Raw genomic sequence first — 288,358 nt, 5'->3', positions numbered from 1 at the left:
ACACCCAGCAGGGGGGCGGAGCCAGCGCCCAGGGAGCCGGGAGAGCGATCGATACCAGGCGTCCGGGGACGGTGGAAGGCCCATCGAGACTCTCCTCCTCCGGGGTCTGGTCGAGTGGCCACTTTACCACCTGGGAGGATCCTGGTGCCTCAATGTCTGGGCTTCGCTGGGGCCGGGCCCGGGATGGCTGCGGCCACGTGTTCGGGGCGTGAGGGTCCCAAGATGGAGTCGGGCCGGAAAGGGTGGCCTGGTCAGGGTGCCAGGCTGGCAGCGTTGGCGAGCAGGTTCTGCCGGGGTACCAGGGAGGGGGAGAGCTGTAGGTGGCCGGTGAGGCTGCTCGCGCCGAGGGTGCGTGAATGTGCGTGTCAGGGGGGTCGATAGTAAGTAAATGGAGGGCCTATGTCGTCCCGGGCCCTCCATGCGGACGGGGTCGGACCACGCCACGAGGCCGTGTCCAACAATTACGAAACCAGTGCCTTCTTCCAACAACAAGACATCATTTTGATCCAGGAGTCTTGGAAATTGCAATCAACCCCTGTCCAAGGTTTCAAAGAACATCAAATATATGCAGAAAGCCCCTCCATGCACGGCCATCCCCGTGGTGGGTTATCAACTTACGTAACCCACAAATACAACTGGGTATCAGAGGAGATGGAAGTGGGCCTGAAGTGGGCCCAAGTGACCAGAATCACCGAAGCCTCGTCATCAAGGATTGAACCCTGGAAAATGATAATATTTAACGTTTACATCCATCCTGATAAAACGGCACAAATAGAAAAACATGCAACGCTGTGGTCACTTATCAAGGCCATGCAAAGGACCTACCCGCAATACCCTCTGGTCCTCTCCGGGGACTTTAACAACGCCCTAATTGACCAAAACAAGGCAAAGGTGAAGATGACGGGAAATAGTAGTGGAAAAAAATTCGCATCCAGGTTAATCGAACATGGACTGGCTATCCTGAATGGCAACATAAAGGGGGATTTGCCAGCAGCTGTTACATACCTGAGCGGCAGGGTTCACTCAACAATTGACTACTCAATAGTAAGCAATGAGTTAATCACCAGAATCATATCATTTGGCATTGAAATACGAGCAGAAAGTGATCACTTCCCACAAATATTAACTTTGAATATTGCACCAATCATGGCGCCAACAACGACCCCCCTTCTGCACCATGCATCAAAGTTTAATCTGAGAAAACTAAAATGGCATGGAGAGGGGTTGGGCAACATTACTGACTCAGTTAAAGCCCATATGGCCAACCTAGGAATTCAAAAGAAGGAGGACCTAGTACCCAACTGGGAGCAAATGATTCAGGTCCTGCAGCAAAAGTTCCCAGCAAGGTCGGGGAACTACAGCAACCCCAACAACAAGAAGGAGCCTTGGTTCAACCTGGACTTAAGAGCGAAAAAAAGAAAGGTGGCCAAGGAGGTCCGAGCCCTCGCAAGTCAAAAAAAGTCGGGGTATGTGGCAAACAAATCTAATCTGAGGAGAGACAGGAACATCTACAGGAAGGCACTCAGGGCCGCAAAGTACTCATATAAAGAAACAATATGGAACAAACTGTTAATTGCGGGAAAACATCCTAACAGCCGGGTTTTTTGGGGTATCATAAACAAGCTTAACCAAGGGGCAAAACTCCAACAAGAAGCTGGGGTCGGAGCAGAAACCTGGATCAGACACGTGCAAAATCTATACAGCAACAAAGATACAGGTCATGTTAAAGATTTAGGGGCAGCGAAGGTTAACATGGAGCAACCAAAAGGAGTTATGAACAGGGAATTTAGGGAACCCGAGCAGGAACTTCCTCCGAAGGGGCCTACAGACCTAGTTGACCTAACCACCAAAAACGAATTGAGGTCAATAATTTCAAGATTAAAGTCCGAGGGTGCAGCAGGACCAAACGGGCTGCCGAATGCGATCTTCAAGTACGACCCGGACCTGTGGGCAGAGACCCGAACACCCCTGTTCAACCAAATTTACAACCGAGCAGAATTACCAGCCTCCTGGAAAGGAAGTATTATACACCCAATTTTTAAGCATGGCGATCACCGCAACCCCTCAAATTTTAGACTGATATCACTAATAGACGTAGAGGCCAAACTCTACGGCTCCTGCATCCTATCCAAATTACAAGCCTGGATATCAGAAATAAAGATTATGCCAAAATTCCAAACAGGATTCAGGCAAGGAATGGGAACAACAACCAACCTAACTTGCCTGTCTATCCTAACAGACCAAGCAATAGCAAAGGGCACCCGTTTGTATGCATGTTTCATAGACATCAAGTCCGCATTCGATCGGGTGAACAGAGAGCGCTTGTGGAGCAAATTAGAGAGCTGGGGGATGCCATACCAACTTTTAAGAGCCGTTAAAGCCCTACACCACTGTACTTGAGTAAGAGTGAAGCTGGGAAATGGTGGCAGTACAACCAGCAGCATCCAAACGCACCAAGGCCTAAAGCAAGGCTGCGTATTAGCCCCCACCCTTTTTAACATTTTTCTCTCCGACCTAACAAATGCGATCGAATCTGCAGATAGCCATCCACCATCATTGGCAAATAATCCAATACATTACCTACAATATGCGGATGATATTGTATTATTGAGCAAGACTCCAATCGGCTTACAAAGAGCCATCAATAAATTAACCTTGTATTTAGAACGGGAAAGCTTAGAACTCAACAAGGAGAAAACCAAAGGGGTCCGCCTAGTTGACCGGCAAAATCTAAAGTACAAATGGATGGCCCAAGGGGCACAAGTGAAAGAACAAGAGCACTATAAGTACTTGGGAATTACAATAACAAGAGGAGCAAACAACAAGGACCACAAAACAGCACTAAAAGCAAAAGCACAATCTTTAATCTTTGCGTATCGCTCCCTAAAAGAAAAAATGGATTGCCCTAACCATAACCATCTTTTAAAAGCGATGGCAGCGCAGATTATGCCTACTTTATCTTACGGCCTAGTCACGTGGTGTGGCAAGGAGGTGGAACTTTTAAATGATTTACAGATCAAAATTTACAAAGCGGTTTTCAACCTGCCAAAATCCGCCTCAGCCTCCCAAGTAAGGCTAGAATTTGGTTTGCAAAACCAGAAGTTCCGGAGCATGAGCGGTTTCGTGAAATTCTGTTGCAAACTTAGATCTGCAGATCCAGATACTTTGGACTGGCTAAGCTGGGAGGAAATTAAAAAACGCGGGGAATCTGAATCTGTGAACAATTGGGGAAAGTATCTGATACTCTGCGTGGAAAAGTTAGAACTGGAAGCCGTCTGGAAATCTGGGACCGATAAGGCAAGTCTAAAAAAAATGAGTTAACTCGGCAGCAAAATGGGAATCCTTTTTGGAAGACAAAGAGTTATTGTCAAAACGTCGGCATGCTTGGACCAACATGAACTCTTTTACAACCCCAAAAATAAACTCATATTTAACCTCCCACTTCAGTGCTCATCTAAAAAAGGCTAGATTATCGGATGGGGATGCATGTTACAAAGGATTTACTACCGGCGTGGAAAGCAACACACCAGACGACCCAATGTCGCCTTTCCGGGTATAAAAACGAAACCCTTGTCCACCTTTTCTGTATATGTCCGGCCCTGACAAGCCAGAGACGACTGTTATTGAAATCCATCTTCAATGTGTTAAACATTCGATCTTGCAGACACGCAGTCACAAGCTGGCTCGGAGGTACCTCCATAATTCTGGCATGCCGTGGAGTTAAATTCTTGGCAGAAGCAAGAAAACTTTTAGAACTAACAGAACAGGAGGACTCCCAGTTGGCGGGCAAAAAGGGTAATTCCAACCCTCGGATTTCATGAACGCTGCCACAAACAAAACAGAGGCCGAGAGACAATAATTTTAGCATTTTAATAATAAAATTGTACTGTTATTTATTATGTGAATTTTGTAACAATTTTAACAAATTATGCAAATAAAACCTTTTGACTTTGGCTTATGATTCCACTTATAAGCTTATTTGGGACATTCTATGATTGAAAAAATATCCCACATTGTAAATGTATTTTAGTGTCAATAACTCATCTATTAAACCTCAAATAAACGTGTATCTATTGGTTGCATTAAATAACGTTCTAAGCTGTAACTGGTCAGTGAAATACCAAACATACTAATAAAAATTGGTATGTTTTGCTCTTTCTAGCCACACCTCAAACTCCGCCCACTGACCCAAACCTCTGTTTCCCGCCGCACCCCCTGATACTTCCCCTACTTTTTTTCCCCCACTACGACCACTGGCTACATACAGTACATTTAATGGGAGAGTATCGGCACGACTCGAGAGCAAACAGGTACTCTAAACAGTGAGTACCTGCACTTCAGGCGCGCAACACCCATATAGTTGTAAATGAGGCTTTTGTTGTGTGGTCACCCCTTCTCACAGCCACTTTGTCCGTGGTTGGAAGAATTAGCCCCCCCCTCCCCCGAAATTTGGCTCTAGTTGCCCGCCTGCTGCACTTCTATATTTTCATTTAAAGCCCTGATGATAATAAACAAGAGTCCTGGATATAGTTCCTCGAAAACGTTATCTTGTTACGAAGCGCAAGGCACTGCAGCTGAAAGTAAGCACGTTCACAGCTGCAGCGTTTCCAGTTGTATAAACGTTATTGGTACTACAAGGTTTATTTCACATTTGTAAAGGGTAGCACACCTTTTTTAACCAAGCGTTACGAACTCAACTTTAAGAACATTATTGACTCACAATATTCACTTACGGCGTGCTCACTGAATCGTGCCAAGCCCAAAACAGCACGTGCTTAAGACATAACTACGAAACTTTTGGGGCTTCTCTTTGCCCCAAAAACAGCGGCGACAACCTTTTGCGCATTTGCTTTCAATGTTCTTTAGGTTCAAATTCATTATCATCCTTTATGGGTCAGTTTCACTTTCCAAACTCCATGTCCATTTAATGTTTACTTTCACCATGCAAGTTAAATTTTGCCAATTTCCAAAGTTTCTCATATTCCTGTCGGCTTTCCGAACCTTTTTCCAAGAATACGCACAAAAAGCACCATTCTTTTAAAAGCAGTTTATTGATGTCCAATGCATTTCGGACCTGCCAAGGGTCCTTCGTCAGGGAAAAAACTGCAATAATAACAAGAACAACCTATTAATCACATGTCCCACCTTTAGGCTAGCCTTAAAAACTTTGTGTTTCTTTTTTAAAAAACAAGCTTTTAAGGCTAGATGCCCAGCAATCGATGATATCCCTGAGCGCACCCGTGCCTGACGCCGGAAGGACAAGCGAACTTACTGCGGTGCAGCTCGAGCGAGCTCCCCATACGCATCGATCTGAGCGGGGATATAAGCGGCGGCTGTGATGATCTTCTGGGCTACTGTGGCCCGCGTGTGAGTACGATTCACCCTGCGCAGCCATTAGACCGCCCCAAAAGGAACCTAACATACGCCCGGAGCGTTTCCAAAATGGCGGGCGCAACTAAAGTTAATAGCGCTCTCAGTGTAAAACCGGCCATGAACTAAATTGAAACGCGATATGATATGCGGAACACCTATAATGCAATTGGCGGCACATTCAATCTAGCGACTGACACATAGAGGCTCTTCAAATCTTAAAACTTGATCGTAGCGCCGGGCATCTGAATTGTAAGGGCACAGAGCGGTGCTTAATGAAGGACTGGGGCTACGTGCATTCGCTCATCTGATTCGCGCTCCCGCCGGGGTTCGCCTACATCCAGGTCGTTATACCCAAGTTGAGGCATAAGTTTAAACAAGTTAATACCCAAGTCGAGGCAAAAGTTTAAACGCAGACGGCCTTTCTTCTGCACCGCGCACCATCATTAAGCTGTGATTAAGGAGGCCGGGGCAGAATGCATTTAAAATGGCGGCCACATGTCGTGTCGAGCAGATGATCGCATGGAGGGCAGTGTAATTAAGGTGCAACGGTAAGATGCCTGTTAAATACCTGGAAGATCTGATGACCAACATGTGTGACCACCTAACACAGGCCTGGCAGTAATAATGAGAGTTTGCGAATATAGTGTTTTCCACGCACATGTCGGCTTTGAAATGGCGGCACATGCTCTCAGCCTCAATCAGAAGCCTGCAGTCACGCACGGATATCCCAACAGTTCATGAAGTACAAGTAGAGTATTGAATGTTCTAACAAAGTCCTAGGTGCGTTTATTTGTTCTTGTGCAACGGTATAAGGATATGAGGGGCAAGTAGGCACAAAGTGAATCTTGAAGGAGGCAAACAGGGTTACGCAAGAGGTCACTTGCTTTAAACAGTGTTGTCTACGCTATGTGAGATATACACAAGCCCGCTTTTGAAGATACCCTGCACGACCAATCTACCCTGTGTGCAGTTAGCCTGCTTTCGTGAGTATACCCTTGTACTGGTGCTGGCGACCTATCGATCCTATCTCTTCAAGGACAGTACAAAAGCAGTAATGGCAGACAACAAAGATCTAGCGAAAAGTTTGAAAAGACTCAAATCTGATCAATCGAATACGAACTCACCTAGCAAAGGGAGGAAGGACAGCTCTGACCCAATCGAGATGATATTAAACAGACTGGATGAAGTAAGAGATCTGGCCAAGTCGACTAAAGAGGAGGTAGTGGCAATCAGACAAGATATCCGTGACACCAATGCGAGACTGGTGGAGGCAGAATCTAGGATCAGCAGACTTGAGGACATGGAGGTCAAGACCTGTGGCGCTCTTAAGCGCCTCTCCGTAGCCGCGGACCAGACGACGCGGAAACTTGCTGAGTTGGAAGATAGGAACCGAAGGGGGAACCTACGCATTTTTGGAATTCCGGAAGGCTCTGAAGATCAACTGGGTTCCTGTGTGACCTTCCTAGAATCCTGGTTTACCCAAGCTACCAACATGACCTTTCATCATCCACTGGAATTCGATAGGGCGCACAGAGTGCCGGGCAGGATCAACAAGAATCAAAAAGGCCCTAGACCCATTGTCTGCAAGCCACTACGCTACCAACATGTGGAACAGATTCTCGATTTCGTGCGGAAAAACAACCATATCCTCTGGAAGACTGCTAAAATATACATCTCACAGGACTATAGCAAAGAGACGGTGGATGTTAGGAAGGCATTTCTGGCGCTCCGCCCACAACTGAAAAAAAGGGGCTTCCAGTATGGCTTTATGGGTCCAGCAAAATATCGAGTGATCATCCAGGGTTCTCCACACATCTTCTCAGACCCCATGAAACCAACCGCATGTTAGATGGCCCTGAGGATTTAGACATGGATACTAACAACCCCGATGGCTTGTCAGACTCGGCTTCGGCCTCAGGCTACAAATGAGCATCCTCTGTTCAAGTATTGCAAAAGTGTTACTCTTTCTTATCGATGATGTCTATATGACTCTGCCGGATTCTGCTTAGTTTTATTACTATTTTGCTGCATTTACTGTTAAATACAATTATTATAGTGCTCCTAGGTCATGGAGATGCATCTATTACTGCTCACTTGCCTTCTGGTGTGCTCATTGTTATTCTGTACTCTCAAATGGTCCCACATATCCTATAATCTGTTGTTGTCATACAATAAGGACCACATGCTTTATTACAATTGTCATCTAGAAATTAGGAGGTTTGGTTTTAAGTTGTTACCTTCGCCATGTCTTTTCACAGGGTGGTAACGTTAGCTGTTTATGTTGTCAATCCTATACCAGGTTCTTGTGTCAGGACAGAACTATAGCATTCACACTTCTTTTGTCCTAGGGTTCCTTGCCTCGGAGCACAAGTGAATGGTTTCCAGAAAATAGTACGCATATACTGTTTTATTCAGCAATAGCCTATAGGACTGCTGTAATAGTTTCTTGTTCCAAATTAACATATTGGTGTATAAACACGGGGAGGGAACGTTGCAATTTCTCTCTAGTCACCGTGCCTACTATTTACAGTTGGGGTGGGGAGGGTGAGGGGATGAGGGGATTGTGGGGTGGGTTGTGTGTTTTGTGTAATATGCTTTTGTTTTTTCCTTCTTGCATGGTCCTCATTGTACCAATCCATGATATTCGGAAGAGCTATGGGCTCTGTTGCCATACGAGTTGGCTTTATAGGGCACAGGATGATGTCACTCATACAGGCTACTACTTGTATTCTATGAGTTACATAGTTGAGGATATGATTGTGATGTCTACTGATGACACATAATGCATTTAATACTCCGTTGGGGGTAGCTAATGTAGATAAACTGAAGATACTATCTCTGAATGTTACGGGTTTGAACCAACCGATCAAGAGGCAAAAGATTTTAGATTATGCACGGAGATTGAGAGGTGATATTGTCTTGTTTCAGGAGACTAAACTTGAGGCCAAACAGTTTTACCACCTGAGGAACAAGTTTTATAATGAAGTGTTGGGTGCGGATGCCTTGGGTAAAAAGATTGGCGTTCTGATATTCATAGCGAAGAAATCTAAGGTTGAGGTTCTATCATCCAGTACTGGTGGCGATGGGAGGTGGGTCACGGCCAGATTAAGTAGGGACAATACGGAGTTCTATGTCACGAACATTTATGCCCCTAACACTAGCTACCTCAAATTTTGGGAAGACCTGAATAAACAAATTGAAAACATTCCTGACTCGGCTGTTCATATATTAGCTGGGGACTTCAACCTCCCTATGGATGCAACATTAGATAGAGACTCCCGCTGTCCCTTCAAACCACATAAATCACATAAAGCGTTCCTCAACATATGCCAACGCTTTCACTTAGTGGATGCGTGGAGGCTACAAAATCCCACGGGTAGGGACTTTACTTTTTATTCCTCACCTCATGACTCATACTCCCGTATCGATTACATTCTCATATCACAGAACGGGGTCCCTAGAATAGAGTCCACATCCATAGAGCCACGAGTCGTATCCGACCACTCTTGCATCTCCCTATCCATTGCTAATGTTAAACCCTCCTCTCGACAAACGTCATGGCGCCTGAATGATGAAATCCTAAGTAAAGAGCAACACCGTACCGCTATACAATCTGCTATCTCTTCTTACCTGCAGGTTAACAAAGAAGGGGACACTTCGGACCTCATAAGGTGGGAGGCCCTGAAAAGCACCATAAGGGGAGTATGTATCAAAATTAGATCAGCAATGAACAAAGACTACAACGCGAAATTAGAAACCCTGGAGAGCGAAATTGTAATCCTAGAGAGAAAGCACCTGAAGGAAAGAGATGATATGTCTCTGCACGCCCTGGCTAATAAGAAATATGAGTACAACAAAATAGTCAGTGAAAGAGCGGGCGTTTGGTTAGATAAGAGAAGGAGATTCAAACTCTGCGAATCTAATAAAGCTGGTAAGAGTCTGGCATCGTATTTGAAGTTTAAGGTTCAGAAGAATACTATTAATGTAATTAAAGATGCATCAGGGGTCGCACACTCGGAACCGGACAAAATAACAGAGGTATTCAAGGAATTCTATGAAAACCTATATGCAAAAAATGAATCCGTAGAGGAGGGGAAGATTCAGAGTGACTTGGACAAATGCGATCTCCCAAAGCTCTCCACTGATGACCAAATTAATCTTAATGCTCCGATTAGTGCTCTTGAAATAGAACAAGCAATCAAAAATCTGAAGTCAGGGAAGGCTCCAGGACCGGATGGGTTTACGGCTAGATTTTACAAAACCTTTCCCTCTCTAATAGTTGAACCCCTACTACACCTATTCCAAGAAATAAATGACCTGGGTGAAGTCAGAGGTACTTTGTCAGAAGCCATCATTGCAGTACTCCCCAAAGATGGGAAGGACCCAACACTCCCGAAAAATTACAGACCTATCTCACTAATCAATATTGACTGTAAGATACTGGTTATGATACTCTCCGCTCGCCTCCAGAAAGTCCTTCCCCAGTTAAATCATCCATCTCAAGCAGGCTTCCTTAAAAATAGATTGTCCAGTGACAACACAAGGGTTCTGGCACATGTGTTAGAGAAAGCAAAGTTCCTAGGCACGCCAACTGCGGCAATAACATTGGATGCCGAAAAGGCCTTCGATAAGGTTGACTGGTCTTTCCTGAAAGCAGTCTTGCACAAATTTAACTTGGGTGACACATTCACAACATTGGTAATGTCTTTATACTGCTGTCCCTCAGCAAGAGTTAGGGCTGGTGGCTCCTTCTCCTCCGCCTTCTGCTTAAAGCAGGGTACAAGACAGGGATGCCCCTTGTCTCCCTCTCTGTTCTTATTGGCAATTGAGCCATTCCTATACCACATAAGGCACGACTCGAACATCGTAGGCATTCCATTTGGGGACTGCACCGTGAAACTGACAGCCTATGCGGACGATGTCCTTGTGATGTCGGAAAGAGCAGAGGAAGCCATACCCGCACTTATGACAGATATTGAGGAATTTTCCCGGGTTTCAGGCTACAAACTAAACAAAGATAAAACGGAAGCCAAACTTCTGAACAACATAGGTGACAAAGGCATCATTGGAGACTCCGGTCTAACGTCGCAACCAAAGTGTTTTAAGTATCTGGGATTGGACTTCGATAAAGATGAGATCTCAACCCTGAAAATAAATGAGGAACTAACCCTAAAAAAGATATCGACACTGTTGGAAGGGTGGTCTCCCAAATTCCTCTCCTGGTGGGGCAGAGCGGAGACGCTCAAAATGATGTCCACTCCGCTAGTAAACTATCTGGCAAGCATGCTCCCCATGACGTCTCGGACAACTTTGTTACTAAGGTGGATAAGCTGTTCGGTGGTTTCCTGTGGCGGGGTAAGAAAGCCAGGATATCATTAAAAAAAGCTGCAACTAGCAAAAGATAAAGGCGGCCTGGGTCTTCCTTCGTTCAGGAACTATCAGACAGCTTTCCTATGTAAACAGGGTGCTCAGTGGTTGATAAAATCCCCGTCCTACACTCCAGTATGGATTAATATTGAGGAATCACTTACTGATCATGTCCCTCTTGAAACCTTGCTCACCATGGACCTGTCACACCTACCTCATTCTAAATATACAATGTTAAATACTAGGCGAGCCTTGCTGAGACTCGATCAAACGCACAAAACAAACATGACATTTAAAACATCATCCTTCATGTCCTTATGGAAAAACCCCTATCTTAAGCATAATGGCAAAAGTCTCTATTGGGACACATGGTCCAAGAAGGGCATTAACATGGCAATGGATCTATATGACGGTAAAGAACCGCTCCCGTTCTCGATTTTACAAAGGAAATATGACCTCACTCCTATGGATTTCTACGAATTTCTAAAAATCAAGGCGATATTGACAGCTCGTAATTTCTCGCCCCACACACCGTGGCTAATAGCTCATCTTCCACGACTTATGTCTGCGGGACACTTCGTCTCTAAGATGTATTAACTGTTACTGCCCTTACCTAAGAAAGCCCACAGACAGGTAGAATTGAAATGGGAAGCTGAACCCAATCTTACCGGAATAGGGGTTGACTGGGAAGTGATACATAATACTGCTCTAGCCCACAAAGTGTCTCCCATCCTATTTCAGACAAAATATATGCTTATAAATAGGGCATTCTGGACCCCGGAAAAGCTTTTTAACCCCTTAAGTGCTGCCGTCGGCCAACGGTCGTCACGGGCACTACCTCCCCAGTGCTGCGTGCGACCGCTGGACGTCCAGTTCAGCACCGGATAATGGACAGCGCAGCACTGGGGAGGTATGTTTACGAAGCTCCCAAGTGGTTAAATGTAACCTAAGGGATACACCTACAGGTTGGAACTGTCATTCAGGCTCTGGTGACCTCGCACATATGCTATTCAATTGCCCTTCTCTAAAAATATATTGGGGGGAAATATTTGACTGCATTAACCACGTTTTTAAAATAAGACCTGCAAAGGAATTTGTTTATGTCATTCTGGGAGCGCTTGAGCCACTGTTACCATCTGATCAGGATCGCCAGCTTTTAGACTTAATGCTAACGCTTGCATGTAAAGTGATTCTATGCAAATGGAAGAATGCAGCAGAGGTAAACTTCAAAATCTGGCAGGAATGGCTTTCATTTCTGAGAGGTGCTAATAACCCGGCACTGCAAGAGTCTACATGGAGGCCTGCTAATAAGAAATTATGGAAATCATTGGATATATCTTCCTTTCACTATGATCCACCTTGAGATAATATGGGCTAACATGTACTCAGTACAGCTTTTGTTAGAGTGTGATCAAGGGTCAGGCCCTTTTGATGATTTAGATACAACATCTAAGTGCACCTGTAGCGATATCCCTAATGACTTCAGCCTCTGCTCCCATGCATTATGTATGTGTCTATATGTCGACTATGCAAGCAACAAGTGATTTTATTTTATTTAGATTTGTGTAATTGTTCCTTAATAACCTCATCGAATCATTTCTGTAACGGAAGACTTACTGTATTGTTCTTTATTTTTGTTTTCTACTTCAATAAAAATGATTTGAAATAAAAAAAAATTTAAAAAAAGTTCGTCATCAAGGCAACTGTGTTTGAGGTGCCCAGGCCTATTTTTGCCCCCCCCCCCCCCCCGTCCAGCACCTATCAACAAATAACTCTCATGGCAGGTCGGGACTTCACAGCATTCGTTCTTTTACAAAACTCGCATCACTTACCGGATTTGTTTCCGGTGCTGCAGGTAGGTGGTGGGTGTACTCGGTTTCAGCGTCCTGCAGATGTCTCCAGGTGCTCCAATACTGCCGCGGACATAGGTTACTTATGATTTTAGAGAGCGTAAACGGTTGAAGACAGCCGTCCAAATCCAGACGCTTTTCACTTTAATTTCACACAGGGGGTTTCTCTCTGCTTCGAAGGACAGCACAACACGCATCAGCCGGAGGAAGGGCGGGGCATTCCATGCAGTCTGCTCAGGCGGGGGGGTAGGCCGGTTTGCACCTGCTTTACTGGTTACCCCCTTCAAAATTCACGGTTCGCTGTATTCCAATTCGCACACCCCAGGTGTCCTTTATTAGGGGAGAATGGAGATGAAGGCAGGAGGGGTGATGCGTTATTCAAACATTCTGAGACAAAAGCGCTCCGCACTAAACTTCCTTCCCTCTGCCCTTCAAACCCCCCAGTCCTCCGGGTAGCGGTTCCCTGTTAAATACTTGGCACCTCTGTGTAAAAACTAAAGGGCTTATAAAACCCGAACCGGAAAGAGCTGGTTTCCACTGCCCTTCATACTTTAACTTTCCAAAATATTTCTAAATGTTCTGCATTATTATTTCAGAGTCTATTTTGAGCCAGAAAACAGGAAAACATTTATACGACTGGCACAGACACCACGCAGAGAAAATGCCCTGCGCCACTTAGGCATTGCTTCATCCAGACATTTCCCTAATTTCGATGGACTGGGCCAAATTTCAACACACAAGGCGCTATTTCATGTCCTGTGATCAATTAACCCCTTAGTTCATAGACCTCCTCGCCTTTTTTTGGCTATTTGGGGTGTATGTAACGTTTGCGCTTAAGTCCCTGTAGCTTTTTGTCCACAAGAGGCATCCACGCCAAATTTACATCCTTTTCTTCCAACATCCTGAAGGTTTTAAAGGAACCCTGGGTTTGTGGAGTCATTCCCCTGGAGGGGACCCAGAAATTAGCCGAAATACAGCAAGATTTGGGGTATTGTTTGTGGAAAAGTGCTGCAGAAGAAAGCGTCTGGTTTTTACCCTGCAAATGGCATCAACAAAGGATTTGTGGTGCAGAAATCACCATCTTCCCAGCTTTCATGGACAAGCACACTTTTGTGAGAAAACCAACATTTTCTACACAGTTTTTGGCATTTTACTGGGGCATGGGCTAATTTTACTATTTTATGTGCTTATAACCTCCTTCCAGTTAGTTGTAGAAATATGTGTGAAAGCAATGATGGATCCCAGAAGGCTATACATTTCTGAAAAGTAGACAGAATTCTGAATATAGCCTGGGGTCCTTTGTATAGAGCTTTCAAGGTTTTCCTATATAAACTAACAGTTGAAACAAACAATATTAAAATGGAGTTGAAAAAAATAGGAGTTTATGCCAATGTTTTCACCTCTAACTTCTTCTAAGTGTGACAGATGTTTGAAAGCAATATACCATTATGTCTGCTCCCTTCTGCTTCGGGTGATATGTAGGATTTGTAGGTTCACCAAGAACATGAGGTACCCAGAGCCAATAACTGAGCTGTGCCTTGCAATGGGTTTTCATTCAATTCATTTGGTAAAATATAAAGAGTGAAAACAAGGTATCAAAGACACCTATGTTTTTCCAAAATGGGAACAAAATATAGAGTTTAGAAGCAGTGGTAATTTGCACATCTCTGAAATTGTTGGTATGCATACTAGATGTGAATTTGAGGACATTTATCAAAGTGACTTTTTTTTTTTACAGATTCTCACATTTGGAAGGCAGAAATGCATAGGAAGTCAATGGGTAATAACACTTGTTCTAAAATTCTGTGTTCCCCTAAGTCTCCTGATAAAAATGGTACCCCACTTGTGTTGATAGGCCTAGTGCCTGCAACAGGAAACATCCCTAAACGCAACATGGACCTATCACATTTTTCTAGTGAAAACAAACCCTTTTTTCGCAATGTGCCTGACTGTGGATTTCGGACCATAGCTCAGCCGGCAACTAGGGAAATGTTGGACCCGGCCTCATGGCGTGGTCCTACCCCTCCCGCATGGCGGGCCCAGGACGATATCCGCCCTCCACCAGACCTCGGGCGGCCCCTTCGGCCCGATCATGCACGCCCCAACTCCACAGGGCCGGCTACCATCCCGGTCCACCAGCGCAGGCCTGACCCCAGCGTAGGCCCATCACGACCTCAGCACGAGGCCGTGCCCGACTCCATCTTGGACCCGCCACGTCACAACCACGTGGCCTCGGCCCCAGCCCAGGCCCCAGCGAAGCCCCGACATCGAGGCACCAAGATCCACCCAGGTGGTCGAGTAGCCACTCGACAGATCCCGGAGGAAGGGGAGTTTCGATGGGCCTCCAGCCGTCCCCGGACGCCTGGTATCGATCGCCTCCGGCCTCCCTGGGCGCTGGCTCCACCCCCCTGCTGGGTGTCTGGACACCATCATCCCGGCCCCTCTGACCCCCAGGCGCGAGGGTCCGGACTTCAAAGACCTCCAGACCTATATCTGGGGCAACCCTGGATTAAGACTTCAGTTGTATCCTGGACTGGAAGCCCTGCTGACGCTGTCACGGCCGACACCAGACGAACTCGTCCGTAACCCGACGACCTTCCGAGAGCCTGCTGGCGCTGCCGCGGCCTACCTTGCTGAACCATCTGAGAGCCTGCTGGCGCTGCCGCGGCCTACCTTGCTGAACCTTCCGAGAGCCTGCTGGCGCCGCCGCGGCCTACCTTGCTGAACCTTCAGAGAGCCTGCTGGCGCCGCCGCGGCCTACCTTGCTGAACCTTCCGAGAGCCTGCTGGCGCTGCCGCGGCCTATCTTGCTGAACCATCTGAGAGCCTGCTGGCGCTGCCGCGGCCTACCTTGCTGAACCTTCCGAGAGCCTGCTGGCGCTGCCGCGGCCTACTTCGCTGAACCACCTTGCAAGCCTGCTGGCGCTGCCGCGGCTCGAACCTCTCGGAACCCCCCAGCTCGAGGATTGAGAGCTGTGCGTAGGGTATCCCCTTCCTCCGCCCAGAGTAAGACTGTCCCGCTACCTTACCCCCCTTTAAGAGACTTTCCAGATCCCTCGATCTGCTTGTACATACTGCCAAGAACCAGCAACCGTTTATTCCCTATAAAAGCTTGAGAACTTAACTTCTTGTGTGGTGTCCCTCTGTAGTGTTGTGATTACTCTGCTGTACGATCCTAGGAGAGGACCCTCATTCAGGAGGCCTCTCAGCAACCGCTCGGCTACCCCTCGACGGAGAGGTGGACCTGGGGTGGTCAGTCAGACATCTTCTGCCTCCCCCGGGGACTCCTTTCTAACATTGGTGGCAAGCGCTGGGATCCGAGCCCACGCAGATCGTACAGAGAGTAATTCGCTGACTACCAAGAAAAAACCACTGCAACCATGAGCACAGAATTCCAGAAAGAGAAAATGAAAGACTACAGTCACAAGGAGCTAAAGCAATTCTGCAAGGACTTAGGCATCGCTACCACTGGCTTAAGTACTAAAGAAGATTTTAAATCGGCCCTGCAGGCCTGGGTGGACGCCGGCGAGGCGCCACCCCCGAGGGAAGATAACCCGGGCCCGAACGGAGGCACGGAGGCTGCGACGAACCCAGCGGGAGGGAGACCCGCGAACCCAGACACGGGCCTCTCCCACGAAGATGCCAGAGAACGAGAGAAGAACCGGCTCCACGAATTGGAGCTCGTTCGACTCAGGCAAGAATGAGAGATCCAACTGGCAGAAAGGAAGTTAGCCCTCGAGCAGCTACGGCTAGAAGGAGACCTAGAAGAAAGGCGAAGACAAAGAGACCTCGAGGAGAAGAAACTCCTGCTCGAGCACGAGCGCGGCCTCAAAGAAATGGAATTTAAAGCCAAGGCAAACGAGACTGATCGCTCCGGGGGGAAGACCTCACCCCCCCCGGGGGACACAAAGGTGCACATACCTAAGGATGTCGTCAAAGAGTACTATAAGAACGACGACATCCAACAGTGGTTCAAAGCCTACGAGGTCGCCATGACCGCCCATCGAGTACCCCTCAAGGACTGGGGCGCCGGCCTGTGGGGGAAGTTTATCAACGAAGGGAGAGACGCCCTGCTAGAGCTCCCCGACGCCGAGATGACCTCGTACGAGCACATGAAGACCGCCCTCCTCACTCGCTACGGACTCACCCCCGAGATGTACCGGCAGCGATTCCGAGACTGCAAAAAAATCCCCGGTACCACGTGGGTGGAGTACGTGAACTATTACAGCAGAGCCTTCGAGGGGTGGACTCGGGGCTGTCAGGTCACCACCTACCAGCAGTTGGTCGACCTCATTCTGTGGGAACATCTATCCAATAACTGCTTCATCGAACTCCGGCAACACCTCCTCGACAGCAAACTGACTGAGCCACGAAAACTCGCTGTCGAGGCGGATAGATGGGCGAGCACCCGAGTCGGCCGGGGTCCGACGGAAGACTCCGGCCGGGGATCTCCGGGAAACCACCGACCCCGAGGCGGCAGAGTAGGCCAGAGCCGGGGACGAGACGCCCCCCAGGGGTCATCCCCTGCCTCCACGTCGCCACCCTGGGGCCAGAGAGGGGGCCCCCCAGCCAGACCAGGGCCCCGGCCGAATGTTACGTGCCACAGATGCCAGCGACAGGGTCATTACGCGAATGACCCCCTCTGCCCGATGAATCAGCGACCCGGCACCACCGGGCCCCCAGCCCGCCAGATAATGGCCGCGGCCCTGGGTGAAGAAGGTAGTGAGGAAGAGGACAACGGCCCCGAGCAGGCCGAGTGGGAGCCCGCCGCCATGACCTTAGCCTGCCTGGGGACTCACGACCTAATCCCCCGAGGCCCGATCCCTGGCAACACCCAGAAGTACCGCCAGTGGGTCACCATCAATGGTCGCCGAACCGAAGCCCTCCGTGACACTGGAGCCAGCGTAACAGCAGTCCGCTGCCATTTGGTGACCTCCGAACAGATCCTTCCTAACGTCCTGTGCCCAGTCCGGTCCGCAGATAACTCGGAGACTTTGTGCCAGATGGCCCGCATCCCCTTCGAGTGGGGGGGAGTGTCGGGCATGCTAAAAGTGACTGTCCGCGACGATGCCCCCGTGGACTGCCTCCTTGGGAACGGCCTGGAAAGTTCCCCCTGGGCAGGCGTCGAAAGAAGAGAGCACCTAGGGATGCTAGGCCTTCCCGAGTGGGCCTGCGCGACCACCCGTTCCATGTCCGCCCGAGCCTCCACCCCAGCGGGGGAAGCTTCGACTGAAGAGCCGAAGTGGCCCGCACCGCCGCCACCCGTCATCCCCGAGGACCCTGGCCTGGAACACGGCTCCCAAGAGCCCGACCAAGAAAATCTCCCCGAACTCCAACACCTCCCCGAACTCGCGCAATGGCGCCAAGAAGGGGGTCCCACTCGCGAACAGTTCCGGCAGGAGCAGAAAACCTGCCCCTCCCTTGAGGGGGTCCGACAGCAAGCCGCTACTCAAGCCGCGGGAGACCCCGCGGGGTCCCACTGGGTCTATTGGGACAACGACCTTCTCTACAGTGAACAGAAGATTGCCGAACTAGGGGCCAGCCGGGTGCTGGTCGTGCCCCTCCGATTCAGAGACTTCCTCCTAAACTTAGCACATGATGTGCCCCTCGCCGGGCACCTGGGGCAGGACAAAACTTACAGCCGCCTGGTGACCCATTTCTACTGGCCGAAAATGCGGAACGATGTGCATAACCACTGCAGGACCTGCCCGACCTGTCAAGCCAGCGGAAAGAGCGGGGGGAAGGTGAAGGCCCCGCTCCAACCTTTTCCCGTGGTCACCACCCCCTTCGAGCGAGTGGGGATCGACATCGTGGGGCCCCTGGATCCTCGCACCTCGCAGGGGCACCGCTTCATCCTCGTCCTGGTGGATCATGCTACCCGCTATCCCGAGGCCATCCCCCTCCGAACCATCACGGCCCCCGTGGTGGGCCGAGCCCTCATGAGCATCTTCTCCCGAGTCGGCTTCCCTCGGGAAGTCGTGAGTGATCGGGGCTCCAACTTTATCTCGAAGCATATGCGGTCCCTCTGGCAGCAGTGCGGGGTCGCCTATAAGTTCACCACTCCGTATCATCCCCAAGGAAATGGGCTAGTCGAACGATTCAACAGGACACTGAAGGGGATGATCAAGGGCCTAGAGGAGCCCCTCCGGCGCAAATGGGATGTCCTACTGCCTTGCCTCCTGTTCGCCTACCGAGAGGTACCCCAGAAGTCCCTGGGGTTCAGCCCTTTCGAACTCTTGTACGGGCACCCGGTCCGAGGCCCCCTCAGCCTGGTCAAGGAAGGCTGGGAGACGGCAGCCCGAGATGCCCCACCTGATGTCTACCGGTACCTCCTGACCCTACGCAATCAGACTCGGAAGTTTCGGGAACTTGCCGAGGCCAACCTGGAGGCTAGTCAGGAGGAGATGAAACGCTGGTATGACCAGAACGCCTCGTCCATCGAATTCGAGCCGGGCCAGCAGGTCTGGGTCATGTCCCCGGTCGACCCTTGTGCCCTCCAGGACAAGTGGACGGGCCCTTCAAGGTGGTGGAGCGCAAGAGCCCCGTCACCTACTTGGTAGACATGGAGTCCCCCAGGAACCCCCTCCGGGTTCTACACGCTAACCGGCTCAAGCCGCACTTTGCACGCACTGAACTGAGTCTGCTGCTGGCGACCGATGACGGAGCTGAAGACGACTCCGAGCCACTACCAGATCTCCTCAGCACCACCGAGAAAGACGGCTCCATCGAAGGGGTCCGGCTCTCCTCTACCCTGACCCCAGAGCAGCAACAAGACTGTCGGAAGCTGCTGGGGCAGTTTGCGGATCTGTTTTCCCTCACTCCGGGGGTCACCCGGTGGTGTGTCCACGATGTGGACACCGGAGACAGCCCGCCCGTGAAACACCGAGCTTTTCGAGTACCCGACCGGGTTCGGGCCTGCATCCAAACAGAAGTGGCCAAGATGTTAGCTCTGGGGGTAGTCGAACCCTCCAACAGTCCCTGGGCCAGTCCCGTTGTCCTGGTCCCTAAAGCCGCCGCCCCCGGGACAGCGCCGGAGCTCCGGTTTTGTGTTGATTACCGGGGGCTGAATGCAGTCACCAGAACCGACGCCCATCCTATCCCCAGGGCAGATGAACTAATCGATCGCTTAGGAGCTGCCAAATTCCTCAGCACCTTCGATCTCATGGCGGGGTATTGGCAGATCGGCCTCACCCCGGGTGCACAAGAACGATCAGCCTTCTCGACCCCCGATGTCCACTATCACTTCAAGGTGATGCCCTTCGGCATGAAGAACGCACCAGCAACCTTCCAGAGACTCGTGAACCAGGTGCTGGCCGGACTAGAGGAGTACAGCGCTGCCTATCTCGATGACATTGCTGTGTACAGCCTTCACTGGGGTGAGCACCTGACCCACCTCTGGACGGTCCTGACGGCCCTTCGGCGGGCCGGACTCACCATCAAAGCCAGTAAATGCCAGATAGGCCAAGGGACTGTGACCTATCTGGGACACCAAGTGGGGAGCGGCCACGTGGCTCCCCTCCAACCAAAGATCGACGCCATACGGGACTGGGAGCCCCCAGTCACCCAGACCGCCGTCCGAGCCTTCCTGGGGCTCACTGGATATTATCGGCGGTTTATAAAAGACTACGGGAGCATTGTGGTGCCCCTGACCGAACTGACCTCCAAGAAGCTACCAAAGAGGGTGCACTGGACCCCTGCGTGCCAAACGGCCTTTGAGACTCTAAAGACTGCCATGTGCACCGCCCCTGTGCTCCGGGCCCCCGACTACAGCAGAGAGTTTGTAGTCCAGACCGACGCCTCGGAGCACGGCATCGGGGCCGTCCTGTCCCAAGTCAACCCCGAAGGAATCGACCAACCTGTGGCCTTCATCAGCCGACGCCTGCTGGCGAGAGAGCAACGCTGGAGCACCATCGAGAGGGAAGCCTTCGCCGTGGTGTGGGCCCTCAAGAAGCTCCGGCCCTACCTCTTCGGCACCCATTTCCGGGTCCAGACCGACCACCAGCCCCTGCGTTGGTTGATGCAGATGCGGGGAGAAAACCCGAAGCTGCTGCGCTGGTCCATCTCGCTGCAGGGAATGGATTTCACCATGGAGCATCGCCCCGGCAACGACCACGCCAATGCTGACGGCCTGTCCCGATTCTTCCGCCTTGGCGAGGAGAATCCCCAAGAAGATGGGTGACTCTCCCCTGCCTTCAGCTGGGGGGGACGCGTGTTGGACCCGGCCTCATGGCGTGGTCCTACCCCTCCCGCATGGCGGGCCCAGGACGATATCCGCCCTCCACCAGACCTCGGGCGGCCCCTTCGGCCCGATCATGCACGCCCCAACTCCACAGGGCTGGCTACCATCCCGGTCCACCAGCGCAGGCCTGACCCCAGCGTAGGCCCATCACGACCTCAGCACGAGGCCGTGCCCGACTCCATCTTGGACCCGCCACGTCACAACCACGTGGCCTCGGCCCCAGCCCAGGCCCCAGCGAAGCCCCGACATCGAGGCACCAAGATCCACCCAGGTGGTCGAGTAGCCACTCGACAGATCCCGGAGGAAGGGGAGTTTCGATGGGCCTCCAGCCGTCCCCGGACGCCTGGTATCGATCGCCTCCGGCCTCCCTGGGCGCTGGCTCCACCCCCCTGCTGGGTGTCTGGACACCATCATCCCGGCCCCTCTGACCCCCAGGCGCGAGGGTCCGGACTTCAAAGACCTCCAGACCTATATCTGGGGCAACCCTGGATTAAGACTTCAGTTGTATCCTGGACTGGAAGCCCTGCTGACGCTGTCACGGCCGACACCAGACGAACTCGTCCGTAACCCGACGACCTTCCGAGAGCCTGCTGGCGCTGCCGCGGCCTACCTTGCTGAACCATCTGAGAGCCTGCTGGCGCTGCCGCGGCCTACCTTGCTGAACCTTCCGAGAGCCTGCTGGCGCCGCCGCGGCCTACCTTGCTGAACCTTCCGAGAGCCTGCTGGCGCCGCCGCGGCCTACCTTGCTGAACCTTCCGAGAGCCTGCTGGCGCTGCCGCGGCCTATCTTGCTGAACCATCTGAGAGCCTGCTGGCGCTGCCGCGGCCTACCTTGCTGAACCTTCCGAGAGCCTGCTGGCGCTGCCGCGGCCTACTTCGCTGAACCACCTTGCAAGCCTGCTGGCGCTGCCGCGGCTCGAACATCTCGGAACCCCCCAGCTCGAGGATTGAGAGCTGTGCGTAGGGTATCCCCTTCCTCCGCCCAGAGTAAGACTGTCCCGCTACCTTACCCCCCTTTAAGAGACTTTCCAGATCCCTCGATCTGCTTGTACATACTGCCAAGAACCAGCAACCGTTTATTCCCTATAAAAACTTGAGAACTTAACTTCTTGTGTGGTGTCCCTCTGTAGTGTTGTGATTACTCTGCTGTACGATCCTAGGAGAGGACCCTCATTCAGGAGGCCTCTCAGCAACCGCTCGGCTACCCCTCGACGGAGAGGTGGACCTGGGGTGGTCAGTCAGACATCTTCTGCCTCCCCCGGGGACTCCTTTCTAACAGGAAACCTAGCCTACCTGTACATTTTCGAAAACTAGATATCCTGGGTAATCTAGGATGAGGTGATTTGTGTGTCTCTCACAAGGTTCTGTTACCCAGAATCCCTTGCAAACCTCAAACTTTGTCAAAAAAACAAATTTGCCTCACATTTCTGTGATGAAAAGTTCTGGAATCTGCGGGGAGCAACACATTTCCACACACCCAGCATTCCTCTAAGTCTCCCGATAAAAATGGTACCTGTGTGAGTAGGCCTAGTGCCTGCGACAGGAAACTGCCCAAAATACAACATGGGCACCTCACATTTTTCCAGTGTAAAGGTACCCTTTTTTTGCAATATGTCTAGCTGTGGATTTCGGGCCCTAGCTCAGCCGGCATCTAGGGAAACCTAGCAAATCTGTACATTTTTAAAAACTAGATATCCTGGGGAATCTAGAAAGGGGTCACTTGTGTGGCTCTCACCAGGTTCTGTTACCCAGAATCCCTTGCAAACCTCAAATTTTGTAAAACAAAACATGCTCCTACACACGCTACTAGGTACCATCTAACATGCCGTAACCACTACTACATACTCACATCACACTAATATAGCCCACCCTACTGGACGTATCTCCCTCATAACATGGAATTTACTGGGCCTTAATAACCCCCACAAGACACGCCAGGTCATAGCCTGTCTGGACAGACATCATATTCAAATAGCTCTCCTCTAGGAGACACACCTAGCAAAACAGACAGAGAATGCTGCCGGCACCCGATGGGAAATTGCTAGACTGGTCTCATTGTACTCCTCACACTCGAGCAGGTTCATAATAGTAATTAAATAAGAAGTCCCCTTTACCATTGCTCACACAGCGACGGATGACCAAGGCAGATATACTATTTTGGAGGGCAATATATGTGGCACGTTGGTCTCACTTTTAAACATGTATGTGCCGAACATTGATTACCCAGAATTCTACACATAACTTTGGAACAAACTACAATGCATGTCACCCTCGGCGATCCTATGGAGTGGGTATTTGAACATGTACCTTGACCGGTTACATGACCGTTTAGCACACACAGTTTGGCATGGGAGACAGTCTACTAAGATATTACTGAAGGTACAAAAGACTATAGTTTGGAAGACCTATGGCGGCTGCAAAATCCTTAAGGGCAGGAGGGTACCTGTATCTAGCAGTACACAATTTGTGGTCCCGGCTTGACTGCTGACTGAAGACCGGAGAGTAATGCGCCTGGATTTTAGCCATACTACATCTTGCCAGAAAACAGCCAAGTTAGACATATCAGTACCTGCACATGTTCCTAAACAATATGCATGGAAATGTAATGCACCTACACTATTAGACCAGGTATACAGAGAAAGCCTGTGGTTAGCTATTCTCCAATACTTTGAAAACAAGGGTGAGTGGCAGGGAGGTGAGGAGTGAATGCCAGGAGGGACAAGGGTGACTGTCAGGCCATGGGGGTGAAGGGTGAGTGCCAGAGAGGTGACGAGTGAGTGGCAGGGAGATGAGACGTAAGAGTCAGGAGTGTCAAGGGTGAGTGCCGAGAAGGGGAAGTATGAGTGCCAGGGGTGAGGGGTAGCTGCCAGGCAAGGGGGGTGAAGGGCTAGTGCCACCAAGGTGAAGGTTGAGTGCCAGGTCAGGGGGATGAAGGGTGAGGGCCAGGGTGATAAAGGTTGAGTGCCATGGAGGTGAGACGTAAGATTCAGGAGGGTCATGGGTGAGTTTCAGAGAGGGGAAGGGTGAGTGCAAGGGGTGAAGGGTAGCTGCCAGGCCAGGGTGATGAAGGGCTAGTGCCAAGGGGGCGAGTAGTGAATGCCAGGAGGGACATGGGTGAGTGTCAGGGAGGTGACAGTTGAGTGTCACGGAGAGTCCATACTGAGTGCCAAAGAGGGAGATGGGTGAGTGCCAGGTGCGAGGAGTGACTGGCAGGCCTGAGGGGGGAAGGATGAGTGCCAGGGAGGTGAGGGGTGAGTAACAGACTGCAAACAGTAGTGAGCTGGGGTCTAGAAGGAGGTGCGGAGATCATCACCAGGTGTGTGCCAGGCTGGGACGCACCAGTGCCAGGTCAAACTTGGATGGATGCAATAACCTCTGAAAGTCGGGTGCCAGATCACTCCTAACCTTAGTACAGGAGTGGGGTGAGCAGCAGAGAATAACATCTTAAAACAGGAAACTATTCAAAATCCTGAAAACTCCACTTTATGGTCTTGCAACCTTATGTGGAAAATAATTAGCAAATGAATGGGCTTCCGTAGCGGACTTGCAGCTTGTTACAGCAACTTATTGAGATAAAGTTTGCATTGCAAATAAGCCAAAGCTAACACAATTTGAATTAGTAACAGTAAGATTCGCAATGAACTAGAGACAAGTTAAAAAAGCACCCCAGAATTGAACCGAGGATACAGAATAATGAAATTGGGCAATTTTGGTCTCCTTTTCACAGCTGACAGCCAAAAAAACAGGGTGCTGTGGAGGACTCGGATTCTGGTGGAATCAGAATTTTTAAAAGAGTCAATTTTTCCTAAAACCTTTTTTTTTTAAACAACTCTTATGGACACACTAGCGTATAGTGCCATGCAAGTGCCACTGCCCTTCCTTCTCCTAAGACACAACCTCTGTGAAACAAACCGATTAGAATAACGGTTTGCTGTTTAAAACAAAGTGGGGCACAAATGCAGTTTAGTATTCTGTTTATTGCTTGAAGGAAGGATAAGAAACCTGGTTACCTTTGTCTGTACCACTGATATATATGTGGATCGGAGAAAATGCATGGAGTGGTATGGTTGACAGGAGACATGCAAGCTGCCTAAATATTGTAGAGATTGGATTGTCAAGCACTAGGTAACGAGTGAATGCTGAATAAAACTAGAAACACAAACACTTTCACGGTGAACGCGGCTGTGAAAGTGAAACTGATCGCGATCGTGTGAAAGTGAAATTGATCACGATCGCGCTACTTGGCTGAGAGGAAGCTGATAGGCAGTGAGTAGCCGGGGAGCGGGGTGTGTGGTGTGGTTGGCTGTGGTTGTGTGTGTGGTTGTGTGTGTGTGTTGTGGGTATGGTTGTGGTTGTGTGTGGTTAGGGATGTGTGTGTGTGGTTGTGTGTGTGGTTGTGTGTATGTGTGGCTGTGTGTGTGGTTGTGTGTTTGTGTGGTTGTGTGTGGTTGTGTGCATGGTTATGGTTGTATGTGTGGTTGTAGTTGTGTGTGTGTGTGGTTGTGTGTGTGTGTTGTGGGTGGGGTTGTGGGTATGGTTGTGGGTGTGGTTGGGTGTGGTTGTGTGTGTGGTTGTGTGTGTGGCTGTGTGTGTGGTTGTGTGTTTGGTTGTGTGTGTGGTTGGGTGTGGTTGGGTGAGTGGTTATGTGTGTGTAGTTGTGGGTGTGGTTGTGTGTGTAGTGTGGTTGTGTGTGTATGTGTGGTTGTATGTGTGTGTGGTTGTGTGGTTGTGGCTGTGTGTGTGTGTGTTTGTGTGTGTGGTTGTGTGGTGTGTGTGTGTGGTTGTGTGGTGTGTGTGTGGTTGTGTGGTGTGTGTGTGGTTGGGTGTGTGTGTGCATGTGTGTGGTTGTGTGTGTGGTCATGGTTGTGTGTGGGGTTGTGTTTGTGTGGTTGTGTGTGTGGTTGTAGTTGTGTGTGTGTGTGGTTGGGTGTGTGGTTGTGTGTGTGGTTGTAGGTGTGTGTGTGTGGTTGTATGTGTGTATGGTTGTGTGTGTTTGGTTGTGTGTGGTTGTGTGTATGGTTGTGTGTGTGTTTGGTTGTGTGTGTATGTGTGGTTGTGTGTGTTGTGGTTATGGTTGTGGGTATGGTTGTGGTTGTGTGTGTTTGTGGTTGTGTGTGTGGTTGTTTGTGGTTGTGTGTGGTTGTGATTGTGTTTGTGGTGTGTGTGGTTAGGGCTGTGTGTGGTTGTGTGTGTATGGTTGTGTGTGTGGTTGGTTGTGGGTGTGTGGTTGTGTGTGTGGTTGGGTGTGTGTGGTTGGGTGTGTGTGTGGTTGGTTGTGATTGTGTGTGTGGTGGTTGTGTGCGTGGTTGTGGTTGTGTGCGTAGATGTAGTGTGTGTGGTTGTGTGTGTTGTGGGTGTGGTTGTGGGTATGGTTGTGGGTGTGGTTGTGTGTGGTTGTTTGGGTGGTTGGGTGTGTTTGTGTGTGTAGGTGTGGTTGTGTGTGGTTGTGTGTGGTTGGTTGTGTGTGGTTTTGTGGTTGTGTGTGTGTGGTTGCGTATGGTTGTGTGTGTGTGTGTGGTTGTGTGTGTGGTTGTGTGTGTGTGTGGTTGTGGTTGCGTATGGTTGTGTGTGTGGTTGTGGTTGTGTGTGTGGTTGTGTGTGTGTGGTTGTGTGTGTTGTTGTGTGTGTGGTCGGTGTTGTGTGTGGGGTTGTGTGGGTGGTCATGGTTGTGTGTGTGGTTATGGTTGTGTGTATGGTTGTGTGTGTGTGGTTGTGTGTGTGGTTGTGTGTGTGTGGTTGTGTGTGCAGTTGTAGTTGTGTGTGTGTGGTTGTGTGCGTGATTGTAGTTGTGTGTGTGGTTGTGTGTGTGTGGTTGTGTGTGTAGATATAGTGTGTGTGTGGTTGTGTGTGTTGTGGTTGTGGGTATGGTTGTGGGTGTGGTTGTGGTTGTGTGTGTGGTTGTTTGGGTGGTTGGGTGTGGTTGTGTGTGTAGGTGTGGTGTGTGTGGTTGTGTTTTTTGTGTGTGTGATTGTGGTTGTGTGTGTGGTTGTGGTTGTGTGTGGTTGTGTGTGTGGTTGGTTGTGTGTGGTTTTGTGGTTGTGTGTGTGTGTGTGGTTGAGGTTGCGTATGGTTGTGTGTGTGTGTGGTTGTGTGTGTGGTTGTGTTTGTGTATGGTTGTGTGTGTGGTTGTGGTTGTGTGTGTGTGTGTGTGGTTGTGTGTGTGGTCGGTGTTGTGTGTGGGGTTGTGTGGGTGGTCATGTGTGTGGTTATGGTTGTGTGTATGGTTGTGTGTGTGTGGTGTGTGTGTGGTTGTGTGTGTAGTTGTAGTTGTGTGTATGTGGTTGCGTGTGTGATAGTAGTTGTGTGTGTGGTTGTGTGTGCGTATGTGGTTGTGTGTATGGTTGTGTGTGTGTGGTTGTGTGTGTGTGTGGTTGTGCTTGTGTGTAGTTGTATGTGCGTGGTTGTGGTGTGTGTGTGTGTGTGTGGTTGTGGCTGTGGCTGTGGTTGTGTAGATGGATGTGGTTGTTTGGGTGAATGTTTGTCTGGTTGTGGTTGTGTGTGTGGTTGTAGTTGTGTGTGTGGTTGTGTGTGTGTATGGTTGTGTGTGTGTGTAGTTGTGGGTGTGGTTGTGTACGTGGATGTGGTTGTGTGGGTGGTTGTATGTCTGGTTGTGGTTGTGTGTGTTGTTGGGTGGTTGTGTGTGTGGTTGTGTGTGTTGGTGTGGTTGTGTGTGTGGTGGTTGTGTGTGGTTGTATGTGTATTTGTGGTTATGGGTGTGGTTGTGTGGTTGTGTGTGTGGTTGGTTGTGTGTGGTTTGTGTGGTTGTGGGTGTGTGGCTGTGGTTGGGTGTGGTTGGGTGTGTGGTTGTGGGTATGGTTGTGGTTTGGGTGTGGTTGGGGTTGTGTGTGTGGTTGGGTGTGTGTGGGTGTGGTTGTGTAGGTGGATGTGTGGGTGGTTGTGTGTCTGATTGTGGTTGTGTGCGTGGTTGGGTGGCTGTGTGTGTGTGGTTGTGGTTGTGTGTGGTTATGGCTGTGTGTGTGTGGTTGTGTGTGTGTTTTTGTGTGGTTGTGTGTGTGTGTGGTTGGTTGTGTGTGCTTGTGTGTGGTTTGTGTGGTTGTGGGTGGGGTTGTGTGTGGTTGTGGTTGTGTGTGTGGTTGTGGTTGGTTGTGGGTGTGGTTGTGGGTGTGTTGGTTTGTGTGTGGGTGTGGTTGTGTGGGTGTGGCTGTGGTTGTGTGTGGTTGTGTGTGTGGCTGTGTGTCTGGTTGTGTGTGTGTGTGGATGTTGTGTGTGTGGGTGTTTGTGTGTGTGGTTGTGTGTGTGGTTGTGGGTGTAGTTGTGTGTGTGGGTGGGTGTGGTTGTAGGTATGTGTGTGGTTGTGGGTGTGGTTGTGTGTGGTTTTGTGTGGTTGTGTGTGGGGTTGTGTGTGTGTGTGTGGTTGTGTGGGGGGTTTTGTGTATATGTGGTTGTGTGTGGGGTTTTTTGTGTGGTTGTGGTTGTAGTCGTGTGTGTGGGTGTGGTTGTGTGGGTGGTTTTGGGTGTGGTTGTGTGTGTGGTTGTGTGTGTGGTTGTGTGTGTTTTTGTGTATGGTTTTGTGTGGTTGTGTGTAGGTGTGGTTGTGTGTGGTTGTGGGTGTGGTTGTGATTGTGATTGTGTGTGATTGTGTGGTTGTGTGTGTGGTTGGTTGTGGTTATGTGTGTGTTTTTTTGTGGTTGTGGGTATGTTTGTGGGTGTGTTTGTGGTCAAGTGTGTGGTGTGTGTGTGCGTGGTTGTATGTGTGGTTTTGTGTGGATGTGGTTGTAGGTGTGGATGTGGTTGTGTGTGTGGTTGTGGATGTGGTTGTGTGTGGTTGTGGGTGTGGTTGTGTGTGGCTGTGTGTGGTTGTGTGTGGTTTTGTGTGGTTGTGTGTGTGTGGCTGTGGGTGTGGATGTGGATGTGGGTGTGTGGTTGTGGGTGTGTGTGGGTGTGGTTGTGTGTGTGGGTTTGGTTGTGTTTGATTTTGTGTAGTTTGTGTGTGTGTGGGTGTGTGTGTGTGTGTGGTTGTATGGGTGTGGCTGTGTGTGTGGTTTTGTGTGGTTGTGTGTGGTTGTGTATGGTTGTGGTTGTGTGTGTGTGTGGTTGTGTGTGGTTGTGGTTGTGTGTGTGTGTTTGTGTGTGTGTGTGTGGTTGTGTGTGTCTGGTTGTGTCGCTCTATGTTGGCAATCAACTAAAGTATTAGCGAGGTTGCTGTTGTGATCTCCGCGCAGCTAGTGTGGATCGGAAGAGGAGGCATGGAAGCAAGAGAAAAGTGAGCGAGGAGGGAGGTCGGCGGAGGCAGGGAGCAAGCAAGAGGAAAGACAGATGGCACTGAAGGCTGGCGGTTCGCGCATGCACGCTCGCATGAACGCACGCGCTAGGCCAGCCAGCAGCACTACTTTCAAAACTCACCTACTAAATGTGTCTCCGACAGTGCATGCGCTGGCTCAGCGAGACCTAAAAACAAGGATACAGTAAGTCGGGTGGACACGCTTTGGGAAGCTTTTAAAGTAATCATACAAGGGAGAAGCATAAGCACTTAAGCTGAGATCCTTAAAGATATACACACACAATTACAAAAATAGAGAAAACACCACGGGCACTAGAATGCGACTATGAAACCATGCCCCAACCTGACACATTAGCCAGTATTAGGGAACAAATAACAAACTACAACGAGATGCCGGACAGAAAGCTACGCAGGTGACCCATGGCAAGAGCATATAGAGAGGGAGTCCATCCAGGCCATAGCTTGGCCACCCGATTAAAAATTGCCTGGGGACATAGCCATTCAGTTAAAATAACTCACCTGGGTGGAGGAGATGTGGTAATTTAGCAATGATTAGGTTAAGCATTAGCAGAAGACATCTTGTATTTAGAGACTATCTTGTCCGTTTTACGGAATCCATTTTGTATTTCTGTCGGCCATTTTGTTTGCCATGTGCTCTGTCCTACCTTCCTGTTAACTGCTCTTGAAATCTGCCTAGAGACGAGATATATTTATCCTCTTCTGCTTTGCACATGCTCAGTTGAGCATGCAGCTGTCTCCAACTTGTAACTGTCAAGATGTGTCCACCAGAATTAGCTAACTGTCAGCCCTTCCCACTTGTTGCTAGCACACTCTCTGTATGACCTTATATGTATTTGAAACCAACACTCTGTGCCTTGTACCGCCTTCATTTCAGCCCCTGTGTGGGTATAAAAGGACCAAGCTCCTTCCAGTCAGTGTGCTACCTCATACTCTACCAAAGGGTGTTGTGTGAATGTAGTTCCACCTCATGAGGTTTAATAAACCCTGTCTTTTCTATTTCAGTTTTGGTGCCAACTTCTTATTATTGGTCTAAGGATTCTAAGCAGAGAGGGGCGAATCCCTTGCACTAGTAGGCCTGGCTGAGAATTGCTACCACAAATTGGCGCTGCCGGCGACTCAGATGCCCGAAGGAGTGGTCGAGACGAAGGATTGGAATCTCGCTTTGGACGTGATCACTGCCGGAGGAGACCCGAGTCTTGGCAACCACGGCGTTTTCCCTTTCTTTCTGATCTGACCATCCAGGTGCCGTTGGTCCTCGACTGAGATCTCTTCTGTTGATTCGCTGTGCAGTGACCGTTTGGTCGATTTGAGAACTTGGCAGTAGGAACCTGGACACCATTTGATTGGTAAGGGCCTTTTTGCGGCACTTGCTGTAGGTTTTGATGCCTTTGACTGGTAAGGTAGTTTAGAAACACTTACTGTGGCATTTCTTTATGAAATTGGCCAAATAGTGAATTGTGTTCTATATATGTATATATATATAAATATGTGCTGCAACACATATAGGCAGGTAATGAGGAGATTTTTCTCTATTTAAGATTATTTGAGTGGCGCAACGTACGAAGAGTACCGTAAGCGCTACTTTTGATTATAATACTGCATATTTTGAAATATTTTTGGCATGCCTGTCTCCAGCACACTTTGTTAAATGTGTTGCTTTTGTAGTGGTACCAATTTGAGAATCGACGAAGCACAACCAGCCCCCCCGGAGGGGACACCTAATAGGGACATGTATATTAAGTATGGTATTTCGTCCATAATGTACAGCACATTGTGGAACAAATACACCCGTAAGGATCCTGAGTTGCATTGCGCTATGCATGGCTTATTTGATTTGCGAAAGATTCAGTATGTGGAGCAACGGATGTTCAAGCGAAAGGCTAGGCAAGACATGTTTGACTGTGTTCGAATGTGGGAGAAAGAAGTGCGTGAGCGAATGAAGCGTGAACAGGCCTTGATTGAAAAAGAACAGCGTAAAAGTGTGCATGCAAAAGCATTAGAAATGAAAAATAAAGAGATTAAAGAAAGGGAAGATAGGGAGAGTCAGTTACAGGTAAATGGCCAATACGCTATTCGTAGGCCTCTTCATCCTATTCTTATTAAACCCCAAGATGATTCTCTCTTATTAGATCGTTGTCCACCTCCGTATACTTTTCCCTCTGCTCCTGATGAGTCCGATGAGGACTCTCCTACAGAGCAGGATAAAGCCCGAGACACTCGCTCAATGTTAAATACAGAACGTTCCTCTCAGATTAGATCTGCGGCGCGTAAAGCCGATCGTAGTACTAATACTGCTTCTGAAATTCTAGATACTATTAAGAATTGGTCGGAAAGGGGACAAAAATATTTCACCGAGATATTTGTTGCAGAGGTTCTTGAGCGATTTAGGAAATATTTGGTGGAAGTAGAGCCAGATGATATAGCAGCTGATTGTAAGCAATTACGTGAAGGTTCTTTTGTCTTCTCCCAGGTGGCTGACATGATCAGACGCTTGGTTAAACTGCGTGATGAAGCAGTCCGTTAGCGGGAGGAGAAAAAGGCATCAGACGCAGCTGCACAAACATCTCGAATCAACATGGCACGAGCTCCGACGCTCGAAACAGATAAGAATGTTGTAAATGTGAAACCCATGCGGGAAGCCGCGCCTTTATATGTTCCTCCTAAAGGAACAGGTACAAGTGATGATAAGACTTCTGTCGACGCGAAAGGGTACTTTATTTATAATTGGGTTTACACTCCTTGGAATAGAGCAGATGTCATGGCTCTTAAAAATGCATTGCCTGATCCGCGAAAGAATCCGACAGCCTTTTATGAAGAAATTGAGCGTGCCATTAGTTCTTGTACTATGACCTTGTCTGACATTGATTTGTTTTTTGGATTAATATTACCGCCTGATATGTGGAGAACTGTGCGTAAAGTTGATGATCATGTGGTATTTGGGGCATTGTGGACAGATATAGAACAATTAGATAAAGATAGAGAACCTGCACAGAAACGGTGTTAGCTAATTTTAGATCTTCCAGCAGCTATCTTGGTTAAATTAAAGACGATTATTCCCCCTAAAAAGATAGATTGGACTATGTTAGCGTCTTGTAAGCAAAAGATAGATGAATCCGTTTCAGACTTCTTCACACGCTTTGAAGAAGCATTCCACGATTTTAGTGGTCAGTCATTGACAGATGACACGGGTAGGCATCTGTTTGTCGATAAATATGTCACAAACCTTTTGCCAGAAATAGCTAGTTGCCTAAAGGCGAGTGAAAGTTCATGGACTACCTCCTCTCCGGTTTCTCTCTTAACTATGGCTCAGTATTATGAACGACAAGAATTAGAAGCTAAAAGTAAGGAGGATAAAAAATCTAAAGAGTTAAAAACAAATGTTATGATGGCTCAGGCTTATGGCCCCCCATTTAGAGGTAATAATAGAGGTGGACGTGGATCTCATGGTTCGTTCTTTCCTCCCTATACTCGTCCGAATTTGTCTGTTGATCAGTGTGCGTATTGCAAGAAATTTGGACATTGGCTTTCTGACTGTCCAGTACTGCGTGCTCAGCAGGGTTCACGTGGTCGGGGACAAATGAGAAATCGTTCAGGATATTCAGGGCCTAGAGGAAACACAAATGATCGTGTTAGGTTTGATGTTAATACACGTGGACAAGAGGGGTCTAATACTTTTGGCAGACGGAACCAATATCGAATGTCCGACTATGAGCCGTCTGATTTGCAAGATTCTGCTTATGCATAGGATTGCCTAGAGTGGGGTAAGGAATCAGTTGAAGTTCCAGTAGATCAGAGGGGTCCTTATGTTACAGCACATGTTTTGGGTTCTACTGCTCAGTTTCTGGTTGATACGGGAGCTACTCGTAGTGCCTTGTCTAAACACTTGATTCCAAGGGCTCCCCTGTCTGGCTTAACTATTACATCGATAGGTTTCGATGGAACATCTCCCCTTAGCCCATTGTCACAGCCACTTGCACTTCATGTTGATAAGTTTACTGCTCCATGTCCATTTTTGCTTTCCCCAAATACACCAGACAATATTGTGGTTCTTGACATGCTCAAATATTTCAGGGCCACAATACGATGTTCTCCGGAAGGAGTACAGGTTATTTTAAATGACAACCACCCGATGATTGAGAGATCCTGTATTGTTAAAGAGGATATTGCACTAGCTTCACTCCCTAGTACTTTGTGGGCTACTCCAGACACCGATGTAGGACAAATGGTTATTCCACCAGTACATATTAGTGTCAAGGAGGGTGCTATACTGCCGAGATTGCCTCAGTATAAAATTTCTCGAGAAGGAGAAGAAGCACTTACACGTATTGTACAAGACCTGGTTGAAGTAAGGGGGGGGGTGGAAGAAGTTCCTTATAATGTCTGCAATAGTCTGATTCTTCCCATTTTGAAAAAAGATACTGACACTAAGATTTATAGATTTATCATTGATTTGAGAGAAGTCAACAAGATTGTAGTGCCACAGTACCCTGTAGTGTCTGACATAACGACATTGCTTACCCTGGTCCCTCCAACAGCAACTACTGTAGTAGATTTGAAGAACGCTTTCTTCTCGATTCCTATTCATCCTGATTGCCGATATTTGTTTGGTTTCACTTTGAATAACAGATCACACAGATTTTGTAGAGTTCCTTAAGAAGGGCTGTGCACTGACATCAGATTGCATTCAAGCCATTCTAGACACTCCAGTACCTTCCACACAGAAAGATGTCCGTGCATGTATTGGTTTAACTTCATTTTGTAGGCAATGGATATTGGGTTTTTCACACATTGTTAAACCTTTGCTAGCACTCTTGACTAAGAACACTCCGATTCCTCTTCCTTGGACAGATGAATGTCAAAATGCTTTTCGTCAGTTAAGACAAGCTCTTTGCTCAGCACCAGTGTTAGGCACACCAGATTACACGAAGGCCTTTACACTCTATGTACACGAGAAAGATGGATGTGCATTGTCAGTTTTAGTACAAACACACGGTGACAAGCAGCGTCCCTGTGCATATTTTTCTGAAGTTCTTGATCCTGTTGCTTGTGCGTTGCCTGGATGTTTTCGTTCAGTTGAAGCGACAGCTGTGTCTATACTTCAGAGCGAAGGGATAGTTTTGTCACACAAACTGTTGATGCTAGTACCCCATGCAGTAGATGCCCTTTTGAATCAGACCAAGACAGCATTTAAGTAGTGCTCGCCTGACAGGATACGAATTGACACTGTTAGCACCTCATATTACATTGAAGAGGTGTGCAACACTAAACCCAGCCACTTTGTTGCCATATCCTGCGACTCAGTCTCAATCAAAGGAGCCTCACAATTGTATATTCCTTACTGAGGAACAGACAAAGGGTCACATCGATTTGCAAGATACGCCCCTTTCAGATGTAGATGGGGAGCTGTGGGTGGATGGGTCCTGTTTAAAGTTACCAGATAGCACAACCTCAGCTGCATATGCAATCACCACACTCGAGACAGTAGTGGAAACAGCTCGTATACCACAGAAGTCGGCTCAAGCAGCTGAACTAATAGCTTTGACACGAGCGTGTGAGCTTAGTACTGACTTATGTGTGAACATTTACACAGATAGCCGCTATGTTTTTGGAGTGGTTCATGATTTTGGCCTACTCTGGGAGGAAAGAGGCTTTCTTACATCCCACATGATGCAGATAATGCATGGAGAATTAGTACATAATCTTTTGACTGCACTTACATATCCGAATAAAGTTGCCATTATGAAGTGTAGCGCACACAAGAAAATCATCGACAAAATTGGACAAGGCAATGCCTTCGCAGATCGTGTAGCCCGCGAAACTGCCATACAGCGAAGCACTACAACTATGTACGTAGTAAAATCACAAGATGAACGTTGGCATGATGCTAGAGAGGAAGTATTGGATATACAGAGATCTGCCTCTGTGGAAGAACTTGAGCAATGGTCTAAAGAAGGAATGTTAGATGATGAGGGTTGCTGGCGTAACAAAGAAATGGATAAATGGAAATTGCCTGCAGCCTATTTACAATCTATTGTTCAAATGGCACATGGGCTGGCACATGTTGGAGCTCTATCAATAACTAAATCGCTTACACAAGTCTGGGAGCATCCTGAAATTGCCAGCACAGCTAAAAGAATAGTACAGTCCTGTTGGATCTGTTGGCAGTACAATCCTGGAAAAGGGACACGAGCTCCTACAGGAGGGTTTGCTACACCAACCGCACCTTTTGAAGTTTTGAAGATGGATTACATCCAACTTGAACGCTGCAATAATCTAAAGTACGTCCTAGTGGTGGTATGTGCCTTCAGTAAATGGATAGAGGCATATCCTACAAAGGATAATATTGCTCTTACTACAGCAAAGGTGCTTCTGAAGGAATATTGTCCTAGGTATGGCGTTTGTAAAATTTTGTGGATTGACAACGGACCTCATTTTATTGGGCAAGTTGTTGAGTATGTCCTGAAAGGGTTAGGGATCAAACAGAAATTCCATACAGTCTTCCACCCGCAATCAGCAGGATTGGTGGAAAAGTATAACGCTACTTTAAAATTGAAACTTGCAAAAATACTGCCTTCCACATCCCTAAAGTGGCCAGATGCACTGCCTTTGGCACTGTTATCCATAGGATCTGTGTCACACCCACGATCAGGTCTTACACCGTATGAGGTGGTATTTGGGAGACCGATGAACATTTGGGAAGTTCCTAAGCCTCGCCCCATACATGATGTACCTTGTGTTCTGTTGAATGATTATTTGGCACAGTTAACCGACAGTTTGAGCTCTATTCATCAACAGGTTCGAGAAGCTCTTCCTGATAGATCTACAGGTGAGGCCCATGATCTCCGTCCCGGTGACTACGTGATGGTCAAGGTCTTCGACAGATCGAACAGCTTGGAGCCGAGGTGTCGAGGCCCGGAGCAGGTGCTGTTGGCTATAAGGACAGCAGTTTGAGTGACGAACAAAAAGAATTGGCTCCACACCACGCATTGCAAACGTGTATCGCCTGCCTTGGTGGAACCTGCTGTGCTGACCGACCATCGAGAAATTCTGGAGACAAAGAAAGGTCAAGCTATCTCACCTGACGAGTCTACGGAAGTCTTCCCGGACCACACGATTCCTGGAGCATCGCAATACAATTTGAGACCAAGAAAAGAATCTGCAGTGTTGAACGAGACTGTTTGAGCTACCGCCCTGGGTTTGTGAAACGGAGAGCCAATGAGGCAAGGGGGGGATCAGCCTTGCATTAGTGTAGTGATTCCCGTCTTGGCCCGTGGCGAAGAAATCAACGGCTACCCAAGGGAGAAGAGCTCCAACAATTGTTTTCAACAGGTTCTTAGAAAGATTGATCATCGCTGTCATTGAAATGACTAATAAGAGAATCATTTGTGCTGTAGGGTTTGTTGTTCCCCTGGTGGTTTTGGCAATAACCACTTGGTTTGTTGAGAAAGCAGTTCCTGCTCAACAGCTTTTGTTGCAACTACTCCAGCTCCACTGGCGCATCGTTACTATTCTCTTCCTTATCATGAGCAGAAACATCGACAATACTATCTGAATAACACATTCATCCAGATGTTGCATCATACCCATAATGCTACAAATACTACCAATTGTTGGGTATGTGGGATGATACCTGCACACCAGAAGAAAGGAGTAACACCTTTTATTCCTCTACTGTTTTCCCATAATGGTTCATGTCAAGCTTGGTATGCCCTTTTGTTTGCTTATGCAAAGCCTTCAGTAGGTGGAATCATTTTTCAATTAAATAAAGAATGTTACCAATATCAAAAATGGTTTTCCTCAAGCTAAAGGGACTAAAAGGGAATGGGATGAATACCAACCGGACAATATTTCGACACATATGTCTTCACAAATGTGAGGAATATGAAGAACATTGGACACTTTGTGATTTCTGTAACAAGAGCAAAAGCAGAGTTATGTTTTGGCAGTGTTGGGAGAATTCCCGTAGGATGAAGCGAATGCATTTCTGTACTGAACATTGAAGGTATGAATAATAGTAGTTTTACCTCGTCGCACAACACCTACTTTGTGTACGGTAATAAAGGATATTATCAATTACCTGTTGGATGGTCAGGGGTATGCTACATATCATTTATGTTACACCCTGTGTTTTTAGCACCTGCATCATATCATCTTGACCTGAAGTTGTACAATGATATTTCTAAGAATAGATACAAAAGAACAATAAGTACAGATGAGATCGACCAGACAGATACCACTTTGCAACAATATGTCGATTTCAATTTGGGTTTGTTCTTCTTTGTGGGTGCTGCATTGAATAGCAGAAAAATCAGATGATTGACTCGTGTTGTAGAAGCTGTCACCAATCAGACAGCCATGGCACTTGGGAACATTACAGAAGAACTGCAAATTGCAAGAATTGTAGCACTCCAAAATAGGATGGTGCTCGACGTGATTTTGGCTGATCGAGGTGGTGCATGCCGCATCATCGGTAGCAGTTGCTGCATCTTTATACCTGACCACTCACCTTCAATTTATGACGCAATCTCTAAGCTGCATAAGATTGCTGCAGATATTCATCTAGAGACTGGTACATGGACATTTTCAAACTGGATATGGACACTTTTTGTTACTTGGGGCTGGAAGCTACTGACTATTCTATGTATACTACTGGTGATACTATGTACATGCTGTACTTGTATACAATGTGGTCCCATGATTTGTTCCATGTGCCTCACTGCTTGTACACCGGCCAAAAGAAATATTGCAAAAGAACAACAAATGTTAAATAGTGAAGTTACTGAAATGATGAACATTAATATACAGGATGCAGATTTAGATTACCCCAGATAGACGAATGTCTTCAGCAAATGCTTAAAGGGTCGTCTGTGGTAATTTAGCAATGATTAGGTTAAGCATTAGCAGAAGACATCTTGTATTTAGAGACTATCTTGTCCGTTTTACGGAATCCATTTTGTATTTCTGTCGCCATTTTGTTTACCATGTGCTCTATCATACCTTCCTGTTAACTGCTCTTGAAATCTGCCTAGAGACAAGATATATTTATCCTCTTCTGCTTTGCACATGCTCAGTTGAGCATGAAGCTGTCTCCAAATTGTAACTGTCAAGATGTGTCCACCAGAATTAGCTAACTGTCAGCCCTTCCCACTTGTTGCTAGCACACTCTCTGTATGGCCTTATATGTATTTGAAACCAATACAATGTGCCTTGTACCGCCTTCATTTCAGTCCATGTGTGGGTATAAAAGGACCAAGCTCCTTCCAGTCAGTGTGCTACCTCATACTCTACTGAAGGGTGTTGTGTGAATGTAGTTCCACCTCATGAGGTTTAATAACCCTGTCTTTTCTATTCCAGTTTCTGTGCCAACTTCTTATTAATGGTCTAAGGACTCTAAGCAGAGAAGGGTGAATCCCTTGCACTAGTAGGCCTGGCTGAGGCTTGCTACCACAGAGACAGATATGATATGCCTTTTCTAGGAAAGTGGGTAAACCTGCCCCTGCTGTACTTATGAAAATATACCAAGCCAAATGCCTGAGTGTGGCCACTTATGAAGCGGGGGTATGGGGCTATGCCCCCGTCAATGAGCTCCAAGTTATTGAAAATGATTTCTTCAAATATGTACTAGCTCTCCCTCGCAGTGCCCCCAACTACGGTAGCCATGTTGAGCTCGGCTGGGACTATATCACTGATACCATCAGATACCAGCTGATCCTCCTCTGGCACCGTATTTGGACTAAGGAGCAATGTCTCCTTACTCGGTTGTTAATTACTGATTGCCTGACTCTGGCTCACTGGAAAAGGATCCCTTGGCTTTTGTATGTTTTTAATTTCCTGAATGATTTGAATTGCCCAGCGTTTTTCACAAACCCTGTCTCATTAACGTCTATCCCCAGAAAGTCTCTGAAGAACCTATGTGTCACCCATTTAAGAGCTTTACGTATGTCTTCTGAAATTGGTAAGCACACTAATACTCATTTAATGATGGTACAATCCTCTTTTGGTATGCAACCATATCTATCTTTTTATCTATCAAATTATGATAGATATGTTCTAGCCAGATTTCGCTTTGATAGCTTTTATCGTCTTGTGTCGTTCCCTGTGCCTCTAGACTGGTCCCGCGAACTATCCAGATGTCCCTGTGACGATTGTTCCATCCAGTCCACTTTGCACATAACATTATTTTGCAGCTTGTATGAGACCCCGCGTAAATGCTGGCTGGTTCCACTACTACGTCAGTTTGGGCTGAGAAGATGCAGACCTGCCCTTTTGGCATTACAGTTTTTAGACACTCCATATGTTGCCAAATCTATAGCCTGCTTCTTAGAGGCTTGTTTGAAAATTCGCTCTCTATCTGCTGTCTCTGCATCGTAAAATATCTTTGTTGACTGTGTGTATAAACTCTCACAGGGATCACATAGGTTCCAAATGTATAGACGATGTTAGGAAATACTAATTTTATACCTTTGTATATAGCAATTAATAAGTGCTTTTTTTTTCTCTCTTTTCTCTTTTAATTGTTGGAAAATTTTACTACAATGAACTTTTATGATTATAAATTCAATCGAAATAGAGTTTGATTTGATTTGATTTGATATGCCTGTGATTTTATCTGCTTTATCAGAGTTTTAAAAGAGCCCCTAATCAGCTCCCGTATTTGCCACAGAAACATAGTACCTAAATGATGTCTGCCTAGCATGGCTGTCCCTTGGACAGCGAGAATATCTGACACAACCAAGGGTGAAGGAGGTGCAGGAGGCTATTGGCACACTCCCCACTGACAAGGCACCAGTTCAGGATGGCCTAGCGGGTGAATTTTATGAAGAATTTGCAGACCTGCTCACACTCAACTTCCGCACGCAATTTGAACAAGCATATTCCAACCAGGTACTTCTCTCAACTCTTAATGAGGCCCTGATTGTTGCGCTGTTGAAACCTGATAAGCAGCCTGAATACTGTGAATCTTACCACCCACTTTCATTCATAAATACAGATGCCAAGATATTATCAAAAATATTAGCTGACAGGTTCCAGTCGTTGCTGACAAACTTAGTGCTCCCAGACCAATCGGGCTTTATCCCAACTCGCTCTACTATGTACAACCTGCACACATTATTTGTGCTGCTATACCAACTTTATACCAACATGGAGGCAGTGGCAGTATTGCTAGATGCTGCTAAAGCCTTCTATTTTATCGAGTGAATATACATGTTCTCAATTATGCAACAGATGGGAGTGCTCAAAGCTTTTCTGAAAGGGGTGCACCTATTGTACACCGAGCCAATGGCCAGAGTGCACATCAATAACACATCGTAACTGCTACCTATCCATCAAGACGCGCAACAGTGCTGCCCCCTGTCTTCAATTTTATTCACGCTTGCTCTGGAGCCTTTAGCATGCATGATCAACGGAAGACATGCAGCCTCTGCATTGAGATTCCGAATGAGACCGATTGGTATATCTCTCTATATGGATGATATGGTCCTATATGTCCACTCCACAACCTTACACTTAGCACCGTTACTCCGGGATTATATTAGATTTGACCGACATTCTGGATTGGGTATAAACTAGTCGAAATCGTTTGTGCTCCCCTGACTATGGCCAAGCGCCCGCATGCACTAGATTACCCATTAGAATGGAGCACAGACCCCGTCCAGTTCTTGGGATTCTGGATCAACTGAGACCCAGATTTGGTGGCCTGGAAGAACTATGGGAGATCAGTATCGCAGTTGGAGGAATAGGTAGCGGTATGGTCCAGAATGCCACTGACACTGGCCGAATGAGTGGCGATCATGAAGATGAATGAATGAATGAATGAAATAAATCTTATAACACGCTACTAAGCCCAAAGGCATCAAGTCGCCTACCATAAAAACAATCAAGATGACCAAGTAACCAACACTACGGATACGCCTTTGAGAATAGCCACGTTTTAAGAGCTTTCCGGAACTTCAGGACAGACAGTTGGGATTTAATTTCTAGGGGGAGGCTGTTCCACAGCTTGGGGGCTACCGTTGAAAAAGCCCTCCCACCCCATTTACTTCTTCGAACACGAGGCACCACCAGCAAGCTCTTAGTTGAGGAGCGGAGGTCTCTGCCCGGTGCGTAAGGAAGCAACAATTTCCTCACCCCACCAGCCCCCTTGCCAGAGAGTGCCCCATAGGTCAAGCAAAGAGTCTTGAAGGTGATCCTGGACTCAATAGGAAGCCAATGCAGGCTTTTCCTAGCAGCCGTGGCGGAAGAGAGTCTTGGGGCATCCAATACAAATTTAGCCGCCGCATTCTGGGCAGTCTGAATGCGCTGCACCAGGACTTTATTAACGCCGGCATACAGAGCGTTGCAATAATCAAGTCGCGAAGCGACAAGTGCAGCGACAACCTGCTTACGAGCCTGAGGGGACAGATAATGTTTAATTTTCCGAAGAGTTTTAATAATGCCCCAACAGGTAGCAACTGTCCTATTAACCTGCTGTGCCATTGAGAGAACAGGATCGATCATCACTCCCAAGTTCCTCGCAGAATCTGTTGGTGTGGGGCAGACTCCCAGCGAGGGGGGCCACCATTCGGCCGACCAGATGCTAGTGTTCCCGCCGAAGACCAGAATCTTGGTCTTCTCCCCATTCAACTGTGAATTGTAAATCATCCACTTAGAAACCGCCTCCATGCAGTTTCTAGAGTTAAAAATGGAAGAGTTCACCGAGTGAGAAAGGGACACCAAGATCTGGGTGTCGTCGGCGTAGGAGACTACCTCCATCCCAAACGATCTCACAAGCCTGGCAAGTGGGGCCACATAGATGTTGAACAGGGTCGGACTTAATGCCGACCCTTGTGGAACCCCACATTGCACAGGTGTGGGTGGAGATAGATATTCTCCCAGCTTGACCCTCTGCTCCCTCTGATCCAGGAAAGAGGCCAATAGACTCAAGGCCACGCCCTCTACCCCTATCTCCCTCAGACGAGATGTAAGAACCGAGGGAGACAGGGTATCGAAGGCGGCTGTCAGGTCTAATAGGACCAGAAGGGAGGTGTGGCCCTGATCGACCTCAGTGCGGATGTTGTTAAGCACTATCGTAAGGGCCGACTCCGTGCTGTGGCCTCTCCTGAAACCGTGCTGGGACTGATCTAGAAGACCCGAGGAATCCAGAAACGCCGCCAAATGCTGGTTTAGATGGGTCTCCAGCATTTTTGCTGGTGCTGGGAGCAAAGAGATGGGGCGAACGTTTTTAAGTACCTCAGGGTCTAATGTAGGCTTCTTAAGGAGGGGCTTAACCACAGCACTCTTCCACTGGGAGGGGAAAATACCATCCTTCATTGCCCTATTCATAATATTCAGAAGCGGAGGCAGCAGGGTATCTCTACAGTCCTTGAGAACTTTTAGAGGACAGGGGTCTAAAGGAGACTCTGACCTCATCTTGCTTAAAAGCAAGTCAAGTTCCTGCAGGGATAGCGGTGGAAACACAGACAGACTCACTGTAGTAGTCGGGGCATCAGCTTCAGGGGGAGAGAAGACCGAACTGGGAGGGGGGGGGGGGACATTGACGCCTTCTGTAATTCAAGGGCCGAGTAAATATCCACTATTTTCGTGTGAAAATATCCTGCGATTTTATCACAGAGGTCTTGTGAACACACTATGGGATCAGGCATCTGTAAACACAATGAATCAACCATCTTAAAGAGTTCTCTCGGGGAGGTGAGAGTGGTCGTTAAATGGGCGAAGTATTCTTGCTTCCCCTTAATAACCTCCGCCTTATACTCCTTAAGGAGAGATTTGTGCTTTTCCCTCTCTTGTGGGTTCCAGCTCGCCCGCCATAGCCTTTCCTGCTTCCTACACCCCTGCCTTAAGAGCCCTAAAGGCTCTGAAAACCACGGGGCTGATGGTCTCTTTCTGGCAGAGTATCGAAGAGTTACAGGAGCCAGCACATTTACTGCTGCCGTAATGGCATTCGTTAGCTCGGAAGCAGCAGTATCGACATCTTTGGCTGAATCAATAGCGGCTTTCTGAATTAGAGGGGAGAGGGAAAGGTTAGTAACCCTCCTGAAGTTTCTCCTAGGCTCCATTTTACTGGGACCAGTCAGCTTAAGGTTCCTAGGGAGAGCCTGAAGTTCCAGCGGAACGGCCAGATGTTCAGACCAGACCAATGGAATAGGTAGGTCCGTTTTTAAACACCCCATCCAAAATGTGACCCGCCTTGTGGGTGGGAGATTTAAACAGCTGCTGAAAGCCACAGGCAGACAAAGAGTCCAGAAGGGTAAGGGAGTCTCTGGAAACACGATTGTCCAAGTGAAAGTTTAAGTCGCCCAAAACCGTCAATTGGGCACTACCAAAGTAGGGTTCCAGGATATTAAGCAAGGACTGGCTGAAATCTGTTCTGGGACTCGGGGGTCTATAAATCAATATGCCCGTAAAAAGGGCAGCACAGGGGGAGTTTATTGAAAAATGAAGGGCTTGGAAGGAATCAGAGGGGCCAGACAGTGCAGAAGTGCGGCAAGTATGGGATGTCTTATAGAGGATCCCTAAACCACCTCCTCTAGGTCCTACTCTATCCAGCCTGGCTAGCGCATATCCTTCCGGAATAGCTGCCACCAGGTCAGGGCCAGAAGAGTCCGAAGCCCAGGTTTCAGTGATGAACACCCAGGCAGGCCTTCTTACCAATACGAAGTCGCTAAAGGCGATGTTGTTTTTCACCAGGGATCTTGCATTAATAAGGAAACCACTTTCATTCGTGGAGCTAGAAATAAGGGGCAGATATATAGGAGGGGAATGCTTAGAGGAATCCCCAGTCGGCGACTTACAATGGCTGGCAAAGCAGCCGCAGCCGGGGGAGTCTCGCAACACCTCCGGAGGGCAGGTAAAATGACACAATGACCAGGAAGGTTTATAAGCGCATATATTCTGATAGGAACATTTAAAGGTTACATGGGCAGCCGAACCAGGTCCACTTACCTTCCCGTGAGTCCCGTCCATTTGCCCGTCCTTAGCGCGGACGGGCGCAGACGGGCTGGACTCTGGTGTGACTCCGGCGTTACTACGGCACAAACACTGTGCGCAAACGCTGCACGCTTAAAGGGCCGCTTTAAATGCAGGTCTAGCCTGTCCTGATGACAGCTAGCCCGCAAACAAAAATGGCGCCGCCAGGCGTCCACTTGTACCCCCAAGATGGCCGCTACAATGAGAGCGTGAAGCTGGGGACCCGCCAAAGGCGGTGAATATGCCAATTATAGTGCGTGAGTGAGGGCGATTTAATTAAAAGCAGGGGAAAGTGGCAAACAAAATTTTAACAAAAAGACAAAACAGGTATTTTTTTAAAAAACGCTATCGCGCTTTAGCAAGAGGAGAGCCTAAAGCGCACTACCAGCACGCAAGCGTCGCAAGGGTTATCTTGTCTAAAGAGCCCGCCTTAAATGCAGGTCTAGCCTGTCCTGATGACAGCTAGCCCGCAAACAAAAATGGCGCCGCCAGGCGTCCACTTGTACCCCCAAGATGGCCGCTACAATGAGAGCGTGAAGCTCATGACCCGCCAAAGGCAGTGAATATGCCGATTATAGTGCGTGAGTGGGGGCGAATTTATTAAAAGCAGGGGAAAGTGCCAAACAAAATTTTAACAAAAAGACAAAACAGGTATTTTTTTAAAAACGCTATCGCGCTTTAGCAAGAGGAGAGCCTAAAGCGCACTACCAGCACGCAAGCGTCGCGAGGGTTATCTTGTCTAAAGAGCCCGCCTATACTGCCCGCCTTAAATGCAGGTCTAGCCTGTCCTGATGACAGCTAGCCCGCAAACAAAAATGGCGCCGCCAGGCGTCCACTTGTACCCCCAAGATGGCCGCTACAATGAGAGCGTGAAGCTGGGGACCCGCCAAAGGCGGTGAATATGCCAATTATAGTGCGTGAGTGAGGGCGATTTAATTAAAAGCAGGGGAAAGTGCCAAACAAAATTTTAACAAATAGACAAAACAGGTATTTTTTTTAAAACGCAATCGCGCTTTAGCAAGAGGAGAGCCTAAAGCGCACTACCAGCACGCAAGCGTCGTGAGGGTTATCTTGTCTAAAGAGCCCGCCTATACTGCCCGCCTTAAATGCAGGTCTAGCCTGTCCTGATGACAGCTAGCCCGCAAACAAAAACGGCGCCGCCAGGCGTCCACTTGTACCCCCAAGATGGCCGCTACAATGAGAGCGTGAAGCTGGGGACCCGCCAAAGGCGGTGAATATGCCAATTATAGTGCGTGAGTGAGGGCGATTTAATTAAAAGCAGGGGAAAGTGCCAAACAAAATTTTAACAAAAAGACAAAATAGGTATTTTTTTAAAAACGCAATCGCGCTTTAGCAAGAGAAGCGCCTAAAGCGCACTACCAGCCCGCAAGCGTCGTGAGGGTTATCTGGTCTAAAGAGCCCGCCTATACTGCCCGCCTTAAATGCAGGTCTAGCCTGTCCTGATGACAGCTAGCCCGCAAACAAAAATGGCGCCGCCAGGCGTCCACTTGTACCCCCAAGATGGCCGCTACAATGAGAGCGTGAAGCTGGGGACCCGCCAAAGGCGGTGAATATGCCAATTATAGTGCGTGAGTGAGGGCGATTTAATTAAAAGCAGGGAAAAGTGGCAAACAAAATTTTAACAAAAAGACAAAACAGGTATTTTTTTTAAAACGCTATCGCGCTTTAGCAAGAGGAGAGCCTTAAGCGCACTACCAGCACGCAAGCGTCGCGAGGGTTATCTTGCTAGATGATTGTACTCCCTCAGTTTCCCTACCTTTTTAATAATATTCTCATAGTGCTGACAATGTCCCTTTTTAAAGCAGTAAGCATGCACATAATAACGCTGGCTTGAGCAGGTAAGCAACCGAGAATTAGCTGGAACATCATGACACTTCCATACACACAGGGGAAATTCAGCCCACTAGATCTACACTTATACTACTTATGCGACAAAGAACAATTTTCACACCCCCATGCATACATGCTCCGTCTGGCAGTTTGAAGCAGATGACGCGCACCCCATGACACTTAGGGCCATATTACCACATTGGCGCAAGGACGTGGGTTGAACAGAAATCAATACTGTTCATTGGACCATGACGGCCTGGCCCACACTAGGACAGAGAGACCCAAAACTACCCCTATCAACCCCCGCTATTCCCCTGGGACACCATCCAGTCATCTTGGTGGCACAGGAAGTGATGCACTCTCTCTTTTCAAGACAGCGGGACTGGAGATGATGGGCGTTATATACCCTGAAGAGCAATTTCTCAGTCTCACAGACTTGACGATCACACAGCACGAAACATCACTCCTGGTATTTGCATACTATCGCCTCCGGACCAGTATTAAGGAAGTCTATCCCACAATCCCACGGCAACTTTCCACTCTCGCTGTCCTCCAGATCCTGCTCAGTAGCCCCTCGCGAAGACACCTAGTAGCTAGATTATATAATGCGGCTTTGGGAGACAGACTGCCTGCCCCAAACATGGCGTTAGACCGCTGGAACAATGCCACTGATACCCCTCTAACACAGAAAGACAGGGGATTCTGCAGCACTCCAATGGGGATACTTATGCCTAACTGCAACCTGTAAATAATTCACTTCAAATACCTACAGCAAATGTACCATACCTCTGTTAGACTTTTCAGAAATGGACTGCGGGGAAATGCACATTGCATGCGCTGCAGGGCACCACACGCAAACTTTATGCACCTAGCCAGGGCATGCACCCCTGTTCAGCAGTTCTGGACATACATGGTAAAATATCTGTCATCCATGACAATGGAGTCAGTGGACTGTAGTCCTTTGATGTGCTTGCCTGGCCTGGCCAAGAGTCTTCAACCCTTACATCGCAAATTTGTGGCAGTAGTCCTCTTACTAGCCAAGCAACGACTGGCCATACACTGGGGTAAGGGTTCTGCATCAAAACACAAACAATGGCTACTTAACAGGATCTATTATAAGGACCAGTTAGAAACCTTCGCCAAGGAATTGCCAAGGCCATCGAGACCCAAAGACATTTGTGGCCCACTTACAGTGCATTTACTTTCACACCCTGACATAGTCTAGCCTATTGTGTGATATGTCAATACCGCTAGATGATGAAGAAACAGGTATATCGACACTGATATGTTTATCAATGTATTACAAATGTAATGTGTGTGTTTTCTTTAATATGACTTTATATGACACCATCAAGGGCATATTGTTTGTATTATGTTTTATGTGCTGAAATTCTAAGAAAAAAGAAGAAAAAAGACCCTAAATAGTGATTGTAAAAGCCGTAACGTTCCGCGAGTGCAACTGCAAAAAACATTTTACCAACACGAACATGCCAGCCACACAGTTGGGATGGAAAAGTCCCTCACATGGAACCCCTATCCTGGGTGCTTCAGCTGTGGTGTTATCGTGAAACTTGGTAATGAATTTTTGGTCATAACCGAACACGGATTATGCATGTGTGCCAAGATCTAGGTCTCTCTCACAGATTATAGTGTGGTTAGACTGGGAGAGGCGTGCCGCGTGGCACCCTCATAGTGGTGGTGGGCTACCTCCCTTACCAGGAGCTGTGTAGCAAGAGCGCGGTGGTGGCAGCATACCATTGTTATAGTGAGCAATCAAACAATATGGGCAGAACGTCTGCCCATGACTGGTGCCACCACCCTGTTCAAACCTTACTGCCCCATGCAGTGGAGGCCAGATTCCATCAAATACCTGGGTATACACAGCGAGCTAAGATCCTGATGGAATGGTGAAGAAAACACATGCAGACCAGTTGTGAAACTGGCCACACAAGTAGAAACATGAAGTACCCTACCCATGCCAATGGATGATGACCTGACGGCTCTGGATGTATACATGTAATACTTAGCAGCCCAACTGCACAACACATTTTATTAGAATCATGTAACTACACTGTAATTATATAATGCTAGAATGTTGATAAATTGATGCTGGGGCAATTGGAACAGTACTGTGCACCAGACCTCAACAGCGGCTTGAAGAAATCCAAGATACTTGTAAGATACAGTATCACTCAGTTATTAACAATTGCTCCAGTTTGCTCCTTATTAATTCCTTCACTCAACAATCCATGCCTTACACCCTTGCAGGAAACAGGGACACTGCTCATAACGGAAAACCTGATGCTAATTAAATTGGGAGACTTATTTCCCTGGGGACTTGTGCATTCCTTTAGAAGTTGTTAAGAGCAAAGTAGGAAACTCACCACTGGACATACAGCTATTCTCACGCTAAGAAGGGAGGCACATGGCAGATGTAAAACATGGGCAACCACAATAATACCAAATGTTTGCCAGCTTTAGCACTGGTGGCACCCTGTGTGACAATGTTCGTTGGCGCTCCCAAATAACCACCTCCGGTACAGATTCCCTCACTTCCACCCTTTAACAGTGCCGCTCAAGTCTCCATAACCACTCTCTCTCAGATGCGTTTAATTAATTTTATAGCGCTGTTGCTACTCATACTAGTGTCGGGTGTTAGAGCACTTTACATCACACACACTACACAGAGACAATCAATCATAGGTGTGTAGATTAGTGTATAGGAAATGTTACATAAAACAGGACTACAAGGTACAGACGTCACGTCATCCATTCTGGTAGACAGTACAGTTTAATAGTGCTTGGTCTGGAGGAGCACAAACTCTGAATTTAAAATTTAACACCATGGTTGGGGGGTCTTTTTAATAATCAGAATTAATTTCTAACCAAAGGAACCCTTTTTCCAACATTAAGATAATGAAAGATGGGATAACATCACAAAGCTCTAATCTATGCCTTGCAGTTTTTATGCAGCTCTTTGGTGACAGTTAATAGCTCACTGTTCTATGTTAGAATTATAATTTATAAACTGCAAGTCACAAAAGGATCTCTCCGGAAAAAAACAGTGACCCATTGACCTATTTGAATTATATGCGCTTTGTGATCAGAATGGTACACGTTCTTTGCAGCAGGCATATTAACCCTCTACGCTACCTTACCACGAGTCAAAACATACACTAGACAAACCGCCGATCACACTCTAAGAAGAACATTAATAACCGGAGTTATCTTGACATTTATATTGTTGTCTTTTAATTTCTGGAGGCCACAAATTTGGCAGCAGGAGCTTTTAAACCACACAATACTTCCAAATACGATATCGCAACTGAAGTCTGCGCCCGGTGTGGTCACACCGCCCTAGAGCCCGCCCTGCTAACATCACAGAAAGCAAAATCTTGAAGAGAATAGTAGCCTACCTGTTTGCTGAAATTGTGCCATACTAAGATAGCCAAAGATAAACAATACTGCAAAAAAAATACTGGACCCAGCTTAGCAGATGAGATAGGTAAATGTTGCTTTAGAGTTTAGGCATATTGTATTGTATTGTATTGTAATTGCATTTATATAGCACCTACTACCCCTGATGAGGTGTCAACACACTTTTTCAGCAAGTAGCACACTATTTGGAAACCCATAAAGGATTAGTGGTGAATTTGTTAAGTGAAATATGAAAGTCATTTGAGTGGTGGATATGTTAGTCAGTTATTTGGATTGAGAAGGATAGAGGAGGGATAGAAGAAGAAAAAGGTTAGCATTTATAAAGCGCTTGCTACCCCTGATGAGGTGTTAAAGCACTTCTTTGGCGAGTAGCACACTACTTCGTAACCCATAAAGGATTAGTGGTGAATTAATATAGTGAAAATATGAAGTAATTTGAACGGTTAATATGTTAATCTGTTATTCGGATTGAGAAGGATAGGGGAGGGATAGAAGAGGGAAAAGGTTTGCATTTATTTGCGCCTGCTACCTCTGATGAGGCGTTGAAGGGCTTTTAGGAGAGTAGCACGCTACTCAAGAACTCAAACAGTATTAGTGGGACTTAATATAGGGAAATATGCAATTCATTTGAGTGGTGGGCATTTTAGTCTGTTATTTGGATTGAAAAGGAATAGTGGAGGGATAAAAGAGGGAAGTGTGTACGTTTTGTTTTTGGGGGGGGAGAGTTTATAGCCGTAGTAGGGGGTTTGGGATGAGTAAAGGGGATGCCATTTACCTGCTAACATAAATTGATACACTTAGAATACCTACACAGACCATACGTTACTCCACGACTTATGGCTAAACACAACAACACAATTAGATATCTGCTGTACATGCAGGAGAGAGGAAGTTGTTTTCTTAAACCGGAAGCCTCAGTGCTTGGAAATGGCTATTGGAGGATCGATATTAGGTGTAAGTAATATATACTTTAAATGTGATAACCGGTGGCCATCTACTTGACACCTCTTTATTAACCTTATTTGGCTATGTGGCAGCCGTGTCCAAGATGTGGTAACAATTTAAGTTGATGTCCTTCTTGCTGGCTATGAGAAAAGTGGGCATGCGCTGGATGATGGGGGTGCACTGACCACAAGTAATGACTGGATTCAAGACATGATTTATTGCACTCATGCATACTGCACCCAGATGCCAGATCCTGCAAATTTTGGGATCCACTAAAATCTTATCTGTTATCCTTGATGAAGAACGCGTTGAAGAAACAAACAATTGTGCAAACAGTACTGCAGATTTGTCGGGCAGCTCACCTGAAACTAACAACAAATGTGTGGCCAGAGGAACTGGACATACAATTCCCAGTGTTAATATGGTGACCCATAAACACAGCCAAAGCAAGGGTCTTCAAACTGGGGGGGGCTCCCTAGGGGTGCCTCAAGGGATTTCAGGGGGGGGGGGCACCAGGCACTAGCTAAAAGAAGCATTCTGCTGATAACAGTGCTTTGTTTTCAGCATAAAAAAATGAGCAGCAGTAAGCCCCTCTTAAATGGGCCTTCACCAACATATTTGTCCTTTATATCTTGGCTGGGAGAAGGTGTCAAAATGGAAGGGACTCCAAATATTCTTCAAACCCCCCACCGTCATTTCTGATAATCTCACCGTGGATATTTTTACACGTTAATAAGGCCTGCCTGACCAGAATAGTATGTTTGGCAATCTTGTATTTAATTGCATTTTTAAATGGTAACATAATTTAACTGCAATATTTAAATAAGTTTAGATATATTTAAACATTGTCAGCTTATTTAAATATTTGTAAAATATTTGGGTGGGGGATGATTTTCTTTCTCACTAGGGGGCCACAGCATTAAAAAGTGTGAATCCCACTAGCTAAGAGTGATAGAGGAAGGGTAAATGGAATGTTTATTCAAAGCGCTGAGTTAAAAGAAGCTCTTCAGCATTTAAGAGAAAAGATGTCTTTTCTGGAGGCTTGGACTTACCCAAATTACCATGGTAGTTGCCAGTTCTGAATCTCCTAGCACAAGAGATTTGTGCATGAGCGTAGGTGACTTTGAAGCCTTTGAGGGAAATGTACCTCCCCGTAAAAGAGAATTGTGGTGTGCATCATTTGAACAGGGTTCTCCCCCCAATGAGCTCTTTATCATTGAACCAAGTGATATTTCAACAGGTGGAGAGGAGGTTTGGGTTACCCAAGATAGGCCTGATTTCTGTCCAGGAAAGCCCTGAATTTAGTTTTCCTGGCATTGGTCATCTCCCGACTGGACTATGCCAACTCACTGTATGTACTAATACCAAAAGAGGGTATGGCTCTAATCAGTAAAGCTGAGCCCTATAAACTAAGCAACAAGAAGAATTGCCAATACTGATTCCTTATTCACAACCACAATATCTCAAAAGTGCATGGACAAAAAAACAATGCATCTAAGTGCTCTTTAGTAGCTTTTTATTCAAATGTACTTATTTATATTTCAAATGGCCACCGGAGCAGGAGCCTGCTAAGAGCTCCTGGTGCTTGGGATCCCTCTTGTTGGATCTATCCCTGTCAGCGCCCATCGCTCCGGGGAACCGAACTCATGAGAGTAACAGGATTGCAACCAGCATCTTTTAGTTCTTCCTACCTTATCCGGTGGATGGTTGGAGCCACCCGTCTCAGCCCGGGTCACCTGGAGACATCTCCACTCTCAACGGACGTCTGCTGACCATTGGTTCGGATGTCTCGAGCCTGCGGAGGGTCGGCGCTCTGAAGCTCACCCCCCCCCCGGCACCGGATTGTGGATCCCGTGAAGGGCTCTTGCCCCCGACGAGTCTCGTGCCCACGGTTGGTTGTTGAGCGATCTGAAGCTCACCCCCTCCCCCACCCCTGCATCGGAGCTGTGGGTCTGTTGAAGGGGTCCTGCGCCCGACGAGCCTCGAGCCTTCGGAGGGTCGGCGATTGAAGCTCACCCCCTCCCCCCTGCACCGGACCCCCTTCACCGGACCGGACTGTGGATACCTTGGAGAGCAAGGGGATACCCGTAGTTGGTGACAAGCGCCGGGTATTTGACCAACAAAGAAGAAAAACAGCAGCCACGGCGTGCGTTCCACCGAACCACGTAAAAACAAAAAAATGGCCGCCGCAGTGGAACGCAAACCTTCGGAGCTTGGAAACAACCTCCAATGACCCCGCGAGGAGTGCTTTTTACCGTGTAAGCTCGGCGTTGTAATTCTATGCGGTAAGCGGCTATCGGCGCACTGATGAAGACATAAATGTTACTTTGCTGAGAATAACTGTAGCATCAGATAGCGCAGGTCCTACAGCGAGCGTCCTCTCCTATTGGACTGGAGTTTTACTGTGCCGTATGTGACATCGTCTGCCAGGCAGGGGGTACAGCCACCAGCAAGCCTCATCCTATCGTTTTTGGTTTACAGCTTGAACATTAAATGCACGGCAGGAAAAGGGCTCTTTTCTAAAAAAAACAGGTCACGTGGTGGGGATCCCCTCGGCTACTTTATGTCCATGATTCAGCTCTGGAGTGCCTGAACTGCGGCGTGGGGATGCCTGCCTGCTGCACAGAACTATAGTCTGGCTCGTCATTATAGGGCTGGTACATCGTGTGGTTATCGACCTCAATGTTTGCTGTGATTACAAGGTATGCACTTTCGAACAGTAACCGCTGACTCTCATTGCATTCTTGTCCTCTTTACTGCCCAAAATGGCCGTGGCCATAAACCTGGAGCAATTAATCACCTTCATGGCCCCCAGATTTCCACGAGGCTGCGCAACATTTCGGCCAGGGTTCTCCAAGAACAGATAAGACTTTCTCCGCCCCTCTTAGCAGCTGGATTAACTCTACCTGCCTCAGATTAGAAAGGGAAACTAAACTGTAACTACAACAGACAGAGGACTTCCATTCTTGTCTCCCCTTCTCCTTCTTGGAGGCCATCTTAGACTAGCTAGTCTACCACTCTGCTGATACTATTATTACTAGTTTATCTTATCCCCACAGCACAGCACTACACCCACCCCCTACTTCCAACATGGAACCCATGGGAAAACACACTTATAAAATAAATTACCCCACCGGGCTCACCAAAAAAACGCAAAACAGTTTAAGCACAACTTGAAGTCCCACCCTGAAACCCCCTTTGTAGACACCTACTTCTCCCCCAACAATGGAACGAAGAGCACAGATATCATCCTATACACTACACGCAGAGCACAATGGAGAAAAGCACTCCTTACCCTACTCACCGTCTCGACCACTAGGAAAACTGCCTATGGTGTAACACTCTCAATCACACCATCACAACGCTATCCTGCTAGAGCAACCATCACCATCTACAACAACGGCACCATCTTAATTCAATCCACAGACAGAAACCTAGACCTATTTGACATCCTGTTCCCCACCTTCAAAGAATACCTCTCTAAACCTCAGAGCCCACGCCCTCCAGCCTTCACTCCCAACACCCTGGACTCATCAGCACCTCCTAACACTAACACTCACCCACTCCCTCCCCCCATTACTCTACTCTATCACCCTCCGTCTACAGACACCTCACACCCTTCAACCTTAGAAGCCGAACCCGCCTCCTCTTGCGTCCCACACACCGCCACAGCCTCGTCCCCTCCCCCACATATCCCGCCAATCACACCTCCGACTAGCCTCTCAGAACACCCCCCCTCCCCTAACTGCACCCAATGCAACATGATTCGCGCTCTTCCCATATCCCCCCTACACTTTGCACTCCCGTCCCGCCCCGCACACCAATCTTCTCAGAACACCCCTCCTCCCCCAACTGCACCCCACACAACATGACGCTCTCTCCTCCTATCTCCCCCCTCACACTTGGCCCTCCCGCCACCCCTAGCCTTCACCCCTCCCTCAACCTCTCACCCCCCATTCTCACTCCCCACTATCCCACCTCCACCCCCGCAACCCCCAGCCTCCACACCTCCCCCACTTACCCTTCCCCTCTTAGCACTGTTGCCCTGCCCAATAACGCCAACACCCACCCTAACACCAACCCTCTCTCTAACTTTTCCAACCCCTTCCCCAGCACCGCCTCTCCACCCAGTCTCCCCCCCCCTCCAGTAACCTATACTCCTGTTCACCGCCAGTACCCTTCCCCAACTCCGTACCCAACACCAAGCTGGACATGATTATGTCCACCCTCCTCCAATTGAAAGAAGAACTACACACCGTCAAAGAGTTGCTCATCACACACCTCAGACACCCCCCCACCACCACCAGGATCATACCTAACAACACTCTCCCCTCACATCCTACTCGCCTTACCACACAACAACTTACTAACAACACTCTCCCCTCACTTCCTACTCGCCTTACCACACAACACGCCCCACTCCGGACCTCTATCCCCTCCCGCAATACCACCAATCGCCCCAGACGCACTACCAATACGCTCTCAGACCATGACATACACACCCTTCTCCACTCTTACGTCTCGGCTCCCCAAAATCGCTTAGCCTCCAACCACCTGTCCATCCCAACGATTCTCTCTAACCCCCTCAGGCACCACACGCATAACACCAGAGGCTCCGTCCCCAACAACCTCACAAATGTACCCCTCACTATAACACCTTCCTCCACCCTCTGCGCCCCCAGACTCAAATGCATACTTCTCAATTGCAGATCGGCCCAAAGGCATTCCGCGGGGGTCGCCGATCTCATCATGTCTCTGGAACCGGATCTAGCCATTCTGACTGAAACATGGTTGTCTGATTCTTCTACACCTATCATGGATATCCTAGTCCCCCCCAACTACAGTATCAGTAGACTTGACAGGTCCAAAAAGACAGGCGGTGGAATTGCATTTATTTATAGAAGCAACCTCTCAGTTATTAAAGCGTCCGTACCCTCTCTTACCTCTTGTGAATACCTCTGCCTTGATGTCATCAGCGAAAGCAAACTGGTATGCTCACTACACATCATATACCACCCACCTGGGGACAAGCTCTCCTTCTCCCAACAACTCATGGACTTAATCTCAACCAACTCAGGACGGCAAAACACCCAAATTTTCCTTGGCGACTACAATCTCCATTGGAATGATCGCTGTGACACAGTGGTGAATAGCCTCAAAAATGTCCTCGACGCCCTTGATCTCACCCAAATATGCAATAGCCCGACCCATGAGAAAGGCTCTATCCTTGACCTCATCATTTCCAAAGAGGACTCTATTCAACTTGAGTCAATCCAACCTTGTGACTGGTCAGATCATCATATTGTCTCCTTCGTCATCAATGAAAAAGTTAAATTTAACCCAGCTCAACCCTCAAAGCCCAAAGTTTGGAAAAGAGACATGAAGAAACTCAACCCAAACTCCTTACCGCCTAACAGCTGTAATCTCTTACTTCCTCCGTCCGGTGTTACGGACGTTCAACTGCTGACTGACCATTATTTCAATGCTATGTCCACAATAATCGATGAGGCTGCACCCATGCAACTGAAAAGAGTCGCGTCCAAGATCTCCAACCCATGGTATGACGGGAGCCTCAATGAAGATAGACGGGCCATGCGAATGGCAGAGCGCACCTGGAGATCAGCCCCCTCTGCACTGCACCTAAAAACTCTGAAAAAACTGAGAAACGCCTACTTCAGGAAAATAAAACGCTCAAAGAGAGATTTCTTCAGCCTCCAGCTCGCCCAAGCAAAACCGCCCAAGAAAACTGTTTGAGCTAATCAGAACACAATCCAAAGAACAACCCCAGACACTCAACACCAGGGGCGCTACACCTTCCTGTGAAGACTTCTCTGCTTTCTTTAACCAAAAAACAGACAACATAAGAAGCGATCTCCTCAATGACGCTATCCTTTACTCCAACCCCCATCACACAGCACCGTCTGAACCAAAGAACAATGCTACATGGTCATCCTTTGGCACCTACTCCGAAGAAGAAATTGGCAGACTGCTCAGCACCCTGAAACCATCCAATCACCTCTCTGACCCCCTTCCTGCTAACGCTCTAAAAGTCTTTACCCCGTCGCTCCTCCCACTTTGGACTAAGATCATCAATAGCTCTCTTCAACAAGGATTCATCCCTAACGCCCTCAAAGTCGGACAAGTCACACCGTTACTAAAAAAAACAACAGCAGATCCCACTGATCTAAACAATTACCGTCCTATTACAAATATTCCCACGCTCGCTAAACTGTTGGAAAAATGCGTACAGCTACAACTGGCTAAGCACATAAATAATTTTGATCTCCTCAACCCTCATCAATCAGGCTTCCGAGCAGGGCACAGTACCGAAACTGCTATGACTCACATAGTTGACGACGCCCTCCAAATCCTAGACCAAAATGATACCTGCCTCCTCATCCTTCTTGATCTCTCTTCAGCATTCGACACAGTTAAACATGAGAACCTACTCGAACTATTAAACACAAGAATGGATATATCTGGGACTGTTCTCAAGTGGTTCACTTCCTTTCTACACAACCGGTCTCAGCGATTCAAAAGGAACAACCTGATGTCCTCCTCGTTACCTGTATCGTTAGGTGTCCCTCAAGGTTCCTCCCTCTCCCCTACACTGTTCAACTTAGTCATGGAACCTCTCACTACTCTGTTACAAGCATCCAATGTTCACTTTCACATGTATGCCGACGACACCCAACTTTATCTCAAAATACAATCCCCCAAGGACATCTTGCTTCTGAACTCCACGATCAGAAACACCCAATCCTGGCTGGCAGAGAATCACCTCAAACTCAATGCGATGAAGACTGAGTTCCTCCTGATCTCACCGCCCGCAAAAATCTCTACCGCTCAAACTTGGCTCAAGCACCTAACGGCTCTCAATGTACAACCTACCATCGTTGACTCAGCAAAATCTTTAGGCATAACACTTGACGCCAATCTCAACATGCAGCAGCACATCAGCAAGGCAACCAAAGGAGCGAACTTCCAAATCAATACCTTGAGAAAACTCAAACCCTTCCTTCCAGCCAAAGACTTTCAAACTGCAGTACAATCTATAGTCATCCCGCACATAGAATACGGCAGCATCGCCCTCTGTGGGCTCCCCCTAACCACAACGGCACCCCTAAGAGCGTCCCTTAACGCTGCAGCAAGACTCATCACTGGCTCAAAAAAACACTTGCATATCTCCCCGGACTTTAAATCCCTGAACTGGCTGCCTTTTGAAGCCAGAATACATCTGAAAATCGCCTGCATGACACACAAGGCTATACACACGAACTCACCCGCCTACCTCTCTCAAAAGCTGACAATTACGGGCGGCTCTAGAACTACTAGAAGCACAAACAATCTTCTGCTGAAGCCTCGAAGATTTCGGAAGGTAAAAACCTATAAACGCTCCTTCTCAGGAATGGCGCCCAGGATCTGGAACTCACTCCCTCCTGAAACCAGGCTCATCTCCTCCAACAAACTTTTTAAGAAAGAAGTAAAAGCGATCTTCATGGCGAAATACACATGAGCTATTATTCTGTACCTCCAGGACTCCGCGTTGTACTACCTTCCTGATCCCTTGGTCTATTTGTATTACTTGTATTATCGACTCACTTGACTGTATACGTTCCCTCTCTGCATATCTTATTTTATATTATTGACGTGCCTATCTGACTTTGCACCCTTTACCTACACCACCTCAAATATTACCTACTGTTATACTACTGATTCTCCTGTGTGACTATGCACCCTGTACTCTCCTACCTCAACTATGCCTACCTCTATGCTATTTACAAAAGTAGTTTAAGCACGCTTAAACAAGTATATGCTCCCTCTTTATGTATTTTCATATTATTGGCATACCTGTTTGACTATGCACCGTGTACCTCTATGCTATTTACAAAAGTAGTTTAAGCACGCTTAAACAAGTATATGCTCCCTCTTTATGTACTTTCATATTATTGGCGTACCTGTTTGACTATGCACCGTGTACCTACACTACCTCAACTATGACCTACCTCTTATTTTGACCTACCTATGTAACTATGCATATCGTACCTAACTACCTCAACTATTACCTACTATTATGCTATCACCCCATGTCCTTGTAAAGCGCTCTGATATCTGCAAAGATCTTGTTCGCGCTATATAAAACTTTGAAATAAATAAATAAATAAATTTTATATTACATTCTGTACAAACAATGGGGATGGACACAAACAATGGTGAAAAGAATTAGATGCACTTAGATGCATTGTTTTTTTGTCCATTCATTTTTAAGAAATTGTGGTTGTGAATAAGGAATCAGTATTGGCAATTCTTCTTGTTGCTTAACTCACTGTATGTAGGCATCCCGGCTTACCAACTCAGACGCCTTTGGCGTGTCCAGAATCAGGCTCCTACACTGATTTTTCACCAACCTAAATGGCTTCACGTTAGGCCATTGATGAAAAGCTCCCAGTGGTCAAGCGTTGTGTACTGGGATGTACTATTTTCAAAGCTCTTCACGGCAACAGCCCAGCCTTAATCTCCTCTAAGATTCTATGGTATGCCCCCTCTCGTAATCTGCAATCCTCCCACCTGAATCTGTTAGTCACTCCTACTGTTAAACTGAAGAAACATGGTGGCTCCAGATTGACAACTTTAGCCCCCCAGTTCTGGAATTCGCTCCCCGTGGAGATAAGGTCTGTTACCTACTCTGCATTATTCAGGAAACAGCTGAAGACCTGGTTGTTTTTACAGGCATACGATAACTAGGTTACTTTCCCTCTGCTGCTACCTTACTCACTACCCCAGCGCCAAGAAACCGTACGGTGAACATGCGCTTAACAAATGTTTTTAACATAACATGAGATATGGCAAAATTAAAACAGGACTACTCCGCCACACAGCTTGTTTACCTTGATGGAGAGAAACCCCAAAAAGAGCCAGGTGTGGAAGGGAGAACATGTTGGCAGCTAACTCTACAGAACCCTCTCTTGCTCTGATTTGTTTCTATACTAAATAACTGCAGGTCGAAGCTCGGAGCGAAAGCCGTCGGGCTACGTTAGCTTCAAAAGAATTGCAGGATGTGGTGAGAAAAATGAACAAGACATGCTAAGACATCGCAGACAAGATAACAATGGTGGAAGGGCGGACTGAGAGCCTCGAGACCGAGGTTAGCACCCTGACGGCGGTGGTCGGGAGGGGAGTATGTTTTTTAAGGTGTACATTAATCAGGCTTGGCCTGATTGCTCATTTTGTGGTGAAGGAGGGGGAGGAAGGAGGGGAGGGTTGGTTTGGTGGGGCTTTGGGTGGTGGGGAAGTGGGTTTCAAAAGTTGGTGGGTTATGGAGATGAAGAATTGGATGTTACAGGGTGATAGATTCAGATACCTGTCCTTTATCTAGTGTACAGTACAAAGGGTGCATGCAAGGCCTTGAATTTAGGATGACTTGATGGTTGGGAAGGGAAAGCTTTGGATAGCTATGATAAATATTTGCAGGCCTAACAATGCAAAAAAGACAAGAGTTTCATTAGGGCTTCAAATGTTATATGCGTATAGTATCGGTTTGCAAGAAACTCACATAAAAGGGGCAACGAAGGATGTATTAAATTCAATTGGGTATAGATTGATCGGGGCAGCTTTCAATGTGCGCATACCATTGGGGTCGCAATTTTGGCTCAAAATGCTGGTGTACATTATAAACAAACGCGGGTGGACAAGTATGCCAGACGGGTAATTATGAATGCCAGTCCTCTACTGGATCCAGATTTACATTATGTTCAGTGTATGGATGTATACTAGACGATCCAGGTGTTTTTGACTGGCTTTCTAATGAGCTAGCACACTGGCCCCTGCCAATTATATTGTGTAGGGATATAAATATTAATCTACCCGGTAACTGGTTTATGGAAGAACATCAAACATACACAGGACGGAAACCTAAAGTATATCAATCACTGAAGAGTTTATGTCAGGATCATGGTTTGGTTGATATATGGCATAGTAAGAGATCTACTGAACGTGGGTATACATATTACTCAGTACCTCATCAATCACATGCCCATCTAGACTATGTCTATGTGTCACACGCTTTAATACAGGACAGCAGAATTGAACGCTACCCTCTGTTTTTGTCAGATCATAACCCTCTAGTGCTAGAGATTCATGGAGACGGGTTTAAAAGGCAGATGGTCTCCTAGAGCTTTGAACAGGCCCTGCTAGTAAAGGAGGAATATTGCAAACATATGTACAATTGGATTCCTGTGTTTTTGAAGGAGAATGTAGGGAGTGTGACAATAGGGGTGGCCTGGGACACTATGAAGGCGTGTGAACGGGGAGAGATGCTACAGTTTTCGCTGAACCGGGGGAAGAAAGAAAAGCGGATATTGCAGGACCGGCAGAATATTCTGGTTTTGGCAGAGGAAAAATTGGTAACAGCTGTACGGCAGGGGAGAGAGGTGGTGGAGCCTCAATTGGATGTAGCAGTGGCAAGGGCAGCCATAGCTGAAATATTCACAAAAAGAGCAGCGAATAAACGGTGTGGTGGGAAAGAGTTTACGAGTATAGTGAACAAATAGGACACCATCTAGCTATGAGAACAAGACAGAAAGACATGCATAATGAAGTGCGGGCAATTGAAGACCGAATTTACAGGTTGAGTTCACACCCTGCCGAGATTAGGGTCTCCTTTCAAAATTATTATCAATCCCTGTATAGGGAAGGTACTAAAGGGGAGGTCAATCTGGTACTTGAGTATCTAAATGCATTACCTCTGAATCAATTATCTAGAGAAGAACAAGAGTTTTTAGAGGGATCGTCAGGTGGGAAGAGATTCTGCTCGCCTGACTAGTTTCCCAGCGGGGAAGGCTGCTGGGGCTGATTCTATTCCCACTGAATTTATGGAGTATTTTTGGGGCAACTTAAGAAATGTATCATGACCTTTTTTAAGCAAATACATAGTGAAGCGACTCGTCCAGGCTCCTGGTCCTCTGCCGAAATGATTGTATTTCCCAAGAAGCACAAACCAATACTGAAACTTGGGGCCAGATGTACAACCCCATTTTGCATGCTCAAACGGGTTTGCGACCCGTTTGCGCATGCAAAATGTGAATGGGCTATGTACAATTCCTAAATAGCGAGTCGTAATTTATTTGCGACTCGCTATTTAGGAATTACGAGTCGTTATTAGGAAGGGGTGTTCCCTTCCTAATAGCAACTGCAACCCCATGTATGAATGTTTTGAGACCACAAATGCGGTCGCAAAACACTCGCAAATTACGGCCCCCTTCAAGAGGGTGGTAATGCAGTCGCAAATTGGAAGGGGTACCCAAGGTACCCCTTCCACTTTGTGACTCTCTCTAATAATATTTTTTAAGGGCAGGCAGTGGTCCCAGGGACCACAACCGGCCCTTAAAAAATGAAACGAAAACGTTTAATTTTTATTTTTTAAATGATCCCGTTTAAGGAAAACGGGCTGCATTAAAAAAAAAAAATAGTTTATTGAAAGGCAATCGCAGACATGGAGGTCTGCTAAGCCCAGCAGGCAACCATCCCTGGGAGGGCCAGCCATTCCCAATGGGGTCGCAAATTGCGACAGGCTCATTAATATTCATGAGCCTAGCAATTTGCGACCCCATTGGGAATCGCAAACAGTATTAAACACACTGTTGAACATGGCAAATAGCGCCTAGCAAATTGCAAATGTGATGCAATTTGTGAGGCACTATTTGTCAGGTTGTACATCTGGCCCTTGGTTCCTACCACCCAAATACTTTAATTAATGGAGATTCGAAAATCTATTCTAAAATTTTAGCCACAGGTAATTCATAGGATAGTCTCTAATCAGCAACACAGGTTTATTCCCAGGAGAGGCACAACAGACAATACCAGAATTTCTCTCTTTGATGCGGCACAAGTAACAGGGGACCCTATTGCTTTGATTCTGCTGGATGCAGAGATGCTTTATACAGGGACTCCTGGCACTATCTTTGGGCCACAATGCAAAGAATGGGTATTGGACCAGATTATATCCAGGCAGTTAAGGCTCTGTATTATAATCCTGTTGCCAGTGTATTTGTAACCGGAGAACTGACAGAACAATTTAAGATCTCAAAGGGGACGCAGCAAGGCTGTCCTTGTTCCCACTTTTATTTTCAATATACATTGATCTGTTTATAAGGAGATTCGAAAATAACATAGCAATTCACCTGGTTCAAATGCAAGGATATGATACCACGACCCTGGCCTATGCCGACGATATTGCTCTCTTAACTTGTAATCCGTCTGTGGCTCTCAAGCTAGTTGAAGATGAAGCCTTAAGGTATGGGAATATCTCTAGATACTCCTTAAACAAAAATAATACGCAAATTGTCATTAATGACACAATGCGGTTTATCTGGGTGTTAGAATTACAGCTAGCATAGATGAAATTATTAAAAAAAATCTTGACCCTTTCATTGGGAAGAATAAAAAATAGCTCTGTAGATTAAATAACTTACATCTCTCCATGGTGGGTAGATGTAATATAGTTAAGGTGATTTTTCCCTCCAAATACTGTATTTATTAAGAGCTATTCCCTTACTTTTCTAACCAATGGCAGAAGTAACTTGATGATGGATTTTAACAGGTTTTATGGGCCTATTCAAGACCTAGAAGATCACTTAGATTGATCTTCCCCCCAAAAGATATGGGTGGGTGGGCCTTGCCTAACCTTAAGTTATATTATTGTGCCATTACTCTGCGGTATTGTACTATTTTATTACAGGAACAGCCTAGTGGAGAGGCAGAGAATTGCATTCCTTCTCCCTTTGAACTTTTTATTGGTGAGGAGGCATGGGGCTGCCTTTGGCGACAGCTTGACTTTAGCTACTACAAAAGAGTGTGTTCTAATACTCTTTTAGGCGCATTTAAGGTTTGAGCATCAGTTTGTAGATTGATGAGAATATGTAGATTGAATTTCTACATGCCCATCCCGAATAATAAGAATTTACCAGAGATTTTTAGGGATCAATACAAGCTAACCTGGTTTAACGCCGGGCTGAATAGAGATGGGGTATTTTTTTCCTCAACCGATATCGTTTCATTTGATTAACTTAAATCTGAGTTTGACATTAGTCAAAAGGAATTCTTTAAATATCTCCAAATAATAGATTTCCTGCAAATCAAGGGGGTAGGACCAGCAGGTTTTTTTAAAAACAGAACTAGTAGCGAGACTGATGGGTTAGAATAAATCCCAAATTGGGACAATATACCATCTTTTGAATACTGCAATGAAAGATGATCTAGAAAAATAGTCCCTAAAATTGGTCTATATCTAAAATTGCAATAAATTTTTTTAAGGAAAAATATGATGCGTCCATGTTGTGTTTTGACCTGTTTCCTGTTGCGAGCGCTAGGTCTGCCCACACAAGTGACGTACTGTTTTTCTCAGAAGACATGTCGGATCACAGAATAGTAGAACATTACCAATTGAATTTTGCTGCATTTGTGCCTTACAAATGTAAGCTAGTGTGTAAGAAAGAAGACATTTTGAAAAATACAGTCTAATTATCTGCTAGTATGGGTACCCACAAATTCAGAGATGTACAAATAACCACTCCTAAACTCGATATCTTGGTTAGATCCCGCAGTTACGGGGTTAATGAGGTAGGCTGTATTGCAACCCACTACGAATCGCTATTTTGAGAACCAACCTATTAACACAAAGGTTGGTTCTCAAAATGGCAACGGGCATATTGCGACCACTTTTAACAAGTCAATTTTTGTACATTCCAGTTAAGGAATTGCAAATTGTGAATCCTTATTTGTCGCAATTTAAAATTCCTTAAATTGAATCTTTGTACATGAGGGCTTACATATCTGGCACTTTACACTTATAAAGAAATAGCTCAATAGAAAATACATTTATATATTGTGAGGTCTACACTCTCCATATTCTGGTCATACAATATTAAGGAATAACAATAGATAAAAATTGAGATTACGTTTTTGCTAATATATATGTGTTCTATAATATATGCATTTGTGGATGTGCATATCACCTTTGTGAAAACAGAACACAGGACTATTTTGCACATTACTTGGGCACATGCCTGCTTGAGATTTAGCACGTGCAAATAAACATTTATTTTGGGAGTCAGCCTTAAAAGGATTTGTTTTCACAGTCTGGTAGGCCCTCTGGAACACAAGACTTTTAATGATGGTTTTCTACTAAGCTACTGGTTCAAGACGAATCTCATAATTATAAGATGAGCTGGTTAAAATGAATATGCATGCTTGTCCAAGCTTAGACTAATTCAGTTCAAATATTTCCATAGGGTATGATACCATGAAAAATTGGGCAAAACCCAAAGCCCAGACTGGCTACAATGCAATACAATCCTAGGTATATTATATCATACTACATGTGGATGCCCAAAAACCCATGATTTATGGAAGCAAATACACATTAGAGAGGTTTGTTCTAGACCCAAAGGTCTCAGTAATAAGCATAATCCAGGGATGGACCCAGCAGGGCACATACTGATAGGGATAGACGTTTTAATTGCAAAAAGAGATATAGCGTGTCACTGGCCAGATAGGTAAGTTCCTATACCCAGTGAATGGACCAGAGATGTGGGTTATTATAAGTAGAGATAATACGTTAAAAACACACACAATGACTTGGGGATCCTGTTGGAAATATTCCCAGTTGTCATGATTTGAGCTAGTTTGCAAGTATGTCATACTGAAGTAGTTGACAATGTTCTGTATGCAATCAGATCAAAATTCTGAGCAAACCAGAGAGCAATAATTATGTCAAATTTCTTTATGATGATAATACTGATATTGTTCTTTTGATAAATGTAATACAAAGAACGGTTTAGAATAAAATAAAAAACAAATAAAATGAATATATGTGAAGTAAACTTTAATATTAAGTACTAAAACATGTGACAAAACCATGAACAGACTGGGTACACAAATTAAAGACCCAAACAGTAAAATGCTTTTTTTATGTGGCGTTGCTGCTTACTGGTTCGATGGCCAGCATTTGAATAGATACATGTGAAATGCAGTCTTTCACCATCAATCAAGACATTCTAGAAATAAATATTATTCTTCAGAAAAAGGTGATGAGCTCCAACAACCTGGAAAGTTATTTCCCAAAGTGCAAACTACCAAAAGTAAGTGCTCATTTCTAAATGGGGCAATGTTTATATAAGCATGCTAGCAGAGCACTGACCTTCATTCAGATAATTCCTCTGTAGCTTCTTAATAGGAAAAACAATCAAAATATAGGTTGCTATAAAGGGATCAAAATCAGCAATTAAAAAAATACTTTTTACTTGTCAAAGCAACATCATGTTGTGGCAGGATGCTTACCAGCAAGCCGTGTTGGGCTTTTCACTGCCTGAATTAAGGGCGGCCTTTTCCTGAAGTCACAATGCCAACACACAGAAATACTTGGTAGACAAATGACTTCATGAAGATGCCACCTACTCAGGAGAAAAAAGCCAAAGACGTAAAAAAACTTCTCACTGAGTGTAGCCTTCAAAGGATTGAAGAAATCACAGTATCAAGAATGCAACAATTGACAAAAATGGCAAACAGAGGGAGCACAGAAACACATCCTTCACCAAGGCAAAAGTCCTTATTTAGCAAGTGAACTGGAAAAGGAAATTACATCAAACATCACATGGCAGGAAACATATTGGATTGAAAAAATCAGAAAGGATCAAGGAAGGAATAGACATGATGGAAAAAACTGAAAAGAGAATGGACTGAACTTGATGCGAGATAACTTTAAAAGGCAGCTACAAACCCTCAGGCGGGTAATTGCCATTTTAGAGCTGGAGGAACAAGAAACAGCACTCAGGAGCTCATGAGGGAAGGCATTCCAAGGTGAGTAAGACGCACAGCCTGCAGCTGCAGGCTTTTTGCTGTGTTCTCGGATGTGCAGTTGTTACACATCAAACAAAACCACTGTCAGAACACACATATTAAGATTTTTCAGAAGAGGATACAAATAGAATTTATCATCTTTACATTGCATTACAAATTCATACTCCAATGTCTTTGAGCACATTCCAATGTTGATAACTACCTCAACAGATATCACAAGCTGGAGATGATTATTATGTGCAGTTATGATATTTCCAACCACTTCAAAATATTGCACTCTTCTTCTGAAGTAGGATTCTATTTTGACTCTCAATGCATTAAACATTTGACTTATTTTATTGGAGAATATTTCAGTGATAGGAACAAGCTCCTCACAGTTTGAAACACTGGTGGTTATTAGAATTCATAATGTTCAATATCGGTCCTTTTCTGATGCTGTAGATTACTTAGTATCTCATTTTTTCTGTGATCCGAGGAACATCTTCTCTGAATGTAATTTGGCTTCCTGAATATAGACGGATAGTGGTAAGCTGAAGGACAATAGGGGAAACTATTTGTGGAAGAGTGGTATTTAACCATGTGGCCAGATACCCTACTGTTGATATTTGGCACCGTTTATTGATATTACTTACATTGTTTAAAACATTTTGTATAACAAAAGCTGAATCTATGTTTTTGTGAGAAGTTGTTTTTTTGGTTCCAAACCATCAACTTCTAAATCATTGTAGTACATTTCTATCAGTACATATTAGATAATAATCTCCGCAAACACTCTGCTGCCATCTGTTAGATTTGTATATGTGAGATCCACATGCTTGAAAAATACTTTAGCAAACAGAGTCCTCCACATTTTCAAGTACATTATCATCTACTGTGGGAAAAGCTGTTTCTTCAAGAATCCTTACAAGGATAACCTCCATTTCTTTTAGATATGATTCTACATAATTTAATCATTGTAACACCACTGCACAGCATTTATCTTCACTTTTTCTATTATCCATGTCATACGTCGGAACAGTAGTCATCATTCTACATATAAGTCTGCAAAGAGTCTTTTCCAGGAATGAAGCAGAAAAAAAGCTACTAGATGAATAATTTTCAAAGAGTGTTTCCTCTTCTAATTCTGCTTCAGAAATGTCCGCAAAATTTAGACTACCCTAACAAGAGGATAAGGAGTCATAGGACTCTAGTGGTGTATAAATCATTTGCAAGATAATGAAGATTGTAAGGTTGCACACTAAACCTGAATTTTCTTTCTTAGATTCATTTTGTAAGGTAGCTAGATCCCCATATTCAAACATATATTCCTATAAATTCATAACACTGGTTTTTGGAAACGTTTCTTTATTGAATTTGCATAGGGGTTATGTAAGCTATCTATTTTTTTTTACTTCTTTTCTTTTTGTAATTTTGCTAGTAATTTGTCTCCATCGACACTCCATTTGAAATTTTAGAGGTGCTAGGCAATGAAGGAAATATAGTATTTGTAACTTAATTTATTTCCACTTCAAGAAATGTTTGTCTCTCATGAGTTAAGTTTGTCAGCAGAATCCACATCACAGTCTGTATTCCTCTTATTCTGAGTGGTTGAACTGTTACTAGAGTCATTACCACAGTCTGGGTCATGTATGTCATTATCAAAAGTAGCCTTTGATTATTATTCTGTGTTAAATCATCATTTGTCTCGTACTTGCTCAGTACTAATCCTCCATTTTGCAATCTATACATGGTTAGCGTAACAGTTAATAAATCAACCCCTACTGACAGCCCTCCCCCGTCCATTCTGTGCAAAATATTGAATTGCTTCGGTTGCAGTAGGTGTGTTGCTTATCATTGTTTTAGTAAGTGAGCAATTCAAATAAACCATATTATTTTATGTTAAGCTCTTTTCTGGTAAGCTCAAATCATCGACTTAGACCCTTGCTTTGTTTCCTTTGATCAAGGTTGTTGCATTCCTCTTTTCTATTTCCCAATGTTTGTTGCTTTCTGCCATGTAATATGCCCTGTGAGCTTGTCCTTCCCTATGTCTATAAACAATACTGCTTTGTTAGTGGTATTTGTATTTCTTAAATTGCAGGAAGCAAAGCATTCAGGCGATGATTTCTCTAATGAAGTTAAATCCAACGATTTGGTAATATAAGCAGATGCAGTTAGTTTTGTTTCCTTTTCATGCTGGGAAAGCACATCCTTAACTGACTTTTTATAAGCTTTTCAAGGTCTTCAAGTGTGGACGTGGTTATATTTCACACAGTCTGAATGCTTGTAATGGACTGGGTAGGGGGTGATCTGAGTGAAGACTCAGCTTTTAGTGATTAGCTTTGCACCAAAGTGTTCTGTTTGCAATAAGAATTATGGTGTCTTTGTTTAGCAAGCTTTAAAAATTTAATAAGTTCTCGGCATTGCAGGACTGAAGCTCATTGCAAGACTGAAGATCTAGTGAGGAAACCGGTCTCTCTATATTTTATAGCAATTGCTCTAAATGTTTTGTTACCAAACCTTCTGAAAATTAACTTATCAGATTCTTACGGGATCCAGATAGTTCTAGCTCATTTTCTACAGTATTACAGGATAGTCCTTGAGGCATCATTTTATACTTAGATGAGGTGAGATGGATGGATGGATGCAGTGTGGAGATAGTTTCGAGCTTCATTTAATAAATAACATCATATGTGAAATAACGTCAATTGTCACTTTAATCATACTATTGGCAACGTTTTTGTTAGAACCATCAATGCAATTTGATAGTAAATTATTGGAAACTGAACTTTTAATATTGCTAAACGAGGATCCACCAGTAAACAAAATAATATCTGTAGACTGTTTTTCACCAGAGTCTTTGAATTGAGATGCAGGTTAGGTAGCTAAGCCCAAATCAGTTGAAAGTGTTTGGAATTTTTCAAAGAACAAAACCGTAAGACTTTTGATTCCTTTTCATTTTTTTCTTCTAAAGCATGTGGATTAACAGGGAACATGTTGTTTCTCTGGGAGACGTACTGTTTTTGGGTCAGCACCCCTCTCAGTAACCTGTTTTGACCGTCTCCCCTTGAGCTCCTTCATAATCTCATCAATAAGGGAAATATCTGGATGGTAATGTGCAATGTTCACAAACACGTTAACTGCATGTTCTAAATTATTGTGAAAATTAGATATAGAACTGTTCACTCTTGTTCTGTCTGCTGCTTCGCCATCCACTGTATGAAAGCCAAAGCTCCACAATAAAGAGTCAGGGATAGTTTCTGCCACTTCACTTGCTTTTAGTGGAGAAGTATTTGGATGGCTAATATTATCATTAGTAATGATGGGCATACTTTAGTTGTTAGTTAAATAATGACTTTCCACCATAGATGTCTTATCTGGGATATTTCATACAGGGTTTTCTTTGGGAAAACCAAGCAGTAGTTCAGGCGACGATGTGTCACCTACGTTTCTATTTAATGAATATTTATGCATTTCCAGCTTCCATATGCATACCTGGCTTAGACGGCATCTGCATTATAACTTATACTACTTTCTCATTTATATCTTTCATATAATTTTCCATTCCAGATATGTCGATGGCTTGAGCTGTATCAATTCTATTAGACTCAAGGCTTTCAGTAGGTATTTGCTCATCATCAACTGCCTTCTGACCATAAACTTTGAATTTTGGCGCAACATTTTTAATACAGTGTACTTTTTTGCTTTCAGCAAAGTTTACGATTCCGCCCTCTAATACTCTCTGTATTGGCAGTGCAAGCATCGATAATATTATTTTTGGAGTGGTAAATATACTCCTATAGGACTTCAGCTAGGCTGAAGGTTGGTGACTGATGTTTACAGCTTGAATATTCTTTTTAAATGTCAGAGAATCTCATTGGGTCTTTGTATCAAAATGAATTATTCAGTTAATCCATTTTCAAATGTGTTGGATATAACTGTGTGTAAGGCTTTAGTTTAGGCACCAAGGAACTCAATGTTGCACATAAATAATTACATCTGGGTAAATTAACCAGATCCAATGGTTTAGAATGTTGGTCAGAATAGAAGCCACTTCAGTTTTCATAATGCATACTTTTTCCAAGGATGCAAATTAATTCAGTTGCTGCAGTGGTTTATGGTACAAAATCTATCTGGAGTTCTCTCTCTCTCTCTGTCGCCTTCAATAAATCATTTAACATACAACTCTGGGACTGATATGGAAACATAGATATGTTCCACAGGTTTTTTTAATTGTTTGCTTTGAACAAAACTAGGTAAAACTGGTAACTGTTTACTACTGTTTATTTGAATGCTATTTTTTATTTCTCTGGTGGAGCGGAATCTGCCTGGTATTGGCTTTTGCCACTTGATAATGGGTCTTCTTGTTCCAACATATTGTTATGAAGAGCAGGAATGTCATATTCATACGTGTAGGTGCCGGTCACTTAGGCTTTGATGAAACAATTAGTTATAATCTTGAAGCTACAAGCACGTTGAATTTATCAAGAACCTGTTGAAGCAGTTCCCCTGCTGCTGAAATTGCTTGTATTTTTTTGCTCTGGAAATAACAGCTTGTCAATAATGCAAAGGCATTAGCAATGTAGCACAGCCTAACGGGAATAAATTCACTATTACTTTCAAGGCTTTGTGCAAAAGATTTCATTGCCTACATTTCTAACACAATCACAGAGTATACTTTTTGTAGAATATTTTGAACAGTTATTTCCGCCATACATCTAATTTCTGATTTTGCATCATGGCCTATGATTGTAACACACAATACAATGTTGAGATTTGAGCAGGGTGTAGTAGAGAACTATTGCTCGTAACCGGAAACAAAATAGGGGAGTGAAAAAGGCCAATGTCCCAAACCAGTAATTATTATTTTGATAAGCTCAAATAAAACTTCTATCATGTTTGTACTGCAATTTTAAAATTTGAATTATTTAAATTATTTTAAAAAACATATTTTGACATTTCTTCTCAGCTTTTTGTGCTACGTTACTTAGCAAATTTTCAGCAGATATCCTGTGTTGCATTGTTTAGCCCTGATTGTTCGGCAACATCAAGATCCAACTGTTCACTCATATGGTGAGCTTTTTGTAAATGTTTTTTGTTGACATACTTCAAACATGGCTTTTGAGTTGTTACTTTACACTATGGTGTAAACATTGTGTCATAAGCTTCAATGGTGCAGTTCACATTGACTAAATCAGTACTTTGAATTGCTGATGTTTTTGCTGAAGAGTTTGTGTTTGAATTGCTGATGTTTTTGCTGAAGAGTTTGTGTTTTGTCCTTTTTTCTGTTGTGGTCATCATAGATCACAAGAGCCGGAACTAAAATACCAATAATGGCAGATGTCATCCAAGCAACTATTTTATTCCATATAATGTGGGGATCTGTTTCTGTTAGAAAAAAAAGCAAGAAAAGCAAAAATGAGTTATTTGTAAACGATGAAAGCGAACTGTCAATATTATGTAAAGATGACTGTCAATGAAGGAGAACTTAACAATAATTTGACAGGTTGGATGAACTATGACAATTTATGTAGTATAGATATGAGTAACCTGTGACAGCAAAAGGCATACATATTACTTTTTTTCCCAATATTTGACAGTTCACTTCTGATGGTGAGCATGTCTGGTAGACATTCTATTGGGTACTTTATTCACATTTGTTTGCCTTCCCAATCAACAATATCACACTGAAGCACTTTAAGTTTTTGGCCAATGTGTATCAAGTCAAGTCAAGTTAAAATTTGTATAGCGCACTACTCACCCAGAGGCTCTCAAGGCGCTTGAGGGAGGGGGAGTATGCTATTTGTCGAATATCCAGGTCTTGAGTTGTTTTCTGAAGGAGAGGTGGTTATGTGTGAGGCGGAGGTGGGTGCGGAGAGAATTCCAGGTTTTGGCTGCTAAGTAAGAGAAAGATCTTCCTCCCATGGTGGATCTTCGGGATCGCTGCGAGGGCTTGGTTGGACGATCGTAGTTGGCGGGTGGGGGTGTAGAAGGTCAGGCGCGTGTTGAGGTATTTGGGTCCTAGGTCGTAGAGGGCTAAGTGGGTGAGGAGACGGAACGTTATTCTCTTGTTGACGGGGAGCCAGTGGAGGTCTCTCAGGTGACCGGATATGTGATTGTGGCGGGGGATGTCTAGGATGAGTCTGGCGGAGGCGTTCTGAATGCGTTGGAGTTTTTTCTGTAGTTTGGCTGTGGTTCCGGCATAGAGGGTGTTACCGTAGTCTAGTCGGCTTGTGACAAGTGCTTGGGTGACCGTCTTTCTTGTTTCGGTGGGGATCCAGCGGAAGATCTTTTTGAGCATACGTAAGATGTTAAAACATGAAGATGAGATGGCGTTGACTTGTCTGGTCATCGAGAGGGAGGAGTCTAGGATGAAGCCCAGGTTACGTGCGTGGTCAGTAGGTTTGGGTGCGCTGCCCAAGGCTGGTGGCCACCACGAGTCGTCCCACGCAGAGGGGGATGATCCTAGGATGAGGACTTCCGTCTTGTCTGAATTCAGTTTTAAGCGACTGTTCTTCATCCACTCGGCTACATCTTCCTTCCCTTCGCGTAGGTTGTTTTTGGCGGTGTTTGGGTCTTTGGTGAGGGAGAGGATCAGCTGGGTGTCGTCGGCGTAGGAGATGATGTTGAGGTTGTGTTGGCGCGCGATGGATGCGAGGGGGCTCATGTAGACGTTGAAGAGGGTGGGGCTGAGTGAAGATCCTTGTGGTACGCCGCAGATGACTTCAGTGGCCTCTGATCTGAACGGGGGGAGAAGGACTCTCTGGGTTCTTCCGGAGAGGAACGAGATGATCCAATCCAATGCTTTTCCTTTTATCCCGACGTTGCTGAGGCGTTGGATGAGGGTGCTATGACAGACCGCGTCGAAGGCTGCGGAGAGGTCCAGTAGGATGAGGGCAGCTGTTTCTCCGTTGTCAAGTAGTGTTCGAATGTCATCTGTGGCTGCGATGAGGGCGGTCTCGGTGCTGTGTTTGGCTCGGAAGCCGGACTGTGATGGGTCGAGGGAACCGTTTGATTCGGGGAAGGTGGCGAGCTGACTGTTGACGGTTTTCTCAATGACTTTGGCAGGGAATGGGAGGAGCGAAATGGGGCGGTAGTTCTTAAGTTCGGTGGGGTCTGCTGTGGGTTTCTTCAGGAGGGCGCTGAGTTCAGCATGTTTCCAACTTTCTAGGAAGGTGGCGGTGTTGAGGGAGCAGTTGATGACATCTCGGAGATAGGGTGCAATGATGGAGTCGGTTTTGTTGAAGATGTAGTGGGGGCATGGGTCGGTTGGCGATCCGGATTGGATGGAGTTCATTAAGCGGATGGTGTCATCAGTGCTGATTGGGTTCCAGGCGTAAAGGTTGGTGGTGGGGGGTTCGGAGGTGGGAGTGGACTGGTTGCTAAAGCTGTTATGTATGTCCGCGATTTTGCTATGGAAGAACGAGGCTAGAGAGTCGCAGAGGTCTTGGGAGGGGGTGATGTCGTTGGTGCCGGCTGTGGGGTTGGTACATTCTTTGACGATGTTGAAGAGTTCCTTGCTGTTGTGGGCGTTGTTGTCGAGTCGATCTTTAAATGCTGATTTCTTGGTGGATCGGATCAGCTGGTGGTGTTTGCGGGTGGCGTTCTTGAGGGCGGTCATGTTGTCTGAGGTTGGGTTTTTTCGCCAGGCTTTCTCGAGGGTGCGGCAGGTCTTTTTGGATTTTTTAAGGTCGTCATTGAACCAGGGGGCTTTTTTGCTCCCTGGCTTGTTTTGATGGTTTTTCAGGGGAGCTAACTTGTCGGCGCTGTGGGTGATCCATTGTGTGAGGTTGATGGCTGCTTGATTTGGGTCCAATGATTTGGCGGGAGGGTTTTGGTATAACGATGTGGCGAGCTGGTCGTGGTAATTTTGTTCCAGTTTCTACGGGGGATTTGTTGTGACTGGTGGTAGGTCGTGGTTTTTCTGTAGTTGAAATGGACACATCTGTGGTCCGTCCAATGAAGTTCTATGGCGTGATTGAAGGAGATGTGCTTGCTGGAGGAGAAGATTGGGTCGAGCGTGTGTCCGGCGTGGTGGGTGGGGGTGTCTACCAGTTGTTTGAGTCCTAGATTGGCGAGGTTGTCCAGAAGGGTGGTGGTGTTGCTGTCGTTGTTCTTTTCCAGGTGGAAGTTGAGGTCTCCTAGTAGAATGTAGTCCTTGGAGGGGAGGGCGTGTGAGCTGATGAAGTCGGTGATGTCTTCGCTGAATTGTGTGCGGGGGCCAGGTGGTCTGTAGATGAGGGTGCCTCTGAGTGTGGTCTTATTGTCGGTGTGAATCTGGAAGTGAAGGTATTCGGCGGTTTCGAGGTTGTCGTTGGAACTGGTCGTGATGCGGATGGTGTTCTTATGGACGATGGCGATGCCTCCTCCTGTTTGATTGATGCGGTCTTTTCGGACGATTTTGTAGCCGTCCGGGATGGCTATGTCGGGCGCTGATGAGGCGTTCATCCAGGTTTCTGTAAGGAAGGCGACGTCCGGCGCTGTGGTATCTAGTAGGTTCCATAGTTCAGTGGCGTGTTTGTGTACCGAGCGGGTGTTGAGTAGGATGCACTTAAGGTGGTTAGTATCGGAGCTCTGTTTGGCGTTTGTGGATTTGGTGTTGGTCTTGATGCAGTCGAACTTGCAGGATTGGCAGGAGAAAGGTCCATGGGTGTTCCTGGGGAGGCTTGGTGGCAGTTTGGGAGACGGCCGGAATTGAGTGCTGAGAGGGTAGCAGTGTCGTACGTAATGCGGGTGGAGTGGATTTTGCAGGGACCAGGGGGTCTGGCGCTGGGCGCGGTCCAGGCACGGACGGGCGTAGACGGGCTTACCTTTGGCGCGCCTTCGGCGCGCCCGCTGCGCGTATGTTGCTCCGACATAAGAGGATAGTGGAGGGGGGCGGAGCGAGGGAGGAGCAGCTGGGAGGCGGGAGCGGGGTGGAGAGCCGGGCTGGGAGGCACAACAACAAAAATGGCTGCAGAACCAAAAGCGAAACAGGACGAGATTGGGGCACAATCTTAATTATCGCTATGAAATGGGCAGTGGCGCCGGCACAATCAGGCACAAATAATTTGAGCAGGTAATGTGAGCAATGCACAATTGAATATTGATTAATGAGCAGTCTAGCAATATAGCGCTACGATATTAATTAATGAGCAGTCTAGCAGTAGAGCGCTACGATATTAATTAATGAGCAGTCTAGCAGTATAGCGCTACAATATCAATATAATCAGGCACAAATATTTTCAGTAAGCAATGCGAGCAATGCGCAATTGATTAATAGGCAATGAGCAGTCTGGCAGTATAGCGCTACAATACCAATTTTTGAGCAGGGAGCAGCGTGAGGAGCGGCCGCTTCTGAGCAAGTCAGGACGGTCATGCAAATTATCCATCATAATTACCACTGTCATTGTAGCCCTTAGCTGCTCTATTATAGACTCATAAGATATCTTGGCTGCTGGAAAGAAAACTAGACATTCTTTTGCAGGTGGTCGAGGAACTTCCTTAAAAAGAACTATTATTAGAAGCTTGAATATAAAAGGACACGCACTTCTCTTTTGTGCAGTCTATTAAAAAGATAAAACACCTGAATCCAATCTATCTATATACATGTTCTTGTACACTGGAAAGCTGTTGACAAAGGTTAATTGGTCATCTTTAAGCTACGTATTGGTGTATTTGGGTGGTAAATTGATCCTTAAAAGGAGAAATTGTTTCACAGACATTGTTAGCATGAGGAAAAGGCCAAACTATTGAAGTAATACTATCACAAAATGTGCTGTATTACGGAGCACATTTGTCTTTTTTTGCAGCATAATTTAGTCTACCCTGTCACATAATTTGGTCCTCCCCTGCCGCATAATTCCCATGGCCCTGCAAAGAATTGACCAACAAAGTGTGACACTTCTATTCCATCACCATGATCTTCTCTTTCGCTCTGCAGGTCTATCTCTACTGTGTGGCTAAACTAAATGGAGGTTGAGTAACACTGCATAGCTGTACTCTCTTAGATTTGGCATACTGCACAGCTTGGCTACTTTGAACCTGACGCACAATGCACTGCTGGGCTACCTTAAGGCTGAGGCACAATGCACAGCTGCAGTGCCTGGGCAAAGGCACACTGCACAACTAGGGTACCTGAAGTCCAAGGCAAACTACACAGCTGAGTTACCTGAAGGCTGAGGCACACTGCACAACTGAGCTACCAGAAGGTGAAGTCTGAGGCACAATGCACAGCTGGGCTACCTGAAGGCTAATACACACAGCACCTTGTTGACTGCTCCAGATGTTAAAAGGAGAACCACTCCTCCCCACTCTCTGTCCTTCTCCACTCCAAAAAAAGATTGCTGAATGCTACTCACATCTATGTTCTGTCTGTGAGGGGGCCGCTGCCTCTCCATACCACTGACTCTGCCCACCAGAGGCAGGCAATGTCCTGTCTGGCCCAAGGGACCTGCACGGATCAGCCTGTCCCAGAGAGGGCCAGGAGATTAAGGCTACCAATGTGTGATGTCACAGAGGATAAGGATGCTGGCAATCCCAAACATTCGAGCCAGCTGCCGTGTAGCATCATCTCAGTCAGAAGGCATGCCTCATTGTGGGAAATGGCTGGAGCAGTGCCAGCTGCTGACCTTCCCTAATGTCATAGCGGAGGCGGCAAGCACTCTTTTAGGTTACACACAGCTCCTTTGTGGTGTCATCTCAGGTGGGAAGCAGACTTCATCATGGAGACTACAGCGAAACCCTACATCCTATGTAAACAATGGCTAACAATGGCTATTAAGAGTTCCATGGACCCTGATGCAACTGAAGCCTCGTCTAATGAAATTACTTGGTAGGTGGTTCTATAGGGTATTGGCGCTCCTGGGCAATAAGCAGGTAAGTATACTATAGTACTGAGTGTGGATTGCGGGGCATACGGGTAGGGAGAGCCACCCTCCTCCCCAACGTGTGGATATAACGGGTAAAACCGAACAACAGTCCCCTGCACACTCTAACAGAGTATCAATTATATCAATAACAGTGTGACAGAAGCTTGAGTCTTTGCTGGAATATGCGCCTCAGTTTATTCACAACACCCTTAGCCAACACGTGTTTTGTCGCGCTTACGGTTGTGCGCAGTGACTTCTTCAGGGCTAAGAAACAAACAATAGTACAGAATTGGGAATGAAAGGTATGCAACAATTGTATGCAACATTTGGATCCAATGACAGTATCCCATTGTGACAGACTAACTTTCAAGGTTTAGCTTGTGTTGCCTACTCAAGCATGTGTAAACTCATGCTGTCGTAAATGTGTCACTTCGGTTGTTTAGTGATAAACTAGTGTATTTTAAGAAAAATTATAATACTCTTAGATAAAATAAACTTGTCCGGAGTTAAGGCATGCTTGTTCCTTGTGAGTCCAGTTGTGATATATGAACCCTAAACAGTCAACAGTGACTTTGCCCAAGTGAATTTAACATAACGACACCCCCTTAATTGTTGCCAAGTACCCGAAGGTATGAAATAAAAAACAAAATCCCTATAATCAATGTGTGAAGATCCTAGGGAAAAAGGGATGGGCAAAAAAGAAAAAAAAATTATGCTTAGTATAGAAGCCCTGTAAAAGCAAGCTTATTGTGCTACGGTGACCAAATCTGACCGGGAAACCAACCTTAAACCTGGTTGTGTTTCCATCCCGAATGGGAATCAGTAGGGTCCAATGTCAGACACACAGTACAAATCTTGTGTCCAGAAATAATCCCTCCTATTCACAGTATATGTATCCTGGATGTGTTTCCCAATGAGGAGTCCCTGAGGATAGGTAAATAAAGAAGAACGGCCTAATTACATATAAGAATACACCTAAAGAATGGGGTAGTTGGAGGAGAGCTGGATTTGGGGCTCTAAAGGCAGTGATTGGAGCGACTCGATTCTTTTCTGGGGCAAGTACTCTGATGACTGCCTCCTAATTTGGACAGGCTGCACTGAGAGGCTGACGGAATTTGTAACATACCTTAGCATGTGCAGGGGACTGTTGTTCACATTTTTTAATCTAGTAATGGAAACCCTTCTGAAACGTTGGATCACATATTTTTTTCCAAAATGAATGCGTTCCGCCTTCCTGTTTCTGTCTGGTCCTTTTGGTAGCAATAGAACATCCCTTCGTACACCTAGTGAAAGCAGCAGCATAATCAGAAAGTAAACAGATCTGGAAGATGCCTGTAGGATGCACCCTTTGGCCCAGATTCTTAAAGGTGTCTTGCAACGCACCTCAGCACCCAAAGAGGCTGTGCTGTGTTGCATGACAGGATAACGCCTTATTCACAGAGATATGGTTCACTTCCCCACCTCTGCCTAGCACCAGATGCTAAACCTTTGTGAATCTTGGCCTCTGTCTTTCTCTCTCCCCATTACAGGAAATAGGAGGCGGCACAGGGTCTACAGTGGGACAAGGGGTCACCTATGTACTACTACTGGAGGTCAGTGGTCCTTGATGTCACTTTCACTAACCCAGGTAACATGCAGTGTTTTGTGCACCACACTTGTAGCACACGCAAAGATACATTTGGGGATGTTAACACCATATATAGACAGATTCTTACCTTTCAAAGTAATACTACACTAACCAATGGGTGAAATGCGGTAAAGCAAATTTTAAACACTGTCAGGAGATGCATAGTACTCGTAGTTTAACACAATTTACAATATTTCATCCAATTGAACCAGAAAGATGTCTTTGCTAAGTCAGCAGGATATAATGAAAATGGCTTAGAACCACTATTATACAAATTTAAAGCAGCCACTGAATTGTACAAATGTACTATATTTGTTTTGCTCTATGTGAGCAGCTGTAGGTAATACCCGGATAGGTCTTTTCCAATAAATGAGTTAAGTGTGTGCTGTGGTTAGCATCTTCCTCACAAGAGGAGTGTTTGAAATTAATTGTGGTTTTCGTGTATACAATTTCTCTTTCCTGAATATTGACAAATTTAGAAGGACGCCTTGATTTTAAAAACACATGCAATAATTTCATATTTCAGAATACTAATTTGCCACTAATCCTTTAGGGCTTCCAGAGTAGCTTGCTACTCGCCGAAAAAGCGCTTCAACCCCTCATCAGGGGGAGCAAGCACTATATAAATGCAATCTTTTTTCCCTCTTCTATCTCGCCACTCTCCTTCTCAATCCAAATAGCTGACAAACATATCCAAAACTCATATTACTTTCATATTTCACTATACTAATTCACCACTAATCCTTCATGGGTTCTGGAGTAGCGCGCTACTCGCCGAAAAAAGTGCTTAAACACCCTATTAGGGGTACCAAGCGATATATAAATGCAAACCTTTGTTTTCACTCTTCTATCCCTCCACTATCCTTCTCAATACAAATAACTGACTAACATATCCACCACTCAAATTACTTCCATATTTAACTATACTAATTCACCACTAATCCTTTTGTTGGTTCCAGACTAGCGTGCTACCTGCCGAAAAGCGCTTCTACGCCTGGTCAGGGGTGGTAAGGGATATATAAATGCAAATACAACACAATACTGTAAAATTTTATTTTGTAACTACTCTTTTGTAAACTGCTTGACTACAATAGTAAATATTCTTATATTAAGCGCTAGGATACCCCGTTCGGTGTTGTTCGTACTATATAAACCTCGAAACAAAAAAAATAAAGATTAAACCTCTAGTTTCTTGCGGTCAAGTAGGTCTTCTTTCTTCTAGCACTGTGTGGTGGTTATAATGCCGCGGTCGCTTTGCCCCCTTATAGATAGCTTTAGTTTAGCCACGCCCCTCATACGGAGCAGTGTCTTAGCATTGCACAGGCATGGAAACCTGATGTAACAGAATCGCCACATCTCGCTATAAGGGCTTTAGAGAAAATTATTTTGTTGTAATTGTTTTATTTGTAAAAGTTATTACGTTTTACTATTTGATCTTCCAGTGTGTACGCGTCGCATTGAAGTCTTTTAAACATTTATTTTGTAGACTACTGTCATCGTTTAGAGGTGCGGCTTGTTTTGGATTCAATTGCCACTTAGTTTGAGATTCCTGAGATGGGACACTTCTATTCTACAGGTAGTAGTACTTTGTAGCTCTCCAAATAATTTCCTACAGTAGTCCTTTTTTTTAGTATTTTCTTTTTAAGGGAATCGAGTTTTATTCTGAGATGGAACACTTCTATTCTTCGGGTAGCACTCTGTTGATCTCCAATTAACTCCTGCAGTAGTTAGAGTAGTGGCTCCGTCATAGCGCAAGCGTTAACGGTTGTGTTTGAATCGGGGACAGGCAGCGCGCGCCCGCCTGGCAGGCCAGTTACTATGCAGTCTCCCTCATCAGAGGTGTTGAAAGAGTTTGAAGAGTTAGTCGCTGCTCCTCTCACTCATTCCAGCACCCTATTTCTTCAGGAGGATGGCAGCCCTATGCATTTTTACGTTCCACCGGGGCCCTGGAAGCGGCTGCTCTCCCCACTCATCGAGCACGGGGGAGGGTTGTTGTGCCGGATGCGGCAGCCGAGGGCACTGCTCCTGGCACCGCCCGGAGAAGGCTTCAAGGGCGGGCCTGACGCCTACATCTCCGCTCGCTTCGTGGCGGAGTGTGTGCGGGCCGGAGAGCTTCTAGACCCTGACGCCTTCCGCTTGGTCCCCGAGGAGCTCACCACACGACCGTGCTGCTCTCACGAGCTAGTCCCGGGCCGCCTCAACGGCCGCAGCTCCTTCACTCGCGCCGAGGACTTGGCCATCCTCATGTACATTCGTGACTATGTTCCTGTCGGTGCCTCTGTCACGGGCACAACGGTCTGGAAGGAGATGAGCCTTGTGCAGCTCACCAGACACTCCTGGCAGGCCATGAAGAGCCGCTATCTCAAGAAACTTCGAGGCCGCGAGAGCGAATACCAACTGCAGGCCCGCACTGTCATTCCCACCCTGGTGTACCCGCACTGTAGCCTATGCCGTGACACCCGAGGTTTTAGCACTACCGCCGGGGGCCAAGAAGAAGAGGAGGACAGCGTGGAACGGGAGGCAAGCGGGGATAGAGACATTCAAGAGGACAGCAGCACACTTGCAGGGAACAACCCAGACGAGCCCTTGGAACAAGATGGGCTTGCTACGCAGGGCGACAACGCAGGTTCCATTCAGGGTGCTTTTGCTCCTCCTTTGAGCAGTACAAAGGTTTCATCTACTGAGGGTGCTCTAGTTCTCAATGCAAGTAACCAACCTGCCGGATTGGAGATTAGCGAAGTTGCCGAAAACGCCGACCGAGATACCGCCCCATCTCTCATAAGCAACCATAATGATAAACGTATTGTTGACAGTGACCGAGGGAGACAGGTTGCCACTGGAGGTTCTCTGGAGGATCGCAAAAAGGAGCTTAGGGTAAATACGTCTAGTGATCATGCCAGTAACTCGCCAGAAGTTGACATGCCTAAAGGCATTGTTTCAACGTCTCTTGGCTTCCCTGAACCCAACCCTCCAAGTGTCAGAAAGCTCGATAACTTGGGACATTTAAAAGCTGCCCAGTGTAACCTTGAATCGCAGAGTCTTATAATCCAGCAAGCAGGTTACGAAATTGACTTGTCAGCTGAAACCGAAGATGAGCGTAGAAGTGTTGACCTACATGAGAAATGTAACGAGGTATCTGCTGCTGTAGCCACTAGTAGTCCTCTCAAGAAGGATGTGGTGATGTGTATCAAAGGCTCATCTGGAGAGAAGCCTCAGAAAGAGCAGGGTTCAGGGGGAAAGAACAGTGTTCAACATCTCAATACTCCTTGCAAAGACCAGAGTGGGGAGATTAGGACCAAGTTTCCCCTAAAAGAACGTCTGCTGGAAGGGCACCATGCACAGATTACCAAGCCTCCACTGGATGAGACCCCATTGGAAGAGCGAGAATTGGAGAGTAGTGACAAGGCGCCACAGCACAAGATGGATCACAGAGACCAAAATGCCGGGAATGGTATCAAGAGATCTCGAGATGAGGCTACGCATAAAGATCAGGATGCAGGTAAGATTCTCATTGGGAGAGAAACCCATCTAAGGTACAGGATTCTGGAAACTGAATCAATCGCCCCTAGATTGAGGCTGTACAAACAGGAGCATAATTCAAGGGTCATTGGTAAATTTTCCTAAATTGAGGATCCACCGACCGAAATAGAGAACCATTGAAATGAGATGCGTAACAGCGTATCTTGAAGAAGAAGCGTTTATTTCCAGTAAGTGCTCCACCCACAACACAGAGCGTCCTCCCAGTCAGATGATCGAACGGCAACTGACTGATGCCATTCGAACCACTTCCGTGGACACTTCATGCTTGAGCGACATTCAAATGAATACAACAATGCACATCTAAAGCATCGCTTTCGGGCCGCGCAATGTATAAGCATTAAACATAGCATTAGACATTATACCAACATTACAACACCTGCCCCCTTACAGAAAACAACAAGCATTGGCATAGCCAATAGGTCTCGCCTTAGGGACCTTATAAGTATTTAGCCATGCAACAGTTGATGTTGTTGCACCAAGGATATTGTGCTGGATAAGGTCCCAAAGGCCAGACCTATTGACTATGCCAATGCTTGTTGTTTTTATTCACTTACAAGCTCTTAAAGAGACTCAGCAAATTATCTGCTGTGCCTCTGTGCTTTTCGGATCCCTCATAAGTTATCATGAGCACATCTCAGAAAAACTGCGTGGTCCGTGATGTACACCAAACTAACTGCCTCCCATTGTATAATATGGATTGTGGCAATGTAGTATAGAATCACTCCCCATCCCCCAAATTAGGAAGTCAAATATAGCAAAATTCGGGCAGCAACAAGTCCTTTAGGCTCAGGGCGCGGTGGCACTACTCCTGCAGCACTAAGGGGAGGTATGTACCAAGTAGGTGTTGCAGTATCTCAAAGGGGTTTACTTTCACCCAGCTTTGATTTTTAGCTAACACCACTAAGCTATCTTTATAGTGGAAAAGCGAAACTGCAAGTCCTAGTATGCTTCAGGTTTTGGGATTAAAAATAGCCCTGGTGACAGGGGGCCAGTACCCAGATATGCCACAGATGCTTCTAAAAACATTCTGCACACCATGAGTGCCATTAACCACGCTACAGTGATGCCACCAACCCAAGCTCTGTTTCTCCAACAATCGAATGACACAAAGTTGGTAATCAGCTCATCCCAGTCTATCCGCTGGGTGCATGATGGGACTTTAGACCCAGTACTTCGATGGTAACGTGGAACAGCATGCCCTGCAATAGGAGTAAGTTCACCAAAAACATAACATGATACAGTCAGCAACATAACCAAACTGTAATTCCTGTATAAAAAAAAACTGTTTTAAAGAAACATAGCCGATAAGTGGCCCCACACCAACAGCACTTTACATGCTGGGATTTTCAGTCCAATAACAAAGTCACAAATGAAACTGCAGGTCCTAGAATTACACTTCCTTGAAGTAAGGAGCTATAGCTGGATGAACGTGTCACACATGGAAGGGGACCACGACGCAGTCAGGTCTAGCTACCCGACGGGAATTCACTGCTCTGACCACACAGAAAGGAGCGCTGTGAACACTGAACAAGTGCGCGCGAAAGATGGCCCCTGCGTGTGTCGCAAACGCCCGAGCCGACTACAAAGTGAAAGTGACCGCGAATGTAAATAAGCGCGCACGTTGGCCCGCGCTGTGTTTAATGCCTATGAATGACTAATGCTGGAACTCCTTCAAGCAGCTGCTGTTTTCAAGCACACTCGTGCTGGCCTCTGCCTTGCGGGAGCGAGCAGCAGCCAATTAGCACGCACGTCGCTCCCGCAAGGTGGATGCCACCTCAAGCACGAGTGTGCTTGAAAAGGAGCAGACCGATGGCTAAAGGCCCTCCTAGTGCAGCGCGCGCTGCATAGGCGAGACCTAAAAAGGAATGTTACATAGTAAAGAACATAAATGGCATTAACAAAGTGTGAATTTTAATATCTAATAAAATCCTCAAACCTTTTTGGTGTCTTAATGACACGTCCCCTGGACGAGCTATTAATGCTCGCATTAACGTCCGCCTGGATTGGGAAGCTAGCATCGATCTGAGGTGGGGGAAACGTTTTGAGGTGGTGTATGTTGAGCAGGAGATTTTGCGGATCTAACCGGTTCGAACCAAAGCCCCCAATCAAGATCATCCTCAATCTTTTTCCGTCTATGATACATTATCTCGGCTTGTTTAGGGGATACTTTAACAAGTTGTCTTTAGTTCCACCACCCCTTTTTTCCTACAAAAGCAGCTCCATGACTGTCCTTGTATACCTTTTTGGGCATCAACATTTTTGACACTCCCTTCTTAACTTTTACCGGTTTCTTAATCGGAACCCAATCTCCAACCATGACGTCCTCACCATTCAAGCGTCATTTCTTATCAAAATGTTCCTTCATATTAGTCTGTTTGACGTACACTCTATCAGACACATCCTTAAAGTTAATTTTGTCCCCGCCAGGCATCTCCTTCAACTATGATGGGAGCAGAAGAATATGTGCTTCTCTGCCCGCAACAAAGTAAAAGGGGATGTTCCCGTAGTACAGTGGGGAGACGTGTTATAATTCCAAATGTTTTGATCGATAAACTCTCTCACATCCAACTTGGATGCTAATGCTGTCTGGATCCCTTCCTTCACCACTTTATTCCCTCTACTAGGCCGTTTGATGTGGGAGAGTATAACGCCACTTTTAGATTGTTTTGTATCTAATTTACTCATGAATTTACGAATCTTCTCAGAAACAAAATGCGTGCCGTTATCTGTAACAATAACTTTTGGGGCCCCTTCCAACGCAAATATCTTGTTCAAAAATGATATGGTGGACTCAGTATCAAGGGGACTCGACAAAACCATGATACATCCACTTAGAAAAAGAATCCACAGCTAGGATGACATATTTAATATTTTGGTTATGTATAGAATATGGACCTGAACAATCAAAACCTATTTTTTCCCATGGGGTATTAGGGAACTTTGTTGGGTGTAAAGAGTTCTTCAATGTCCGCCAATGTTTATTGGAAAGAAGACATTCAGGACACTTGTCGATTTGTATTTTTAACTTGGGAAGGCCACCAGTAATGTTGTTCAATCTTCATCCCAGTATAAGTAGATCCCAGATGCCCAAGATGTGCATTGTTAATGATTGAAGAGCGTAAACCAGTGGGAGGCACAAATCTCTCACCCCGTCGTACAATATTGTTTTGATAGACAATTCGTCCGACACCTGTGCAAAATCACGCAAATCACCATTCAAACATCTATTTTCAGGCAAGCCGTGGGTTGTATACTCAATTACCTTCTGTAAGACCGAATCACTCTCACAAGCTGTCTTCCAACCATCCTCGGACAACACAGAATCATACTCTTGTACCGCGTCCACCACAGCTACGCATTCAATGTCCTCCACTAGAGTATCGTCCTTGTGCATAAGCAATCTGGATAAACAGTCTGCACTGAAATGTTTCCTGCCGTGTATGCGTCTAATCACAAAATTATATTCTTGGAGTTTTGACACTAGTCTCATAAGTCTGGCAGACATGTTTTTGTTTACCTTATTAAATGAAGGTGTTGTAATGTTGGTATAATGTCTAATGCTATGTTTAATGGTTATATATCGCGCAGCCAGTGCACAATGCTTTTGATGTGCATTGTTGTATTCATTAGAATGTGGTTCCCAACACGGAGCGCAGTCCCAGTCAGATGATCGAATGGCAAATGACTGATGCCTTTCGAACCCTTTCCAGTGGACACTTCATGCGTGAGCCATATTCAAATGAATACAACAATGCACATCTAAAGCATCGCGCGCTGGCCGCGTGATGTATAAGCATTACACATAGCATTAGACATTATACCAACATTACAACCATGCCAGGGGTTCTGAATGTGAACATTCGCAAAGTAATGAAGAGAGCCATCACAAGCTGCCTGGAGGTGAGCAAGTCTTAGCTTCTAGATTGGGATGCAAATAGTTACACAATGTATCTGTATGAAACTTAGAATAAAGTATAAAATGTAGATAGGGAGTTAGGCTGCCTTTGGCTGAGACGTCGTCTATAGACCCACACAACTTCAAAGCATGTCTGGACATGCCCCCTATAAGGAAAATACAAGACTTAAATGGAGGTAACAGTAATACGAGCTTCCAGGCTGAGAACCATTATATAGGCAGTTATGCAGGCAAGAGGTACTAGCCATCTCAGAGTGAGCCCTGTAGGGAACAGTGCCAAGCCACCAGATGTTGAGACCCCACATAAGGAGCAGCATGTTGGGAATGTTGCCAAGCTTTCTTTTGCTGATACCCCTGGTAAAAGAATAGAATGCAGGAGATGGTAACCCAGGATCCTGGACTTGAGATGCCATGTGAAGAGTAGAGTCTAGGAAATGATACCCATACTGTGACACTACATAAAAACGAATTGATTAAAAACTACAAAAAAATGCAGGGAAAAAGTACAGGATGTATCTTAATGAAATCCTACACGAAGAAAATATAGTAAATGGTACTAAAAGTTCCTACGTTAAAGCTCCTCATAAGGTGTAGAATTTGGGTTTTGTTATGAAGTGCTTTTAAGATAGGACATGTTCAGTCAATCAGGGAATTTTTAGAGTGCCCTACTCACTTGTAAGGGTCTCAAGATGCTGAGGGGAAGGGTTTCGGGCAGCCCCGAGGTCATCTAAAAAACCAGGTCTTGAGGTATTTTCTGAAAGCTTGCAGTGTATGGCTTCATCTGATGTTTGAGGTGGAGTTCGTTCCAGGTCTTGGCCGCGATGTGGGAGAAGGATCTGCCCCCCCCCTTCTGGCTCTGGATGCGGGGGATTTCGGGCAGGGCTACGTCGGCCGAGCAGGGGTTTCTCTTGGGGCCGTGGAAGGAGATTCTTTTGTTGAGGTATTGGGGTCCGGTGTTGTGGAGGGCTTTGTAGGCATGTGTGAGAAGCTTGAAGGTCACTCTCCTTTCAACGGGGAGCCAGTGGAGGTCTCGGAGGTGCTGGGTGATGTGGTCATGTCGTGGGATGCTAGGACAAGTCTGGCTGCAGCGTGCTGGACAGTCTGGAGTTTGTGGAGGAGAGATTTATTGATTTCGGCATTGAGAGCGTGTCCTTAGTCCCTTCTGCTGGTGATGAGAGCGTCGGCTACGGTTTTCCTGGATTCAGGGGGCACCCATTTGAAGGTCTTGTTAAAAAGAAGAAAAAAAGCACAAAGACTGGAGCCGTAACCGGGCCACACTAGATCCAAACTTTTTGAATATTCCTTGGAACACATTTCCCCCAACTTAGGTAAGACGTTCATGATGTAGTGTTATGAGACTATGAATCAGTTAGGTGGCAGCCTAGACAATGTCATGCCATTTAACACTTACGATTTTATGTCTGGGTTTGAGTACTTTTTTTGGTGCTGGAGTCAATTCAATGGGACAACAAAAGGCATGTGTTCTAAAAATCGATTATATGCACTAAACAGTGCCATTCATGTTGGTGACAACTGTTTGTTTCCATACACTTGGTGATTACTGTGGTTGCAGCTATCTTTCTGAAAATAGTGCCTAGCTTTTGGAAGTTGTCTGTTTACTAATTCTGGACATGGGATGTCTTTTCTCAGAATCTCCATTTCACCCCTGGACCCCCCAATAAACAAGCCAATATGGCGTGAGTGTGGGATAAGAAAATAGTGGTGTCAGCTGAGTTGACTTTACTTGGTGACCGTCTGTTGCAGATGTTGGCTTTGCTGGCATGTTTGGATTTTCCTAGCATTTGATAAGCTTTATTGGCTGATGCACATCCCTTTAATAAAAATTATATATATATATATATATACACACATATTATGAATTTGAGACTTGAAGCTAAAATTGGTCTGTCATAATGGTTTATGGATAGTAGAAGTATCTGTTTATAGGAGGGAATATTAATTAGAGTACTTCATGAAATAGCAAGCAAGTTGAGAATTTTTTAAAGGAAAACCTTATGAAAAGCTGGTATTTGGGCCAAAAGGAAGGTATAATCTGATGTCTACTTTTTCACCCAAGTGGGTGTGAACATCTGCTTATTTCGACTGTTTCAGTTTCATACGTCTTTATTTCGGTAAAATTCACCATAAAAGACATCACAAAAATACAATTAATACGTTAAAAGAAGAAAACACAATACATAAATTACATAATACAAGATCACATCATAAACCATGTTTTAGATGGAAATTATTTGGTTGTAATTAACCAAAGGATTTGTTTAAAAAACTCTAATTAAATTTTATCAAGAAGACGTACGTCATACAGTGATAACACATAAAAGCTAACAAATGAGGAAAACTTTTATCCAACCTGTGGGAAAGAATATCTTAATTAATTATAGTGTACTTTTCACAAGTTAAGGTCAAAGCAAACAGCAATTAATAGGGGTTCCAAGACTTGGGACTGTAAAACAATAGTTCATGTCAGATATAACTCGGAAGGCTGGGGCCGCTCCATACACAATGTCCTCTACCCGTTTACATATTGCACCCTGCCTTTGGACTAGGTGAGGGAATGTGCGGCGTTCTGGGGTAAAAATCATGCAAATCACATACGGAGATTGGGCCATTTCCCACTTGGGGTGCATAGAGACGCACGTACGGGACGATGTGTCTTTGCCTAAATCTAACGAGTACTAGGTCGCCAGCAATATTTGTTGGGAGGGAACCCAGCCAACCCACCCTTCTAACACTCATTATTGTGCCCTCGAGGTTCAGTGGCAAAGGTCTGTTTTTTGTCAGCCAAAATTTAACTTTGTTCAGCAGGTCGTGTTGTCTCTCGGTTTTTCCCGGAGTAAGAACTGGTACTCCTGCTAGGACACACACAAAAGGAGCTGCCTCCGGTGGGAGTTCCATAGGGAAAACTCTGTTACTCTGTGGTCTACGGGCAACACGTTGCGGAAGAACGGGTTTGAAAGAGGTTTTGAGAGCTGTTGGGGCTGGTGCGTTAGGGGCTATTGTTATGTAATGGAACCCTTTTATCTTGCATGACTGGCTATGGGTCTTTGGGAGGAGGAGATGAATGGGAACTATTTGATGTTACAGAACATTTGTTGGCTAGCAAGTTAAACTTGATAGTTTCCTCCATTTCAGTCAGCCTGTCCCCTAGTGCGTTTATTTTTTCCATTAATGGAGAAATAATAGAACTGGCCAGTTGTTCAATAAGGGATAATAAACCCGGTTGTATGGGAGATGTTAAACCGACTAAATTCTTGATGGCCTCAAGAGTCGTGGCAGAGTTACTAGCTGGAACTATGGGGCTTAAGCACAATTTTTGGATTTTTGATTGGTTCCCGATGTTATTAACCCCATTACAATTCCTATTAGCGGATGAGAACTGGGTAAATGGAGACCGTTGGATGTTTTCAGTATTGACTTTTATGGGTAATGGGAGGGGTTGCAAGGGGCTACTAATTTCAGGCAATGCACAGAAGCTTTCAGCAGGAAGCGGTGATTCCACTACAGTATGAGAGGTTTTACACAAGTTGTTTAACTCATCTAACCACGAGAAAGTTGTGCTATCTATATTATCCCCCTTGTTAGTCATAGTGTGGTTTGGGTGTAACAATATAAGTGTCAGCATATCATACGTATCAGTAGTGAAGATGTCCTTGAGGTAGGGCAATGTCAAAGGATAGAAAACAAACAAGCATTGGCATGGCCAATAGGTCTCGCATTTGGGACCTTATAAGTATTTAGTTATGCAGCACAATATCCCTGGTGCAACAACATCAACTGTTGCGTTGCTAAACACTTATAAGGTCCCAGACACGAGACCTATTGGCTATGCTAATGAGTGGCGTTGCGTGTGTGAGTGGCGTTGCGTGTGTGAGTGGCGTTGCGTGTGTGAGTGGCGTTGCGTGTGTGAGTGGCGTTGCGTGGATGAGTTGCGTTGCGTGTGTGAGTGGTGTTTGGGTGAGTGGCGTTGCGTGGGTGAGTGTGGTGTTGCGTGGATGATAGCGGGCTTGCGTGGGTGTGAGTGGCGTTGCGTGTCTGTAAGTGTTGCTGTGTGGGTGAAAGTGGCACAGAGCCTTTAATGTGGCCACTTACTGATTAGCATTATTAAAATCTGCATGAAAATGTATTTTATTATTACTATTTATTCCTTGCCAAGCACTCATCACTGATCTGGACATAAGTTGTTGGCATAAGGCTTCAGTTTCATGGTTGACTGCGAAATGCATTTCCTTAAAAAAACAATTGAATATTTGAATTGACAGACTTGAGATGCGTGTTGCGCCTTTAAGTACAAAACATTTTACAGTGTAGAGCAAATAGCGCTTTGAACAAGGATTAAAACAGTTAAAAATGTATGGAGGAGTCTTTCATCTTTGCCACTTTATTACGAAGGGGAGAAAGAAGAAAAGAAGCAGCAAGCAGGAAGGGGGTTCGGGCACGAACAGGCGCTCTCGGAAAGCATCTGACTTTTGAACTCTGTCTTTGCCTGCACAGCAAATGTGATGAGATAAGATGAAGAGATGAGCAGGAAACAAAGAAAACGAGCCAAGACAATTGAGGGAAACTGTTTGTAAACTAAAGATTCCATGTATCCGTGAATTCTAAAGTAAATGCCAACAGCTAGGTGCGTTTTGTTAGAAAAGCCCAAAAATATATATATTCCTAATACAGACAACTAGAAAATCGAGAGAAACGTTGTGTGTGTAAACTAAACATGCCATCAGCTCACAAAGCCAACAAGAGCGGCCGGGAAACACAAGTACGGCCGGCCACATAATTAGGGGAGGAGAAGCCGCACAGCACACGCTGGGAGAAGCCCTTTGATGTGCTGTGCGGCCGCGATGCGCGCTCTGTGCTGGGGGAGGGGGGAGGGCCATTAGCCTGAACTCGCGGCAAGATCAAACGAAGGGTGGGAGGGACATTGAGGAACAGATGGCCATGAAAGTGTATGGGCCAAAAGCGCGTGCCTGTGGCCACGTGCACTCGAAGAAAACGCCACGAAAAAAAGCGGTGGTTTCACGATCAGTTCGAGCACTTGAATTCTCGCCATTTCCCATTCCTTCGGAATGGTAAAGGCGAGACCTAAAAATAAATCAAGTGTCTTTCGTTACCTCCTCCCAACAGAGAACCAAGAAAGTTGGCCCCGTCCCGTTCTCCTCGTGCCGCTGAGGGCCACAGAGGGCCCGCTCTTTGCCCGGGCTTAGCCCGGCGTGACCTGCGCGGCAAGGAATCAGGCGTGGTTATATGCGCCTCCTGGCGCGCGCTGAAGGGTCGTCCTGGGAAAAGGGATCCTGGGCGAAGTAGTCCCCAGCGGGGCCGGCGGAGCCAAGCCCGGCCGGACACCCGCAGGTAGTCAGAGGTAGGATGCGGGAGGGGGGGCGGAGCAAAGCCCAGCCACGACGGCGGCAGCGAGGGAGTCACCAGCACACTTCTCTCCCCGAGCCCCAGCCACAGGTCACGAGGCTCCAAACAGCGTTTCCCACCAGGCTCCCCACCAGGCGTGGTTATATGCGCCTCCTGGCGCTCGGTGAAGGGTCGTCCTGGGAAAAGGGATCTTGGGCGATGTAGTCCCCAGCGGGGCCGGCGGAGCCAAGCCCGGCCGGACACCCGCAGGTAGTCAGAGGTAGGATGCGGGAGGGGGGGGCGGAGCAAAGCCCAGCCGTGACGGCGGCAGCGAGGGAGTCACCAGCACACTTCTCTCCCCTAGCCCCAGCCACAGGTCATGAGGCTCCAAACAGCGTTTTCGACTATACTGTGGATGTAGCCTTGCAAAGTATCTCACATCTTTTGTTAGACTAAAGCCTTTTAAGTCAGCTTACAAATCCTCCGCAAGGACTGAAGATTCTCACATGCATAAGCAGAGTGTGTCCTTTCTGACCCATTTTGACCTGGGATGAACTGTCTTTATTTGTCCAGGGTTTTCTCTCAGCAAGACCATTATGGAGATCAAGGTTGGGAGTGAGCCAAAAGAGCAAAAGAGGTTGTCCTGTTCCATACAGTGATCATTTGGGATTTGAGAGATGGTTTTGACTAGCAGGTTTGTTACATGGGTTGATTAATCTGACTTGGGATAGAGTGTGGATTGGGCACAATGGAGGAACTTAATTTCTTTGTTGGCAAGGTTTGAGGGCTTTAGAGAATTTGAAGCTGGAGATGTACAAGTGACCATGAAAACAAAGTCTCACATCTTGCTCAAAATTTGACTGACCCACAATACCATGTATCCTCTACATCATATGTATGAGTCAAGGACTTCAGCCAAATATAGTAGCACGCCAACCGCTGCCTCCAGCTGATAATATTCGTGTCTAACAATGGTCCCCATGCAGACTCTTAAGAAGCAGGCACCAATGAAATTACCAGGTGACCCATCCAGTGCCTGCTGTTTTGGTAATCATTAGGCATGTAGAATTCCTGTCACCCAACGACATTGGGGTCACGAACAACTGGTTTTCGTGTTTATTTTGGCGACTTGGCAAATAAGCCCAACCCACTGCAAAACAAACCCTTAGACTTGCAGTAACACAATATGTATCCTTGAAATAGGAGTGCTGCAACTAAGGATCAATGTGTATATGATTCTTTCTTACAAAGGCCTTTGGTCCTAAGCTGTGCGCTCTAATGAAATGCTGTGAGCGCAGCTTGCATTCCTGACAGGGATTCAAGTATAAACACATGCATATATTCGCTGACATTTTTTTTAAAAACTGTTTTTATTAACACAAAGGTGGCCAGTATTCGATGACATATATATTACATGAAATGAAGGTACATTTTGTCACAAGTTACATATGTTCGCTGAATTGATCAATTTGAAGCTACTTATAAAGCAAACAAAAGGGCTCATGTTGCCGCTTTGCAGATGTGACATTTAGACACAAAACATGTCTCCTTAAAAAGGAGTCATATCCCTGGCGAGCCACCGCAGGAAACTATTGAATGGCATTGCTAGTATGATTATCCACAGAAAGAAACAAATGAAGAGAACCATGCCAGGAATTCTGAAAGTGAAAACTTGCAAAGTAATGAATGGAACCATATCCATATGCCTATAGGTGATGGATATGGCTTATTGATTGAGATGTAAATAGTTCCAGAGTGTGTCAGTATGAAACTCTGCATTAAGAATAAAATGTAGATAGGGTGTTAGGCTGCCTTTTGGATGAGACGTCTTGTATAGAACCGAACAACTCCAAAGCATGCTGGGGTATACCCCTGTAAGGAAAAAACAAGATTTAAATGGAAGTAATAGGAACTTCCAGGCTGAGAGCCATGATATAGGCAGTTATGCAGGCAAGAGAGACTAGACATCTCAGAATGAGCCCTGTAGGGAACAGAATATTGGGAACGGTGCTAAGCCACCAGACGTTGACACCCCACATAAAGAGCAGTATGTAGGGAATGTCGCCAGGCTTTCGCTTGATGATACCCAATTTAAAAGAATGGAATGCAGGCTTCATGCATACTCAAAGTAGCTGCTGTTTCATTACAACACAAACCTCGCTCTCCCTATTAACGGAACATAAGGCTACAAACAAAAACATCTGAAGACTAAAAATTTGCCACACGGGAGTGATGCATGTTTACAGCTGTGCCTTCTTTCAAAAACTGAAACTCAGCAGAGGGAGTTATCGATAACCACTGGCAAAACAATCTCCAGGTGCATGTGGAAGTGGATACCACCTTGGAATTAAGGCAAGGAAAGCTTGTGGAACCTAATCGCATTGCAAACAAGCATTTGCAATGCAATAGGTCTCGCATTAGGTAAGTTTGAGCTATTGCTATTGTAAATTACATTTTTTTTTAAATTTATATGTTGGTTTTGAAAATTGCGAAATTAATAGCTTTGTCATTTACAATGCCAATAGTTTTCACTTTCGCAAATGTGACACCTATAGCATTTGTAATGCAATGTGTTGTATTTACGTGACTTAGATGTATTGATATTACAAATAACAATGGCTTTTACTTTTTTTAATCATTAATACTTAAATAAAAGTTATTGTAATTTATAATGGCAATAGCTTAAACTTTTGTAAATAACTTTTGTGAAGATTATGTTCAGTTTGGACTGTTGGAGTACACGAGGGAGGGGAAATGAGGGAGGGTGCGGGGTGGGTAAAACAATTGACAGTATGAGGTGAAAGTTAAAAGTTGTGCATGGGGTTGTGCACTTTTGTATAATGGTGCACGGATAGGAGCACTGTTGTGTGCACAGTGATATCCTGCTATATCCCATATCTGTGCTGAATTTGTCCCTGCTGCTGCTGAGTGTGCCCCGTTCCGAGTCGACGAAGCCATGACCCGGGGGTTGGGGCGCCCCCACCGTAAAAAGGAGGCAGTCGGGGCGAAAGCTCGCATCGTTGGGAAAAAGAGGGGTGGCTTTGAGGGGGCGGGGAGGTCGTCAGGGTCCCTGTGAGGCGGGAGAGCCGGGAACAGCTGGGAAGTGCTGCAGCTCTATATAACAAGTTCTATCATTGTGAACAGCAGGAGAAGGTGATTGCGGGATAGAAGACCAAGCTGCTGTGGGGGTTCGGAAAAGAAATAAATTGCTTTGCGAATGTGAAAAATGAAAATAAAAGCGCTTCAAGTGAATGCTAGCTTAGCATGGCTTCTGCTTATTGTAACATTTATTAACAAAACCACAAGCACCAAGAGCAGCTAAAGCATAGAGAGCAGCTTTCCCAATTAAGGAGAAAAACGAATTAGTCTATTTTACATGTTTATCCTCATAAAACATAACTCGTTAGTTTTCATAAAACTGGCACGACTGTAATGCGGCTAAATGAACAGTTTTTGGGCTAATGATGAGCTGCACCAACCCCACGGTTTTAAGGGTACTCCCCAGATATTTGTTTTGTTTTTTATATCACATCAATAACAAATATAAAAGTTAAATACCGATCAGTGTCTCACTTTGAGAAGGGTTGGAGCTTTTTGCTTAGTTACGTTGTTAATGTCTAGATGCGTATGCGGCTTTAACGCATTTAAATACCGAATCCCTAGATGTACTTTAAAAACACCTAATGAAGGTTTCCAGCAAACTAACAAGCGAAAACATATGGAGCTTGTTAGGTGTTGCCTGATGTGTGCCGATTGCATACAGGATTACACAAGTATAGGGAGGCAATAGCTAGGAGATAATTAAACCAACTAGCACTTTACGGAGGGAAAGGTAAGCATATAGCCTGCGGACACCCTTGATCCCAAAATCACTGCGGTGAACTTAAGGAATGCAAATGAAAGGCACGGCATGGGGCGGGAAGGGCAACAAAGCAGTTTCAGAAAGAAGGGGAGTTATGGTAAGAGAGATCGCGAGGGCTGGGGCAGAGTCATGATGATCGCTTGTAGCCATTTTCATTAATGAAATAGCAAATTAAATGCGATTCCATTGAACCGTCGAATAAAGCTTTCTGCAAGCAATGTTCTGAATTCACATGGTGGTGTGACGCGACGGAGCACATCGCACTTCACCTTTCACTATTCTGCTGGGATGGTAGAATAAACAGCGGCCTCTGTGCCCATTTGTCATTCAGCTTATGTCTGCCTTTTTTTTGTTTGTTTACACTATGAGCACAATGGGAACTATAGTCCTCCTAACATCATTTATACGTGCTTTCTACCTCTGAATGTACAGACAGAGTGGGGCTCTGTGAATAAGCTTTGTGAATATTGCTAAGATACTGTTCTTGGTTTAGTATTATTCTCCACAATGATACCACACTTTGGCAGTAACTTTGAACAAGACAAAATTCTCATGCTATCACATGTAGGGAAAACCACAACAGAGAAATGTGGCCTATGGGCAGCTGCGCAGTGAAGGAAACAAAAAAAAAAAGGAGGAATGCTAGCATTTGGGGAAAGCACATAGCAGGGGATGAATAGAAAAAGCAAGCAGGAGGAAAATATAGAAAGAGGATCGGCTGATAGAGGTAAAAAATAAACGCGGCCGCGAAAAGGTAAAAAATAAACGCTGCCGCGAAATGAAAGCCTTTGATGCAGCAGCGGGCGGAGCGGATCCCTTTGAAGTGAAGCTGCTGGCGGCACCATGCTGGGGAAGCAACAGATGGCTGGTTTTGATGTGGTGATGCCAGGCAGGCAGGCGGATAGAAGCGCGTGCATGGGACACATGCACTTCTGGAAATCCGCATTTTTTGAGAGCTTAGTTTAGCTCTTAGTTTAGCCCCAATAGTCTCGTCCTATCCATTCCTTGCGGAATGGGTTAGGCGAGACCTAAAAAAGAAGAGGGTTCTATCTAGAAGAAGAGTTAGCTTAGGTGGCGATAATTAGGAAAATTATTTTGCTGAAGCAGCACTTCCTTCAGAGGCCAAGGAGATCTGGCTCTAGAGATGTGAATTCTAGAGAGAAATCCCACCTTAGCATTGGAAATGGAATTTAGAATGCAGCTAACATGAAGTGATTGGAGTGTCTTAATTTTGAACACAGTGAAGTGGATTATAGCTTTGGCTGGAGCAGATTGAAAGTATCTGGAAGCCTTAACCGCATGCGTGCGGGCGGAATTCCGCCCGTACGCTGGGTTTTTAAAAAGCGCACTTTACGTGACGAGCTGGGCTCGTCATGAGCGTGCGAGGAGGCTACGCCATGACGAGCCCAGCTCGTCATGAGCGTCGAAGGGGTTAAGGACTGAAATTGGGATTGAGTCAAAACTCTAAATCTAATTTATGTGTGGGAACCTAAAAATTACTGCCACTCCTGAGCAATTCTTAAGCTTTTTTTTTCAGAGTTTGTAGTTTTTCAGTGTTTCCATATAACCTGAAACCAACTTTATATCTTTTTTTTCACCACATTGAATGCATATCAAATTGATAGGCTGAAGTTCCAAAAACATGGAGGATGTGCTGTGCCCAACCTTTGCACTTTCCATCCTCCTTCGGTGAGAATATGTGTAAAGCATAGTTGGGACTGCTGCTAAGCATTTGTAGAGTGGCACATGGGCCAGTCTGGCAGGGTAGGACAAGGAGTCCAGTTCTGCAGAACGCATGTATCATCAGAGTAGGCAACAGCTATGCACTGCTTGAAGAGAGTTGGTGTAGAGGTTTGAAGGAGACTAGAGTGCCTACAACATACAAGATGCTTGGATTTATGTCCATGTCCCCATAAGACAAGCAAATAAACTCACAGTACATAAAGATATTGCATGGAAATGCCTTTTTTGATAGTCACCTCCAAGTTTTTTGACTAATGCTGCTGCTTTTTGATTCTGAGGGTGCACTATGGCCTGCTAAGCAGACCTTAGTGCCCTGACCCTAAAAGTGTATGTCAAATTGGCTGTACCCAGTTGGAAATGTCTAACTTACCTGTAAGTCTCTAGTAAATGGTACCCAGGGTATCTAAGTTAGAGGGGTACCCCAGGGCTTGCAGCACTGATTGTGCGACCCTGGAGGTCCTCCAAGTAAAATGAGTCCCCCAGTCTGTCACTGCAGACTAGTAGAGCAGTCCTCAATTACTAGCCCAACTTTGCCATTGAAAGCAATGGCAAAGCCACCTCCCCCATGTACATGTGTGTAATTCGCCCCTCTAGCTGACCTACTGGGTCCTAAAGGCAGGGTACAACATATGACACAGGCAGGAAATGTACTTTACATGTTCTGGCAGCAAATCACGCAAAACTGCAGTTTTTACTGTGGGAATACTTGGTCGCCCATTTGATGAGTACAAGGTTACATGCTGACTGTGCTAACTCCATAATAGTACGACCAAACAAGGCTCTCTCAAGGTATCAGACAACTCTTTGCATTAAGCCCGGCATTTATCCCAAGTCAAAATTAATATAACTTGTTGCAGTGTGCAGCTCTAGCGATGCTGACACTTTGTTGCCCTTAAAACTCTTGTGCTTTCCAGGGCACACATGGAGCCTGCTCCACGAGACAGCTTTACGCCCTCCTGTGCTAACAACTCTAAGGATGGAGAACAATGAGGGATTGCAGGCTAGGGAGGTGTTGCCCTTCTTCTCCAGGAAGCCACTCGGGTGTTAGCAACCGAAAGCAGGCTTCAAAGGTGCGTGTGTGGCTCTTTACCTGTGAATTGTAGATATTTAAGTGCGTTATTCCGAATTTAAAAAGACATATTTGTATATCGGGAAAATTGAAAAGCAATCGTCTCTGGAAGTTTCTTTGCAGTATGTCTATATTTTTATAAGTGTTATAAATGCAAAGTATGACAAAAATGAAAAAAACTAATTTTTACTAAAAATGAAATAAAATGAAAAACAATTCACACTTTGTGTAGATTTTGTTGGTATATGCCCTGTGTTTTAGAGTAAACTCCAGCAAGAAATGTATTTATAGGTCAAGAGGGAGCTTTTTTCATTTGCTTAGTGTCCTTTTCCCCTCTACTCCCTGACCTGAAAGTAAAATCTGAGGGGGTCCCCTTTTTTTCACTATTCAAAGGTGAAGCCACCTTTGAAGGGTAGATGTGTAGCAACAGAGGGAGGACTGCCCCATTGTTGAAGTAGACAGGCTGGCACGGGACGCAGAGAGGGCAAACCAGTTGCCAAATCAGGTTTACCCATGAGCATATAGCCCTGATGTAGCTACACCCTGGGGGTGGGCTAGAGAGGTCTGCACAGAGAGAAAGGGGGGTCTCACCATCTTGGGAGTGGGAAAATAGTGCATCTTGGGATAAACAGATGTCACACTCCACATGAAGTGGTCACCAGGTGGGAATGAACCTGGGAGTCCATTGGCTACCAACTACATCCTGCCATGAGGATACTTTGGAGTATAAAGAGGGCACCCAGACCTCGGATCTCAACCTACTTGGAAGAAGGACTGCCCTGACGCTGCACCTGGTGGCTAGCAAAGGAAGGGACTCTGCCTGCTGTATCCTGCTCGAGGAAAAGTTGTCTGGAGAACCCAGTCAAGTCAAGAGATTTGAAAGGGCCAGCTGACTGGTCTCCTGTTTGCAGCACAGGTTCACAACAACTGAAGAACCCTGCGGGGGCAAGTTGGTAGCCCAAAGTCTTCAAGCCACTACCACCACCCCATGCTGCATTAAGGACCGAGACTCGAAGCACAGAGTTGCACCCAAGTTTGCTGAGCCCGGGAGTGCTGTTGGAGAGTTGCTGGAACCATCAGAAGGCAAGTTGTCGACCCAGGAAGGATTAGCCTGTGACTGCAACATCGGATGACTGGTAGTCCAGTAGTGACTGGACTTTGGCCAGACCAGGGAACTCTTTGTGGGACGTTGATCCTGCACTTAGGACTCCCTCACCAGCTTCATGGTCTAGGAATCCCTGCAGGAAGACCCATATCACCTGCATCCTGCCACAGCAACATTAGAGCAACCTTCATCCCTTGCAACAAGGCCACTCCATAGGAATCCATTGCAACGTGGATGAAGTACCTGGAACTGCTGATGGACTACTTCCTCTGCAAAGGTAGCTGTTCTTGAGGACATTGCTGGTCCCCTGACTAGCTCTCTGTTGGAATTGGTGTCATCAAGAACTTTTAACCGATCGCATTGACACTTACATTTTTTCTTTGAGGAAGTTTCTAAGTGTCTGATTTGTTGACTTTGCCAAGGCTTGTTCATGGTTGAGTGACATTGCTCTGATTTATTATTGCTTGTAAAATCTATATCTTTGAAACCCTCCGTTGGAACTTTTTTGTTCTAGTGTCTAAAAACATATAAAAATAGACTATTTTTATAAATTGGAGTCGGATTCTTTGAGTGCTGTTTCAATTTCTTCTTCAATTGTTTTGGTGCTGTTTAAATACTTAACACTTGTTCCTTTGTGTAAGCCTTGCTGTTCAGTGTCACAGCTACTCGGGGTTAAGATACAGACGAAACCTACTGGACCTAAAGGGACTGGTAAGTGTATTACACGGTGAGGTCCCAAAACCACACCATATATACACCCGATTTTCTCACAGATATACATATATATCAGCAAAGACCTACCTTCTGCCGCAAGACTCAGCCAAAGGGTAACTAGAAGATGACTGCTGGAAATCTCCTTGCATCACTACAGAGAAGGAGGACTTGTGTCTAATCGGGCTTGACCGGCAGAGGTAAGAGCGGTAGGGTGGGGTCAAAGGGACAGACGACGGGATAGGTAAAATAAATAAAACCACTTACCTTGCGTTCACCGCATCGCCGAGTTGGCGAGTGCAAAGTAAGTGGTTTTATTTATTTTATTTTACCTATCTTGTTGACTGCCCCACCGTTCTTACCTGTGCCGGTCGTGCCTATTTCTAATGCGCCTGCATGCGCTTAGGCCCTTGAATGAAAGTCACTTTGATCAGATGATGTCTCTTCTGGGACTGTTGTTCTGGAGATACCTACTCAGAGGCCAACCTTTAAATGAAAACCATTAGAGAGAAGATTTGACACAAATAAAAGTACTGTTAGGTTGCTACAATAAATAATTAAACCCATAAAATATTTATTTTTAGATGTGTTTAATAAAGAGACATTTAAGAAAAAAGAGTTAAAGATGCCTTAGAGTAGAATGTCAGTAGTTTGTGTCAGGGGTTGGCTAGTTTGAGTGTTGGGGTAAGAGTAATTAATGTTTGCTATTATAGCTCACTTTTGAGTTGCTTATAAGGTTAGTTAGGATCGGTACAAGAGATGGAGGATGAAATTCACTGTTATCTTAAGGAATTGCTTGTAGTGAATTTCAAAGTCCATATCTTATTTTTTTTATTTTATATATTTTTATTGAGTGAGATAAAGAAAAACAATTTCTCTCTCCCTCGCACATTTTTAAATATACCCCGTGCCCATACCCCCCTTCACCCTTCCCACTATTGTCCAAACAAATTCAATGTAGGTTTTATTATACAACTATGATTTTCTTACTCATACAATACCATTGAGTATAGATAAAATACATTTCCATTATAATACAAAATCTTTAAGCACATTTCCTCTCATGATTCAATTCAATTATGACACAGTTTATAGCAGCAACTTCAAAGTGCAGTTAAGGCTAGTGACCTTTAAATCCCTACTTACAATAACTTAGCCATCAACCATCCATAAAGTGCATATGTGCATAGCATTGTTTACTCTTTTAACAGCATATTAAGAAAGTGCAACGTTTTTAAAGTGCATGTGTGAGATCACTATAACATTAGACATTACGAAAGTAGTTCTCACTGCTACCATGCAAAGCAATAGAAACTGTTCTCACAGCATGTATATAATTACCCTTCAAGTTGACAAAATATCGCCAAATTTCTGTCCCTTTCTTTTTGACCATACCCCCTCCGCTTATATACATCTTTCTCAAGATTGTACGTACTCAGCAGGCAGGCTAATCACTGATGGAATGCGGGGTGCTGGGGATCCAGCCATGCTGAGGCTATATATATTCTGTATACTGCCATTGCGATGCAAATAAAAGCCCTCCTTACTTTTCAGATTAGTTCTACCAAGCATAAATAACGGGGGTTACGTTCCCTTGTAGTAACAATGTTTTCTTCAAGAATTCTTCTATTTCTGTAATGAGCGGACCAAGCTCGCTACAAGTGGCAAACATAAACATTAAATCTGCCTGATATGCCGCACACCGCGGACGCACCCCTTTCCCGTCCCCCCTTGGCAATCCGATACGGAGTGTAGTATAACTCGAAGCAAGTTTTTATAAAACTGTGCTTGGAGGGTCGCAGGCATTAAGATCAATAAGGTGCTTAAAAAGGCGTTTTGAAAATCTGCATCTGTAATGCCTAGCATCTCCTACCACTTGGTTGAGCATTTTCTCAAATCGTTTTGTTATATTTGTTCAGCAGCTCATATAACAACCCGATCCTAGGTACAACAGGTTGCATTATTCTGTCCACTAATTCACAGCTCTCAAAATTCTCCTTCCCTCCTCCCTTCCTCTGCAAAAAGTCTTCAACCTGTCGATATTAAAAAGATTCTCTATTGGTTATTTCAAATTTCGCTCTCAGTTCTTCAAATGACATTAATCCACATGAGGAGAAAAGGCAGCCTGTATTCGTTACACCTGCCTTTATCCAATGATCAAAATAACAATCAATAAAAATAGCAGATGCGTCTTTGTTTTTGTAAAAAGGCGTGTAATAATTTATTTTCCCAAGTCCTATCAAGCACCGTACAGAGGACCATACTTTAAAAGCCCTAAGCAGTGTTTTAAAGCACACCTTTTTATAGTATCCATAATCAAGTTAACGCCATAGACATCCTCTTACATCATGGCCAAAATCATGTTCAGAGGGGGAGCTATAGCTGACTAGTCCCATCCCAGGATCCACATTCATAAATGCTGCATATTTCACTATGGAGGCCGCCCACCAGTATAATGTAAGATTCAGTAAGGCCAAGCCGCCACGCTCCCTGGGTAGGGACAAGTATTTAATCGATCTTCTTGATATTGAGTACGCCCAGGTAAACTGTGCAAATATGCTTTCAAACGTTTTAAACCAGGAATTTGTAAAGAAAAGTGGGATTGCTCTTAAAAATACAACATTTTGGGAAAAAATACCATCTTGACTAAGTTCACTCTACCTATCAATGTGATGTGCAGGTTATCCATTTTTTTTAGCACTTTATTCATTTCTGCAGCACAAGGTTCTCAATTATCCTTTACTACCTCATCGATTTTAGCAGTTATCACAACCCCCAGATATGTTGTGTTTTTAACTATACTGTTATCCACAATCGATACAAAATGGTTAGTGACTATATGTGTTTTATCCCTATTCAGTGCATATCCTGCCAAATCTCTGGGCCTCCATTTCAATTGCTCTCATCGCCTTCTCAGGGTGTGACATAGCTAGCGCAATATCGTCGGCATAAGCCGACACCTTGTCTGCCTACTCCGACTTAAATAATGGGGGAATGTCTGCAGCCAGCTCTAAACCTTTCAAAAAAGGATCTATATACAACAGCGGTGAGCAGGGTCACCCTTGCCATGTACCTCTCATTATTTTAAAAGTTTCCATCTGTTTCCCATTTGCAAGTACTCTGGCCTCGGGTTCTTTATACAGGGCTTTCACTGCACCAATTAACTGATCCCTCTATCCCTTTCCAGTGCATAGAGGCCCATAGAAAGTGCTAGGGGAGAACCTATCAAAAGCTTTTTCAGCATCTAAGAAAATTGCGGCCATAGGATCTCCTGACACTTGCCTCACATCAAACGGCGTAATAATCTTTCTAATGTGTTCTATGGTGTCTCTGCCCTAGATAAAGCCATGTTGGCTTGGGGAAACGACTTTGTGTATAACCAGTGACAGACGAGAGGCAAAGGTTTTAGAATAGATTTTCACATCCCCTTTTATAGGGGTTATTGGACGATAGGATCCCAGTTCCTCACTAGGTTTTCTTTGGAAAGACAATATTCGCCATACCCCATGATGTTGGTGGATTCATACCCTCTGCAGTCTGTAAAAACATAGTCGTCATAACTTCATTCAGCTGTCCCTGAAAAACCTTGAAAATTCTGTAGGGATCAGTTCAGGTCCGGTCGCCTTCCCCTATGGTAAACTAAACAAGGCTACAGCAATCTCATTCAGCTCAATGGTTCTAGCTGGGCCCTCTCTTCTACTGATAGACACCCAGCTGCTTGCTCCAGATATTTCGCTAATCGTTCTTCCATCTGACTCTACCCCTCTCCAATTCTCTGTGTATAGAGCCCGATAAAATTAGCAAAACGCTGCTCAAATTTCATTAGAATTCAACACTAGTCCTAACGGAGGGTCCCTCACTTCTTTAATTTCACTCCGTGTGATTTCTTGCCTTGTCCTAACTGAGAGTAGATGGCCAACCCTTTCACTGCACTCATACATATCCTCCCGGTGAACTGTCGCTTTGTCAATGGCCTTCTTCAGTGGTTTCTCCCCTATTGCTGCTTTAGTAACTGCTACCTCTATATGAGCATCCTCGGCAGGGCCTTACCGCCTGCCTGAGCCAAGCTTAGTTGGAAAGACTGAAGGCACACTTTCTCCATGTTATTTTTCCTAATTGAGTATTGAATTGTTTCCTCCGTATCCCTCAAATCAAATCCGTTTTTTAAGTGCAACTACTCACCCGTAAGGTTCTCAAGGGGGTTTTGGGGGGGGGGTGGGGTTTCGCAGGTTTCAATCCATCAAGAAGGGGGTCTGTCGAAGAGCCAGGTTTTGAGGTTTCTTGCGAAGATGGAGGGCGATGTTATCTGTCTGAGGTGTAGTGGAAGGAGAAGGTGCGGCCTCCCGATCTGGTCTTTCTGGTGCGGGGGACCACTGCGTAGGAGAGCCGGGCTGATCGTAGGGTCTTTTGGGGTGCTGGCCCGATGTCGTGGAGGGCCTTGTGAGCGTGGTTAGCATCTTAAAGGTGACTCTAGCTTCGATGGGGAGCCAGTGGAGTGTGCGCAGGTGCTGGGAGATGTGGCAGTGGCTTGGCAGGTTGAGGACCGGTCTTGCGGCAGCGTTTTGGATGTTCTGTAGCTTGCGGGTGAGGTTTTTGTTTATTCCGGCATAGAGTGCGTTGCCGTAGTCGAGCCTGCTGGTGACCAGGGCGTGAGTGACGGTCTTTCTGTGTTCGATGGGGATCCATTTGAAGGTCTTACATAGGAGGAAGCAGGAGGACGAGACAGAATTGATCTGGCGGTCCATTTTGAGCTCTGATTCCAGGATGATTCCCAGGTTGTGTGCGTGGTCCGTGGAGGAGGGCGGGCTTCCGAGGGCGGGGGGCCACCAGGTGTCGTTCCAGGCATCTGGGTTTGGGCCCATGATGATTACTTCCGTTTTGTTTGTGTTTAGTTGTAGGCAGCGGTTTTTCATCCATTTGGCGACGGTTTCCATGCCTTCTTGAAAGTTGCCTGGCGGTGTTGTGTACGTTGGATAGGGAGAGGATGAGTTGGGTGTCGTCTGCGTATGACACAATGTTGAGTCCGTAGGTTCTGACGATGGAAGCGAGCCGAGCCATGTAGACGTTGAGTGAAGGGCTGAGGGAGGACCCCTGGGGGAGTCCGCAGATGGTAGGTGTAGGGTCCGAGAGGAAAGGGGAGAGTCTGACCTCCCTTTAACGTATCCCACACTGTACCCACAGATGCCGCACCTAGATTTCTATGTATAAGTTCCGGAATCCACTTACTCAAGTGTCCCACATAGGCCTCATCTACCAACAACACTCTTTCAAATGTCCAAGAAGAGGACTTTTCCTGAAAACCTCCCCCCTCTATCACCAGTACCTATGGTTTGTGGTCTGTAATTATCTGGGAAAACTTTTTTTTTTGTGCTTTTCTGTCTAATCAACTGTGAGACAAAGAAATAATCCAGCCTCACATGTTTCTGGTGAAGGGCAGTGTAATATGTGAAGCCATGTTCTAAAGGTCTAATTTTAGCCCAGGCATCGCTCAAACCGTGCACCTGACAAAGATTACATATAGCTTGATAAACTTTAGGTTTTCTTTCAACATATGATTCACCCTTTCCCCAACCACTAGCAAGATTAATGTTAAATCCCCACACATCACTATAGGTAATTGCCAGTGTGATAATTCCATCAACACCCATACTAATAAATAGGGGTCATCGACATTGCTACCATAGAGGGAACATATTGTAAAGTTAGGGAGGCCTGGGGGCTCTACAACTAGCAATAACCCAGTGCCCGTATGAGTCTGTCCGGACTAGGGGAAACTGTATAGCCTTGTTCGGGGTTAAAATTGCTACCGCCCATGTACGGGTACCTTGGGTTGTAGCTCCTACCATACTATATCCTAGGTATTTTAAAAGGTATTTTTGATTACCTCCTACATGGGTCTCTTGAAGACTGTCTGCCTGTACCATTTGCAGCCCTTGGGATACCATCTGCATGTGTTACACCACACTCCATAATAGCCTCCCATGCATTCCCTGAGTAACATCCCATGCAGAAGTCCCTCAATGTTCAATGCCTGCCTTAATTCCCCCGAAACAGTGCCCCTCTTCCCTCCACCCCTACCCCAAAACCTAGGCAATCAGGCATAGCCTGAGCAATGTGCTTTTAATAAACTGCCACACCATCCCCTCTAATATATAAAACCACAATATCCTTGGCGACTGTCAATCATTTGTTTTCGAAATAGCCTTTTTAGGTTTCGACCTGGCGATCTGCGCTAGCAGTTCGCGCAGGCGAAATCTATTGTTTACAATATTGGCTATAGGAACGTCCCCCGGCTCCCATTGGCTAGCTCCATAAATGGAGGCTAGCCATTGGAAGCCGGATCTGTCCGTCAAGGCCGGACCAGATTCGGGGGCGTTCCCGCGATTTTTTCGCTCTCCACCCACTTCTGTTCGTCATCGCGGCGGTGGGTGTGTATTTTTTTTTTTCGAGTCGGCCTGTTGTCTTCTTTTTACAAGTGTTTGTTGTTGGAGTTGGCTGCAAGATTTGAGTTCCCACGAAGCGATCAGGTAAGGAGCATTTTTTTTATATAATGTCTTTTTTTTTTTGTTTGTTTCCTTTGTCGGTTCGGCCGTGTCGTGTGAGCTGTTATGTACTTTGGCTCGTGAGCTCTGTTTACCCCCCCCCTCCCGCTGTCCGTGTGTCTGTTCCGCCCCCCTCCCCGTGTGCCCGTTCCCGCCCCCCTCCCCCTCTCCGTTGCTTGTTTAACAATGCAGATGATCCTTTCACGGCCGTGCAGCTTTACTGCTGCGCGGCCAGTGCTTGTTCGAAAAGCTGACAGAAGCAGTTTAAGGTGGATAGGAAACTGTAACAGAGGGTTATTTGTTTGTTTCTTCATTGTGCCCAGAGTTACCCGTATGAGTCCCACAGTGTGAAAAACAATATTTGTAAATGGCTTCCTCCCTCAGAAAGGAAGGGTTTAGCAGTATATTATTTGGAAAGCAGACCAAGACTGCAAATGAAATCGTTCTCAGGTTGCTTGTTGCTGTTTCATCTTGCATAGTGGGCTGTCGGCAAGAATTTGGGTCGGGATGGGTTCCGCGGTAATTGAAGTGGCATTTCAGACACTGCGTCGCTTCCGGCAGGCATATTTTTGCTTTTAGTGCAAGACTGGTGGCTTCAAAATGGTTCAGAGGCAACTTTGTCGGGAATGTGGCCACATCTGAACCCTAGATCTTTGATCCCGTTGGCCTTGAAGACTTACCAAATACTGCGTCTATGCAGTCGTAATTACGATTCCAGTTTACAAGTGTCACATACAATTAGTTTGCTAAAACGAAACACGTCTTAGTTCTCTCCCTTCTTCCAGGCATGTGCGCCCGCCTCGCCCTGCCTATGTCTTGCTCGCCCCTCCCCCACCACAGAGCGCGCTATCAGGATTACTTTCACTGCCGTATGGCCAGTGCTTGTTTTTGGGAAACTCTTCTTCAGACCAAATCTATGGACAGTGCCGTTTCGCACACTTGTGCTCAGCTGAAGTTCGAGCGTTGCTCCCTGGCTTTCAAGAGTCCACAGAGCACGAGGCCAATAGTACAGAATTGACTGGTACCTGCCCCTGCAGTTGTTCAGGTACCGTGTTTGGCTCTGTAGCGCCTACAGAATCTGTTCTTACCGTATATGTCTAGGGTTGTGCTCGTCGTCACGCTAGTAGTGGTGTGAAACATGACATCACGCATAGCCGTAGGACGAGAATTATACCCAAGACCTCGATGGATACCGACACCTATCTCCATGGGAACAGAAGTTGTTCACCAATAGGTGTTGGGCTTTGTGCCTTGATCTCGACCATGTCTAGAACTGGCTTGCACTGCTCCCAGCTGCTTCTGTTCCTGCGCTGTCCCTGCTTATGTTCCTGCCCTGCTTCCAGCTGCTACTGTTTCTGTGCTTTCCCTGCCCTGCTTTCAACTGCTACTGTTCCTGTGCTTTCCCTGCCCTGCTTCCAGCTGCTTCCGTTACTGCGTTGTCCCTGTCCTGCTTCTGTCCCTGCCCTGCTTCCAGCTGCTTCTGTTCCTGCGTTGTCCCTGTCCTGCTTCTGTCCCTGCCCTGCTTCCAGCTGCTTCTGTTCCTGAGCTGTCTCTGCCCTGCTTCTGTCCCTTCCCTGCTTCCAGCTGCTTCTGTTCCTGCACTGTCCCTGCCCTGCTTCTGTCCCTGCCCTGCTTCTGTCCCTGCCCTCTTTCCAGCTGCTCCTGCCCTGCCACGCTGTCAGTGACAGATGAGGCTCCTGTCACTTCCTCGGCAGACTCCACTGTGTGTACATCTGCCTTGGGTCCAGGGGCTGTGATGATGTGTTCATGGGGCTGCTGTGTCGATAGATCTGCTAACACACCCTGTGCTTCGTTGTGTGAAGCGCTTTTAAAGAAAGGGTTGCTGGTAGCACAGAGCTTCGCACAGGTTTCAGACTTTACCCGGGTCATGCAGCCACTGCCATGGCTGCAATAAATCCCTAGTGTCCACGGACCTTGGATTTATTCGGCTGCTGCGGCCAAGTTTGTAAGTGATTTGATACTCAAGTCTTGGAGGTATGTTTTCTTTAGTAAACAACAATAATCTGTCCATCACCCGCTCGCATTTCTCCTTGCCCAGCAGGCTCGGGCACACCCTGCACCGTCGACCCTGTCCCCAAGACCTGTAGGGCACGGCCTTTGACGCTGCCAAAGGACTCCAGGACCGGGGATCCCAACCGCATCCAATTCTGTGTCCCAAAAAACATGCGTGCCCAGCCCTCACACTCCCAGAACCGGCTGCCCATGATCCTAGCTATGAACCCAGCCATGCCGAGCAGTGTCTGGGCATAGGGTGTGGCCTCCTGAGACTCCCTGTGCGAAGGACCTGGAGAGCAGGACTGGCTGGTCCTAGTCTGGGCCCTTCCTTGCGGGTACTGCGCAATTGGCAGGGCTCTTGCCCATATACTGTGACCCAGAAAAGGGGGTGGTGATGAACAGAGTGCCTGAATTAAGCAGACCACTCTTACCCAGTCCAAAGATCAGGGCTTGATCCATCACCGTTTTTTAGCTCACTGCACCATCCCAGCTCAGAACTTGGCTATATGCAAATTAGTCTGTTCCTGTCACAGTGCATGATGGGAACAGGGCAAACCAAAACTACCAAGCCAATTCTTATACTGGGAAGGAAACAAGCTTCGGGGGACCGGTTTCTGCCATTTCAGGCGTCGTCGGCCCGGCTTGCTTGAATCCTGATGGTGCAATGAGCAAGGGACTCACATCTGAGTATACCCTTCCACGCTTATGGTGGACAAAATGATTCAGAAAAGGGGGTGGTGATGAACAGAGTGCCTGAATTAAGCAGACCACTCTTACCCAGTCCAAAGATCAGGGCTTGATCCATCACCGTTTTTTAGCTCACTGCACCATCCCAGCTCAGAACTTGGCTATATGCAAATTAGTCTGTTCCTGTCCCAGTGCATGATGGGAACAGGGCAAACCAAAACTACCAAGCCAATTCTTATACTGGGAAGGAAACAAGCTTCGGGGGACCGGTTTCTGCCATTTCAGGCGTCGTCGGCCCGGCTTGCTTGAATCCTGATGGTGCAATGAGCAAGGGACTCACATCTGAGTATACCCTTCCACGCTTATGGTGGACAAAATGATTCAGAAAAGGAGGTGGTGATGAACAGAGTGCCTGAATTAAGCAGACCACTCTTACCCAGTCCAAAGATCAGGGCTTGATCCATCACCGTTTTTTAGCTCACTGCACCATCCCAGCTCAGAACTTGGCTATATGCAAATTAGTCTGTTCCTGTCCCAGTGCATGATGGGAACAGGGCAAACCAAAACTACCAAGCCAATTCTTATACTGGGAAGGAAACAAGCTTCCGGGGACCGGTTTCTGCCATTTCAGGCGTCGTCGGCCCGGCTTGCTTGAATCCTGATGGTGCAATGAGCAAGGGACTCACATCTGAGTATACCCTTCCACGCTTATGGTGGACAAAATGATTCAGAAAAGGGGGTGGTGATGAACAGAGTGCCTGAATTAAGCAGACCACTCTTACCTAGTCCAAAGATCAGGGCTTGATCCATCACCGTTTTTTAATAACGGTGATGGATCAAGCCCTGATCTTTGGACTGGGTAAGAGTGGTCTGCTTAATTCAGACACTCTGTTCATCACCACCCCCTTTTTTGAATCGTTTTTGGCCACTATAGGTGTGGCAGGGTATACTCAGACATGAGTCCCTTGCTCACTGCTCCATCAGGATTCAAGCAAGCCGGGCCGACGAGGCTGAAATGCCAGAAACCGGTCCCCGGTAGCTTGTATCCTTTCTGGTGAAGAATTGGCTTGGTAGTTTGGTCTGCCCTGTTCCCATGATGCACTGGGCCAGGGACAGACTAATTTGCATATAGCCAGGTTCTGAGCTGGGATGGGGCAGTGAGCTAAATAACGGTGATGGATCAAGCCCTGATCTTTGGACTGGGTAAGAGTGGTCTGCTTAATTCAGACACTCTGTTCATCACCACCCCCTTTTCTGAATCGTTTTTGGCCACTATAGGTGTGGCAGGGTATACTCAGACATGAGTCCCTTGCTCACTGCTCCATCAGGATTCAAGCAAGCCGGGCCGACGAGGCTGAAATGCCAGAAACCGGTCTCCGGTAGCTTGTATCCTTTCTGGTGAAGAATTGGCTTGGTAGTTTGGTCTGCCCTGTTCCCATGATGCACTGGGCCAGGGACAGACTAATTTGCATATAGCCAGGTTCTGAGCTGGGATGGGGCAGTGAGCTAAATAACGGTGATGGATCAAGCCCTGATCTTTAGACTGGGTAAGAGTGGTCTGCTTAATTCAGACACTCTGTTCATCACCACCCCCTTTTCTGAATCATATACTGTGACCAGCACACCTGTCTGACCCCTTGTTGTTTACCCAGAGTTGCCCATAAGTGATTCCATGGCAGATGAAACGTCTGATGGACCCTCGCTGACCTCCTCCATTGACCAACATCCATGCGGCGTGCCAAGACTGAACTTCGGCAGATCTACGTACAGATCATCCAGTGCTTAATTTGTACAAAGCAAACGTGCTGGGCCTGGTCAGGAGGCCACCAAGCTTACACCGCCCAGTGCCACTGCCAAGTGTGAAATTTCAGACTGTTCGAAGCCCCCAAAGCTGGAAGAATAGTTTGGGCAGCTGGTATTAATTATGTATATTGAATTAATGAAGAGCTGTGGTTCTGCTCATCTCTAAATTACACAAGCGATGCCACCACCTGGCAGCTGTCTTAAGTGCCAGTGCTGACGATTAAGTGCTGGCGCCAAGCCCCGGAAACTGCCGGCTCAAATTCAGCACTAGATTTATCATTCTTTCGCGCAGCGCAATTCTGCAAACAACGTTGTTGTGCTGGCGCTATGTGATAGGGAAAGGACAGGAATGCGCCATATTTACCAGCATATGGCTCATTGTTGTAATTTCTTAGTGTTGGGCGCATGTTTGGCTGCCTTTAGCCAACGCAGGCCCCCTTGCACCATGTTGCAAGGGGGCCTGCTTTGTAGGTAGGATATTTTTTGTACAGGAAGGGTCACCTTTGGGGCCTTATAAGTGTTTAGCCTTGCAACAGTTAATGTTTTTGTACCAAGGATATTGTGCTGCATAACTAAATACTTACAAGGTCCCAAAAGCGAGACCTATTGGCTATGCCAATGCTTGTTAAATACGAGACTCTGCAGTTGTGTCTATTCAGAACGCAATTCCTCTTTTTAATCTCACCTTTTGGGTGAAGTGAATATCTTAAATCTGCCATTATTCGGAAGCTGCCCTCTGTCCCCCGTAGTACCTGTGGGGGCTCTATGTGGGTGTGTGGGGGGGGCTCTATGTGGGTGTGTGGGGGGGGGCTCTGTGTGTGTGTGTGGGGGGCTCTCTGTGGGTGTGTGTGCCATTTGCGAGAGATTAAGCTATTGGCATTGTAAATGACAATGCCATTTATTTATCTGTTTTCAAAACCAACACAAATAAAAATGTTGTCATTTACAATGCCAATAGCTCTAACTTTTGCAAAGGCGAAACCGTTGCATTGTAAATGCTTGTTAAAGTCCTGCGGTCAATGGTTTAATCACTTAAGGGATTCCCCTCCTTTTTCTTTCCTTGTTGTTTCTTCCAGGAAGCCATGCGCTTGGATCTCAGATAAGAAGGTACAATAGGTTCCTTTATATTTAATTTAAGCCTGGCCGGATTCTGAAGAAAGACCTCTGCCCCTGTTTTTTGAAAGGGAGATATTAACTGTTGTAAACGCCAGCGCTGTTACACAGTTGCATGGGCAAAAGTTGGCTTAACAAAAAAAGAAACCCCATTATAAGATTTCGGAGCGTTTGGTTGGGCTTGGTCGTACACCAATTGTCTCAGCAGGAAATTTCCGAAGAACACCAATTTAGCCCTAGGTCTTTCTTGGGGCTGTTTTCTCATCATTATGGGACTCAGTGAGCCTGGTAGGCGTGGCTACGCACGCAGCGGGAATGGCCGCCACGGAGTGATTCTCCGAGCCGAACTTGCCTTCCCGGGGCATTTATCCGCAACATCGCCGCCCGCAGACGGCGGAAATCGCCGGCGCTGCCGCCGGACATCGTTGCCGACCTCCTGGTCGACTTTGAGGAAAATCGGCGCACCCAAGGCGCACCGGAGGTTTCGCGGTGCCACTGCCGCCCTCATCGCTCCCGATCTCGGGGAGCGCGCAGGACAGTCCGAGGCTTCGGTCGGGGCTGCAGGCCCGACGCTCGGCCCTGCATGCGCTGAGGCCTCGTGAAGCTGGGGGAGTCTGGCTGCGGCACCAGGCCTGGCCCAATCAGAGGCTCTGCTGGAGGAGTACTACCTGCCCGGATGCCACACCGGTGGTGCAGCCACTCGAGGCCAAGAGGAACCATCCCGGCCGACGCAGCTAAGCGGCGGTAAGAGCGGACCAGCCCACCGGCCATAGGTGCACACCCCAGCCCAGACACCCTGCTCCTCTGGTGGGAAGGCCACAGCGACAAGGCAGGGCGACCACGGAAGACCCACGAAACACGCTACTACGATGGCGCCGGCCTACCCAGCTACGCGTTACATAGAACGCACCCACGTGTCGGCCAGAGCCGGTGGGGCCGTGCAAACACCCCCGGTCCAAGTCTTGGAGCACCTACAACGCCACACACGCCTTGGGGGTGCAGCGGCGATCTCCATGGCCCACGCGGTGTTTAACCCTCTGTAGCACGACACACGCCCGGCCTACGCCACGCACCAGCCCAGTCACACCAACCCGCCAAGCGCAGGACGCCATAGACCACTGCCAGAGGGTGTGCCCACCCAGGGGCCGCAAACACTACACAGTACTCGCCCACCCAGCGGTTGGATCACCGACTACACGGGCCGGTCCTCTGAGGGTGACGCAAGCTACTGGGCGAGGCCCGAAGAGGTGACACAGATGTCTAACGGGCCCAAAACGAGGACTGGTACCGGCAACGCTAGCCAAAAGGCCAAGATGGATAAAACCGGAAAAAACACCGACTCGGACCAGACGGCGGCCAAACTGGACACCATGCTGGCGGCGATGGAAAGGCTTGAGGAATCACTGAACCTAACCCGCACCTCCTTGGCCACCAAAATCGACAGTGTGGTCATCGATCTCGCGCACCTGAGGGCAGATCACAAAAAACTGGCGGAACGCACCACCACCTTAGAAGACACGCTACAGACACTTCAGCCCCAAACCGACCAGTCACATAAACACATCCAGGACTTGTTGAACCGAGTGGAGTTCTTGGAGGACAGGGCTGAAGACGCGGAAGGTAGGACCCGCAGGAACAACGTACGCCTGGTCGGGGTTCCGGAGAAATGGGAAGGGAGATCCCCAGAAGAACACATGGAGCGATGGCTGCAAGGTATCCTACCGGAAGGATCACTCTCCCCGCACTTCGTGATAGAACGAGCTCACAGAGTCCCCACTAAACCTCTGGCGACGGGCTCCAACCCAAGACCCATGCTGCTCCGCATAATGAACTATCGGGACAGGGACACCATCCTACGAAAAACCCGCAAGCTCCAAGAGGTTCGGATAGAGAACGCGTCAGTGATGTTTTTCCCAGACTACACTGTGCAGGTCCAGCGGCAAAGACATGACTTTCTGGCGGTGAAAAAGCGACTAAGACAGATGGGCCTTCAATACTCACTGCTGTTTCCTGCAAAGCTGAGGGTCGTGGCGGGAGAACGGACTCATTTCTTCACGGACCCCACGGAGGTGGAAACTTGGCTGGACAGCGGAGTAGATACAGAACCCACAACGACAGCGGGTCCTGCGCCCCGTCGACAACCCGGCAATCACAGGCGAAGACTACGACCTCGCTGGAATTCTCAGCCTGGTGCACGCGCAGTAACTCGACCTTCTCCTCCAGCAGATGCCAGACAGCAGGGGAAACGCGATGCCCTCCGCCTGGTGATGGAGCTCAGCGGTTCCCCTGCACAGAGCGAGGTGGCGGGTGGCAGCGCGCAGGACCTTCAGAGTGAGGATGAAGCCATCTATGGAGTGACAGACTCCCCGACCTCGGAAGACCGACCTGATGTCACTCCTCAAACGGCAGATTATATCAGCTGACCAAGCGACGGACGCAACACCCCACGGAAACGCTTGCGAGTGACCACCACAATGGACCTACAGCAACACAGCTACAACGAGCCCTGATCATGACGACGGACTAACCCCCTCATCCTCCATGCTATGCGCGTGGGGCACACACGCCAAATAACCCACCGATGAACATGACTTCGGACACAGGCGGTGGTGACCCACGCTCGACGGAACGCAGCTGCAGAGACGCTTTGCCTTGTCTGGTGGCGGTTCGATTGGAACACGTAACGTATGGAGTCTTATGCATGTACATGATGGGTTCATTCTCTACAAGGGCGGCATAGACTGATACGTCCTCCCCGGGAAGGCAATATGCCTTCGCTTAACAATCATATTGACATAGACCATCTGATCTCGTGCATATAGCACACCCACCCCCTTAGACTTGAATATTGTTGCTCTCCTAGAGAGTATGGACGGGAGCACGTTTTGCATCCGACCTTTTGGTATTTTGAAGGTTCATATTGTTCAATGGTTTACTGTTCCAATAGCCATGTTTTTTTCCCTCCTATGGTCACAGTGCAATGGTGCGCCACATCGGGCATTTATGGGGTGGCGGGGGCCATCTACGAGACGGTGAGTGTAAATGTGCGGGGGGGGTGGGGGTATTGACGCATGGGGGGGTTTCGTTGAGTCACTGTAATGCTGCCCACTAAGATATGCACGTGGAATGTGAGGGGTATACACACGCCATCCCGACGCTACCAAATCTATTCATACCTCAAACGCCATCATGTGCAAATTGCCCTCCTACAAGAAACACACCTTAACTACACTGAAATTGCCACGCTTCGTCGTAGGTGGCGCGGACAACTTTATGCTACAGGATTCTCATCATACGCTCGGGGGACACTGGTATGGGTCAGGCCGGGCATTCCCTGTACCACACAGGACGTGCACATAGACCCCGAGGGCAGATACGTGGCAATCCACGGTAGATTAGATGGCAACCCACTGGTAATAACATCAATATATGCGCCTAACACGGGGTTGGCAGACTTTCTCACCCGCTTGTCACACACACTGGCCCCCTGGCATGGTATCCCATGGGTAATTGGTAGGGACTACAATAGTTCACTAGATTTGGCACTAGACCGCTCTCATCCTGCATTACCCAATTCACAAGCTCAGACCACTACGAAAGCACTACAGGCGTGGTCCACACAATGGGGCCTACAAGATGCGTGGCACACTCGCAACCCACACTCCAGGATCTACTCGTATTACTCAGGAGCACACGCCCTGCATGTACGCCTTGATCGATACATGGTCTCTAGCGAACTCTTGCCTAATGTCACGGACACCTGTTACATGGGACGCACACACTCCGACCATAACCCACACCTCCTAGACCTGATGTGGGACCGACCTCGACCACCTATACCCACTTGGAGGTTACAACCCGACCTCTTACTGGACGCCGCATTTAGGGGCTCCATTAGCGCGCAGACGGCACAATATTTTGAAGACAACTCAGGCTCGGCATCGACACCACAGATTGAATGGGATGCGTTCAAAGTGGTCCTCAGGGGACAATGTCTAGGTACCCAAGCCCACTCCCGGCGACAATTAGAAGCAGATCTCCGGCGCATAGAATCTGACCTGCTGCGACTGGAACAGACAGCAGCCACAGACCCAAACACTGACTTACTACAAGCACGGGCAGAGCATGACAAACTGATTGACAGACTGAAAAACATCAACTACAGGGCCCACTCAGCCCGCTCCCATCACACCGGCGATAAACCCGGCAAGTTGCTAGTGTGGCTGATACAACGCGAAAACCGCGTAACACCAGTGACAGCGGTACAATCGCTGGCAGGCCCGATAGTGTACACACAGGCGCAGATACACGAGGCCTTTGTGACTCATTACAGTGCGCTATACAAATCCCGTCTACTGACTACATCACCCGTCATAACTGCGTACCTAGAGGATATCGTGCTACCTACCCTGACGGATGATCAACGAGTGGACCTTGGGTCACCGTTGATAGCTGAGGAACTTCATGAGGCCATCTTTGCCCTCTCGAATGGCAAGGCACCGGGCCCTGATGGCCTACCAGCGGAATATTATAAAGCATGCTCTGACATCCTAATTCCAGAGCTCCTACGGGTATATGCAGCGGCGCTAGAAGACTTGGCCTTACCCCTGACAATGAATGAGGCAACATTAGTGTCCCTTTTAAAGCCAGGTAGAGATGACACACTCCTTGGCTCATATAGACCCCTAGCACTACTAAACACTGATTATAAAATACTAGCTTCGACTCTCGCCCGGCGACTGGCAGGCCTGGTGCCTGGCTTGATACACACTGACCAGAACTGCTTTGTGCCCTCCAGATGCACCTCCCACAACATACGTAGGCTATTCCGGGTACAAACGTATGCAACACAAGACTGGCCCAGGTCGGGCTGCCTCGTCCTAGACCTAGAGAAGGCGTTCGATTCGCTCGAATGGCCCTATTTACTGCAGTGCTGCGCAGATTCGACCTCGGGAAGATTTTATTGAACTAGTGGGATTACTATATAGACACCCGGTGTGCGAGTCCGCACGGGCGGGCTACTATCTGACGCTGTTAGAGTACAACGCGGCACCAGACAGGGCTGCCCCGCTATCCCCATTACTTTTTTCACTAGCGATTGAGCCCCTTGCTGGACTATTGCGCACTGAGGGCATACACTGGGGGATCCCGCTTGCGGATGGCATACACACGGTCTCGCTATATGCAGACGACCTCCTTTTGTACGTCAAAGACCTCACCCAAATACCGCAAGGCCTTTCGGTGATCTTTAAATCCTTCGAGACCATGTCAGGCCTCAAGTAAACTGGGCCAAGTCGGGCACATACTCGTTCAAACCCACATCCCCTGACATCCCAGACCCTGGAATCACGATTAATCGGGGAGCGGCTGCTGTGGCACCACACCACGTTCAAATACCTAGGAGTGTACATCTACAGGACGCCACAAGACATACTAGACGGCAACCTGACACGCGCCATCACGTCCATCAGATCCCAGATCGCCTTTTGGAAATCCCTACCACTCAATGTCCGAGCAGAGTGACACTGACAAAAATGATAGTACTCCCCAGACTCTTATATTACTTCGCCAACATACCAGTGTACGTGCAAGCACACACCTTCAGAGAACTGGCCTCCATGATCAGAGACCTGATATGGAACACGGGCCGACCCAGAGTGGCCCTCCGAAAACTGTTTGCGCCAGTCGACGAGGGCGGCCTAGCTGTACCGAACCTCGAACATTATTATCTGGCAGCCCAGCTACAATGGGTCACTGCTTGGCTTGCAGAAAACCACTAGAAGACACTGCCACGGTCACGGATGTGCTTTCCTCCACGCAAATACATACCTTGTTCCACCCCCTGACGCACCCAAGGAAAGCCACTCAGCTACACGTCGACGTGGCGGTACGGTGTTATGTCAGAAGCCTACGTCTCACGAAGCTGACCAAACCGTATGCCCCGGCACTCCCACTCTTAGGCACCCCCAAGTCCACCTCTATAGTCACAGAAACAGCGCTTGAACACTGGACACGCACTGGAGTAGACACTATGGCAGACCTATATGCCGATGGTGTCCTGATACCGTTTGTGACGCTGGCTACTGACACAGGTCTCCCACCAGGACAACTTTTACAGCACGCCTCCTTACTCTTAGCATACACGCAGCGGTGGGGTAACATCACTGAAGAACTACCGACGCACCAATTGATACAGAGCCTACACGTCATGGGAAACGGCACACACGTGGTGCACTGGCTACATCAGGCGCTCTTGTCACACACACAACACTCGCTGCAATCACTACGTGATCACTGGGCAACTGACAGGGGGAGGGACTGGACGGATAAGGAGTGGAAAATGATCCTGTTGGGCCCCAGACACGTGCCACGAAACGCACGCTTTGAACAGATACAATTCTACATACTACATAGAGCGTACCTCTTACCCAGTACAATTAACCGCTACTTCCCGGGTGCTGCAGCCAGCTGCCCGAGATGTGCACTGAAGAGGCGGACCTGCATACACATGCTCTGGCAGTGCCCACGGATTCAGACGTACTGGGGGGCGATACTAATGATACTGGACAAATGCACAGACATGACGATACCACACACATGGGAGGCATGTATACTAGGCCTATATCAGCGGACTTCCCTGAATAAAGCCCCCTCTCGCTTTTGGGACCTTGGCCTCCTCACGGCAAAAAGACTGCTCACGAAACACTGGAAGCGAGCTACCCCACCATTACCAGAACACTGGCACACATCCCTGGACACCTGGGCGAAGGCGGAAAGCACCACCCCTCCATAACGAGGAAACGGCAGGCCTACGACAGTTCCCAATTGCGACATTATGGGACACAATGCTCAACTCCTTTCACAGGGAATACCTTCTAACACGGACCACGACTGATGTCACCCACCCAGACATTGCAGACGACACGCCCCCTGCTGATATTCCGTGCTGACGGATCAGATGACGCTCCCCCCTCCGCTTCCCACACACCAGATGCTCGCCATGACAGACACATTGTCCCCCCCAAGCCATGCTCACTCCCTTAGTCACTTTTGAATGTCGCCCACGCCCCTCATATCGACACACCCACAACCAGACGCACACGGCTCACTCTAGCATCAACTGACAATACCCTGCCCTTCCCATTTTCTCCCTTATGTCCCCTGTTCCCTATCCTTCCCTCCCTCCCTTAATGTTTATCTCAGAAAGTTGTATCCTTGATATGCAAACATGGTTTGAAACGTTTGTGATGGAAAAAATAGCCATGATGTATGAAGCGGAGAACTGATGCATTGGGTGATATGCCCCGTAACATGACAGACATCTCTGAGATGTGGTAAAGTATGTATTGTAACATTCATGTTTTAATTCCTCCTGTACCTCTAATAAAGGATATTTAAACAAAAAAAAAATGGGACTCAGTGAGCCTGCTGGATCTTGCTGTCCAGTCTAACTTCACTTGCTCTGAGAACGTGTTCTTCAGGAGATTAACTATGTACAGTCTAGGGTTGCTACCTTCCACTCCCTCCGGGACCCCCAAGAAGCGCAAGTTGTTTCTATGCTGTCTGTTTCCTGCTCCTCCAGTTTGAGCATTACATCAGACAAAGCATCTCCCTGGCCGGGTTCTGCACTTTCAGGGATTCCATCTCAACTTCGAGAGTCTCTGTCCGCGTTTCCACAGATGTCAGTCTCTCCGCAATATCTCCACATTTTTTATTTATTTTACCTATTCCTGCTTGTACGTTTTTGTTTGCAACTCTGGCTCCGCGCCCAACCGTCCTAACTTCCTCTTGCATCTGTTTAGTAATCGCAGTTAATGTGGGTTCTTTTGCTTGCGTGTCCATTTTTTACTCTTCTTTCAGACCATATTCTGGTCCTTCTTCTTGATGTACAGCCGTGTATCGAAGTAATCGCATTTTAACTGCTTGCCAATATACCACCTCTGACTGTCTTTCCTTTTTTCCTGTAAGCTTCTTCCTTGTGTTTGAATCCTATCTTCCGAGGAGCTACTGCCAGATTCTAAGAAACCCCCACTACTGGATGAGGTATCTTCCTGCCGGAGGGACCCGATTCATCAGTTAACAAGCAGAATCTCTCGCCTACTACATCAGGTTATAGTTTTCATTTACATTGTCGCGTCGTACTGGGGAGCCCGACACCATCAGGATTTCAAGTCCCTCCTTCCCTATATTTTCCTTGCTCTGGCTGGGTGTTTCACCTTGCAGGCTAGGTGCTTCAGCACCCTCCGTGCCCAGCGAGTTCTTTTCCTTCTTTTCCTCTTTTTCCCCTTCCTTTAGGATCTCTGGACAGGAGGCCAGTGGGTCAGGAGGACTAACGGCATCTCCTGGTCTCTCGCTGAATTCTATACCCCTACCCCCTCCCCCCCCCCCCCCCCCCCCCCCCCATGATCCAAAGTTTAATTTGCACTGACTGGTGGATGTGAATCAGTCTTTCTTTTAGGCGGGTCAGAGGAAGAGAGGTTAGTAAATAACATTAGGGTGGGTTGTGCTGGGTCCCCCCTCTACCTGTGTTGCTGGCTATGACGATGTCTTCTTTACCCCAGTCTCTTGCTTTCCTTTCCCTCCCTTGCTGGTATCGCCGCATTGTTTAACTTCTGACGAGGCTCCATTGCCTCCCTTTAGATGAGAGCCCACCGGTAGCATGGGACCGCCTCCGGAGGATCCAGCGCTCGGGTTTTCCCCGTTTTGCCCCCTCTGGCCGCCATCCACAAATTCCCCCGAATCCGCCAACACCACCAGTATCGATCTCTCCAATTTATGCGGCAAGTACACGCTCCCGCAAGCCGCCGTACGATCGCCTGTAACAAGGCGTCCAGCAACCAGCTCGTCGTTTCCGGTCTCAGACCATGCAGTCGCTCGTCGCAGCATCAGTCCATCAAGGGAGACGGTAGGCGCGATAAAGCTACTCACATGCCACCTTTGCCTTGCATCACCAAGGGCAAGAGCGTTTGAGATTTATCTCTGGTTGTTTTTAGGCAAAGGCCTTTTATTCCTTTATATCTTTTAATGCCCTTTGAACATGTTTGCAAAACCAAATAAAAACCCAATCTGATAGACTTCTAGCCATAGATTCCTTAACTTAGAATTTGCCCAGGCGTCAGACTGAGTCCTGAAGATTTTCCGTGAACAGCGCCGGTAGGTGGCGTCATTCGGCTCAACGTGCGTTGTCTGAAGCCGGAAGTGAAGTCTGCGGCACCTATATAGGCACCATCCAGATGTGCTGACATCAGTTCTTTTTCTTTCTGCAGCAGCCAGCTCTGATCTGCAGACTAGCTACCCCTCACTCAATTTTTGACTGCCTTTTTAAAAACTTTTTGTTGACTTCTATTGAGGTGTTTTCCACCTGGTGTGGCAGGGGTGTCCTCCAAGAAGGCTGTCTCCAAGCCCTGCGGCACCTGTCATCGACAGTTGACGGCCCTGCATCTTGTATGCCTTTGGTGCCTCCAGCACGACCTCGACCCGAAGTCATGCTCCGACTGCCGCACCATGAATCTCAAGGTCTTGCAGGAGTGATCCCTCAAGCTCATGGCAGCTTGATGTTTTAGGTCCTGGTCATGGGGGAGGTACCTGAAGCGGAGTCGGAGGTCATCGTCACAATACAAGTCATCAGGACCCTCGGGTAAGTCCTGTCACAAAAAGTCGTAGTCCAAGAGGTCTTTGACTTCTGGTCCGTTGGCCGACAAGACGAGGGAGTTTAGACATCCAAGGCCTGGCTCTGTGGTTGAGCCTGCATAACGACCAACTTTGCGCCTCCCTGTTTTTCTGGGATCCAGAGCGACCCCCACCAAACTGAAGGTATTTGGGTGGCCCAACCCCTCTGGCATGCCTTTGGGCCCCAATCTGGTTCGGCACTGGCAGCTCCATCCCCTGCTCCAGTCCGGCCACAACGATCCGTTCCTGGATCCGGGCTGGCGCCAGTCGTACTAACTTTACCTTATGCTGAATCTCCCAGTGTTGCCATCTCCATTCTGATCCACGACTCCAATATGGAGCCGGAAGGGTGTTGCCCCCACACCGTATCCAGTGTTGACTGAGCCTTGCTTATTAGGTTGGATCCTGAGTCCTTGTCTCTTGGGTTAGGCCTCAGGGAGGAATGGGAGGGGCAGCTGACCCGGAGTAACACCAGCCATAAGAAGAGAACCCTAACATGGTGCAGAGGGCGGCTGAGGTCTTAGACCTTCAGTTGCCCTCAGTGGCAGTCAAGACTAGCGTCTTGATGGAGGTGCTGCAACCGGGAGTCTCTCCCCATTTGCTACTCCTGTTCAACAAAGCCCTCACTGATCTCCTTTTGGGGGCTTGATCCTAACCCAACAGAGGCTCGTATGAATAGGACGATTGCCCACAGCCCTGCTCCAGGGAACTAAATTACTCACCGAACACCCTACTACAGAGAGCTTGGTGGTCCAAGCACAAATGTCCCATGTACATCCTGGTGCATTTCCCGACTGCCCTCCCGAATAGGGAATCCAAGTAGCTGTACTCTGGGGAAGATACATTTTTCTGCCAGCCTGGCATTGCGGTCTGTGAACACAGCATGCCTTTTGGCCCGGAGGAGGCCCGGGCCGTGCTCTCTCAAGCTATTGCTGATGGGAAAGATGCAGCAAAGTTCACTAGTCATTGTGGACTTGATACAACTGACCCATTGGACATAGTGGCCTTGAGATGCCACGCCCAGTTGAAGCCGACTGACTTTTCGGGGATGTCCAGTCATCTATTACGGACATGCCCTTTGATGGCACCCGTCTCTTCGAAGACCAGGCGGTTTTGGTGCTGGATCGCTTTGAGGTCAGTGGGCTACAGCCAAGTCCTTGGGCCTTTCTATGCCTCATCTCACCCTCAATCCGCTTTCCACTCCTTTTGTGGCTACAGAAGGGTTTTCCGACAGGGCCAATACCCTCCCAGCAACTGCATTGTGCATGCTTTCCAGCCTATGCATGGCCACCGACGCAGTATCCACAGACCTCATGGGTCAGGCAGCCAGCTGTCCGGTCAGTCAACCTCCCTGATCCCCCACCCCCCCCTCGGTATCTGCAGCCTCCACACCCTCCTAATCAGTCTTCTCATCAACATAAGCACCCAGTTGGCAGGATTCACAATTACCTGCCCCACTAGCAGTCCATAATGTTGGACAGGTGGGTTTTACAAATTACAATAACCACAAAGTATCCAACCAGTAGAGACCAGTAAATAAGGCGTAGGCACGGGGCGCGGCCACGGAGGCGATCGGAATGGCCGCCTCTCTGTGAAGCTCCTCCATGCGGGCTCCCAGCGGCGGCGAATAGGATGTGATCCGCTGCCCCTTGCCCCCACATCGTTGTAGATCCGCATGGGAAGCCACCCCGACCACCCGGGTGGCTCCGGAGGTCCAGGGAGCGTCCTTAGTGGTGTCAACGGCGGAATAGAATCGAGGCCTTCGGGACCTCGGCGCCATCTTCTCTTCTGCGCCGGATCGCTGGGTGAGTGCTGCGCGGCGCTCTGCTTGCCTGCAGCAGAGCGCCGCGCAGCACTCACCCAGCGATCCGGCGCAGAAAGAGAAGATGGCGCCGAGGTCCCGAAGGCCTCGATTCTACTCCGCCGTTGACACCACTAAGGACGCTCCCTGGACCTCCGGAGCCACCCGGGTGGTCGGGGTGGCTTCCCCATGCGGATCTACAACGATGTGGGGGCAAGGGGCAGCGGATCACATCCTATTCGCCGCCGCTGGGAGCCCGCATGGAGGAGCTTCGCTGCCTGCGGGCTTTCGCGCTTGCTGCCCGTCTTTCGTGGCTCTCGGGTGGGGGCTCCGGGCTCATGGGTGTGATCGAGGCCTTTTGGCCTGGGCGCGCGCAGGGGCCGGGGCCTCGATTTTCGGGCCTGCGGCAGATCTGGGGAGACGGGCGGGACCGTTCGTTCGGTGGTGGGCGGGGGTGGTGGCAAGTGGCGGTGGGGACGCCGGGGGGCGCTTCCTATTGATCAGTGGCGGCCCCGCCTTCGACCCACACGAGGGGACTGCTGTTTCCATCCCATCCTCCTGCGTTGGGCTCCGGGAGAGGGACGCTCCCCCATTATACTGCCCAACACGAGTGCCACCCCATCAACGGGCACTGACCTTCAACTACACCCCGGTCCTGGCCGTCACAACTCCCTGACGCGGTCGGCGTTTGGACGCGGGGCTGGACTTAACCTACTTCACCTTGGCGTTACATAGCCCGGATTTGCGCCGCGCATTGGGGCCTGTCTGGCCGTGGATCTGCCTGGTACCTAGTATTGCTCTGCTACATCCTCCCTCGCTGTCTGACGCCACGTATTGTTTCTCCGGGACAGCACAGTTGCCACAGCTTTGGCCATGGGGTAGAGAGACCCGAACCAGAGGAAGCTGAGCTTCGACAAAACTCCCCTCCTCACGACAGACCCTCCGCCTGGTTCCACTACCGAGGCTGCCAGTTCTGCGGGCATGGGGACGCCACTGCCATGGTCGCCGCCATGATGGGTGAAATGCGTGCAGGATTTAAGGCGCTTGATACCCGCTTTAACAGCCTCAAGCAGAAAATTGCTGATATGGGCACCAAAGTGCAGGCCCATGACCGACGCCTGGACGTGGCGGAATCCAGAATATCGGATGTGGAAGATGGCGCCACCAAAGCGCTTAAGCGGCTGGAACGGGTCGAGAAAATTCTTAAAGACGTGGCCATAAAAAATGAGGACTTGAAGGCGCGTAGCTGGCACAACAACATTCGTATCCTTGGTGTGGCGGAGACGGCAGCGACGGGACGTTTTGACACTTTTGTTGAACATCTCCTCATTGAACTGTTCGGAAAGTACACCTTCACTGCTGGCTTTGTAGTCGAACGAGCACACATGTCATTGGTTCCTAAACCTCGCCCTGGGCAACCCCCACGGCCCATAATCGCCAGCATCATGAACTTCCGGGACGCCGCGCTTCGCGCGGCGCGAGAGGCCGGTGAAGTGCAGTGGCAGGGCAGCGTTTTGTCCTTCTTCCCAGATTTCACGCTAATGGTTCAAGAGGCGCGCCGCAAATATAATGGAGTCAAAGCATCTCTTCGTAATCTAGGTTTAAAGTACGGTATGCTGTATCCGGCCAGACTGAAGGTTGATGTGAATGGCAGATACCGCATCTTTGACTCCCCACGGAGGCGCAGGATTTTGTCAGGGCTATAGAAGACAGGGCTCACCATCGGCTTCAGGACCCGAGGCACGCTCTCCACCCCCTAACGACACGCAGTCCAGTGTTGACCTTTTTGCTGAAACCGGCCAGGGCTGACCGCTCTTTATTGACTAATCTCTGGGCCCTGCTCATAGTATTGCTTACTAGATGTGGACTTTCCAGCGTTTGTTAAATTGTCATCACTTCTGGGGTTTCCTTAGTTGGGATGCCCGCATGGCGTGGCGTTGCTACCCCCTATGGCGAATGCCTTCTTGTCTTACTTCTTTGGGGTTTTATTTTTTTTGAAGCGCCAACGTTTGACTGTATGGTTATTGCCTTTTGTATTTTGTACTTTTAGTCAGCACTTGTTCAGGGATTGCCTCTCTGGGGATGCTGGGAGGCTGGGCGGTGGGTGGGGGGCGGAGTGTGTTTTGTTTATGTGGTCATTTATGTTTGGGAGTATTTGCGAGGCTTATGAGAGTGGATTGACAGATGCACGCCTGTTTGTAATTTTTTTTGGTGTGGTGCTATGGCCAGTATAGGTCTGCAGTCTGGCCCGTCCAGACTTACATTGATGTCTTGGAATGTTCGTGGTTTGAACACTACACGAAACCGTAAACAGGTATTGAACTATGCAGCACGGCACAAGGTAGATGTCCTTTTTCTGCAAGAGACTCACTTGGCGCAGGCGGATGCAACCTCCGTAGCTAGGGGATGGGGCACACACAGAGTTTTTTCGAATTTTAGCAGATATGCCAGAGTTGTTGCAATTCTAGTGCACAGACGTGTTCCCTTTGTATTAACTGGTAGTACCACGGATGGAGAGGGTAGATATGTGCTGATCACAGGAGTGTTGTTGGGGTACAAGATCGCAATGGTTAGGGTCTACGGTCCCAACATAGATTCCCCCGCCTTTTTTCAAGACCTTCAACTGACGCTGCTTCACTCCGACATAGATCTGTTAGTGATGGAAGGTGACTTTAATTTACTAATGCATCCAGACACAGACAGTACTTCTCCTTCCCCGGAATGCAAGACCTGGGCCCGCTCGCTGCTTGCAGAAATTTGTTCTCATTTCTCCCTAATAGACATAGAAGCTCAGTTACACCCAAACACACCAGATTATACACATCATTCAGGGTTCCACAACACTAGCACTAGAATTGACTATTGGCTTCTCTCCCCTGGCGTCGCCGGCTAGGTGGATGGTCTTTCCACCCTTCCACGCACGCTATCGGACCACTCCCCCAATGTGTTAACTTCATCAATCCCTAGACAGGGTGGCTACGAAAGGCAGTGGCGTTTCCCTGGTAGGGCCCTGCTGGATCCGGTTTTTAAAGAAGAGATCCGCAGCGCCATTGACGATTATTTCGACATTAATACCGGCTCTGTAGATTCCTCTGCCACGTTATGGGAGGGATTCAAAGCCACCAAGCGCGGGGGTTTGTATTGCTAAACATGTAGGGGCTTTACGGGAGATTCGCTCCACCTTAACCCGTATTGAAACTGATATCTCTACGATAGAGAAAGAAATGCTTACAGCCCCCTCAGAATCCCGGGAAGCCAAACGCCTGGAATTGCTAGTGGAATTTCGAGACACTGCAGATAGGGAACTACGGTTTATGGGCAAACACTATACGGCGCGTCAGTATGGAGAAGGTGACAGACCGGGCAAATTGCTTGCGCAACTGCTCCGTCCGCCCCATCAGGCGGCCTACATCTCTTTTTTTTTTTTTGGTTATAAACTTTTATTCATTGTTCAAATGCAGTACACCGCTATTCAGCCAACAACCCGGAGGCAGGCAGCAGCATTAGTATCATGTTGACCATATCTTGCGGTCCTGTACCATTTACATGTGCAAGGATCATGTGTCAGTAACTTTTCAAATAACCTATTACAACCAAACCAACAACGCTTTGCCATTTGTCATAAATTATTCGTCAATATAACGGGCAGTTTGACACTTATATTAGGGCGATTTCCAAGTAGTTAACGTCAAAAAAGGTGTGGGGGGGGGGGGGGTACGTGTGTGTGGAGAATAACTGCACGTGTGAGGGGGAACTGCGCAGCACCCAAGCTATTCAATTCAATCCGCCCAGACGCACTCACGCAGTCGTATGTTCGATTTCCATCTTTATACAGCCAGCACCCTAGTAACGTTCCCCTAGTGTAGTCTCACTCCACATTTGTCCAGTCTCCATGCACCATTCATCCATCGCTACCAGGCATCTCCAGCCTCTCACATCCAGGTTCATTCGTCTATCTCTGCTCCAGCCAACCAAGTCGTCAGGGGCAGCCATATATCAGTAGGTCTAGACCGCGGTGGTAGGAGCTCCCAATACGTAGTCAGTTGATCTCGACAGTATAGTGCCGAATTGATCCACCCTGTCGTCTTTGGAGCAGTTTTCCTTTTCCAATGTAGTGCAATTTGTCTTTTCGCCAGTAGGAGTAATAAAGCAGCTAATTTCCTTGAGGCACTGGGTATGCCAGCGACATATCCCAGTAGAGCCACCATTGGGTCAGGAAGCAGCGTTTCTCCTATTATCTGTCCCAATTGTGAAAAAACCTCCACCCAATAGTGCTGCACCGGCGTGCAACTCCATGTGAGGTGAAAGAAGTCCGCATCTCCAGCCCCGCATCTCCAACAGCGAGAGTCAGGTAGTAATCCTATTTTAAAGAGTTGCGCAGGCGTGCGGTACGTTTTATGTAGGAAATTAAAGTGTACCAATCGCAGCCTATAGTTAGGTGACAAGTTCTCCAATTGGTCGCAGCAGAAATTCCATTGTTTATCGGTTATGTTGATTCCCGCCTCCGTCTCCCATTGCGATTTCGAGGTAGGTCGCACCCATGGCGCCGTGTCTTGCGTTATTTTATAGATCCGGGTGATCAGCTTGCTCGGAGAGCTGTTGGTTAGTATGTTCTCCAGCGCCGGAAGCGACGGAGGCACTGTTGGGAACATCGGGTATCTGGCCTTACATGCCGCTCGCAGTTGATAGTATAGCAGCAATTCAGAGGCCGTAGGTACCTCCGATTCGCAGATGTTCCTCATTTTCACAAACGTGTCGTCTGGGTATAGGTCACTCGCCACCACCAGACCACGCTGTCGCGCCCTCTCAGAAATCGCCGCATCTGTCAGAGGACCCAGCAAGGGGTTGCCGCTCAGCGGCATGGATGGGGCATACAGCTCAGAGATGCCTGCCCGGTTCGCGATGCCCTGCCAGGCCCATCGCACTGTTTCCACCGTGTTTATATCATCCGGCGATCTTTTGTATTTGTGATATAGCGTCGTTTTCAAAGGAGTGGGTGCCGACACATCCATTTCGATCGCCACGTGGGGCTGATATGGGATCGGGTGGTGCCAGAAGTGTAGGTATTGAGCCTGGGCGCAGTAGGCATACAACTCTAAATCAGGAGCCGCTAGACCACCCTGACGAAAAGGGAGCGTCAATACTTTCCACTGCACTCTAGGCTGTCTGCCCGCCCACACTAGTTCCAGTAGGGCTGAGCGTATGCGTTTGAAAAAGGATTGTGTAAGTGGCAGGGGCACATTCGCAAATAGATATAAGAACTTAGGTAGTATAATCATTTTTGTTATGGCTATACGCCCTGTCAATGACAGCGGCAGGGTGATCCATTTTTTCACCTTTGTCTCTAGCCATTCCACGGCGGTGCCATAGTTTAAAAGCCATAGGTCTTGTATCGAGCGGCTTATATGTATTCCCAGGTATTTCACCTCATCTTCTACCCAAGTGATGGGGAATTCGGTATGGCATTGTGTCGTACCGTCTGTCAATGGCAAAAGCGTGGATTTGGACCAGTTGACGTTAATGCCGGTCAAACCGCTGTATCGCACTAATTCCCTCATTAGGGGGCCAAAATTGTCAGCCGGGTTTTGCATAAAGATTGTTATATCGTCCGCGTACATAGACACTAATAACCCCCTGGAGGTGAATCCTATGCTTCTCTGGGTGTTATGTTGTCTCAATCTCGCCGCTAACGGCTCTGTGGCGATGGCAAAAAGCAGCGGCGATAACGGGCATCCCTGTCTAGTCCCCCTAGTGATCCCTATAGGCTGTGAGACTTTTCCGTTAACTTTCACTCTAGCCGTGGGGCCACTGTAAAGGACACAAATTTTTGGGATAAACAACTTGCTGAATCCCATTTGTGTGAAGAGTGCCCGTAGAAACTTCCACTCTAGAGAGTCGAACGCCTTAGTGGCGTCCAACAAGGCAGCCGCGGCCTGGACTTTTGGGTCTAGATAATGAAGCAAACCAAATAGCGTGCGTAGGTTGTGCGACGTGGATCTGCCCGTAACGAATCCAGACTGATCCGAGAGCGCTATTTGGGGTAGCATTGGTTTCAGGCGTTCCGCTAGTAGCTTAGCATAGATTTTGGCGTCTAGGTTGATCAGGGACAGCGGCCTATACGAATCCGGACACGTAGGGTCCTTGCCCGGCTTCAGAAGAGTAATTATCATGGCCTCTCGGAGTGATGGGGGAAGGCTCCCAGTCTCAATCGCTTCCATGTATACCTTGTGCAGCCTTGGAACCAAGACGTCCGCATATTCTTTGTAGAATGCAGCCGTGAGGCCGTCAGGTCCAGGCGCCTTACCTAAGGGCATGCCGGCGATGGTCAGACGTATGTCTTCCTGCGTCAGCGGTAAATCCATATATTCGCGTGCTCCGTTGTTGAACCACGCTAGTGCCACCGTATCTAGGTAATCTGTTATCATATCATCACTCGGCTGCATTTTGGAGGCGTACAGGTTCCCATAATATTGTTCCATAGTGTGCAAGATATCACTCGGCGTCCGAGCTATCTCTCCAGTTTCAGTGGCCAGTTCCAAAATATAGTCCGCTCCTCTAGGTTTTCTGAGCATGGCGGCCAGCGTCCTCCCAGGGCGGTCTCCCTCCCCATATCTACGAGCCTGAGCGTATTTATGTAGGAATTTTACCTCCCTCTCTGCTTCTTCTTGATATTGGGTCAGTTTCGCCCTGAAAGCCGCCCGGGCCCTATCTGTAGGCGATCTCGTAATCTCGACTTCCAGAGTTGCTAATTCTTTTTCGAGTGCATCCAGTGTGCTTCTAATGGATCGCAGTACTCCAGTCTTGAGCGCCATACAGTGCCCCCTAGTCACCACTTTACAGGACTCCCAGAGTGTACCCGGCGAATCCACAGTCCCTTCATTGAGCTCAAAGAACTCCTCTAGTTTACCTCTCAGTTCCTCTTTAAACACAAGATCTAATAGGGCCTGCGACGGAAACCTCCAGCTAAATGGCTGTGTGTATTGAGTGGGGGTCGCCAGTGTTATTCCCACCGGAGCGTGATCTGACAGCGACCTTGGCAAGTGCAGCGCCGCCAAGACTGACGTATGCAGGTCTCTGGACAGTGGACAGTAGTCAAGTCTCGACCACGCGGCCCTATGGGCTGTGATGCAAGTACCCGCCCTCGTCTGTGGGTGTAACAGCCTCCAGGAATCTACCAGGGATGCCTCTCCGACAATGGCGCCCAGTGCCTCAGCCGCCCTCGGGTGGTGCTCTCGGGCAGCGCCCTGTCTATCCATAGCGTCAGACAGCACTACATTGAAGTCCCCCGCCCATAGGATCGCTGCGTTATCAAATTGACGCATTTTACCCCACAAGTTCTCGTAAAATTCAGGGTTGTCGTCGTTCGGGCCATATACATTTACAAGCAGTACTTGGATGCCACACAGCACCCCCAGAATCAACGTGTATCTTCCATCCTCACCTCTCAGTACCTGGTGTGTCACCCAGTGTAGGCCTTTACGGATCAGAACTGCCACTCCTCTGGCATAATTCGAATAAGGGGCGTGTATCACCTCCCCCCATCTCCTGTGTTTGAGCTGCGGGGCATCTGTGATATGTAAGTGCGTTTCTTGAAGCATGCAGATGTCTACTCTTTTCCCCTCTAAATAGGCATGCACCAGTCTCGCTTTCCTCCTGTCATTCATCCCTCTCACATTCCACGATAAGCATGTTATTGACGCCATCACGGCCTGCACATCAGGGTGTATAGTTTCCCCATTCCCCAGTCTATCTGTAGATTCCACCACCATGCCAAAGTATAAGGGTGCAATGGGATTAGCAGAGCGCCCCCTGCAGTCCGCCTAGGGCACAAGTGTCCCAGCCCCACAACCACTTGTAAAATCCACCACAATCCTCCATCCCCAAGTATATCTCAACAGTGTCAGTGCCCATCAAGTAAGTGAATGTCAGTGACAATTTCAACAAAGCGTTTTCAAATGTGAACAGAACAAACCAAAGAAAACCAACCCCCATCCCACCCTTCCCACCCGCTCCAACCCCCCAATCAGGTCGTGCAGTCGTCCCCCCCTGTACCATCCCACTCAACAACAGTAGTAGAAGGAATAACCATAGTTTGGGAGTCATCCCTGGGGGTGCGCAGGTTGTTGCCTTCCAACCCTGTACTTATGACAGGGCGATCGAGCGCGGTTCGACTCTGTGCGCTACAGGGCCCCCCAAATCTACCGGAGCATCGGTCATCTCCTAACATTCTGCAGGATTATGTGGTAATAAGTACGACACCTCCCCAAGTAAGCAGCCAGCGCCCCAAAAGTCCCGGTTGCAATGCTGCACATACCCTCCCTCGGCAAATAAGGTCCTAATGACGCAATAATCAACAACACAGGACATTATTCAATATCACTTAGCTAGCCAGAGTCCCCTTGGTCACCAGTCTCCGTCTGTCCCCTCTGGTCTTTAGCAAGCTGCTTGGCGAACTTCAACGCCGCTTTGGCATCCGTGAAGAATGGGTTTACCCGGGCCCTGCACCCTCAGTTTCGCCGGGTAGATCAAGGAGTATTTCGTGCCTGTTTGTTGGAACACCTTCTTAGCGGGCAAAAATTCCCGCCGTGCAGATTGGACTTGGAGCGTGAAATCAGGGTACATAGCAATACGATTTCCTTTGTATTGTAAATCCGCCATGTTGCGTGCCAGTCGCAGTATCGAGTCCCTGTCTCTATAATTCAACACGCGTGCAAGGATTGTCCTAGGTGGAGCTCCAGGCTTGGGCACTGGACCCAACGTGCGGTGTGCCCTTTCCACCAGAAACATAGGGGAGAGACTCTCTCCAAAAAGGTCTTTCATCATCTGTTCAACATAGCGTTCCATATTCGCAATGTCCGTCGATTCTGCCACTCCCGTGATGCGAACGTTGTTTCTTCTGGACCTCGCTTCCAAATCCTCATTCTTCATTTGGATCAGGGAGAGCACTTTGTCCATTCCCCTTAGTTTCTTGTCCAGTTCCGATTGGCATTCCTCCGTGTCCGTCACACGTGTTTCCAGGACCCCGACTACTCCTTCCTGCTTATCCATTCTCCTCGTCATGCCGTCCATACGTGCAGCCAATGCGTCCATCTTACCATCTATGCCTTGCAGACTTGACTTTAGTTCTTGAAACATTGCCTTAATGTCATCCGCCGGTAGCACAGGTTGGCCTGCACCCGATGTTTCCTGATCCGGCGCTTCCTGGTTCGGCGGTTTCTTGGTCGTCTTGTCAAACATGATTTTGGGCTGTCGTGTGTCCGGTTTGCCCATGTCGACGACCGGCCTCGTCACGCCTTGCTATCGCCGTCCAGGAGCGCCTGACGTTCACTGATATCGGTCAACCTGGATTATGGGGTGCACCTCGGCGCCCACGTGCAACTTCAGCGCGGGACGTGTAGGCGCCAGTCTACAGCAATGTGTTCTGGTCACCGAGTCGACAACACCAACCAGTAGGCGTGGCGGTCAATGGCACAGCAAGTCCGGTGTCCTCACTGTAGGTAAAGGTCCTCGGACCGCCTGTATAATTCCACTATGTCTTAGGCCATATGGCTATGCAGCGCAAGAGCCTCCCGCAAGCACTCAAATCAGAGGTAGTATCTCGCTTTTGGCGCCTTCTCCGACCCCTGCGGTGCCAAGGCTCAAACTCCGGGACAAAATGGCGGTACACGCCCGTCCACCCTCTAGCGGTGTTTTTCGACAATGTCAGTTAATGGAGGGGATTCATTAGTGCCCAGCATGTTAAAGTTTCATTTCACCCAGAAATCGCAGTCTCGGGCAGTTAGCTTATCAGGCGCCCCACCAGCTCCTTACCGGCGGTTGCATGTCTGTGCCTCTTCCCGCTTAACGTTCTCGTGGCTCATAGCGTGCATCGCGGTTCAGCGCCTCTTTCTCTGCAAGCGTCGTCGCACCTGGGTCTGGGGCGGAGGGTGGGCGCAGCCGTCCACTCCGCCAGATGCCTTTACCAGACGTCTGCTAGCCAGCGGGCGCAGTCCGATCCCTCAGTCGACCGATCTGGCGACGCAGCGCCGGGCACGCAGTCACTTCCGGCCCGCCAGTGCGAGCGCAAGGGTCCGGCGCCACACACCGCAGCAGGCCTTTCAGCAGCAGAATGTCCGGGAGGTGTCTCACACCAAAGCGCTGGGGGGATTCCTGTCAATCCTTCTTGAAGTGATGGAGGGTTGCTCAGCTCGTGCAAGGGGGCCGGGACCCGAGCCCCAGAGTCGATGGAAAGCGGATTTATGCCGGATTAATAAACTCGATCAGCAGAGCTGCGCTTTCAGGCAGCCATTCCGCTCGGCAGTCAAGCCACGCCCCCGGCCTACATCTCTGATATTGTAGACACTCAGGGCACACAACATCACTCCACTCCCAATATATGTAGCACTTTCTTGTCATACTACAAAACTCTCTACACTTCCACGCTTTCAGAGGAAATCTCATTATTTGAATGAGATTGCCATGGTATACCTCGAGAAAAACATGCAGGAATTTCTTGCCATGCCCATCACTCCGGATTTCATAGTTGAGGCCATTGATTCATTGAGGGGCTCCTCGGCGCCGGACCTTGACGGTTTCTCTGCTGATTTTTATAAAGAATATAAGGAGGAACTTGTACCGCGGCTAGTCGAGGTCTACGCAGAGGCTCTGGAATCTGGCGTTCTCCCACCCACGCTCAGGGAAGCGGTAATTGTTCTTCTTCCCAAAACAAGCCGTGACGCCTCCTTATGTGGCTCTTATAGGCCCCTGTCCCTATTAAACTTGGACTACAAGATTTTGGCTAAAGTTCTCGCGATCCGCCTATCACTATTAATGGAATCCATCATTTCGCCGGCTCAATCGGATTCGTTCCGCACAGGTCCACCTCTTTCAATCTGAGGACGCTGTTCTCTGTATTGCACAGAATTGACCCCTCTACCCCAGCTGCATCAGTGTTTATGGACGCGGAGAAGGCGTTCGACACGCTGGAGTGGCTCGTATTTTTATCGGTCATGAGGCGAATGGGCATGCCGGAGATGTTTGTGGCGACAGTTGAGTTACTGTATACAGCGCCTACTGCCCGGCTACGTTTAAATGGCACCATCTCTGAAAACTTAACACTTTCGTGAGGCACCCGTCAAGGATGCCCCTTATCCCCTCTGCTGTTCATCCTAGCGATGGACCCGCTGGTGCGCCATTTTCAAGAGAAGCACCTCCACAGGGGGCTTCAGTTTCGCACTGGGCCTCTCCTCGTCTCTCTATACGCTGACGACACGATTTTGTATGTTCGGACGCCTCGGACCAATCTGGAGCCTCTGTTGTTGGAAATAGCCCAATTTGGCGAATATTCGGGCCTCAGAATAAATTGGCACAAATCGGTTATTTTTCCACCTACCCCCTCCACCTCGCAATGGCCGTGTGCTTTTCCTCTTGAATGGAACACGGACTCCGTGAGATATCTGGGAATCCATGTCCACCTTGACACGTTGTCCATTGTCCGCTTAAATTACGGATATGCCCTGGATTTCTTGGAGGACCATATGGAACGCTGGCTTCGGCTTCCCTTGTCCATGGCTGGCCGGATTGCCATCATTAAAATGATCGTGCTTCCTCGGTTTTTGTATTTATTTAACAATATCCGATTCATCTCACCAAGATTCCTTGTTGTTGCGTTTGGTATGGGGCGGTAGAAATCCGCGAGTGGCCTGGCGTACATTGACGCTCCCTTATGAGCGGGGTGGCTTCGGCGTGCCCGACTTTTTTTCTCTATTATTTAGTAGCACAATGCTCGTATGCATATTCCTGGTTTCATCCGGACGCCAGAATTCTTTATTTGAGGCCTGAGGCCGATCTGGCGCTACCTGTGCCCCTTAAACTCATCCTTCCCAGAGGGCTTCCCCGGGACCCTCAAGATATACAAACAGTATCCACCACGTGCTGGGCTTGGGAAAAGCTATGTAGATTACTTCACATTGAGACATTATACTTTCCTGCCCTTCCGTTGCCTAATCCCCACTGGCTCCCTATCACAGGTGAATCGGTGGTACAGCGCACATTATCCAAATACCAACTGGATACGGTCTGGGACCTCTTTCCGGAAGGGCATGTTTTCTCCATGACAGAGGATCAGCGCTTTGCTGACCGAACATTTATGGACTCTTTCACACTGACCAGACTCAGATCCATGCTCCGTGCTGAGTTTCACACATTCCCACTTCCCCCTGAGGATGCTGCCATACTCACATTCATAATACAGAACCAGACAGGATCGCATGTTGTCTCCAAACTATACAAACTATGTCTAGCCTCACTTCCTTCCTCAGACACAGCGGTGCGAGCCGCATGGGAGGGCGATCTGGGAACCCAGATTACTGACGACCAATGGGCGGCGTGCTGTGCTGCCACTAGGGACGTGTCCATTAACAGCAGACATAAGCTTATACACTTTAAGTTTTTGAGACGGATGTATCACACCCCTGCACTTGCTCATAAGATCGGCGCTAGCAGGCCACATTGTTGCCCTAAATGCAGAGCCCCACAGGCTGATTTCGCCCATCTTTCCTGGACGTGCCCGCTTTTGCATGAATACTGGCTTCAGGTGCACTGTGTTTTGGGAGACATATTGGGCCTGGAGCTGCTACCCACTCCTGAAATAGCGTTACTAGGCTACGTCGTCAATTTCCCACGTTCTTTCCGCAAATTGGCGGCCATTGACTTTCTATTGGCAAAAAGAGAGATAGCACTGCTCTGGTGCACTAGACGCGCTCCAACCGTTCAAGCTTGGCTCCGCAGTATGGCCTACTGCAGTGTTAACAGTGTGGAATACTCCGAACAGATTCAGTCTGCTTTCCGACCAGTGGACATATGGGGGCCATATCGCACGTATATTGCGAAACTCACTCAAGAAACACAATCTCAATCGATTAATTCCATTGTACCGGAGGGGGTGGGCTAGATTGGTTTACATGACGGCGCTGTGGCCGAATTCACCACTATTTCTGTACAAGATACGCCAACACTACACAACCAGCTACAGTTGTTTGTTGTAATCAGGGATGGCATGGGTGTTTTATGGGCCGACCTGTACTGTGCCTGTTTTCATGTGGAAAACTACTCCTCCTCAATTAGTGCTCAATGCGAACTGGCCTGATGCAGGATATACTGATGTTTGCATTTGTCGGACCACCATACTAAGATTGGAAAAATTGTTGTGCTAATTGATCTGCTCCCTCGTGCTCGCAAAATTGCAGATATGATTTGTTTTTTGTATATTGTTTATTTTTTTCCGTTTCTAAAACGTTATTGTGATTATGGTTTCACTAAAAACATTATTGTAAAAATGCAATATGACATACACGACGTCCGAAATCCCTCTGCGCGATATTGCTCCAATTGTTGCTTATTGTCGATTTGCATGATTCTTATACATGTGAGAGTGGATTGCTCATTTGCTCAATAAAGAGATTAAAAAAAATAAAATAAAAAATAAGGGTAGGCACAATTCTCTATCAGAAGGTGATCTAATCAACTGCTACTACCACTATTGAGAGCAGTACCTCTTTGTATATTAACCCTCCCACACTCTAGTAGTGTCATGCTTCATCATCGGGTTCACCCTGGCTCCTAAAAGCCAGGGTGGGCTCAACTGTATTTCAGGTAGCGCTTATGAGAAAAAGCCAGGGGGGCTAAAGATTAAAAAACCATCAGAAACTCCAGGTATCCCTTTAATATGGAGTGGTGGTGGCTATTAAAAACAAACAAAAGAAGGGTGTTCCCAGGATACAATGGTCCTATGACCCTAAAGTACTTGCCAACATGTTTCAGCCAATGAACGGCCCAATGAGTCCACAGCTTTCTTCAGGGCAAACCAAAAGAGCAAATTCCTTCCCTGGAAATATAAACACAATGAAAACAATTCATTAAAATCAAATCAACCAGGAATACGCCGTATGGATATGCTTATCCTCAGTCTGGCGTTCACTCAAGCATATGTCCTACCAAATTTCGGTGGACCACACGCCTCCCACAAGTGCAGGCAAAGGGCAGTCCTGTAGTCACACAGTGATCAAGGATCCTGGCCCCGTGGTATTACCTACTCCGTCTTGCGACTGCCGGCGTTTCCTTGATAAGGATTCGGTGGATCCCTGATAAGGATTCGGTGGATCCCTGATAAGGATTCGGTGGATCCCTGATAACTGTGACTACAGGACTGCCCTTTGCCTGCACTCGTGGGAGGCGTATGGTCCGCCTAAATTTGGTTGGACATCTGCTGAGCCAAACCATTCCACCTACCAGCGTGCAGGGGTACTCCTCATGAGAAATCTTGCGGAATCCAGTCTGACGACTTGGGAAATTCTAAGGTAAGTAATCTGTGGCTATATATAGACTCTACCAGACAAGGCTTTACCAAAGGTAAGTAACTTGTTCTTGCAGGCATGACAAGGCCAGATATAATGGCTTGACAAATGCTTGTTTTTGGTTGGAAGTTGAAGGTGTAATTGTATGATTGTTTTCAAGTAATCTGACCGATCTCTGGGGCTGGAATGGGTTCATAAGAGAGGACAGTGTGCTAATATGTGTTAACAGAAATCAGCCATTTACCTAAGATACTTAAAGTGACTTTTATACAGTGATAATATAAATAAAGTGTTCGCAGCAACCCCACTTTTAGTATATTCACCTTCTGTTGCTTTACACCTTACCCCACAGCTTCCACTTGAAAAAAGAAAGAAAGACAAACATGGCTGATTAAGTGTTCACACATAGCAATAGCAATCCAAAATTAGCATTAGTGTAACTATTCATTTTCAAGATAACACACCAAGTTAACGCGTATTAAATTTCACATGGGTTCATTTTAAATTAATCAGTTCCAGGCAGCTTCCATCTTCTGGAGATTAAAGTAAAAATCACGATTGTCATAAAAACAAATAAAGGCCTTGATTATATTTTAGAGCATGGTCAAGGGGATTATTAAAACAAGCATTGGCATAGCCAATAGGTCTCGCTTTTGGGACCTTATAAGTATTTAGTTATGCAGCACAATATCCTTGGTACAACAACATTAACTGTTGCATAGTTAAACACTTATAAGGCCCCAAAGGCGAGACCTATTGGCTATGCCAATGGATTTTTTTTTTTTTAAAGGACAAGCAGTACTATAAGGCTTCGGCTGCTACTTATAGGTAGAGAGAGAGAGAGGTGTGTGTAGAGAGAGAGGTGTGTGTAGAGAGAGAGGTGTGTGTAGAGAGAGAGGTGTGTGTAGAGAGAGAGAGAGGTGTGTGTAGAGAGAGAGAGGTGTGTAGAGAGAGAGAGGTGTGTAGAGAGAGAGAGAGAGGTGTGTAGAGAGAGAGAGAGAGAGATGTGTAGAGAGAGAGAGAGAGAGGTGTGTAGAGAGTGAGAGAGAGGTGTGTAGAGAGAGAGAGGTGTGTGTAGAGAGAGAGAGAGAGAGGTGTGTAGCAGAGAGGCTTAAGGCAGCCAGCTGTCTTGGCAAGCTCTTCTTGAAAGGAGGTACTGAGACATCAAATTGTGTCCAAGTGGCAGATGCTATAAGCCTATGCAATAGTCTTGTTTTTCTGTGTCTCATTTTTGTAACAGAAGAGTTTACCAAACCACAGCCCGAGTCTCATCGCAAACATCCTGCAGTTACAAAATGCGTTTACAGAGTCTTTTTGGGGGTCTTTCATATGTACTACCGCTTATCTTCCTGTCAACTACTTTAAAACATCTAACACATGACTTTGGGGGGGAAATGTCCGCTTGGCAGGCTGTATATAAGTATTGGTCTTTGCCTATGGCTAGGTAGAGAAATTGTTCTAGAAGTGAGTGGGACATATTTGAAAAGGCAGAAAACACCCATTTCTGATGAGCATAAAAGACATATAGCCAACACAATGCACCAACATCATTGTCATGGCCCCGAAAGGTATATGTTTATTTATCTACCTAAACGGTAAGCTTCAGAAATATGAAAATCGTATTACTGATTTTGAATGTGTAAAATATATCAGGACAACAATAATGTTAAACCAAAACATGAACATCTGAGTCCAATCGAAAAGTACGCGGAAAAATCAAGTCAAAAGACTGCGACCCAAAAATCAACACCAACTTACTTCCAAAACATTTTTAGGTCTCGCGTGGCGTACTGCGAAGTCGAGCTCACGAGATTTTATGTTTTGAGGAGAACTTCACTTGCGAGCGTTAAGCCCCACCCCTCTTCTCCAATGGCTGATTGGAGAAGAGGTCCTATTGACGTTTCTTTTTAAAATGAATCCAGGCAGAGCAGAGCTTTGCGTCTCCGTCGCCCTAGTCCTACCCCCTCCACCCTCGACCCAGCGGGAGGGATCTCTTTCCACGGCCCCCTTCTGCCGAGTTCGACGGAGATGAGGGAAGCTGTGAAAATGAAAGAGAACCGCATTCACACTTCTCTGCCTCGTCAGCAATGCGCGCCGTGCTGTATTAATGCTTTACGGCTCAGACCTGTAATTATGTGCTCCGAGAAGCTGCTACTCCCCCACACCTGCTGCCTCTGAAGAAGTCACTTCTCCCAGCGCAGGTCCTCAGACAGGGTATCAGGTGCCCCCCAGTGCCCAGGGTCACATGTGGGGTGCTTCTTGAGGCTGCGGCGCTCTACAGAAAGTGCCGGCTGCCCTCCTCTTCTCCTCGGGCGCCATCCCTAGCGCAAACCAATCATGCACTGGGAGAGCCTCTCACCCTTGACGCGACACCTTGAGAGCTCGGTGTGATACGCGTAGCAAGGAGTAGATCGGTTTCAGCTTCCACTACTACCCCGCTGTAGGAAGCTGCATTTAACATCAAGGTCAGTAAAACGAAGTGTGCTCAAGCATGTGTTTACAGTGCTACGAAACGACAAAAGACATGTAACACTACTAGTTTTTATTTTCTTATAGTGCGTGGCGTGCCGGAAGCATCAACTATTCTCACACAGTGTTTCAAAAAAAGGTGAAAAGGGCAAAAAAGAACGCAATGCTTCCTGGTCACCCGGCAGCATTCAGAAAGAATTATTGGCAATGCGGACAGACTGAATCCTCGCGGCCCTTGCTCTGTCTGTCCCAAGAAATGCTGAAAGGCTCGGAAGCCCTCGAACCCCATGTCGCCTGCATCTAACATATTTATCACCTCACGCACTTTCTTAAATTCGTGTCCCCCTCCCTAACATTCAAGCCGTTTCGTCTCTGGGACGTAGCTCGCTGAGTCGTACCAGGGCTTTACCGGAAGTGGTCCCCACTCGGCCTTGAGCCAGGGGCGGGCTCTTATCTAAGCGTGTCGTGAGGATGGCGTGAATGTTTCGTCAGCTTCTGTGTGCGTGCGCGAGTCCTTGTGTCTGTGCATCTGCTTCTGTGTATGAATGTGTGATTTGTGGGTGTGGCTCTGTGTGGCTCTCTGTGTGTGGCTGTGTGTGTGTGGCTGTGTGTGTGTGTGGCTGTGTGTGTGGCTGTGTGGCTGTGTGTGTGTGTGGCTGTGTGTGTGTGGCTGTGTGTGTGTGGCTGTGTGTGTGTGTGGCTCTGTGTGTGTGGCTCTGTGTGTGTGGCTCTGTGTGTGTGTGTCTGGCTCTGTGTGTGTGGGTGGCTGGCTCTGTGTGTGGGTGTGTGGGTGGCTGGCTCTGTGTGTGTGTGTGTGTGTGTGTGTGTGTGTGTTTGGCTCTGTGTGTGTGCGGCTCGCTGTGTGTGTGTGTGCTGCTCGCTGTGTGTGTGTGTGCTGCTCGCTGTGTGTGTGTGTGTGCGGCTCGCTGTGTGTGTGTGTGCGGCTCGCTGTGTGTGTGTGCGGCTCGCTGTGTGTGTGTGCGGCTCGCTGTGTGCGGCTCTGTGTGTGTGTGCGGCTCTGTGTGTGTGTGCGGCTCTGTGTGTGTGTGCGGCTCTGTGTGTGTGTGCGGCTCTGTGTGTGTGCGGCTCTGTGTGTGTGTGCGGCTCTGTGTGTGTGTGCGGCTCTGTGTGTGTGTGCGGCTCTGTGTGTGTGTGCGGCTCTGTGTGTGTGTGCGGCTCTGTGTGTGTGTGCGGCTCTGTGTGTGTGTGCGGCTCTGTGTGTGTGTGCGGCTCTGTGTGTGTGTGCGGCTCTGTGTGTGTGCGGCTCTGTGTGTGTGTGCGGCTCTGTGTGTGTGTGCGGCTCGCTGTGTGTGTGTGCGGCTCGCTGTGTGTGTGTGCGGCTCGCTGTGTGTGTGTGCGGCTCGCTGTGTGTGTGCGGCTCGCTGTGTGTGTGCGGCTCTGTGTGTGTGTGCGGCTCTGTGTGTGTGTGCGGCTCTGTGTGTGTGTGGCTCTGTGTGTGTGCGGCTCTGTGTGTGTGCGGCTCTGTGTGTGTGCGGCTGTGTGTGTGTGTGCGGCTGTGTGTGTGTGTGCGGCTGTGTGTGTGTGTGCGGCTGTGTGTGTGTGCGGCTGTGTGTGTGTGTGTATGTGTGTGCGGCTGTGTGTGTGTGTGTGTGCGGCTGTGTGTGTATGTGTGTGCGGCTCTGTTTGTATGTGTGTGCGGCTCTGTGTGTATGTGTGTGGCTCTGTGTGTGTGTCTTGCTCTGTTTGTGGCTCTGTGTGTGTGTGTGTGTATCTGTGTGTGTGGATCTTTGTGTGTGTGTGGGTGCAAATGCAATAGGTCTCGCATTTGCGAGAGATTAAGCTATTGTCCGTGTAAATGACAATGCCATCTATTTATCTGTTTTCAAAACCAACATATACATAAAAATGTTATTTACAATGCCAATAGCTCTAACTTTTGCAAAGGCGAGACCGTTGCATTGTAAATGCTTGTTTTCAACTGTTTCCAGTTCTTCATAACTATTGGTATATGGAAGTGTTTGAATAACATTCAAGCCGTCTCGTCTCCGGGACGTAGCTCGCTGAGTCGTACCAGGGCTTTACCGGAAGTGGTCCCCACCCGGCCTTGAGCCAGGGGCGAGCTCTTATCTAAGCGTGTCGTGAGGATGGCGTGAATGTTTCGTCAGCTTCTGTGTGCGTGCGATAGTCCTTGTGTCTGTGCATCTCCTTCTGTGTGTATGAATGTGTGATTTGTGGGTGTGGCTCTCTGTGTGGCTCTCTGTGTGGCTCTCTGTGTGTGGCTCTCTGTGTGTGGCTCTCTTTGTGTGGCTCTCTGTGTGTGGCTGTGTGTGTGGCTGTGTGTGTGTGTGTCTCTGTGTGTCTCTGTGTCTGTGTGGCTCTGTGTGTGTGTGGCTCTGTGTGTGTGTGTATCTTTGTGTGTGTGTGTGGATCTTTGTGTGTGCAAATGCAATAGGTCTCGCATTTGCGAGAGATTAAGCTATTGTCATTGTAAATGACAATGCCATCTATTTATCTGTTTTCAAAACCAACACATACATAAAAATGTTGTTATTTACAATGCCAATAGCTCTAACTTTTGCAAAGGCGAGACCGTTGCATTGTAAATGCTTGTTTTCAACGGTTTCCAGTTCTTCATAACTATTGGTATATGGAAGTGTTTGAATAATAAACCATTGGAGAATATACCAAATACGAGCTGCTTGTAGTTTATATAATGTAAATTCATGGGTTTTGTTCTGGCTAATGCCCCCCCTCCACCCTCCTACTCTGGCCAAAACCCGGCATGATTAAAACAACCCATCTCCGAGCTATTAATCAAACACTGAACGTCCAGTGAGTGCTCTCAGAAGCAGCAGCTACACGGCGCGGAGGCTAAATTTAGCAATCCTTGGATCTTTCAGAGGTCAGAAGAGGCACAAAGTGCAACCCACAAATGTCAAACATGAAACCTGGTCAGGCTTCCTGAAGAGGCCAAACGGCCTGGCCTGTGGGAACGAATGCCAGTACCACGTGTTACGCTGCCACAAGCTGCGAGCATTACTGGGGAGGGGGCAGTAAAGCCAGCGTTACATCGAATGTCTCTCATAAAGGTTTTATCATACAGTGTGGGCATTTTCCAGGAATTTTACCGTCTTTCTCTCTGTTCCTGTCCAGATTCAAAAAGTTTGGATGTTGCCAAGTGGACCAGAACTGTCTGCCTCAGACAGACAGGGCAAGTAGCAGGTTTTTGTCCTCTATTACCTCTACAGAGATAGCAGTGGTTAAATGCTGTTGCACATACACGACATGTGCCATGTTATTTATATGCTCTTATGTCTTTGAATTACAACGGAGGATGCTCTGACCCGCAAAAAAAGGTGTGGCTTGAATTGTTGACACCGAAGTAATCCGTTTGGAAATATGTAGATAATGGAAGAACACCACCTGTCAGAATGTTACTTGTTTTAGAAAGATTAGTTTATTACATATTTCGTCCGTTCATGGGACTTTTCAAAGCTGTGAGGTTTAATAGGATTCTATATAAATAGATACGGAATCTCTAGAAATTACGAACCAATATCAAAATAAACAAGCAGCGCTGAATATCGCTGTAATGTCACTATATCTAACGCTGTAAAACACGTTAGAGCCACCTGGTGTATTTTATGCAGTACGGCCCCAGAAATGTTCTGCCAAATGCAACGTATCTCCGTCACATAAACAAAGGCAATAATATGCGTTTAATGAGGAAGAGATAGGAAGCCAGATGACGGCTGCGCGCGTAACAGCAAGTCTTAGGCCACAAGCAAAAAGCTTGTGGTCGCATTTCTAAAGCCCCCACTCACTAAATGTCTCGTCCGGCGCATGCGCTGGCTCAGGCGAGACCTAAAAATGGAAGGGCCACTGCAACGCCAAAATCTTGTCTAGATCACTCTCCCAGTTTTGATAGATGGTATGAACATGCTGGAGACCAGTCAGAGATGCTACTTAGAGGCCAGTGGCAACTTTGAGACAGCTACATGCCCTTATACTAAGACTGGTCAAAGTGTGTGCTTGACAGTAGTATCTATCTGAAGTATTCTACAAAAATAAACTAACCTTTACCCAAAGCCCATATTGACATATGTTTAGATACAGAGCCACAACACTTAGGAGATTCTCTGTTAGTACAGAAGACTAGGATTATTTTTTCAACTTCCTTTACTATTCATCAGGGACCAAACAAACCATTGCCAAAAAGTACAATGTCCATGGGATGTAGAAGAAAAAACTAAATCACTTGACATTGCTGAGCGTTCATTAACATTTTCCATCCATCCATACTCCATCATCTTAACAGACTTTCTTTGCTGCCCTTCAGCATGAGTTGCTCCAAGTTCTCTTCTAGTGCTGTTCTGTTTGGTTCTAGAGTTTTGTTACTGTTCTTACTTAAATTATTGTTTCATGAAAGATACACCTTGTGAATATCCCCTTGCGTCAGCAACATTCGGAAATTCTTTTTCGTAGCCTCGCGCCGACGTGGACATGGACGTCATAGAGACACGGCATCGCACGCGAGTCCGCTGAAGTCACCGACGCCTATAACAGGCCCACGCCGGCGTGATGACATCAGTTCCCTTTTTTCCGCGTCGTCCACGCTAACGGTTTCGGGAATCTCAGTAGCCAACTGTTACTTTGTTGCCTTTCTATTACCACTTTCTGCTTCTTTGTTTCTTGTCTCTTCGACGATGTCGACTAAGAAGACCTGCTTCAAGCCCTGCAGGGAGTGTGGAAAGATGATGTCCATAACTGACCCGCATGAGGACTGCATTTGGTGTTTGAGCTCTGACCACGATGTGGATGGATGTTTATCCTGTCGGAAGATAAACCCGAAGGCCCTGAGGGAAAGAGAGACCAAGCTCCTGGTAGCGAAGCTGAAGGCTGGAAAAGGAAAATCTTCGAGGTCTCGTTCTCGAAGGTCGAGGTCGAAATCAAGATCCGGATCTCAAGAGGGGTCGTCTAGGTCCGCTTCAGACCATGCTTCGAAGTCGAAGAAGAAACATAAGAAGAGGAGACATGAGTCCCAACGTCGTTCCGGTAAGGAGTCGAGGTCGAGGTCACCGAAGAAGGTACGTTCTAAGGTGGTTACGATTGATGTCTCAGAACCTGAAGGTGAGGCCTCGCCTTCGGAGTCGCGAGTGCAGTCGCCGACTCCGGCTTCGGATCAGTCTCCGGCGCCGTCCCCGGCCCGAGAAGAGGAAGAGGTTCAGGTGGATGTGGATTCTGCGCCTGTCGAAGAGCCGAATCCGAACCCTCCACAAGACCAGCCTGAGGGTTTACAGCCACCCTTTCCAACCCCAGGCCAGGAACCATCGGCGTTTCTAAACGCTATGTATGGTGTCTTTTCAAGGGCGTGGTACCCCTCTGGCGCACCTTCGGGTCCCATGGGTCCTCTGGCTTTCAATCTAGGAGTCCCTCACTCCTATCCTCCTGCTCCATTCATGCCCTATATGCCGGCTCCGACGCCGCCATGGCAATTTCCGGCTCCGCCGAAGCAGTCGACGCCGGTTCCGGCGTTGCCCGCTCCAGAACGGCCTCGAGAGCATCCCGCTGGGCCATCTGATTCAATACCGATGTCGATCCCGACTCTGTCGGAGCCGTTGGTGGATCCGACTGTGAGGCGTGTGAAGGAGAGGTCCAGAAGAGAGGCTCAACGCCTTTTGGAAGAACGAAGGTATATGGAGTTACATCCTGATATGGAGGAAGGTGAATTGGAGGAGGACTGTTTTGAGGAACTGGCTGACGCTGGTAGCCTGGATTTCTCTCCAGAGTTGGAGTTGCCTTCAGGCTCAGATACACCTTCTAAGGATGTGCAGCCTTATCATATGGTGATGAGGAAGGCTGCAGAACTTCTGCAATTGACTTTACCTACGGTGGAGTTTAAATCCAATCTTCTCACAGAAGTTTTACATTCGCCTAGTTCTGTGGTAGAACCATTGCTTCAGTTTAATGACGCCTTAACGGAGCCCATTTTGGAGGTGTGGAAGAAGCCACTGTCAGCTCCTGCAGTATCTAAGAGTGTGGCAAGAAGGTACAGGGTTGCACCTGAAGACCCTGCTTTTTTGACGTCTCATCCATCACCTGAGAGTTTAGTCATTCAAGCAGCCTGCTCCAAAAAGAATGTGAGTGCCTTTCCCCAGGTCCCCTATGAAAAAGAGGCAAAGAAACAGGATCAAGTGGCTAAAAAGACCTTCTCTTCTGCACGCATGGCGTTGAAGTCCACTAATGCCACTTGTCTGATGGGGAGGTATGTGCATGCCCTTATGGATACTTTACGTACTGTAGCTCCTAAGATTCCTGATGCTAACAGGAAGGATTTTGAGGAGGTGATTTCAGATGCACAGGCAGCGGCTCGCCAAGTGATACAGAGTGGTCTGGACACTGCGGACTGGGTGGCACGTATCATGGGCACTGCTGGCGCCACTAGAAGAGCAGCTTGGCTAAAATCCTCAGACTTTTAGGCGGATGTTCCGGCGACTTTGCTGGAGCTGCCTTTTGATGGATCTGGTCTCTTTGGGAAGAAAGCTGATACGGCCCTGTAGAGATTTAAAGACAGTAGGGCGACTGCTAAATCTTTAGGTTTCCAGATCAGAGGCTCTTCGACCAACAGGAGATTCAGGGGTTTTGGTCGCTCTTCCTTTCGGAATTACCGACAAGGTCAGAAGCAGCGGCAACAACAACAGCAGCAGCAAAATTCCATGTTTAGGTCTTACAGGGGAAAGCAAAGAGCGCGTCCTCGTGGACGTCAAGCCTCTTCCTCCTCCACTTCCTCCAACCCTACAGCCTCAGAAAAGCAGTCCTAGATCCGCCATTCAGGATCATGTGGGTCCGGTGGGGGGTCGGCTTACCCATTTTCTACAGGATTGGGAATCGGTTACATCAGATCTTTGGGTTCTCAATCTTGTAGAAAATGGGTATGCCCTTCCCTTTCAGGAATTCCCTCCCAATTACCCTCCTTTCCAAGGGTATTGCACGGAGGAACATCTGTTGCTTCTACAGGAGGAAGTGCTGACTCTGTTAAGAAAGGGTGCGATAGAGGTGGTCCCAGAGCAGGAAAGGGGTCAGGGATGCTACTCCCGGTATTTCCTGATTCCCAAGAAGGATGGCAGACTTCGTCCAATCCTGGATCTCAGGATCTTGAATCTCTATCTGAAACAGGAGAAATTCAAGATGCTCACCCTTGCTCAGGTTTTTCTGGATGGTGTCGCTCGATTTGCAGGATGCGTACTTTCACATCCCAATCCTGAAGTCGCATAGTAAGTGCCTCCGTTTTACGGTGGGATCGCAACACTATCAGTTTGCGGTCCTTCCTTTTGGACTTACTACTGCGCCTCAAGTCTTCACCAAGGTGATGGCGGTGGTGGCATCGCATCTCAGAAGGTCGGGGATTCCAGTATTCCCCTATTTGGACGACTGGCTGATCAAAGCAGAGTTGTCAGAGAGAGTGCTCCATCTGCAGGAGACAACCCAGTTGTTGTACAGGTTGGGTTTTTCGATAAATGTACCCAAGTCTCACCTGGTGCCCTCCCAGCGCAACCTGTTCATAGGTGCTGTACTGGATACAACTGTATGTCGCGCATTCCCTCCTCCTCAAAGGATTCGCGACATACAGGAAATGATTCCTTTATTTTGCAATGGAGCAGTCGTTCCAGTCCTGAAGGTCCTTCGTCTGCTCGGTCGGATGGCTTCCTGCATTCTGTTGGTCAACCATGCACGCTGGCATATGAGGGCGCTCCAGTGGTGCCTCCGCAGGCAGTGGTATCAACACAATGGAGATCTCAGGGAGTCAGTGAGGATCTCCAGAGAAGCTGAGGAGGATCTGTCTTGGTGGGGCGTGGAAGGCAATCTGTCTCAAGGAAAGCCTTTCCAACTGCCTCCATCGGTTGCCACAGTGATAATGGATGCATCCACTCTCGGGTGGGGTGCTCATCTGGGGGATCTGGAGATCAAGGGTCTTTGGTCTCCAGAGGAAAGGTTGCTTCATATCAACCTTCTAGAATTGCGGGCGATACGTTTGGCGCTCAAGGCCTTCCTCCCTACCCTTCGCGGTCATTCGGTCCAGGTCCTAACGGACAACACGACTGCGATGTGGTACATCAACAAGCAGGGAGGAGTGGGGTCGCAGTGTCTCTGCAGAGAGGCTCTGCGTCTCTGGTCCTGGGTTCAGGACCATCAGATTTGTCTGATGGCAAATCATCTGGCCGGAGTTCTGAACGTACGTGCAGACGTTCTCAGCCGGCAGTTCTCTGCCGACCACGAGTGGAGGCTCCATCCGGAGGTTGTTCACGACAATTTTCAGATGTGGGGGACTCCTCGGGTGGACCTGTTCGCCACTCGCGAGAATGCTCACTGCCTGTCATTCTGCAGTCTCCAGTATCCGATGCTAGGAGCCTTGGGGGACGCGTTTCAGTTGAGTTGGGGAAGACAACTCCTTTACGCTTTTCCTCCCATACCTTTTGATTCCTCGGGTTCTGAGGAAGATTCGCCAAGACCGGGCCCAAGTCATATTGGTCGCCCCGGACTGGCCAAGAAGGGTGTGGTATACAGATCTTCCCCACCTCTCCTCTCACCCGCCGCTCCGTCTCCCTCACAGGGCAGACCTCCTCTCTCAGATGGAGGGGCAGGTTCTTCACCCCCACCTCCAGACATTACACCTTCATGCCTGGAGATTGAACGGGGCAGCCTGAATACCTTTTCTCTCCCACCTGACGTGGTGGATGTCATCTTGTCAGCCAGGCGTGACTCCACGAAGTCCAACTATTCTTATAGATGGTCGAAATTTGTCATTTGGTGTGAGAAATCTATTGACCCTTTGAGAGCCCATTTGTCTGATGTTCTCCGGTTTGCCCTCTCTCTGGCGCAGCAAGGGCTTGCTGTTGCCACAGTTAAGGGCCATCTTTCTGCGCTGTCGGCATTTCTCTGCTTGCCTGACCAGCCATCTCTTTTTAAATCTCCTATAGTTTTAAGGTTTTTGAAGGGCCTCACAAATAAGTTCCCTCCTGCTCCTTTTATTGTGCCTCAGTGGGACTTAAATCTTGTCTTGACCTTTTTAATGGGTGCTCCCTTTGAGCCTCTTCACAAATGTCCTATGAGGCTTTCGACTCTTAAGACAGTCTTCCTCGTTGCAATAACCTCAGCTAGGAGGGTAAGTGAGCTTCAAGCTCTTAGTTCCAAGCCCCCATTCTTGACCATTCATGCTGATCGAATGGTTCTTAGGACCAGGGCTGCTTTTCTCCCAAAGGTGGTGACTCCTTTCCACCTTGGTCAATCCATTACCCTCCCTACCTTTTATCCTCCCCCGCACCCTTCCAAGGAGGAGGAGAGATTGCACCGTCTGGACCCCAAGAGGGTGGTGTCTTTTTACTTGGACAGATCTAAAGACTGTCGTTTGGATGACCAGCTCTTCGTTGGGTTTGCTGGCTGCAAAAGAGGAAGAGCGGTCCATAAGAGAACCTTGTCAAGATGGATCGTCCTATGTATAAAGATCTGCTACTCTTTGGCCGGTAAGGAACCACCAGAGGGCATAAAGGCTCATTCTCCAAGAGCTAAATCTTCAACCTCAGCATTGGCTAAAGGCGTTCCTGTAGAGGATATTTGTAGGGCAGCAACTTGGTCTTCCCTCCACACTTTCACGAAGCATTACTGCTTGGATTCCGAAGTGAGGAGGGACGGCCACTTTGCGCGCTCTGTCCTTCAGGATTTCCTGGTTTAGAGGAGTGGACACCCTCCGCGAGTGGGGACTGCTGTGGGACTCTATTCACAAGGTGAGGAATCCACACGGCAGATGTATCTATCAGAAGAACAAGTTACTTACCTTCGGTAACGCTTTTTCTGGTAGATACAATATCTGCCTGTGGATTCCTCACTGACCCACCCGCCTCCCCGTTGTCCACTCTTCTATACCAGAGTTTCTATAATGTATTTATTTTATTGTCAAGGAGTTGTTTATTTCAAATGTTTTATTGCATTTGCTTCACACTGTGTGTGTTACCTTGATATTTGTACTGCGTATACTGTGTATATGTCTACTGTCATTGGTCCGTCCGTGTGCCTCGAAGGCACGGAAAAAAGGGCGGAACTGATGTCATCACGCCGGCGTGGGCCTGTTATAGGCGTCGGTGACGTCTGCGGAGTCGCGTGCGATGCCGTGTCTCTGACGTCCATGTCCACGTCAGCGCGAGACTACGAAAAAGAATTTCCGAATGTTGCTGACGCAAGGGGATATTCACAATGTGAGGAATCCACAGGCAGATATTGTATCTACCAGAAAAAGCGTTACCGAAGGTAAGTAACTTGTTCGTTAGTATTGCTATGCTCCTAATCTGCTTCTCTTGGTGTTTCAAAGGTGCTACAATGTTTGTGTAGTCTATGGGAATGTCGGTTGGCAGCTGGGCCTCTGTACTGTCACTCAGTGCTCATTTCTTTTCGGGGTTCGGGTGGCGCCTTAGCGCCCAGGCACAGACAACTTGTCACTTCAGCTTAGATGAGCATTTGGAGTAGTTCCTGTACCCTCTCTGGGTATTTGGCTGGGTGCCATTTCCTGAACACACTTGTCCAGAGAGAGGGCGCTATCTGCTCGTCTGTCCCCTTTGTTAGCTGGCTGCTGCTGTTTTTATGATCCAAGCATAGTTGATCTGCTGGGTTGAAATACTCACACATGAGTACGGTCTTTTCCGAGGCTTTTAAAACTCAAAGTTGTCTTCCTTGCTGAAATGAACTCTGGAGAAACTGGATCATTTGCACCTCAACTCCCCTTCCTCCCCCCAATTCCAGCCGGGCACTCCTAACTGTGACTCGGACTCTTGCAACTCCCTACGCCCACAGCGTCCTAGTTCAATTAAAGGAAAGAGATCTATGTTTAGACAGTGAACAGTATCAGGTCAAATCCCCTCCTATTCTCTGTCCAGAACTGGCTGATTAAGTCAATTCAGAGGCCATTTTCCAATTGGGTCCTTCAAGTGGGTGCACTTACCAACTCTTGCATCCTATTTGGGGACTCACTTGCGCTAACCTATAAAAAAAAACCCAAAGTGCACAATTGCCCGAGAGCAAAAGTTCCTGCCCTTATTTTGTCTGTCACTCCTGATATCTACACAAGGGTTTTGACCTTCATGGGCTAAACCTTTAACAATCCCAAGAAAGGTATCAATCGATCTGCAAAAAGGCAAAACGCTTGGAACTCTTTGGGCCCCTAACCAAAGTATTTGATATAGCTTTTTTTTTCTTTCAAAGACCAACCTTGCAGGTTGGAAGGAGGGGGCGATTTGCCTACTTTGCAATGCCAACTACATAATATCTTCAGAAAGGTGCACTTTGTCCTATAGAAGAATGACCCAAATTGAGGTAACGGGCAGTTTTTAAGACTGGCCCAGCAGCTGAGAGTTTCCTGTATGGGGACCCCATTAATAAAGAACTGGGTAAATTCATAACATTTATGCCCAACAAGGCGCAAACTTCTGTTAAAAAAGGGTTTTCAATCAGCCCTTTAAAAAATATATATGGGGGGGCGTGGCCAAGATGGTGGTGAGATAGGACGTGGAATCCTTTCCCTCTGGCGCCGCCAAGCTCTAGCCTTGTTAAATCACCCACCTCTCGTGCTATCTGCCCGTCGGTGGAGTTGGTATGGCTCCGCTGCCTTGATCTGCAGTGGCGGACTGAATCTCCCGGGTGGCAACCCCCTTCCTGTTGACTTCGGCGACGTGGGGCAGCAGCCTATAGCGTCCGTGCGGAAGCGCAGCTCCGACGGAGTGTCAGGAGCGGTACGGAGGTGCTGCCAGTCTACGAGGAGCAGGGACGAGGGCTAGTGAGGGGCCCGCCCGCAAGCTGTTCGATATACAGAGGTGGCGCCACAAGCTGCAATTCCGCCACAGAGCAACGAATGGTGACGGTGCCATCTTGCAGTGGCTGGCTGCTGGCCGGGGCGAGATCTGCAGGCGGAGCTCCGGTGCCCGAATGCTGAGAGAAGATGGATCCCGCTCGCTTTCCCTGCGGTGGAGCGTGGCGGTTTGATTGAGCCGCCCGGCTACAGCTGCCATATCGATAGCTGGGCTGATTTGCCTACGAGCTGCAAGAGAGCGGTAAGTGGCCTAGTGTGACGAGCTCATTCCGTAGGTCGGCGGACGGAGGATGCTGGAGGGTGGTGCTGAGAGGAGTGTGGGGGCTGCAAGCTGTGAGTCACTAGCCAGAGTGACAGGGGGCTGAGACTGAGGATCCCGCCGCAGTACATAGACTGCCGTACCTCTGCAGCGAATGGATTTCAGCATTTTGACTGTTTGATTAGGCATGCAAAGAAGAGGCGCCCCCTCCCCCGACAGACTACGCGCGCCCTGAGCAGTCCTGGTGGGTGGGGATTTGAACCTGGTGATGGACTCAGGATTGGACAGGTCAGGACAGCGTATGCATCAGACTGGAGCTCTGTAATCGGCAGGAAGGGAGTGGCTGGTAAATAATGCGGAGAGGTGTGGCGCCGCGGCCAGGGCGACTGACGCTGGAATCTGGGTATCAGGGTTCGATCCCCGGGTCCGGCGGCAGGTTAGCCCAGCACCATGCGACTCTGGGCAATAGCTTGCTTAATCTTCCAGACGGCCCCCAGCGCCTAGAGACCTTAACGGGTGATTGTATAGCGCACAAATGTGGATTATTATTATTATGTGGACTGTGAGATGTGTGGCGGATTCAGCATCCCACTGATCAAGACTATACATCTTACTCTGCAGCACATACAACATATGCGAGCTTGATCATTTTTTGGCCTCTACCTCGCTCATGTCCAGCCTCCATTCCTCAGACATTACACCCTCTCTCTTTCCGATCACGCCCTCATTTCGTTCTTCCTCCCTGTGCAGCGTACACAAGCCTTTCTGCCTGGATGGCTGCTTAGAGAGAGTCTGCTGCCATCCAAAGACGTGGTGAAGCGCATGCGAGACTCTATAGTACACTATTTCCTGGCGAACTATGTGAGGTCCGTGTCATTGACATCGGTTTGGGAGGTCCTGAAACTGGTGGCGCGCGGCGAGTTCATCACGATTGCAGCAAACTATAATTCCATTCGCAGAGAAAGGCGCGCGGCGTTAGAGACGGAGGTAGGAGAACTAGAGGCGATACGTAAGCGCAACTGGGCTCCACGGGTATGGCGGGAGCTAGAAAACTGCAGGCGTGCACTAAAGCACTTGGATCTGGGCAGAGCATACCCTCCTCAGGCTGAGACACAAATTGTATCTTAGCAGTGATCTGTGTGGGAAAATGTTGGTGCATAGGCTTCGCGTTAAGACGCAACAGTCATTGATTCAGTCGATCCATGATAACAAAGGGGTAGACCAGTCAGCGGATGAGCAGAATGTTGACGCCTTCCGCAGCTTTTATAAACTTCTCTATTCAGATCAGGACTCTCCACCATAGGCTTATCTGAGCACCTGTGAAATAATGCCTCTCCCTAGTACCGTGATAGAGGAACTTGAGGCGGCGATGCGCATTGAAGAAGTGATTTCCGCAATTTCTAGATTGAAGCTGTAAAAATCACCGGGTCCGGACGGATTTACGGTACCCTTTTATAAGACGTTTTGTATGGAGCTGGCTCCCTTTTTAATCAGTCTGTTAAAACTCTTTTCTTGATTCTGGAATGGTGACCCCCTCTGTCGGAAGCAACGATTTAGGTTATTCTGAAGCCGTGCAAGGATGCACGGGCATGCAGGTCCTACAGGCCTATTTCGCTCCTTAACATCGATTCAAAGCTCTTTGCGGGAATACTGTTGGCGCTTCTTAACCCCCTAATGGCGGACATCATTGATCCAGACCAGTCGGGTTTTATTCCGTCCAGGCAGGGAGGTGACAATGCCAAACGTCTGTTGCACCTCATAGATAGCACGCAGAGATCTCGAAGGCCGGCCTTTCTCTTATCCATTGATGCCGAAAAAGCCTTTGACCGTGTGGGTTGGGGCTATCTATTCGCAGTGCTATGCAGATATGGGATCAGTGAGAACTTTTTTTAATGGATTAGGTGCATATACCACTCTCCCAGGTTGTGGCTGCATTTGGCGTGGTTCGGGAGGATAGCGGCGGTAAAGATGACGGTTCTCCCGCACATTTTATACATCTTCCAGATGCTGCCAATAACCTCGCCGCCGGGAATGCTCAGGAAACTGCAAAGCCTTATCAATAGATTTGTGTGGGAAGAGAAAATGCCACCATTTTCTCTCGCGCAAATGACCCGTACGAAAGCACAGGGGGGGTTGGGTCTCCCGCTCATTGGCGGCTATTACTAAACAGTGTGTCTCCGCTACTTAGTGGAATGGATCAGGCCACTCTCCAGTAATCATTGGAATTTCATGGATCAGTCAGTTGCTGGGGCGAATATCTGGAGGGAACTGTGGTTACACCGCAAACATAGAGCGTGAGTTCTCTAATCTTCACCGGTCACCTCGCCTACCCTTAAGGTCTGGGACAGAGTAGCTTTGAAGAAAGGGTGAACATCATTTCCATCACCCATGTCTCCCATTGTAGATAACCCTGATTTTCCGCTGGGCAGAAGTCGATAGTGTTTCAGAGGTGGCAAGAGGAGGGATGCAAACGAGTCGGGTCCCTCTTTGACACGGAGGGGTTGATACCTTTAGCGCAACTGCAACAGGACTGTGATCTTTTGGCTAAGGATGCATTCCCGTATAGCCAGGTCTCTCACTGGGTGACTTCTCCCGCTAATTTTGCCCTCATGTCCAGACCCCTGACTGCCTTTAAAAAATGGTTAGTGCTCAAGGCAGATGACCGCCGGCTCATTTCCGAATTATATTCCATGCTTATGGCGCTTCCTTCTGGTCCACGTACCAAAGCACAGGTGCGCTGGGAAATTGAAGTGGGCAGGCCCTTGACACCGAAAGAATGGGAACATAACATATATACAGAGAACATCATACTGCACATAATACTGCAGGGGAGGAATCCGCTTTTAAAGTAATCACATATTGGTACTACACCCCTGCTCAAGTGCATTGCTGGGACAAGAATAAAACTGATCTCTGCTGGAGGGGTTGCGGGTCTACTGGAATTCTAGCTCACCTATTATGGCACTGTCCGAAACTGTAACGCTATTTGGTCTCAAATCCTGGACGATATTGATGCCGCGTTTCAGATTGCACTCCCCCGCTTTACAAAATACACACTACTAGGGCTCTCCCACCCCAAGGCTTTCCCGTTGAGATCCCTCAGAGGTAGGCAGATTGCTCTGGCACTGCTGGCAGCCCGCCAGGTTATCCTAGCCCTGTGGGGAACAACCACGACACCTGATGTTCTAGCATGGATACAGCGCTTATGGCATCTACTAGCGATGGAGCGCATTTCGTTCAGTGTGGAAGGGAAGGGCAAAAATTTTGCTAAATTGTGGGCCCCTTTTTACACCTATTGCAAAAGATTTGAGAGAAGGGACATGCCCGAAGTACTTACCAATTCTCCGGCTATTGCCACTAGAGCCCCTGGGCTCCACCCAGAAGTCCGAGGGTTGAACAGATATCTGAGCGCAAGCGATAGCGTCAGGCCTTGTATTAAGAGACTTCATCTCAGGATGGAACTGATGCGGAGGAGGGTGAGGGGAGGGCCAGGGGGCGGGTTGGGAGGTTTACTTCTATTGTTATTTTTCAGTTTTATTTTAGCTGTATACTGGTTATTTTTAATGTGGAAGTCATTGCAGAAGTCTTACACGTCTGATTTTTGCGTGGTCGGCCTCCGGGCTGTGAGTATGACAGCTATATATTTCACTCTGCTGGCCGTGAGATGTAGAGCGATACAAAAGGGGATGATGGACGGAGCGTTTGAGCAAATCAAACACTCACCCCCAGTCAACTGATCTGGGTTTAATCCATCACCATTCTTTAGCCCACTCAGCCACCCCATTTCAGACATGGCTATATGCAAATCAGTCTGACCCTTTGCCTCATGGGAAAAGTCCAGCCCGAACTGCTAAGCCATGTCTTCCATGGACCGGAAACAAGCATCCTGGGACCGGTTTCGGATTCATAATCCTCATCAGCCAGGCTATCTTGAATCCAGTGGCCAAGTGAGCAAGGGACTCACGTCTGAGCATACCCTGCCACACTTAGGGCGAACAAAGCGATACAAAAGGGGATGATGGACGGAGCGTTTGAGCAAATCAAACACTCACCCCCAGTCAACTGATCTGGGTTTAATCCATCACCATTCTTTAGCCCACTCAGCCACCCCATTTCAGACATGGCTATATGCAAATCAGTCTGACCCTTTGCCTCATGGGATGTAGGCAGGAAGCTGTGCACATTGATTTTACTTTCGCCATAATAAAAATGAGTTATTCTAAAAGATATATGTGTGTGTGTGTGTGTATATATATATATATGTGTGTATATATATGTGTATATATATATATATATATATATATATATATATATATATATATATATATATATATATATATATATATATATATTATGAAGAGGAACTGGCCATCGCAGGTAATGCTCATCTGGCTACTTCCTCTTTCAGGGCCCTGAGAGATGGTGCCCTCAAACGTGGCGGCTAACAAGACCAGGGACAGTCTGGGACTTTCGTTCCTTTCCGTCAAAGAGATGGCTGAAAATTATATGCGACAGGGAACACTCTTTACTGCTAACTTCAGTCCAGTCTCATCTACCCCCCAGCACATGGATTCTGGAAACAAACCAGAGTTTTAACTTTCAGTCGTAGGTAATTTCTATGCAGACAGCTACATCTTTGAGTCTATCCTTTTCCCTACAAGCTAGGATCATTGAAAATCCATAGATTCACCCGCTGGGCTCGTAAGCAGCATCCTCTTGGTGGAGAAAATGGAAGGAGATTCACGCCTGGTCATCAACCTTGGAGATCTCACTGTTGGTTGTTTTAGGCTTTTCAAGATGGAGAGTATCCATTTTCTCAGAGACCTAAGAAAAGGCAACTTGATAATTCGTCTAGAGCCTAAGCATGCCTGTCTAGACGTACTCCTTTTCCCCTCAACACAGGCCCCGGCAGTTTAAGTGGAACGATGGCATGTAAAAGTTTACCCCACTTCTGTTTAGCCTTACTTCAGCCGCAAGGAGTTTTACCAAACCAATGAACCCATGGTAGCTGTTCCACAGGTCAAACGGGGTAAGCATGGTCATCTATCTAGACAACTTGATTTTCGTGTTAGTATACCATCAGACTCTCTGGATCATCTCCACAGGCAATTGCTTTGTTACAAGTTCTCAGTCGAATATTACACCCAGCAAACAGACTTGCTTGAGTTCCAAATAGACTTCGTCTCGGCACACCTTTATCTTTTGGAACTGAAGAGAAGATCAATAAAGGATGACTTGACGAGAACTCTTCTACAAGGCAGTGTCCCTTAGACACTTGGTAAGTGTGGTAGGGCTGCTAGCTTATTCCATTCAAGCTATTTTTGTGGGCCCTCTTCAAGGCTGTCCAGAGACTGAAAATTATTCATCTTCAGAGTTGCCTGTCTTATGCCAGTTACATGTCCATCTGAGAGAAGATTCTGTGCTGGTTGGAGCACATAAATTACTGACATTAGGAACTCTGTCCTAGCTCAGTTGTTCATTTCCTTCAAGATGCCCTTTACTAATCTTCTCAGGGGATTAGCTCGATGGAGTTGCTAGATCATGTAAGAGTCCGGTATAGAACCATTTTGGTCGCTTTGATCTTCTTTCCATGATTTCATGCTTTAAACAACATTCTTAAATGGACAGATAAATAACTTGTTTTTTGTATAGGAAATGATCAGAAGCAAGATATAGAAGTATTTACTTCTGGTGTACATTATATTTGTTCAGATGGATGTATTTTCAAATTTAGAAGGGTCTTACCCTGTTTGTCATTACCAAGAAAGAAGCTGTTTAAATGGACTGACTGGTTATGGATGGCAAATGTTTGTGATTGGGCAACAGTGTCATGTGACTTAAGGTATCTTTACTTCTTGTTCCCATGAACATTGCAATCTGTGATATTTTCTTTCTGGCTGTTGTTGAATAGTAAAAAATAGTGGAAAGTATAACCCTCACCTCAGTGTCCTTTAATAGAATTGAAAATTATTAGTTTAGATAGTTAAATACATTACCATTATATAGATGAGATGCCAAACCTTTTGTGGGCTGATTAAACTAAATTGAACTGCTTGGCCTATATTCAAAGCTTTACTTTTGGTAGAAAAACAGCACAACAAAGCACTCCTGTAATGCATGGTGGTGGCACAATTTTGATAATTGTTTTTTTCTTATCTGCAGGGTCTGAGGCAGGTGACTGGACAGAAGGGAATATAAATGCAGCACATTTCCTAAGGAAAATATGCTGCCTTCTCCAAGAAAGTTTAAAACGTACATTTCATTTTTCATGCCAATGATCCCCAAGCTACAGTGGAGTGGTTAAAAAACAGCAAGCATTGGCAAACCAAACAGTTCTCACCTAAGAAAGATTATTGGTTTACCAAAGTCTTTTAGCCATTTTGTACAGCAGCATGCTGCTGTTTCACATGGCTAAAAGTTAGTGGCGTGGCCTAGAGGAGAGTGGAGCGGAGTGGAATGGGATGTAGGGTGGAGTGGAGTTGCATTGTGTGGAGTGGAGTGTCGTAAAGTAGTACCTTTTTGGGTTTGAGTAAATAAAGTGTCGCTAGAGATGGCAGATAAAGTGAAAGCAACATAAATAAGAAGCCGGAAAACATCTCAGAGGTGCAAGTATGCAGATTGGTAGAGTGCACTGTCATCTGGGAGAGTAGCATGACACTGAGCAGTTTTGAGCCTATCTAAGCCTAGGGCCTAGTGGGACCACTGGAAAAGCCAGGATCTCCAGCTTCTAGCGCAATTCTAGAAGTGAGGAGGAGGCTTTTATGTGTAGCGGCAGGTCTTTCCATGCTTTAAGACCGATGTAGAAGAAGGCTCGACCACCACATCTGGTCGTATGCGTTGGATGGGTGCAAGTGGGAGTTCGGATGAGTAGAGGTGTCTGGAAGGTTTGTGAAAGCAGATGTGGTCATGACCGGTTTGCTGTCGATGACGATCCTGTGGTTCTTGGTGCAGTTGGATTATAAGAATTGTTAAGAAACCTCAATGTAAAATAAAAGCCCATCTTTTGGAAGCATTATTTAAAATGAAAGTGCATCTTTTGAAAGCATTTATCACTCTTGTTTTGTGATTGCAGAGCAAAATGTAATGTGTCCTAGTGGTGTATCAATATTACTAAAGCTTGACCATTATATAGATGAGATGCCAAACCTTTTGTGGGCCGATTAAACTAAAATGAACTGCTTGGCCTATATTCAAAGCTTTACTTTTGGTAGAAAAACAGCACAAAAAGCACTCCTGTAATGCATGGTGGTGGCACCATTTTGATAGTTGTTTTTTTCTTATCTGAAGGGTCTGGGGCAGGTGGCTGGACAGAAGGGAACATAAATGCAGCAAATTTCCTAAGGAAAATATGCTGCCTTCTCCAAGAAAGTTTAAAACGGAGAACATTTCATTTTTCATGCCAATGTTCCCCAAGCTACAGTGGAGTGGTTAAAAAACAGCAAGCATTGGCAAACCAATGAGAGACCTAGGATAGGTTGAAAGGAACATAAAAAAGACGAGGAACGCATACTTGCTTCATGCTTCAGAAAAGAGCTAGCACAAGAAAGGAAGGGGAATGTAGTGTAAACCCATGACTGACTCAATTTTGTCCAAATTATGACTCCATTTGTCTTAGGCCTACTTGGAAAATGACGATCTTTTACTTCCTAGTTTCTAAAATATGGTGGTCTTTAGCTTCTTGGTGTAAATACATAATTTCACATTACTCTGATCTATGAATGTTTCACATCTTTCTGAACCTAATGTATGAAGATGTCCTATCCCCCAATAGTGACACACAAAAGATGGCAAACCCTCCAGGTAGTGACACAAGTAAAAATTCCTCATACAACAATTGTTTGGGAAAGGGGCAGTTTCCAAACTCAAATAACAGCAATAACCCAAATAGTGTAGTCTATGTTCACGTATTTTTACCTTCTTAGTACCTACATCTGATGTATAGGGATATGTCCATACAGTCATTCAGAAAGCTAAGAGTGGTTAATTTACTATAAACACCCTCTGAAATCACCATCAAATCTGAGAAGTCTTCTCACCAGATGCTGGCTGATATTCTTCTGATAGAACCTGCCAGACTGATGTACTGCTGCAGCCTCCAGTCTTGTGCTGAAAGCTGATGATGTTCAAAGAAGATAACTTTATCCAGCTGTTGTGTATTTTCTTTAGGGAGAACGCTCACTTTCAGCCTGCTGATAACCACAGCACTTAGCTGAAAACATGTGTGCAGTACGTTATCTCTCAAGAAACTAGATGCAGTTTAATCTACTCCATACTCTCTTAGTGTAGCACCTAGAAGTAGGTGGTTGGATGTTGGGTTGTAAAGTTGGCAAATGAATTTCTTGCTATGTTAGCAATGTTCATATTCTCATTTATAGTCGTGTACCCGGTCTGTAGTCATCATATTATGTGTAGTTATTTTCCATGTGCTAAGCAACAGAATTGGCATATTGAAATTAACACATTATATTGTCGTATAGTTCCTAGGAATCCCCAGGTCCTGGGAATTTTGGATGACCTAAACTGAGGGCTTGGTGTCCAAACCGCTTTTGGACACCCCCACAGGTTATGTCAGCCGTTAGACCAGCTAGCTCTACAGTGTCACTACCACCCCCCTGTATCTTACAGTGGCGTAGGTAGTTTCTGCCACCCACTGAACATGACCACCCCGATTCCTCAGGGATCGTGGAAAACGGGACAGTACTTTTCGCTCCGTCACTCGTGCTTACTAATTCCTCAGAAAAATACACAGTACCTCGGTTAGGATGTTTCAATAAGCATTTATTGGTCCTGCATCAGTCTTGTGTAAAACATATTTTACTCCAGTATTGGAACTTTCATAGATTCACATGCCTGAATCACTCCCCGTCGTCGAGACGGGAGTCTCCGGTATATAAAAAAGCAGTGCTTAGTAGTATAGCAAACTGAAAAGAGGCCTAGGCCCATTTCCCTTTTGCAACCCATAGCCTTTGTTATGTAAAAAAGGCCCAAACTTTTCTCTGAACCAATCCGAGCTCCTCACCCTCTAGAACACTCCTGAGAGAACCTTCTGCCCCAGATTTTTCTACCGCACGTTGTGCTAGGGAGTCTCCTTTGAGCTCTGCTCAAACTCTGTGTTTTTTAACTTCTTTAAGGAACTATGTTCTTAGGAATTCTTCTGGATTCTGGTCTAATATGGATTATCTTCAATTACACTCTTTAAGGAATGTCTGGAAAGGAGAAGAAAGGATCATTTAGAGCCTGTACAACTTGTTCCAAGAGGTTGCACTACACTGATGAACCTCACACTGACTAGATTTACTGTCTATACCCGCAGGCCACAGATCGCAAGGTATGTCGCATTTTCTCAAATAAGTTCTGAGAGGTCGAGGAGGCCGCCTTTTTATAGGGTGTCAAACGCTAAGGCCAGAAAGGAGGTTTTCCCCAGTGACAGTGATGAGGCGGCGTCCTCAACATCTAGGAGATCTCATAAGAGATAAAATTTTCCTCAAACTCATTCCTCGGGGGAACGTCCTGAGAAGGCCCTCAAAAAGACCACTCATGGGTCTTATGGGCGCAGTCCTTCAAAATCTCCTCACTCTGTGCAAAAGGAGAAGAAAGGACATGCTTTTGGGGAAAGATCATGTTACAAAGACGACTTATTCCAGTATTGGAGTTTTCATAGATTCACATGCCTGAATCTAGGAGATCTCATAAGAGATAAAAATCTCCTCAAATTCATTCCTCAGGGGAACGTCCTGAGAAGGCCCTCAAAAAGACCACTCATGGGTCTTCTGGGCGCAGTCCTTCAAAATCTCCTCACTGTGGAAAAGGAGAAGAAAGGACATGCTTTTGGGGAAATATCATGTTAAAAAGACAACTTCTGAGCCGTCAAAAGCACTTCCTCTGGTCAAAGAACCCTTCAGGAAGCAGTCTTTTATACCTCTGAGGTAAAGACTAAGGCAGCCTCTCCGTCGACGGCGGCATCGTCTACGGGGGTATCATCTACGGGGGCATCGTCTACGACGGTGGTAGTCTACGACGGTGGTCGTCTAAGACGGTGGATGTCTACGATGGTCGTCTACGATGGTCGTCGACGGTGGTTGTCGACGATGGTGGTCGTCGACGACGATGGTCGTCTACGACGGTGATGGTCTACGATGGCTGTCTACGTTGGCCGTCGACGTCTACGATGGCCGTCGACGTCTACGATGGTGGTCGTCTATGATGGTGGTAGTCAACGATGGTGGTCGAGGGCGGTGGTCGTCTACGATGGCTGTCTACGATGGCTGTCTACGATGGCTGTCTACGATGGCTGTCTACGATGGCTGTCGTCTACGACGGTGGTCGTCTACGACGGTGGTCGTCTACGATGGTGGTCGTCTACGGTGGTCATCGACGACGGTGGTCGTCTACGATGGTCGTCGACGACGGTGAAAGAACCTTTTGGATACGCTAGTAGTCCATCACAATTACATGCGAAGTATGAGGAAAGACTATGAGGAGTGATATGGGGAGTACCAATATCCTCAGCAACAGCACTATGGCCATGAGTGCCAGGAAGGAATGGTTGGAATGCCATGCTTCATGATGATAGATCTGCAGTTTATGCTGGCAGACTATGGAAAGAGGTTTCCGCCGGCACCAGCTGCTCAGGAAATCCCATCCCTACAACTCCAGTTAGAAACAGGGAGCCACAACAAGAAGTTAGGCTGGCAACTTCTCGAATAATACACCACCAGAATCCGGTCACCGCAGATGATGATGATGACCAGGAAGAGGGAGAAATGACAGATCCCAACAAAAAATGGGATGATTACTTAAATCCATCTCCGGCATCTCCCTCACCAGGACTGGTGGATTCTCCGCAGATTCCATAATATAATGGAAACAGCTGCGAGAGATTCTAGCTTCCTATGCCGACAATACGAACGGATTACTTCTTATACGATTTCATGTAGCCATTCAAAACCATCCAAAATCTCATTTCGTGTTTTATCAAGTGGCGCAACAGGAATCTAAGAATCCCTCTACGCCTATATCAACACCTCCTAACAGGGAGGGGAGATGCTTGGACAACGCAAGACAGAGATTCTCATCCATGTCTGTTCTCTTAGGCAAAGCAGATAATGCCTTTGCTATTCTGGGCAGTTAATACAGGCATATATGGTGCAATATGGCGCCTAACATTGACCTCTTCCCAGAGAACATTAGACATGAGGCGAGCGAAGGTGCTAACGAGTCAGAGGTGGTTAAGGTCGACTGCCTTAAGACCAGAAGTCCAAAATTAGGATCCTGAATCTCCCCTTCGATGGTTAAGATTTATTGGGAAACAAGTGGATGAGGCATTGCAAGGTATCAAAGGAGATACAGATACTACAAATACCCTGGGTACACTATGATACCGTTCGGTGCCTTTCCGAGGTGACTGGGAAAGAGACCAGACATCCTACGAAGGGAGTTATCAACATGGGAAGATAACCCCTTTTATTCCTCATCATCACAACCATATTGTCAACAATAGGAGTTACAACAAACTATACAAAGTCTGCTCCTAGAGGACATTGGTAAAAGATAATGACAACCTCAGGGATCTGGCTGCATGTTGCCTTTCCTCTCCACGAGTTCCATTGGTGGGAGAGTTGCTTCCCATCTATATTATTGACAGAAAATAACAGACAGATGGGCCTTCAATATGCTAAAATTCACACACTCTTCAGTTTTCTTCGATTCCCTCCCTCCAACACTGCAGACAAGTCAAGAGACTTAAAACATCTATCTCAGATTCGTTTGGAGATTCGGACAATGCTCCGAAAGGGAGCAATAGAACCGGTGCCGATCTTCCAAAAACAAAAAGGTTTTTTACTCCGGTTTTTCTTCCCAGTTCGGAAGAATGCCCTGCAATAGCGCCCTATTCTAGGCCTGAGGGTTCTGAATACTTACCGTAAGAAGCCATTTTTTTCCAAATGCTGTTCCTAGACATTCGGCTACTCTTAAACCCAGGGGATCATATTACCACTCTAGACTTACAGGATGATTATTTTCACATCCCCTTCATCCTTCCTTTAGACTGTATCTTCGATTGGCAGTAGCCGGAGGACCATTAATCTTTATATAGTGTCCAACTCCAGCGACATTTCTGGGGGCAATATTGGACACGGAATGCAACAAAGCGTTTCCCTCCGAGGAAAGATAACTGAGGATTATGTCCTTCTTCCAAGAGTTGGTAAAAAGAAAGTCTCTTTCAGTCCGCAGGTACAAATCCTTGCTGGGCACGATGTCCTCTGATATTCCCCTGGTACCTTGCTACAGGCTAAGGATGAGACCATGGCAGGAACAGATCGATCTCCAATGTCATCAGGCGGAGGGATCTTTCGACGATACATTAAGGGTGACACCAGTGATGATACAGGCAACAAAGTGGTGGACACAAAAAGCCAATGTGTCTCAAGGACTGACGTTTCTGGCAAGAGCGGCTCCACTAATGGTAACGGCGGATGCGTCGTTAGAAGGATGGGGAGCTTTCCTTCAGGACTTTCAAGTCAGCGGTCGTTGGAAGGCGCAGGAGCAGCAGTTACACATAAATCTGCTGGAGCTCAGAGCGATCCGCTTGGCATTACTTGTTTTTCTGCCAAGGATAAGAGGTTCGCCGGTGTTGGTAAGAACAGACAACACTACGGCGATGCATTATGTGAACAAGCAAGGGGGAACGAGATCTCTCTCCCTGTCTCAGGAAGCCCAGGAGATATGGGAATGGGCTCTTCAGCAAGGAATATCATTGGCAGCAGAACACCCCCCGGGGGATCAAAACGTCAAGGTGGACACTCTCAGCAGGCTAACATTGTCCTGCCACAAATGGGAGCTAGACCAGGGGATCCTGGACAGCGTCTTTCGAAGATGGGGAACACCGATAGTGGACCTCTTCGCTACAAGGGAAAACAGAAATTGTTAGTACTTCGCAAGCTGGCTTCCCCAGAAGGGATCTTGAGGGAATGCGTTTTCCATGGCATGGTCAGGCATCTTTGCCTATGGTTTTCCTCCAATTCCTCTTCCCCCCGCGTACTGGTGAAGATCAAGAAAGAGCCGTGCAGGCTGATCCTAGTAGCCCCGTGGTGGCCCAGACAACACTGGTTCACGGAACTGCTGCTGCTGCTGCTGTCGGAGGACCGTCCAATTCGGTTGCGCCTTATTCCATCGCTTCTGACAATGTCCAAGGGGCAGGTGCGCCATCCGGACCCGAAATCCTTGCGATTAGCAGCCTTTCTCCTGAACACTGTGAGTTTAGCCATCTGAACATCTCACACGAATGTAGGGAGATCCTCTCCAAGGCCCGAGCGGAGAGTACCAACAAAACCTACCGGATGACATGGAAAAGGTTTTGTCGGTGGTGTAAGAGACATGATAGTCACCCTCTTACTGCTGCACCTCATCAAAATTATACCTTACATTCTGCCGTTAGCAAAGTCACGATTAGCACATGCCTCCATCAAGGGGCATTTGGCTGCGTTATCCCGCTACAGGAGTTCGTCAGGCCCATCTTTATGGTCCTCAAGGAATATCAAACAATTTATGAAGGGGATATTCAGAGTCTTTCCTCCAGTAAAGCCTCCACCACCATTATGGAATCTGAATGTTGTACTTTCTCAATTGATGAAACCACCGTTTGACGCGATATATAGGGCAGATCTGAAGTTCTTGTCCTGGATAGTGGCTCTTCTCATTGCATTGACTTCAGCGAGAAGAGTAGGTGAACTACAGGCGCTCACGATTCAGATGCCTGTCTTACAGTTTCAGGAGGATAGAATGATCTCAGGACAAACCCGAAGTTCATTCCGAAGGTGCCAACTGATTTTCATTTGAACGAACCATTGGTGTTGAAACGTTTCTTTCCTCATCCATCGACAGTGGCAGAACGAGTATTGCACTCGCTGGACGTTTAGAGATGTATGGAATTTTACTTGAAAGAAACTAAGGCGTTTCGCAAGTCTTCTCAGTTATTCGTCGCCTTCAGCGCACCCAGGAAAGGTTTCCCACGGTCAAATAGGGGAATTGCCAAATGGATTTACAGTGAGATTGTCTACTGTCATCAAGCTGCTGGAAAGCCTTTGAATGCACGAGTCCGTGCCCATTCCACGACGGCGGTGGCCACATCCACTGCACTGTTTGGAGAAGTGCCAATCCAGGATATCTGCAGAGCAGCAACCTGGGCATCTAGGCACACCTTCACCAGGCACTACTGCTTGGAGGCAGCCGCAGAATGAGATGCGGCGGTGGGAGAGGCGCTAATGCGGAATATCATCCAGTAACGGTGAGCCTTTCTTGCATCCCTCCATCCATAATTTCTTTTCTTTACAAAGTCACATTTTATATAAGTATGTATATATATGTATATGAGATTATGCTTCATTTTCCAATGGTATTGCATGATTATGTAATGTATCAGGAAAATGTGCTTTGTTTTTTCACTGCTCGCTATTCTGATTCAGGCATGTGAATCTATGAAAGTTCCAATACTGGAGTAAGAAAACAAGTTACTTACCTGTAACTTTAGTTCTCCAGTATTGGAATCTTTCATAGATTCACATGCACCCACCCTCCTCCCCTGAGAGGCTCACCTCGGATTTAGCACAAGAAGTGTTGTTGGACAGGCCACATGAAGGGCTCGCTCCCTCCCCGCAGGACAGGGCCCGGGCCACCGTCAGCACCATTGCCCGGCCCAGCCGCCATCTTGGACACGGCACCACGCGGCCGTGCGGCCTCAGCCCGACCCCAGCCCTGGGCCTGGCCAGGCCCCGACATCCCGGCACCACCCTCCACCCAGGAGGTGAACGGCCCACTTGGCAGGTCAATGGGAGTACGAAGTGTCGATGGCTCTCCCCCGCCAGGTGCCGAGCACCCCCAGCCTCCTCGGGCGCTGGCTCCACCCCCCTGCTGGGTGTCTGGACTCCCTCATCCCAGACCTCCCGACCTCCAAGAGCGAGGGTCCGGACATCAAAGGGCGCCAGACCTATAACTGAGGCAGCCCCAGGACAGGAAGGCAGTTGTATCCTGGAGTCGAGAGACACAGCGATGAACTCATCCTTGACGGACTGTTGGCGCTGCCACAGCCCTGCCTTGGGAACTATTGTCCTGCCTGCTGGCGCTGCCGCGGCCCTCTGCAACTTTCATCCTCGTGGGACCTGCTGGCGCTGCCGCGGCCCTCTGCAACCTTCATTCTCGTGGGACCTGCTGGCGCTGCCGCGGCCCTCTGCAACCTGCATTCTCGTGGGACCTGCTGGCGCTGCCGCGGCCCGTTGTAACCTTCATCCTCGTGGGACCTGCTGGCGCTGCCGCGGCCCGTTGCAACCTGCATTCTCGTGGGACCTGCTGGCGCTGCCGCGGCCCGTTGTAACCTTCATCCTCGTTGGGACCTGCTGGCGCTGCCGCGGCCCGTGCCACCTACGACCTCTTCGGGACCTGCCGGCGCTGCCGCGGTCTGACCCCTCCGAACACCGAGCTCGAGGATTGTGAGCTATCACCGTTACACACCCGTACCCGTGGGTACCAAGACTGTCCCGCTACCCCCTTCCCTTACTAGAGACTAGAGTTGAGAGGATCATCGTGTCCTGATCGCCCTGTATCGTACCACTCTACTACCCGAAGTGCCTATAAAAGGTGTTACCCTAAGCTTTGTGTGGTGTCCATCTGTGGGGGGGAAGTTACCTGTCTGTGCGATCACTGTGCTCGGCCGACCCTCCCGGTCCCCGTCTAACATTGGTGGCTAGCGGCACGATCCGAACCAACGCGTACCGTACAGACAGTAACTCACCCTACGACTAAAACCACAATGACGACCAAAGAGAGCGGATCGGCGGAGAAGTTCCAGATGGAAAAGCTGGAAGAATACAACCACCGAGAGCTCAAACAATTTTGCATGGACTTAGGCATTGCTACCACCGGGCTAAGCACAAAAGAAGACTTCAAAAACGCCCTAGAGGTCTGGACAGAGACAAATACCGCAACCCCCCAGGACCCCGCAGCCCCGGAAGTCAACACCCCCCGGACGGAGGAACGGAGAACAGGCCCCTCCCATGAAGAGATCCAAGAGCGGGAAAAAAATAGATTACACGAGTTAGACTTGGCACGACTCAGATTAGACGGAGAATTGAAACTGGCGGAACAAAAAATAAACTTAGAACACTTACGGCTCAGAGAAGAGCGAGAGGAAAAACAGAGACAGAGAGACCTCGAAGAAAAAAGACTGGCATACGAGCACGAGTGCAAACTAGCGGAGATAGAAATGCGCAAACTGAACAAAAACCTAGGGGTGCCCGAGCAACCGCACTCCCCGGGTCCTACCGAGCAGAAGGTCCACATCCCCAAGGATGTGGTCCGAGAATATCACCGGAACGACGACATACAGCAGTGGTTCAAAGCCTATGAGATTGCCATGACCGCCCACCGGGTCGCTCGAAGTGACTGGGGAGCCGGTCTATGGGGGAGATTCGTGAACGAGGGTCGTGATGCCCTGCTGCAGCTTCCGGACCATCAAATGACGTCCTATGACCATATGAAGGCCGCCCTCCTCAGTCGATATGGACTTACACCCGAAATGTACCGCCAGAGGTTCCGCAACTGCACCCGGATCCCAGGTACGACGTGGTTGGAATACGTGAACTATTTCAGCCGAGCCTTCGAGGGGTGGATCAAGGGTAACAACGTAACCACTTACGAACAACTCTTCAATCTCATTGTATGGGAGCACCTCTCCAACAACTGCTTTGTCGAACTCAGGCAGCACCTCCTCGACAGTAAATTGACTGAACCCCGGCAGCTCGCCACCGAGGCTGACCGGTGGGAGAGCACCCGAGTGGCCCGGAGTGGGCCGAATGAGCAGAACAGAACCAACCAAGGTCACCATCGTCCCCGAGGAGGAGGAGGAGGCCCGGGCCGGGGCAGAGACGCCGCCCCGGCCGCACCCACTAACGCCACCCCGGCTCCAGCAGGCCGGGGAAACCCCCCGATGCGCCCGGGGTTCCGAGCTAACGTGACGTGTCATCGATGCCAGCGAGTCGGTCACTATGCCAGTGACCCGACCTGCCCGAAGAACCAGGCCCCCGGGCCCCGCCAGATGGCGGCCGCCGCCCTGGGAGAAGAACAAGTCTCCGAAGACACGGAGACCTATGAGTCGGAGCAGTTCGAGTGGGAACCCGCCGCCATGACCCTGGCATGCCTAGGAGGAAGAGACATGGTCCCGCGGACTCCCCTGCCCGCCAACACTCGGAAGTACAGCCAATGGGTGAGCATCAATGGGCGCAAGGCCGAGGCCCTGCGTGACACCGGGGCCAGTGTGACGGCCGTCCGCTGTCACCTGGTGACCCCAGAACAAATCCTACCAAACGTACTTTGCCCCGTCCGATCGGCAGATAACTCGGAGAGCCTGTGTCGGATGGCCTGCGTCCCCTTCGAATGGGGAGGAGTGTCCGGCATGCTGAAAGTAACTGTCCGTGACGATGCCCCCGTAGACTGCCTCCTGGGGAACGATCTTGAGAGCTCCCCGTGGGCCGCTGTGGAAAGAAGAGAGCATCTGGGGATGTTGGGTCTCCCGGACTGGGCGTGCGTAACCACCCGGTCCATGGCCACCCGCACCATCCCTAGACAAGAAGAACCAGAATGGGCAGCACCTCCGCCCTCGATCACTCCAGAAGAAGACTTCCTCCAGACCGACCACCCGGACCCCACCCCAGAGGGGTCCACACAGCCCCCCGAGCTTCCCGACCTGGCTCAGTGGCGTCAAGAAGGGGGGCCCACCCAGGAACAATTCCGGCAGGAGCAAAAGACCTGCCCCTCCCTCGAGGGATTGCGACAGCAAGCGCTCGCCCAGAGCCAAGGAGACACCACCGGGGCCCACTGGGTTTATTGGGACAATGATCTCTTGTACAGCGAACAGAAAATCGCAGAACTGGGGGCCGGGCGAGTGCTGGTGGTGCCCCTCCACTTCAGAGACTTCCTGTTGAACCTAGCCCATGATGTCCCCCTGGCCGGGCACCTGGGCCAAGACAAGACCTACCACCGCCTGGTGACTCACTTTTTTTGGCCCAAAATGAGAAATGACGTATCCAACCATTGCCGGTCCTGCCCGACCTGCCAGGCCAGTGGGAAGAGCGGCCGCAAACTCAAGGCACCCCTACAACCATTCCCCGTGGTGACCACCCCGTTCGAAAGGGTGGGAATAGACATTGTGGGGCCCCTGGACCCCCGAACAGCACAGGGACATCGCTTCATCCTGGTCCTGGTGGATCACGCTACCCGCTATCCTGAGGCGGTCCCCCTTCGTACGATAACAGCCCCAGTAGTGGGTCGAGCCTTGATGGGGATCTTCTCTCGAGTGGGCTTCCCCCGGGAAGTCGTCAGCGACAGGGGTACGAACTTTATCTCAAAATACATGAAGTCCCTCTGGCAACAGTGTGGGGTCACCTACCGATTCACGACCCCCTATCACCCTCAAGGGAACGGACTGGTTGAGCGGTTCAACCGCACGCTCAAAGGGATGATTGGGGGGTTGGAAGAGCCCCTCCGTCGCCAGTGGGATGTGCTACTACCGTGCCTTCTCTTTGCCTACCGAGAAGTCCCCCAGAAGTCCCTCGGCTTCAGCCCTTTCAAACTCTTGTATGGACACCCGGTGCGAGGCCCGCTCAGCCTAGTCAAAGAAGGCTGGGAAATGCCCCCTCTAAAGAACCCTCCAGATGTTTTCAAGTACCTCCTAACCCTCCGCAACCAGACCAGAAGGTTCAGAGAGATGGCAAAAGCAAACCTGGAGGCCAGTCAGGAGGACATGAAAAGGTGGTACGATCAAAATGCATCCTCCATCGAATTTGAACCCGGCCAACAAGTGTGGGTAATGTCTCCCACCGAACCATGCGCTCTGCAAGACAAATGGACGGGGCCCTTCAAAGTAATCGAGCGCAAGAGCCCTGTCACCTATCTCATCGATATGGAATCTTCCCGAAACCCTCTCCGGGTCCTCCACGCTAATAGACTGAAACCCCACTTTGTACGCTCCGAACTCAGTCTCCTGATGGCAACCGACAATGGAACCGAGGAGGACTCCGAACCCCTTCCTGACCTCCTACGGTCACGGGAGAAGGACGGCTCCGTGGACGGGGTCCGACTCTCGGAGGCCCTCACCCTGGAACAGCGCCAAGGCTGCCGAGTCCTCCTGCTCCAGTTCTCCACCCTGTTCTCCCTCACCCCAGGGGTCACCCCCTGGTGCTTACACGACGTGGACACTGGAGACAGTCCCCCTATCCGCCATCGGGCCTACCGCGTACCAGATCGGGTACGGGCCTGCATCCAAGAGGAGGTGGCCAAGATGCTCACACTCGGGATCATCGAGCCCTCAGACAGCCCCTGGGCCAGCCCAGTGGTACTGGTCCCCAAAGCAGCCGCCCCCGGCGCCACGCCGGAGCTCCGGTTCTGCGTCGACTACCGGGGCTTGAATGCGGTCACCAGAACAGACGCACACCCCATCCCCCGAGCAGATGAACTAATCGACCGCATGGGAGCTGCCCGCTACCTCAGCATCTTCGACCGGACAGCGGGCTACTGGCAGATCGGTCTCACACCCCGGGCCCAAGAACGATCGGCATTCTCTACCCCTGATGGCCACTATCACTTCAAGGTCATGCCATTCGGCATGAAGAATGCGCCAGCAACATTTCAGCGGCTAGTAAACCAGGTCCTGGCAGGACTCGAAGGATTCAGCGCCGCCTACCTGGACGATATCGCTGTGTACAGCCACCACTGGTCCGACCACCTCCACCACCTCCGAGAGGTGCTACAGGCCCTCCAACGAGCTGGCCTCACGATCAAGGCCAGCAAATGCCAAATTGGCCAGGGGTCCGTGACCTATCTCGGGCACCAGGTGGGAAGCGGTCTGGTGGCCCCTCTGCAACTCAAGATCGCTGCCATCCAGTCGTGGCAGTCCCCCATCACCCAGACCGAGGTCCGCGCCTTCTTGGGACTCACAGGCTACTACCGACGGTTCGTGAGGGACTATGGCAGCATCGTAGGGCCCCTCACGGAACTCACCTCCAAAAACCAACCAAAGACGGTCAACTGGACCCCTGACTGTCAAGCGGCCTTCGAGAAGCTGAAGGCCGCCATGTGCTCCGCCCCGGTGCTCCAGGCCCCCGACTACAGCCGGGAATTTATCGTCCAAACAGATGCCTCCGACCATGGCGTTGGGGCAGTCCTTTCCCAGCTGAACCCCGAAGGACTTGACCAGCCAGTGGCTTTCATCAGCAGACGGCTCCTGGCCCGAGAACGACGCTGGAGCACCATCGAGAGGGAGGCCTTCGCCGTGGTGTGGGCCCTCAAAAAGCTCCGGCCTTATCTCTTCGGCACCCACTTCCGGGTCCAGACCGATCATCGGCCCCTGCAATGGCTCATGCAGATGCGGGGGGAAAACCCGAAACTACTACGTTGGTCCATCTCCCTGCAGGGGATGGACTTCACTGTGGAACATCGACCCGGCCAAGACCACGCCAACGCGGATGGCCTGTCCCGCTTTTTCCGCCTCGACGAGGAAAGTCCCCAAGAAGATGGGTGACTCTCCCCGCCTTCAGCTGGGGGGGACGCATGTTGGACAGGCCACATGAAGGGCTCGCTCCCTCCCCGCAGGACAGGGCCCGGGCCACCGTCAGCACCATTGCCCGGCCCAGCCGCCATCTTGGACACGGCACCACGCGGCCGTGCGGCCTCAGCCCGACCCCAGCCCTGGGCCTGGCCAGGCCCCGACATCCCGGCACCACCCTCCACCCAGGAGGTGAACGGCCCACTTGGCAGGTCAATGGGAGTACGAAGTGTCGATGGCTCTCCCCCGCCAGGTGCCGAGCACCCCCAGCCTCCTCGGGCGCTGGCTCCACCCCCCTGCTGGGTGTCTGGACTCCCTCATCCCAGACCTCCCGACCTCCAAGAGCGAGGGTCCGGACATCAAAGGGCGCCAGACCTATAACTGAGGCAGCCCCAGGACAGGAAGGCAGTTGTATCCTGGAGTCGAGAGACACCGCGACGAACTCATCCTTGACGGACTGTTGGCGCTGCCACAGCCCTGCCTTGGGAACTATTGTCCTGCCTGCTGGCGCTGCCGCGGCCCTCTGCAACTTTCATCCTCGTGGGACCTGCTGGCGCTGCCGCGGCCCTCTGCAACCTTCATTCTCGTGGGACCTGCTGGCGCTGCCGCGGCCCTCTGCAACCTGCATTCTCGTGGGACCTGCTGGCGCTGCCGCGGCCCGTTGTAACCTTCATCCTCGTGGGACCTGCTGGCGCTGCCGCGGCCCGTTGCAACCTGCATTCTCGTGGGACCTGCTGGCGCTGCCGCGGCCCGTTGTAACCTTCATCCTCGTTGGGACCTGCTGGCGCTGCCGCGGCCCGTGCCACCTACGACCTCTTCGGGACCTGCCGGCGCTGCCGCGGTCTGACCCCTCCGAACACCGAGCTCGAGGATTGTGAGCTATCACCGTTACACACCCGTACCCGTGGGTACCAAGACTGTCCCGCTACCCCCTTCCCTTACTAGAGACTAGAGTTGAGAGGATCATCGTGTCCTGATCGCCCTGTATCGTACCACTCTACTACCCGAAGTGCCTATAAAAGGTGTTACCCTAAGCTTTGTGTGGTGTCCATCTGTGGGGGGGAAGTTACCTGTCTGTGCGATCACTGTGCTCGGCCGACCCTCCCGGTCCCCGTCTAACAAGTGTTATATGCACAAGTGCGCGAAAAATCTGAGGGGCAGAAGGTTCTCTCAGGAGTGTTCTAGAGGGTGAGGAGCTCTGATTGGTTCAGAGAAAAGTTTTGGCCTTTTTTACATAACAAAGGCTATGGGTTGCAAAAGGGAAATGGGCCTAGGCCTCTTTTCAGTTTGCTATACTACTAAGCACTGCTTTTTTATATACCGGAGACTCCCGTCTCGACGACGGGGAATGATTCAGGCATGTGAATCTATGAAAGATTCCAATACTGGAGAACTAAAGTTACAGGTAAGTAACTTGTTTTCTTCTATGACAATCGGGAGACATAAGCAGACAAAAGAAATTGCAAGTAATAATACAGTAAACAGTGGATACATTTATACCATAGAGCTAAGAAGATGAACATGTACCGTTCAGATAAAACAGTAGCACTTGCATACTCCTAAAATGCGTGCCCTACGTAATTTGCCTAAATGTGCCTAGCGATGTAAGTGTGTGTGTGTGTGTGTGTGTGTGTATGTGTATGTGTGTATATATATATATATATATATATATATATATATATATATATAGCCGCAGGGACGGTCGAAACGCGTCATGGCTAGCTGTTTACTTGGGAAATAAACTGTATGCTGCAACAAAGTTGGTTCGTGCCTCGTATTTCACCTGACGGGTGGAGCGCTGCTGCGAGGTATTGCAGATATATATATTTATAGTGTGTGTGTGTGTGTTGCTAGGTTACCCCTAGGTAAAACCAGTTCCCACCCACCTGATGGTAGAAAATGGAGGACTCTATCTGTGCCCCAAGGATGGCACTCCGCAAGGGATGTCAGACCTGTGCGTGTTGAAGATTCAACATACAGGACCCCGTGTCAGCTTGGAAGGAATTCTCCTGCGATTTGTAGGGGGGGAATAAGGGTCTTATATACTAGAGTGGTCACTCCAGGGTTTCTTCTAGAATAGATATGTTTTGAAAACAATCATAAATGTTTTTCCAAACAAATGCGATCATGCACAGCTGACTTTTGGCCGAGGATGAAAAAAAAGTAGTGACCCTTAGACAGGATATTTATGCAGTGCCTGAAGACTTGTTTATGTACGTCAGGTACAGGGATTATGATAGAATACTAAGAGCCTGGTGTCGAAGAGTCAGGAGCAAGCTACTAGGTAAAAAGTCACCTATTCAGAGCATTTATTTCATGTGGATGGGACAATGTATGTAAAAGGGGGACATACATGACAGGACAGGACCTAAATGACATGACCATAACCAACAGTGTTGCTAACATAGTGCAGGGCTTGTGAATCATATTCTAAAGATTGAAATTGGGTATGAATTACCACTACGTCTCTGAAAAAAGTTGCAGACTGTTAGTAAACTAGAAATCACTAACTTCACATCAACCAGAGAGTTGAGTTGGGTTGTATAGAGCTACCACAACTTGGACTTTCACGTCCAGGCATTAGTGCACTGAATTAAGTTCAGTCATCCTTGGGCGGGAAAGTCAGACATTGTAGAACTAAGGTTATAGATTTAGCTTACTCAGTAGAAGCCTACAAGAGCAAAGCAATTAAAAGATTGCAAGTAAAAGTGATCACGAAAACAACCAATCGTATGATGTGGGTGGGTTGTAAGCCCAGTGATGAACAGTAAACAATACTTCTGGTTGCACAGAGCATATGCTGTGTAGGCGAGACCTAAAAATGGTAAATGTCCTTGAGTAGCGCAGGCATAGCTGACTGCCCCTGTCCAATTCAGAATTTGTGGCATATCTTCGATTGCTATCAATTGACATATCTCAGCAAATGTGACAGAGTGGAAAATGTATTGACCAATGTGGTAGCGAAATACCTCCATATAATATAATAGCTGCTTGAAGCTGCTGACTCGTACAGGGAGACTTATCCAGGTATATTTTACCATTAAAACTTTATTCTTAAATGTGCATATGGCGAGTCGATAAGTGGGTAAAAAACTCATTTGAATACATGAATCTCGGATGCACTAACAACAACATATGTAAAGTTCAAGGCTGTGTACTCCACTTTGCACAAATTATGCAACTAATGCAGGACGTTATAGAGCCGTATGTTCGTACCTTTCCATCTGTGCATATAGGCAAAGATTGAAAATACAGCTTTAAGTCTGCAAAACATTGAAAATGTATATAAGAGATTTTAACATGCTACTTTTGTGCTCTGATTAGTTGCTTTTTGAAATAACGCTTCTTTTATAGGAAGGGAAAACATTCCAGTAACCAGAAATAATATCTCCTTTTTGCTTTTAAATACTGCCCCCTCCCTCAACCAGTCAACAAACGACAAGCTGTTAACCTTAAAACTCCTCCATAAAAAGACTGCTTGCGCAACACTGTTTTTAATGGCCACTGTGGTAATTCAATATGATTTTATATACAAGTTTCTTGTTTTTCACCCAAAATAGTCGAAGAATCTTTTTGGGGTAACTCAGTGTTTGCTGTTGTTATCTTTTATAGTGGTTGAACTTAAAGACACGGAGAGCAGTGAGGAGGAAGAAGTGCAAATCAAGCGGCGAAAGAAGACATCAGTGAATGAACTTGGAAACCTGGGGAGTAGCAAATCCAGTGTTCCTGTTAAATGTAAAGGGAAACAATGGCCTCGTATTAGACATAAATGTATTGAGAGCAGCGATGATGAGGAATTTCAAATAAAACGCAGGATTAAGGCACCTCCAGTGAAGGGATACCTACACATTTTTGAAAAGGCCAATGAAGAGTTTGAGGTAAAAACTGTTAACTGAATGTTCAAGCACTTGCATGTGATTGTATTGTCCAGTTCTATCCATTCCTGGGATTGCTTTGATCCTACTTATTTGTCTCTATTCTAGAATCTGTTTTAATGTCACTTTTTTACATCAATATTGATTTTTTTTCAGTGTGCTTTGAACACATCCGTTGTGGTTAATAAATTCAGTAGTTAAATACTTAATACAATAGTTAGGGTGGCTAAAGGGTTTGTCACTCTACAGTGGTTCTAAACTTTTAGGTTATTTCACATACCTTTTAAAAAAAAACTTTATTATGTTTTATTAAACTTTGAAATGAGCTCACAATTTTTGCATAAAGTAGTCAATGCATGGTACAAACACAGAACAGCATTATTAATCTTGCACATACATAGTGACATCACACACGGTCCAATCAGGGTGAAGATAATATTGCATAGCATGTTGCGAAATAACCGTCTCACACCTTCCACTGTCTAGCCTTGACAGGGAGCATAGGGAGTTCTGCGCCAGACATGTCCAGTGCCCCACACGGCGCGCCTCCAGCTCAGCTGTGTACAAAGTTCGCACTCCAGGCAGTCAATGTTACACACTGCCATGCTGTACTCAAGTGGCATCCTCCTGGGTATCTTGCGGCGATGGTTCCTGGTCACCTTCACAGTGCTCCCTAAGGTAGGACAGCGGTGGCCCCCAAATATCTTTGGGGCGGGACATAACCGGCAACAGTTCTGCATAAGTTGTTAATTGGTCTTTACTGTATATAAAATCAGCATGTGAAGGGCAGACATCTTTAGTGGGTATGCAGGACCTCCAACAGGACCGTCTCCTGCGGGAAACAGTGTATTGGCCCGTAGTTCATGTTTGAGTCTGATATAGAAGAATATCTCCGGTGGGGGTGACATTCTCCCCCACCAAGAGCTCCGTTTGATTTTCTTTAAAAAAAAAAAAAAAAAAATTATTTGTCAAAAGCATGTAGAGAGCGGAGCTCTGTGACCCAGAGACTTCGGTAAAATCAATATACGTTATTGTGACTTTGACACTTCTCATATGCACAAAAGAATATTAAAAGGAATTGCAGTTAAATCAAAACAGAGAGGAAAAACATACAACACCCCCAACCCCCATCGCACTGTCGACCATGCAAGAGCAATATGTACAGTCAAAGCCACAATCCAACGCTCACTATCCAACCCTCACTACGGGTCACTTCCAAGAAGCTTCTATCCCACCAAGTGTCCACAAAGGACACCTCCGCGAAGATGGGGGTAATTAGAGCCGGTCTGTGCACTGGGCTGGAGCATGTTCTAATTCCAGGCCCCGATAGTCCGCCCAACGTTTCCACATTTTGTAGTGCTTACGAGGAAACGCCCTCGCAACAAAAAGGGATGCCCATACAAAAGTCTAGGCCATTTTTCCAAACAGAAACTTAGGGCGCCACTTTCGCCTTCCAGGCCCTAGCAATTTCCTGTTTGGCCACCGCCGTGTTCACATATAGTTTTTCGTTGTTGGGGATCTAGTAGGGCCCCATGCACACAGGATAATGAAGAATGGTGCTCCCGGGCGGACAGAGCCTCCCTAATGTTGTGGCTATCTTGTCTGCCTGCTCTCTAGCGTCCCCCTATTTCACATAGCTTTGAATTAAATTCATAGCTTACTGACAAACCTTTACAATTATTTTTGGTGTGTGATCTTTAATGTTTTGTGGTCAGCAGTTTATTTGTACAATGGCTAATTGAATCCTATTTTATAATTTTACACTGCACCCTTGTATTGCTCCGCCTTTCAGATAATACAGAATCTCCCACAAGGTGGCTCAAACACGGCGGAGCAAAACATAAAACACACCAATACCTAGAAAAGGGTTTTACTTTACAATATGCAAAGACTCGTTTTAGATTAAGGCTTGGAGTTTTATTTATGCAATGCTCTCTAACAGAAAGGCTTCCCAGATGTCAAATTAATAACATTCAAATGTATATAGAGATATATATTTATATGCAAGCAATAACAATGCAACTGTTAAATGCATGAATAATACTAATGAATAAACAAGCAGCCAATTGTACTGGATGTCCTGCAAGAAATAATCAGAAATATAAATACACCAAATGCATCAAATAATTACTTTGGTTGTGCACTCTGACTCACTCCACATCACAAAGAAAACATCTCAAATGGCAATAATCAAACCGTAACACTTCACCTGGTGTAAACACGGCATCTTAGCCCACTCCGGACCGGGGGATTTAACAGCCGGGGATAAGAGCCTCAGCAACAAAAGTTCCGCTGTACCGAAGTAGACGCGTCTGTCCCCATTCGGTTTCCAAAATCCCAGTTTCTAATTCCATAACCCTCAGCTTTATAATCTCAAAACACATACTAGAAGGTTTGAGAGTCTTCACCCCTGCCCTAAGGAAACTTACTGGAACTGACCATCATCCAGGCAAGCATTGCACGGCAGGAAGGAGTTCCCACGTTCCGTCTACAGTCTCACATGTTCCAGCCTTTATCTTGACGAAGCTTACGAAAGCCTTCCAGGGTACATTAAACAATCTCTCACAAAACAATCCTTGAACGTGATTAACCCAAACAACTTGCAAGCCTTTCTGTGCGCGCAGAAAAGCTCAAGCAAGGCACAGTCAGAATTCAGGATGACATGAGGCCATGTCAAAGCCAACAATAAGAACTTAATAATACATGTCTTTTTTATTTTTTATTTATTTTATTCAATTTACAGTATCAAAATGTCAATACATAAACACAGATAAATCAAAACATAATAACAATTCATATCATTCAACTATACCAAAATTATATTTCAACAATTCATATGATCAATCATCGCCCCCATACATAAATACATAGTTTGCGTTTTCTTGGCCCTTTGACTTAATACAAACTGAACTCCAGATTATATATATTAAGATGGTGCTTCCGACTGTAGCCATAAAGACGCTACACATAACCGTGCTACAGCTGTAGCAATAAAAAGCAAATACCTAAATTTATACATTGGCCTCCCTTGCTCCAGATCTTCACCAGTCCCCAGTAGCATCATAGAGGCCGAAATTTTAATGACATCAGTGACCTCCGTCAAAAACTTCTCAATGTGATCTATAAATGGCGCCAGTTTAGTACATACGTAGAAAATGTGGAGACTATCAGCATTATCTATACCACATCGAAAGCATTTCCCATCATTCCCACCCCCCCCCCCCCCCCCCATTTCATCATTTTAGCTGGGGTATGCTAGAGATTAAATATAGTTTTATACATCTGGGCTTTAAGGTTTACTGATAAAAAGATATCACTAGCAATAGCAATCGTCTTCGCTAACGACACAGTTGGTTCTCACAGTTTAAGTGCCCATTTAAGATTGTGCTTATCCAAATCATCCGTCCTAGAGGCTAAAAGAATTTTATAGATGACCTCTATCTTTACCTGGTGTCTAATAGTTTCTACAACTTTGAGGTGTCATCGGAATACATTGTTTACCCAAAAAATCGCGTATCTGTAAAAATTTAAAGAACGGATTCTTAGGTAGGAGATATTTGTCCGATAAATCTACAAAAGACTAATAAAGCCCCCCGTGTCGTAAAAATCCCCAATTTGTGTAATGCCCCTACATCTCCATCTAGCAACCAGGTAGTCCCAAAAAATCGGCGGCAAAATACCCGCAGCATTGGTAGGTGTATAATAGGTTAATCCCTGAATCTAAGTTTTTTCTGACTGTGCTCCAGGCCTTAAAGACTGCCCTCAAGATTTCAAAACACGTTTTTTTATAATAGCTCCGATCCAATTTCTTAAACAGACAATTCTTAACCTTTGTTCCTAATGCCATCTGGTAAATTGAGGGAGCCTCCGCAGATCTACTCACATCTTCTCCTGTCAATGTCTGAATATTAGATAGAAGGCACGCATAATAGAGTATGAAGTCAGGGACCGACAACCCACCCACCCCTACCTCTTGGAAGAGTCATAAATCGCAAAGCCCGCTGAGGTTTGCTTGTAGATGTTGAAGTTGACCACGGGATACTTCCAGAGGTACCAATCTAAAAAAATATAAAACCTTGGGGAGTATGTTCATTTTAATGACGTTGGCTCTACCAACCAAGGACAGGTGTAGGCAGTCCAATCTCGCTAATGATTGCTTCACTTTGTCAATGATATCTCCCCAATTAACATCAACCAGCTCTTTCAGACATTCCCGGATCTTGATTCCCAAATATGTGACCTCCTGGACTACTCTGGAATTGTTGACCATGATGTGGTTCGTACACAAGATCTGAGTTTTGGATGTATTCAGCTTATAACTGGAGACAGCCCCAAACTCATAAGCCAACCATTCAGTTTCCAATATAGCCATTGCAGGATCCGATGTTACAATAGCTACATCGTTGGCATAAGCATGGACACAAAAAAATTCTCCTGAGCGCTAAAAGGTTTGATCTGAGTGCTTCTCTCCAGCATATTTAAAAAGGGGTTAATGTATAGGGCAAACGGCAGGAGCGAGCAAGGACATCCCTGCCGTGTGCCTCTAGAAATCTTTATAAGGTCTGATACAAGACCCATTGAGCAGATCCAAACCCCATCAACTGCATGTCCACAAAAGTGTTTTTTCTCTGACATATATATATATACATGTCTGCATTTTATGTATATTCATACATGGGTTTCCACTCCATCAAAGAAGAAGAGTCGCGTACTCGGGGTAAGTAGGAATAGGGCTAATTTATTGTAGTTTAGGTCTCCGTCGACCCTGCATTAGCAGAGCATATAACAACAATTATCCAGTATTAGGGGTGTCTTTCATAGATTCACATGCCTGAATCATTCCCCGTCGTCGAGACGGGAGCCTCCGGTATATAGAAAAGTAATGTCCCTGTTAAGGAGCGGGTGAAATTCAAATCCTTATGCACTGCACACAAAATCCTGCATGGGAGGGGCCCCTCCATTTTGATTAATATGGCACGTCCATATAAGTCCACACGGGCTCTTCGCTCTGACCAAAAACACCTGCTTCAGTCAGCCAGAGTTAAGAGCTCGTTCGGGTGGCCGGCGTTTCTCGGTGCAAGTAGCGGCACTGTGGAACTCCCTGCCCCTTAAGATACGCTCAGAGCCTAACATCTTGCACTTTAGGAAACTCCTTAAGACCCATCTGTTTCCGGTGTAATGGCTGAGTTTGAGTCTTTTTTTTTTCCTTCGCTGTGTCCTGCGCCGGGATGCCCCTGGGTAACTGAGCGCGTTATAAATTTCACAATAATAATAGACATACATAGAGAAAAATAGGCCTAAGGGCCTCACCTTAGGAGCCTATCCTTGTCCTTATGTAAAAAGGACCAAAAGTCTTAGAGCCAGCCAATCAGCTATCACCTCCCTCTAGAACCTTCCTGACAGGAGCCTCAGTCTCTCAGATTTTCTACCGCACGTTGTGCTAGGGAGTCTCCAACCTGAGTTCTCCTCAGGATCTCTTCAAAACCAACTTGTTCACTTTTTAAAGTGAGTTCTTTCTCCAAAATCTCGAACAGGATTACTTCAAACCCTTCTCATTGAAGTGATTTATTTCTTCAGAATTCTGGCATGTCAGAATCCCAGAAGAAAGCCCTTTTCAGGGTATGTTCTTCATGTGGGAAGAAAAGGCTACATGTGGAGGACAAGCATGACCTGTGCTTATATTGCCTTTATCCCGACCACATACCTAAAGACTGTAAGATATGTAGGTCTTTCCCTAACAAGACCTTGAGGGACAGAGAAGGTCGACTGCTCATCTGGCTGGACAGGCTTAAAAAGAGGGAAAATGTGGATTCCTCAGTGGGAAGCTTTTCCATGACCTCAGAAGTCTCCCTAAAGAGGCCAAGGGTGGAGTCCCCTGGCCCCTCAGACACTCCTCCTAGGAAGGCACAAAAGAAGTCTTCAGAGGCAAGATCGACAAAATCTTCAGTGTCTGAAAAGGGCTCTCAGGCCTTTAAGAAGCCTACGCAGTCATCCAGTAAGCTTGCGACATCCTCAACGCAAAAAAGGGTTGTGACGCCAGTTTCCGTCTCCACAGCGAAGACGACTGTGTCGACGACGACAGCCTCGTCGGTTTTCTCATCGACGACGACCACTCCTTCATCGTCGTCAGCTGTTAAACCTATTCCATCTATAATACTGCTGAAGCCGTCGTCGACGAAGACCTCGACGACGAAGATGGGCACGTCGACGACGACATCGTCGATGAAGAGGTCGACGGGAGAGTCGACGAAGAAGATGGGCCCGTCGACGACGACATCGTCGATGAAGAGTCCGCCGTCGACGAAGAAGACGTCGACGAGGAATGAATCGTCGACGAGCGCATCGTCGACGAAGACATCGTCGACGAAGAAAGTATCGTCTACGGAAGCGCCGTCGTCGAAAGTCATGGCGTCGACGAGGGTACCGTCGACGGGGGGGATCGTCGACGGAATTAGTCATTATCGAACCGTGGAAGAAATCCAAGCTGATAGAAACGTCGTCTTGGACCCTACCACCGTCGACAACACCAGAGACGACGGCAGGGGCTCCTGCAAAAGATCCTGTGTCTGGCAAACTGCCTAAGAAGCAGATTACACCAGAAACAACGTCACCAAGTAAGGTGCAAAGTCATTTGCCCACGGAGATTCTCCAGAGTGAAGAATCTGAAGAAGAACTCCTAGAACAGGCTACTTCAATTTCAGACCTTCATGTGAAATGTCAGAGCACAGACGAGGAACAGGAGGAGATGAGCTACCAGGAACACTCTTTCCGAGCTCATGTTCGTACAGAGGTTACCCCGATGGTATGCCTTCCTGTTTCAATTGTGGATGACCTTAAACACCTTATCCGGGACTACAAACAGCGCTTCCCGGAAGCACCGACAACTGAGACAGGGGGCCCGACGCCTGCTACAGATACACCAGCGGCAGCCCCAAAACAGACACGGCTAAATACTCAGGCCCACCATGAGAAAGTGCCACCTCAGGTGATAGAATCATCAGATGAGGAGGCTGAGGAAATGGAGGAAGGTGAAGTCCAAGAGGATCAGACGGATCACGAAGAGGACGAAGAGTATGTGGCAGCTTCCCCAGCTTCACCCCAACCGCGCCAGTCAGATTCACCGCCAGTGGAAATTGGCGGTTTCCATAGAATAGTGGAACGAGCAGCGAAACGATTTCATATGGAGATGGAGTCGACTGAGACCGAGTGCTTCTTATATGACTTTAAGGAGCAAACAAAGAAGATAACGAAATCTATCCCAATAATAGACTTTCTCTGGGACCAGGGAAAGAAACTGATGATGACGCCGGCCTCTGTACCTGCGGTGGTTCCATGCCTGGATAAGAAATACAAGGCTCCCACCAAGGCGGCAGCTTGCTTTAATGGGCACCCGAAACCAGATTCGGTTGTAACCCAGGCGGCCCAAAAGAATTCTCGCAACCCTTCCTCTCCTTTGTCAGCCCCACCGGACAAGGAAGGAAGGAAGTTGGACACCATCGGTAAACAGTTTACAACGACATCGGCCATGACCATCAAGGTGGCCAACTCCATAGCCCTGTTAGGGCGTTATAATCGCCAGCTTTGGGAGGATAAAGTCCCATATATAGCGGAACTGCCAGATACAGTTCAAGAGGAAGTCAAGGCACTACTTACGGAGGGTCAAACCTCGGCAGCTGAGATCATTGATTGTGCCATAGATGGAGCCATGACGGGCTTTCGTCAACTAGCTGGGGCAGCAGTCCTACGCCGTCAGGGATGGCTTAAGGCAACATCATTCAGACAAGAAGTGCAGACGAAGGTGCTGGACATGCCCTTCGACGGCCAACACCTTTTCGGAGACAAAATTGACGAGGCGCTCCAAACGATCAAAAAAGACACTTATACTGCTAGAGCACTTGGTACTTTGCAGGCAAGGAACCAGTCCTTTCGAGGTAACAGATCCAGGGGCCAGTCCTCCTACAGGGGGTCCTTTCAAAATAGGTCCTCGTATTCCTATCAAAATAAATCCCAGTACCAACAGAAGCAGCAACAAGGTCGTCAGACTTCTTACGGGAGATCAAACTTCCGGGGCAAAAACCAGAGGAGGGGCACTGTCGGACGCCAGTGACCGATTACTCCAGCCAGTCCAGCAACTATATCCCTCATTAAAGATTGGAGGAAAATTGACCCATTTCCTAGACAATTGGCATCTCATCACCACAGATCGTTGGGTACTCCAGTTAATAAGATTCGGCCATTCTCTGGAATTCACCACCATCCCACCTGCAACACCTCCCCGCAGGCTTCCGCACAAACATCTACGACTGCTGCTCCAAGAAATATCTGCGATGTTGAAGAAAGGAGCGATCGAGAGAGTTCCATCGTCTCAAAGAGGGAGGGGATTCTATTCCCGCTTCTTTCTTATACGCAAGAAGGAGAAAAAGTGGAGGCCCATACTAGACCTCAGAACACTCCACTCTTTCTTGAAGAGTCAGTCGTTCAGGATGGTGACGATCCAAGAAATACTAGGCATGCTGGAACAAGGAGACTTTATGACATCTTTGGATCTCCAGGATGCTTACTACCACATCCCGATACTCAAGGGGCACAGAAAATTCCTGAGGTTCGAGGTGGCAGGACAGCATTACCAATTCAAAGTCCTACCGTTTGGCCTCAAATCTGCGCCGCGGATTTTCACCAAGTGCCTTTCACCTGTGGCAGCTTTTCTGCGTCAAATGGGTCACCAGGTCTTCCCCTACCTCGACGACTGGCTGGTAAAAGCACCTTCAGCTGCAGGAGTGACCGAAAACTCCAACGCCTGCACCAATCTCTTTCAGCAGCTAGGATTGACTCTCAATCACGAGAAATCCTGCATGACCCCAACAAGGAACATCACCTTCCTTGGGGCGACCTTAAACACAGAATGCGCAAGAGCATTTCCTTCAAAGGAAAGAAAAAACACGATAATATCTCTGGCCACGGCTGTGGCGTCAAGGAGGTCCCTAAGAGTTCGAATTTACAAATCACTCCTAGGCATGATGTCTTCTTGTATACTCCTCATCCCGCACTGCAGACTCAGGATGCGCCCATTGCAAGAAGCCCTCACAAACCAATGGACACAGAGTACAGGTTCTTTTGAAGACATAGTGAAGAAAACACCACAAATGTCCAAGAGCCTGGAATGGTGGAAAAATCACAAGAATCTGTCTGTAGGGCTGCCATTCCTACTTTCAGCAGCACCTCTGGTGATCACCACGGATGCATCCCTGGCAGGCTAGGGAGCTGTTCTCCAGGACCTTCAAATAAGTGGCAAATGGACACATCAGGAGAAACAACTCCATATAAATCTTCTAGAACTGAGAGCTGTGTATCTGGCACTGAAAGCCTTTCTACCACGCATCCAGAACTCCCAGGTGCTCGTCAGAACGGACAACACCACGACGATGCACTATCTCAACAAGCAGGGAGGAACGTGTTCGCTCACTCTATCACGCGAATCGCGAAAGATTTGGAATTGGCTTGTACTCCATGGGATCACGCTCAAAGCGGACTATGTCCCGGGCAAGGACAACACCATTGCGGACGCCCTAAGCAGGCAGAAATCCCTCTCCCACGAATGGGAACTCGACGAGGGTACGCTGGATCACATATTCTCAGAATGGGGAGTCCCAGGAATCGACCTGTTTGCCACCAAGGAGAACGCCAAATGCCCAAGCTATGCAAGCTGGCGTCCCCAACCAAGGTCACTCGGAAATGCTCTTTCCATCGGTTGGTTCAGCGTATTTGCGTACGCTTTTCCGCCATTTCCGATGATTCTCAGGGTTCTCAGGAAGATGAAGGCGGAGCCTTGTACCCTGATCCTAATTGCCCCGTTCTGGCCGAGGCAACACTGGTTCTCGGATCTTCATCGCCTCTCCATCAGGACACCGATTCGTCTGAAGCAGCACCCGAACCTGCTGACAGTGTCCAACGGGCAGGTGCGGCACCCGAACCTACAATCGCTCAGGTTATCGGCCTGGCTCCTGAGCACAGAGAGTTCTGTCATCTAAACATCCCGCAGGAATGCAGGGCTGTGCTGGCAAAAGCAAGAGCGGACAGTACCAACAGGACATACTCTCTAAAATGGAAACGGTTCTGCATATGGTGTTTAGAGAACGGCCTGAGACCACTCCATATCACACCCGAACAGATATTGCCATATCTGCTGCACTTGGCACAGTCAGGTTTGGCGCACGCATCTATAAAGGTGCATCTGGCATCCATTTCACGATTCACCAGGACTTCCAAGGGACCATCTCTTTGGTCCAATAGACTTATCAAGCAATTCCTAAAAGGACTATATAGATCCTTCCCAAGACCTAGAAGGGTCCCACCGACATGGCACCTCAATTTAGTCCTCACCCAACTCATGAAGCACCCCTTTGAGCCCATTCATAGAGCACCCATCAAGTACATTTCATGGAAGACGGCTCTGCTGCTCGCTCTAACGTCTGCCAGGAGAGTCAGCGAGCTACAGGCTCTATCCATTCAGGAACCCTTCATGCAGTTCAAACAGGACAGGGTGGTGCTGAGGACAAATCCCAAGTTCATACCGAAAGTGCCTTCAGACTTCCACCTTAATGAGCCGGTGGTTCTACGTTCCTTCTTTGCGAACCCTACCACCGCAGCAGAAAGAACGCTACACTCCTTGGACCTCAAAAGGTGTATAAAGTTTTACATGGACAAGACAAAGAGCCTTCAGGAAGTCATCACAGCTATTTGTGACCTACAGTAGGCCAAGGATGGGTATGCCTCTAACGAAACAGAGCATCTCCAGGTGGATCTCCTCAGCGATAGCATTCTGCCATGACAAGGCCGGACGGCCTTTGAGTGCTAATGTTCAAGCGCATTCCACCAGAGCAATGTCCACATCAGCAGCGCTTTTCGCTGGAGTGCCGATTTTGGACATATGTAGAGCGGCGACGTGGAAGTCACCGCACACCTTCTCCAGACACTATTGCCTGGATGCTGAACTTATGCAGGATGCAGCAGTGGGCCAGGCGGTGCTTCGCCATCTGTTCCAGTGAGGTGAGCCTTCCAACATCCCGCCATCCTGGTATGCACATTCTCTTACTGTTATGATATATTGATGTATGCTACTGTTTCAGAGTCGCAGGATAATAGGTGTATTATCTAAAATGAATATATAACATGATTACATCAGAAATGTGCATAATATATTGCTGACTACTCTGATTCAAGCATGTGAATCTATGAAAGACACCCCTAATACTGGATAAGAAACGCGTTACTTACCTGTAACAGCAGTTATCCAGTATTGCTGTCTTTCATAGATTCACATGCAACCCTCCCGCCTCCCCTGGAAGGACTCACGTTCTCTCTAACTATATTACGCCTACCTAGCTTGGTGCGTACGAAAATCTGAGAGACTGAGGCTCCTGTCAGGAAGGTTCTAGAGGGAGGTGATAGCTGATTGGCTGGCTCTAAGAGTTTGGTCCTTTTTACATAAGGACAAGGATAGGCTACTAAGGTGAGGCCCTTAGGCCTATTTTTCTCTATGTATGTCTACAGGACATTACTTTTCTATGTACCGGAGGCTCCCGTCTCGACGACGGGGAATGATTCAGGCATGTGAATCTATGAAAGACACCAATACTGGATAACTGCTGTTACAGGTAAGTAACGCGTTTCATCCTGTCCATCTACTTAGCAAGACGATAAGGCAGGAACGGACCACCACTCAGGTAAAAGGTGTATATATATATACACATACACATATATATATATATACACATACACATATATACACATATATACATACATACATACATACATATACAGACTATTCTGATTCAGGCCTGTGAATCCATGAAAGATACCCCAATACGGATAAGAAACAAGTTACTTACCTGTAACTACAGTTATCCAGTATTGGTATCTTTCATAGATTCACATGCAACCCACCCTCCTCCCCGGAGAGGCACCTCTAGGATACAGTACTTACTTTACTTGTGCTAGAAAATCTGAGGGATCCAGACTTTCTTGGGAAGGTTCTAGAGGGTTCTGGGTGCTGATTGGCTGAGTTTTCACTTTGGTCCTTTTTTTAAAAGGAGACTAATAGGCTATAGAGAATATGGTTGCTACCATAATAGCCTATGGAAAGGTATTGTGTACTACTTACTACTTTGTTATTTATCTACCGTGGGACTCCCAATACGACGACGGGGAATGATTCAGGCATGTGAATCTATGAAAGACACCAATACTGGATAACTGCTGTTACAGGTAAGTAACGCGTTTCATCCTGTCCATCTACTTAGCAAGACGATAAGGCAGGAACGGACCACCACTCAGGTAAAAGGTGTATATATATATACACATACACATATATATATATATACACATACACATATATACACATATATACATACATACATACATACATATACAGACTATTCTGATTCAGGCCTGTGAATCCATGAAAGATACCCCAATACGGATAAGAAACAAGTTACTTACCTGTAACTACAGTTATCCAGTATTGGTATCTTTCATAGATTCACATGCAACCCACCCTCCTCCCCGGAGAGGCACCTCTAGGATACAGTACTTACTTTACTTGTGCTAGAAAATCTGAGGGATCCAGACTTTCTTGGGAAGGTTCTAGAGGGTTCTGGGTGCTGATTGGCTGAGTTTTCACTTTGGTCCTTTTTTTAAAAGGAGACTAATAGGCTATAGAGAATATGGTTGCTACCATAATAGCCTATGGAAAGGTATTGTGTACTACTTACTACTTTGTTATTTATCTACCGTGGGACTCCCAATACGACGACGGGGAATGATTCAGGCATGTGAATCTATGAAAGATACCAATACTGGATAACTGTATTTACAGGTAAGTAACTTGTTTCTACTGGCCTATTGTGCAGGCTTTACATCTGAAACATTTTTTTAAAAACCCGCTTTGGGCTGCAACCAGCTCACTTGGTTGGCCATCTCGGGGGAAACTTCTTACAAGTACGTCCCTCATCGATTGTGCATGCTTATAAGTGATTTGAGGAATCCTTGGTATGAGCTCGCCAATCAGGGGATTTTTTTATTAAGTGCCAGTGCCTTCTAAACAGGGCTGTAAATGCTGTGCCCTGATTGCTGTAATGGGTTATGAATCTTACCACTCCCTCTGGTTGTTTTTTTTTAACCCGAGAACACGATTACATCTCCCTAGCTCTTATTGACTGCCCTTTGTGCTTGGTCTAATACCGGTTTACTGTGCCTTCTCTACATGAATCTTCGCTTTCATCTCCCCCTGACATCGGGGTGTGTTGGGAGTTTTACTGCAATTGCTTCTTGCCCGCAGCATCTCGCCATATGGGATCCTCATTTTGATGTACCTCAGGCAGACACTGGATGCATGCAAAGGCGTATTGAAGCAGTCTCTTTCCTAGCGCTGATGTATACTTCAAGATCTAAAAATGTGACACTAGTTTTGCTGATGCGTGCGAAATGTCAGTTTAAATTATTTGTGATGATATTTTACAAAAATTCTGCATTTTCTACGGACCCTTGCTGCACCACAAAGAGATCTATAAATCTCGTCCAGACCCTATGATTGTCCCATGTCCAACAGTGGCACCTGCGGAGCACCTATTCCTCCTACCAGCCTACATGAAAGCATGCATAGTTGGACGCAAAACAGGTGCCCATTGCAGTTACCTGTAGTTTTAGCCATTTGTTAGCAACATCTTTATATGCCATTTGACCTTGCAACATGGCAGATCCTACCCTACTGCTCTCCGGCCATCACTGTGGCGGATACTCTTTTATAGTGCTGAGTGCTGTTACGTCTAATGCAATCAGAATATAATCATCCTCCAATGGGATATCATATATTAGTTTCAAAAAGTCACCTGTATCCTTCACATGGGAGGGTAAGTTAATTAAATATTGCTTGGGAAAATATTCAGTGTATTTTGACGTGTTCTCCAGAAGACTCCCCTGGGCAGATAGGATTGGTCGACCAGGGGGCTTCTTAGGGTTCTGCTGCACCTTCGGAATCAAATACAGCACCAGTATTTTTGAGCTATTGCATAAGGACATGTACTCTTCCTGGTTAATCAAACCATCAATACGTCATCCTAAGAGATCGACGTGGTACTGCTGTTTGACCACCGATATAATACTCTGGATGCATCTTACATAAGTTAGTATCATTCAACTGATTGAAGGCTTCTTTCAAGTACATACTCATGGGCCAAATTTTGCCCCTTTTATCCAAATTTCTTACAAAAATCTCTTTATTGGATTGTAACTTGGTTATCAGATTGCAGTATCTCATTTCAGTAGCATTTCTTCTGGGACTTTTCTTATTGGCTTGTTCATGGATTTGTTTTTTTTTTACTCCGTCCACCATTATATCATTGAAAATATTGATTGCATCTCTTGGGGTTACTGGCAGGAAGGTTGAAGATGGCTTGAATGGGGTTGATACATCACCCCATACATCTAGATCGCACTCCTTGACGATGTCCTGCTCCAATACTGGCTCAGTTATACCCAGTTTCATTTTCGAGCCCCCTTGACCCTTTCAACAGTGATAAGTCAGCAATGGCCATGCAGCTCTGCTCAGCTCCTACCTCACAATCAGTGAACATTAGACGCCACTAGGTATTTTTAGTTCTCTTACACGGGATCCTCATCAATAGTCATAAGCATTAGAATATTCCCGCCCATGCGCGGGACCCCGGAAACAATATATTATATGTGCCCCACATATATATAGACATATATATATAAATATATATATATATATAAAAATAAGCAATTGCAGCCAAATAAAACAGAGCTGTAATATGCTGTGAAGAATTTCCACCATACAGTGTATTTTGCATTAGAAACATGAGAAACAACACCAATGCTTGTTTAGAAACTGTTTTAATGCTTAAAAAACAGTAGAAATTCTCATAACACACTGTAAACATATACAGCTCCCAGGCTGCATTGCAAATCCCCAGTCTAAAAAGACTGAAAAGCTAACCTGTAGCTGAATGTACTAAAACTGACGCTGTGCCTTTAAGGCACCTCTGCCCCTAGCTTCCCATCATGCCTCAGGGGTTACAGTTAGGTCAGTTGTTCTTTCCGGCTCCTTCAGGAAGGACCCTGGATACTCAGCTCCACATTTTTCTGCCTTTTTCAGTCAGAAAATCTTCAAAAGAACAATTTTTTGATTTACTTTGACTTTTCAAATCAGAGTCAAGTAAATAACTGCTTAGCAGTCAATTTTTTGTGAGGTTTTCCTGTCAGGATGCCCTCATTATTTGATGATTGCCCTTCTTGTGGCCACAAGAAGGCAAAAACGGACTCTCATGAGGTCTGTATTTTATGCTTGCCAGAGGATCATGATCCTAAAGACTGTTCCCATTGTAAAAATCTGTCTGACAGAACTCTTAAAGACAGAGAGAGGAACAGGCTCTATGGTCTGGCCCAGAGATCCATGAGAGGAAGATCTACGGAGAGGAAGAGTTCAAAGAGACCCAGAACTCCCTCCAAAGGCAAGTCAGAGCGTCCATCAACCTCCGCACCGGGCTCGGCGCTGAAAAAACGACATCTGATGGACAGTTCGAGAGAAAAAGCTCCGTCGACGTCGAGATCGGCGTCGATGAGGAAATCGTCGTCGAAAAGAAGTTCGCCGTCGTCGAAGAAGGCTCCGCCGTCGTCAACTAGGCGACGATCGGCGTCGAGAGAAGCCACGAGATCGCCGTCGACGAGAAGATCGACGTCGGGACATAAGTCAACTCCGCCGCCGTCAACCAGGCGACGGTCGGCGTCGAGAGACAGGTCACACTCGCCGTCGTCTCGACGTCGACAGGCTTCGAAGAGTGTGACACCTCCGCCGACGTCTCCACGGAGGCGCTTGGCGTCGAGGAGCAAGAGCCCCCTCGGACGATCGTCGTCGAGGAAGGGATCATCGAAGGCACGTCGGCGCTCGACGTCGAGGATGTCCGATCCTCCGCCGTCGCCACATGCCAGGTCGAGATTGCCATCTCCGTCGCCGACAGATCAACGTCGGTCGACGTCGAGAGCTCCGTCGACGGCAGGGCAACGCCGTTCGACGTCGAGACCTTCGTCGACGGCAGGGCAACGCCGTTTGACGTCGAGGGAGAAGACTCCGTCGTCGGCACATCATCGCCGATCGACATCGAGAGACCACAGGTCAACGTCTAAGCATTCAACGCCGAAGGTTGTCACCCCGTCGACGCCGCAGAGGCGTTCGACGTCGAGGGAAAGGCTTTTGAGACGTCCTCCAACACCGGTGAGACGGAGATCTCCTTCGGTGCCTTCGACAGTCCTAGTGACACAATCTGCTTCACTCCATTCCTCCTCAAGTGCCTCGGGTTCAACGGGGTCATCTTCTAGGAGTAGGAGTCCGGTACAAAAGAGTCCCCAGCGGGGGTACACTTCACATATAAGACTCTCGCCAAGATGGTATGCTCCTTTGAGTAATTGGAAGGATTCTAAGGCACCAGAGAGACTTCAAAGGTACTTGAGTCCAGTCCACAGGTCCCCTCTTCAGCAAGCAGAAGAGGCAGATGGACAGAGTCCTGCCATTCACCGATCACGCTCACGAGAGAGAGGAGCGGACAGGTCGCATGCCCCTAGGGTCTCCCGATCGCCAAGGAGGGAGCAACCCAGATCTCGAACACCGAGAAAGGAGGTACAGACTGAGAGATCGAGATCTCCAGTACATCAGAAGGTATAACTTTCTCCTCGAAGGGAGGAACGACCTAGGAGATCACCGGTGAGGAAGGAGCATTTTCACCACAGGAGAAGAAGGACTCCATCATCCTCCCCTCCATCTTCACCTGGGTCTTCTAAAAGGGATTACTCTCCAACGCTGGCAGACAGCCCTCGCTCAAGAGCTTCCCCTCTTGACGACGTCAACACATATCTGGACGTCTTGCAAAGGGGTGCTCACAAACTGAATATAGAGATGACCACTCCAGAGGTGTCCACTACTGTGATTTTTGAGACCCTTCATCACAAATCATATACACGGCCGTTGCTCCCATTAGTTCCAGGAATAATGGACCCAATCAAAGAGGTTTTCCTCACACCAGCAACGATCAGGGCAGTACCGGCACGTATCCAGAAAAAATATAGGCCGGCCGACTCAGATCCTATCTTTGTTAAAGGTGAGCCTGCGGCGGACTCAGTTATTGTAGCCTCAGCTAAGAAGAATCACACAGTCGCTCCTTCTTCGTCAGTTCCTCCTGACAAAGACAGCAAGACGCAAGATTCTTGGGGACGCAAGGTATGCAGCACAGCAGCTTCATCCCTGAAAGTCTCTAGTGCATCAGCCCTTCTGGGAAGGTACGATAGGGCCCTATGGGACTCCATGGAACGATTCAAAGGGAAATTGCCCAAGGAGGACCAGAAGGACTTTGAGGAGACAGTGACGGAGGGCTGTTTGGTGGCAAACCAAATGATTAGTTCATCAGCGGATAACGCCCTTCTAGCTGGACATAACTACTCACATGGGATATGTGCGAGGAGATCCTCTTGGCTGCGTTTAACTGGGCTCAAACCAGATGCACAGCAGCGCATCCTCAATCTGCCTTTTTCCGGATCTTCACTCTTCGGGGAGCATGCCGATCAGGAAATGGCCCGTATGAAGACTGAGTTAGACACAGTAAAGGCAGTAGGTCTGGAAAAACAGAAAGCACCGTTCAAACGACGCTTCAAGACCAACAAAAACCGGGGAGGCCAACAGAGGGTTCAAACCCCTCAATGGTCTCAAAACAAGCCACAAGGAAAGCCACAATACAGAGGTGGAAGGTCGAGCAGAGGTAGAGGCGGACATCATCAGTCCTCTACCACACCTAGAGGAGGCAAGGCCTGAGCAGTGGCTTCCTCTGACACCGTTACCCACTCCAGTGGGAGGAAGTGCTGCACAACATCTGGCAGAGTGGGTCAGCATCACGAAAGATCGGTGGGTGCTGAATATACTGCGCAATGGATATGCGCTACGTTTCAGGAAGAAACCACAACCGACTCCTCCAAAAAAGTCTCGCTCGTACCAACTAGAGCTCCTCAAAAGGGAAGTGAGCGTCCTCTTAAAGAAAAACGCAATCGAAGAGGTACCCCTATCCCAAAGGGGGAAAGGAGTGTACTCAAGATATTTCCTTGTCCCCAAAAAAAGACCAAGAAGGAAAATTCAGACCGATTTTGGATCTTCGACTCCTCAACAAAGTGGTGGTCAAAGAGAAGTTTCGCATGTTGGCACTCCACCAAATATGTCCTCATCTACAAATCGGAGATTGGATGTGTTCGGTGGATTTACAAGACGCGTACTTCCACATTCCTATTACACCAGGTCATCGAAAGTACTTGAGGTTCCTGGTAGGGTCCAAGCATTACCAGTTCAAAGTGCTTCCTTTCGGACTCAAATCCGCACCAAGGATCTTCACCAAGTGCATGGCAGTGGTAGCGGCGTGTCTACACAAAAAAGGTCTCTTTGTGTACCCATATCTAGACGACTGGCTCCTGAAGAGTTCGTCACCTCGTCAAGCCACCAAAGACTGTCACCTGTGTCTCCAACAGCTACACAGGCTCGGCCTCCATGTGAACTCAGAAAAATCGATCCTGCAGCCCACGCAAACTATCCACTATCTGGGAGCAGTTCTAGACACAAAGTTAGGAAGAGCGTTTCCTTCGCAAGAGAGACTATCTTCCATGGGACAAAAATGCAAAAAGTTACTTCAGGTTCCTCGTCCAAAGGTGCGAGACGTAGCGTCTCTGTTGGGCTCCATGGCGTCCTGCATCTTCCTAATACCGAACGCCAGGTTGAGGATGCGGCCTCTACAAGAGTCTGTGGAGGATCAGTGGGACCAAGCGACTGGAGATTGGGAGGATCGAATCATCCTGTCTCAAGCAGCACTGACCTCAATACAGTGGTGGACTCGCCCTCGGAATATCCTGCAGGGAGTCCCTTTTCAGCAACCTCTTCCTTCGCTGTCTGTGGTAACGGACGCATCTCTAGAAGGCTGGGGTGCTCACATGGGTCATCTTCAGATTCAGGGTCGCTGGTCGACCAACCTTCAGACATACCACATCAACATGCTGGAGCTTCGAGCAGTTCATCTGGCGCTCAAAGCGTTCTTTTGTGGTAAATAAATAAATAATACCCTATTTTTGACTAGACTTATAGCATAACAGATAGCTCAATAAATAAGAGTCAAGATTCGAGGTAGTAGGAGTTTCTGCAGGTTTATTACAGCATAAGGACAGGATCAGGACAACCTGCATAGGAACAGAATGACAGGGCCCAGCAGGACAACTGGGACCCAGCAGGGGAAAAGAGGCCCAGCAGCTGCTGGGGCTAGGTCTGGGATGAGCGCGCTAACATTCAATAACAAAACACAGGCATATATACATAGCGCGAACACATAGCATTACATTGCAGTAGACGTAGCAGTGGGTGGAGCAGAAGGCGTGACGCGTAGCAGTCGCGAAAGATAACAGTAAAAAGAGGTGTAACTGGGAGTATACATAGACATGTGATGCAAACGTAACAGAATATGTCATGAATGGGCGGAAACATAGGAGGGGGCTACCTAAGGAGCCGGGACCTCTAACCTAATGATGCGCGAAAACTAGCAATGACGTATTACTAGGAGAAGCTGGGGGCTACGAACTCGGTGCTAGGAGCAGAGACTAGAGTCTGGAGGGTCGGAGCGACATGTACCTAAACCCTATCTGGTATCTAATGTTTAGGGAACATGTTGATATAAACTAGAAGTCATGAGGGGAAAAGCTAACTTGACTCTAAGACTGGACCATGCATTATTCTACATGTAGTGCGTGATGAAGAATATTAAATGACCATTAATACAGTATTTCTCTAACGTGGAGACGAGAAGGCTAGACAATGACGGAAACTATTGATGCAGTTCAGTAGCTTAGGAATGCAGAGGAGGAGTACTGAACTGATAACTGGAACTATAACATACTTTTGGCAGACTCAGAGGCAGAGCCAAGCTGCACCGGGCACTGCGAGGCAGGAAGTAAGTGAAGGGTCGAGGATACAGGTGGGGGCTGTATCGCTCCTCAGCGAGGCTTTCAGGAGACAGGAACTGAATCTGATGTCCGGGCCCTTTTGAGGCCTGGAAACGGGGACTTTATAATGGAATAACGTGCACACTGAGAAACGTGGCAACATTACTTTACATAGGCCTGATATTCGTAGTATTCACGAGGACTGGAAACTAGCATACTAAAGGTGGACACAACTGGAATTGCGTCATTAATCGGACATGGGGAATAACATATGCATATTGGTCATGCACACATAACATATGATGGATGAAGCGTAGGGACACAGAACATGGCAAAATTTACTTTTCCACATTCCCTCCTTGTCACTACGTTTCCATCAGGAAACATCAATTTTCATGATACCATCTATCATTTCATACAGTACCATTTGCTCGTCTCGAATTATCCTGGAACGGGATTTAGAACGGGGCTTGGGACTAGGAATACAAGAGGTAGCACACATGCTGCAAATCGCAGGGCCACATTGTATACAGAGGCAGCAGCTAAATATGATCGCTACTGCAATACCTGAAAAGGACAGGACTTTCCATCCCCATGCGGAAATTATATTCCAGAACCAACCGGACCATGTCCAGGTGCCTGGATCTTGGTGTAACAGATGGGCAATTTTATGGAGTCTGGTTATAGCTGAATAAACAGACGGCGCGTTATTTGGAATGAAAATGCAGCAACTAGATCCGATGACTCTACAGGCCCCGCCCCTATCGGCCAGTATGACGTCAAGGACGAGACGATTTTGCAAAACGACAAATCTCATAGCAGATTGTTCTTCGGTTAAGTTACCTAGAGCAGAGGCAGTCTCATTTACTACAGCTTCAAGGGTTCTGGTTAACCTACGGATCAGTTTACTATTCTGGACAGGTCCTACAAAGAAGAAGAAACCTTTATTGAAATCTGTATACTGTTCTAGAGTAGTTTCAGTATAATCGACAATTGGGGACTCCCTTCTATGTCTAATGTGTACTAGATGTGTGTTTCTGTGATAATCAGATGGGGCTAGGAAAACAGGTGGCAGTAGGAAAGCAATGTAACAGGTTCCCTCCCAATCGAGGGGCAGACGGACATATGCAGTTTGACCACAAATAAAATAAGAATGACGTGAAGCTTTGAAATTAGATTTCCCACTGTCACTATACTGGATAACAGTAGTACAATCACTATGACCTATGTGTACAGAACCATAACTACGGACACATAATTCGCCTTTGACAGGTAGTACTGAAATAGCAGGTAAGTCTGGAGTAGTATCAGACTGAACATTCAGGACCATGAAATTCGACGAATAATTACCTAAATTATAAACTTCATTTTCTAGATCTAAACCTGTTCTGTGGGGGAAACCTTGCTTGTCTGGAAAACATGTACCGTTAAGAAAAGACATATCTGTTGAGGATGACGTTAACGTGGACCATGCTCCACACGAACCATTGTGTGAGAATGGATAAGGAAACAGTGGCAGAACTCCCTTCGGTGTCTGGAAAGGGGGGAGTCGACCACACACCCAACAATTAGTGGCATTGCTGGTCTGGTGTGAATAATGTAACATACGGATAAATGTGTTGTTGCGCATAGCGAGGCGGTAAGAATATTCGTGAGGAGGCAGATCACTAAACGTGTGCTCTGCTGTAGCATTAGCAGACATATTAGCATGAGGAACTAGACAATACAGATAGAACGCATAGCTGGTGCAGGAAATCAAAATGCTGAGAAATAATATGAAACTCAGAAAAACGATACATTTGATTGAACTTTGACTGACTCTCTCACTATGGGGGTCTATTTTATACATGTCAGAAATAGTCTAACCGTTTCACCTAGGGGAGGACTTATACAATCAAACTGACTGATTTATTTTACTAGACCTTAATTTGAGCTTATACTCCTGTTGCGGAGTTTTCTCTAACAAGGGAGGGGTTGTAATAATGTCTTGTGCGGGACAGTCCTTTAAAACAATGTTCTGGCAATCTTTCGAATCCTGGAAATCCTTGGAAATGTTCTTGGAGACTGATTTCAATCCATTGAAAAGTTTTACATGAGAAAGGTGGACCCACCCCTTCCTGCCTTCCAACTTGACGGCAGTTCGGGTGGTCAAGAGGACCTGACGTGGCTCCTTCCAACGTGGTTCCAGCGGACTTGATCTGTCGAAATTCCGGACCATCACAAGGGAGCCTGGAACGATCTCGTGCGGTGCCACCTCGGTATTGTCTGGAAATGCGGCGGCAACCTGTGAACGACATGAGTTGAGGGCAGACATCAAGGAAGCTAGGTAATCTGTCAGCATATTACATGAAACATCGGTAATACTTCGGGGTCTAGGAGTACCCCACATGTTAGGGGGGCGGCCGAATACGACCTCATACGGGGACAGACCTGATCTGGAATGTGCGACCATGCGCATATAAAACAAAGCGACTGGCAGAGCTACTAGCCAGTCCACACCTTTGTCCTTACAGACTTTTGCAATGCGGATTTTCAGGGTCTGATTATGTCTCTCTACGAGACCGGCTGCTTCAGGATGGCGTACACAATGGAACTTCCACTGGTACCCTAACAAAAGGGAAACGTGTTTCATGAGTTCAGATGAGAATGGCTGGCCGTTATCAGAATATACGACTCTAGGGAGTCCGTATCTAGGGAAAAATTCACGAACCAACTGCTTGGCAGTGGTCGCGGCTGTGTAATCTGGGACTGGATATGCTTCTGTCCACCTGGACAAAGCGCATACTACTACAAGGGCATACTTGAAACCTCGACATCGCTCCATTTGAATATAATCCATCTGGAGGACCTCAAAAGGGTGGTCAGGGGGCTGGAAACCACCTTGTTCCACCGGGACACTTTTACCTGGGTTAAACTGACAACATATCATACAGGTACGGACTTTCTGCTTGGCTGCAGCTCGTAAATGCTTGTTGAACCAAATGTTCTGGATACTGTCTAACATAGCTTTTTCTCCTAAATGTGCTGGACTATGTGCAGTATTGATAATGACTTGAACCATAGAATCGGGGAGAAACCATGTGGCTCTACCCTTTGTTAACCATCCTTGATCTGTCTGGACCCCTCCTTGTTCAGACCATTTCTTGATTTCATCGGGAGTAGCATGTAACTGGATATCTATGACATCTTGAGTAGGGTCCTTAACTGTCATGCATATAATCGGATCTGGAGTATGTGTCTGATTAACTGGAATGTCTGGAGTCTGTGCTGTAAGTTTGGCTGTACGGTCTGCTAGATCATTACCTTGGGAAATAATGTCGGTGACTTTCGTATGTGCTTTGCATTTCATGATAGCAATAGATGTCGGTAAATGTATGGCATCTAACAGGGCTTGAATAAGGAGACCATGCTGAATCTTGGTTCCATGAGAAGTCATGAAACCTCTCTCCTGCCAGAGCACTCCGAAGTCGTGTACAACTCCGAATGCGTAACGTGAATCTGTGTAAACATTAACTTTCAGGTTCTTGGCATGTATACAGGCTCGTGTCAGAGCGACTAGCTCTGCTGCTTGAGCGGACAGGGTATCAATACGGTGTGTTTCAATAACTTCAGTGTCAGTAGTCACTGCATACGCGGCGACTAGTTCTCCTGTACTAGTTCTCATACATGAACCATCCACATAAAGTGTCAGGTCAGGATCTGGTAACGGAATGTCTGTCAGGTCTTGTCTTGGTTTTGTCGTAATGTTAACTACTTCCACACAATCATGTGGGTCTGGATTTGAATTAACTGATGGTAACAGTGTAGCAGGATTCAGAACGTTGCAGCGTCTAATTTCTATGTGTGGCTGGAACAGTGTTAACTCATAACCCGTTAAACGTGCAATTGTCAAGTGCTGAGTTTGTGTTCGGTTTAAAAGAACTTCTACTGAATGCGGGACTTGTACTGTCAGGGAATGTCCTAAAACTATAGAATCACTTTGTCTGATAGCTAGTGCTGTGGCTGCAACTGACTTGAGGCACGCAGGCAACGCCTGGGCGACTGGATCTAGTGTGCTCGAAAAATAAGCACAGGGCTTGTATTGACCTGCTTGATCTTGTGTAAGAACAGATAATGCTGTACCTTCGCGTTCAGTAACGAAAAGTGTAAAAGGCTTACTGTAGTTCGGTGTAGCTAGAACTGGAGCTTGGCATAGGGCTTTCTTTAACTCGTTAAAACTAAGTGTATGTTCAGATGTCCAAGGGAGGACAGTCGATACGGCTGCCTCCTGTGTCGTTAACTGTATCAGTGGCTTGGCTAGAAATGCATACTGGGGAATCCATTGTCTACAATAAGAAGTAAGGCCGATAAAGGCACGTACCTCCTTCTGGGTTCTGGGCTGGGGAAGACTCGCTATTAACTGGATACGGTCGGGTGTCAACTGCCTACCCCTCTTGGACAGCAAGTGTCCTAAGTATACCACTTGCTGGACACAGAATTGAAGCTTCGAAGGTGACACCTTGTGCCCCATCTCGGCGAGAAAATACAGAACTGTAAGGGATGCTCGCTCGCAAGCACATTCAGAACGGGCTGTGATCAGTAGATCATCGACATACTGGAGCAGGGCAGTGTCAGTTGGCATGTGAATATTGTCTAGTTGTCTCTTGAGTGCTTGACTGTAAATACTAGGACTTTCCGTGAAACCTTGAGGAGCGCGTGTAAACATATAGCTCCTTCCATTTAAACAAAATCCGAAAAGAAACTGGCTGTCTGGATGAATTGGAACACTAAAAAATGCATTCTTGAGGTCAATAACAGTGAAGAACATGGCTTCGGAATCAATGGCTGTTAACAGGGAAGAAATATCTGGGACAACTGGGTACTGAGGAATAATACATTTATTAAGCTCTCGTAAATCAATCACTAATCGATATACTGGGGGTGCATTCGGATCAGTACGTTTCATGACTGGAATGATCGGAGAATTGCATACATTGGAGTCAGTTTCTACAACTACTCCTTGAGCCATGAGCTCGTCAATAATTTTGGATAAGGCTGCTACAGCCTCAGGTGGCAATCTGTACTGTCTGATTCGGGGTAACACTACACCTGGTTTGAGAGTCACACGATGGGGTGTGATTTGCATGTAACCTACATCAGTTGGACCTTGCGCCCATAAATGCTGTGGAACATTAGACAATCTTGAATCAAAATCTCGTAATACATAGTGACCCTTAAAGTCACGTAGGAACAGACGTATTCCCTCTGGGGAACAGCAAATAACTGCACCTAATTCTTTCAGTGTCCTAATACCTAATAGGTTTTCTGGACATGACTTAGTAAGTAACAGATCAGTAGTACGGGACAATGGACCTACTTCTAGAGTGACTGGCTTTGATATCTCGTTAACGATGGGTTTTCCTGAAAATCCAAGGGAAACATTTCTTGAGCCTGAGAGCGGAGCCCCTGGAACTTCGGCATGACTAATTGTGGTCCTACTTGCCCCTGTATCGATCAAAAACTTTCTGTCTTTCCCTAATACTTGACTGTGAACATAGGGACCCTCTTGATCTACAGGTATCTCGATGAGAGGCAAGCCTACCTCCCTCTCTAGGCTGTTTCATGAATATGACTGGTACTCTGGATACTCGGTCTGAGCATACTGGTACATCTGTGATGTAACGTGCTGTGTTGCAGCAATAGGCTGCGGTACTGTAACTGTCTGTTGTGCATTCTGTGACTGAGGAATCTGTGAAACTTGTTCTTGTCTAGGCGGACGTGGTCTTTCTTTAGTCTTACCAGTAGCTATATTATGTTTCAGAACTGCACACTCGTTTATAAAATGACCTGGCTGTTTACAATAATTGCAGTTCCCTTTAACGGGAGCTGCAGAATGACTGGCTTGATTCGGACCCCTCTTCTGACTGTCTTGAGGAACAGATTGTGCAACTAGCACTTTCATTTTCGTATCTTTCATACGTTTTCTCTCGTGTTCTTGCTCTTCCCTGATTCTATTCTGGTGGTACTGGAGCATCTGGAGCATCTGGGACGGGGTGTTTGCTTGCCAGGTGCTTTCGACTTTCAAAACTCGATTTTTAATTTGTGGGCTTGAATTCTCGACTAATTTAGTAACGAAAAGGTGAGGGTATGACTCACTACTTGTCTTGAGACCACTGTTGATACTGAAACATTTCTCAAATCTAGAATAAAAATCACTAATATCTTCATCTTGTTTCTGTTTACAGGCTGAGATTGCATCCCAGTCTTCTTTTCTCGTTGTCAATAATCTGGGTAAAACTTGAATCAGTAATTCTGGTAATTCTTTACATTTATCTCCAAGACCGGTACCTGGTACTCGTGCCTTGTCTTCAGCTTCTAGAGCTGCCCAATCGATCTTTTTCTCTCCCACCTCCCATTCTTTTTCCTTTAACTTTTCATACACCCCTGCGGGTAACAGGACCTTTAACATTTTAATGATATCTGGGTAAGTGTATTCTCCCATACGGAGCATGTCTTTTAATTCTCGATGGAACCCTGCTGGATCTTTGTCATGACAGGGGATTAATTTCTTCATTTCAAGAAGTTCCATCTTTGAAATCGGAGTGTATACAAACACTCGTTGCATTACGCCACCCGCCCCTTGGACTGGGTGGACTTCTCGTAACGGATTCTGTCTGTCTATGTAGAATGGCTTACTTTCTGGGGGTGAGACATGAACAAAATGCGGGTTCAGGAACGTTCTATATTTGTGGCGCTGTTCTAGAATGACACTAATTAAATCGGTACCTAGACCTCTCCATCTATACTGGAGTAACTCGTTCAGGATATCGTGCAACGGACCTGGATCAGAATGTTGACCCTCATACAGAGTAATGAGGTGCTGGATCATATACATACCCACCAGTCGTTGCTCGACTGGGGGCAATTTCAGAAACATTTGTGCCACTATTTCGTCTAGAAAAGTGGTAGAATCAGTAATCCATCGGACTGCTGATCGGGCTAGTTCTTGTTCATGCATAGTACTTAATTCACTGTAACCGACTCGTGATTTCAGAATGTGATCGGTAGCTTGAAATACTTGTTCTAGAGAACCTTGTTCTGGTGCTAGATGAAAAATAGACTTGGGTTCTAGACGTAAATGGCGATCTGGAAATCTGGATTTTCCTACATACGCTATTCTGGCGGGATTCTCGTTCTCTTCCTCTTCAGGATCAGAGATACTTTCTTTCTCGCTTACTTGTGCTGCTTTACGCTGGTCGTGTAACCTTATTATTTCTTTACGAATTTTCTTGTACATACTCTCCATGGCACTGACGGTCTTGTGCTTACCCTCGGCTATATTATCACTCCACCTTGTCAGGATTCTCATTTCGGCGGGATCTTTAGACGGGTAATCTTGTTCTCTTATTAGACAATTGATCAGGAACTTTAATATCATGAGCTGAATCTCGGCTTTCCTTTGAGACATAATCTCGCCAATACTTTCTGGATCATCCCCTGTACGGATGAAACGATATATTCTGTCTAGGTCTTCTTTCATATTCGGTAAGGTGACTAGATACTCGGTCACTCTCCTTACACGTAAGGAATATAAAACCATAGTATATTCGCCTGGAACTGGATCATAGACACATTCGTTAAGGGCTTGCCTGATTTCTGTGACAGACTTATTACTTTTAGGAGTACGCTGTGATGCTTGAGCATGTAATTCGAGTGCTGATAAACGCTTGTGTGGCGGCGGGGTTTGAGGAGGACCTCCTCCTGCGGCCCCTAGACTAGAATCGTCGACTGACATTCTTCGTCCTGGCAGGGTCGGTAATTGTACTTGTATGGCAGACTGGGCCGGGGGAGCTGTTAAGGGCACCCCGGTGTCTGGAGGAACAGGAAGTGCCTGGTTTACAGGGACTGGCGGAGCGCGAACAGGATTTGCATATTCTGGGACTGTGTCGTCCAGATAGGACGAAATAAAAATATCAGCTGCGGTCGGTTTGTGACGTAGCTTAGTCGGAACTAATGGTGGCGGGAAATTACTGGATGCCTCTGGGGTCGTTTTTTGGCAAACCTTCGGCAAGAAGAGGATACATACCCTTAATGAGGGCATGCCTCTGTCTGTCTGACTGTTCGGTTTTGACTTGTTCACCTATCTCGATTAATTCTCTTTCTTGGGCTCGTTCCTGGGATTCTCTACTTAACTCTGACTTTCTGACTTCTTTTTCGGTTCTTCTATGCGCTTGATACATTCGGCATCCCATGTACCCGATACGGGCCATCTATACTTTTCTTCTAACTGTTTGGTATACTCTACCCATAAATCTAAATACAATATGGCGCTTATGCCATGTTTCTGATACATAAAGTGACCTGGACTGTCCCTAGGCGGGACAGGAACCGCTTCCTCTAACAGACCCTTTCTAGTTTTTATCTGACGTAACTTGGAAAAGAGCGGCATGACTGAACTGTAATCCGGACACAATACAATACACAATGAAAACACGAAATCACATCGCACTCATACCACAACAGTAAAATACATGAAGAACATTATAAATAACAGTTCGAACAGAATATTACCTGGAATACTGAGAACAGAAATAGAACAGATTTTCTCGAGAACGGAACAGACTAGAGTTACTGGATGCACTGCTGTAACAGTACGGAACATACCGGTCCCATAAAGGGACGCATCAAGACCCGTATCCACCTAGGTGAACACTTCGTTTGTGAGTCTGGGCACCACCAACCCACGGACCAGGAGTCAATTTAGATTGGTCCTGTCTAGATACTACCCCAGCAATGGTACTCACCGGGCAGCACGGAACGGAAGGCCTCGGACTGGACGACGAACTTCGGACTTCGGACTTCAGTTACGGGTGGGCCTCCGGATACCTCGGACCTTGGACTCTCGGCTTGGGCTCTGGTCGGGACTCGCCGCGTTCCTCCACCGTCTCGTTCGGATGCTGGACCGCCTCCTCCGTCTCCTCCGTGGGCCTGAGGGATACTTGAGCAGAAATATCTGCCACTGCGCAGAAGAGTTCCGTCACGACTGCAGAGGGTCAGGGGGTCGGCGTGGCTTCACCGACGCGTGGGGAAAGGGCAAGTCCCTGTTCGGGCGCCATTATGTGGTAAATAAATAAATAATACCCTATTTTTGACTAGACTTATAGCATAACAGATAGCTCAATAAATAAGAGTCAAGATTCGAGGTAGTAGGAGTTTCTGCAGGTTTATTACAGCATAAGGACAGGATCAGGACAACCTGCATAGGAACAGAATGACAGGGCCCAGCAGGACAACTGGGACCCAGCAGGGGAAAAGAGGCCCAGCAGCTGCTGGGGCTAGGTCTGGGATGAGCGCGCTAACATTCAATAACAAAACACAGGCATATATACATAGCGCGAACACATAGCATTACATTGCAGTAGACGTAGCAGTGGGTGGAGCAGAAGGCGTGACGCGTAGCAGTCGCGAAAGATAACAGTAAAAAGAGGTGTAACTGGGAGTATACATAGACATGTGATGCAAACGTAACAGAATATGTCATGAATGGGCGGAAACATAGGAGGGGGCTACCTAAGGAGCCGGGACCTCTAACCTAATGATGCGCGAAAACTAGCAATGACGTATTACTAGGAGAAGCTGGGGGCTACGAACTCGGTGCTAGGAGCAGAGACTAGAGTCTGGAGGGTCGGAGCGACATGTACCTAAACCCTATCTGGTATCTAATGTTTAGGGAACATGTTGATATAAACTAGAAGTCATGAGGGGAAAAGCTAACTTGACTCTAAGACTGGACCATGCATTATTCTACATGTAGTGCGTGATGAAGAATATTAAATGACCATTAATACAGTATTTCTCTAACGTGGAGACGAGAAGGCTAGACAATGACGGAAACTATTGATGCAGTTCAGTAGCTTAGGAATGCAGAGGAGGAGTACTGAACTGATAACTGGAACTATAACATACTTTTGGCAGACTCAGAGGCAGAGCCAAGCTGCACCGGGCACTGCGAGGCAGGAAGTAAGTGAAGGGTCGAGGATACAGGTGGGGGCTGTATCGCTCCTCAGCGAGGCTTTCAGGAGACAGGAACTGAATCTGATGTCCGGGCCCTTTTGAGGCCTGGAAACGGGGACTTTATAATGGAATAACGTGCACACTGAGAAACGTGGCAACATTACTTTACATAGGCCTGATATTCGTAGTATTCACGAGGACTGGAAACTAGCATACTAAAGGTGGACACAACTGGAATTGCGTCATTAATCGGACATGGGGAATAACATATGCATATTGGTCATGCACACATAACATATGATGGATGAAGCGTAGGGACACAGAACATGGCAAAATTTACTTTTCCACACTTTCCAGCAATAACAACGGACAAAGTCCTGGTTCAGACGGACAACACTACAACTATGTTCTATCTGAACAAGCAGGGAGGAACTCGATCTCGCCCTCTGTCTCTGGAGGCCCAGACAATCTGGCACTGGCTTCTGGCTCGGGGACTGTCGGTGGTGGCAGTGCACCTTCCAGGCGAGCTAAACACAAAAGCAGACGCACTCAGCAGGCACTTCGAAGATCAGCCAGACTGGGTGCTAAACGACGAAGTGGTCGAAGAACTCTTCCGTTGCTGGGGTCGTCCAGACATAGACTTATTTGCGGACGACGAAAACGCCAAATGCCACGCCTTCGCGTCCAGGTTCCACCGGCCAGGGACGCAAGGGAACGCTCTCCTGCTGGAGTGGACAGGAATGTTCGCTTATGCTTTTCCCCCTCTGGCACTGATTCCGAAGGTGGTGGCCAAGCTCATCAGATCGAGCATGGACATGATCCTAATTGCTCCGGATTGGCCGCGACAATGGTGGTATCCAGATCTGTTACATCTGGCGCTGTGTCCACACAGACGTCTGCCGTGCAGGCCAGACCTACTGAGCAAGATGGACGGGAGGATCCTGCATCCCAATCTCCCGTCGCTGAACCTGACTGCATGGCTCCTGAGGTCTTGCAATATGGACACTTAAATCTGCCTCCGGAATGTATGAATATTTTAAGAGAGGCAAAGAGACCTTCCACAAGGACGTCTTATGCGTTCAAGTGGAAAAGATTTTTCATTTGGTGTAAGGACAATGGCTTTGATCCCACCAAAGGACAAGAAGAGGTAGTCCTGCCATACCTCCTATACTTAGCGACATCAGGGTTGAAATACGCTTCTATTAGGGTTCATCTATCCGCCATAGTAGCGTACAGAAAATCACCTACACAAACATCGTTTTTTCAGGTCCCAGTAGTGAAGGATTTCCTTCAGGGATTAAAGAAGGTCTATCCACCTGTGAGAAATCCTTCTCCTCCCTGGGAGTTGAACCTGGTTCTCTCCAGACTGATGTCTACACCGTTTGAGCCTATACACAAGGCCTCCTTGCAGCATCTCACTTGGAAGGCGGCCTTCTTGGTGGCAATAACCTCTGCGCGCAGGTTTAGCGAGATACAAGCACTCTGCACCAAGGAACCTTACACTGTGTTTCACCACAACAGAGTGGTAATGAGGGCTCACCCATCTTTCCTTCCAAAGGTGGTATCGGATTTTCATATAAATCAAACGATTACCCTTCCTTCTTTCTTTCCTAACCCATCGACCCCAGCTGACAGGCCGTTGCACTCGTTAGATCTTAAACGGGTGCTAAAGTTTTACCTAGAAAGAACGAAGGACACCAGAAAGACAGACCAACTCTTTGTCAAATATGGTGCAATGAGGACCGGGTTTGCAGCAGCCAAAAGATCCATCTCCAGATGGATTGTCTCTTGTATTAAACTAGCATACCAACTGGCTGGCAAACCTTTGTTGCAATCACCCAAAGCTCATTCCACTAGAGGGAAAGCAGCCACAATAGCTTTTTTGCATGACATTCCTGTCAGAAATATGCAAGGCTGCGACATGGAAATCAGTCCATACCTTTACAAGGCATTATTGCCTAGAGTCTGATTCCAGAGCGGATTCTCAAGTAGGGCAAGCCTCCTTGAGAAACCTTTTTGGGTAGAGTAAGGCCTATTCTGGGGCCTACGGATATGAATGTTATCTGTTGATTCCTTTGCCCGCAGGGATGAGGTGAGGCTCGCTACTCTATTCTAATGCTTATGACTATTGATGAGGATCCCCTGGAAGAGAAGGATTAGTTACTTACCTGTAATCCTAGTTCTCTTCCAGGGGTATCCTCATCAAAGTCATAAGCAACCCTCCCGCCTCCCCGGGCAAAGGACTTTGTTTATTACATAGGAGATGTTTTTAACCTGTTATTACCATGGTTTGGTTTTCAGTCTCCGAAAAGAACAACTGACCTAACTGTAACCCCTGAGGCATGATGGGAAGCTAGGGGCAGAGGTGCCTTAAAGGCACAGCGTCAGTTTTAGTACATTCAGCTACAGGTTAGCTTTTCAGTCTTTTTAGACTGGGGATTTGCAATGCAGCCTGGGAGCTGTATATGTTTACAGTGTGTTATGAGAATTTCTACTGTTTTTTAAGCATTAAAACAGTTTATAAACAAGCATTGGTGTTGTTTCTCATGTTTCTAATGCAAAATACACTGTATGGTGGAAATTCTTCACAGCATATTACAGCTCTGTTGTTTTATTTGGCTGCAATTGCTTATTTTTATATATATATATATATATATATATATATATATATATATTTATATATATATGTCTATATATATGTGGGGCACATATAATATATTGTTTCCGGGGTCCCGCGCATGGGCGGGAATATTCTAATGCTAATGACTTTGATGAGGATACCCCTGGAAGAGAACTAGGATTACAGGTAAGTAACTAATCCTTAGGTCGGCTTTTCCATAGACTGGGTGTTTTTTGGTTGGCTAATCTTCACAACTTTCAACAAAAAATGTTCATTCACCTCAACTACTTCCTGGGAAGTTTTGGGATTATCTGTCAAGCGGGGCTGGAAAAAAGGGAAAGCAACATTCCTATGAATTTTCCCTAGTTTTCTTTAGAAAAGGCTACAGCAAAAACTGAAGGGTAGGTCATGCAGCCAGGACACAAGAGATTGGAGTTTTGACCCAGGGACTCATCCTTGATGTCTTATCCCGCCGACCCCTCAGGTGGCTGTTAGTTCTTGACTTATAGGCATAGGACAACCCCCACAGAGGTAATATACACACCACTTCACACATGACACCAGCATGTTGTTGTTCACCTTTTTATAGGTCCTGATGAATCGCGGGCAACTATTCCCCATAGCGAGAAACATGTCGACCATCTTCACCCCTAGCCCCATCTAGGGTCACCTGACCTTACTCGTTGACACCTAGTGAGCTAGCCCCCTGTTTTTAATTGCAGCCAGGGGACCCCTAGAATAAAGTAAATTCCGGCACCCTTAGCTACATTTTAATATCCCTTTTCACTACCACACACCACCCTGCCCACACACCCACACCTCACCATAAGGCTGTTGGACAAAAGATCTCCGCCAAAGAGCCCCTCTTTGAGGTGAGCCCGTCGGGGATTGCACCGCCTCCCCGACGAGGAGCAACCGCCGATGATGAAGCATGACACCCTTCTGGGTGTGTGAGGCAAATCCTTCCAACAAAATGGATGCCCTAGGGTGTTACTCCTACACCTTTGGTCACGCCAGTTAGATCTTCCCTTAGTTACACATAGGAACAGTCCAGCAACCCCTCTTTGTTGTATTCTTAGATACGGGCACACGCTGTGACTGGACCTTCCACCAATCTGAGTGGTAAATAGTGTCCGTTGATCAAGTGATCACCTTGCTTTCCTCCCTCTTTTTGGAAAAAAAAATATTTAATTTTACTCCCCCACCCTCCTGTCCCTACTTACAGGACCCTCACAATCTGCTCCTGTTTCACACAGGATCTGCTTCTATCTTTGCCCAACGGACCGTCATACATGGGGTAAATGGTCATCAACACATCGCCTTCGCCCGTGCTCCAGTACACACTTTCAGCGCTCCAAGGGGTCCCTTGATATTTAACGTGACACCATACTAGGCCATACAGGAGCATCACAGCCTCCTGTTCAGTTTCTTTCTCACCTACATCCCCCCCCTGCAGTTTCATAATGCGCACGCCAGTCCTTTTTCTTCCCTGCGTTCATTCATTGCTCCCTTTTATTATTATCATGTAACCCTGCGCCGCGTTGCTCACATGGGGTTCTTCTCCGCTCGGGACCACTGCCCGGTGCCCACTTTATTCAGGTTCTCTGACAATGCGTCCTGATTCACTTGCAGAATGTGTTTTTTTTACCTCTTTCTCCCTGTCGGGATAGCAGAGGTGGGAGGAGTGACATCTCCCCCACCCCCTAGGAATCACTGCACTCGAGCACGCGCAGGCCTCTGTGAAGACCAACATGAAGCAACCACACCTCACTGTCCACTCTCTGCTACCCCCTGCTCGCCCTTTCTCCCCAGTCAGCGTCTGTATAATCATTCTTTCATTCATTGTCCGCTTTTTGTGCCTCAATGGTTCACTATTTACTTTTCACGAGACAGTCTAAAATCCGGTAAGCAGTCCAGTAGGGAAGAGGATGTGGCCGAACGGCTAGAGCAGTCAAACTTTGAAGCTGGAGGACCGGTGTTGAGTCTCGGCGAGGACGCTCAACATCCTGTGATTCTGAGCAAATCCGTGTGCCCAACAACAACACAAATTAATGTGCAGCTGGTGCTTCGGGTCCAGTTCGAGCTATATAAAAGTCCATAAAAATATTAAAATTCTCTCCCTATAACCAACACGCAATTCGTCCCTGCCCGTAGAGGATCTTCCGTTTCAGGGCTAATTAATCGGTGACTTTCGTAGCACGCATTTCACTCAAGCGCCAAGAGGCTGCCAGAGCCGTTAATAAACAGTGCCTACTCCTCTGCAATCAAATTTTTATAAACAGTTTTGTGCCTATTTGACAATGTACTGTGCAAAACTGTTCCGGTTTAGTCAAATTAGTGCCGTATTGTTATCACGTGCAAAAAGCTTAAATTAGGGCGGGGTCTTCCGGGACGCTTAACACTGTATTTACACTTTTTTCTAGAAACATTGTACACATGTTTTTGTCCTCCTTTTCTATTTTAAAAATTACACATAACCAATAAGGCTTATACATATACAAAGCATCCTGCCTTTAAAATTTCCTTTTGCAACCCAGCTCCTTTACAGTTCCTGCAGGCATATGCAGCACACTTCCCTCACTTGCAATAAACCTCCACCAAACGCCAAACGTTCCTACAAATGTAATCACGGCCTCGGGCGCTCCTACTAACATAAATTAACAAGTCGTTGTCACAAAGCTTCACAGGAAAGACCAGCGACGCCATATGGACCGCAGGCAGCCACAACACATCTTCCCCACTACTCTTTTCCTACCATTTGTTTCTCCTGTCAGTGATTTGTTCCTCATATGTTTCCTTCCAATCTGGCCCTATCTTTCCACACAACTTAAAGCACTTTCTATAACATCCTCCTGTGTCCTGCACCTTTTCTCTTCCCTCAAAACCCTATTTCCCCTTAAACTCTCCATTTTTTTAAAAACAAAAACTCTCCAGTTCTCCTTGTCTGCCCTTCTGCCCTCTGTTAGACTCGCTTTTTGTGCCTTTCTGCCCCTATTAGACTCGTTTTTAGGTCTCGCCTGTCGATGCGCATGCGCATCGAGCTTGCGAGCCTATTGCGGCTTAAACAGTCTTTAACCAAGTTGCAAGGAATCGTGGCGATTCCTTGCAGTGCCCGTGACTTTTAAGCTCAATGCGCATGTGCATTGAGCTTAAAAGCGCGTGCACATCAGTTCCCTCAGCCGCAATCGCCGTCTGTTCCCTCAGCCGCATTCCTCCGACACCTTTTGAAGTGAAGCTTAGCTTCACTTCAAAGGCCCCGGCTTCTTCACACCCACATGCCGCTCTCCCCGCTCCGCCCCCTCCCGCCGTGTCCACTTCACTTTGACGGCCACAGGCCGTCTCTCGTGTTTCTGCTTGTTTTTTAAACCTCCCATCTGGGATACACACTGACCTCGCACTGAGGAGTGTTGCGCATGCTGGTTTTGAAAACCTTTCCACAGTTAGCAACAGGCCACTTAAATGAGGGGCAACACTGATCTGTCTCGCCAGGAAATACAAGCTTTAAACAAAAACATTTAAAATTATGTTTTGCTGCACAGCGCTCAGAAAATGTGTAACCTCATGGGAAACCACTTCTTTCAACTTGCGCATCTCCCGGCTCCAAAATTCAAATAGATGCGTTATTTTTCCAAAAACATGAACACGTGAACTAAGAATACCGTGCTCTGCAGTCCCCAGGTTCGGCCGGCAGTTATAGCTCCGGTGAATTTCATTCTCCATATTTGGCACGACCCAATAAAATTGCTTCCTCTCCGCTAGCAAATTCGGGATCGAAGTTCCCGTATGTTTCCACGTATGTAAATCCAGGTCTGTCTGCCCCAGAGACCGGCTGCCCGGCGTGCTCTATAAAACATGGAAGTAAATAGGCTTTCCTAAAGCCGTGGCTTTAAGCAGATTTGTAAAGCATTAGTACTAAACATTCCAGCCTTGTCATCTGGTTGTTTATGCTTCTTTTCAGCAATCACAGTATGTTAGCTTGGTGAAGATAATGCCTCTTTTTTTATATCTATGGCACACAGATGCAATGGACCTATTGCCGCCTGACACCACTGCAGCTCACCCCTCTCTGACCCTTTCTCATATTCTTTCTATTTGTGTCTGCCGCTCATTCTCTCTATGTCTTGGTGTCTCTATATGTCTCTCCCGCATCACCTCCCTCCCATCTTTCAGGCCGTGCGACAGAACTTTTTTAATTATTTCCAGGCTCCTCACAACTTGTTTATATAGCGCAGACTTTACCCGAAGGTGTCAGAGCGCTTCACAAACCCACTTCACTACCCACTACCCAACCCCTGCCGCCGGACAGCGGCACTCACAGCGGCTAACATGTCACTCACCCCACTGAAAATGTCACACTTAGCAAACCAAAACCTTGGCTGCTATGTGCATTTCTTAAACTGTATTCTCCTTATGTTTGTAACATTAAATTAGTCTGTGTATTGTCGGAATGGTGCCAACCCCGTAACGCACAGATCCGATGTGAGGGACCGCCTACTGGATTATAGTCATCACCCACCCTGTTCTCCTTATCTGGAAAAAATTCCTTCATTTAGATGGCCTCGCCCCCCCATTCACCCTTTAACCAGACCCCTCGCTATCTCTTCTTTAGCTGCCTAAATTACTGCCCACCGCTCCCCCTCCCGCTTTTTTGCCTCAGTCTAAACCCAATCAGTTCCCTCTATCCTGCCTTCTGATCCTCCCTCCAAGCGCTCCCCGTGACAACACAGTTCAGCAAACAGAAATTAGCTTCCCTGCATCCCCCATGGGATGCAGGGAAGGTCTCGCCCCCTCCCTTCTCCAACCCCTCCCCACTCTCTCTCCCAGCACAGCACCATCAAAAAAACCCAGCCGACAGTGCAATAGGTCTCGCAGCATTTGAGTTAGAGCTTTTAGAAATGTTTATGGCTTTTTTTATTTGTAATTCTTTAGCATTGGCTACAGGAAACAAAAATGCTAAAGATTTTCAAAAAAAAACCATAAACAATTCTAAAAGCACTAACTCTAATGATGCGAGACCTATTGCATTTCCAATGCTTGTTTCCCTTGTTTTTCTGCCCTCTGTTAGACCCGTTTTTGTGCCCTTCTGCCCCTGTTAGACTCGTTTTTTGTGCCTTTCTGCCCCTATTAGACTCGTTTTTTCCCTTGTTTTTCTGCCCTTCTGCCCTCTTTTAGACTCGCTTTTTGTAACCTTCTACCCTCTGTTAGACTGTTTTTTTCCCCCTTGCAACCCCAGTATCACTCAGCGCAAACCCAGCATCACTCAGCGCAACCCCAGCATCACTCAGCGCAACCCCAGCATCACTCAGCGCAACCCCTGCATCACTCGGCGCAACCCCTGCATCACTCGGCGCAACCCCTGCGTCACTCGGCGCAACCCCTGCGTCACTCGGCGCAACCCCTGCGTCACTCGGCGCAACCCCCGCGTCACTCGGCGCAACCCCCGCGTCACTCGGCGCAACCCCCGCGTCACTCGGCGCAACCCCCGCGTCACTCGGCGCAACCCCCGCGTCACTCGGCGCAACCCCCGCGTCACTCGGCGCAACCCCCGCGTCACTCGGCGCAACCCCCGCGTCACTCGGCGCAACCCCCGCGTCACTCGGCGCAACCCCCGCGTCACTCGCCGCAACCCCCGCGTCACTCGGCGCAACCCCCGCGTCACTCGCCGCAACCCCCGCGTCACTCGCCGCAACCCCCGCGTCACTCGCCGCAACCCCCGCGTCACTCGCCGCAACCCCCGCGTCACTCGCCGCAACCCCCGCGTCACTCGCCGCAACCCCCGCGTCACTCGCCGCAACCCCCGCGTCACTCGCCGCAACCCCCGCGTCACTCGCCGCAACCCCCGCGTCACTCGCCGCAACCCCCGCGTCACTCGCCGCAACCCCCGCGTCACTCGCCGCAACCCCCGCGTCACTCGCCGCAACCCCCGCGTCACTCGCCGCAACCCCCGCGTCACTCGGCGCAACCCCCGCGTCACTCGCCGCAACCCCCGCGTCACTCGGCGCAACCCCCGCGTCACTCGGCGCAACCCCCGCGTCACTCGGCGCAACCCCTGCGTCACTCGGCGCAACCCCTGCGTCACTCGGCGCAACCCCAGCGTCACTCGGCGCAACCCCAGCGTCACTCGGCGCAACCCCAGCGTCACTCGGCGCAACCCCAGCGTCACTCGGCGCAACCCCAGCGTCACTCGGCGCAACCCCAGCGTCACTCGGCGCAACCCCAGCGTCACTCGGCGCAACCCCAGCGTCACTCGGCGCAACCCCAGCGTCACTCGGCGCAACCCCAGCGTCACTCTGCGCAACCCCAGCGTCACTCTGCGCAACCCCCCCAGCGTCACTCTGCGCAACCCCCCCAGCGTCACTCTGCGCAACCCCCCCAGCGTCACTCTGCGCAACCCCCCCAGCGTCACTCTGCGCAACCCCCCCAGCGTCACTCTGCGCAACCACCCCAGCGTCACTCTGCGCAACCACCCCAGCGTCACTCTGCGCAACCACCCCAGCGTCACTCTGCGCAACCACCCCAGCGTCACTCTGCGCAACCACCCCAGCGTCACTCTGCGCAACCACCCCAGCGTCACTCTGCGCAACCACCCCAGCATCACTCAACACCACCCAGAACCACCACAACACCACCACTGCATCACTCTAAACCACCACAGCACCACTCTAAACCACCACAGCACCACTCTAAACCACCACAGCACCACTCTAAACCACCACAGCACCACTCTAAACCACCACAGCACCACTCTAAACCACCACAGCACCGGCACCACTCTAAACCACCACAGCACCAGCACCACTCTAAACCACCACAGCACCAGCACCACTCTAAACCACCACAGCACCAGCACCACTCTAAACCACCACAGCCCCAGCACCACTCTAAACCACCACAGCACCAGCACCACTCTAAACCACCACTCTAAACCACCACAGCACCACTCTAAACCACCACAGCACCACTCTAAACCACCACAGCACCACTCTAAACCACCACAGCACCACTCTAAACCACCACAGCACCACTCTAAACCACCACAGCACCACTCAGGGCCACCACAGCACCACTCAGGGCCACCACAGCACCACTCAGGGCCACCACAGCACCACTCAGGGCCACCACAGCACCACTCAGGGCCACCACAGCACCACTCAGGGCCACCACAGCACCACTCAAAATCACCACAGCTTCACTCAAAACTACCACAGCACCACCACAGCATCACTCAGGACCACCACAGCACCACGCACAACCACCACATATTCAATCAACACCACCCAGCAGCACCACTCAGAACCACCACCACATTATCACTCAGAACCACCACAGTATCACACAGCACCACCACAGCACCACTAAGCACCACCACAGCACCACTCAGGGCCACCACAACACCACTCAAAATCACCACAGCTTCACTCAAAACCACCACAGCACCACCACAGCATCACTCAGGACCACCACAGCACCACGCACAACCACCACATATTCAATCAACACCACCCAGCAGCACCACTCACCACCACCACATTATCACTCAGAACCACCACAGTATCACTCAGCACCACCACAGCACCACTAAGCACCACACAGCATCAGTCAGCACCACCACAGCACAACCCAGAACCACCACAAAACTACTCAGCACCACCACAGCAACACTCAGCACTCCACCCTCCAAATCCACCCTCCAACACCAACTACACCCTCCAAATCCACCATCAAACACTCAAAAAAACAAAACCACAATCAAACTCCACCCTCCAAATACAAGTCCATCAAGTTATTTGCAAAAGTTTTACCAATTACCATTATACATTACAATAACTTTTATATTCGAGGCATATGGGCTGCAGATGGTACATTTATGAATAGATCGCCATCTGGTGTTGGGCTCGGATGATTGCACTTGTTTTTCTTCTGGAGAAGTCTTTGTCGTCATAGATGACTCCTCCTCTTGGTGTCAGTGCGCATAGGCATCGGCTCCATCCTTAGATTGTTTTTTTCCGCCATCGGGTTCGGATGAGGATCGAAGCGCTCCGGACCGACTTCGATAAAGAAGGTTATATTCGGCGCGTAACCCTTTCCAATTCGACGGTATTGTTATCGAACGCGACTTCACTTCCATACCGACGCGTTTCGAAGGACGACGACTACGAGAAACTCGAAGTAGTCCAGCCCGGGGTCCATGGAAAGGACTCAATTCAAAAAATGTCCAACGTGTGGTGCTAAGTTCCCACACAAGGACCTACACGAGGTGTGCAACCTCTGCTTGTCCCCTGAACACGAATCCAGGGACTGTGAGGCCTGTGCAGCGTTCTCTTCAAAGTCGACGATTAGAAACCGTCGAGCCCGAAGACACGAGGTATCGAGAATGCAGTCACAAGCAATCCCGGAGCTGTTCGAGGACCTGCACCCAGAAGAGGAGGAAGAAGAGGCCGACGAGGCGGGGTCGGAAGTGGACGAGTCCGACGTCGAGGAAATCGACGTCCAACAAACCGTGAGTGACGACGTCCCTTTACCAAAGAACAGACCCCGCACGGTGTCGACCCCGCCCTCGAGCCCGGTCAGACAACCGAAAAAAGTTTCCGACGCCCCGCCTTCGAGCCCGGCAACGAAACCGAAACACTCGGTCTCCCATCATGGTGGTTCCGATAAACGGACCACATCGACACCGAAGCTCCAAGTCAAGGAAAGCTCGAAGTCGAAGCAGTCCATGTCGACACCGAAACACGTTTCGACGTCAAACACCCTCGACACCGGGGACATCTTCGATACCGAGGACATCGTATCCGAATAAAATCTCGGTGCCGAAAATACAAATGGACAGTCAGAAGAAAAAACACCTTTCGGAACCGAAAACTGTGGTACCGACACAGGAATACAAGACCGATCCTAAACAAAAGACTCTGTTTATTGATCCAAAAACTGGCAAGGTAGTCACAGAACTACCTAAAAAGAGGAAGAATGAACATTCGGACGACAAAACTCATCCGAAGAAGAGAACAATGGGGACAAATACAACTCCTCCCCCTTCTCCAAAACCTAGACACACACCATCTTCTCCTCTTCCTCACAATAGACCAAATATTCCTCCCACACGACCATCTACACCTACAACAGATGTAGAGAGTGACACAGGGGAGGGGGAACATCCTGGGGATGATGAAGACACAATCCCAGAGGAGGCAGACCCATGGGAAGAGTACAATGTAGGGTCAGATAACGATAACGACCCTGAAATGTATCCTTCAAAACCTTCACCTCCTGATGATAATACTGGTTTTGCGCAACTCATTAATAGAGCAGCAACATATCACAAGGTAGAACTACATGCAGAACCTCAAATAGAGGATTTCTTATTAGAAACACTACCTACTGCACAAAGAACATCAGGAACACTACCAATGCTTAAGGGCCTTCTCAGTCATACATCAGAGATATTCAAAGACCCAGTGAGGGCTAGGGTACTGAACCCAAGAATCGATAAGAAATATAGGGCAGCTCCAAAAGACCCAATATACATTAAAGGGCAAATTCCTCTAGACTCACTAGTGGTCACAAACGCTCGTAAGAGAGCAAACTCTTTATCTACAGGAGAAGCTCCACCTCCTGACAAAGAGTCTAAGCTAATAGATGCCTCTGGCAAGAGAGTAGCATCTCAAGCGGCAAACAGCTGGCGCATAGCTAATACGCAAGCACTACTTGCAAGGTATGACAGAGCGCATTATGATGAATTAGAAAAACTCATCACACATCTCCCGAAAGAACATCAAAAGAGGGCAGATCAACTCATACAAGAAGGGAAGTTAATTACTAACACTTCCATAAAGTGCGCCCTAGACGCGGCAGACACTGCAGCAAGATCTACAAACACAAGCATCATGTTAAGGAGACATGCATGGCTCAGGGTATCAGGGTTCAAACAAGAGGTACAAACATCGTTACTGAACCAACCTTTTGATGGGAAAACACTTTTCGGCACAGGGACAGATGAGGCCTTAGAAAAGATGAAAAAGGATACGGATACGGAAACGGAAACGGCTAAATCAATGGGAGCATTGCAACAGCCGACACAAAGAGGTTCCTTTCGTAGGTCCACCTATAGAGGAGGATCCAAAAATACAGGTACAAGCCAGCAACAAACCTCTTTTACACCTACATCACCCAGAGGTAATTCTAGAGGGAGTTACAGAGGTAACAACAACAAGGGTAGAGGTCGCGGAAACAACAACAACCGCAACTCTCCAACCCCAAAGCAGTGACTTCATACAGCTCCCCCCAGACCATATAACACCGGTCGGGGGACGCCTATCACAGTTCCTACCTGTCTGGGAAAACATCACATCAGACAGGTGGGTGAGACAAATTATCCAACATGGTTATTGCCTGGAACTCACATCTACCCCACCAAGCATCCCCCCCAAACAGCGTCCAATGAAACAAGATCACCTGACACTGTTAAAACAAGAAGTACTATCCCTACTAGAAAAGCATGCCATAGAGAAGGTTCCACAGCACCAACAAGGAACAGGAGTATACTCACTATACTTCCTAATTCCCAAAAAGGACGGGTCTCTAAGGCCAATACTGGACCTGAGACCTCTCAACGCATACATAAATTCGGAACATTTCCACATGGTCACGCTCCAACAAGTACTTCCTTTACTGAAGAAAGGGGACTTTCTTTCTACACTGGATCTAAAAGACGCTTACTTTCATATCCCGATTCACAAAGCCCACAGGAAATACCTCAGGTTTGTGGTAGAAGGACAACATTATCAGTTCAAAGTCCTTCCGTTTGGTGTCACAACGGCACCAAGGGTGTTCACAAAATGCCTGGCAGTAGTGGCAGCTCACCTAAGAAGACAACAAATTCATGTCTTCCCATACTTGGACGACTGGCTAATAAAAGCCAAGTCACAAGAGGAATGTCTTCAAAACACACAAAAGACAATTCAGCTACTACACCAGCTAGGGTTCACAGTGAACTACACAAAGTCACACCTACAACCAAGCAAGGTTCAACAATATCTGGGGGCTACTATAGACACAGAAAAAGCCAAAGTATACCCCAATCCAGTCAGAATCCAAACTATGCTTACAATCATTCAAAGATTCCAGCCACAACACTCACTACCAGCAAGAGTGTTCATGCAGCTATTAGGGATGATGTCATCCTGCATACTGCTAATAACATATGCCAAACTACAAATGCGTCCGCTACAAGAATGCTTAGCGACACAGTGGAATCAGGCTCAAGGACAGATTACAGATCTGGTGTTGGTAGATGACCGCACACACCGCTCTCTGAAGTGGTGGAACACAACAAACATTGCCAAGGGGCGGTCGTTCCTAGAACCAATTCCACAGGTGACAATAACAGCGGACGCATCGCTCACAGGATGGGGAGCACATATGGAGAAATACACAGTACAAGGAAGGTGGAGTGTGCAGGAAAAACGACTGCACATCAATTACCTAGAACTACTAGCAGTGTTTCTAGCATTGAAAGCCTTCCAAATACATGTTACCAACAAAGCAGTCCTGATCAGAACAGACAACATGACAGCAATGTATTATATTCAAAAACAGGGGGGGACGCACTCTCTCCAACTATCCAGACTAGCACAGGAAATCTGGAGATGGGCCATTCCTCAAAACATCTATCTGTTAGCCGAACACCTACCAGGAGTCCAAAACCAGATAGCAGACATCTTAAGCAGACAGTCGGAACAAATACACGAATGGGAACTGCACCAACAAATACTGCAGCCATTCTTCCAAAGATGGGGACAGCCAGAGATAGACCTCTTTGCCACTCATCAGAACGCAAAATGCCAAAGCTTCGCGTCCAGGTACCCGCACCACCTGTCGCAGGGCAATGCGTTATGGATAAATTGGTCCAACAAATTTGCATACGCTTTTCCCCCTCTCCCACTAATCCCATTAGTGGTCAGAAAACTACAACAACAGTCAATGACCATGATACTAGTAGCACCCACGTGGGCAAGACAACCGTGGTTCACCACGCTCCTGCAACTCTCACAAGTGCCACATCAAAAGCTACAAATTCTACCCATGCACCTTACACAGAACCATGGAGAAATAATGCATCCAGATCCCACACAATTGAACCTAGCGATCTGGCTCCTGAAATCCTAGAATTTGGGTACTTAGATCTACCCCCAAATTGCATGGAGATAATTAAACAAGCGAGACGTCCCACCACCAGAGCATGCTATGCAGCTAAGTGGAAGAGGTTTGCTATACACTGTACTAATAACAATATCAACCCTCTGGACGTATCAACAAAGGAGATTATTTGCTACTTATTACACTTGCAGCAATGTAATCTAGCGTACACATCTATCAGGGTACACCTAGCAGCTATAGCAGCGTACCTACAAAACAGGCAACACATATCATTGTTCAGAGTACCAGCGATAAAAGCCTTCATGGAAGGCCTTAAAAGAGTCATTCCACCAAGATTACCACCTTCCCCAGTCTGGAACCTCAACGTAGTACTCACCAGACTAATGGGGCCACCTTTCGAACCTATGCATAGGTGCGAAATACAATTCCTTACATGGAAGGTGGCTTTCCTTATAGCCATTACCTCACTCAGGAGAGTAAGTGAATTACAGGCATTGACAATACAAGAACCATTCCTACAGTTACACCAGAATAAAGTGGTTCTTAGAACAAACCCAAAGTTCTTGCCTAAAGTAATTTCAGCATTTCACATCAACCAGCCAGTGGAACTACCAGTCTTCTTTCCAAAGCCACAGACGGTAGCAGAAAGGGCTCTACATACACTAGATGTCAAAAGAGCCATTTTGTACTACATAGAAAGAACACAAAACTTCAGGAAAACTAAACAACTATTTGTAGCATTTTCCCCAACACATAAGGGCAATCCTATCTCTAAAGCAGGCATCGCTAGATGGATTGTAAGATGTATACAAATATGTTACATTAAAGCAAAGAGAACATTAACTGTTCCTCCTAGAGCTCATTCTACACGAAAACTAGGAGCATCTATGGCATTCTTAGGGAACATTCCCCTAGATGACATATGTAGAGCAGCAACTTGGTCTACACCACATACATTCACAAAGCACTACTGTGTTGATGTACAGGCTGCACAACAAGCCAGAGTGGGCCAAGCTGTATTAAAAACTCTATTTCAAACAGTTGCGACAGACACTGGTGACCACCGCTAGGGAGGTAACTGCTGTACAATCTATTCATAAATGTACCATCTGCAGCCCATATGCCTCGAACGGAATATGCTACTTACCAGTATGCATCTGTTCTTGGCATAGAGGGCTGCAGAGTGGTACATGCCCTCCCTGCCTCCCCGGAAACCTGTGTCTGTCCCAACATTATCTTATTTAGATACACTTACATGGGCATATCTTTATGTATTATACTACACTACTCCATCTAACCCTACTATGGCAAAACAATCTAAGGATGGAGCCGATGCCCATGCGCACTGACACCAAGAGGAGGAGTCACCTATGACGACAAAGACTTCTCCAGAAGAAAAACAAGTGCAATCATCCGAGCCCAACACCAGATGGCGATCTATTCATAAATGTACCACTCTGCAGCCCTCTATGCCAAGAACAGATGCATACTGGTAAGTAGCATATTCCTTACAAATTAATTCATACATTTCATTAGAAGCCATTGTTATTTGTAATATCAATACATATAAGTCACATACAAACAACACATATTGTATTACAATTGCAAAAGGTGTCACATTAAAAAAATTAAACTATTGGCATTGTAAAATACAAAACTATTAATTCCTATATTTTCACTATTAAAAAACATAAATAAAAATTAATATCATTTAAAATACCAAAACATCAAACTTTCCTAATGCGAAACCTATTGCATTGCAAATGCTTGTTGTGATTTGGTGTAAATCTGTATAGTAGTTTTTGAGATATCAAGAGTCAAAAGAATATATATATTTAGATGGTTGGGCTTGCATGAGTCTCAGAGACTTTTGTAGGAGCGCCAATTTAAAAATAGAAGCCAGTATTAGATCCAGAACTAAAACCAAAAAACTGAAATTTCCATGTTCTAGTTAGCAGCATTAACTAGAACTTGCGCCTCCGTCATGTACCGACTATGACCTTGTTTCTTGTGGCTGCTTAGACAAGGCCTGTACTGACAGAGCAGGGCGTTGTGCAGTGGATTTCAGCCTGCATTACTTTCTGCTACAGCAAAGTGATTTGCCCACTCAGAGTTAAAAACTGTTCATTCATGTCGAAGCATATCAGTGACAATCGTGTTCAAGGCATGAGTGTCACGCCCTATTTAAAGGGCAAACACAACTGCCTGGACCTGAATACTTATAGCGGATTCCACTGCGGTTTCAAGCAGGCCTACAAAACCCGTTTCATAGGGGGTGAGCCAGCATTCCATTTTATGTCCTTGAGATTTCTGCTTGCTTTTCTGATTCAGGCATGCGAATCTGAAACATCACAGAAGTCAGGTGCACTTGCAGCCTCCCAGGCCCATCAGACTCACAGTGGCTCACTTTCTTCCCCACAGTCTGTGTCATCTTAAGTACATATACACTATTGGTATGGTCACCATATTCTTTGCTCTACCCACTATACACTTATACTTACCTGCTGTGCAGAAAACAATCTTAATAATGGATTTTGTGTCATGCAAATTCCCTACTAAGGGAAGAGTTCTTTAAAAAATAAAAACAACTTGTAACTTCCAAGCCCAACACTATCTGGCAGGAGTAGGGAGCGCATGTTCGCCTACAGCACTACAAGCTACGAACAGATACGTACAGAGTAAGTAACATAATCCTTTTTTTCCAGTTTAGTAAATGAGGTTGTTTTTTGTTAGCAAGGTAGTGGTTAGAGAGGGGAAGGGAACTTTTTTTTGTATTTCTCATTATTATTGAAATTGTACCTGCAAGTTTTGCAACTAAGCATGTTTTTTTTTCTAGTCTGAAGATTACACCCCTGACCTAGCCAATCTTACCACTGAGAAGACTAAAGTGCACCAGCGGAGCATGGAACACCCATCTCCAGAGCAGATTTTTGGATTGCAAAAGCATGTATTGGATGAGCGCTCCAGAGAGACTGCATTGGAAGAGGGTTCCAAGGAGAATGAACACCACAGAAGTAGCCCAGAACATCATATTTGTGAGCAAACACAAGGGATGAAACATTTTGTTACATATGAAGATTCAAGATTAGCAGAACTGGAAGGTGATGCTTTGAATCATGGTCCCAAGGAGAATGAACAGTGCAGAAGAAGCCCAGAACTTCAGATTTGCGAGCAAACACAAGGATTGCGGCATTTTGTAACAAGTGAAAATTCTAGAATATCAGAACTTGACGAGGATCTCATGAGGAATACACAGTGCAGTGGAAGCCAAGAACCATTGCCATGCTGGCAGCCCTTAAGACTGAACCAGTTTGTATGTGGTGAAGACTCTCAAATAGATGAGAACCTTATTCAAGCAAATGTAGCCCCTTGCAGTCCTTTGCCTTCTCAAACGGAGGTTGATAAAGCCACAAAGTCTTTACAGAGCCTCATGAATGAATTTGGGTTAAGCTTAGCAACTGTCACTCAGGCGTTCCTGAAAAACAGTGGAGAACTTAAGGCAACAAAATACTTCCTAAAAAATAGTGTGCGCCCTGATGGATATCCTATCTGGTCCAGGCAGGATGACCTAGACTTACAGAATGAAAATAGCCAGCTCATATGTAACCTGAACAATAAATTTGGAGCTGGCAATGTTGCAAAACGAATTGCGTTTCTGAGGAGTTAGCTGTCAATGTTGTACAGCATTGCCAAATAAAAACTGTTTTATGTTCCATGTTGAAGTATATAGAGAGATTATATGTAGATATATGGTTTCATAGTTTTTGGTTGATAATTATTCAATATGCAAAGAAATGGATGTCTTGCTTGTGTAACAAGATGTTCATGATGATTCTCTGGTATGCTGTTTCTGTATTTTTTACAAGGTTGTTTAACAGATTCTCCGAAGTCTGGGAATTAAGTGAAATAATGGCTTCTGCGTCATAGGATCTGCATTGATAGTCATGAATGTTAAAATAATTCCCGGCTGCATGTGTGGACCTCAGAAAAAAGCAGGCCATGAAGAACCATTCTAACATTTGTGACTTCAGTGAAGATTTCTAAGATGCAGAACTTCGACTATAAGTGAGTATCCTTTTCCAACTTTATAATTCTATTGCTTGGCAACTCTAGAAAATGTCCCCTATGAGCTTTCCAGTTTCATATAAAATTAATTATATATTTTTAATTAATAAAGAAACATTATTGGTAAACGTGTATACTGTTGCTAACATTTGAAAGTCATCAAAGGACTGTGTTTAGGCCCTCACTACCAGTGACCTCTCAATTCCGATGGGGCTGGTAACAGCAGTAACTGGTTCCATCAGAAGTTTAAGATATGCACGAACACTGCGAATCTGTTTATTTTCATATGAAGATTTTGGATGCTGAAAACAGTGCACAGGATCCCTGCCAACCAGGACCCCTGTGCCAGAGCTCCTTTGCCAAAGCTCCTTCCGTAAAACTGTACCATGATTGGCACAACTTCAGACCCCCCTGTAAGTTCCTATTAAATGGTACCCCTGATACCTAGGGCATTGGGACTGAAGAGGGTCCCCTAGGGGCCCCTCACCAAGACCATACCAACTGCCACTGCAGCCTGCAGGCCTTGGCACAGAGAAAAACAACAAAGTCTACATGGCATCTGCCTGTGTGCCATGTCAGGCAGCACTGCCTAAGGTATAGGTAAGTCACCCATCTAGCAGGCCTTACGAGCCCTAAGGTAGGGTGCACTATATCTGAGTGGGCATATCTGCATGAGCATATATGCCCCTGCAATATTTAAGTCTATTCTTAATATTGTAAATGCCACAGATGCCATAGAGAATATGTGGGCTGGAAACTCGAAAACTTGAGTTCCACAGCACCATAATGGCTTTACTGAACCCAGGAGTGGTTCGTACCAAACTCTGATTAATAAACTCACAAAGATACCAGTGTTGGATATATTAGAACATGTACTCAGAGGGCACCTCGGAGGCACCGCTTAAAAACCTACCAACCCTGGTGTGGTTTGTTGACTGGCTTTAGACAGCCTGTCACCACCAGATATGTGTCTGGACACATGGGGTGAGAGCTTTTGATCTCTAAGGCCAGAAACACAAGCCCATCCTGGGCAGATGGTGTCACATCTCCTACTTCAGGCAGGCGCAGTGCGCAAGAGGGAAACTTCAAAGGCATTGGAGCTTTTGTAACGCAGCAGATGGCAGCCCCTGGTTCAAATCCCCACTTTTAGTGGGAGAACTGGCAGGAAATCTAAGTGAGAATTGGAGTTGTGCCCCATTTCGCCAACTCCACCACTCAGGTGCTGGAGGAGAAATTAAGCACATTTTTCAGTGACCACCATCTTGAAGAGGGTGGTACTTATCCAATCAGGGCTAGGACTATTACCCCTCCCACAAGAGGGTGGAAGAGTAGAGGGTGTATACACCTCAGGTAAGGGACCCATTGGTCCCTACGTATCACTCCAATGTAACACTCCTAAATCTAGTAATTTAGGTGGCAGACCCTGAAGTGTAGATTCCTGGTTACTTACAAAGCCTAGACACAGAAGAGCTGCAACAGCAAGAAAGCAGAAGCACCAGCCGGCCTGTCTGCTGCCTTTCGCCCCTGCTACGTAAGTCGACTCGTCCTGCAGGCTCAGTGACCTCCAAAACCTTGGGAGGACTGCCTGCTCCAATTCACATCAAAAAACCCCTGTGGACTGTCAGACCTGTCTAGAAGAAGTCCTCTTTAAAGCCCAAGAGCTCTGCCCTGAGGAACTGTGAAACTGCCGCTGGACCCACCTCTACACCAGACGGCCACGGCCAAAGTCCAAGTGGCCCATTGGTCTTGCAAAGGTTCACCCTGTGATTCTGAGCAAGAGTCCATCTTGGGTTGACCCCTGCCAGATTCCACATCGACTCCTGCAGCCTCTACACAACAACATCCCCCCCCTCTCTAATAGCAACCTGCTCCGGTAAGCCATTTCTGACATCTAAGGCCATCCCTGCACCCAAGGCCCCTAGGCCCCTAGGCCTAGGGGAGACGACCAATGGTGTCCCTGTGTCCCCAAGCATCAATACTTACCTGGGCAGCTGTTGGTTTTCTTTGTCCAGCTTGCATTGGGTGCCCAACGCTGTGTTGGCACTTTGCACCCTGCTGCTTCTCTGCCTTTGAGGGTGTATGTTTGGTGCTGCCCTGTGGCCCCTCCAGTCTTTGCCTAAACTCTTGGAGACTGACCCCCGACACCGCTTTCACCTACCTGTAAACAGTGCATCTTTAATCAACCTCAGTATCCATTGGTTGGCATTCTCAAGCTTATTTTTAAAAAATTGGTGTGGATCTCCTTTTTGAGTCGTGTCATTTATTAATCACTGTGTGCATAACAAATGCCTTACACTCCTCTGTGTTAGGCCTAAGGCTGCTCAACCACTACCACAGCCTTGTACACTTCTGGGGGAATCTCTGGATTCTTTAAGCGATATAACCAATTATTGATATATCACATAAACAGCCAGCTTCCTACAGTGAAGTTATAGGGAAAATTACTGAGACGCTCGGAATAAGGAACTTAGCATCCAGTTCTATTTCTTCATTTGTTGGGCATCAGATTTCCAACCAACCAACCAACAGAGTTACTCACTGAGGTTTGCTGAACAGTTCTATTTGCCTAATCCTTAATCCACACACTATTTTGCACATGTCGTGAATTTGCACCAAGCAACTGTTACTCTTTTAATATTTTAAATACTGTTGTCATACTGTCAGGTAGTTTGTACCTCTTATCCAGACTTCTTTCTCTCTTGCACTCCACTCTCCGGTCCACCACGGTCTTCCCTTGTGCCGATTGAGTGGAGAGAGTTGGGCTTGGTGGGGCTGGCTGAGACGTCAACGGCCGCCATCTTGAGCAGTTGACGTTCTGGTCATACCACACCGCTCGGGCTATCGGACTCCGCTCTACTACATAAACCAGCCCGGACGCGCAGCGGGCGAGCCAAAAGCAAGCATGTCTGCACCCCGGACAGAGCTCAGCACCAGACACTCTGCTGAAACCGGGATCCATCTGGAAACCATGATTTCATGCTCGAGAAGTAAGCTTCTGATAGATAGATCTGCCGTGTGGATTCCTCACCTTGTGAATATCCCCCTGCGTCAGCAACATTCGGAAATTCTTTTTGTAGCTTCGCGCCGACGTGGACTCGGACGTCACAGAGGCACGGCATCGCTCGCGACTCTGCTGACGTCACCGACGCCTACAATAGGCCCACGCCGGCGTGATGACATCAGTTCCATTTTTTCCGCGTCGTTGACGCTAACGGTTTTCTGGGATCGTCTGTAGCCTTTACTGTAACTTTGTTACTTGCTAAATTTCTAGTCTCTTTATCTTCTCATTTTCAACATGACCTCGAAGAAGACCGGATTTAAAGCTTGCGGAGAATGTAACAAAATAATGTCCATTACAGATCTGCATGAATGCTGTTTGTGGTGTCTGAGCTCCGACCACGACGTCGAGGACTGCCAGTCCTGCAAGAAGATGACACCAAAGGCCCTCTGGGAGAGAGAAGCAAAACTTCTAGTTGCCAAGTTTAAAGAAGGAAAAGAAAAGAAGTCGTCAAGATCGCGAACTCGACGATCGAAGTCAAGATCTCGATCGAGGTCGCGGTCGGATTCGTCCTCGGCCCATGCTTCAAGATCTTCTAGAAAGAAGCATAAAAAGAGAACCCATGAATCCCGACATCGATCGAGGAAGGAGTCGGGTTCCAAGCCGAAGTCACAAGTGAAACTGGTCGAGAAGGTAGTTTCTTCGGCTTCGGAGGATCACGATGTGGAGGTTGAGGCGTTGCATGCGAACTCACCGAGTTCACCGAAGCAGAAGACTGTTCCATCTCCGGACCCATCCCATCCTTCAGGTCGGGAGGATGAAGGTGAGGAGGAGGAGGTTGGTGAGGGTGGAGCTCAGATGCCCGAAGGTCGTACGACTCCGGTGCACCAGCCCGAAGAAGTCGACGTCGTTTCGACTCCACGCCCTCAAGAGCAACCTGGGGGTTCATACCCAGCCTTCCCGGCTCCAGGTCAGGATCCCACGCATTTCCTGAATGCGATGTTCGGGATTTATTCAAGGGCTATGCACCCCTCTGGGGCTCCTACTGGCCCATGGGTCCGATGGCATATGGTCTGGGTGTTCCTCATTCCTATGCACCTGCGCCCTTTATGCCTTTTAAGCCGGCTCCGACGCCGCATTGGCATTATCCGACTCCGGCGAGGCCTTCTACTCCGAAGCCATCGACGCCGAGATCGATGACTCCGATTCCTTCGACTCCAGTTCCATCGACTTTGATGCCGAACCCTGAGCGGCGTCGTGAATCTCTCCCTCGTCCGACGTCGAGTTCGACACCGGCTCCGTCTGAGTCGATCGCGGATCCGACAGCTTCGAATGTGAAGCTGAGATCTAGGCGTGAAGCCCAAAGATTAATGGAAGAGGAAAGATATCGAGAGGAGAATCTGGAGGAGGGCGAACTACAGGATTCTGAGGACCCTTTTAAGGACCTGTCTGTAGCTAGTGGCCTTGAACTGTCACCTGAATGGGACCTTGTTTCGGTTTCTAATGAACCCTCAAAGGATGTGACACCTTATCATGTGGTGATAAAGAAAGCCGCAAATGTATTGAACATTACTCTACCATCTGCAGAATTTAAATCTAATCTGCTCACAGAGGTCCTTCACTCTCCTTCTTCAGTGACTGAACCTTTACTACCTTTTAATGATGCCTTAAAGGATCCAATTTTAGAAATTTGGAAAAATCCTGTTTCAGCTCCTGCTGTATCTAGAGCTGTAGCTAGGAGGTATAGAGCAGCTCCTGAAGACCTGGAATTTTTAACATCTCATCCTCTGCCGGAGAGTTTGGTGGTGCAGGCTGCCTGTTCCAAAAGATCTACGGGTGCGTTTCCGCAGGTCCCAGCGGAAAAGGAGTCGAGAAAGCAGGATCAGGCTGCTAAAAGGTCTTTTCCTCTGCCAGTATGGCTTTAAAATCCACAAATGCAACCTGCTTGATGGGGCGTTATATCCACGCTCTTATGGACACTGTGAAACAATTGATGCCCAAAATACCTGAGGAGGATAGGAAAGACTTTCAGGAGGTAATTTCTGATACTCAAGCTGCAGCAAGGCAGGTTATCCAAAGTGGATTGGACACGGCTGATTCTGTGGCGAGGATCATGGGTTCTTCAGTTGCGACAAGGAGAGCCGCATGGCTTAAATCTAGTGAGTTTTCCACTGATGTCCAGGCTGCATTGATGGATCTTCCTTTTGACGGGTCTGGATTGTTTGGGAAGAAGGCAGACACTGCTTTGGAACGCTTTAAAGATAGCAGAGCAACAGCAAAGTCGTTGGGCCTTCAGACCAGGGGCACTTTTGTAAGACGTTCAAGAGGATTTGGCAGATCTTCTTTTCGAAACTATAAGTCAACCCAACAGCAGCCACAGCAGCAGCAAAACACTTTATACAGAGCTTATAGAGGCAAACAAAGGGCCCGAGCTCGGGCCGTAATGCTTCCTCCTCTTCCTCCTCTTCCCCATCCCAGCCCCCAGCCACAGCAGCAAAGCAGCCCTAGATCCACCATTCTGGATCATGTGGGCCCAGTGGGGGGCCGGCTTACCCATTTTCTACAAGATTGGGAATTAATAACATCGGATCTTTGGGTTCTCAATCTTGTGGAGAATGGGTATGCTCTTCCCTTTCGGGAATTTCCCCCAAATTATCCTCCTTGCCAGGGTTATTGTTCGGAGGACCACCTGCTTCTCCTGCAGGAAGAAGTCCTGGCATTGTTTCGAAAAGGTGCGATAGACGTGGTTCCAGAGCAGGAGAGGGGTCAGGGATGCTACTCCCGGTATTTCCTGATCCCCAAAAAGGATGGCAGGCTTCGGCCAATTCTGGATCTCAGGATCTTGAACCTTTACCTGAAACAGGAAAAGTTCAAGATGCTCACTCTTGCACAGGTTCTTCAAGCGCTGCTGGAAGAAGATTGAATGGTGTCAATCGACTTGCAGGATGCGTATTTTCATATTCCCATCTTGAAGTCGCACAGAAAGTATCTCCGTTTTACGGTTGGGTCGCAACACTACCAGTTTGGGGTCCTTCCGTTTGGTCTTACTACTGCGCCTCGAGTCTTCACCAAGGTGATGGCGGTGGTGGCAGCACATCTCAGGAGGTCGGGGATACATGTGTTCCCGTATCTGGAAGACTGGTTGATCAAAGCGGAGTCGCCGGAGAAGGTGCTCCATCATCTGCAAGAGACAACTCAGTTGTTGCACAGGTTGGGTTTTTCGATAAATGTACCCAACTCTCACCTGGTGCCCTCCCAGCGCAACCTGTTCATAGGTGCGGTACTGGACACTACTGTTTGTCGTGCATTCCCTCCACCTCAAAGGATTTGCGACATTCAGGAAATGATTCCTTTGTTCTGCAATGGAGCGGTCGTTCCAATCCTGAAGGTTCTTCGCCTGCTCGGTCTGTTGGCTTCTTGCATTCTATTGGTCAACCATGCACGCTGGCATATGAGGGCACTCCAGTGGTATCAGCACAACGGAGATCTCAGGGAGTCTGTGAGGATCTCCAGAGAAACTGCAGCGGATCTGACTTGGTGGAGCGTGGAAGGCAATCTGTCGCAGGGAAAGCCTTTTCATCTTCCTCCATCGGTGGCCACAGTAATTACGGATGCATCCACTCTCGGGTGGGGTGCTCATCTGGGGGACCTGGAGGTCAAGGGTCTTTGGTCTCCAGAGGAAAGGTTGCTTCACATCAACCTTCTGGAATTACGGGCAATACGTCTGGCACTCAAGGCCTTCTTCCCTTCCCTTCGCGGTCGGTCGGTTCAGGTCCTGACGGACAACACGACCGCGATGTGGTATATCAACAAGCAGGGAGGAGTGGGGTCGCAGTGTCTCTGCAGAGAGGCTCTGCGTCTCGGGTCCTGGGTTCAGGACCACCAGATTTGTCTGATGGCAAATCATCTGGCCGGAGTTCAGATCGTGCGAGCGGACAGTCTCAGTCGGCAGTTCTCGGCCGACCACGAGTGGAGGCTTCACCCAGAGGTGGTTCGTCATGTCTTTCGGACGTGGGGGACTCCTCAGGTGGACCTGTTCGCCACTCACGAGAACGCTCACTGCCTGTCATTCTGCAGTCTCCAGTATCCGATGCAAGGAGCCTTGGGGGACGCGTTTCAGTTGAGTTGGAGCTCGCAACTCCTTTACGCGTTTCCTCCCATACCTTTGATTCCTCGGGTTCTGAGGAAAATTCGCTAAGACCGGGCCCAAGTTATATTGATCGCCCCGGATTGGCCAAGAAGGGTGTGGTACTCAGACCTTCTCCACCTCTCTTCTCACCCGCCGCTCCGTCTCCCTCACAGGGCAGATCTCCTCTCACAGATGATGGGGCAGGTTCTACACCCCCACCTCCAGACCTTACACCTTCATGCCTGGAGATTGAACGGGGCAACCTGAGTTCTTTTTCTCTCCCGCCTGATGTGGTGGATGTCATCTTGTCAGCCAGGCGTGACTCCACTAAGTCCATCTATTCTTATAGGTGGTCAAGATTTGTCACTTGGCGTGGGGAGAAATCTATAGACCCTTTGAGAGCCCATTTGTCTGATGTTCTCCAGTTTGCCCTTTCTCTGGCGCAACAGGGTCTTGCCGTTGCTACAGTGAAGGGCTATCATTCAGCGCTGTCGGCAATTCTCTGTTTGCCTGATCAGCCTTCTCTTTTCAAATCTCCTGTGGTTTTAAGATTTTTGAAGGGCCTCACAAATAAGTTCCCTCCTACTCCTTTTATTGTTCCTCATTGGGATTTGAATCTTGTGTTGACCTATTTGATGGGCTCTCCCTTCGAACCCTTGCACAAGTGTCCCATGAGGCTTCTTTCTTTTAAAACGGTCTTCTTGGTTGCAATTACCTCGGCAAGGAGGATAAGTGAGCTTCAGGCTCTTAGTTCCAAGCCCCCATTCTTGACCATTCATGCTGAAAGAATGGTTCTCAGGACCAGGGCTGCTTTTCTGCCTAAGGTGGTGACTCCCTTCCATCTGGGACAATTCATTACCCTTCCTACCTTTTATCCTCCCCCTCACCCTTCCAAGGAGGAGGAGTGGCTTCATCGGTTGGACCCAAAGAGAGCAGTCAGTTTCTATCTCGATAGGACTAAAGACTATTGTGTTGATGATCAACTCTTCGTGGGTTTTGCTGGCTGTAAGAAGGGCAGAGCGGTGCACAAGCGCACACTTTCCAGGTGGATAATCCTGTGCATCAAGATTTGCTACTCTCTGGCGGGTAAGGACCCTCCTGAGGGTATTAGAGCACATTCAACTAGAGCAAAGTCTGCAACATCTGCTTTGTCTAGAGGTGTTCCAGTTGAGGACATTTGCAGAGCGGCGACTTGGGCCTCCCTCCACACTTTTGCGAAGCATTACTGCTTGGATACCGAGGTGAGGAGGGACGGCCACTTCGCGCGTTCTGTCCTCCAAGATTTCCTGGTATAGCAGAGTGGACACCCTCCTCCGGGAGTGGGGACTGCTGTGGGACTCTATTCACAAGGTGAGGAATCCACACGGCAGATGTATCTATCAGAAGAACAAGGTACTTACCTTCGGTAACGCTTTTTCTGGTAGATACAATATCTGCCTGTGGATTCCTCACTGACCCACCCTCCTCCCCGTTGTCCACTCTTCTATACCAGTGTTTCTGTTATATATTTATCTTGTTGTAAAATGTTTTATTGCATTTACTTCACACTGTGTGTGTTACCTTGATATTGGTACTGCGTATACTGTGTATATGTCTACTGTCATTGGTCCGTCCGTCTGCCTCGAAGGCACGGAAAAAAGGGCGGAACTGATGTCATCACGCCGGCGTGGGCCTATTGTAGGCGTCGGTGACGTCAGCGGAGTCGCGAGCGATGCCGTGCCTCTGTGACGTCCGAGTCCACGTCGGCGCGAAGCTACAAAAAGAATTTCCGAATGCTGCTGACGCAGGGGGATATTCACAAGGTGAGGAATCCACAGGCAGATATTGTATCTACCAGAAAAAGCGTTCCCGAAGGTAAGTAACTTGTTCTTCTGGAGCGATCTCACATTAACCTGTGTTGCCCTGGTCTAGTTTTTAGGTCTCATGTAGCGTTACAGTGCAACGCGCTGCTCACTCTGTGAGACCTCTTGTGAGCAAGGAGATTTCAGGAGACTTGAAGCCCTGCCCATCATTTTCATTGGGTCGCGTCAGTGTTTATGCTAAACGCTGGCTTCCCATTAAAAATTATGCTTTTTAGCCACTGCCCTTTCGTCCGGCCCATGCGGACTGGCTCGTATGCTTCATGGCTCTCGAGAAGCACTTTCTTATCTTTAGGGGGGGGCCATCTGTTTCTAAATAGCATGACCTTCGCGCGACCATGCTAATTAGAAACAGATCCCCCCCCCTAGGTAAGAAAAACTGCAGGCACTACCCTGCACACTGAGGTCTCCTCGCTTCAGTGTCCCAAACACCCCCCCTAAGAGCACACGTTCGCTCAGGGAGCCTCTCCTCGCTTTTTTGGATTCCCTGTTAGGATGGCGTTCCCGTAGTCGATTTTAGAGAGAACTAGGGATTGGACTACTGTCTGGAGGTCATCATGGGGAAGAAAAGGTTTCAAATTATTGAGGTGTTTTGGACAGAAAAGAGCATTTTTTGCAGAGTTTGTGATGTGGGCCTCTATTAAGTTCTTGTCAAGGGTGATGCCTAGAGATTTAGCTGAGTCAAATAGAACGAGGGGGCAGTTTAGGGCAACTAGATTCTAGATCCACTCTTGGATTGGACGATGGTTGCTTTTTGGAGAGAATAGGATTAGTTCGGTTTTATCTGGGTGAACTTTAAGTGGTTAACGTTGAACCAAGTTTAGATCTCGGTTAGAGTGGCATTGAGGTGTTGGATGTCGCTGAGAGACTTGATTTTGAAATAGATTTGGGTGTCATCCGCGTAAAGGTGGTAATTTATTAAACAGTTTTCTATAGCGCGAACAAGACCCTTGGGAATCGGAGCGCTTCACATTACATGAGATATAATAGTCAATCTTGTAAAACGAGATTACATTAGACAATTTTAGTTCGGTATACTACCAAAAAGGGTTGACGAGGATTACACGGTTATATAGAATAAACAATGTCCTGAGGTAGGTTAGGTAATAGTTATATGTGGAGTACTAGGTCTTCCTGAATATGATTGTTTTTAAGTGTCTTTTCCTGTGCCTTCTATATTCTCCAGTCAATGGGATATCTTGGACGTCTCCGAGTCGAAGAGTTAGTGCCGAGCTATCTTGCCTATGGAAGGAACTTACTCATTAGAAATATCTTGGTTTCCATCTTAAAAATTGCTGAGTTTGGAATTTTTCTGATATTCGGGGGAAGTGAGTTCCAGATTCTAGGGGCCGCTCATGAGAACGCTCTATCACAGTATTTTTTCCTTCTGAAGACGGGTGGTCTCACCACCAGTTCCTTGGCACTCCTGGCTGGTCTACTTCCTCCAGATATTTCAATTTTTTGGGCAAGGTATCTCGGTGTATTGTAATGAAGCGCTTTGTGGGTGATACCCGCCATCTTTAGCTGAATTCTGGCTTCGTACGGTAGCCAGTTTAAAGCTTTCAGGTGAGGAGAGATATGGTCGAATTTCCTCGTTCCTGTGATAAGTCTTGCCGCTGCATTGAAGCATGCTTTTAATGGTGCCAGCTTTTTTCAAGATGATTGTGAGGGGCTCCATGAAAAGATTGAAGAGAGACGGGGAGAGGATCGAGCCTTATGGGACCCCAAGTGTGACTTTTGTTGGCTTCGAGAGACAGGAGTTGATTTTAATTTGTTGCAAGCGGTGTTGAAGGAAGGGGTTGAACCATTTTAGTACTGTGCCATTGATGCCGGAGCGCTTCGACAAGGTCTCCAGAAGAGCTGGATGATTTACTGTGTCGAATGCCGCAGATAGGTCAATAAAGATGAGTAGACAGGCATCACCTTCATCTAAGGCCTAGTGAATGTCGTCGGAGACGTTGAGCATAGCTGTTTCAGTGCTACAGCCTTTCCTGAATCCTCATTGAAAGGCGTCAAGGAGGTTGAACTCATCAATGTGTTTATTGAGATGGTGGAGAACACATTTCTCCAATGTTTTTGCAAGGAATGGGAGTTTAGAGATAGGTCTGAGGTTAAGATCATTAGGGTCGGCCCCAGGTTTCTTGAGAATGTGTGTGATTTTTCCTAGTTGAAGGGAGTCTGGGACACAGCCTGAGGTGAGAGAGGCGTTGATGATTTTTGTCCAGAAAGTGGAAATGCTGTGGTTGAGTTCTTTTATAATTGTGGATGGGAGGGGGTCCATAGTGTGGGAGGAGATTTTAGATTAGAAATTATACTGAAGACCTAGTTTTCCAACATTAGCTCAAACCTGACCAATGCGCATTGTTTTTTAGCTAGAGGCAGGTCTGATTGTCCTTGTTAAGAACTCTTTCTGAATGGTCAAGGGTGGTTAAAGGGGGGCAGGTTAAGAGGGAAGGAGGGTTAGCGGTTTGTATGAAGGATTGATCAATTTTAGAGATTTTATTAGTGAAGAAGGTGGCAATTTCTTCATATCACTCATTGGTGGCTTTGATTTCTTGAGAAGGAGTGCAGTTTGTTTAGCTTTTGACAATGTTGAAGAGTTCTCTTGGTCTGTTTATCGCCAGATGTAGTTGGCTGCGGAAAAAAGATGTCTTTTCACTGAATGTGTTTTTTGTATGCCTGCCGAGCAGATCTAAGTTGCGCTAGGTGTAGGGTTGAGGGGTTTAGTCTCCAATACCTTTCCGTTTGTCTGAGTTGGCGCCTTTCATCATTCAGATCTACGTTAAACCAGGGTTCAGAATTGGTACGCCTCAGTTGTTTGAGTTTGAGTAGAGCTACTTGGTCTAAAACCTCTGTCATTTTTTAGGTCTCGCCTGTCAATGCGCATGCGCATTGAGCGGAGCGAGACTATAGGGGCTTAAACAAGAGGTTCGAGGCATATGGGCTGCAGATGGTACATTTATGAATAGATCGCCATCTGGTGTTGGGCTCGGATGATTGCACTTTGTTTTTCTTCTGGAGAAGTCTTTGTCGTCATAGATGACTCCTCCTCTCGGTGTTAGTGCGCATGGGCATCGGCTCCATCCTTAGATTGTTTTTTTCCGCCATCGGGTTCGGATGAGGATCGAAGCGCTCCGGACCGACTTCAACAAAGAAGGTTATAACCGGCGCGTATTCCTTTCCAAATCGACGGTATTGTTATCGAACGCGACTTCACTCCATACCGACGCTGTTCGAAGGACGACGACTACGAGAAACTCGACGTAGTCCAGCCCGGGGTCCATGGAAAGGACTCCATTCAAAAAATGTCCAACGTGTGGTGCTAAGTTCCCACACAAGGACCTACACGAGGTGTGCAACCTCTGCTTGTCCCCTGAACACGAATCCAGGGACTGTGAGGCCTGTGCAGCGTTCTCTTCAAAATCGACGATTAGAAACCGTCGAGCCCGAAGACACGAGGTATCGAGAATGCAGTCACAAGCAATCCCGGAGCTGTTTGAGGACCAGCACCCAGAAGAGGAGGAAGAAGAGGCCGACGAGGCAGGGTCTGAAGCGGACGAGTCCGACGTCGAGGAAATCGACGTCCAACAAACCGTGAGTGACGACGTCCCTTTACCAAAGAACAGACCCCGCACGGTGTCGACCCCGCCTTCCAGCCCGGTCAGACAACCGAAAAAAGTTTCCAACGCCCCGCCTTCGAGCCCGGCAACGAAACAGAAACCGAAACACTCGGTCTCCCATCATAGTGGTTCCGGTTCCGATAAACGGACCACATCGACACCGAAGCTCCAAGTCAAGGAAAGCTCGAAGTCGAAGCAGTCCATGTCGACACCGAAGCACGTTTCGGCGTCGAAAACACCCTCGACACCGGGGACATCTTCGATACCGAAGAAATCGGATCCGAATAAAATCTCGGTACCGAAAATACAAATGGACATTCAAAAGAAAAAACACCTTTCGGACCCGAAAACTGTGGTACCGACACAGGAACACGGGACTGATCCTAAACAAAAGACGCTGTTTATTGACCCAAAGACTGGCAAGGTAGTCACAGAACTACCTAAAAAGAGGAAGAATGAACATTCGGACGACAAGACTCATCCGAAGAAGAGAACAATGGGGACGAATACAACTCCTCCCTCTTCTCCCAAACCTAGACACACACCATCTTCTCCTCTTCCTCACAATAGGCCAAATATACCTCCCACACGACCATCTACACCTACAACAGATGTAGAGAGTGACACAGGGGAGGGGGAACATCCTGGGGATGATGAAGACACAATCCCAGAGGAGGCAGACCCATGGGAAGAGTATAATGTAGGGTCAGATAATGATAACGACCCTGAATTGTATCCCTCAAAACCTTCACCTCCTGATGACAATACTGGTTTTGCACAACTCATTAACAGAGCAGCAACATATCATAAGGTAGAACTACATGCAGAACCTCAAATAGAGGACTTCTTATTAGAAACACTACCTACTGCACAAAGAACATCAGGAACACTACCAATGCTTAAGGGCCTTCTCAGTCATACATCAGAGATTTTCAAAGACCAAGTGAGGGCTAGGGTATTGAACTCAAGAATCGGAAAAAAAAATATATAGGGCAGCTCCAAAAGACCCAATATACATTAAAGGGCAAATTCCTCTAGACTCACTAGTGGTCACAAACGCTCGTAAGAGAGCAAACTCTTTATCTACAGGAGAAGCTCCACCTCCTGACAAAGAGTCTAAACTAATAGATGCCTCGGGCAAGAGAGTGGCATCTCAGGCGGCAAACAGCTGGCGCATAGCTAATACGCAAGCACTACTTGCAAGGTATGACAGAGCGCATTATGATGAGTTAGAAAAACTCATCACACATCTCCCTAAAGAACATCAAAAGAGGGCAGATCAACTCATACAAGAAGGGAAGTTAATTACTAACACTTCAATAAAGTGCGCCCTAGACGCGGCAGACACTGCAGCAAGGTCTACAAACACAAGCATCATGTTAAGGAGACATGCATGGCTCGGAGTATCAGGGTTCAAACAAGAAGTACAAACATCGTTACTGAACCAACCTTTTGATGGGAAAACACTTTTCGGCACAGGGACAGATGAGGCCCTAGAAAAGATGAAGAAGGATACCGAAACGGCTAAATCAATGGGAGCATTGCAACAGCCGACACAAAGAGGTTCCTTTCGTAGATCCACATATAGAGGAGGATCCAAAAATACAAGTACAAGCCAGCAGCAAACCTCTTTTACACCTACATCACCCAGAGGTAATTCTAGAGGTGGCTACAGGGGTAACAACAACAAGGGTAGAGGTCGCGGAAACAACAACAACCGCAACTCTCCAACCCCAAAACAGTGACTTCATACAGCTCCCCCCAGACCATATAACACCGGTCGGGGGACGCCTATCACAGTTCCTACCTGTCTGGGAAAACTTCACATCAGACAGGTGGGTGAGACAAATTATCCAACATGGTTATTGCCTAGAACTCACAGCTACCCCACCAAACATCCCCCCCAAACAGCGTCCAATGAAACAAGATCACCTGACACTGTTAAAACAAGAAGTACTATCCCTGCTAGAAAAGCATGCCATAGAGAAAGTTCCACAGCACCAACAAGGAACAGGAGTATACTCCCTATACTTCCTAATTCCCAAAAAGGACGGGTCTCTAAGGCCAATACTGGACCTAAGACCTCTCAACGCATACATAAATTCGGAACATTTCCACATGGTCACGCTCCAACAAGTACTGCCTTTACTGAAGAAAGGGGACTTTCTTTCTACACTGGATCTAAAAGACGCTTACTTTCATATCCCGATTCACAAAGCCCACAGGAAATACCTCAGGTTTGTGGTAGAAGGACAACATTATCAGTTCAAAGTCCTTCCGTTTGGTGTCACAACGGCACCAAGGGTGTTCACAAAATGCCTGGCAGTGGTGGCAGCTCACCTAAGAAGACAACAAATTCATGTCTTCCCATACTTGGACGACTGGCTAATAAAGGCCAGGTCACAAGAGGAATGTCTTCAAAACACACAAAAGACAATTCAGCTACTACACCAGCTAGGGTTCACGGTGAACTACACAAAGTCACACCTACAACCAAACAAGGTTCAACAATATCTGGGGGCTACTATAGACACAGAAAAAGCCAATGCGTACCCCAACCCAGTCAGGATCCAAACAATGCTTACAGTCATTCAAAGATTTCAGCCACAACACTCACTACCAGCAAGAGTGTTCATGCAACTATTAGGGATGATGTCATCCTGCATACTGCTAATACCATATGCCAAACTACAAATGCGTCCGCTACAAGAATGCTTAGCGACACAGTGGAATCAGGCTCAAGGGCAGATTACAGATCTGGTGTTGGTAGACGACCGCACACACCGCTCTCTGAAGTGGTGGAACACAACAAACATTGCCAAGGGGCGGTCGTTCCTAGAACCAATTCCACAGGTGACAATAACAGCGGACGCATCGCTCACCGGATGGGGAGCACATATGGACAAATACACAGTACAAGGAAGGTGGAGTGTGCAGGAAAGAAGACTGCACATCAATCATCTAGAACTACTAGCAGTGTTTCTAGCATTGAAAGCCTTCCAAATACATGTTACCAACAAAGCAGTCCTGATCAGAACAGACAACATGACAGCAATGTATTATATTCAAAAACAGGGGGGGACGCACTCTCTCCAACTATCCAGACTAGCACAGGAAATTTGGAGATGGGCCATTCCTCAAAACATCTATCTGTTAGCCGAACACCTACCAGGAGTCCAAAACCAGATAGCAGACATCTTAAGCAGACAGTCGGAACAAATACACGAATGGGAACTGCACCACCAAATACTGCAGCCATTCTTCCAAAGATGGGGACAACCAGAGATAGACCTCTTTGCCACTCATCAGAACGCAAAATGCCAAAGCTTCGCGTCCAGGTATCCACATCACCTGTCGCAGGGCAATGCGTTATGGATAAATTGGTCCAACAAATTTGCATACGCTTTTCCCCCTCTCCCACTAATCCCATTAGTGGTCAGGAAGCTGCAACAACATTCAATGACCATGATACTAGTAGCACCCACGTGGGCAAGACAGCCGTGGTTCACCACGCTCCTGCAACTCTCACAAGTGCCACATCAAAAGCTACGAATTCTACCCATGCACCTTACACAGAACCATGGAGAAATAATGCACCCAGACCCAACTCAATTGAACTTAGCGATCTGGCTCCTGAAATCCTAGAATTTGGGTACTTAGATCTACCCCCAAATTGCATGGAGATATTTAAACAAGCGAGACGTCCAACCACCAGAGCATGCAATGCAGCTAAGTGGAAGAGGTTTGCTATACACTGTACTAATAACAATATCAACCCTCTGGACGTATCAACAAGGGAGATTATTTGCTACTTATTACACTTACAGCAATGTAATCTAGCGTACACATCTATCAGAGTACATCTAGCAGCTATAGCAGCGTACCTACAAAACAGGCAACACATATCACTGTTCAGAGTACCAGCGATAAAAGCATTCATGGAAGGCCTTAAAAGAGTCATTCCACCAAGATTACCACCTTCCCCAGTCTGGAACCTCAACGTAGTACTCACCAGACTAATGGGGCCACCCTTCGAACCTATGCATAGGTGCGAAATACAATTCCTTACATGGAAGGTGGCTTTCCTTATAGCCATTACCTCACTCAGGAGAGTAAGTGAATTACAGGCATTGACAATACAAGAACCATTCCTACAGTTACACCAGAATAAAGTGGTTCTTAGAACAAACCCAAAGTTCTTGCCTAAAGTAATTTCAGCATTCCACATCAATCAGCCAGTGGAATTACCAGTCTTCTTTCCAAAGCCACAGACGGTGGCAGAAAGGGCTCTACATACACTAGATGTCAAAAGAGCCATTTTGTACTACATAGAAAGAACACAAAACTTCAGGAAAACTAAACAACTATTTGTAGCATTTTCCCCAACACATAAGGGCAATCCTATCTCTAAAGCAGGCATCGCTAGATGGATTGTAAGATGTATACAAATATGTTACATTAAAGCAAAGAGAACATTAACTGTTCCTCCTAGAGCTCATTCTACACGAAAACTAGGAGCATCTATGGCATTCTTAGGGAACATTCCCCTAGATGACATATGTAGAGCAGCAACTTGGTCTACACCACATACATTCACAAAGCACTACTGTGTTGATGTACAGGCTGCACAACAAGCCAGAGTGGGCCAAGCTGTATTAAAAACTCTATTTCAAACAGTTGCGACAGACACTGGTGACCACCTCTAGGGAGGTAACTGCTTTACAATTTATTCATAAATGTACCATCTGCAGCCCATATGCCTCGAACGGAATATGCTACTTACCAGTATGCATCTGTTCTTGGCATAGAGGGCTGCAGAGTGGTACATGCCCTCCCTGCCTCCCCGGAAACCTGTGTCTGTCCCAACATTATCTTATTTAGATACACTTACATGGGCATATCTTTATGTACTATACTACACTACTCCATCTAACCCTACTATGGCAAAACAATCTAAGGATGGAGCCGATGCCCATGCGCACTAACACCGAGAGGAGGAGTCATCTATGACGACAAAGACTTCTCCAGAAGAAAAACAAAGTGCAATCATCCGAGCCCAACACCAGATGGCGATCTATTCATAAATGTACAACTCTGCAGCCCTCTATGCCAAGAACAGATGCATACTGGTAAGTAGCATATTCCTTTAACTAGACTGGCGATTTGATGCTGTGCCCGTGCGCTTTTAGGTCAATGCGCAAGCGCATTGAGCTAAAATGCGCGTACACATCATCAAATCGCCAGCCATCTGTTCCCCAGCTTGGCGCCTCCGCTCCTGCTCTGTCCTGGCTGCTCCTCCCCTAATTATTCACGGCCGGCCGGCCGTATTTTCACTTTCACGGCCGGCAGGCCGTGTCTCGTTTTATTTTATTTACTGTCGGGTCTGCGATCCAACAGGATCCGACCCACTTAAAGCACTGTCTCTCCCCTATTCGAGCACTACTCCGTCTTCTTATCTACTTAGCCTATTACTACCCCAACCATCTCTTCATCACCCACTCGTTTCTTTCTCACCTCATCCACCTCTACCTCCGCACTGTCCTAATCTGCACTCCTCGCTCACTGCTCTTTATTTCTCTCACATCTCCAAACAGTTCCCATCTCTCACTCATCCGTCCGGTTCCTTTCCCTCTCCCGGCACCTCACACTATTGTTACTTTCTTACCTCTGCACCCTGTACCCCATCCCCAGCCTATGCATTCCGCAATATAGCTGGTAATGTACATACGTTGCCTAATGTATCTATTTCAGACTTTTGGTGTGTTATCTGCAGGACAAAAATTCAAATGCTGGCGTACTGTCTTGGCATTTCATCTTCCCAGTGTCGATAATATCTAGACCCGACAGATTAGCAATCTCCGTTTACAACAAAACATAAAAGCAGCATCACGGCATTAAGTTTCATTGACAAATAGTTGCACCTCAAAGTCTCTCACAAGTGCCACATCAAAAGCTAAGAATTCTACCCATGCACCTTACACAGAACCATGGAGAAATAATGCACCCAGATCCCACACAACTGAACCTAGCGATCTGGCTCCTGAAATCCTAGAATTTGGGTACTTAGATCTACCCCCAAATTGCATGGAGATAATTAAACAAGCGAGACGTCCCACCACCAGAGCATGCTATGCAGCTAAGTGGAAGAGGTTTGCTATACACTGTACTACTAATAATATCAACCCTCTGGACGTATCAACAAGGGAGATTATTTGCTACTTATTACACTTACAGCAATGTAATCTAGCGTACACATCTATCAGAGTACATCTAGCAGCTATAGCAGCGTACCTACAAAACAGGCAACACATATCACTGTTCAGAGTACCAGCGATAAAAGCATTCATGGAAGGCCTTAAAAGAGTCATTCCACCAAGATTACCACCTTCCCCAGTCTGGAACCTCAACGTAGTACTCACCAGACTAATGGGGCCACCCTTCGAACCTATGCATAGGTGCGAAATACAATTCCTTACGTGGAAGGTGGCTTTCCTTATAGCCATTACCTCACTCAGGAGAGTAAGTGAATTACAGGCATTGACAATACAAGAACCATTCCTACAGTTACACCAGAATAAAGTGGTTCTTAGAACAAACCCAAAGTTCTTGCCTAAAGTAATTTCAGCATTCCACATCAATCAGCCAGTGGAATTACCAGTCTTCTTTCCAAAGCCACAGACGGTGGCAGAAAGGGCTCTACATACACTAGATGTCAAAAGAGCCATTTTGTACTACATAGAAAGAACACAAAACTTCAGGAAAACTAAACAACTATTTGTAGCATTTTCCCCAACACATAAGGGCAATCCTATCTCTAAAGCAGGCATCGCTAGATGGATTGTAAGATGTATACAAATATGTTACATTAAAGCAAAGAGAACATTAACTGTTCCTCCTAGAGCTCATTCTACACGAAAACTAGGAGCATCTATGGCATTCTTAGGGAACATTCCCCTAGATGACATATGTAGAGCAGCAACTTGGTCTACACCACATACATTCACAAAGCACTACTGTGTTGATGTACAGGCTGCACAACAAGCCAGAGTGGGCCAAGCTGTATTAAAAACTCTATTTCAAACAGTTGCGACAGACACTGGTGACCACCTCTAGGGAGGTAACTGCTTTACAATCTATTCATAAATGTACCATCTGCAGCCCATATGCCTCGAACGGAATATGCTACTTACCAGTATGCATCTGTTCTTGGCATAGAGGGCTGCAGAGTGGTACATGCCCTCCCTGCCTCCCCGGAAACCTGTGTCTGTCCCAACATTATCTTATTTAGATACACTTACATGGGCATATCTTTATGTACTATACTACACTACTCCATCTAACCCTACTATGGCAAAACAATCTAAGGATGGAGCCGATGCCCATGCGCACTAACACCGAGAGGAGGAGTCATCTATGACGACAAAGACTTCTCCAGAAGAAAAACAAAGTGCAATCATCCGAGCCCAACACCAGATGGCGATCTATTCATAAATGTACCACTCTGCAGCCCTCTATGCCAAGAACAGATGCATACTGGTAAGTAGCATATTCCTTTAACTAGACTGGCGATTTGATGCTGTGCCCGTGCGCTTTTAGGTCAATGCGCAAGCGCATTGAGCTAAAATGCGCGTACACATCATCAAATCGCCAGCCATCTGTTCCCCAGCTTGGCGCCTCCGCTCCTGCTCTGTCCTGGCTGCTCCTCCCCTAATTATTCACGGCCGGCCGGCCGTATTTTCACTTTCACGGCCGGCAGGCCGTGTCTCGTTTTATTTTATTTACTGTCGGGTCTGCGATCCAACAGGATCCGACCCACTTAAAGCACTGTCTCTCCCCTATTCGAGCACTACTCCGTCTTCTTATCTACTTAGCCTATTACTACCCCAACCATCTCTTCATCACCCACTCGTTTCTTTCTCACCTCATCCACCTCTACCTCCGCACTGTCCTAATCTGCACTCCTCGCTCACTGCTCTTTATTTCTCTCACATCTCCAAACAGTTCCCATCTCTCACTCATCCGTCCGGTTCCTTTCCCTCTCCCGGCACCTCACACTATTGTTACTTTCTTACCTCTGCACCCTGTACCCCATCCCCAGCCTATGCATTCCGCAATATAGCTGGTAATGTACATACGTTGCCTAATGTATCTATTTCAGACTTTTGGTGTGTTATCTGCAGGACAAAAATTCAAATGCTGGCGTACTGTCTTGGCATTTCATCTTCCCAGTGTCGATAATATCTAGACCCGACAGATTAGCAATCTCCGTTTACAACAAAACATAAAAGCAGCATCACGGCATTAAGTTTCATTGACAAATAGTTGCACCTCAAAGTCTCTCACAAGTGCCACATCAAAAGCTAAGAATTCTACCCATGCACCTTACACAGAACCATGGAGAAATAATGCACCCAGATCCCACACAACTGAACCTAGCGATCTGGCTCCTGAAATCCTAGAATTTGGGTACTTAGATCTACCCCCAAATTGCATGGAGATAATTAAACAAGCGAGACGTCCCACCACCAGAGCATGCTATGCAGCTAAGTGGAAGAGGTTTGCTATACACTGTACTACTAATAATATCAACCCTCTGGACGTATCAACAAGGGAGATTATTTGCTACTTATTACACTTACAGCAATGTAATCTAGCGTACACATCTATCAGAGTACATCTAGCAGCTATAGCAGCGTACCTACAAAACAGGCAACACATATCACTGTTCAGAGTACCAGCGATAAAAGCATTCATGGAAGGCCTTAAAAGAGTCATTCCACCAAGATTACCACCTTCCCCAGTCTGGAACCTCAACGTAGTACTCACCAGACTAATGGGGCCACCCTTCGAACCTATGCATAGGTGCGAAATACAATTCCTTACATGGAAGGTGGCTTTCCTTATAGCCATTACCTCACTCAGGAGAGTAAGTGAATTACAGGCATTGACAATACAAGAACCATTCCTACAGTTACACCAGAATAAAGTGGTTCTTAGAACAAACCCAAAGTTCTTGCCTAAAGTAATTTCAGCATTCCACATCAATCAGCCAGTGGAATTACCAGTCTTCTTTCCAAAGCCACAGACGGTGGCAGAAAGGGCTCTACATACACTAGATGTCAAAAGAGCCATTTTGTACTACATAGAAAGAACACAAAACTTCAGGAAAACTAAACAACTATTTGTAGCATTTTCCCCAACACATAAGGGCAATCCTATCTCTAAAGCAGGCATCGCTAGATGGATTGTAAGATGTATACAAATATGTTACATTAAAGCAAAGAGAACATTAACTGTTCCTCCTAGAGCTCATTCTACACGAAAACTAGGAGCATCTATGGCATTCTTAGGGAACATTCCCCTAGATGACATATGTAGAGCAGCAACTTGGTCTACACCACATACATTCACAAAGCACTACTGTGTTGATGTACAGGCTGCACAACAAGCTAGAGTGGGCCAAGCTGTATTAAAAACTCTATTTCAAACAGTTGCGACAGACACTGGTGACCACCTCTAGGGAGGTAACTGCTTTACAATTTATTCATAAATGTACCATCTGCAGCCCATATGCCTCGAACGGAATATGCTACTTACCAGTATGCATCTGTTCTTGGCATAGAGGGCTGCAGAGTGGTACATGCCCTCCCTGCCTCCCCGGAAACCTGTGTCTGTCCCAACATTATCTTATTTAGATACACTTACATGGGCACATCTTTATGTACTATACTACACTACTCCATCTAACCCTACTATGGCAAAACAATCTAAGGATGGAGCCGATGCCCATGCGCACTAACACCGAGAGGAGGAGTCATCTATGACGACAAAGACTTCTCCAGAAGAAAAACAAAGTGCAATCATCCGAGCCCAACACCAGATGGCGATCTATTCATAAATGTACCACTCTGCAGCCCTCTATGCCAAGAACAGATGCATACTGGTAAGTAGCATATTCCTTTAACTAGACTGGCGATTTGATGCTGTGCCCGTGCGCTTTTAGGTCAATGCGCAAGCGCATTGAGCTAAAATGCGCGTACACATCATCAAATCGCCAGCCATCTGTTCCCCAGCTTGGCGCCTCCGCTCCTGCTCTGTCCTGGCTGCTCCTCCCCTAATTATTCACGGCCGGCCGGCCGTATTTTCACTTTCACGGCCGGCAGGCCGTGTCTCGTTTTATTTTATTTACTGTCGGGTCTGCGATCCAACAGGATCCGACCCACTTAAAGCACTGTCTCTCCCCTATTCGAGCACTACTCCGTCTTCTTATCTACTTAGCCTATTACTACCCCAACCATCTCTTCATCACCCACTCGTTTCTTTCTCACCTCATCCACCTCTACCTCCGCACTGTCCTAATCTGCACTCCTCGCTCACTGCTCTTTATTTCTCTCACATCTCCAAACAGTTCCCATCTCTCACTCATCCGTCCGGTTCCTTTCCCTCTCCCGGCACCTCACACTATTGTTACTTTCTTACCTCTGCACCCTGTACCCCATCCCCAGCCTATGCATTCCGCAATATAGCTGGTAATGTACATACGTTGCCTAATGTATCTATTTCAGACTTTTGGTGTGTTATCTGCAGGACAAAAATTCAAATGCTGGCGTACTGTCTTGGCATTTCATCTTCCCAGTGTCGATAATATCTAGACCCGACAGATTAGCAATCTCCGTTTACAACAAAACATAAAAGCAGCATCACGGCATTAAGTTTCATTGACAAATAGTTGCACCTCAAAGTCTCTCACAAGTGCCACATCAAAAGCTAAGAATTCTACCCATGCACCTTACACAGAACCATGGAGAAATAATGCACCCAGATCCCACACAACTGAACCTAGCGATCTGGCTCCTGAAATCCTAGAATTTGGGTACTTAGATCTACCCCCAAATTGCATGGAGATAATTAAACAAGCGAGACGTCCCACCACCAGAGCATGCTATGCAGCTAAGTGGAAGAGGTTTGCTATACACTGTACTACTAATAATATCAACCCTCTGGACGTATCAACAAGGGAGATTATTTGCTACTTATTACACTTACAGCAATGTAATCTAGCGTACACATCTATCAGAGTACATCTAGCAGCTATAGCAGCGTACCTACAAAACAGGCAACACATATCACTGTTCAGAGTACCAGCGATAAAAGCATTCATGGAAGGCCTTAAAAGAGTCATTCCACCAAGATTACCACCTTCCCCAGTCTGGAACCTCAACGTAGTACTCACCAGACTAATGGGGCCACCCTTCGAACCTATGCATAGGTGCGAAATACAATTCCTTACATGGAAGGTGGCTTTCCTTATAGCCATTACCTCACTCAGGAGAGTAAGTGAATTACAGGCATTGACAATACAAGAACCATTCCTACAGTTACACCAGAATAAAGTGGTTCTTAGAACAAACCCAAAGTTCTTGCCTAAAGTAATTTCAGCATTCCACATCAATCAGCCAGTGGAATTACCAGTCTTCTTTCCAAAGCCACAGACGGTGGCAGAAAGGGCTCTACATACACTAGATGTCAAAAGAGCCATTTTGTACTACATAGAAAGAACACAAAACTTCAGGAAAACTAAACAACTATTTGTAGCATTTTCCCCAACACATAAGGGCAATCCTATCTCTAAAGCAGGCATCGCTAGATGGATTGTAAGATGTATACAAATATGTTACATTAAAGCAAAGAGAACATTAACTGTTCCTCCTAGAGCTCATTCTACACGAAAACTAGGAGCATCTATGGCATTCTTAGGGAACATTCCCCTAGATGACATATGTAGAGCAGCAACTTGGTCTACACCACATACATTCACAAAGCACTACTGTGTTGATGTACAGGCTGCACAACAAGCCAGAGTGGGCCAAGCTGTATTAAAAACTCTATTTCAAACAGTTGCGACAGACACTGGTGACCACCTCTAGGGAGGTAACTGCTTTACAATCTATTCATAAATGTACCATCTGCAGCCCATATGCCTCGAACGGAATATGCTACTTACCAGTATGCATCTGTTCTTGGCATAGAGGGCTGCAGAGTGGTACATGCCCTCCCTGCCTCCCCGGAAACCTGTGTCTGTCCCAACATTATCTTATTTAGATACACTTACATGGGCATATCTTTATGTACTATACTACACTACTCCATCTAACCCTACTATGGCAAAACAATCTAAGGATGGAGCCGATGCCCATGCGCACTAACACCGAGAGGAGGAGTCATCTATGACGACAAAGACTTCTCCAGAAGAAAAACAAAGTGCAATCATCCGAGCCCAACACCAGATGGCGATCTATTCATAAATGTACCACTCTGCAGCCCTCTATGCCAAGAACAGATGCATACTGGTAAGTAGCATATTCCTTTAACTAGACTGGCGATTTGATGCTGTGCCCGTGCGCTTTTAGGTCAATGCGCAAGCGCATTGAGCTAAAATGCGCGTACACATCATCAAATCGCCAGCCATCTGTTCCCCAGCTTGGCGCCTCCGCTCCTGCTCTGTCCTGGCTGCTCCTCCCCTAATTATTCACGGCCGGCCGGCCGTATTTTCACTTTCACGGCCGGCAGGCCGTGTCTCGTTTTATTTTATTTACTGTCGGGTCTGCGATCCAACAGGATCCGACCCACTTAAAGCACTGTCTCTCCCCTATTCGAGCACTACTCCGTCTTCTTATCTACTTAGCCTGTTACTACCCCAACCATCTCTTCATCACCCACTCGTTTCTTTCTCACCTCATCCACCTCTACCTCCGCACTGTCCTAATCTGCACTCCTCGCTCACTGCTCTTTATTTCTCTCACATCTCCAAACAGTTCCCATCTCTCACTCATCCGTCCGGTTCCTTTCCCTCTCCCGGCACCTCACACTATTGTTACTTTCTTACCTCTGCACCCTGTACCCCATCCCCAGCCTATGCATTCCGCAATATAGCTGGTAATGTACATACGTTGCCTAATGTATCTATTTCAGACTTTTGGTGTGTTATCTGCAGGACAAAAATTCAAATGCTGGCGTACTGTCTTGGCATTTCATCTTCCCAGTGTCGATAATATCTAGACCCGACAGATTAGCAATCTCCGTTTACAACAAAACATAAAAGCAGCATCACGGCATTAAGTTTCATTGACAAATAGTTGCACCTCAAAGTCTCTCACAAGTGCCACATCAAAAGCTAAGAATTCTACCCATGCACCTTACACAGAACCATGGAGAAATAATGCACCCAGATCCCACACAACTGAACCTAGCGATCTGGCTCCTGAAATCCTAGAATTTGGGTACTTAGATCTACCCCCAAATTGCATGGAGATAATTAAACAAGCGAGACGTCCCACCACCAGAGCATGCTATGCAGCTAAGTGGAAGAGGTTTGCTATACACTGTACTACTAATAATATCAACCCTCTGGACGTATCAACAAGGGAGATTATTTGCTACTTATTACACTTACAGCAATGTAATCTAGCGTACACATCTATCAGAGTACATCTAGCAGCTATAGCAGCGTACCTACAAAACAGGCAACACATATCACTGTTCAGAGTACCAGCGATAAAAGCATTCATGGAAGGCCTTAAAAGAGTCATTCCACCAAGATTACCACCTTCCCCAGTCTGGAACCTCAACGTAGTACTCACCAGACTAATGGGGCCACCCTTCGAACCTATGCATAGGTGCGAAATACAATTCCTTACATGGAAGGTGGCTTTCCTTATAGCCATTACCTCACTCAGGAGAGTAAGTGAATTACAGGCATTGACAATACAAGAACCATTCCTACAGTTACACCAGAATAAAGTGGTTCTTAGAACAAACCCAAAGTTCTTGCCTAAAGTAATTTCAGCATTCCACATCAATCAGCCAGTGGAATTACCAGTCTTCTTTCCAAAGCCACAGACGGTGGCAGAAAGGGCTCTACATACACTAGATGTCAAAAGAGCCATTTTGTACTACATAGAAAGAACACAAAACTTCAGGAAAACTAAACAACTATTTGTAGCATTTTCCCCAACACATAAGGGCAATCCTATCTCTAAAGCAGGCATCGCTAGATGGATTGTAAGATGTATACAAATATGTTACATTAAAGCAAAGAGAACATTAACTGTTCCTCCTAGAGCTCATTCTACACGAAAACTAGGAGCATCTATGGCATTCTTAGGGAACATTCCCCTAGATGACATATGTAGAGCAGCAACTTGGTCTACACCACATACATTCACAAAGCACTACTGTGTTGATGTACAGGCTGCACAACAAGCTAGAGTGGGCCAAGCTGTATTAAAAACTCTATTTCAAACAGTTGCGACAGACACTGGTGACCACCTCTAGGGAGGTAACTGCTTTACAATTTATTCATAAATGTACCATCTGCAGCCCATATGCCTCGAACGGAATATGCTACTTACCAGTATGCATCTGTTCTTGGCATAGAGGGCTGCAGAGTGGTACATGCCCTCCCTGCCTCCCCGGAAACCTGTGTCTGTCCCAACATTATCTTATTTAGATACACTTACATGGGCACATCTTTATGTACTATACTACACTACTCCATCTAACCCTACTATGGCAAAACAATCTAAGGATGGAGCCGATGCCCATGCGCACTAACACCGAGAGGAGGAGTCATCTATGACGACAAAGACTTCTCCAGAAGAAAAACAAAGTGCAATCATCCGAGCCCAACACCAGATGGCGATCTATTCATAAATGTACCACTCTGCAGCCCTCTATGCCAAGAACAGATGCATACTGGTAAGTAGCATATTCCTTTAACTAGACTGGCGATTTGATGCTGTGCCCGTGCGCTTTTAGGTCAATGCGCAAGCGCATTGAGCTAAAATGCGCGTACACATCATCAAATCGCCAGCCATCTGTTCCCCAGCTTGGCGCCTCCGCTCCTGCTCTGTCCTGGCTGCTCCTCCCCTAATTATTCACGGCCGGCCGGCCGTATTTTCACTTTCACGGCCGGCAGGCCGTGTCTCGTTTTATTTTATTTACTGTCGGGTCTGCGATCCAACAGGATCCGACCCACTTAAAGCACTGTCTCTCCCCTATTCGAGCACTACTCCGTCTTCTTATCTACTTAGCCTATTACTACCCCAACCATCTCTTCATCACCCACTCGTTTCTTTCTCACCTCATCCACCTCTACCTCCGCACTGTCCTAATCTGCACTCCTCGCTCACTGCTCTTTATTTCTCTCACATCTCCAAACAGTTCCCATCTCTCACTCATCCGTCCGGTTCCTTTCCCTCTCCCGGCACCTCACACTATTGTTACTTTCTTACCTCTGCACCCTGTACCCCATCCCCAGCCTATGCATTCCGCAATATAGCTGGTAATGTACATACGTTGCCTAATGTATCTATTTCAGACTTTTGGTGTGTTATCTGCAGGACAAAAATTCAAATGCTGGCGTACTGTCTTGGCATTTCATCTTCCCAGTGTCGATAATATCTAGACCCGACAGATTAGCAATCTCCGTTTACAACAAAACATAAAAGCAGCATCACGGCATTAAGTTTCATTGACAAATAGTTGCACCTCAAAGTCTCTCACAAGTGCCACATCAAAAGCTAAGAATTCTACCCATGCACCTTACACAGAACCATGGAGAAATAATGCACCCAGATCCCACACAACTGAACCTAGCGATCTGGCTCCTGAAATCCTAGAATTTGGGTACTTAGATCTACCCCCAAATTGCATGGAGATAATTAAACAAGCGAGACGTCCCACCACCAGAGCATGCTATGCAGCTAAGTGGAAGAGGTTTGCTATACACTGTACTACTAATAATATCAACCCTCTGGACGTATCAACAAGGGAGATTATTTGCTACTTATTACACTTACAGCAATGTAATCTAGCGTACACATCTATCAGAGTACATCTAGCAGCTATAGCAGCGTACCTACAAAACAGGCAACACATATCACTGTTCAGAGTACCAGCGATAAAAGCATTCATGGAAGGCCTTAAAAGAGTCATTCCACCAAGATTACCACCTTCCCCAGTCTGGAACCTCAACGTAGTACTCACCAGACTAATGGGGCCACCCTTCGAACCTATGCATAGGTGCGAAATACAATTCCTTACATGGAAGGTGGCTTTCCTTATAGCCATTACCTCACTCAGGAGAGTAAGTGAATTACAGGCATTGACAATACAAGAACCATTCCTACAGTTACACCAGAATAAAGTGGTTCTTAGAACAAACCCAAAGTTCTTGCCTAAAGTAATTTCAGCATTCCACATCAATCAGCCAGTGGAATTACCAGTCTTCTTTCCAAAGCCACAGACGGTGGCAGAAAGGGCTCTACATACACTAGATGTCAAAAGAGCCATTTTGTACTACATAGAAAGAACACAAAACTTCAGGAAAACTAAACAACTATTTGTAGCATTTTCCCCAACACATAAGGGCAATCCTATCTCTAAAGCAGGCATCGCTAGATGGATTGTAAGATGTATACAAATATGTTACATTAAAGCAAAGAGAACATTAACTGTTCCTCCTAGAGCTCATTCTACACGAAAACTAGGAGCATCTATGGCATTCTTAGGGAACATTCCCCTAGATGACATATGTAGAGCAGCAACTTGGTCTACACCACATACATTCACAAAGCACTACTGTGTTGATGTACAGGCTGCACAACAAGCCAGAGTGGGCCAAGCTGTATTAAAAACTCTATTTCAAACAGTTGCGACAGACACTGGTGACCACCTCTAGGGAGGTAACTGCTTTACAATCTATTCATAAATGTACCATCTGCAGCCCATATGCCTCGAACGGAATATGCTACTTACCAGTATGCATCTGTTCTTGGCATAGAGGGCTGCAGAGTGGTACATGCCCTCCCTGCCTCCCCGGAAACCTGTGTCTGTCCCAACATTATCTTATTTAGATACACTTACATGGGCATATCTTTATGTACTATACTACACTACTCCATCTAACCCTACTATGGCAAAACAATCTAAGGATGGAGCCGATGCCCATGCGCACTAACACCGAGAGGAGGAGTCATCTATGACGACAAAGACTTCTCCAGAAGAAAAACAAAGTGCAATCATCCGAGCCCAACACCAGATGGCGATCTATTCATAAATGTACCACTCTGCAGCCCTCTATGCCAAGAACAGATGCATACTGGTAAGTAGCATATTCCTTTAACTAGACTGGCGATTTGATGCTGTGCCCGTGCGCTTTTAGGTCAATGCGCAAGCGCATTGAGCTAAAATGCGCGTACACATCATCAAATCGCCAGCCATCTGTTCCCCAGCTTGGCGCCTCCGCTCCTGCTCTGTCCTGGCTGCTCCTCCCCTAATTATTCACGGCCGGCCGGCCGTATTTTCACTTTCACGGCCGGCAGGCCGTGTCATGTTTTATTTTATTTACTGTCGGGTCTGCGATCCAACAGGATCCGACCCACTTAAAGCACTGTCTCTCCCCTATTCGAGCACTACTCCGTCTTCTTATCTACTTAGCCTATTACTACCCCAACCATCTCTTCATCACCCACTCGTTTCTTTCTCACCTCATCCACCTCTACCTCCGCACTGTCCTAATCTGCACTCCTCGCTCACTGCTCTTTATTTCTCTCACATCTCCAAACAGTTCCCATCTCTCACTCATCCGTCCGGTTCCTTTCCCTCTCCCGGCACCTCACACTATTGTTACTTTCTTACCTCTGCACCCTGTACCCCATCCCCAGCCTATGCATTCCGCAATATAGCTGGTAATGTACATACGTTGCCTAATGTATCTATTTCAGACTTTTGGTGTGTTATCTGCAGGACAAAAATTCAAATGCTGGCGTACTGTCTTGGCATTTCATCTTCCCAGTGTCGATAATATCTAGACCCGACAGATTAGCAATCTCCGTTTACAACAAAACATAAAAGCAGCATCACGGCATTAAGTTTCATTGACAAATAGTTGCACCTCAAATAAACATAGACTACAATACTGCCACGGTGCAAGGCTTCAATAAAACAATGTTATTTCCGCTGCATTTCATGGCGGTAAAACCGCATACGTCGGACATGCTGTCAATACAACAAAGTAACACACCTGTTTCTTGTTTATTCGAGGTGACCATCCCTACCCCAACCATCTCTTCATCACCCGCTCGTTTCTTTCTCACCTCATCCACCTCTACCTCCGCACTGTCCTAATCTGCACTCCTCGCCCACTGCTCTTTCTTTATTTCTCTCACATCTCCAAACAGTTCCCATCTCTCACTCATCCGTCCGGTTCCTTTCCCTCTCCCGGCACCTCACACTATTGATACGTTCTTACCTTTGCACCCTATACCCCATCCCCAGCCTCTGCACTCCGCAATATAGCTGGTAATGTACATACGTTGCCTAATGTATCTATTTCAGGCTTTTGGTGTGCTATCTGCAGGACAAAAATTCAAATGCTGGCGTACTGTCTTGGCATTTCATCTTCCCAGTGTCGATAATATCTAGACCCGACAGATTAGCAATCTCCGTTTACAACAAAACATAACGGCAGCATCACGGCATTAAGTTTCATTGACAAATAGTTGCACCTCAAATAAACATGGACTACAATACTGCCACGGTGCAAGGCTTCAATAAAACAATGTTATTTCCGCTTCCTGTCCACTGCATTTCATGGCGGTAAAACCGCATACGTCAGACATGCTGTGAATTCAACAAAGTAACGCACCTGTTTCTTGTTTATTCGAGGTGACCATCCTTACCACAGCACGCATAATTTGTTAATGAAGCTAAGCGTTAAAACCCACTATCAGAATACAAAAGATAAATACACGGACAGTGCTTGTAGCTGCACGACCTGTTTGCCTGCTCTGTGTTCTGTTAAGCAGTTCAGATCTCCTTATACAGTAACATGTAGATGAAACAGTAACCCTTCTCCCGCTCATAGGCCCATCCAGTGAAAGCTGGTACAGCAGTTATCTTACCCAATGGAACCCCAACATATATGGTATTCTGTTACCCATTTTTGTTGGTCATTGCCGGGGGCGCGAAACTACGTGGAACTATTGTTTCCTTTTCTGTTTTCATGGCGTGGCCAGTCAATTTAAAGGGTGTTTTTTTCCTTGCACATTTATGAAGAGTAAGGGGCTTGGTCAACTGAATGTTGTAAAACTTGCAGATCACAAGTCTGAATCCTCCTGGCACGTCAGCCACAGCATTCTATCCTTCGCATATTTAGAAATGAGCGCCATTAACTAGGGCACAGCCTAGATGCGACAGAACTGCGGTTTGTATAGTTAACAGAGTTTAGTGCATATTCGCACACAAGCTCAAGCTTGGTATAAAGTGCAATGGAAAAACAAGCAATTATTTTTATGCTCAGAACGCATTTCTTCATGTGTGGTAGCCTATGCCACACTTTCAAAAGAGCCGAAAATAACATTTTTATATTAAGGCACTTTCTAAATTCCTCAATCCGGTGTACCATGAATTTGCATCGAAGATGTGGCATAACGGCCAGAGCTTCCGACTTTGGCGCTGGGGTACCAAGTTCGAGTCTCAGCGTCGGTTCAACATCCTGTGAATCTGGGTCCTGTGGTTCTAGGCAAATCACTTAATCTCTCCGTGCCTACCAAAAAATGAATGTGTCCTTGTGTAATGTAACTAACTGGTGCTCATGTAAAGCACTCCAAAACCTTAGGGTAGAGTTTGTGGTACACAAAACTGCACACAAAAAAGTGACACTATCCGGCATGTTCGAATTTGGACTGAGACAAGCAAATCAATTCCAGTGGCCAAGATAGGACGAACAGCAGTGTAAAATACATTCGGCACTGAGACAATTAACTCTTCTGGAAACATTGCTTTTAACCACACTTTTTCTTCGCTCTGGAGACTAGTTCATTTTACTTTCATGCGAAACTTTTTTGTATTTGAATTAATTATCTTTTCTGAATGCTTCAATTAGTTCTCACTTACAAAGCCCTCCCCACTACACTTTGTATTAGTAGTCTTGTTTTAATGTGTAAATTAATTGTTGCATGAAGTCCGCGAAGCAGTACAAAAAATGGTTTTCGAGACTCTAACCCAGTTCCCCAATTCAAAAGTCAGCATTTCTGGTTGTTCAGCCACATCCTCTCCCCTAATTGTCAGTTCTGTTGGTGACCGATTCCCCAGTTCGAAAGTCAGCAGCTCTGGTTGTTCAGCCACATCCTCTCTCCTATTTGTCAGTTCTGTTGGTGACAGATCAATGTGCTATGGGTCTGCTGATGACATCGGCGTGCAAGCAGCACAGATCAAAACCTGTGGGCCCATTCAGATGGTCATCCTTCCCAGATTTACTAAAATAAAGTTGAATACCACCACCTGGTATTGTTTCAATTCTGCTAAGTAACCCCACTATTCCAAAATCTATTTTTAGGTCTCGCCTGTCAATGCGCATGCGCATTGAGCTTGCGAGACTATTGGGGCTTAAACAGAGTTTAACTAGACTGGCGATTTGATGCAGTGCATGTGCGCTTTTAACTCAATGCGCAAGCGCAATGAGTTAAAATGCGCGTGCACAGCATCAAATCGCCAGCCATCTGTTGCCCAGCTTGGTGCCGCCAGCAGCTCTTCCCGCTCCACCCCCTGCTGCATCAAAGGCTTTCACGGCCGACCGGCCGTGCTTTCAGTTTCACGGCCGCCAGACCGTGTCTCCTTATTTTTGAACTTGTTTTTGTTACCGACGATATTCTTTTTTTTTTCTCGACATTCTTAGCCTCGGTATTCAGTCATACAATGGGTATCTAAGTGTTTAGGGCAGATTTAGGAGTGCTTATTTTATTCTCCTGGGACAAATCTTAATAAAGGTATACGACTATTCGCCAGCATGGTTGCATGTATAGCACAGTTAGCATATGGCTCTTGTTACTGGATAGTATACAACATTCTGTGTCTCTGATAAATCCTATAAACCCACATAGTCAACTATAAGCCAGAAATATTGAACAAACAAACGATATATGAAGTTTTAATAGAAACGCAGAAAAATAAAAAGGGAGCTGCAGCCGAACATAGTATTAATTAGATCAAAATTGATTCTGCAGCAAATCAAATTTGAATGGGACTGCACTGGCACTTTGCCTAGAGAAGCAGAAACACTCAAAATGGGCCGAGTGTGATGTTTAACTTGTTTTTTTTAATTGCCTACACCCAGTGACTGCAACACTTTTAATGTTGGGCCAGGCTACATATTTTCCCAAGTTTACTGACCACGTGGCCTCTGTTTACAGTAGATGCTTGGCCACAGTTACTTCCAACACTTTCCACTGGCACTTCTTGAGTTGCCTTGACCTACAGCTAAATTCGAACTGTTCTTAATTTTCACAATTTTGAAGTAAAACGATCAAAGAGGTACTAACTTAATTTCGACATCATTATTGAAGTGCAGTTTATCTTGTCTTCCTCAGTACTTCGTACATCTCTCTAGAGATATGGCCTAACGACCAGAGCTGCCATCTAAGTTACGTAAATACAAAACATGTTGCATTACAAATGCTATAGGTGTCACATTCGCGAAAGTTATAACTATTGGCATTGTAAATGACAAAGCTATCAATTTAGCTATTTTAAAAACCAACACATAAATAAAATATTTGTCATTTACACGACCAATAGCTCCAACTTTTCTAATGCGAGACCTATTGCATTTCCAATGCTTGTTTAGTTAAAGTGTGTAGAGAGGTCATCAGCCGTCCATGATGAGGGTTGGAGTTGAGGATGGGCATGAATCCTGGATTCAAGTTCGGATAAAGGGACTTCTTTGATGTTTCTGGTCAAGAGTTTAGGTTCGACATCACAAATAGGTTGGTGGCTGACAAGTGCGTCAATCTTGAACAGAATGAGGTGGTGGTCGGGCCATTCAATGGGAGAAATCGCCCTCAGAGAGACCAGGTTATTGTTGGTAATGATCGCATCCAGTGTTGCACCTTTAATGTGTGTTGGTTTATTGCAGAGTTGTTTGATGTTATATATTTCCAGTAGGTTGGATAGGTTCAGGACAGTGGAGTCTTCTGGGTCGTTCCAGTGGATATTGAGGTCACCCAGGTACACGTCTTTAGTGTCTTTCAAGGAGAACCGTGTTATTAGGTCTGTTAGTTCTTCGGGGAAAAGGGTACGCTCTCCAGGAGGATGGTAGATGGTGTGGAATTTGATGGGTGAGGTGCCCTTGGCAGTGAGTTTGACACCCAGGTATTCAAACGATAGGTATTCTGCAGGTTTAAGTTTGGTAATCTGTACTCCAGCTTTGTGAATGATGGCTAGTCCCCCCCTCCCCCCCAGTTTTGATCGGCCTGTCCTGTCTGATGATGATGTACCCTGCAGGGGTGAGAATGTCAAGAATGGGGGTGGAGTGGACATTGAGCCAGTATTCTGTGAGGAAAGCGATGTCAATTTCTTCAGCGAGTAGAGCTTCAGCAATGTCTGTGGCGTGTTGTACTGCTGATCTGCAGTTTAGGAGGATGATGGTGGATAGCGGAGTATTGAGCAGGAGTTCTAGGCGAGTGGGCAGTTTTAGGGATTCTGTTAGCGCCGATAATAACAGGGATGGGGAAAGGGGGTGACTTCTGGCTCAAAGTGAGGTAAGTCGTTGATCTCATCAGGTTTCGGTACTGAAAAAGGTTGGCGATCCCAGTTGGGTCGAAGTGCCAGACTTGCTGATGGACTGGAGGGTCGAGGGGTGCTCTGTGGGGCCATAGGAGAGGTATTAAGTGGGGTAGGAGCAAAGCTACCCGGGGGCAGGGAGCCCAGTGGCTTGGACCTGTTGAGAAGGTCTTGTAAGTATAGGAAATCCGTAGCAAGGGAGTTAATTTTCAGCTCCATTCAGTTCAGATGCGGTGCTATTGAGCTGATCAATTTTAAGGTTTTAGGCAGGGGCCGAGAATGACTTGGGTCTATGGAGGAAGATTGAACAGGGGTCAGGGATTGGATGGAGTCCGTGGGATTAGGAGAGGGGAGAGGTTGGACGCAGGGAGCCGGATTTGTAATGTTCCCATTCGAGGAGTTCAGAGGAGGAGAAGTGGGACTAGTGTCCAAGTGAGGAGGGAGAGAAATTCTAGGTAGAACATCAGAGTTCCGGGGAATGACCAAGAGATTAGCGGCGGAGGCAGGTTGTGTATGTGGGAGTGCGACAGTTGAAGGGGAGTGTGCAGTGGTAGAAGGGTGGAGAGTGACCACTGGATTGAAGAGGACGTTGGACAAGGGGGAAGAGTCAGGGGAACAGGGTCTGTGTAGGTGGTAGGGGTTACAGTTCGGATCTCTTTGTGAGCCCTCCAACCCGAGTCAGGTAGTTGTTGGGGGAGGGGGTCTGCCAAGTTTGGGAAGATTGAACAGTATTTTGGATCAGAGAGGGAAAGAGTCCACCTCCGCACTGGCACGCGATTTCTAAAGTTACGATCAAACAACTGGTAATTATCATTATTGTATCAGGAATGACAAGGCATAGAGCTTCCACGCCTTTAATAGATTATTCTTGATACAGGGCGATGCTGAAAGCCTCTGTTCCCTGTAGACCGTTAATACTGTTCTAGAGGTCATGGTGAGGAGGAGGAGCATGCACTAGTTTTAGGTTAGTGATGTTCCAGACATGATCCGGACTACGGTTTGCAAATGTTTTAGTTTGCCTTTGTTGCCCAAGGCACGCCGTTGGAAGCTTTCCGACCATGTAGAAATAAAAGACCTGTTAGCCAGAATTACGACCACAGAGACCCTTAAGGGAACATTCTGCAACAAAACCCTTCATATTTCCCAAGATGAAATTCTCAACTTGATTAACTTTGGATAAGGGTACAATATTAACAATTATGACCATGAAAACAGGAAACAGGACTAATATATAACCATAGAGATGTAACTTAAAATAACTAAATATTGATCGAGCGGGCGCACAGGGCGCTCGCTCAGAAGCCGCCAGTGGGAGCTCGGCCTCGCCCGGTCATAGCGAGGCTTCTGAACTACTTGGACCGGGACACAATCCTGAAACAGGCTCGAGCCAAGGAACCCCTGCTCTATGAAAACCATCGCATCATGGTATTCCCAGATTATACGCGCACAGTCCTTCCTAGCGGCCAAGGCCCGGCTGCGGGAGCTCAAACTGCCCTATGCCCTGCTTTTCCCGGCGCGCCTCCGTGTGGTATTTCAGTCCTGCACCATGTTCTTCGACTCCCCGGAGGAAGTGTTCAAGTGGACGTATTAAACTGTGCGAGTGAGGGCCCACACGCCACCTGGCCTGCACTCAGACTCTTCATTGAGCGAGGGGGTGCGGAAAGGCTCACAGAGACCTCGTAGGCGCGGCAACAGACGATCTCGTTCCCAGAGGCGGTCGCTGTCCTGTAGTCCGGCGCTGGTGGGAGACGCTGAGTCCGTTACAAGACACTGGCGCATCCGCCCCGGCAGGCAGTCACCGTGCGGAAGAGTCCTCATGACTGGACCTTGTGTAACACCTTTTCCAGATCTTTTGAGGGAGCTCCAATGTGGGCTCGTACCCTACTGAGTCAACACCTGTAGGCAGCAGGTTGGACTGTCATAGGTGGTAAGTTAGGGATCCATTGGTGGGATGGGCCCGGGTCCCCCCGTTGGGGGCTTGGTCACCGTCTCACTGCGACAGGTACTTCAGAGTTTCTTGAGGTATGGGGTGGGGGGTTGTTGGAGGTTGGAGCGGTTTGGTTGTGGGGTTGATTTGCGCTTCCGTGATGGGTTTCATTTGGAGGGTCCACTCTTCATTTGGTCTGCAGGATAGGGCCGAAGGATTGCATGCTCTTAGATGGCTAGTGAGTTGCTGACTGTCCCGGGATCCGTGGGTACACTCTGCATTGTCAGTTGGAATGTCCGGGCGCTTCTCGATAAAATTAAACGGGGAGCGGTGTTGCGCCAGGCCAAGAGGGTTGGGGCTGACGTTCTCCTCTTGCAAGAGACTCACCTGATGGGCTCTAAGGTTTTATGTCTGCAGCGCTATGGCTACCAACAGATCTTTCATGCAGGCTTTACGCAAGGGTCCAGGGGGGTTGCCATTCTTATACACCGTAGGGTCCCTTATATACATGTACAACAGTGGGTGGATGGGCAGGGGCGGTATGTTTTTTCCGGGGAACCATTGGGGAGGTTCCGATAGTACTGGGTTGCGTTTACGCCCCACCTCCTCTGCAGTGGCATTTGGTAGAGAGGTTTCTGATATTATGGTTCGACATGCCTGAGGGGATTTCAGCCATAGGGGGGGACTGGAATAATGTCATGGACCTCTCCCGAGACAGACGTAGGGCAGGTGAGTGCCGGGGGGCACTCAAGCCACAAAGTTACACGCACTGGCCTCCAGCCTTGCTTGGGTGGACACGTGGCGGCTCCATCATGGCAATGAGAGAGGGTTCACTTACCTTTCATCGGTGCATGCATCCTTTTCCAGGTTGGATTACCTCTTTGTCCCTAGAGGGGTGGCCTCGAGGGTGGTGTCCGCTGGTATTTACCCGCGGGGGTTGTCCGACCACTCCTCAATTTATGTGGTGCTGCAAGTGGACGGGCGGCGGTCGCCTTTCCGTCGGTGCCTCTCAGTGTGGCATCTACTGAACGAAGGATATGACAATCACAAGAGGGAGGCGATTGCGGACTTCCTGGCCACGAACGTGGGCTCGGTGTCTGGAGCGGCAACGGTCTGGGAAACAATGAAGCCCACCCTTCGGGGTGTGGATATAGCCTGGTGTGCGGCGGCTCGCCGGCAGCGCCGGGAGGAACTGGTCTGGGTAGAAGTGGAGATTGAACAGCTGGAACGTCAGAGTGGGGAGGCGGACGGGGGTAGAGGGGTGAGAAGCCTGCTTCAGGCGCAGCAGTCCTACGCCGCCCTCCTCCTGGAGGAGGCCAGGCAAGTATGGCTGGCGAAGCATAGCAGAATTTGCCAGTGGGGAGACAAATCCGGCAAAATGTTGCATAGGCTCTGTTAAGGCACCTTTAGTCTCCAGGCCCTTCCGGGAGTACTCGATGACAGCGGAGCGCCACTAGTAGGTCCCCAGGCCATAGCAGACAGTTTTGCCGGTTATTATGCTGCCCTATATGCCCCCCAGGAGTGCATAGCTGAGGAATGGGTGGATAGATTTATCGCAGACCTTCCACCCAAGGCGGTTTCTGACGAGACACGACAGCAATTGGAACTTCCCCTGTCAGATGAGGAGCTCGGCGGGGCTCAGGGGGAGCTTAATGCGGGGAAAGCACCTGGTCCGAACGGGTTCCCCAGCGAATTCTTTAGGAGGTACTTCCTCCAGCTAGCTCCACACTATCGAGCTGTGGTGGAGGAGTCCAGGGAGGCGGGCAGGCTTCCCCCAGACTGGCGGCATGCGGAGGTGGTCGTGTTTCAAAAGCCGGGCAGGCCGCCCAGGCAGCACACCTCCTATCGCCCTATTTCCCTGTTAAATGTGGAGGCCAAAGTGCTGGCTAAGGCCTTGGCAAATCGCCTCTTGCCGCATATATCAGCCTTAGTGCGGATCAGGCGGGCTTCATGCCCCAACGGGCGACACGGCATAATATTCGGAGGGTGCATGTGGCACTGGCGACGGTAAGGAGGTTTTGAGTCCCTGCAGCTTTCCTACGCGCGGACATGGACCGGGCGTTCGACTCCCTCAGCTGGGTCTACATGTTCGCCCTACTGTGCAGACTCCATTTCGGCCCCCGGTTCCTGTCGTATATCCTTCTTTTATATACCGATATGACGGCATCGGTCAGAGTGGCCGGGGCTACATCATCCAGCTTCTCGGTGAGGCGCGGAACCAGACAGGGCTGCCCTCTGTCGCCATATTTATTTGCTTTAGCGATGGAGCCGCTGGCAGCCTGGGTGCGAATGGATGCGCAACTGAAGGGGCTAGATTGGGCACCTGGTATTTCCGACTGGATCACGCTACATGCCGATGATGTCCTCTTCTTTTTAACTGAGCTGGATAAGTCGGGTCCGAGGATCCTGGAGATAATGCGCATCTTCGGGGAATCCTCCGGACTGTATATGAACCCCCGGAAGTCCACTCTGTGGATACTGGGAGACCCCGGGATGGTGGGGTCCGGGGCCTCTGCGCTGCAGCTGGCCGATGGAGGTCTGAAGTATCTGGGGTTGTTCCTCTCGGACAAGCCAGAGGTGGCATGGGAGAGGAATCTGGCGCCGGTGTGGGAGCGAGCTCGGGCTGATATGAAGCTCTGGTCGCGCATGCCCCTTACCATCTATGGCCGATCGGTGATTGTTAAAATGGTCACACTTCCCTGGATGCTGTATCAGCTACAGAACCACCCATATCCGCTTGTGCCTAAATGGTTTCAGCAGGTGAATTCTGCGCTGGGGCAGTTCCTTTGGGGGGGTGGAGTGGTACGCGTGGCAATACGCCAATGCTTTCTCTCCACTTATTTCGGAGGGCTGGTGACTTACGATATCCTGTCCTACTACCATGCTTCCCACCTCCTTGTGCTGAATGACTGGTGGCATGGGGACAGAAGGGACCCGGCGTACGCGCTGGAGCGTCACCTGATGGATCCGTATACCCTACATACCACGCTCTACTCGGCGCCTCTGCTAAAAGAGTTACCGCCGGCTACACGGCTGATCTTCCGCATTTGGAGACAATCATTGAAGTGTATGGGGTGGTGGAATACCCTTACGAGGGAGACCCCGCTGTGGCACAATGGGCGCCTGCCAGGGCTGGCAGCCCTGCAGGGCTTTAAGGGATGGGATGCCATCGGGGTCTCGACCCTGGGTGATGTGGTCAGTCATGGGACACTTACGTCCTTCATGGAGCTCCAGAGGGAGTTTGGCATGCCTAGGACTCAGTTCTTCCGCTATCTACAGCTCCGTCATGCGTTGTCCCCCTGTCTGGAGGGTATTGCCACACTTCCGGAGTTTAGCCCCCTGGAGGCCAGGGTCTTCATGGGAGATCTGGAGACCAAGAAGATCTCAAAGATCGATCAATCACTTGTCACTCACAGTGCGCTGACCTTAGACGGGTTGAGAAAGACGTGGGACGAGGACATAGGCACTTTAGAAGAGGAAGACTGGAGAGAGGCTCTGGCTGCTCCGCGGGGGGCGGCAAAAGCCATGCGTCTCTGACCTATTCAGTTTAAATACTTACATCGGGTCTATTTTACAAGGGTTCGGCTGTGGCGGGCAGGTATGGTGGCCTCCCCGGAATGCCTTCGGTGTGGTCGGGAGGAAGGCACGTTCTTACATATGGTGTGGTCCTGCTCTGTGTTAGACCGATTCTGGCAGGGGGGTGTTCTCGTGCCTGGCGGAGGTCCTGGGGTGGGCGCTCCCACGTTTGCCCCAGCTTGCTCTCTTACATGTTATGGAGAGGGTCGGGGGCAATGCCTACAAGCGCCATTTGTTGCTCCTAGGGCTTACCTTAGCGAAGCGCGATATTGCGAGGAGATGGAGGGACGCCCAGGCTCCACCACTATCGGCCTGGAAAAATGGCCTCGACTTTAATATGGGGCTGGAGCAACCTATTTTCCTGGCCCGTGGATGCCCACGTAAACATTATAAAATATGGAAGAGGTGGGCTGATTATAGGGGATTGAGGTTGGATGCTCCGGCTGCGGCTACTGATCTCCCCAGGGGTTATTTATTTATTTATTAACAGTTTTATGTAGCGCGTACATGACCCATGGGTATCAGAGCGCTTAACATCATGTGGTATAGATTACAAATGCAGTGAACAAAGAGCAGTAAGACGTGCTGACTTAGTAATGGCGATTTAGACATAGTAATTATATGCTAATATCTTGAGAAGCAACATGTAAGGTATTGAATTAAGACCTGAGTTAATAAAGTTCTGAGGTAGAATTTCTCAGAGGTTCAATCAGATCCTATGGTCATAAAATCCATGACAAGTCTTCAGTTTCGTTTATCTTGTTTATGGGAGGAACTTGCTCATAAGAAAGTTCTTTATTTCTTTCTTGAATGTTGTTGTGTTTCTATTTTTTCTGATGTTTGCAGGAAGGGAGTTCCAAATCCTGGGAGCTACGCCTGAGAATGTCCTTTCATATGTTTTTTTCTTCTTAAAGATAGGTGGTTTCAGGAGCAGAAAATTGGCACTCCTGACAAGTCTGTTTCTTCCTGTGATTTCTATTTTGTGGGCGAGATATTTAGGTGTGTTGTGATGAATCGCTTTATGGGTTATACAAGCCATTTTCATCTGTACTCTGGCTTCATATAGTAACCAGTTTAAGGCCTTCAAGTGAGGTTTGATGTGGTCAAATTTCCTCGACCCTGTAATAAGCCTTGCCGCTGCATTGAGGCAGGCTTTTAGGGGTGCAGTTGAAATTTTTGGTAGACCAGCCAGTGTAGTACAGCCGTATTCGATCCTGGAGATAACCAGCGATTGCACCGCTAGTTTCAGGCCTGTCTCCATTAAAAAAGATTTAATCTTTCTCAGATAGTTCAAGTGGAAACGAGCGTTTTTTGCCATGGAATTAATATGCGTTTTCATATCCAGGTTCTCATCCAGTGTGATTCCGAGAGATTTCGCCGAGTCAACTAGGGTTGGGATGCAATTTAATGCTGTAATCATTTTGGACCATTCTTTCACTAAGGATTGATTTTTATGTGGTGAGATGAGTAAGAAGTCTGTTTTGTTAGCGTTAAGCTTGAGATGATTGTTCGTTAACCATTTCAGAGATAGTTTGAGGGCATCGTTCATTGTGGTTATGTCTTCCAGGCTAGCAATCTTGATGTACAGTTGCGTGTCATCTGCATACATGTGGTAGGATATTTTTGATTTCCGTAGAATTTCTGTAAGAGGTTTGATGTATAAATTAAACAGAGAAGGAGATAAGGTGGATCCTTGCGGCACTCGGAGTGTGTTTGGGCATGAAGGCGATAGTGCTTGGTTTACTAGGAATCTCTGAGTTCTGTTCTTTAAAAATGATTCGAACCATTTCAGTACCATGCCAGACATTCCCATCCTGACATAGAGTCTGTTCAGTAATTTTTCGTGGTTGACTGTGTCAAATGCTGCTGACAAGTCTAGCAGGATGAGTAGACCAGATTGATTTCTATCTAGAGCTTGAAATGCATCATCGACAATGTGAAGGATTGCTGTTTCTGTGCTGTGGTTAGCTCTGAATCCCGATTGGTAGTCATCTAGTAAGGAGTAGTTTTCGATCTGTTTATTCAGCTGATTCTGTACGCATTTCTCTATGAATTTGGCGAGAAGAGGGATGTTGGTCACTGGGCGATAGTTGTTTGGGTCTGTTGGGTCCACTGTGGGTTTTTTGATGATCGGGACTACTTGTCCCGTCTTCAGGCTTTCAGGCAGGCACCACTGTGTGAGTGAGGCGTTTATGACCTACATGCAGGGGTTTGGAACAGGCGGGAGGGGGTGGCCGGGGGTAGATGGGATCTCGGGGTGAATGCAGTTCTGTGGATCTATCTATGTGCTTGTTTGCTATTCTTGCCCTATGACCCTAAGTTATTCTGTGACTTGAACCCAGTGGAATGTTGCGCAAGTTGGGGGGGGGGGTTACTGTTTGTGAGTGGCTCAATAGATTCAGCTCCCTGGTGGCCTAGAATATATCTATACCGGCTATGCGCCCATCTGTTCTCGTTATAGGGCTGCGGCAGTGGTCTCTGGAATGCAGAGCCCTGCACCTATGGAGTGCTTCATTACAGGAGTCCTATGCGATGGAAGTCTGTTTTAATAAGAGCATATATGACTGGCAGCGCTGGATGACTGTGGTTTCGACCGAGGGTGATATATAGTTATGTAGTTGACACCAGAGGGGTTATGCTGAGGTCAAAGATGCACAATGCTATACTGTCTGGGTTACTGAGCCGAGGGGGGGTGGGGGGGAATGGGGAGGTTCTTGGTTTTGTATATGTTTTGTTTATTCTCTGTGCCCTGAAAAATGATGGCTTCATGGACCAAGGACACAGTACTATTCGAATGAACAATGTTTCACCTGCATCACAGGATGTCCCAATGGCTGTTACTGGCGGATATATCCTGGTTGTGTTCTACTTACGGGCGTGTGCGGGTGTTCCCTAGATATGGAAATGTATGGTGTAATACTTAATAATGTACTGTCGTTCTCACTCAATAAAATGTTTTTTTTTAAATAACTAAATATAGAAAAAATTTATCTAAAGAAAGGAAAAAAAAAAGTGCAAATTCTGTTTGCCCGTGTTACATTTTACAATAATGAAAACATAAATTCCGGAGTAATAAAAATGATTGCAGTTGGTATATTTCTGTAATTTACTGTAACGCCAGAATGCTGTACCATGTACAAAATAAAACAGCAGAGGTTTGGTTTTATATGGCGACTGCGCTTAAGTTCGGTGTGGTAAAATACTCCTTTTATCAACCTCCGAAAGAGACTGCTGTACAGTGAGGTAAATAGCACCTTAATCCTCAGAGCTATGGTTGATGGAATGTTTCAGAACTGGACAGCACATGAGTAGTCCTGCACCCACTCCAGAGTGGCTTCCGTATGGCGCCCCACAATAGCCCCCCACCACCCAAGTAGCACCACAACTTCTAGCCGCATAGCCCGTCTGCTGCACCTGGCACACGCGCTACGAACAAGGCACCAGTCCATCGGTAACTCGATCAGCCGAAGTTTTCTGCTCCCCACCCACCGCCGCCCACCACCTAATCCCCAATCAGTAAGGCGAGAGGCCCGAGCTCCCCAACAGGGCTCGGCTGGCGATTCCTTCTGACAGTCTAATTGGACCCATTGAAAGAACCAGGCGAGAGCCTTTCTGTCCGACACAAGTTCGGACTGTGTCCGGACCATAAGAGTAAACCGCATCCCTCGGCTGCGGGGGGGCGTGCAACCCCGCGTTTTTTGTGAAATCCGAAACACTCCACCGCCTTTAAAGCGCTGCGAAGGGATCCCCTCACATGTCTGGAGTGGAGTGGGGGAGTAAAATTATCTCAACACACACCAATTTTAGTTAATGTCGAAATTTACATGGACCGAAATCTGCGACTGTCAAAATGTTTTAAATTTAATCTGGAAGAGAAAATAAGTGGGTATTAACATTTTTTATAAATTTGATTGTGATTAAAAAAATCACATTAATAAAAGTACCATATACAATACAAAACTCACACGTACAAATGCAATGCAATAGATTTCGCAATTACAACAAAGTGAGCTATTGCAATTTTGCATTACACCATTTGATTAATGCTTCATGAAGGGAAAAAAAACAATGACATTTACAATGCCAATAGCTCAAAATAATGTTATTGCGAGACCTATTGCATTGTAAATGCTTGTTTACTGTGGTAACAGCCCAGGAAGAGAGTTGCCACACCTGTAAACTCATGCTCACAAATATCAAGAGTACACTGAACACTAATATTCATCCCAGAAAGACCCACAAAGAAAAAGGGAAGGACAAATATGAACCTATGGGAAATAAGCCCCACAAGGGCTATATTGTGCTCTCATAAATGCACGTTGATTAATTAAACACAAATACGAATTTGCAGATTTTGTAGAAGGGCATGCCCTTGACATGATATTTGTCGTGGAAACTTGGGCAGATGAGACCTTTGGTCCCTACCTGGTGGTGGCCATCCCGCCTGGTTTCTCAATCGCTAGGAAAGATCGCATAGGGAAAAAAGGGGAAGGGCTAGCCATAGTCTATCTGGACTATCTGAAAGCATCCTTTAAAGAGATCCCCACAGGCTCTGATTGCAAAGTGCTTCCTTCAAGATGGCTATTAATCACATAGTCCTTTAATGGTCTTCACACTCACCATGGGGCAGTTACTTGAAAATAAAGTCGACTCCCAGGACTACACTATTCTTAGGGATCTTAATTTTCACCTGGAGAACCACCAAAACAAAGATTCTAGTGTCCTCATGGATCTTTTGACCAGTGTAGGTCTAGGACAGATTACAGAAGGCCCCACCCATAGAGCTGGGTACCTCCTAGACACCGTCTTTACAGACTGGCCTTTTCTGAAATTCAATAATAACCTGCAATTACACTGGTCTGACCATTTAGCAGTTATGCTAACATACATTGCCTTCTGTAGCTGGAAACAGGCCCTTCCCAGTCAGAAGTTGTTGTATGTAGCAGTGAGCCAGAACCAACCTACACGAAGGGATGACAGACATAGCCGAGTGGATGATGAACAGCCGCCTGAAACTGAACTCAGATAAGACGGAAGTCCTCATCCTGGGATCATCACCGTCCGCCTGAGACGACTCCTGGTGCCCCCCTGCCCTGGGCAGCGCACCCAAACCAACGGACCACGCACGCAACCTGGGCTTCATCCTGGACTCCTCCTTCTCGATGACCAGACAAGTCAACGCCGTCTCCTCGTCCTGCTTCAACATCCTACGCATGCTACGGAAGATCTTCCGGTGGATCCCCACCGAAACCAGGAAGACGGTCACCCAGGCGCTCGTCACCAGCCGACTGGACTACGGGAACTCCCTCTACGCCGGAACCACAGCCAAACTCCAGAAGAGACTCCAGCGCATTGAGAACGCCTCAGCACGACTCATCCTGGACATCCCCCGACACAGCCACATCGCCGGACACCTGAGAGACCTGCACTGGCTCCCCGTCAGCAAGAGAATCACGTTCCGACTCCTCACCCACGGCACACAAATCTCTACACAACCAAGGCCCCAGATACCTCAACGACCGCCTGGCCTTCTACACTCCAACCCGCCAGCTACGATCGACCAGCCACGCCCTCGCCGCCGTTCCCCGCATCCGAAGAGCCAAAGCGGGAGGAAGATCCTTCTCCTACCTGGCGGCCAAGAAGTGGAACTCCCTCCCCACCCACCTCCGCCTGACCCAGGACCACCTCTCCTCCAGGAAGCAACTCAAGACCTGGCTGTTCGAGCGGTAGCGGACCCCCCCAAAGCGCCTTGAGACCCTCCGGGTGAGTAGCGCGCTATATAAATGCCTTGATTCATTGATTGATTGATTGAGCGTGGTTTCCACGAGCACGCTTATGTGCTCGTGGAGATCACCTTTTTCCTTTGTGTATCTTTTGTATGTTAGTAACGTTCTAGGCACGCGCTGTTAAACTTGTTGTGTTTTGAATACATGGGGGTTTACGGGGGTCAGTTAGTGTGTCCGCTATGGTCATTATGAATTGACCTTCCGACTTGAAGAGATGCAATAAACTGCTCCCGACCTGGTTTGATTCTTCGTGTTTTATTCATCTATGAAAAAGCTTTTCCCACAATTGGCGACGAAGGGGGATCAGCCCATCCATTATCATTGAGAATTTCAATATATTATTATTTTATAAAACACGAATAATCAAATCATATCTCGGAGCAGTATATTGCATCTCTTCAAGTCGGAAGGGAATTTCTCACTCGGGTAATGTACACAACAATTCTTCTCCTAGACGGGTTCCTAGTTGCTCTCGTTTAGACAATGACTTGTCTGGGAGGAAACGTGGGCATCATCCTTCTGAGAAATTCAAGGATTACGTTATGGATTAATTTCCTTTGTATCTTTTGTATGTTAGTAACGTTCTAGTCATGCTCTAGTCATGCTCTGTTAAACATGTTGTGTTTTGAATACATGGAGGTTTACGGGGGTCAGTTAGTGTGTCCGCTATGGTCATTATGAATTGGCCTTCCGACTTGAAGAGATGCAATAAACTACTCCCGGACCTGATTTGATTCTTCGTGTTTTATTCATCTATGAACAAGCTTTTCCCAGAGAAGTCATAGCTGATATCAATGGCATTGCATGGATAGAATTAAATTCAACACCCAACTGGGCATGAGCAGACCCCTTCTATCTCAGAATCCAGAGACAGCATCACTAGATTAATCATAGCTGTATTGCAACATCAGTGCAAGCAACAATCCCTCAGAAAGCAGGGAAAATTGGCAGGACGGCCCCCACTGAACCTTGGTTTTCAGAGGAGCTAAGGCTTCTAAAGAGACAATGTCGTAGACATGAAAGGCGCTGGAGACAATTTTATGACACCAAGGAATAAGAATCATATAAGGAACTGCTGGCGCAATGTAAAGAGATGATTCATAAAACTAAAATTAACTATTTTTCGGAGAAAATTGAAGTAGCGAAGAATAATTTTAAAGAATTCTTTGCTACGGTCCAGAAACTCAGTCGCACGCAGGAGTCTAGACACAATGTAATAGACCAAGTTTTTTGTAACACCTAGCAACTTCTGTGGAAAGGTATTAAGTATGGGCTGAAAGTTCGTTCCGCTCGCGGAATTTGTGAATTTTTGGCAATTTCGCGGTCCGCGAATCGTGCAAAATTGCCAATCAATCCGCAATTCGCGAGTTGGTGAATTTGTTTTGCCTGGTCGCGCTTCAAAAATACAATCTCGCGTGCGCGGCGTTGACTTACCGTGATTCTGAGTTAGCCGAGTTGTTTTCCTCCCGGTTTGCGTGCGCTGCGCATTTTGGATCTGGCTTCGAGATCGCACAAGACTTTTCGAAAGCGAGTACGTCATGGAGTCCCGCCATCTTGCACTGCGAGACTTTGAGAACGCGAATACGTCATAAGGGCCAGCGATCACGCATCGCGAGAGTAAACCATAGCGAATACGTAGATGCGACGCGCAGCTGACATCCGGCGGGAGATTTGAACAGCTCGCTTTCCCGAAGTCGCAAAAATTGCAATTCTGCACAAGAAATCTATCGCAGGCAGCATAAACCTTCTGAAAATGATGATTTAGATCAGAATAACTCCTCAGATTGACATTTGGCTGTACTTTTTTGTGCAAGGAGTCCATTTTTTTGGGGGGGGTGAGGAAGTACCCCAGAGTCTCCAACTTCCTGTTCCTGTCCAGCAGGCTCCTCCCAGTGCTTTGTCCATGTCCTGGTCACTTTTAATTTGGATCTGGAGCTGGAAGGATTACTCTTTGTGGCTGCTGCTGGATATTTGTATTTGGGGACTTTTTGTTTGGATCACTTTTGGATTTGAGATTTTACAAGTAAGTTGGTGTAGTTTGTTTGGGGCATTGCAGTTGCTGCAACTACATTTTATAAACTTTTTCACAACTTTAAAAAAAATATATTGTGGGTAGCCACAGTTCCAGTAGGCCCAGGGTTAGTCATGGGTGCATGATACAACTGTTTCTGTGAGTTTTGTTGAACTTAAATATCATTTACGGCATGGATGGCATGGAATTGAATAGCTCACTGTTATATGCGGAAGTTTTTTTAAATTGTGGGGTGCGTGTTAAAGCCACACTAGCCAGTAGGCCCAGGGGTACTCAGTGGGGTGCATGGACCAAGTCTTTCTGTGGGGTCTCTTGAATTTAAACATCATTTAGGGCATGGATGGCATTGGATTGAGGTGATTTTTGTGTGTATTTAAATTTTTTGGGTGGTGTTGGGGCCTGCTCCAGGGCCTGGCCATGTGGGTGGGGGCCATTTTGATGCCTGGTCCAGGGCCTGGCCATATGGGTGGGGGTCTAGGGGCCATTTTGAAGCCAGGCAGTATGCTTTGTGCCATAGGCCTGCACCCAGTCTGCCTTGCTTTCATCCATTATGCCCAGGGGTACTCAGTGGTGCATGGACCAAGTCTTTCTATGGGGTCTCTTGAATTTAAACATCATTTAGGGCATGGATGGCATTGGATTGATTTTTTTGGGTGTTGTTGGGGCCTGGCCATGTGGGTGGGGGCCATTTTGAGGCCTGGTCCAGGGCCTGCCCAGGGGTACTCAGCGGTGCATGGACCAAGTCTTTCCGTGGGGTCTCTTGAATTTAAACATCATTTAGGGCATGGATGGCATTGGATTGGGGTGATTTTTGTGTGTATTTCGAGTTGTTGGGGCCTGGTCCAGGGCCTGGCCATGTGTGTGGGGGCCATTTTGAGGCCTGGTCCAGGGCCTGGCCATGTAGTGGGGGTCTAGGGGCCATTTTGAAGCCAGGTAGTGTGCTTTGTGCCATAGGCCTGCACCCAGTCTGCCTTGCTTTCATCCATTATGCCCAGGGGTACTCAGTGGTGCATGGATCAAGTCTTTCTGTGGGGTCTCTTGAATTTAAACATCATTTAGGGCATGGATGGCATTGGATTGGGGTGTTTTTTTGTGTGCTTTTCGATTTTTTTGGGGTGTTGTTGGGGCCTGGTACAGGGCCTGGCCATGTGGGTGAGTTGGGCATATTGAGGCCAGGCAGTTTTTGCCATAGGCCGGTAAGCTTGCGGGCCAGTAGGCCTAGGGTTATAAATGGGTGCATGAAACAACTCTCTCTGTGTGGTCTCCTATTAATTTAAACATCCATTTTTGATTAGAATTGCAATTTTCGGTGTGTTGTGTTAATAATAATAAATGCCTAGTTACAATAGTATTAATTGAAGCACGACATATGCAACATTTATTTAACTGATGTTCCTCTGGCTTCTTTGCTTTTAGGTGCACAAAGACTGAGAACCAGAAATCATCCTCATCATCATCACTTGTTGTAGTGCCAGGAAGAAGTCCTGCTGCGGTGTGTGCACGATGTCACGTGACGTCACGTGTGGCTACAGACAGCTCTGCAACACGTGCAACTGCGTCCTGCTGTTCTGACTTCTGAAGATGGGCCCAAACAAAGGTGGCCGTAGCTCCTCTACCAAGAAAGTTGCCAGTGCCACTGCCAGTAAGAAGGAGCAGAAGAAGCAAGTGGCGCCACTTACCAAGGAGACTGGTGTGCCGACCGACACTTTTTTGGGGAAAAAAAAACTACGCCTGCAGCCGCGGTGTCCGCTGGGGACCAAGCTGGGAGCAGCACCTCCGCTTCATTGGTCTTAGTGCCACCACGCCAAGTTAGGCCCAAGCCCATGAGTGCCGCAGAGGCAGCCACTTTAATTGCTCTTTCACCATCGACCAGTGATGTTGGCGTTGACTCATTGCAAAGTAGCATCCAATCAACGCAGGGTGTAACTCATCTGACGAGTGTTCAACCACAGGAGCAACGACAACCACAAGTGCAACAAGGAGAGGCGCAAGGAGAGGCACAAGGAGAGGCACAACTGCCCACAATACTTGTTCCTCCAGAAGTAGCTGCACATCAGGAAATCGAGATTCATGCGGAGGTATCAGCGAGCAAGCCACTCCTGATGATCCATTGTCTTCCAGATCCCCAGCAAGGAAAAGGAGGGCTAGTACAACTTCTTCTTCAAGCCCCCTTCCTTCTGATGATCTAGGTCTTGATTGGCATCCACCAATTCAGTCTGAGAGGGAGGCACGCCATGAGCTGACAAAGCGAGGTAAAAGGAAGGTTCCCGCAAGGCTTTCAGTTATGGGTGATGACGAAGAAGAAGTAGAAGTGGTGTATTCTGCTGCTGATGAAGAGTCTGACGATGATGACCCAGTCATCACAGTTGTCACTCCAGCCCCAGCGGGCATGCAGCAGACAGACATTTTTACCCTATCCCGAAATTCTGTGCGGGATGTGAGCGGTGTGGCACTGGTACCACCATCAACACAGGTAACTACTACACCAATACGACCTACAGCTTCCATATTTTCTTTACAGAGGGCCGGCAGGGACCTCCATCCAGCTTGACCTCCATTACCTCAAGTAGTGGTGCTGTAGGTGCACAACAGAGTCAAATTCCGCCACGCTCATCCTCCACTTCATCTGGCATTGAAAGTGGCACCTCCACCACCACCAGAAATCTCAACTCCACAGTTTGGGACTTCTTTAGTATTAGCGAAAAGGCGGAAAACCAAGTTATTTGTTCGATTTGTAAACAAGTAGTTAGTCAGGGTAAGCTTGGTACCAACTATGGTACCGGAGGCCGGAGAGGTCATCTCCAAAAACACCAGAGCATCCAGTGGGAGGCGCAGTAACATCCGGAAAGCCAAAAGTACAAATCCAAATGTAGCCACTGATATTGCATCTGATGACGAGGAGCTGATCGTGCAGGGAGGAGGTGAAGAAGCGAGAGACATTTTTTCTGGTACACACAGTACCCCTGGTAGCAGCACTGCAGTGGTAGCTCCCACACCCTCTACCCCAGCAACATCTAGGTGGCACAGTAAGAGTCTGGTAGAGACACCAATGCGAAAAAGTACATCAATGAGCCTAACTGGGTTGAAGAAGTCTGGATCATCATCACATATGAAAACGGTCCAGACCACCATTAAAAGCATGTTTTGGTCGAGGCGTCATTGGAACGCAACCACCCAATGGCACGTCTGTATAATGAAATGCTGGCTAAAATGTTAGCGCTGGACCGTCTCCCTTTTTCTTTCGTGAATGGGGTGGGTTTTCTAGAAATTGTGGCAACAGTCTGCCCTAAATGGAAGGTTCCTAGCCGGTCCTATTTTGCCAGAGTTGCAGTTCCAGCACTACATCAAGATGTGCTGGACGTGATTGGGGCAGCTTTGCAGAAGAGTGCTGTTCACACTATCCACCTGACAACAGACATGTGGACCAGTTGCCAAGCCGTTGATTACATGTGAATCACTGTACACTGGGTCTCTTTTGCGGGGGTTAGAGAGAAGATAGCTGCAGGTGTTGACAGTGTCACAATTTTTCAAGCTACTCGGAAACCTGCAACAGTAGCCATGTTTACCATGGAGAAATCTCATACTGCAGTAAACATTTTGGAGGAGTTTAACAGTAAGGTCTTTGAATGGCTGCAGCCAAGAAGGCGCATGATTGGTTATGTTTCCACGGATAATGGCAGTAATATAGTTAAGGCCATGGCTGATGGTGGCTATTTCAGAGTGCCGTGTTTGGCGCACAGCATTAACATTATTGTTCAAGATTTCTTGAAAAAAGAAAACACAGTCAGCAAGTTACTGACCACCTGCCGAAGAATCTGCACACATTTCAGCCATTCTTTTAAGGCCCGTAAGCAGCTGAGGCTCATTCAACGTGACCGTAGAGTGCCAGTCAGAGGACTCGTCCAGGAGGTGGCAACACGTTGGAACTCAACCTTCCACATGCTTGAGCGTCTGTTTGGGCAGTACTTGGTAATCAATGAGTATGTCTTTCACGCACGGGGTGCTTCTATGAAAGACATGAGGCTAGAGGTGGAGGAATGGGACCTAGTTAAAAACCTGACAGACATGCTTCGACTGTACTTTGGGCAAACCTATCCCATTGTTGTGCATGCTAGAGCACCAAATGAAGGCGGTGTCTTCAACGTTCCGAGTTGATGCTGAAAAACAAGAAGCATATCAGTTGGCGGAGAGCTTATTAAGCCGCCTAGTTGACAATGCAAGGCTTAAAGCAATACATTCAGAACAACATTACATTTGTGCCACTATTCTGGATCCACGGTACAAAAAGGCATTGGCCATCAATAGATGGAATTCCTTTTTCTGAAGCAGATGTTTCCAAGTACCAACATTGGCTAGCTCTGTCAGCCACTCGGTTCGAAAAAGAGCAGCAGGAAATTGAAATAACCACCACAAGTACTACTGAAGCAGCAGGCCATCCGGCGTCAAGGTCCACTTCTGTGGCCGAAGGCAGTCACTTTCCCTCAGAGCCGTTACCGACACCAGCAACCGTATCCTCATCACCTGCACCAGGCCCAGCCATAATATTGTCGGAAGCGGATTGGATAACTCATCAAGGGTTTTCTCGTTCCAGTGTTCATGCAACGGCAACAGATTGTACGCAAAGTGGAGCACCCCTGGAGGACCTTGAGTGGATGGTGCAGGCCTATCTGGATGACCCAACAGAGGTCTTCTTTGATCAGAACCCATTGGTGTATTGGTATGGGAAAAGGCCTCAATGGCCACTGATCACCAAGCTGACTATAAATTATTTGGCTTGCCCACTCACAAGGGTGTCTTCTGAACGTGTTTTCAGTGCTGCTGGTGCCATTGTAACTTCAAAAAGGACTCGCCTCTCGCCCAAGAATGTGAAGAGGTTAACGATGATCAAGATGAATCAGCACTTCATACCACCAGATTACAAAATACGTGAATCCACGCAGGATGAAGAGGACACCGACTTAGGTGACGGAAGTTCTTCATTGTTAGCTGACCTACTCCCATTTCAATTCACAGAGTTTGAGGACGAGCTCTACTTCCCTGACACCTAGGCTTGAAATACTTACTTTTAATTTTTTCGTCCTTATTTATTTTTATTTCTGTGTGTCTTTCTTTATTTTGCAACTTTTAGCACAACAAAACTCTAATCACAACAAATCCATCAGCGGCACTGTCTTCGTCTCATTTCCTTATTGAAGGTGCCGCTGTCTGCATTCCTGAAGTGTACAAGTTCACAACTCAGTCATGCTCCTCTATCCGCCTCCTCCAGACTCCCCCTATCCATTTCCCTCTAGGCAGATGGCCGGATTACGCAGAATCAAGAAACTGTCGCTTCGTAGATGGGTCCCCTCAAAAGAAGTGGGACTGTAATGACTGAATATGCTGACTGTTACTTCTGAAATTGACACGAGAGGCTGCCCTGTGGCCCTTCACTTAAGAATAAGATGCTGACAAAAAGTGGAACAGGTAATGAATGATGAGATGGCATGCACTGGACAACACTGGCTGTCTGGCTCTGATGAAAGCAATTGCTGTTTGTTTGTTGTGCATGAAATGAATCCTATGTGTTCTCTTATTATTTAATCTTTTACAAACTAAATGTAACTCAAGTTTACTCTGTTTACCTTGTTTAATTCAAATTGTACTTCTACTGCAGGGGCCACTACGTTGCATTTTTTAATATGGAAAATGTTCTTGGATTCACTGTGTGTAGACTGTGACTGCATGAACAACATTGAGTTTGCCAACACCATGATGATGATGAGTCATGATGACCAAAGTTACATAATATCTTTACAGTCACTCACTGGGATGGATGGATCATAATTGTCGATTTACGGAAGAACTATGGCCCTTTCAAGAGTGGCAAACAGGTAAACAAGTCAACAACAACCACAGTAGGACTACATGTCTGTCTAGTTGTGGTATGGAGTGGTCGAGCCAGTGTAGTGTTATGCCAGAGTCCAGAGAGCGGTTCATGTAAAATTACGGCTATGTGGCTTGCTGTATAAAATTAGATTTGCTTTGTCTGTCTGTGTCAAAGAGGTATGCTACATGGAGGTTGGTGCACCCAGTGGTGCCTGCCTTGACCGTCTGCATGGCCCTGGCCTGCTGTGTGCTAATTATTATCCTGGAAACAGAGACTCATAGTAGGCACTTTAGAAATGATGCATGTATGTAATACTGTCGCCTCTGAAAGTGAAAGTGTTATTTTTGCACTACACACCGTACCTTATATTTTTCCTCCGGGGTGTTTTAATATCCCTTTCTGTTTTTCCATCGACAATTACAGGCCGGCACTTACCCTGTGCGATGGGAAAAACATTAACTCAGGCTTACCATAGCAATCCGCAATTCCGCATCCGCCAGGCAGGCAGTGGACAGTGTGGTCACCAAGATTGATCGACGGAACGCCCGATGGAATGGAGGAGTACCGCGAATAAGAGGAATGGCTGGATGCATGCAACTTCCCAATTTGACCAGGACAACTACAACATACAGTTCTCTTCCAGGGGATCCTCATCAATAGTCATAAGCATTAGAATATTCCCGCCCATGCGCGGGACCCCGGAAACAATATATTATATGTGCCCCACATATAAATAGACATATATATATAAATATATATATATATAAAAATAAGCAATTGCAGCCAAATAAAACAATAGAGCTGGAATATGCCGTGAAGAATTTCCACAATACAGTGTATTTTGCATTAGAAACATGAGAAACAACACCAATGCTTGTTTAGAAACTGTTTTAATGCTTAGAAAACAGTAGAAATTCTCATAACACACTGTAAGCATATACAGCTCCCAGGCTGCATTGCAAAATCCCAGTCTAAAAAGACTGAAAAGCTAACCTGTAGCTGAATGTACTAAAACTGACGCTGTGCCTTTAAGGCACCTCAGCCCCTAGCTTCCCATCATGCCTCAGGGGTTACAGTTAGGTCAGTTGTTCTTTCCGGCTCCTTCAGGAAGGACCCTGGATACACAGCTCCACACTTTTCTGCCTTTTTCAGTCAGAAAATCTTCTAGAGAACAATTTTTTGATTTACTTTGACTTTTAACATCAGGGTCAAGTAAATAGCTGCTTAGCAGTCGATTTTTTGAGAGGTTTTCCTGTCAGGATGCCCTCATTATTTGATGATTGCCCTGCTTGTGGCCACAAGAAGGCAAGAACAGACTCTCATGAGGTCTGTATTTTATGTTTGCCAGAGGATCATGATCCTAAAGACTGTTCACATTGTAAAAATCTGTCTGACAGGACTCTTAAAGACAGAGAGAGGAACAGTCTCTTTGGTCTGGCCCAGAGATCCATGAGAGGAAGATCTACAGAGAGGAAGAGTTCAAAAAGACCCAGAACTCCCTCCAAAGACAAGTCAGAGCGTCCATCAACCTCAGCGCCGGGCTCGGCGCTGAAAAAATGACATCTGATGGACAGTTCGAGAGAAAAAGCTCCGTCGACGTCGAGACCGGCGTCGATGAGGGAGTCGTCGTCGAAGAGTTCACCGACGACGAAGAAAGATCCGCCGTCGTCAACTAGGCGACGATCGGCGTCGAGAGAAGCCACGAGATCGCCGTCGACGAGAAGATCGGCGTCAAGATTTAAATCACCTCCGCCGTCGTCAACCAGGCGACGATCGGCGTCGAGGCACAGATCACACCCGCCGTCGTCTCAACGTCGACAGGCTTCTAAGAGTGTGACACCTCCGCCGACGTCTCCACGGAGGCGCTCGGCGTCGAGGAGTAGGAACCCCCTCGGACGCTCGCCGTCGAGGAAGGGATCGTCATCGACGGCACGTCGGCGCTCGACGTCGCATGTCAGGTCAACGTCGAGGGCATCGTCGACGACAGGACAACGTCGATTGACTTCTCCGTCGCCGACAGACCAAGGTCGGTCGACGTCGAGACCTCCGTCGACGGCAGGGCAACGCCGTTCGACGTCGAGACCTCCGTCGACGGCAGGGCAACGCCGTTCGACGTCGAGACCTCCGTCGACGGCAGAACGACGCCGTTCGACGTCGAGGGAGAAGACTCCGTCGTCGGCTCGTCACCGCCGATCGACGTCGAGGGGCCGCAGGTCAACGTCGAAGCATTCAACGTCGAAGGTGATCACTCCGTCGACTCCGCAGAGGCGTTCGACGTCGAGGGAAAGGCTTTTGAGGCGTCCTCCAACACCGGTGAGACGGAGATCTCCTTCAGTGCCTTCAACAGTCCTAGTGACACAATCTGCTTCGCTCCATTCCTCCTTAAGTGCCTCTGGTTCATCGAGGTCCTCTTCTAGGAGTATGAGTCCTGTGCAAAAGAGTCCCCAGCGGCGGTACATCACACAGGCAAGACTCTCGCCAAGATGGTATGGTCCGTTGAGTAAATGGAAGGATTCTGGAGCAACGGAGAGACTACAAAGGTACTTGAGTCCAGTCCACAGGTCCCCTCTCCAGCAGCTGGCAGAAGAGGTAGATGGACAGAGTCCTGCCATTCATCGATCACGCTCACGAGAGAGAAGAGCGGACAGATCGCATACCCCCAGGGTCTCTCGATCGCCAAGGGAACAACCCAAATCTCGAACACCGAGAAAGGAGGTACGGACTGAGAGATCGAGACGTTCTCCTCGAAGGGAGGAACGACCTAGGTCACCAGTGAGGAAGGGGAATTCTCACCACAGGAGAAGAAGAACTCCATCATCCTCATCTTCTTCTTCATCTAGATCTTCTAAAGGGGATTACTCTCCCACGCTGGCAGACAGTCCTCGATCAAGAGCTTCCCCGCTTGACGACGTCAACACGTATCTGGACGTCTTGCAAAGGGGTGCTCACTAACTTAATATAGAGATGGCTACTCCAGAGGTGGCCACTACTGTGATTTTTGAGACCCTTCATCACAAATCATATGCACGGCCTTTGCTCCCATTGGTTCCAGGGATAATGGACCCAATCAAAGAGGTTTTCCTCACGCCAGCAACGATCAGGGCAGTACCGGCACGTATCCAAAAGAAATATAGGCCGGCCGACTCAGATCCTATCTTTGTTAAAGGAGAGCCTGCGGCGGACTCAGTTATAGTAGCCTCAGCTAAGAAGAATCACACAGTCGCTCCTTCTTCGTCAGTTCCTCCTGACAAAGACAGCAAGACGCAAGATTCTTGGGGACGCAAGGTATGCAGCACAGCAGCTTCATCCCTGAAAGTCTCTAGTGCATCAGCCCTTCTGGGAAGGTACGATAGAGCCCTATGGGACTCCATGGAACGATTCAAAGGGAAATTGCCCAAGGAAGAACAGAAGGACTTTGAGGAGACAGTGACGGAGGGCTGTTTGGTGGCAAACCAAATGATTAGTTCATCAGCAGATAACGCCCTTCTAGCAGGACATAACTACTCACATGGGATATGTGCGAGGAGATCCTCTTGGCTGCGTTTAACTGGACTCAAACCAGATGCCCAGCAGCGCATCCTCAATCTACCTTTTTCCGGATCTTCACTCTTCGGGGAGCATGCCGATCAGGAAATGGCCCGTATGAAGACTGAGTTAGACACAGTAAAGGCAGTGGGTCTGGAAAAACAGAAAGCGCCGTTCAAACGACGCTTCAAGACCAACAAGAACCGGGGAGGCCAACAGAGAGTTCAAACCCCTCAATGGTCTCAAAACAAGCCACAAGGAAAGCCGCAATACAGAGGAGGAAGGTCGAGCAGAGGCAGAGGCGGACATAATCAGTCCTCTACCACGCCTAGAGGAGGCAAGGCCTGAGCAGTGGCTTCCTCTGGCGCCGTTACCCACTCCAGTGGGAGGAAGTGCTGCACAACACCTGGCAGAGTGGGTCAGCATCACAAAAGATCGGTGGGTGCTGAATATACTGCGCAATGGATATGCGCTACGTTTCCGGAAGAAACCACAACCGATTCCTCCAAAAAAGTCTCGCTCGTACCAACTAGAGCTCCTAAAAAGGGAAGTGAGCGTCCTCTTAAAGAAAAACGCAATCGAAGAGGTACCCTTTTCCCAAAGGGGGAAAGGAGTGTACTCAAGATATTTCCTTGTCCCCAAAAGAGATCAAGAAGGCAAATTCAGACCGATTTTGGATCTTCGACTCCTCAACAAAGGGGTGGTCAAGGAGAAGTTTCGCATGTTGGCACTCCACCAAATATGTCCTCATCTACAAATCGGAGATTGGATGTGTTCGGTGGATTTACAAGACGCGTACTTCCACATTCCTATTACACCAGGTCATCGGAAGTACTTGAGGTTCCTGGTAGGGACCAAGCATTACCAATTCAAAGTGCTTCCTTTCGGGCTCAAATCCGCACCAAGGGTCTTCACCAAGTGCATGGCAGTGGTAGCGGCGTGTCTACACAAAAAAGGTCTCTTTGTGTACCCATATCTAGACGACTGGCTCCTGAAGAGTCCGTCCCCTCGTCAAGCCACCAAAGACTGTCACCTGTGTCTCCAACAACTACACAGGCTCGGCCTCCACGTGAACACAGAAAAATCAGTCCTGCAGCCCACGCAAACTATCCACTATCTGGGTGCAGTTCTAGACACAAAGTTAGGAAGAGCGTTTCCTTCGCAGGAGAGACTGTCTTCCATGGGGCAAAAATGCAAAAAGTTACTTCAGTTTCCTCGTCCAAAGGTGCGAGAAGTAGCGTCTCTTTTGGGCTCCATGGCGTCCTGCATCTTCCTAATACCGAACGCCAGGTTGAGGATGCGGCCTCTACAAGAGTCTGTGGAGGATCAGTGGGACCAAGCGACTGGAGATTGGGAGGACCGAATCATCCTGTCTCAATCAGCACTGACCTCAATAAAGTGGTGGACTCGCCCTCGGAATGTCCTGCAGGGAGTCCCTTTTCAGCAACCTCTTCCTTCGCTGTCTGTGGTAACGGACGCATCTCTAGAAGGCTGGGGTGCTCACATGGGTCATCTTCAGATTCAGGGTCGCTGGTCGACCAACCTTCAGACATACCACATCAACATGCTGGAGCTTCGAGCAGTTCATCTGGCGCTCAAAGCGTTCTTTCCAGCAATATCAACGGACAAAATCCTGGTTCAGACGGACAACACTACAACTATGTTCTATCTGAACAAGCAGGGAGGAACTCGATCTCGCCCTCTGTCTCTGGAGGCCCAGACAATCTGGCACTGGCTTCTGGCTCGGGGACTGTCGGTGGTGGCAGTGCACCTTCCAGGCGAGCTAAACACAAAAGCGGACGCACTCAGCAGGCACTTCGAAGATCAGCCAGACTGGGTGCTACACGACGAAGTAGTCGAAGAACTCTTCCGTTGCTGGGGTCGTCCAGACATAGACTTATTTGCGGACGACGAAAACGCCAAATGCCACGCCTTCGCGTCCAGGTTCCACCGGCCAGGGACGCAAGGGAACGCTCTCCTGCTGGAGTGGACAGGAATGTTCGCTTATGCTTTTCCCCCTCTGGCACTGATTCCGAAGGTGGTGGCCAAGCTCATCAGATCGAGCATGGACATGATCCTAATTGCTCCGGATTGGCCGCGACAATGGTGGTATCCAGACCTGTTACATCTGTCGCTGTGTCCACACAGACGTCTTCCGTGCAGGCCAGACCTGCTGAGCAAGATGAACGGGAGGATCCTGCATCCCAACCTCCCGTCGCTGAACCTGACTGCATGGCTCCTGAGGTCTTGCAATATGGACACTTAAATCTGCCTCCGGAATGTATGAATATTTTAAGAGAGGCAAAGAGACCTTCCACAAGGGCGTCTTATGCGTTCAAGTGGAAACGTTTTTTCATTTGGTGTAAGGACCATGACTTTGATCCCACCAAAGGACAAGAAGAGGTAGTTCTTCCATACCTCCTATACTTAGCGACATCAGGGTTGAAATGCGCTTCTATTAGGGTTCATCTATCCGCCATAGTAGCGTACAGAAAATCACCTGCACAAACATCGTTTTTTCAAGTCCCAGTGGTGAAAGATTTCCTTCAGGGATTAAAGAAGGTCTATCCCCCTGTGAGAAATCCTTCTCCTCCCTGGGAGTTGAACCTGGTTCTCTCCAGGCTGATGTCTACACCGTTTGAGCCTATACACAAGGCCTCCTTGCAGCATCTCACTTGGAAGGCGGCCTTCTTGGTGGCAATAACCTCTGCGCGCAGGGTTAGCGAGATACAAGCACTCTGCACCAAGGAACCTTACACTGTGTTTCACCACAACAGAGTAGTAATGAGGGCTCACCCATCTTTTCTTCCAAAGGTGGTATCGGATTTTCATATAAATCAAACGATTACCCTTCCTTCGTTCTTTCCTAACCCATCGACCCCAGCTGAGAGGTCGTTTCACTCGTTAGATCTTAAACGGGTGCTAAAGTTTTACCTAGAAAAAACTAAGGACACCAGAAAGACAGACCAACTCTTTGTCAATTATGGTGCTATGAGGACCGGGTTTGCAGCAGCCAAAAGATCCATCTCCAGATGGATTGTCTCTTGTATCAAACTAGCATACCAGCTGGCTGGCAAACCTTTGTTGCAATCACCCAAAGCTCATTCCACTAGAAGGAAAGCAGCCACAATAGCTTTTTTGCATGACATTCCTATGTCAGAAATATGCAAGGCTGCGACATGGAAATCAGTCCATACCTTTACAAGGCATTATTGCCTAGAGTCTGATTCCAGAGCGGATTCTCAAGTAGGGCAAGCCTCCTTGAGAAACCTATTTGGGTAGAATAAGGCCTATTTTTGGGCCTACGGATATGAATGTTATCTGTTGATTCCTTTGCCCGCAGGGATGAGGTGAGGCTCGCTACTCTATTCTAATGCTTATGACTATTGATGAGGATCCCCTGGAAGAGAAGGATTAGTTACTTACCTGTAATCCTAGTTCTCTTCCAGGGGTATCCTCATCAAAGTCATAAGCAACCCTCCCGCCTCCCCGGGCAAAGGACTTTGTTTATTACATAGGAGATGGTTTTTAACCTGTTATTACCATGGTTTGGTTTTCAGTCTCCGAAAAGAACAACTGACCTAACTGTAACCCCTGAGGCATGATGGGAAGCTAGGGCCTGAGGTGCCTTAAAGGCACAGCGTCAGTTTTAGTACATTCAGCTACAGGTTAGCTTTTCAGTCTTTTTAGACTGGGATTTTGCAATGCAGCCTGGGAGCTGTATATGCTTACAGTGTGTTATGAGAATTTCTACTGTTTTCTAAGCATTAAAACAGTTTCTAAACAAGCATTGGTGTTGTTTCTCATGTTTCTAATGCAAAATACACTGTATTGTGGAAATTCTTCACGGCATATTCCAGCTCTATTGTTTTATTTGGCTGCAATTGCTTATTTTTATATATATATATATTTATATATATATGTCTATATATATGTGGGGCACATATAATATATTGTTTCCGGGGTCCCGCGCATGGGCGGGAATATTCTAATGCTTATGACTTTGATGAGGATACCCCTGGAAGAGAACTAGGATTACAGGTAAGTAACTAATCCTTACAGTATCCACTTCATTTGTCCTTATCTTTTAAATAATGTTATTGTTGTGAACTTCTATGAGTACGACTCTGTGCGTTTGCTCTCTGCTTCAAATTCATCCCTACAGCTATTTGATAAGTTTCTTTGCTATTTTTAAAACTAATGTAATGTACTACTAAGTGTTTATTCTCTCTGAGGGCAGATAGGCAAGTGAAATTGCCTAATTACTGCAGCCCTGTACTGTCTAATTGTTTAGTACTAGTTAGTAAGTTGTAGTAAGTACTACTTTTTAGGAACGTAACCATCCATTTAGCAAACAACTTCATGCATGCACTTCCTTTATGTCCCTTAAATGATTTATGGATATCTTCGTATCCAAAGATTTGTTTTTCTTCATTTGTCATTTGTCCATGCTGTTTTTTTTTTTCTCGATCCCAAAAACTCCCATTTCCATCTATTTTTCAAACCCTAACCCTCTTCCCCTGGGCTGTGTGGTTTTCATTGAGGTGTGACTAAATGACACCAATAATTCCACACGCTTGCTGGGGAGGATAAGTTCAAAAGCAACAGAAAATCAATTTCAAGGCAGGTCAAGGAATCCAAGGATATATTCTTATTCTGCTTGACACACACCCA

At 47.3% G+C, this 288,358-nt stretch overlaps 2 protein-coding genes across 2 annotated transcripts in view; one reads left to right on the top strand and one right to left on the bottom strand.

Annotated features, from left to right (window-relative positions):
• Window positions 1-12,783, bottom strand: part of MST1 (macrophage stimulating 1) — a 441,328-nt gene extending 428,545 nt beyond the window's left edge. The window contains exon 1 of the mRNA XM_078661212.1: window positions 12,573-12,783. The gene's annotated coding sequence lies outside the window, so the exon portion shown is untranslated. The remainder of the gene's footprint in view (window positions 1-12,572) is intronic.
• Window positions 12,784-80,285: 67,502 nt separating this feature from the next.
• On the top strand, window positions 80,286-225,395 carry LOC144782067 (uncharacterized). The gene is made up of 3 exons (XM_078661211.1): window positions 80,286-82,098; window positions 176,616-176,881; window positions 224,515-225,395. Exons 1-3 carry the CDS (start codon window positions 80,418-80,420, stop codon window positions 225,343-225,345), a joined length of 2,778 nt encoding a protein of 925 aa, XP_078517337.1. The 5' UTR covers window positions 80,286-80,417; the 3' UTR covers window positions 225,346-225,395.
• The last annotated feature ends 62,963 nt before the right edge of the window (window positions 225,396-288,358 follow it).

This window comes from Lissotriton helveticus, chromosome 9 (assembly GCF_964261635.1).
Source record: "Lissotriton helveticus chromosome 9, aLisHel1.1, whole genome shotgun sequence".
NCBI lineage: Eukaryota > Metazoa > Chordata > Amphibia > Caudata > Salamandridae > Lissotriton > Lissotriton helveticus.
The sequence above is the reverse complement of the archived record's forward strand: the minus strand, read 5'-3'. Positions and strand labels throughout refer to the sequence as shown.

What these genes read in the sequence shown, in the direction of transcription:
- LOC144782067 (XM_078661211.1), top strand. Translation starts at nt 80,418, where the DNA reads ATGCAGTCTCCCTCATCAGAGGTGTTGAAAGAGTTTGAAGAGTTAGTC. An exon ending in GCATAAAGATCAGGATGCAG is followed by an intron (nt 82,099 to 176,615) that starts GTAAGATTCTCA and finishes TATCTTTTATAG; the next exon opens with TGGTTGAACTTAAAGACACG. An exon ending in AGGCCAATGAAGAGTTTGAG is followed by an intron (nt 176,882 to 224,514) that starts GTAAAAACTGTT and finishes TTTTTTTTCTAG; the next exon opens with TCTGAAGATTACACCCCTGA.